The 232878-nt window shown below is 37.7% G+C and overlaps 22 protein-coding genes and 2 long non-coding RNA genes across 54 annotated transcripts; 9 read left to right on the top strand and 15 right to left on the bottom strand.

The window, feature by feature from the left end:
• Positions 1-1383: 1383 nt before the first annotated feature.
• On the bottom strand, positions 1384-3802 carry LOC6645103 (ras-interacting protein RIP3). The gene is made up of 3 exons (XM_023177156.2): positions 3444-3802; positions 3190-3378; positions 1384-2810 (listed from the first exon to the last, which is right to left on the bottom strand). The coding sequence occupies exons 1-3, from the start codon at positions 3747-3749 to the stop codon at positions 1461-1463; spliced, it is 1845 nt and encodes a 614-aa protein (XP_023032924.1). The 5' UTR covers positions 3750-3802; the 3' UTR covers positions 1384-1460.
• A 28-nt stretch (positions 3803-3830) lies between these two features.
• On the bottom strand, positions 3831-5140 carry LOC26529413 (snurportin-1). The gene has a single exon (XM_015177882.3). The coding sequence runs from the start codon at positions 5042-5044 to the stop codon at positions 3947-3949; it is 1098 nt and encodes a 365-aa protein (XP_015033368.1). The 5' UTR covers positions 5045-5140; the 3' UTR covers positions 3831-3946.
• Positions 5141-5215: 75 nt separating this feature from the next.
• Positions 5216-6984, top strand: LOC6645102 (probable proline--tRNA ligase, mitochondrial). Of its 2 annotated transcripts, XM_002067815.4 has the most exons (4): positions 5216-5491; positions 5549-5800; positions 5855-6116; positions 6173-6984. In XM_002067815.4, the coding sequence occupies exons 1-4, from the start codon at positions 5399-5401 to the stop codon at positions 6949-6951; spliced, it is 1386 nt and encodes a 461-aa protein (XP_002067851.1). In that variant the 5' UTR covers positions 5216-5398; the 3' UTR covers positions 6952-6984. The 2 variants fall into 2 exon arrangements, with proteins under 2 accessions (XP_002067851.1, XP_023032979.1); XM_023177211.2 differs by having other exon boundaries at positions 5549-6116.
• LOC6645101 lies at positions 6935-9620 on the bottom strand. The gene is made up of 6 exons (XM_002067814.4): positions 9515-9620; positions 8983-9172; positions 8352-8475; positions 8123-8284; positions 7916-8049; positions 6935-7835 (listed from the first exon to the last, which is right to left on the bottom strand). Exons 2-6 carry the CDS (start codon positions 9043-9045, stop codon positions 7038-7040), a joined length of 1281 nt encoding a protein of 426 aa, XP_002067850.1. The 5' UTR covers positions 9046-9172; positions 9515-9620; the 3' UTR covers positions 6935-7037.
• Positions 9621-11555: 1935 nt separating this feature from the next.
• On the bottom strand, positions 11556-12783 carry LOC6645100 (uncharacterized protein DDB_G0271670). Its single transcript, XM_002067813.4, has 2 exons — positions 12704-12783; positions 11556-12619 (listed from the first exon to the last, which is right to left on the bottom strand). Exons 1-2 carry the CDS (start codon positions 12731-12733, stop codon positions 11699-11701), a joined length of 951 nt encoding a protein of 316 aa, XP_002067849.3. The 5' UTR covers positions 12734-12783; the 3' UTR covers positions 11556-11698.
• A 2054-nt stretch (positions 12784-14837) lies between these two features.
• LOC6645099 lies at positions 14838-15898 on the top strand. The gene is made up of 2 exons (XM_002067812.4): positions 14838-15066; positions 15128-15898. The coding sequence occupies exons 1-2, from the start codon at positions 14912-14914 to the stop codon at positions 15615-15617; spliced, it is 645 nt and encodes a 214-aa protein (XP_002067848.1). The 5' UTR covers positions 14838-14911; the 3' UTR covers positions 15618-15898.
• Positions 15899-17702: 1804 nt separating this feature from the next.
• Positions 17703-22159, bottom strand: LOC6645147. The gene is made up of 6 exons (XM_002067811.4): positions 19370-22159; positions 19023-19295; positions 18665-18943; positions 18406-18585; positions 17964-18330; positions 17703-17844 (listed from the first exon to the last, which is right to left on the bottom strand). Exons 1-6 carry the CDS (start codon positions 22157-22159, stop codon positions 17840-17842), a joined length of 3894 nt encoding a protein of 1297 aa, XP_002067847.3. The 3' UTR covers positions 17703-17839.
• A 24-nt stretch (positions 22160-22183) lies between these two features.
• LOC6645146 (uncharacterized protein KIAA1143 homolog) lies at positions 22184-29464 on the bottom strand. The gene is made up of 4 exons (XM_002067810.4): positions 29243-29464; positions 28981-29137; positions 27297-27558; positions 22184-22277 (listed from the first exon to the last, which is right to left on the bottom strand). The coding sequence occupies exons 1-3, from the start codon at positions 29348-29350 to the stop codon at positions 27317-27319; spliced, it is 507 nt and encodes a 168-aa protein (XP_002067846.1). The 5' UTR covers positions 29351-29464; the 3' UTR covers positions 22184-22277; positions 27297-27316.
• A 1834-nt stretch (positions 29465-31298) lies between these two features.
• LOC6645145 (peroxidasin) lies at positions 31299-66059 on the top strand. The gene is made up of 9 exons (XM_002067809.4): positions 31299-31823; positions 53441-53656; positions 53763-53834; positions 53957-54198; positions 54749-55396; positions 56819-57025; positions 57091-57269; positions 57407-57588; positions 63202-66059. The coding sequence occupies exons 1-9, from the start codon at positions 31636-31638 to the stop codon at positions 65888-65890; spliced, it is 4623 nt and encodes a 1540-aa protein (XP_002067845.1). The 5' UTR covers positions 31299-31635; the 3' UTR covers positions 65891-66059.
• LOC6645144 (acyl-coenzyme A thioesterase 13) lies at positions 65996-66608 on the bottom strand. The gene is made up of 2 exons (XM_002067808.4): positions 66485-66608; positions 65996-66427 (listed from the first exon to the last, which is right to left on the bottom strand). Exons 1-2 carry the CDS (start codon positions 66572-66574, stop codon positions 66086-66088), a joined length of 432 nt encoding a protein of 143 aa, XP_002067844.1. The 5' UTR covers positions 66575-66608; the 3' UTR covers positions 65996-66085.
• Positions 66609-66881: 273 nt separating this feature from the next.
• Positions 66882-67774, bottom strand: LOC6645143 (acyl-coenzyme A thioesterase 13). Its single transcript, XM_002067807.4, has 2 exons — positions 67685-67774; positions 66882-67334 (listed from the first exon to the last, which is right to left on the bottom strand). Exons 1-2 carry the CDS (start codon positions 67772-67774, stop codon positions 66990-66992), a joined length of 435 nt encoding a protein of 144 aa, XP_002067843.1. The 3' UTR covers positions 66882-66989.
• A 43-nt stretch (positions 67775-67817) lies between these two features.
• Positions 67818-70256, top strand: LOC6645142. Its single transcript, XM_002067806.4, has 4 exons — positions 67818-67879; positions 68010-69032; positions 69125-70002; positions 70068-70256. Exons 1-4 carry the CDS (start codon positions 67825-67827, stop codon positions 70224-70226), a joined length of 2115 nt encoding a protein of 704 aa, XP_002067842.2. The 5' UTR covers positions 67818-67824; the 3' UTR covers positions 70227-70256.
• LOC6645141 (enkurin) lies at positions 70220-71497 on the bottom strand. The gene is made up of 2 exons (XM_002067805.3): positions 71209-71497; positions 70220-71149 (listed from the first exon to the last, which is right to left on the bottom strand). Exons 1-2 carry the CDS (start codon positions 71309-71311, stop codon positions 70308-70310), a joined length of 945 nt encoding a protein of 314 aa, XP_002067841.1. The 5' UTR covers positions 71312-71497; the 3' UTR covers positions 70220-70307.
• Positions 71498-71948: 451 nt separating this feature from the next.
• Positions 71949-78667, bottom strand: LOC6645041 (protein daughter of sevenless). Of its 2 annotated transcripts, none has more exons than XM_002067804.4 (7): positions 78531-78667; positions 75273-75633; positions 74415-75208; positions 74217-74334; positions 73877-74141; positions 73144-73813; positions 71949-73076 (listed from the first exon to the last, which is right to left on the bottom strand). In XM_002067804.4, exons 1-7 carry the CDS (start codon positions 78594-78596, stop codon positions 72513-72515), a joined length of 2838 nt encoding a protein of 945 aa, XP_002067840.1. In that variant the 5' UTR covers positions 78597-78667; the 3' UTR covers positions 71949-72512. The 2 variants fall into 2 exon arrangements, with proteins under 2 accessions (XP_002067840.1, XP_023032908.1); XM_023177140.2 differs by having other exon boundaries at positions 74217-74331.
• A 1345-nt stretch (positions 78668-80012) lies between these two features.
• LOC6645040 (60S ribosomal protein L8) lies at positions 80013-81293 on the top strand. The gene is made up of 3 exons (XM_002067803.4): positions 80013-80051; positions 80281-80420; positions 80487-81293. The coding sequence occupies exons 2-3, from the start codon at positions 80283-80285 to the stop codon at positions 81117-81119; spliced, it is 771 nt and encodes a 256-aa protein (XP_002067839.1). The 5' UTR covers positions 80013-80051; positions 80281-80282; the 3' UTR covers positions 81120-81293.
• Positions 81294-81864: 571 nt separating this feature from the next.
• Positions 81865-82991, bottom strand: LOC111518939. 2 transcript variants are annotated; one of them, XR_006954480.1, is made up of 3 exons: positions 82828-82991; positions 82657-82738; positions 81865-82599 (listed from the first exon to the last, which is right to left on the bottom strand). It is a non-coding gene; the product is annotated as an uncharacterized LOC111518939 (long non-coding RNA). The 2 variants fall into 2 exon arrangements; XR_002724158.2 differs by having other exon boundaries at positions 82657-82724; positions 82828-82985.
• An 830-nt stretch (positions 82992-83821) lies between these two features.
• On the top strand, positions 83822-84950 carry LOC111518940. Of its 2 annotated transcripts, none has more exons than XR_006954481.1 (3): positions 83822-83985; positions 84077-84158; positions 84216-84950. It is a non-coding gene; the product is annotated as an uncharacterized LOC111518940 (long non-coding RNA). The 2 variants fall into 2 exon arrangements; XR_002724159.2 differs by having other exon boundaries at positions 83828-83985; positions 84091-84158.
• Positions 84951-88135: 3185 nt separating this feature from the next.
• On the bottom strand, positions 88136-130715 carry LOC6645038 (serine/threonine-protein kinase mig-15). 11 transcript variants are annotated; one of them, XM_047011727.1, is made up of 20 exons: positions 130530-130715; positions 129641-129816; positions 122937-123002; positions 104479-104923; positions 104148-104390; positions 103547-104061; positions 103263-103469; positions 102243-102263; positions 100426-100754; positions 99970-100138; positions 97410-98080; positions 97028-97349; positions 94527-94724; positions 90660-91328; positions 90432-90587; positions 90183-90350; positions 89956-90105; positions 89752-89886; positions 89617-89691; positions 88136-88790 (listed from the first exon to the last, which is right to left on the bottom strand). In XM_047011727.1, exons 2-20 carry the CDS (start codon positions 129722-129724, stop codon positions 88617-88619), a joined length of 4797 nt encoding a protein of 1598 aa, XP_046867683.1. In that variant the 5' UTR covers positions 129725-129816; positions 130530-130715; the 3' UTR covers positions 88136-88616. The 11 variants fall into 11 exon arrangements, with proteins under 11 accessions (XP_046867683.1, XP_046867684.1, XP_046867686.1 ...); XM_047011728.1 differs by having other exon boundaries at positions 97028-97346; XM_047011730.1 differs by having other exon boundaries at positions 99970-100090.
• A 684-nt stretch (positions 130716-131399) lies between these two features.
• On the top strand, positions 131400-200244 carry LOC6645036. 10 transcript variants are annotated; one of them, XM_023177192.2, is made up of 15 exons: positions 131400-131778; positions 147068-147447; positions 156781-158453; positions 171172-172390; positions 185204-185224; positions 185349-186316; positions 186387-186739; positions 186811-187010; positions 187084-187261; positions 187682-187735; positions 187924-188524; positions 190883-191795; positions 191909-192045; positions 192664-192956; positions 193029-193398. In XM_023177192.2, exons 3-15 carry the CDS (start codon positions 156788-156790, stop codon positions 193293-193295), a joined length of 6870 nt encoding a protein of 2289 aa, XP_023032960.1. In that variant the 5' UTR covers positions 131400-131778; positions 147068-147447; positions 156781-156787; the 3' UTR covers positions 193296-193398. The 10 variants fall into 10 exon arrangements, with proteins under 10 accessions (XP_023032960.1, XP_023032963.1, XP_023032959.1 ...); XM_023177195.2 differs by having other exon boundaries at positions 190865-191795; positions 192706-192956; XM_023177191.2 differs by having other exon boundaries at positions 190865-191795.
• LOC6645037 (vegetative incompatibility protein HET-E-1) lies at positions 148194-153076 on the bottom strand. Of its 2 annotated transcripts, none has more exons than XM_002067800.4 (2): positions 152846-153076; positions 148194-149382 (listed from the first exon to the last, which is right to left on the bottom strand). In XM_002067800.4, the coding sequence occupies exons 1-2, from the start codon at positions 152847-152849 to the stop codon at positions 148373-148375; spliced, it is 1014 nt and encodes a 337-aa protein (XP_002067836.1). In that variant the 5' UTR covers positions 152850-153076; the 3' UTR covers positions 148194-148372. The 2 variants fall into 2 exon arrangements, with proteins under 2 accessions (XP_002067836.1, XP_023032966.1); XM_023177198.2 differs by having other exon boundaries at positions 148194-149397; positions 152846-153075.
• On the top strand, positions 169894-171036 carry LOC124460581. The gene has a single exon (XM_047011703.1). The coding sequence runs from the start codon at positions 169993-169995 to the stop codon at positions 170998-171000; it is 1008 nt and encodes a 335-aa protein (XP_046867659.1). The 5' UTR covers positions 169894-169992; the 3' UTR covers positions 171001-171036.
• A 1168-nt stretch (positions 200245-201412) lies between the features above and the next one.
• On the top strand, positions 201413-207422 carry LOC6645155 (purine nucleoside phosphorylase). Of its 5 annotated transcripts, none has more exons than XM_002067798.3 (3): positions 201413-201859; positions 205530-205613; positions 206365-207422. In XM_002067798.3, exons 1-3 carry the CDS (start codon positions 201726-201728, stop codon positions 207218-207220), a joined length of 1074 nt encoding a protein of 357 aa, XP_002067834.2. In that variant the 5' UTR covers positions 201413-201725; the 3' UTR covers positions 207221-207422. The 5 variants fall into 5 exon arrangements, with proteins under 5 accessions (XP_002067834.2, XP_023032956.1, XP_015033346.1 ...); XM_015177860.3 differs by lacking the exon at positions 201413-201859 and adding an exon at positions 203088-203344; XM_023177188.2 differs by lacking the exon at positions 205530-205613 and having other exon boundaries at positions 201415-201859.
• Positions 207423-208809: 1387 nt separating this feature from the next.
• LOC6645154 (supervillin) lies at positions 208810-230642 on the bottom strand. Of its 2 annotated transcripts, XM_002067797.4 has the most exons (9): positions 230590-230642; positions 228702-229053; positions 228471-228626; positions 212740-212881; positions 212136-212670; positions 211909-212066; positions 209815-211845; positions 209502-209758; positions 208810-209435 (listed from the first exon to the last, which is right to left on the bottom strand). In XM_002067797.4, the coding sequence occupies exons 3-9, from the start codon at positions 228621-228623 to the stop codon at positions 209196-209198; spliced, it is 3516 nt and encodes a 1171-aa protein (XP_002067833.2). In that variant the 5' UTR covers positions 228624-228626; positions 228702-229053; positions 230590-230642; the 3' UTR covers positions 208810-209195. The 2 variants fall into 2 exon arrangements, with proteins under 2 accessions (XP_002067833.2, XP_023032948.1); XM_023177180.2 differs by lacking the exons at positions 228471-228626; positions 228702-229053; positions 230590-230642 and adding an exon at positions 213260-213384.
• On the bottom strand, positions 217869-222805 carry LOC6645153. 2 transcript variants are annotated; one of them, XM_023177181.2, is made up of 2 exons: positions 222770-222805; positions 217869-219813 (listed from the first exon to the last, which is right to left on the bottom strand). In XM_023177181.2, the coding sequence occupies exon 2, from the start codon at positions 219621-219623 to the stop codon at positions 218568-218570; it is 1056 nt and encodes a 351-aa protein (XP_023032949.1). In that variant the 5' UTR covers positions 219624-219813; positions 222770-222805; the 3' UTR covers positions 217869-218567. The 2 variants fall into 2 exon arrangements, with proteins under 2 accessions (XP_023032949.1, XP_002067832.1); XM_002067796.4 differs by lacking the exon at positions 222770-222805 and adding an exon at positions 220006-220345.
• Positions 230643-232878: the final 2236 nt, after the last annotated feature.

Here is a 232878-nt window from a genome sequence, read left to right as displayed (position 1 = left end):
TGCATGTAGCAACAATTTCATTTTCGTATATCTAATAAAAAAAAACTGGCTTTATAAAGATCATCAAAATGAATTTTAACAACAGCTTGTGATATGTATTTTTTTTAACTATATATAACCATGATTAAAACCCCCAAGCCATCAAATAAACTGGTTTATATATGTAGGTACAATATAAGCGGCAACCTATAATATAATATATGTATATAATTTCCGGCTCAATCCAAGTTCTTGACCTCCAAAATTAGCCCAAAATCATGTAACACACATATGATTGATCGCTCCTATTAGGCCATCCACGTTTCATTCCCAATGGAGCTTTAAACCACAAATGTTTATGATTATATGTGGATATGTATGTACGCCCACGTATGTACATACATATATCTATGATAATTTATAGTGTATGTATTTATTATACTCTTCCCAGTGAATGTGTCATCCGCCCCCCCACATGGGGAAGGCGTTAACACTATAATGAATCTGAGATATGTATATGACCGATGACGAATGACAAATGACGGGGTATTGGCCAAGTCGACGCCCCGAGCATATAGAATATTTTTATTAAATTAATTACGTGGATTTGTTTTAGACAAAAGACGAAACACATGTGTAAATATTATTAAGCAAATGTCTGTGTGTCCAACAGGTGTGCATATAACTCTATCTTCGTCTCTCTCTATATATCTCCATCTCTGTTCAACGTAGACGCATTGCGTTTACTTACTTAATGGTCATTTTCTAAACAATTACTTTTAAATAGTATAATCAAATTACTGGAGGGTCTTAAATCATTGAAAATTTTGCACAGTTGGCAACAGAGAGAAATATCGAACGATCATCGATCATTGCGATTTGTCGTAATTGAAACCCCAAGCTGAAGCTAATCAATTCGTCATACTGTAAGTTTATGATATTGTGAAGATGTTCCTCCTCCTCCACCGCCTCCTGCCCCCAGACACAGACACATTTATAGGTAATATGACCATCAGCTGATCATCAAATGATTACACAGAAGGCACTCCATAACGAATCGGAGAACGTTAAATGTTTACCTAATATTCAGACATTCGCTGGAAAAAAAGAAATCGATTTGGATTCCAATGAAGTATATTCGAGAAGTTCTTTAGCAATTCTTTGGCAATTCAGTTGCTATCTAAATTTAATATATGTATGTATGTATGTGTATAGCGTTTGGTGATTGGGCCTTATCGCAAAACATGTCTTATCCAATTTAGCCAATTTGTTATCCAATTTAGCCAATTTGTTATCCAATTTTGCCAATTTGTTAATTATTAATGGGTTTATGGAGACTTTGATTTGGAGGCTAATGACACGATGATCCTTCAGACATACAAATTAATCACTTGATCGACTAAGTTTCAGTTAATAATTACAATGAAAGTAAGTTTTATTGCTAGAAATTGGACATTTAGAATACCTGGAAAGGTGTTTAATTAGTTTCTAAACTTGCCGCCTGAACTGGTTGTAGAAGCACTCGCCGATGATGATGATGCTGATGATGACGACGACGACGATGTTGAAGAGGATGGACCTGCCCCGGCATTGTTTAACAGAGCTGTCAGTGTAGCATGCGATGAACTCAATGTGGAACTGGACACCAGCTTGGCTTTGAGCGGGGAAACGGTAGAGTTGCTGCTGCTACCGACAACTTGTCCCTGAAGACAGGGTGTGGGTGAGGCAGCTGGCATAAGTTGATCCTTAATGGCAGCTTCCTCCGATTGCGTTGGTGTCGTCGTCGTCTGCTGCTGTTGCTGTTGAATTGCCACTCCCTGAAGCAAGGCATTCCTTAGGTGACTGTTATTAGACCCTGCAGTCGATTGCTGTTGTTGTTGTTGCTGCTGCTGTTGATTGTTGGCCATGATATACGAATTGGTGATCAAGCCACGACTCTTGATATTTAAATCAACAAAGAATAACTTCATTTTGTGTATCATCGCTTCGGTGACACTAAAAGTTAACATCATGCTCAGATCTATATTGGTCTTGTGGCGATAAAGTTCATGCGACTGCTGCAAACGACAAACTTCGTCGTAGATGAGAAACAGGAAACGAGAACTACGATTCTCAGACGATATAATGCCGCGCGATGCCAACCAATCCCGATCCTCTGCATCGGGCAGATAACGTATTAGTTCCGGATGTTTGCTGGCCAAACGCTCCTTGCCATCGGTGCCAAAACCAAAGGCTAAATTTGCCTGTACGTCCAATACAAATTTGGTAGTTGTCGAAATTTGGGCCGTATTCCAAAAGATCTGACGACGCACAGGTGTAGGCAGCGTCCCGCCCACAATGGGTGTAACTAAAGACCTATGAGTTGGCTGCTGCTGTGACTGTTGTTGCTGGAGAGGATGAGTTTGTCCCATTGATTGTTGCTGTGGGTTTTGATGTTGCTGCTGCTGATGATGTTGTTGTTGCTGCTGCTGTTGTTGGGACAGCAATTGACTTTGTGCGGGCATTGGCTTTCCAGTGGCGTAACCCAGATTATTGGCAAACATTTTGCTGCCATTGTTGAAATCATTTTGCTTGGCCGGTCTTTTAAGACTTAAACGTTGTTGCTGCTGCTGCTGTTGGTGCTGTTGTTGATGCTGTTGCTGCTGCTGCTGCTGTTGTTGCTGCTGCTCTGTGGTACCTGGAATCAGACGTTGTTGCCGTATAAAATTTGTATACTGTGCTTTGGCATTTTCCAGTAGAGCGCAAGATGACATTTTTCGTAGGGTTTCCTCATTCACAGTATGTTGACCCAAATTCTCCTTGATGTTTCCAAAAGCAGGTCTGAAGTAATTCTGCATATTAAATATAAAATAGAATAGATACAGAGTGTAAGCAATTAGTTTCCATCAATTTCATATTCGTCAAATTCCACTTCTCCATAACGCTCGACGCAAAAAAAAAGAACTTGATTTGCCCTTATGCTAATAAAATGATTCCGGGATACATATGTATATAAAATTTATAATAATTTATAGAATTTCAGTAGCTTTTTATGGAAGCCAAATTTAAGGAATTAGTAAGATATATTTTTATATATAATATAAAAAAAAATATTATATTTGTAATATGCAACAAAAAATATATAACTTTATAATCCACAACTCTCGTCGATATGTATTGATAACTAAATATGAAAAGATTGATTTTAATAAAAACTGCAGTCACTCTTACATTCATGTAGCGCTTTATAATCTGATTGACTTCCGCATCAAACGATTGCTGTACACTAATCCTGAGCAATTCCAGGGCCCTCATCGCAGACTCGGCACTGCCACCGCTTTCAATGTTATGTGCGCCACTCAAACGCTGTCGGATTCGCTGCAACATGGACTCGGCCATATCCGGAGTGGTTACATATTTCTATATCAAATACAAATTATTCACAAATTAGGAACGAAATCATAATGTCAAAGAAAATGACATACCACTGTGGTGGAGGGCTCTGTATCTGTTGAGTTGGATTCGCAGAGCAGAGATAACGAGAGTGAGGATGTATCATTGTTCGAGTCCGATTCGAGTGATTTGCGATGATCGATGGGTGAGGGACTGGCCATTCGTGTGTCCATTGAATGTGTGGTTTGATTCGAGCAATCTGAATCATCGGAAGAGGAATTTATTGACTGCTGCTGCAGGCCCGAAGGTGAACGTTGTTGATTATCATTGAGATTTGATGAGGTTTGACTGCCACCGCCAGTCTCACTAAGGATTTTCCAACTGCGTTGAATAACCATTTTGGATATTTTTGAATAGTTTTTTCGTTTAGTTTTTTTGATTGTTTGATTTTCGTTTCTTTGTCTCTTTTAGTGAAATAATTAAATTAATTTAACTTTTCTGGTTGGCAGAAATCTGGGCTCAAAACTTGAGGCTAATACACTGGCCCAGGGTCTAGAAGTTAATGCGCAAACGCAGAAAAGTCACCACCAAACAATCAGCAACTCACAGCAGCGGCATGAGGAGGAGGAGGAGGAGAAACTAAGGATGGTTCGCTGCAGTCCATATCCAGTTCGCCCAATTCCAAAAGCCGCTGATGATTCAAAAGATTCCTTAAGCTCGCATCTTCGTCACTTTCCTCTTCCACCGCATGCGCTGGTTCCTGGTCCATCTCTGTGGGTTTATTCGTCATTTCCCGCTTTTGTATTGGCTTTTTCCTCTGCTCTTTTAGTTTTCTATCAAATTCATCCATGTAATCCAAAGCCTGATCGGGTAAATAGTCCTCGGGAGCCACATAATTGCCATTTACTGGCAATCCCAAAAGATTGGGCAACATATAGGCAAACAACCAGCAGACTAAAGGTGTCGTTCCACATACATAACTTGCTTGCTTGTGATAGAAGAGGAAACCATCCAATTGTGGTTTGTTCTCCTCCCAAATGGGATACTTTTGCAGCACTTCCTCCACAGCAGATGCATCTTCAAAATCGTAGTGCTTTAGCAATACAAAGGCCTTTTCATGGCCATCCCTGCACTGACCAAGATCAACAGGATATTCATCGAAACGAGCTCGAAGCCAATAGAAACGAAAATTTGCCTCGCACTCCTGTAAATCTTGTTGACCAAAGGAAATAGCATCGAGCACGTAGAAAATGTCCATATCTTCTACATAAACACAGTCCAAAATAGTTGTACATTTGTGCTGCTGCCCATCACCGGGCAGCATTGTTTGGATTTGCATTATTTGCCGGCCGCCCTTATTGTAAACTTTGGTCTTACCGTTATTGGCAACTACCAAATAACGTTTGCCAATGGGACAGGGAACTAAAAGCCAATCGCCAAGCTCCTCGGGTCTGTGACGCAGCCATTCGGATAATTGCGGTCTGTACTGGAGTTCATCTCTTGTCCGTCCCCTGTAATTGGCCCGTTGCTTTTGCTTACTCTTTTTACAAGATTGTACTGGCATCACCCGGTTCTCATCTCGTTCCTGCTGCCGCCTTAGTTTATGCTCCTTCAGAAGCTCGCGTTGGCGCTTTCTCTGCTGTTCAGCAGAGTCCATGCTTCTTTTGTACAAATCCTTGAAGTTTGAAGACATTTTGTGTTATAATATTAATAATATTATATTATAATATATTTTTATTTTGTGGAAAAACAGATGTCTGTTTTCGGCGCTCGAATGTTATCGATTTTTATCGATTATTGTGAGGGTGGCAATAAAATTATATTAAAATGTGGGAGCTCAAATTCGATGTAAAACTAACAGTTAGCTATATAAAGATTCCCGTTATAAAGTCTCTATACTGTGTTTTTCGCCAACTGTGTTTCTCATTAACTGCAATTGATCAGCGGTTTTTGGAGAATTTTCAGACAGCTAGAGAAAAACTCTAATACTGGCCGTATTACGATCACAGCTGGTAGGCGCACAACAGCTGATTGCTACCGGCGTAAGATGAACAGAGCCTCGAAAATTTTTTGGCCTATGCTGGTCAAGCCAAAGGATGCGGTTATCAAGCAAACAGAGCAACTATCCCGTAGTCAAAAGGTAAGCCGAATGTTTTAGCGTACCGGCAGATAATATTTAACAACATTGCCATTCAAGCTTCTCACAGAATTGGGTCTGATCAAATCCGGCAGCAATGGCACTTATCAAATAATGCCTATAGCCCAACGATCCCTGGACAAATGCATTAATTTGGTGCAACAGAATATGGTTGAGGCTGGTGGTCAGAAAATAACCCTACCCGTACTAACATCGACGGCGTTGTGGAAAAAGAGCGGACGGTTAGAGGGAGACATATCCGAGTTCTATATGGTGCGGGATCGAAGTGGAAAGCAATTTCTTATGAGCCCAGTGAGTGTGTGGACCATTAGAGAATACTTTTTATTAAACGCCATTTCATTTCAGACCCACGAGGAAGCCGTGACAGCCATGCTGGCTACAGCAGCTCCAATTTCCTATCGTCAATTGCCTCTGCGTCTATATCAGATTGGGCCCAAATTCAGGGATGAGCTGAAGTCTCGCTTTGGCATGATGCGGGCCAAAGAGTTTCTCATGAAAGACATGTACACATTCGATCTCAGCCAGGAAACAGCCAAAGATACTTATGACATAATAACTAAGGCCTATGACAGATTCTTTCAGCAGCTTGAAGTTCCCTTTGTCAAGGGTGAGTTCGGTCTTAAAGTAGCTACTTGACCTAAGTTCTCATAACCTTTGTTGTAGTCAATGCTGAAACTGGTATCATGGGCGGCAGTTTGTCCCACGAATATCACTATATATCATCAGTGGGCGAGGACACTCTTGTAAAGTGTGAATCCTGCGGATTTGCTGGCAACGCTGAGGTTTTCCACCAGTCCAGTAACTGTCCCAATTGCCAGAAGGCAGATAATCTAAGTCAAGTCCATGGTGTGGAAGTGGCCCATACCTTTCTCTTGGGTGATAAGTATTCAAAACCATTGGGAGCCACGTTTCTAAATACTTCGGGTAAACCACAGAGCCTTATAATGGGCTGTTATGGTATAGGTCTAAGTCGTGTGTTAGCAGCTTCTCTGGAAGTTCTATCTACAGACCAGGAACTACGCTGGCCCAAATTGCTGGCACCCTACGATGTCTGTGTGATAGGACCCAAACAGGGAAGCAAAGAGCAAACCTTAGCAGAACGTGTGGAATATAATCTGTTAGAGCATCTGGGAGATATTTGTGGTTCCGATGAAGTGCTACACGATGATCGCAAAGACTTGACCATTGGGAAACGTTTACTGGATGGCAAGCGTCTGGGTCATCCCTTCATCATTGTAGCGGGAGCGAAATCTGTTTTACCCGAAGATCCTAGATTGGAGTTGCATTCAAGTGATGGTAACAAAATGGAATTGAATTTGAATGAAGCTCTCCAAATGGTCAATCAATATGTGAGCCAAAAGAAGCATTTAATTAACATCAGAATGAGTACCAAAGAGGAAGAGCAAACAAATCGACAACAAAAGGTTGGCCATACGCTTTAGCTTTACTATGAAATAAAGTTAACAATAACACAACATCTCCATCTCTATATTTCGTATAAGTATATGTATACAAACACCTGAACCGGCTAATGCTCAGCATAGTCTGGTTCGGGGATTTGTGGATAGATCTGTACTTGCAGCTGAGGTTTACGTGGTGGCGGCGGCGGTTTGGCTGTCATGCTAGTGTATGACCAAGGCATCTGATTGCGCAGCTCTTCGCTAACCCTAGGATTGGCTGGTGGTGCTGTTGGATAGATTTCGCTATAGCGATTATTCAAAGGCGAAGTGACCGCCAATTGCTGCACGGCGGGAGATGGGGCACGGGGCGTTGGTGGCTCTGATGGTGGATAGTTGAGACGATCCGGATGGGCTTCAGTGTGCCGATAAGTGTTGATATCTGCCTGCTGCTGTTGGGGTGGCGGCAATACCATTACTGGCGATTGCAAAGTGGTACGATCCTGACGCGGGAATTGCTCGGCTGGTATAATGATAGGCAACGGCTTAGGACGTATCTGTTCAGGATATTCCAGCAGTACGGGCTCAGGTACAACAACAGCTTGGACAACGGGTTGTGGCTGCGGTGTCAACGGCTGGGGCTGGGGCTGGGGTTGCGGCGTTGGCTGGCGAGTGGGTGCCTGACTAGAGGTAGGAGCGGTCTTATTAGCTGCAGATTTCTCTGCCGTTTGTTTGGCCAGAATAGTCGACAATGACAAACAGAAGGCGCTGCCAAAAACATTGAGCAACCAAATCAAGACCACTCGACAACTAAGGCAGATCATCAGAATAGCCGGCGTGGAGAAATAGACACCAAAGGGTTCCAGAAAAGTTCCCAATTCCGGTGTGCTAAGTGTAGCTCCTATGTATTCAAAGGCTTCTTGATAGGTCTAAAACAGAACAGGAAGAGAACGGGAGAGAGAGAGATTATTGGTGGCACATCAGGCATAAACAACAACAGTTGGCTTACCAATGTGTGACTTAGGTCCAGACCATGATATACAGTCGCCACCACATCCACGATGCTGCCAGCGATCACTGACAAGAACCAGGGCCAGTAGATAACTCCCGAAATGACTTTAGTTGTAGCATTGCACAATGTGGCTATAATAGATTAGACATTCCGATTCCAGTTAGTTGCATATACCATCTCTCCTTTTTTCGTTACTCAACTCACTTATTATTAGCAATGATGTGACCAGCCATAAACCACTGATCACAGCATAGGTTACGAAGAATATAAATTCACGATGCGTTATTTTATCCGATTTTTCCCAGTCCATGCTGAGGGTAGCAGATTGACCCTCAAGCGACACTATCGGATCACCACATGACTTATCTGTAAAATAAGTTGGATTTTAATAAGATTTCCTCCCCCTTTTCATACTATATGCTTCAGTACTCACCCGAAAAGTAAATCAAATCCATCGCAAACTTAAACGGCTCCTTGGCTATTTCCGTTGGTTCTGTTGAGCACTCATGCAGAGTAATGCCCCATATGGCCAGGCCTAAATAGACAGCACCTTGGGCCTGTGAATAGAAAATTGCCAATTGTTTACATGCCAATGCACACATCTAATAAAGTATGGCTCTCTATTTCAAAGGATTTAAACGCATTTTTCTTTAGCAGCTTTTCAAAAGTCAATTGAAAAACAAAATATAATTCCAACAGTTAGTCACATTTAAAATTAATTGAGAGCGGAAACGATTAGATTAGGAACGTTTTCACTTTATTTTTTTTTCATTTGGGTATTTTCGATAATTGAAAATAAATCCTAAGTCCATTACATTACTTTAATGATCTCTAAAAGATCGAGAATACAAATTCAAAAATTAGTTAGTAATAAAATGGTTTATACAATATACGATTGGGGGAAAAACCTAGACGCTATACTGTACTATATATATATGTATATATAGTTTCACATTCCACTTGGACGTAATCTCAACTATAAATTAATCAGATATATTTTCATGTTGTTGTTCTTGTTGTTGGTGGTGGTGGTGGTCAGAGATTAGAAATTTGTGGTTACTCACGAATATAACAACTGCCATGAATAGTATAAAGCATTTTGCAAATCCAACACTAACTCCAGCCATCTTGATGTGGCTTCTGTTCTGCTCCTGTTCCTGCTCCTGTTCCCGCTCCTCAGTTCCTTAGTTTGATGTGTTGTGCAACCGATCAGTTGGCCAGCCAATTAACGTCTATTCGATAAGGGTCTCTCGGCTATATGTGTACATATAAAGAAATCGGAACTTATTTTTGATTTCAATTTAACTGAAGCATGGGTTATGATCAATAATATATGTATATATATTCTTATACAGAGGGTATATCTTATCAATTTAATGAGTTCTTGAAGTTACTATTCAATTCCATTTCCATGTTGGGTTTTTTATTTCGATTCGTATTATTATTATTATTTTTATTGTGATCATTAGAAGAATGAATCATGGAAGCGTGTGTTGTGCACTTGAAGGGAGGCGAAAAAAAAGTTACTCCGTCACTTGATACGCAATGATGGCTATAAAAACAATCACAAAAACAACAACAATAGCGTTATCTCACCGTTTATAAAAAAAAAAAACCACCAAACTTTTGCCGATTTCAATTGTCTTTGAGAATATATATACAATGTATATACATGAAATGAATAATTGTGTGGCAAACGTTTTCACCGAATGCCTCCTTTGGACTGAGCAAGACCACGAGCAAATGGAGTCTCCCAAGCTGATTGAATGGCCATTGACTGCTCTTCTCTTGGCTGTAACGACGACTCTTTTTCGTTACCGATAAGATAAACCTAATGAAATTTTAAGCGAAACACTTGTTATCAAAGCACACATAATATACATATACAGATATATGTTATGCCTCACAGATTAAACAAAAAACACACACAGAAACACAAAAAAAAAAAAAAAACCACCCTTCTCTAGAATGAGGAAACCACAAAGACTATTTAACCAACTAGCCATTCATCTGATAGTCATGACTAGGCCAGGGGCAAATGGCAAATATTTTTGCCTTTTGTAATATCCAATTGAATTGAAGTCAAGCAAAACAGAGAGGAGCGAACGTACAACATTGTACACATTGTCTGTTTTTATCAATGAGCTAACAAATATTTATCTTTATTATGATTTTATATGGCACACTTGTGGATGATTATTGCATAGAAAAATAGGCTCGTCGTCAATCGTCTTGCCGACAACGAAATCAGCATTAAGTAAATATTTAATATTATTAATTTTATATGTAAAATTAGCAGAGATCCAAAAATAAAATCAACAATAATAAATCTTGAGAAATCATTTTCAATCACAAGTCTTAACTTATCTGAACAACAGCAACAAAAATACATATGTACGCGCACATTGCGTATACTTAATATATTAATACCATTCGTTTATTACCAGTAAATACTTTTAGTATGGATTATTTCTCCATATATATATTAAATATCGTAAATTTCAATTACAAAATACTTTAGTTATCATCTTGAAAACTCGTAATACTCATTCAAATTAAAAATTAAAGTAAGGTATAAAGCACTTCTATAACTTTTTTATTTGTTTTTCCTTTTCAAGAAGCATGTCGACTCGTTTGTTCTGTTTTTTTTTTTTTTCACTTTATCAATTTTTGATTGATATAACTTAATTATCATATACATATATGCATAGGTATAGAGTGACTCATTCGAGAGCACAAGACAATAATTGCCCAAGATAGATAGATAGCTATCGTCGTTTTCTAGTTTTTCTTTTATTGAAAATTAAGAAAGTTTACCTTGCAAAATGCCCATGGCTTAAGAACTAAAGTTGTACTTAAGTTGTCTAATTGATAAGCCTATAAAAAGAAATTACGATGTAAAAAAATCTAGAAATTTATAAGTCATAACAACGGGAAATTCCATATTGCTGACTGGAGGATCAAAGATTGGTTAACAGACTTGCTCATGGGCTTTGAAAATTGTCCTTAGGATACGAATGTCTTCATCTGATGGTGATGATTTTGAATATCTTTCTCTTGTACTGGATGGTTAAGAAAGTTTTCTGTGTACTGTGTACTTAAACATTTATCGTCGTAGTTCTCTATTCAACATTTTTGCAAAATCATTCGCAAAAAAAATGCGCTCAATTAACACCCACAATAAAAACTAAAATGTAAATCTGTTGATTATATTTAACTAACCCAATTGCAGGTGATGCTGCCGACTGGTTCACCTGGAGAATTGGAGATATACATATATGTTTTTTTTTTGGTTTATTTTCGTATTGTTTATTTGCAATTTGCACAATTAAATAAACATTTGCAATTGCAAAGATAGTGAAACGAACAATGGGGAAGGGAAATGTTTTGGTTTTGTTTTTGGTCTTAGCCTTTCCCTGAGAAGAAAAACAGGCTTCATGCCCGAGTGAATCGCTCCGTTCATTAAAATATATATGGGAATTCTCAGACTGTTAGCTCTAACAATTAGAGCCTCGAAAATTTTGTTTTTGGCAGATCTTGTGCCCCTCCCCCTTCAACTGAACCCCCACCCCACCCATCATCGGGAATTCTATTGAACGTTGTGTGAATTTGAAATTTAAATAAAAGTAAGCAAAAGTTTCAGATCTCAAAAAAAAAAGTAAACAAATCACATGACTTTAATTGAACTTGGCGTGTCATAAATATGCGAGCGAGTATATGTGTGTGTGTGTGAGAGAGAGATGGCTTATAGCTATAGGGAGGTGGATGTGGAGGCGTGGATTAGACCCGAGTGGTTAGAATGACAGGATCAGCCTCAACCTCAGCGACCTTCTCCTTTAATTTCTCCTCATCTTTTTTGAGTTTCTCCAAGGGTTGTTCAGTGGTGGTGGTGGTGCTGCTAGTGGTGGTAGTGGTGGTGCTGCTCGAACTAGAGGAAGAATCCGAGGAGCTGGAGCTAACCTCAGTTGTTGCTGTTGTTGTTGAGCTGGGAGAACTGCTGGTGCTGGTGCTGGAACTGGAATTAACCTCCTCTGTCTGGGTGGAACTGGTGCTCTGAGTATCAGCACTTGGCTCTAGGGGTGCGGTGGATGTGATGGAGGTTTTGGTTATACTAATCTTTGTCTGCTTGCCATCGGTGCTATCATCGCTGCTGACATCCTCTTTAATCGAGATAACCTTGGTGCGATGCACCTGGAAGGTGGGTATCAATGGCACTGATCCACCATTGTGTGGCTGAACGGACACATGATCAATGATCAAATGTGCTGGCACATCATCATTGCTTGGCACTTTACGGGTAGTCTGCAATAGTATCTTACGAGTTTGTGCATCCTCAGCGGAGCTGCTGGTGGACACTGGGGAAGAAGACGGACTATCTGTGGTAACGGTCGACTCATCCGATCTCTTCGTTATGGCATGCTCTGAATCCCCCTCATCTGCCTGGCCGGGTTTTATCTCAGATATCTCACTATCCGGAGCACTGGCACCATGCAAACTCAGAGCCGATTCGAAAAGACTGTTCTCCAAATCACCAATTAGACCATGGAATGAGATCTGCTTCAATTGACCATCCGCATTGGCCTGCACTTGACGCTTGACAACATCTTGTTGCCTCGCTTGCTGTTGCTGCTCCACTCCCGCAAAGAGATCGCCCAACTGAATCAGCTGCAGGGGCACTGCCAGACTAGTGGCCAAAATTAGCTACATATATACCAAACGGGGGAGGGGAAAGATCAAGATAGAGACTTATCCGGAAGTATACATATGTGTATAAAATCCACTCACCGTGAATACCAAAAGGCACTTCATGGCCATAGCAATAGATTCCTGTTCAATTGGGCTACACTAGAGTGCTTGTTGCTTCCTCAAAGCTTAACTTGATAATAAGTCAATTTCCAAGCTGCTGGCGAGTTTTTAAAGTTTTTTTTTTGTCAGAAAGTTTCAGCTAATTTGTAAGCTTTATTCAGTTAGCACTCTAAACATGGCCCACAATGTTTGCGGCTGGTGATGGGAACTTGTTTCTCACTCGCATCCATTGGCGGAGGCGATACTGATAGCGATGCCAATGCCGGTCCCGGTACCTAGTACCCAGTACCCTGTTCGCATGGACAAGTTCTCCTCTGGTTCTTATTAATCAATGGTAATAGATCTAACCTTCGGTCTCAACTCTATGTATCTCAAGGATTAAGCCCTGAAGAAGACATGACAAAGAATTAACATTAATTTAAGCGAATACCAGGAAAAAAAAATTGTGTTTATAAATAAAAATTCCCGTTGGACTATTGTCAGTGCAACGCACATTCTATACCCTAACAAATAAATCATAAAAATTTATTTCGAAATAAAATCTCAAAAAATTCTCATAGTTGAAACATTTGATAATGTTTCAATCAATTTTTAAACATCGTTATGTATTTTAAGCTATCGTGGATAATTGTGGATATATTATGTATATCATGCACTTTTTATATCGAGAAAAGTTACAAATTTATGTAAAGAAATTTAATGTTTTTCCATATTATATACAGTATAGAATATTTCTGATAGCGTTAATAAAATTTTGCGGCAATTTGCAATTTCCTGAGGAACAAACACTTTGACAAAATTATTATTATTTTTTTTTTTTTTTAAACAAAGAGTATAAGCTTTTAAATGTCTCATAATACAATTTTTTTCAAAATATTCAAATGCTTTCTCATCGATGGATTGAAAACAAAAGATGCGGCATAATGTTATTATCATAACACTTTGTTTATCATCAAAGAAAAAAAAAACAAAAAATATTCAATAATATTATAATAATCTCAAGCACGAGCAACATGATGATTGGATGCTAACCAAGGAGAGGGGAAACCTTAACTGAGTACCTTGCAATTACAAATGAAACTTGGCAAACATATGTACATATACCCAAATATGTTATACATGCATTTGAAAATTTTCCATTTGGTATCATGAAAAATGGCCAAAACGTGTCGGGAAATACCGTTGAAACCGCAAGAATGCTCCACATGAATGAAAGTCGTCGAGATTTGGAGAAGTTAGTCAGGATTTGTCTGGTTAAGCCTAAGCCCTTAGGCGGCTTAAAGCGGTTGACACTTGTGTGAAATGGGTTAGAAACATATTAATTGAAATATCAAAAAAAAAAAAATTAAATTTAAAAAAAATTTTAAAAAAACTTTACAACTTTGTTGTGGTTTTATAATGATATTAATCAGATTGGTACAGATGTGTTTTAGTAGTTGTGGGTGAATGATTTGATGATCGGGTTGAATTATAAGGCCAAAGATCATCGACAACAGCGTCATACAGGGCGTATGATCAATATTTTGATCATCTTGTGACATTGTGGCGCGTGTCTGGGATATAAATTAATATTTCATTTAGATTAGTAACCGAATGTGCGTCATTTTCGACATCCCAAAAAAAAAGGTGCAATGTTTATGGGGATTTTATTTTTAAATTGTTTAAAATTGGTAAACAAGCGGAGGTTTATAGATTACACCAAGTTGAGATTTGCGTAAAAAGACTGCATATTGACTCTGACTGTGACTCGGACATGCCTCGAAACGAGCACAATTAATTAGAGCCTGACGATCAAAAAACAATGACCAGACTGAGACTGTTGTGAGACTAAGACTCCTCCTCAAAACAGCTCTCCCCTCCACCCCCACCAACACACACACACACACTCTTGACGCCTCTTAAGCCCCTCACCGAACTACCCTTATGAAACGGAAGCATTCGATCTGCCTAGAAACTGAACGATCTTTGGGTCTCTCTGTGTAAATGTGGATGGAAGCAGCAGCAGCAGCAAACCTGTCGGGCAATTAACAGGTGTCGATAATTACGCGGAATAGCGCCTCGATTCGCCACCTATAAAAGCTCTCAGATCTGGCCTAATTAACTTTAAACGCGCAAGACTCTGGGCGAAGGAAACACATAAAAACTCGACTCCAAAGCAGCAGAGTATCAATTCCTAATTCCCCAAAAATGATGCAAATCCATCAGGTTGCATTTGGAGCCTTTGTGCTTGGCATGCTAATGGCTTTTGGCTGCACACTGCCGGTTTTGGATGTTAGTTCCGGCATTGATAATGCCACCATTGAGGAGCTGCGGGCCAGTGTTAATGATACCCCAAAGAATCTGTAAGCAAATCTCTCATCCATTTGGCTTCGACACCCACTCACTCTCAGTTTCTCTCTTTAGTTATGTGGTCAAGGCTGTGGTATACGAAATCGGCATCTTAACCGAGGTTGGCGACAATGACACCAGTTTCGAGAGCCAGGAGCGTGTTGATCTAACCTTCTATGATGCACACAGTAATAAGAGTCACATCGATTTGGGCAACATCCCATTGCCGATACAAACAAATGTCACCGGCCAGGTGCTTACCGGCATTGCTCCCGTCAATATTGGCGCATTCAGTAGTCCACAGGAGTTGCTGGAGACGCTGCCTCTAACTGGCAGCATAGTGAATATAACCCATAGTGATACAGCCTTCTATCAACTAACCAAATCGAATACCACACAAGCTGAGAAGCCTCAGGTGCTGGACAAGGATACACTGTCCCAGCTGACGCATGCATCCCAATTGTTCCCACCCACTGGTCATTTGGGACAAGGCGAGCCAGTCAATCCCATTTCGGCCAATGAGGTCCTAGCGGAGTCCAAGGCCACATCCGAAGAAGAGAATTAATTAGGTTAAACACATCAACGATGCAGTGCGTTGTGCTATACCCCCTACCCTCTACCTACCCCTGCCCTCATTAGTTATTACACACCCCCCACCCTGTTATTGTTAGCAAAGAGACTGGAGACGAGGATAAATCATCCATCCATCCATCGATTGCCATCGATTTAGGCATGGTCGTCACATATCACACGGTTGGAATTTCACCTGCGTATTTTTTTTTTTCGTTCGCTTTCGTATTTGTATTAATAGAGTAAAAATAAATTTCGCATTTAGTGCTAGGTAAATCTTTTTTCCTTCTCTTTGGTTTCTTTCTCACTGTGGATCATATGACTTTTACCTGCTAAAAGCATTTTTTGATGAAAAGGGGAACAGCCTCGTCTCTCTCACCACTCACCTGGCTGCTGTGGAAAAGCAACACGAACTAACTAAAAGTCCACTAATTGAATTCGAGTATTTCATCATTGATTGCGCAAATGATGCAATAAAAAACAAAAATAAAACAAATAGAATTCAAAATCTTTAAATGGAATTACAAATTCCAAAATTAGAAGCGTTAAGCAAGGTCATTTGCACTTCTTTTCTATGTTTGGATCATAGAAGGAAGAAGGAACTTCAATAAAATCACAAAAACAGGCCAAATTGAATCCAAATAAACAAGTTTGAAAATTTTACAACCTAAAATTTTTGCAGATTGATCTGTTCTATATCTATTTATATGCTGCCTTAAGGACGATGCTGTTTAGTATTTGATTGTTTTTGGCTATCCACAAAAACACTTACCATATAATTTACTTTTGCCCTCTTGAAAATGTAATAACCTTAGGTGTTAATTTGTAATCATAATCTTTGCCAACTTTTAGACGCAACATTCGAAATGTCAAATCCTTAATCCTAACTAGCGACGACTCATAGATACCCTGTATGTAAAACTCAACAGAATAGTTTGAAGTTAATAAATTCATTTTGTTCAGTTTTACATTAACTAGGTTGTTTTTTTTTTAATTTTCTTCATTTTCTGTTTGTTTATTTGTTGTGTGTGTGTGTGAGGGCGTGGTTTTTTTTTTTTTTTTTTTTGCTTGTATAACTGTATTACATGCAGAGCTTAACAGCTAAAAGATGATATATATCTATATATATATTCTTCAATATTTATTGATAATATAAATATAAATTTAAACTTGTACACAAAAATTTAAATGTTAACCCTCTCTTTCTGTCTGTCTGTCTCTCACTCTCTCTCTCTCCCTATCTCGCTCATTATCAATTGCTGTCTCGCTTCTTTGCCAAATCAGATCCGTTAGAGAGTTGACCCAGTTTGTATTTCTTCATCTCCCCAGCATACAATTAGTTCAAGCCTGGAGACAGATGTGAATTTTCTTGGATCGGACCTATTTTAGAAATGTATATATGTACATATACGGATTGGTATGGATACAGGGATTTCAGATTGGGAGCAGGGGCGGGAAGTTGCTTGCAACACACAATTGTTTTTTTTTTTTTTTTTTTAAATGATACTTGTATTTGTCGTATAAATAGTTTGTTTTTAGTTTTTAACTAGTTTACATAATCGCCCATGAAGACGATGCGCTCTGGCGGCCTCTTTTCATAATATAGTTAATATACTTTAGATCTCTAATTACACATACTCATATACATATATATATATATATATACATATATGTAAATACATAAATGGTTAGTTAAATATTAATATATATATATATATATATATATATATATGTGTGTATATGGTATGTGTTTCTTATATATATATATATATATATATATATATGCTATATGATTCAGATTAGTAGCAGCTACAACTTCAACGCGAAACTTATGTGCACACTTATGAATCAACTAAATCTGCGTAACTAACTTTATTTTTTAGGTATATATAGTATATATATATATATATATCTGTGTGGATTTAATGCCTTATGGTGTTATCCTTGTAGCTCTTCTCTTTTATTTCTGGTTTCCTCTTACGTTTTTTTTTTTTTTTGCTTTGTTTTGTGTTTGTCTGCTTGCATTTTGTTGTTTGTTTAATGTTTTACGATTATTGTTTATAATTATAATTAATTCTTATTAAAGTTAAAAGGGTTTAGATTTATATATTTATCGCATCATTTATACAATCCTTCAAACGTATTTGTTAATCTATATAGAACCATTAACTTAAAGCGCTGAGAGATTAGGTTTTTGGTTGATCCAATGCGCTATCCTTAATCTGGAACCAACAAAAAAGAAATGCCACGAATTACTATCATGTAGGAAAGGCTCAGCAAGGGGGCTCAGCTTTAGCTAAATAACAGTTTGGTCAGTTTTTTATTTTTAATTTCTAATTACCTATAACATGACTCTCCATATTTGTGATGCGTGGCTTCGATGCAGGCTGTGGTATGATAGTAATTTCATCATTGATTTTCAATGGCTTCAATAGCGAATCATTGGCCGCTCCCAGGGAATTACGTGAGAGTCCAGAGCCGGAGCCGCCGCCGCTCGATTGCGCGGAACTGCTGCTGCCGCTGCTATTCTTCTTGCTATCCATGGCCTTGCGTGCCACAGTACTATGCGCCGTATATACATGCGTTTCAAACTGTTTGTACATTCCAAAGGTGGCCGTGCATACGGTGCATTTGTAGGAGAGGTGTGCAGGCTTTAGGGTCATGTGATGGTCGCGCGATACGTGATTCAGTAATTTCCATTGGTACATCTAAACAAGAGAGAGAGAGAGAGAGGAACGGCATTAATAACATAGCTAAATATCAGCATCGGGCGGGATACTTACCCTTCCACAAACAGGACAGCGACCCGCATCCTTGCCTCTGTTGGCAGCCTCCTGCATTGAACTTGTGACCAAGCCATGTGAGCCCAACAAATGTCTCTCTAAACCTTGATCCGTAAAGAAACGAAACTGACACTTTTGGCAATTCAATGGCGGCCTATTATATATCATTTTCGGATGTATCTAAAGGAATATAAAGAAGGAACCAAAAAAGGTATAAGAGTCTTTGTTCGATATGGCAGCAATAGAAACTCTGCTTTACCTTCACTTTATGCATCCATTGCATGTGGTTGCGTAGCTGTTCCAAATCCTTGATATAACCATCGCATATCTCGCATATAACAAACTGAGCCTTGTTATTGCCGCTGGGACTTTGGCCGGGCTTCATGCCCGTTGCCCCGGCTGGCACTTTAGTGGATGAAGAAGCGGCAGTTGAACCACTACCCCCTGCTCCTCCAATACCACCAGCGGACGAACTTTGACGAGGTAATGGCGTTATTGAGATGCTTGGCTGTCCGGCCATGGGCTTCTTGGAGGCCTGCTAATGAATTGGGGAAAAAAAAATCACAATTAGAACGATGAATGTCGGTCTGGAGAGGATGGGCGGCAGAGATCCTTACCTGTACCAGCTGACCGGCAGCCAACTGATAGCTATTGGGCAGCGATAGTCCTCCTGCATTGGCAACAGCACCACGCACCGGCGCCGCCGGATTGCGTACTAAACTGTTCCCCGCTGGCAGAGATTTGGGCAACTGAGGAGCTCTTTGTCGTATCTTGGCCGCATTTTGAGCAGCCAAAGCGGCAGCCTGCATATTCCTGGCCTGTGCCTGGGCCTGCTGTTGTTGGATTGTGGCCAAAGCAGCTTTCTGAGCAGCTGCCTGGGCGGCCATAGCCTATAAGAAGGAAATTAATTCAAGTCAGAAACAATTTGGTGTGGATATTGGAGGTGGTTATCATTCTATCATACCTGATAGGCTGTGGCTGTTCCAACCAATCCATGCCGCGGCTTGATGCGTGGTATTTTGGCAGGCGCCTCCCAATCATTGGGCGGAGCCAGGTTCAATTCCGGCCGGAATTTCTTTGCACACACAGGCTGATGGCGGGCTAACTTGGCCTTGCCATTATCCTCGAATCCACAGTTCGGACACTGATGATACGGCAGAGGTTTAATCAGGCGCGCCTTGATATTATGCACTGCCTCCATATGATAAACTATCTCGTTGGCATTGCGGATCTCAAATGTGCAGAAATTGCACTTATAGAGTACACCATTCATATGCGGCGTCTCGTAGTGATTGGCCATGGACAGAGCCGATTCGGATTTGAAATTGCAGAATTCACAACGTTTCATGGTAAACTTGAAGGGAGCATTCTTCGTTTTAGATGCCTGCAGATTACCCGACAGCGCATTGATGGCCATTTCGAAATCTTTGGGATCTCGAGACAGAGATTTACGCATTTTACGTTTCTGAAGACGCAACAGATCGGATTGAACGAACTCCTGCACCTGACCCACTCCAATATCCATAAAAAACATTCCCAGCGGGCTCTCAAAATAGTTTTCTTGCCCAGGCTTATTTGTGGAATTGCCGGCATTTGCTCCTGATGCGGCCAGAGCAGCAGCCGGTTTAATGGCTCCCTTGAGGGCAGTCAGATCATCGTTGGCCTCTTTAATGAGAACCTTGGTGCGTACACCCGATTCCGAATCATCGTCATCTTCATCATCGTCATCATCATCCGATTGCTCGGACCAGGATTCATCGTCACCGCGCTTCTTTTTCTTTTTGCCAGCTGCTGCCTCCTGCTGCTGCTGATCCAATGGTTTGTCCTCTTTATTCTGTTCCGTCATCATATCGAACTCATCACCCTTGACCGCTTCGGCTAGATCTTCGGGCGACAGAGAATACTTAGCTTCGATGGCCTTGATGACTTCCCGTATGTTATCATGCGGCGGCTTCTCATAGATGTAGGGCACAATAAATGATGGCGCCTCAAGGACAAACATATCATCGGTAAGACCAGGCAGAAGATTGGCATTGTTAGTCATACTGGGCAATCCGCCAGTCAGCGTCAAAGTGGGAGTGTTTAGTTGAGACGCCGCAGCATTTAATCCTCCGGCACTATTGCCCATCGGCACTAGTTTCGGTGGATTGGCTACACCCAAATTGGTGGCTGCTCCAGTCACCGCATTGGTTATTGTAACAGGATAGATACCAGCACCGGCATTACCACCGCCAACAGACGCTGTCAGATCATGCGGCATCAGGGAGCGAGCATCCTTAATTGTCAACTGTCCCAATCCTGAGGGTGTGGAGCTGCGTTGCCGCTTGCTATTCGCCTGCAAGTCATCCAAATCAATGGCTTTACGTTTGCCTAATGCCAAGGGCTGATTGCTAGGAGGCGAATCATCTTCAATAACCACACAGTCATCATCGTCATCATCATCGTCGTCGTCATTGTTATTATGATGATGATTGGATGCTGCTGCTGTTAGCGGCAGGGATGGAGGCGGAGTTGGCTTGACTACTAATTGGCTGGTTGCTGGCGGATTTGATGCTGGTGCTGCCGACTCAGATTCCGAATCGGAGGGTATGAGTACAGCATCATCCGAGGATTCGGCTCCACACGATGAAGCCGGCGCGGAAATAGTCTGTTTACCACCACCACCAGCGCTGACAATGACGACATCACTTTTCTTCTTAGCAGTAATTGTTACCTCCTCATCACTATCCTCGTCCAAATTGACCACACTGTCCTTGGCTTCGGCTGGACTGGCCTGACCGTTCTCTTTCCTTGTCTCCTTGGGACTGGCAACAAAGCCATTAACTGTTTCCTTTGTTTGTTTGGTTAACTTTTCCGCTTCCTCCTTGTCAACATCCACAACGACGACAACCTTCTTTTTCTCGCTTTCGTCTACTGCAGCTGCTGGATCAGTATCAACCGTTGACCCAGTTGTCGCTGCTCCAAGTGGATCTTCTGCCTCACAACTGTTCTCAGCTGTGCTGCCTATTTTATCTAGCTCATCTTCTTCTTCAATTTCTTCTGTCTCAGCTTCAGCTTCCACATCCGCTGTTGCGCCATGATCATGATCACCATTGGTGGCGACTTCCTCATCGACTTCCATTCCTTCATCCTCTTCTTCCTCATCTTCCTGAGCTTTTAAATCTTTCGTACTACTGGTGGTAATCTGTGAGTCTTCATCCTCGCCTTCCGCCGGTTCCGCCTCTGGTTCTGGCTCTACCTCGGCATCTGCTGATTCCTTATCGGCATCGGCCACCTCTCTTGCTTCATCATTTTCGGCCTTATCGGAAACACTTTCATCAACGTCCATAGATTCGCTTGGTTGAGGAGCTTTTGGCAAGGCCTCGGCAACATCTTTTTTAAGCAAATCTGTAGAATCCTTGACACCATCTTTCTTTATGACGGCATCATCATCACCGTCCTTCTTTTCATCATCAATAACCTCCTCTGACGTCTCCTCCTTGGCTGTCTCGTCCTTCTCATCGTTTTCGTCCTGCTTCTTATTATTTCCATCTTTATCTCCATCTGCACCTTCTATGGAATCTGTTGTGGATTTTCTTCTTAACTTTTGTTGTTCATTTTCATCTGTCTCTGTTGTTGGTGGTGGGGTGGTGGTCTTGGGTGGTGCTGCTGCTGCTGGTGATGATGCTGATTTCTTTGAGTCTTCTGTTGAGCTGGCTAGCTTTGTTGTAGGCTCCGCCACGCCCTCTGGCAAGACCACATCGACTTCCGTCATTTGTTAGTGGAATGTTTCTTATTCTTAAGTTAAGAAATAGTTCTGTGCTGCGCTCCGTGTATTAATTCTTCTTCAACTGAAGATACTGGTAATGCGATGGCAATTCCAATCCCAGATCCTAGAATAAAAATTTTAAATGTTTAACAATAATTTTCAAAACCAATAAAATTAAAAATCTATTAAAATTATTGTTGCAGCTGCCAACCGGAAAAATTGGCACATAAAAGAAAACTAAAACTAAAAAACAAAGCACAAAACGGAATCAAAAATGGAGAAGCAGAGACAGAAGAGAAAAAAAAAGAAAGAGACAAGAGATATAGAGATAGAGTGAGAGAAAGAAAAAAAAACGCAAAAATGGCAAAAAATAAAATAAATAAAAATAAAATACAGAACTCAAGAAACAGAACGAAAATTCAAAAATCTAGGTGAATTAAAACTCAATTCAACTTAGGAAATTGATGGGCATAAATCAAGGGAGTAGGGAGGGAAACAAGGCAAGTAATAGTAGGCAGACACAGGAAGGAAGCCAGGAAGGAGCAAGTAAAAAGGATTGAGGAGGAGGAGGGGGCGGGTGCTGCTGGGAGCGATTGGAAGTGGGCGATGTAGGTACAAAAAGGAAGGAGGGATTGGATACAAAATGGCTGCCATATTGGATTAAAACTAAAATACAATTTAATACGTATGAAATACAAAATATATATAAATGGATGTGAGTATACATTTAGATGCAAGTAAAAATTGCAGAGTCGAGAAGTAGAGGTATGTAAATTACATAAAAACAAAATGTAGCTGATATATATACATACAATTGTATATACTTATATACTACATTCATATATATGTAACATATATATATATATATATATTTATTTGTACATACATACAAACGAACAGTTACCGAGCAATGTCATACATACACAGCAACAACAAGCTAAGACACACACACACAAACACAACAAATAAATACATATATACATATATATGTATATGGATATGTACAATCTATATATATACATCCGCACATACATACAAATATATATATATATATATATATATATATTTGTGTGGATACAAACGGACACGCAGACATTGGGATGATGAAAGGTGGGCCATACAGCGGTAATCGGTGGGGAGCAGGGAACGCTATAGCATGAATGGCGCGCGGGGTCCGGCAGGGGCAATAACGCCGACTACGACAACGACAACGACGACGTTTGGCTTTTGGGCTGACTGACTATGACTATGGCTATAGCTATAGCTCTCTAGCTATAGCGGCATGGTGGAGTACCAGAAACGCTGAGTACAGAAGGAGCGTGTTTTTTTTTTTTGCGCGTTCTTGTGTGTGTGAGAGTTAATTCGGTTGTGTGTTTGTGTGTGGGTTATGGGCAAAAGAACAATGATTCAAAACCGTTTAATACTTTTATTTATTTCGAAACTAATAACATATTTTGCCGCAACTTACACCAAAATTTACATTTTCCCACAAGTTGCAACAAAACAAATGCCACACACAGGTTGTTGTTATTGTTTGTTTGTTCGTTTGTTGTTTTCTCCGTCAATTCTTATGAATGGCAACACAAAACACAATTTTTTTTTGTTTTTCTCCGTTTAACACAAATTTTCCTTTTCATAGAACAAGACACAAGCAAAAAAAAAAAAAAGAATTGGAAAACGCTGAGACCGAAAACGCGGACACAAACGAACGACAAACAACAAGAAGAAAGACAAACTGGAAATGTGTGAAGCGGAAAAGCAAAAAAAAAAAAAGAAGAGGAAGAAACGTAGAGAGGGAGAGGAAAAAACAGAGTTGTTTTCAAGCAGCCGGGAGCAAACAGAGTTGTTCAAACGTCGTTTATCGTTTATCGATAATAACATGCATAGTAGGAAAATTCAAAATGCATATTGAAACAAAAGTAATAACATTTACCAACTATATATAACAATTAGTTCACTCTCTGTTGCTACTCGTTTTGATTGCTAAAAGACACCTTAAAATTCATTTCAAAACTATGTCTTTTTTATTCAGAGTATAAGTGGCTAACTCGGTAACACCTGAGTGAGTGAGTTAGATGTGTGAAAGACGGGGAGCGAGAATAAGAGAGTAAGCGACTAGAAAATTTTGCGCTCAAAAATAGCGAATATTATCGATGCATGTGTGTGTGTGTGTGTGTGCGCGTATGGCGTGTGGGTGCTGCACATACTTGCATACATATGTATATATATGTGTGCGTGTGCGTGTGCGATTGCCATGTGAATGGGATGGAATGGCATGGCAGTATGATGGGAGGAAAGAGAGAGAGAGAGAAAGAGAGAGCGAAAAAAGAAAAAAACAAATTTGACAATTGTACGCGCGCCACGAACGAAATGAACAAAACAAAAATGAAACGGCATTGCTTCGTTGTTGCTTTTGCCGGCGTATTGAAAGATGACGGTTTTTTCTGCTACTTCTTCTGCCTTCCCCAATAGATTTTTAAAAATTTAGGCGCGCAAAAATTTGAAGAACATAAGCAACCAAAGTATAAGCAAAGTATATTGTTTAAATTGGGGATAAATGTCGATACCGTTGATGGGTGATTAAATTTAGTTACAGATGAAGACTAAAACGCACACTAAAATTCAGACACACACACATACTAATGGCAAAAGCGTCTGTAAGTTTTTAAACTGTATACTCATCACGATACTTTTTGCTGATGCTTCTTCTTCTTCGTCTTTTTCCAACTTATTTCAGATTACGTTTGCCTCTCTGTCGCTCTCATGAGCTATATATACATATATGTATATATATACATACATACAGACAGCCATACAAACACGCATACATATATATGTATACATATAAGTAAATATGTAAGTGTGTTTCATGTCTGTTTGTTTGTGTGTGTGTGTGTATGCGAGTTTGTTTGTCTGTATATGTCTCTATATGTATGTGTGTGTGTGTGTGTGTATGTGTGTGTGTGTGTGTGTTTGTGTGAGTGTGCGATTTGGTCTATATGCAAGTACAAAATTTGAAAGTAACCCGCTTCTCACCCCCGTTGATCGGCAACTGGTAGGAAGTTTTTCGTTATACATATATACATATGTATGTATGTATGTATGTATGTACGTATAAATGTTTGTATGTCTGCACTTTATATATATGTATGTATGTAAATATGTAATAATGTATGTATGCCTGATATATGTATGTACATATGTATGTATGTATGTATGTATGTATATAGTCAGAGTCATCACCTACTCTGGGCTACGGCTTTAGTCTGGGTTCATTAAAGACCCAAAAAAACTATCGTTATATTATTGCCCGATAACAAAATCATTTTCATGTTATACATACACGTGACCTTTTGGCTCCTACTCATTTATATTCTGTATGAAGGATATTCTTCTTCTTCCCTTTTAGGGTTACAACAACAACCACAAGAAGAAGAAAACAATTTTCTCTGTGCAAATTGTGTCGAAGAAGAATTATCCACAAAAGGGGGAAGCATTGAGAAGGAGAAGGATAGGTGGTGGCAACCCTAAAGTTGGAGAATACTTTCATCTGACATAAGATTTTTTCGTTGTTGCATTTCTCATTCTTCTTTAAAGTGCTACTACTAAGCACAATTCTTGCCATATCGGCTCAATAAAATGTAGATATACTATGTATCTACATACATATAAAGTCATACGAAATTACACACATACATACATATACATAGGTATATATGTATATTTCGAAACCCAACCTTAAATATGTATGTATATATTATGTATAAAGCTACATACATATATAATGATGATTCATTAATCTGGATGAGTCAATCTATCAAATATATCACAAATTGTTCAACGATTCTTAAGTTTCAAGTACTGATTTAAGAATTAACTAATCTGATATGGCAATATCCATTACAAGTTTTTTCAATAAATTGATATTTCTTTTATTAAACAATCGCAGAAAACTGAGAACTATACTTAAATCTCATGAACATATTTTCGCTAATCTAGAGAAGACTAAAGTTTCCACAAAATGACATACATTGTATCGCACCCAAAACTCACAGAATTCCCAGATACTTTAATCGTTGTAAAATTTAAGATAAGAATATTATGGCGTATATAGAGCACATGGTATATAGATAATTGCCCTAGTCCGATAATCAATCATATGGTTTAGATTTCAGATCAGTTTGTATCAAAAGTCGATTAACTAACTTGCTGATATGTATGGATATCTTAGGCCTAAGCATGAATACTTAATCTATTCATCTTATTCATGTTGCTGTCTCACTCATTTTGACATTGTCATCAACATCCTGACTAAATTAAGGATTTTAGTCCTTTTGTTGCTTAATTACGTTTACACAGTTAAAATCGAAATACATGATTATATTGTGCCTATTGACGGCCAAATAGGATAAGCCTTGACAACTTTTATGTATCTGAGATGTTATAGCACGTGATATGAATATCTAAATGGAAAACTCAATGTGGATAACAATAATGCAAATTGTAAATCATTTTAAATTAGCTTAAGTGAAATAATGTATCAGCTTAGAAGCTGTGATATATGTATGTTTTATTATTATTATTAATAATTTGATATTAAATTTAAATAAAACTTTCTATAGGCTTGTGAATAAATAATCAGGTACAGCATAATATTGCTATTAGGTGAGTGATTCGATTGGATTGGATAAGTCTCAAGAAATATAACTAATCTCAATAGAACTGATTAAATCAAGTAAAGTCTAAGAACAATTATTGAGATCAAAATAAAATAGACTAGTACAGATAGGACTGTATCAACGAGATTAATAATCAAACGAGATTAATAAAATAAAACGTAAATTCCTAAAGATAAACTCTATTTAAGTGTTTAGGTATGTTCATATATGTATCTTTTGTGTTGTCAACGTGTTTAACTCAGAACGTTTTTTCTTCTTAACCTTGGAAAATGGTACACTGACTGCAACTAAACAACTAACCTACATCAATCTAAATAAGAATTTTTAGCAAAAGATACGAATTTAAAGAGAGCAATTATTAAAATCAATATTAATTGATGACACAATGGAAAAGTCTTAGAACTAAACTAACAATTTCTTGTGGAAGGGAATTAAGGTGAGGTCGGTGCATGCCTCATTCTTACCCCAAATTCCTTCTGCTGACTTAATCCGATTCAGCTTCGTTATCCTCTTCGTCCTCGTTGAAGGATAGTTTATTGGTTGCTGCTGCTGCTGGCTTTGAGGATTTTTTGCTGCGTTTTTTATTGGAGTCGGTTGTTGTGGATTTAGATGTGGATGCTGGAGTTGGTGATGATGACGATGACGATAGCTCTTGGTCCTTTGTGGGCTTATGACGTTGCTTGAAGACAATGGGTTGGTTTAAATCTGCTGGTTTTTCGGCTTCCTCTGGAACACAAACCGTGAAAAAGTATTGATCATTGAAAAGTGCATTCAATTAAAAATTTATACACACACGCACACTCGCACACCCACACACATAAACTCTCAGATGCCGGCTGTCCCCACTATCCGTTTTTTGCACTGTCCTCCCCCTATTAGAAAAAGATATTTTTCACCCATCCACCCGCTAACCACTGACCCCACCACTTTTTCCTTCCACTCTTCCCATTAACGTTCCTCCACGTCGCCACCGCCACCGCCGCCGCCGCCGCTGTCTTCGTCGAGCCACTTGGCCTGCTCTTTACTCGCTTATTTCGTTCATCATTGTCTCTTCTGCCTCTTTGCCTGCTTCTTTCTTCTTTACTTCTTTTATGCTTCTGCTTCGTTTATTCTTTTACACGTTTTCACCCGATTTTCTGCGCGCGGCAACAGCAGCAGCAGCACCAGCAGCCACAATGTAGATGTGGCGGTGGTGGCGGGGGTTACAGTGGCGGTGGCGGCGGCAGCGGCAGCTGTTGTTGGGTCGCCGTTATTTTGTTAACTTCTTTGCCGGCTGCTTTATCATGCTCTGCGCTTTGGCTCTGATTTTCATCACATGCTCTGGCTGTTCCCCCCAATGAAAATGTCAGTGTGTATGCCTTGGCCATTGTCTAAGTGTGTGTGTGTGTGTGTCGAAGTATGTGTGTGTGTTGGTGTGCGGGGGGTGCTCCGCTGGCCACCTTATTAAATTGCAAAAACCCTAATCTTGGCCAGAAGTGTCAGAAGAATCAAGGAATAGTAGGCAATGATAGAATGACAGCAGCAGTAGACGGAAAATTGTCATGACAACCCATTTTGGCCATTGACTTTAAATGAAAGGGCCTGAAGGCGGCTAAGGGAGCAGAGGGGGCGTGGTAGAACTTCAGCAACAGAGCACAATTTTCGAGGTTAGAATTGAAGTTAAAATCGAATTTTCACCCACAAGTCAAAACAAGTCAAAATGCACTTGCAACATTTTATTTTTTGTTCACCAATATTTCCACGCACCAAAAGTGAATTTTCCAAAAGTGGATGCAATTTTCCGTTCTTTTCCTTTTTTGATTTGTTTATTCAAATTTTTATTTCACAAAAAATTCAATTGTAAAAAAAAATGCAAAACACACACACGCGCATACATACATATAGCACATATATATATATACTACATATATATATGTATATATATATATAGTATGACAGACGCGTAGAAACGACAACCGACGCTCGATTCTGACTCAACTGAACTGAAAGCCAAACTGCCACAGACGATAACTACATCCTACCTACGCACACACACACATACACATCCAAATAAACACACACACATACACACACACCGACGCTTGGGCTCAAATATACATACATACATATATACAAGAGCGGCATATGTCTGTCTGTATTTGTACATACCTTTTGCTATGCGCTGCTGCTCGATTGCCACCTCCTCGGCGGTAAGATCCCCACTCTGCAGGACAACAATTTGCGGCTGCTCGTCCTCACGCTCCGGCCTTTCGTTTTCCTCTTCACCCAAATCGTCGTAGTCCGGATCCTGTTCGAGCTTCTGGCGCTGTAGTTTTACAAATATATATGTGTGTTTTAGTTTAGTTTATTTTGGGCGGCGGGGGTTGGTGGTACTGCGTGTATGTAGGTCTGAGCTGAAGCAGTCTCTTACTTTGGTGTCGACGGTCGGTCCTTCTTTATAGCCAATTTCCGCTTTGAGTTTAGCTAGAAAGCTGGGTTCCTGTGGCTTTACATAGGTTATATTGTTACGCTTGGACATAGCAATAAAAACATTTATTCAAGATCAATGCGTAACTTAAACAAACTGATTTAAAACTTAATTCGCTTCTATACATTTGTTGTTTTGTGGTTTTCTTTTTGCGATAATGTCTGGCAACGCCAAAGTCCCATAAAGCTGCCAGATTTCCAATAAGCCAATACTTTTCGATAATAAATCGATAACAACATGTCAATTTCAAATATTCTCACATTGTTCAGCACTGATCAAAGTTACAATTTCCAACACTAATGCAAAATATCGATAAATTTCTATATCGATACATACAAGTTGGCGCCACATATTCAAATTGAATATTTCTGGCGCCACAAATATGGCTTCCAGTTTACTTTTGCTTACAACGGCATTAGTTTCTCTTAAAACTTCACAGTAAGTCAGAAGCGGCTTGCCACTATAGGTACTCATTTCCCTTAACTCATAAAACTGTCCCCTAACTTGCAAATTTTCCACTTCACCTGCAACGAAATTGTGATCAAAACTGACAGCAAAACAATACACAACGGCATTCATCAACGTCATTGGATGTCGCATACAGCATACCAATCCCCACTATCTCTTTCCTTCCCTTTACACAACCAATATAATAAATCATCTGTAAATTGATTTCCAAACTTCGACAGCCAACCAAAAATATAACCAAGCGAGGGGGTTTGGTAAAGAGCAGAATCAACAAACAAAAAAAAAACAAAAAAACACAAAAAAAACCAACTTGGGCAAACGTTATGAGCTGCTGCATGACATCACTTGGGAGCATATGCTGGCTGCTGATGCAGCTGCAAAAAAAGAAAAAAGATAGACGAGCCCAACTCTGGCAATTGCATCCTGGCACGCGCCATGTGAATCGAAGTTTTGTGCAGTCCCTAAACTAATATCAAATTGATAGCTTTTAAATTTGATTTCGCGTCTTATCACCAAAGCGTACAACAAATGGCTGCAAATGGAGTCAGCACTTTTCCGCCCACCACTTGATCCCTGTGTCATGCATTAAATATGAGCAAAGCATTTTATGAGGCGGTTCAACGTGGCGTATACTTGCTCTCTTAGTTGCCTTACTTTTTTCACCTATTTTTTTGGATTACCTTTGTGAAATACATTGAGTGGCCAAGTCAAAAGTGTTTTAGCCTTGGTTAGGAGATTCTTTTTCTTTTATTTAGTTTTTGTGCTTCTCTGGTTTTTGTTGTTGCTGTTGTTGTTCTTGTTTTTTGTTGAGCTACACAAATCGAGAACTCTTGAGTTTTTCTGGTTATCACAAACTGCATCCGGCGGCGTCACCATTGCCGTCGCTGTCGCCGTCGCCGTCGTCGACACTGTCGTTGTAGTCAGCGTCGTCGTCGTCTTCATCGTACATATGTAGTTCGAGCTCGTTGCTCGGCGGCACCAACGCACAGTGGTCGGTTTTTTTAAAACTACGAGTTTATCTGCAACTTTTTAACCTAAAAAATACATTAACATTACATGCATAAACTCCTAAAACACATAATATGCCTTTACAAAATTAACTTAAAGTGCTTTAAAATAAATTAAAATAAATGTATTAATTAAAAATTAAAATTAATTAAAAAACAATATGCACAAAAAAATATCAAAAGTCAAAAATGACAAATCGGGAAGAATAGTTTTTTCAACATAAATCTTAAACCAAAAGCGATGAGCGCACGGCCTGCATTTTTTTATAGTCTACTAATCGTAGTCCGATACCAAATTAACTGAACTTAAAGATATTTGTCGCTAGCCTCCTTTAACATTCTTAAGAACTTTAAAAAGCTGAAAAAAGTATGCAATAAAATTCTATACTCAATTCATAGATGGAAAAATGTAAACACTTTCGAAATTTGAATAACACGAGCAACATATCGAGATACGACCACTGTGCGGCGTATGCATGCAACTCGGCTCCTGGCATATTCGCCATTCAGATGCTCGTCAGCATTTGGCGCGTGCAGTGGTGGTCTCGGTTGGAAAAGAGTTTTTAAAAGAAGATTCTCAAAACAATCAGGCGTCATTTCATATCAAAAATTCGTTGAAAATGTTAAGCGTTATGTGAGTCGCACTTGCGCAGTGACGCGAGAAGAACACAAACAAAACTTTGAAGAAACATACTAGAATTCTCCTCATTGTATGTATATCGTGTTTTTTTTTAGTTTTTTTATTCTTGTGACCAAGTGATAAGCTCTTATCCAAAATAATAAAAATAAAAAATTAAGCAAAGCCGCGTAACCTAGTTTCCGTCTTGATAAAGAGACCTTCAATCAACAAACTGCCCGGCCATGGCACGATATTTTTCCCAAGCTCCTGCGGCTAGAGTGGTGTTGGTCCTCTATGCTCTATGCCTCATCAATTGGAGTGATGCAACTCCATATTGCCCCGCTGGATGCAATTGCTTTCAACGAACGGCTCGCTGCATTAAAGCCCGTCTAACCGAAATACCCCAAGTTCCGAGGGATACACAAGTCCTGTGAGTATCATTCTACTGTTTAAAAGCGCTAACCTAATTCGTTTTTATCTTAAAATCTCATAAAAGTGAAGAAAATTTAAATATTTGCGTTCTGTTAAAAGTAGTATACCACTAAAATGAGTTTTCTATATAAAAGTTTCCCATATGTATTTCTCAAAGTTATATTCCTGGTTGGCAGACTTTTTTTCAGAAAGACTTTTTCGAATTGTGTTGTTTTTTTAAATTAAAAATAAATTAAAGTTAAACAAAGTAAAACCGCAAACGGCCTCCAAATTTTAAATTAAGAACAAATTGAAGTTAAAAAAGTTTTACGGCCTTCAAAGTTAGCCCAAGAAAAAAGACATGTTGCTGGCGGCAAAGATGACTTAATGCAGGATCTTCTGAAATTAAAGTTAAGATTTAATTCTGGTTCTGACTCAGAAATTATAGTTCAGAAATTCAAGTTTTTTTTTACAAGTCCCAAAATTGTGAATGTGATCATGACTAGAATGGTCCAAAGCATAATTTGGTTCTTGCTTTCTGTGAAAATCATTTCATTGCAAATAGAGTTTTCGTGCTTTTTTTTTTGTCATTAGAAAATAAAGGACAAGTTTGCGTTTTCTAGCGAGTCCTTGTTAAGTAGGAGCCACCATTTTGAATTCGCCATTTTGAATTTGCGATTAGTAGTAAAAAGTAGGCAAAATACTTCCGAACGGGGGATCATTTATTTTCTCTCAGTGATGCATAAATCACACTTCTAACACAGACACACAGACAGAAAAAAGTTGACTTTACCCAAAATCCATAAATTAGTTTTTAATGCTTCGCAACGAAAGTTGCCAGTTGGCGTTAATTTGAAGCCTGCCATTCCTATCTGCCATCTATGCAACCTCCTGCCTGCACCTCACCCCACAAAACAAACTGCATGGCAGCTTCTCTGCTCTTAGCCAACCCCTGGGCATCCCCGGTATCCTTCAACCTCTATCTCCAATCTGCGTGTTGACTCAATTAAATGGATGTCGCCGCCGCCTAACCGAGACACAGAGACACTGCCATAGGCAGTGGCGGTGACGGAGGCGGAGGCGGAGGCGGAGGCGCAGGCAGAGAAGAGAGAATACGGTTCTCTCTTTTGGGGATTTGTATATTTATCGCGAAATATTTGCATGCATGTGGAATATTTTACTGACATTGCATTTATTTTGTCCTCCCCGCTCCTGTAACCCACCAAAGAACTTCACCTCTCCCTGTCAACCGAAAAATGTCAGCAGTTTTCGCATGAATTTTTCGGCGGAGATTTTTGCGCCGGAATGGTTGACGAGGAATTGAAGCAACACAGAAGGAGTCTGATGATGACTTGCCAAATGTTTGTGGAACATATGCATATTTATATAGGCCGTGGGATGTGCAACGACTGCAACGATTCTGGTTAAAAACGCTAAGAAAAAACAAAAAAAAACACATACATTCCTCTGGCATTTTTGTGCAGCATTCAATTTGAATCAAAAGTTCTTTTCAGCCCCAAAAGAAGTTGTATCAAGCTACTGCAGTAAATGTGGGCTCTAACCCAATGATTTATCATGATCATCATGATTTATTAATCAAATTCGCAGATGCTTTCACTCGAAATATTTAGGTCAGATACAAATTACGCCACCTCGACTAAAGCGGATTTAGGAAAACTCTAAATGGCCCAAAACAAAACATTTAATATAATTATTAATCTGACAAGCTATTATTAAACTATGTACATCTCTGCATAAAATAGGAAATCTAAAAGTGATAGACGAACCTCATATACGAGCTCAACCTTATGAAGGTTTTTCTATTTCAATGTTTCTTTACCATGCGAATACAAATCATTACACAAAATAATTACTAGTATTATATAATATCTCAGCTGAAAAAACATTTAATAAGGCTAAATATATGAAATGAAATAAGTAATTACATTCAGAATGCAAAAATGTGTCCAAATAGTTTTCAATGAAAAAAAATGTGGTAATCCATTTGATGTTAAGCAGATTCATCATAGTTATCATTAGCATAAAAGTAAAGCATTATTTCTTATTCTGTATTATTCTGTTATTCAATTTATTCCATATCATTTATATACACATATCTTAACAATTGTTTCTCTTAGAGTTCTTATAGAATTCGATTTACCTGTTTTTCTTTATTTTCAAGTAAAAGGAAACTGTTAATTAACCTAATTGCATTGTAAATGCATTGGCGATCTGGCAACGCCAGATAAATTGCTCACTTGATGTGCCGCAAGTTGCATCATGCAATGTAATTAATTTCTATTCATTAGCAATGAAAGGTAGTTAAAATCCAAGCCAAATGCGACTTGCTTTTAACCCAGTACTTAAATTAATCTTCATTTTTGTGTAAGGTGAAAATGGCTGCATAATTTATCATGCCTCCCAAAACAACTATCTAACTATATATGTAAGCACATACATATGTGTGTGTGTGTGTGTGTGTGTGTGTGTGTACAACACAACAGCAACACAAAAATTGCATTCTCCACTTTTTCCATTCTTATTCTCATTCTCATTCTCTCACTCTGATTCCCCACTCTCATTTTGATGATGCTGATTCCATTTTATTTCGTAGCCGAACCGTTGCACACTTTTTAATTAATTTGTTGTCAGACAAAAGTTTTTCATATTTTCCTACATTTAAACACATGTTTATATGCAACACATATTTATCTCACTGTGTGTGTGTGTGTGTCTATGCGTTTGTGCAAAATTTTTGTTATTTATTTAAATTTGAACATTTAACACAAAAATTCCCCACACATTTCTTATTCTCATATGCTGGCCATACATACATATGTTCCGAGTCTAAAATGAATTTTTCTGAAGAGGAGGAGCTCTCCAGGAGAAGGAGGACGACCAGTAATAGTAGACGGTAGACCAGTAGACGGTGGGATAAAAACAAAACATTTTTATGGAACTCGAACACATGCCTTGATCTTCCTTCTTGCTGCCCCTCAGCCCCCTGCTATCTCTCATGTTCACTCGGTTTAATTTTATTAATGTGCACGAATTTGTTTACATTTTTTTCTTTTTTTTTTTTTTAGTTTTTTTCCCCAAAGTAGTGTGGAACGGGTGATAGGTTTTGGGGAAAAATGTGTGAACAATATTTATATTGTATTTCCCCGGAGCGGCATTTGAAAAAATAAAAAAGAAAAACAGAAAAGTCAAGTAAATGGTTTGCTTTACATGTCCAATTTATCAAAAATAAATTAAAATGACTGCAAAATTGCATTTCAAAACAAGAAACGGCAAACAATCATTCAAAATATTCCGCATATCCATGTAAAATAAGTTCATAATTAGTTGCATTGTGGTGATCTGTCAATGTCAATTTGGATAACCATTTTGGTAATGTGGCAACGCCATGGAAATCTAGCCTGCAAGGGTAACCACAATTTTTCAAATCAATTGAGCATTTTCATGGTTTTTTTTTTGTGCCCCATAAGCATGAATATTGCTGGCAATGATACGTACTCGTATTTTAAGGAACTCCCGCAGTTTATTCCAAAGTCATGTGATCCACTTTCTTTCTCGCAAAAAAATTCCAACAGAAAAAGTTTTATCTTTCCATTTTATGGCTCCTCCGCTTAGCCAAAGCCACACATTTTTTTGTTCCTTTAGAACTTGTCCATCCATCACATAGAAAGTCGTCTTCTTACGCAAAATTCAGCATGCGAGGGATAGCTTGTAAAAATTATTTACTACGAGGCCAGGGTCGGTTACCGAAACTTTGCACAGATGTTCAGATAAAATAGGTTTTGCCTTTTTTTGATAGAAAGATGGATGAAATCGATAAATATGTACATAGATCTGCTAATAGAGAATCCTAGTATAAAATGGTCTGAGTAAGCGGCTTTGGAAGTTCAGTTTGTTCATGTTGAACCTATGAAATACATATATTCCTATATAGTTTTCCGCTCTTGATCAATTGGCTTGATCAAACTAGTTGGTATGACTATAGCGTAAACAGCAATTAAGTGATTGTTTCAAAATAGAAAATGTTAACTGCATATAAGATTTAATAATGTGATTAATATGACTAAAAACTGATAATAATTGTTATAAGGTCTACTTGTTGTCCAAAGTACTGACCTTTTTTAGGCCTAACTAACAGAGATGCCTATTCCAGCCCTGTGGGGGAAAACCTTTTTGATCCTGTGTTTAAACTTGCAACCAAATGGAAGGCCAAACCGAGTAACATACGGCGCACGGTCAAAGCAGTAACAGCATCATTCATCTTGCCACGCCTCTACTCCACCCACACATCCACAAACACACACACACATGTCGGCGTTTTTGCACTTTTTCTACATTCTTTTTTTCCCATCTGGTCTCGTTCGTTTTTGCTAAATAAATGCACTTGATTTCATTTCATGATGATGCATTTTTAGATAGCCTCCTCCATCTTTAGTTTTCTTTATGTGCCTAGGCATATAGGATGTAGTTGCTTTGTCATTATACAAAAATGGGAGTGATAGGGGGGTGGTGGGGGGTATTTGATTTACCATATCTCTCGCTTCCAGCGCCCTCACACTCGCACCATCGTCATATCTTGCCGGAGAGAACTCGTAAAATGCAGCTGGAGCTCATGTGAGCTAAATATGGATATGCCTGCACAATCTAATAACATAAGCATTACATATATGGAGCATATATATATATATAGAAAATCTCATAATGTCTGTCTTGGTTTAGCCTTTTCCCCCTTTGTCTGTCTCTCTTCTCTACTGGTTCTCGAAATTCATGCTGCTGCTGCTTGTCATAACAAAAGTCGCACGTTGCCCGGTCGGCATATTAAAAAGTTTGATTAGTGACCAGTTCACTGCACTTGCCACGCCTCTTGGCCCCCCGCTCTATCACACCACACCGCTCTCGCTCTCACTCTCTATGTATATATACATGCATTGAAACAATATGGTACAATATATTTTTCCTATGCTTTTGTGCACAAAAAACTATTTGCAAAAACTATTTGCTAGCAAAAATTGTTTCAGTTTTGACTCCTACACACAGATCCCCAAATCCCCTCCCGCATACCCCCCTCCAGCCCCTCGTAAACCCAGTCAACCTATATCCAATCCTCTGTATGGCCCCGTTTCCCCCTTTGCCATGCTTTCCACCATCTGAATATCTCATCTCGTTTCAGTGCATTTATGCGTGAGAAAATGCCTTGTATTTTATAGCTCTAGCATATAGTAGTGGTAGTTGTAGTAGTAGTGGTTCCTCCACTCATCCTTCAACCTCTCTTGCACCACTTCACTTCACTTTCCTGCCCCTTCAACACGCTTCCTTGCAGCTCCAGCCGTTTTCCTGTTGTTACTCTTTCCTGTGTTGTTATTAAATATGCATAAATTTCCTTTTTTGCCATAGCTGCCGATGTTATAGTTGTTGCTACAGTTTTACATTTACATTTGCTGTTTATCTGTCGGTGGAAAATATTTGAAATTGTTAGGGTAAAATGCATTTCCCAGGCAGCATCAGCTCCCCGAACGACAACTCATTTGAATTGACACAATCCAGGGGATCTATGGTTGAGCTCTTGATAAACTGTCAGCTGACAACCTTTTAAGATATAATTACAGGGTACAAAGTACAACTTCAAGAAAGTGCTAGGAAACTATATTTGTCTCAAAATATGTACATATGTATGTACACATATGGTTTAGTTAAGCAGCAACGCTGGCAATCCCATAACAAGTTCTTACCCAACACTTTTAAGCAAATAATAAAGAATTGAGCAATTTATCAACACTATCAAGTTAAAAATTACCCAGTTTTGAGGTCTCAGAGAAATAATATTGCTCATTATCCAATTTAATGTATGTAAAATTGATTTTTAATATTTTTAAAACCTTATATTGATCTAGAAAAAGAACAACAAGAGTTGAAAGCCTTTGACCACAAAGTTTTTGTACAAAACTGTCGAAAACTAGTTGGGCAAAAGTTCTTAAAAGCATTTTTTAATCTCCCCAGAGGTGAACCTAAAATAAAACTTAAACATCGGCAACAATTCGATTGGTTTAATGCAATCGATATTGTTGGCGATTTATGTTTAATAGTAGAAAATATATTTGAAAATTTGATGGAGAAATTCGTTACGGAAACGAATGGCCATTAAAAGAGATGACCTCCCCCCCCTTCCGATTGAACTTCTGGCAACCTCTGTCTGCTGGCTACGTCCCTGCCACTGATTCTGCCTCTCACTCTGCCCCTGTTTTTGCCATGACTTTTTAAATGTACATGTGAAATGTGATATTGTTGTTATTGTTGTTATTTATAGTATTTGGTTTGGGAATTTGTATAGATTGAACCGTTGGCCCAAAAGCCTTCCAACAATTGCACTTCGTCTGCTGCATTTGCGTCTAGGTCTGGGTCTGGGTCTGATTCTAGTACTGGGTCTGAGTTTGACTTTTCAATTGTTCAAACATTTGCATAAAAAAAAAAAAAAACAAATTGTATGTATAATAAATATGCACACAATTTATAGGTGTGTGAGTATGTGGGTGTAGGTGTATGTTCAATTGTGTGCGTATTGGCAACAAAATTTTCAACAATAAATAAATACATGGAAATGCAGATGGAAATGCCACTCAATTTGTAATATGATTTGTAATTATGCAAATGAAGCGGTCGACCAGAATGCCGGAAAACTATTACCACAGACGCTTAATGTGACTTCTTCAAATTAAAGTTATTAAAGTTGACACTAAAATGTGTATATGTAAATGGCAAAAAGTAGTAGGAAGAACCACATTTTCGCCTTTCAAGCGATATAAATTTTTAATTTACTGTCAGTGTCAGATAAAAGACGAGATAGATAGAGTGGCAGAGGCGGAGAGAGAGAGAGAGAGAGATAGAACTGAAGCCTGTAGCTGTCTGCCAGGCTTCACTTTGACATAGAAAAATCTTCTATTGATTTCGTCTCTTTTGCTCTCTCTCTCTCTCTCTCTTTGGAAATCTCTTCGATTCTTTTACCATCTTCCATTTCTACTTCTTTTTGGTTTCGCCACGTTGAGCAATTTGCATTTAAAGTTTTCCACTTTTTTTTTTTGCTTTTTCTTTTTTAGTTGTTTGTGTGTGTGTGAGTGAGTGTATGTGTGTTTGTGCTTCTGCTTAGTCTATCTTTTACTTTAATGCAACAAAGTGGCACTTGGTTCATTGCCTGCCTTCGGCCACGCCCCGCCACCTCTCCAGACGCTTTGTCATTTCGCATGCTCGTTAGTGCCAAGGCGAAAGAATGCAAAATACGAGAGAAGATAGCAGAATCAACCGACAACAACAACACCACCAACAACACCACCAACAACAACAACAACACATGCCACAAATTTATAAGCAAAGTTGCAACAGTCGTGGTTGTGACTGGAGTTTGGGAGAATGCTCTCAGATAGCAACCAGAACATGTCAAAGTGGAGCAATCGGCAGTACCAACTGCCAGATGGTCAAGCGACCAAGCCCCCATAAGTATGCTATAGCCATAGCAACTCAGAGCGAAGAGGAAAAAAAATAAAGAAAAAAATGCAAGGGAAACTGGCAAAAAGGTAAGGAAGAATGTTAAAGAAGTGATACAGCAACATGCTGAAAAGATGCATGTGGCTAGGTGGCACAGGTAAAGTCAACAACATCAGCAGCAGGCAAAAACAGAAAGGATGAATGAAACGAAAACTGTAAAGGAAATGCCCGCTGCAGCTTCTGATGATGATGATGCTGGTGGTGCTCGTCCAAGCAGCAAACTAAGTAACCCATGCCAAGTGGCCAGACCACTTACATACAATTCCGAGTACGGGAGGCGAAAGCAAAAAAAAAATACCGGACACGGAGAAAAAGGACGAAACGAGTAGAAAGAGAAAACTCCAATTGAAGCTCGGTAGAAGTAGATATTCCAACAGACAGTTGCATAATAATGTTAATGTACAGATGGCGATCAGCTATTCAAGTGGTCTTCAGCTTCTGCTCCTCTAGCAAGTAAACAAAGTCGTTAACATGGCGTATGCGTAATGTGCATAGCCGTTATATCAAATTTAAATCTCTGAAAGACTGCATAACAAATTTGTCTAAGCTTTTGTTCCATTTAGCGACTAAACTGAACAAATTTGCTTCAGAATTAGTTGAAGATGCAACAAAACATTTTTGAGATATTTCACTCAAAGCTAATGCCAAAGGATTTACGTGTGGTGTGAATCCATTTTTGCTACGAATTGATGTGAAATTTAATCTGCAACCTGTCTCAAAAGATTTTAAATATAACAGAAAACGAATGAAACGTATCATTTGTGGCAATCTAATTCCATTCGCTTTTATAACCCACTCTCATATGTTAGCCGCCCATCGCCAAAAAATAAAAGAGAATAGAATAAATATATGTATCTTCACATTTAACCAAATGAAATTGCTCAAACAATGGAAAAATTGTGCACACACGCTCATATATTGAACTACAAATAATATACGCCCCTCTTTTATACGCATATTAAACACTTTCCAACTGAATTGAGCAGCTCCTGGTGCCAGCTCCATTCCACTTTTACTCATCGCCTCCTCCTCCTCCTCCGACTCCATTGGTATTATTTTCGACTCTTCAAATAAAAATCCTAGAGCCAACGCCATGCTCGACATATAAATCTGCTGTATAATTGAATTTCACACGTTACAAAAAAACATAAAATAAAATAAAGTAAAAAAAAAAGTAACGATGAAAGTTTAAATAAAATTTATTTCAACAAAAATACACACACACACATACACACACACACACACTGACATATCGAGGGAGGTGGGAACATGAGCTGCCTGAAAATGTGAGAATTATAACCGACCAAAAACACGAAAAAGAGATGGAAAAAAAGTAACGAAAGAGCGGAGTAGTAAGCGAAGGAGTTAAGTTGCCTGGGCATGCTGAAAGCAGCTTAGCAGTTGAAGGACTCACACTCGGAACCATCTACGGATAGGTAGGTAGGTAGGAGCACAAACACAGTGAGGCAATTTTTGCCTCGATAGGGCGATCAAGTTGTGGGAAAGGCACTTGTGAGATATTTACACCTGTAGAAATGTCGATGAGGCACAACTACGAGTCGGTGTTGCAGCTGGTGAGACTAGACGGGCGAGATGAAAGAGGCCCGACACATTAGCAACCAAGAAAACGGACGAAATTTGACGCTCAGCTCAGGCTGCGATAAGAGCAGTTTTAGTTGCTTTATGTGAGTGCTGAAGTGGAGGGAGGAGTGGAGGCAGGAACACAAAAATTTCGTTGGTTTCGTTGGGTCTGTTTCCCCTCTAACTCTGTCATCCTCCTACACGCTTCTTTCTCTCTTCTTGGTAGTTTCTTTTCTAGTGTGCTGTCAGACGAGGCAAGTTTAGATTCTTCTTTTGTGTGGGTGTGTGTGTGTGTGTGTGTGTGTGTGTATGTATTCTCTTCCCATTGCTAGGAAGTGAATTTTTGCTAGCCCATGCACGTGGCTTAACTTTTGCTGGAGCCATGGCTTTAGGCCAAGTCTTGCGTGTCATGCAGTCAGCCAGCTCTAGCTGCTTGCCCCATCCGCTTCCCTCTCTCTCTCTTTTCGTTTCGGCTTTCTTTCTTTTTGCTATAATTTTTTCCAGCATTGCATTTAACGCACAGAAAAAGAGTAGAACAAGAAAGAGTATGTTGGTGTCGGAGGGTGGGAGGAGCAGCAACACAGGAAGGAAATGCCATGTCGACGCTAAAACTGGGTTAGCTTACATAACGACAACATTAACGACAACGTTTTCCTTCCGGCATATCGCTGCGCTTCCTTCATCTCTGCCCCCCACACACTCGCCTCCGCCATTTTGTCCACACCTTCTGTATGGAGCATGAAGGAGAGCTTCACGCTTCGTCGCTTATTGGACATAATTACTGAATATAACAATTTTGTGGCCACTGTGCCAGAAGAAGGGAACCTCGAGCTTTAGTTCCATGGTCACTTGTGCGTAACTGCAGCGACAGATAAGTGCAACAATGCCAGGGAAAAGGCAAAAAGGGGAGATGCAAGCAACCAACCAACAAGCCAACCAGGACGACAACGTATCAATTCCGTGTGAGCGGACAACTTATACTTTACTTACTTCTTGTTCTTGTAACTTCCTGCTGATGCTGCTGCTGTTGCTGTTGCTCTTGGTCAGTGAAGAAAGTTTATCCTTATCCCAAAGTCTTCTTCACGTGTCATCACTGACCGCTGACCTCCGACCTCCGACCACTGCAATGTCGGCAATTTTTCGTTGCCTACTTTTTTGGGTCTCGACTAAAGACTTTAAATCACTTTTAGCCAACTTAATAGAATTTATCAAGTGAATGCCTCTATGGGTTAGTTACTTTTTTGTTGCCTACTTTTTTGGGCGTTGCCTGCATTCGAACTGAACTATTGCACTCGACATTTGATACGCTTTTAAATCGTTAGTCAATAATTATTTCAAATTCACAAATGCCTATGGTAACACCTAGCCTCTTTGATGTATCCTAATTGTGCTCAGATCATGTTACACATTCTAAATACACAGTGAGAATAGAATAAATAACAGTTTGATGATTAGATTATACATACAACAAAAGTTCGCTAAATCAGTAGTTGGATAGACCAGTACTTAGATTTAGCAGTAGTTGGATGTAAAGAAGACTTTCCTAGAATTCAGTTTTCGAAAATTACAAAGAGAACAAGCAATACTTTCAGATAATTAACACGATATTTTCAAAGCTCCTTGGTTGGGGGCGGTTTTTTGTTCCTCATTTCACATGCCTAGAACCGCCTTTTTCATAGCAGGGAGAATGTTATTGGCTTGAACAGGCAAAGTTCACCAGTAAATTAGCTCGACTGGGCATTAGGCTAAGGATTTGCAAGTAGAAATGTTTGTTTTGTATGCAAAACATTTAAGCCCGGATCACGAAATTTTCATTATCAAGCTGAAGCTTTTGTTTTTTGAAAATATGCTCAAATTTTCTGTGTTCGTTCTCTACTTGTATATTTCTCCTATCTTGATTGCCTTGTCAAAAGAGGGAAGCGAGTAAAAAAGATGAAACGAAAACTAGGTTAAAAATTTTCCTTAAATGTTTCTTGTTTTTCTTAGCCAAAAAATATTTCTCTTGTTGTGTGCTCGTTCGTACCATAGGGGCAAATGGCAAACAAAACAAAGCGAAGCGTTTTATGCATGCACACAACAAGCCAATTACGCAAAGTGCTCTAAGTATCCCAAACAGCAGCAGGAATAGCAGTAACAACAACAACAACAACAACAACTGGACACAATTACATTAACAGTTTAGCACACACAAACACACACACACACACATACATATACATACTCATAGAAAAAGTGAGTGAATGAAAGGAGTGAGTGAGTGAGTGAGTGAGTGAGAGAGAAAGAGACTAAAACAAGGGCAAACAAACAGAAATGAAACGAAATTAAATCAAAGCTACAAAGCTTGAAAATAAGCCCAGAAAAGCAGTTAGAAAGCAGTAAATAAAACTCAGGCCAAAAGGATATGCAGCAGCAGTAGCAGCAGGAACATTGCATCCTCGACAGTTGTCAAAATGACAAAGTGACTCTGTCTCTTTTTCTTGTGCTCTCACTCTGTCTCTCTTGTCTTTTCTAACTCCCATTCTGACTGACAGACTTTTACGCACACACAAACGATAAAGAAAACGAAGAAAAAGCAACTAAGTAGAAAGTTGAAGATGCGTAAGATATGTTTTTTGCATTACCCTTTACAAGAGTATTGCACTCAACGCTCCAAGGGGAAATCCTCGACGTTCTTATAACCACTCGTTGTCCAATTCAATAAAGCTAATTCCTGATAACAACCTGAGATGGACAGGCATCTACCTTGACACAAAGACTTGTATGCAGTTTCCCAAAGATCTTAAGAAAAAAGTTGCCAAACATTCTTTTTGACTAGTTTTGACATCTCGTAGCATCTCTTTGACTTCTTAAAACATTTCCCCATAGAAATAGTTTATATATTATGAAAGGTTTTCCATTGATTGGCAGCGAAGAGTTACAAGCTTTGCTATTTCGTTGTTTGTTTTATTTAATTGTAATTCACAACTAGTTTTACCTTTCAAGCAGTGGCATTTATCAAATAGTTAAGTACATAACTTGTAATTCAGCCAAATTAGCAAATCTAATCAAGACATAGAAAGTATGTATTAAATTCCTCTTTGGTCTTTTCTATGAAAAAAATCCTAGAGTCTAGTATATGTATCTTCATTTTAATCAGCATAGAGTATTGGCAGTTCGTGTCGTCAATTTGAATTTTTGGTAACTTTGTTTTATAAAATTCTACAACACAAAAATAAACGACATGTGCTAGGAGATGGAAGAGATGAAGCCGAGCAGCAGAGGGGAAAAAGTGAAGGAGAAGGCAAAGGATTACATTACCAAGTGTCTGATTGTAGCATTTCACACACTCTCACATAAACACACACACACACACACGGAGGGAGAGAGACAATTGTCAAGCAGTTGGAAATCACCTGGGCAACCCAAGAGAAATGTCATAGCAGGCAGCTTTTATTTGTCGTTGTTGTTGCTTTGCCTGTTTGTAAGCCATGTTATTACAATAATGTGCAAGGCAAACGTGTGTGTGTGTGTATGAGAGTGTCAGTGTGTGTGTCTCTGTGTCTGTGACAGGCCAAAGTTAAATCATGTTTTTATTGTCACATTTGCCATAAAGGCAGTCCAGGGAGCAGAAAGAGAGAAAGAGAGAGAGAGAGAGAGAGAGATGGTGTCATAAGATGCTAGCTAAGCTCAAGGGAGACATAAGAAAGGGGTACGGAAGTGGGTGTGTGTGTGTGAGAGACTAGGGGTAGAGGGATGTGTATAAGCCAGACAAATCATAATCAAAGACAACAAACAGGGGCTAAGGCCTCCTCGTCCCCCATTCCAATTTTACCTTAACAACCTTCTACCTCCTATATAGAGAAACGAGAAAGAGAAGGAAAAAGAAGAAGAAGGCTGAAGGCTGATCACATTGATAACAACACAGCAGCCTTCAGTATTCCTTTGCTCAATCTGCTTTACCCCATCCACTCTGTTACACCCCCCGCCTTCATCGTCCACCATTCCTTTACGCCAGAGCAAATAAAAAGCTCACGTTTATAATGTTCTTTTTATGTTGCATACTTTATGGCGTCAGGGTGTAAAAGTGAGCGCATGTTATGTGGGTTTTGCGGTGTCTGTGTGTCTGTGTCGGGCAAAGAACACAAGCAGAAGGAAATGCTAAAGAAAAAAAAACCAACAACTACTGTTAACTATAATGAAAATGCAGTGAAGTAGAAAATATACTGTCCTAATGATAAAACTAACTTGCATTGAAAGCAAACAAGCAAATTCAAAGCGTGGCAGAAAACCAATTTCAATGTATGTACATACAAATATGCATTGAGGAGGAATCCTCCTTGTTTTGAGTATTGTTTGATGAAAATTTCATAAATTTTGCATATTAGATACGAGTATTTTTAATAAATGCTATACGATTAACAACAACAATGAAGGAAACCCCCCCACAGAGTACAAAAACACAAAAGCCGGACTTTTCGCATCAGGAGAGTTTGTGGAAATTGTTGAAATTCATTGAACTATTGTTCAGTGCTTGCAATTTAATGCAATTTTAAAGCCAGTGTTGTACAATGAGAGCATGCGTTATACAATACTGTTGTTATTGGATAAAGGGAATTTAAATGCAAATTGAATCAATAAATTCAATTGAACGGAAGAGAGACGGGATGCAAACCGAAACTATTTCCAGTTAAATACGAATTAAATTCCTTACGGAAATAACTTTGTCAAACTAGCATACATATCTCTCTCTCTCTCTATCTAGCTCTTTCACTCACTTCCGCCTCCTCTTTTAACCCTTTCTATCTCTCTCTCTGTCTCTTTCTCTATAGCAAAGCCCTTAGTTGTAGCTAAACAATCAACTCAATTCTCAAAAGGGTTTACCGCAAACATTTAGTGCCAAAAGCTTGACTCAACCAACCAAAATGCATACATATTGGTATGTATGTACCTTCTGCACGATCTGCCCCCCAAAGTTGGTCGCTTCGTCAGGCAAAACCCCTCACTAATTTACTTGCTGCGGTTTTTGGCTCCACTAATTGTGACAACTAATTGAAATCAAATTAGTAAAAGCCACTAAACAGTTTAACGCTCGCTGAACATTCAACGGCAACGTGAACGCCGACGCCTTTGCCAACAACCACGCCCACATTATACATATATCTACTAGTATATAGTACTAACCATAAACCCAATACACAATGCCAATTGTTTTCATTCAATTTGCTTTAAAATTATACGTACGTACATACATATGGCTCTTGGCTTTAGTTTTTGGTCAAACCATAAATTTTCGTCAGTATGCATCAAAGCCAAAAGGGAATGGGGGAAAATGGAGAGACATCTCTGTGTGTGAGTGTGATCAGGCATGCGTGAATAGACAAACATGGCTCTTCTATGGCTTTCTGTGTGTGTGTGTATGCCGAGGAGTATGCTTTTGTCAATAATATGCATTAATTAAGTGCAGACATGGATACCATCCAATGATGGTGATAATGACAACAACGATGATGACGACGGGGGGGCAAAGGTTATTATGACTACACTCAGAGAAAGCAGACGCAGGTTTGATCGCCAGGCAATTGAGATCAAACTAAAACTCTCAACTTTAACGCTTAACTCTCAACTGCATATTCATTTTTCACCTTAAACTCTGACTTAAACCTTTAACTTAAACTGTCGGAATTTTATAGTTAGTTTCAACTAAAGACAACATTTTGCCCTAACAATTTCTTAAAACTAAATAAAACAGAAATTGGTTTGTGTTTGAAGCGAATCTGTTTTTGTTATCAGTTCACCTGGAAAGGTTTTGTTTCCATAAGTTATAATTCCCAACTAGTTTTATCATAAAAGTTGTCCATTGTCAGATCTGTAGTCGTTAGCAAAGTCTGATAATTCCACAAAGTGTAGAGTGTTTTTGTATATTCATAAATTTCTCATGAGACGGTTTTATATTAAGTTTTAAGTTCAAAAATTTCAATCATGTCTTATCAAGTGTCCACAAATCATATATAGTATATGTGCTAAATATAGCACAGACTGTTTAGTAAATGATATTCGAAATTTAAATCTAAACTTAGAATGGCAACAAAAGCCCGGAAATCCTGTATGGTTAGTTTTTTGTTTGTTTTTGTGGGTGATAATAATAATTTAGATATTGCTCAGTTTTGTTTTGGGTCTTTCACTTTCTGTGTTTTTTTTTTTTTTTTTTTTGTATTCTAGTGTATGCTAAACATAATTTAATGGAAAATTGAGCAGAAAACAGTTTGCAAAATGCAAATCAAATATCACTTTGAACAGTAGAGTAAGAGATGAAGAGAAGGAGAGAAAACAGAACAGATTCAATTTCCTTCACGGCTGTATTTTTCTTTTTGCTGCATGCCGCAAATACACACACACACACACACACATATACCTACAGCAGGTGTGCGTAGCTCAGGTGAAAGAGTCTGTTAGCTCTCTGGCACTGCATGCTGATTGAATGGATGGCATGGATATTTCTGTCCTAATGCTTTGCGGCTCTAGGTCTGTTTGTGTATAGGAAGCGAATGCTGTCCTTTATCTAGCTTTCATCTGTATGTGTGTGTCCTTTTTTTTTTCCCCCTTTTTTTTTCTTTGGTTGATGCTCGACAAATAGTTGCGCAACTGACATGACGCCAAACTATGTGCTACAGCCTGCAACTGGCACACGAACAAAGAGAAAGAAGCATCTGTAGTTTGGTTAGGCTGTAGTAGAGGCTTCGGACTTCCACTCCAGAATGTGTGTGTGTGTTCCATTGGAGTGGACGAGAGGACCAGAGGACCAAAGAACCAGTAGCCGTAGCCAAGAGCAGCGCCATCGTTTGTCACACGTCAAGCGAAGGGGCCAAGCGGTTAAACCATCGTCTGGTCGTCGCAGGAATCAGAGACAAGAATAGTATGAGTCACGTGTGTGTGTGTGTGCACCATATGTGGGCACTGTGGTCCAACTATGAGTGTGCGACGTACGAGCAGTCGGTTAATTAGATATGCAAAAAAGATTCTCACAATTAGAATAGAATTTTCAAGTAGATGATATCTTGTGCCAAAGACTTGGCAAATAGTGCCACACAGAATTTATCCATTTCGCCCCAGTCAGCCTTACTCTCTCACACTTTGTTTGTTGTCAGTGGGTTTTGCTTTGTCGGCAAAAGAACAAGATAAACGCACTTGATGGGACTTTGTTCTAGTTGAAACTTAAGCTTAACTTCAAATAACCCCATGAAAAAACAAACAGCCACTTACCAATTATTTAAGGTATATATCGTTTGGTATCAAATTCCGATCTAATCTGGACTAAATTCAACTTTTTTCACTGATGTCTATCAAATATGTTTTTAATTTCTGAAATTTTTAGTTCAAATGTGACAAATTTCTCAATCTTGATTTTCTGTTGTCAGTTTTCTCCGAAATAAGTTCTAAGTTGATTAGTTTCTTTATGAAACGGATTCAAAAACATATCAGATTATTTTCTTTGATTGAAACTATTGAAACTGAAGTAAAAAGAAGGAACCATAATTGTGAAAGTTTCGAGGATACTTGTCTAAGGACTAATACGGTCCAAGTAAATTTTTGTTCTCCTTTTTGTATTCTCTTTAATAGAAAGGAAAGTAATTATAATTTTGCCCAGACATTTAGTTGTATTTATCATTTTGTCTGTGTTAACCAACGCAATAACTCAAGAGTCAGAAATATTTTTACATATTTTACATATTAATGGGTGGGATGCTTTCTCTCTCTCTCTCTCTCTCTCTCTGTGTGTGTTTGGGGAAAAAATGCTTTAATTTCACGTTGCATTCGATTCCATGTCTTCATGTATCTGTTATTGGTATGTATTTATTTTGATTATCATTCAGTTTCATTCGTTAGTGTGCGTATGTGTGTGTGTTGAATAAATTCTTGCTTCAAAAATTTGCAGAATGCTTTTATAATTTTTTTTTTCTGTTGATTTCTCTGCTTTTGCTTCAGATTCAGCTTCAACTTCAGCTTCTGCATTGCTGCTATCAAAATATTTGTGTATAATTATTTGAATGTGAATTTCATTTCATAATTTCATTCGAACTCATATCTCTCCTCTACCCCCCCCAAACCATAAGCCAGCCAGAGATGATGTCAAACCAGATGACCCACTGTACCACTCTCTCTTGTGGCTCCACTTGGTTGAGCTGTTGACTCCTTTACGGTTGACGGTTGTCGTGGGTTCGGTTGCAGTCGAGATGGGGCTAATGGAGTTTGCAAGAAGTGGAGAAAAATGTGGATCAAGCAGCAGCAGCAGCATTCACACAAAGGATTCTCTGCATCTCTTGACGGGCTTTTTTTCGGGTAGTAGGGTAGAGAGTTGGGTAGAGAGGTGGGACAAGGAAATAGGAGCAAGCAACTTGTAAATTGTTGCCGCCTGTAAGCCTCACCACCATATCCGTCTCCAAGCAACTCAACCATCTCACTCACTCATTCGCTCGCTCGCTCTCTCTCTCTCGTCACTCGTCTCGCCTGTCGTCTGTCGCCTACCGCAACTCTGTCCATGCGGTTGCCAAGTGAAGGAAAATGCTTCGCCAATAGGGTAGCAAAAAGGAAACAGATGAAGGGGTGGCAAGAGGAGACCACATGGTTGCCCTAAAGGCTTCAGTCTTTCAGCTACTACTGCTGCTGCTGCTGCTGCAGCGGTAGCTTTGTTTATGATGCCACATTTGGGCGTATGCATGTCCTGCCACAGCTACCGTATCCCTCTGTTTTCTCTCCTCCTCCCACCCTTCTGGCACTGTGGCTATGGCTCTGGTTGTTGTTGTTGTTGATTGTGGGGATAGTGGCCCCTCAAGCTGTACGTGTGAGTGGTTTTAGTGTTGTTCTGGATTTTTAAGTTGTTTTCGTTGTCCTGGGCTTGTTTGTGTTGCCTTTTTGCAACACCCTCCACCCTCCAACCTCCAACCAGCACCCTTCCGTGGCACTCTTCCCCTCGCTTGCACAGGTAAGGCAGCTGACACCAATTAAGCTTGAATGTTGCTGCTGTTGCTCCTGTTTGTTCGTTCGTTCGTTCGTTGGTTAGTTAGTTATGTAGTCAGTTTTGTCTGTGCGTTGCATGTTTACAGTTGCCACAAAACATAATTTTTGTTTAGACAAAGCTTCTTCCTCTTCTACTACTACTAACTACTACTACTACTACTCCTGCTGCTGCTGCTGCTTCTGTTTGTGCCTATCCTATTTCTAAAACATAAAAAAAAACCCATTAAGAAATCACCGCTTCGACATAAATGTACCCTGCACCAAGTGGCAAAAGCTAATTCAAATTCATTTAACCAAATTCATATGGTAAATTTTCTTCGCTTACTATTACCTATCGATCAATTCTGATCTGTGACAGCACTTGGTAAGATTTAGAACGATTTCGAATATATACATACATAGATATGAACATGAATAAGTTATGATGATTTCTTCTGTTAACCCATAGTATGCAGGGTATACATAACCCAAAAACTGGGCCATAATTATCACGAATCGTTCATGTTGCTGCTGCTGCTGTGCCACATACAAAGCATCGTTTTCAACAGAGTTCGGAGGCAAGGATTTGCAGGATATAATTTTTCACTTTTTTTTTTTTGGTAAAGAGTAAACTTTTTAGAAGCCAAGCAAATGGTTGTTGTTCTTGTTGTTGCTGCTGTTGGTGGTAGCTGTTTTTAAACTGCCACGAGTTGATTAGAAAGTTTTTTTCAGTTGCCGTAGCCACATCAGCATCCTCCTACTCCCCCCCTTTTGTCCCGCCTCGTTGCTGTTGTTGTTGGTGGCAGCTTAGGAGGTCGCTTGCTCGCTCGCAATATTCCAAGTGAATGGGGGAACCTCAATCCGTGGTTTCTGGCTGAGTTTAGCTTATCGCTTGGTTGCTTTGTCGCTAAGCATAAACTAAACACACACACACACACACACAAACATACACACATCCATATAGCCAGCCCATGTATGTTTATAAAACTTTTCCTAATTAATTTTTAATGTGTGCAAAATGTTTTGTAAATAAGCATGTAAAATGTTTGTTAATGCTTTTTTCATTTTTGTTTTTCCATCCATATAACAACACCGGAAAAGGGTAAAAGGTCCAGAATGACAAGGGAAGGAAACAAGCAAGTTTTAAGAGCATTCAGATTAACTAAATATTTTTGTTCAATTTTTTGTTTATTAAATAATGTCACAGGGTCTATTTATTGTCCCTTTATTGCAAAAGCTTCTTGTGCTGAATTAAATATACATATACATTTTTCATAAAATATTGCAGTTTATAGTTTATAATAGTTTTTTTTTTTTAATTGACAACTTAGAGGGAAACTTTTAGCATTATTTCCTAGTCACGATTTTCCAAGTGTTCGCTAAACTCAAAAGATCAGAGAAACTTTCATTTATGATGGTAGAAATACTTTCTATTAAGTTATTAAATAAACTTTTCTAAATCAATGTAAGCAGTCGCATTAATAAATAAGTAGCTTAATGAATTTTTTTATTTTTATTTTTTTTCTATATTTTGCTGGTTTTAAATGTGATAATTATCTTAAAGCCTTTTTTTTTAAATCAGTCGAATTTATAAGCTTATAGTTAAAGCATGCTCGAATAATTTTTGGCTTTTTTCATGTCTTTATAACTTCAAAAAGTAAGTTTTCAAAGTCGTGCAATTTTGATAAATCCGTATACGGACAAAAAGCTTTTATCAAAAGTTACTAAGCCAAAAATCAGATTTTTTTGCCGAAAAATATTTTCTAAGTCCGTTTAGTTAAAAAATATATAAAAATTCACTTACCCATTCTGAAACGGAAAGACGTGAAGCTTGTATCAAGAAACATTTAATCGAAATTTATTGAAATGCGAAAGCAAAAAGTTCGATTCCGATCTGAAATTAGAAAAATATGTTAATAAACTTTAAACTAAATCTATATGGTAAGCTGTGTGTGATTTTCAAAGATTTGTCAGGACTTTCGCAAATATCCTGGTAGAGGCGAAACTTTATTTTTGAAAAGTTGAGGTTAAATTTTAGCCAAATCTTAAAAAGTTACACAATTGTTGTTGCCCAAAAATGTTGCAAACTTTTAAACAACAATTTCATGCAACAAATAAAAAAACGTAAACATATTTTTCATAGTTTATAATTATTATAGTTATTATTAAACATTTAAAAAAGGTTGACTCGACGTAAAATGGCATCGAAATCCGAGTTTTATTTATAGGTTTAGATTAACTGTTTGATAGCGTAATATTTCATCTACCTAACCCAAAAAAAAATTATCAAAATTGGATCAACTATTTATGCATGATGTAACCTGCTAAGTAATGAAAATAAAACATACCTGTTCAAAAAAAAAAACCTAAGATGAACCGAAAAATATGACCAATATTAAGCTCCAAATTTGGAGTTCTGCAGATCACGAATGATTAAAATTGTTAAAAGTATATGCATATAACATACATAAATATTTCAGTATGTCAAACCTCTTTGTTGTTATATAAATCAAAAAGGGTCGCAAAAACAAACATTTTCTTATACTAAAACATTATTATTTTAATCTATTATTATAATAGGTATCTATAATAGGTATATATAGGGACTCTTTTTGAAGATTCCAAGAAATAGATATTGCGTCTAGCAAATTATTTATTACTAATGTTTTTAACAAGAGCCATAACTGGACATTTACAATCGGTTTAAAAGGTAACAAAAAATGATTAGAAGAAAGTCTTTTATAAGAATACTTTTGGTTGCACATATTTTGTGTGTGGGGTTGTAAAATTCCCAGATCGTTTCCTGATTTCACAAAAACTGGAGGTGATTAGCAAAAACCGAGTTCATATCTGAATGTGATTGAAAGTGATTCTGAAATAAGCGTACTCCCGTAAGTTAGGGCCCCTTCCTATTTCTAAAGATAAACTACGTATCAGTTTAATTAAATTGACCTCACTTTCAATTCAGTTTATTAATGAGTCTCTCTCTTTAAAATTTCAACATCAAGCAAACTATTTTGCATATATTACGACTCCTTTTCGCTTTGTCGCTTTAGCCGGTTTTTTCTTTTGGAAAGCAATCACAAATCCTTTTCACAAACTTTGCCTTGGAAGAGGACCACGCCCACACTTCTGTGGCAACACATTCACGATTTGGACAGAAAAAAACTGTTGGACTAATTGCATATGACAATTGCCCCTACCAATACCAATTCGAATTCATATCCAAATTCAAACCCAATCCAACTGAAAGGCACATGCATTCACCCGCATAAGAGAGGAGAAAGTAAAAAGAGAGTGAGTTGGCAGCTTGAAGCAAAAATTGATTTACCCTGCCAACAGACAGAGGCGACCCCGTGCTCATCGTCATCGTCATCCTCATCCCAATCCCCATTGACATCCTCGTCCCATACACTTTGCCTGTCATGCTAGGTCGTCATGTTTGTTCACTTCTTCTCCTCACTATGGGATAGAGAGCTCTGTACGACGAAACTCATCTCCTCTCGTCTCTTTTCTACATTTTTGCAGAGATTTGCGTTTCAATCATTTTGAGAAGCTGCCGGCGAATGCATTTAGTGGTCTGGGACAGTTGACAACTTTGTTCCTCAATGAGAATGAGGTGGCGCATTTAGAGGATGGAGCCTTTGATGGTCTAACAGCATTGAGGTTCCTCTATTTGAACAATAATCGCCTAAGCCGCTTACCGGAGAACATCTTTCAACATTTGTCGCGACTAGAGACACTGTAAGTAACGACCGAAAGGACAGCAAAAAAAAAAAAAAAAAAACAATCGCCTAGGAAATTCTAATTATATATACATATAAATTGATTTCATTTTCTTTCTCTCAAGCTACTTGGAAAATAATGACCTATGGCAATTGCCCAACGGTGTCTTTAGTAATCTACCGCGTCTCAATCGACTGTAAGTATTCCAATCGATATATACACACATATATATATATATAAATATATATTGAATATCTAATAAATTTTGACGAAACCTCTTTCACTCACTCAATCACCCTGTACTCATTTCCTATGTAGTTTCCTCTACAACAACAAGCTGAATCAATTGCCAGTAGATGGATTCAACAAATTGCATAGCTTGAAGCGTCTGAGATTGGATGGCAATGCCATTGATTGCAATTGCGCCGTCTTTTCACTCTGGCGTCGCTGGAATTTGGATGTCCAGCGTCAGTTTGTGACCATAACATTGAGCTGTGCCGAGCCCAAAGCCTTGGAGCATCAAAGCTTTACCAGTCTCAGTGAGCAACATTTTGAATGCGGTAAGCTGACTAGAAGGGCTTTTAAGCGATGCCCTGTTGACAGAGGCCTCAAATTGCAAAATGAGTTTTCGCATGGACAAACTTTGGCATCGAATTTAGTCTAGGACTCACACTTTAGGTGAAACATATTCCCTCTCTTTGGCGTCAATATTTCCATAATGTTCACTCACTTTAGCTGATCCGGCCCTGTATGCTAAACTTCCATTTAACTTGCAAAAACAAACAAAAAGGGTAATTAGAAAACTTGTGCAACTTTTTAAGAGTCTATTGTATACCCAATGTGACACTTTTTAAAAATCGATTTCTTTCTTTGTGTTATCTAATGGTGCGTACATTCAAGAATAACCGGAATATGCAATATCATTTCCGTATCCTTAATACTCTCTATATAAAAAGCAACAGCTCGATATGAGATAATTTCTTCAATCGTCCGATGGACTTAAAAGTTAAGCTCTTACCGCAAGATATATACCTTATCTAGATAGTCGATTAACACCCTGCCAGAAGGTTAATCAACATGGAATGTAATTGTTATCGTTGTTGCTTTCAGCTAAACCACAACTGTTGGTATCCCCGCGAGATGTTGAGGCAATTAGCGGTGAATTGGTCCAACTTGATTGCGAAGTTAGCGGCCTGCCGAGACCTCAAATCACTTGGATGCACAACACCAATGAGATCAGCGAGACTGAATCCAAGACACAAATCCTCCTAAGCGGCACACTGGTGATACACGATGTGAATGCCAATGACATGGGCATCTATCAGTGCCTAGGTCGCAATGAGATGGGCGAAATAAAGTCACAGCCAGTGCGTCTGGTGGTGGTGGCAGAGGCGAAAGCGGCTGGGAACGGCAATGCCAATGTGAACTCTGACAACAAGCTACGCAATAGCAATCAGGTGTGGGCGGATACGGAATCGCCACCACAATTCACCCATCAGCCGCATGACCAAATTGTGGCTCTTCATGGTGGTGTCGAGCATGTGCTGCTCGATTGCTCAGCCTCGGGCTGGCCACAGCCGGACATACAATGGTTCATCAATGGTCGCCAGCTAACCCAGTCCACAAGCACACAGCAATTGCAGGCGAATGGCAGTCTGATTCTGGTCCAACCCACACAAATGACAGCGGCCACGTATCGCTGCGAGGCGCGGAATCGTCTGGGCAGTATTCAGGCTACAGCACGAATCGAGGTGAAGGGTGAGTAAAGAGAACAACATGGACATGGACACAGACATGGACACAGGACACGGACACAGACACGGACTCGTACTCGAACTCGGACAGGGACACGGATTGCATTTCACTCACTGACACAACTGTCGCGTTTTACTCAATTTGCAGTCGATTTAATTTTTGTTTTGCCCTCGGCCCTCGTTGGGCAAAAGGATTGCTGTCGGGTGTTGGGTTTCTCTTGCTCTCGCTCTCTCTTTCTCCAATCTTCTATCTGCCGTTTTTATTGCACTTGTTGATGGGTGTTGGTGGACTTTGGCATGAAGTTTGTTTACCAAATCACAGTAGAAAAAACATGTACATATGTATTGATTGATCGAAATTACTCAATTTCAAATATTAAACAATGGGTATTCATTCCTCAAATTTATCAAACAGAGAGAAAGCAATTAATAAGGAATAAGTTTTCATGACATCCATATAGCAATCTAACGATCTTTCTTAAGTTCAGTTGAATGGGATCATTATCTTCTTTAACAGTCTCAGTTACTAAGGGGTAAAGAGTATACTCCATTTCCTTAAAGTGCATTCCAGTTTTAGCTTTCATTTTGGTGGCAAAAAAAAAAAAAAAAAGAAATAACACTTTGCTCTTGGTACTATTATTATATTTTTTCTCATTCGTTATGTTGAACATTTCAAGCGTTTGTACGTGACTGTACTTCATGGCTATTAAAAGAGGGCTAGACAGAAATAAAGTGAGAAATGGGAGAAATGGATGGAATGGGTTGGGGCAAAAAGCGAAAGAGTTGGAGAAGAAGATTTTAAAGAGATACAAAAGTGCCTCAATAACAATGGGTCATTATAAATTGCGGTTTGATTTCGCACATTTTGCAAAATTAAAAGCGGAAAAATTATAAACTATTATGCAAAAATAAAGGAGTGGATAAAGGAGACGGTGGGTAAGGGTGTGACTCCACATTTCCGCCTACCTTAACTAACCCCAACCCAACTGGCACGGCTACTTTTTGGCCCCAATGCAAGCAGTCAGGCGTGGAGAGTAGCCTGGTCAGCATAATTAAGCCAACAAATATACAAGCAAACAACATACCAACAAACAAACAAACACACACAAACACACACACACACAGAGAGAGAGAGAGAGAGAGAGGGAGAGCAAGCACACAGTAAAATGGCGGCCAAAAAGTATGCAATGAAATTTATATTTTGCATATTATGCATACGACCCGTGGGACGCCAAACGACGAAAAGACGAGAAACGCAGTAGAAATTTATACCGCAGGCGTTTTGTGGCTTGTTTGCGTTTGCATTTGTGTTTGTTGTTTGCTGTTTGCCGTCTCTTGTTGTTGTTGTTGTTGCTCTTGTTGCTTTTTAGAGCAATCAAAATTTGCTTAAATCGTTTTCGTACGCTCTGTTAAACCCTTTTTGCAGATTTACCCGAAATTCTAATGGCACCACAAAATCAAACAATCAAACTGGGCAAAGCTTTTGTACTGGAATGTGATGCCGATGGCAATCCATTGCCTACTATCGAATGGCAGTTCAATGGCCAGCCATTGCTCGAAAGCACCAAGGATATTTTATTGGAGAACGAGAACACCGAACTGGTTGTTAGCATTGCCAAGGAGCATCATGCTGGTAAGTATAGAGGAATTGGCCGACATATATATATATATGTATATGTATGTATATACATTTTGCAGGCATTTACCGCTGTGTGGCCCGCAATGAGAACGGTGAGACAAGTGCCCAGGCCGCAATTAAAGTGGAAGCTTCGCAATCCCCACCTCGTCTGGCCATCGAGCCAACCAATTTGGTGGCCATAACGGGCACAACCATTGAGTTGCCCTGTCGTGCCGAGCACCCCGAAGACGGTTTGCAGGTGAAAAAAAAAAATAATAATACTCCATTTCGCTCGATTTTGTTTGCTTTGGCCACTTGTTGAGGGGCCTTTCCCTTCCACCCAGTCACTCTGGTTCATTCGTTTTCGTTCTCTTTGTCGTTTCTTTTGCTTCGCAGATTACTTGGCGACGGGATGGACGTCTGATTGATCCGCATGTCCAAGCGATAGAGAAGTATCAAATAAGTGGTGCCGGCAGTTTGTTTGTCAAGAATGTGACCATTCTCGATGGCGGACGGTATGAATGCCAGCTAAAAAATCAATTTGGTCGTGTCTCGGCTTCCGCTTTGGTCACCATAAGGTAAGTTTATACACCACCCTCTCGCCCATCTCATCATCTTTTATGTAGATGCCAAAAGGGAAATGCAAAAGAGTGAAAAATCAAAAGTAAATAGTTCACAAAAACTTTAATTGTGCAAACGGTTAAGCAAAAAGGCAGCAAAACAGAAGCAGCGCCCATAAAACTCCATTAAAAGGGAGAAGGAACAACTTTTACTCAAAGGAAGAGTAAAGACCAACAACAACAACAGCAACAAAATAGAAAAAACGAAAAGAGAGAGGTAGAGAGAGAGAGAGGGAGGGGTTAAAGAAAAACCATAACAGAAACCGTAAGAAAAAGGCCTGTGGAAAGGCTGTAGATGTAGATGAAACACTTAAAATGCATTTAAGTGTGCGGTAAACTTGTTTAATTAATTGAAAACAGAAAAAAAAACGCAACTAAAATGGGGGAACACCCGCATTCACAGTGATTCAAGATACTCAATTAAACGTATCAGAACGAAATCAATCATAATTTAATCACAATAAAACGCTAATAAGTAAATTAATTCACAATATATTGGTAGTTTTTACTCGTAGAAGAAATCAACAGAAGTTAGTTATTTAGTTTAGTTTATGCAAATTACACATACGCCCCATGGGCGTAGCACCTTCTCTAGCATTATAAAATCTATTAAGATAAAACTTTTGGTTTCCTTCGGATTTTGATCCACTGTGCGGACATCAGTTAAACTGCATATAAAATATGCACTCAAAAAGCAAACTCAAAAAACGAACCAACAACCAACAAAAAGAACACCAAAAAAAGCGGCAAACGAAAGCACAAAAGTTGGCAGAACCAAAAACGTGCTAAGCCAGAACAAGGAACGTGACAGAGACAGGGCAGTGAAGAGGTAAGCGGGGACAAAAGGGTGAACAGGGAAGGACCCATCAGCCCTCAGTAAGACAACCGCACAAGTTAGCCAAATTGCCCAAATTGAAATTGAGTTGACAAGTTGTGTTCTAGCCTAGGAATTGGGTGTGTTAACGTACCCCCAACCCATTTTACCGCTCCCGCTTCGTGTTCCCGTTCTCATTCCCATCACTAACTTCATCTTTCGCTTGCCCTTCTCTCTCTCTCTTTTTACCACCCTCCCTCCCCGTCTCTCTTTTCTCGTTAAAGTTTTCAAAACTGGTGTTCTTGTTATTGTTGTTATGGAAGGGAGAGAGACAAACAGACAGACAGAGAGCGGAATTTATAGAGCAAATGTCGTTGAGGATATTCACGTAAATTTTATGCCACAGGCCGTAAATCAATTTGATTCTCTCTCTGTGTCTCTGCATAGATTGGAATAGGGAGCTGCGGGAGGTGGTGATTGGATTTTTTGACAAAGACAAAGGAATAAACCAATGCAGGACCACAAAAGCAGCCACAAGACGATGCTTTTTGTGTTTTTCTGCTTACGCAGAACATTTTTAAATGCATAATATAGCAGCAGATGAGCAAAAGAGATGCACCCAAATGTCCTCCCCACTTATGTGTGTGTGTGTGGGTATGTATGGGTTTCTGATTGGAAGTAGGAGTCGCCGGCTGAGACGGCGGCTTACAGTTGTTAGTTGCGCCAGCAGCATTAGAGAGCAAAGCAAAAACTTTACTCATTACGCTGCCAACCTCAGTCGCCAGACCGCAGCAAAGAAAAGGCAAAAATTGAAAAACAAAAAAAAAAATAGAAAAGAACCCAAACCTTAAAAGTGAAAAACTATGTTGAAGACGGAAACCAAAAACAAAAAACAAAAAGGAAGCAACGATGAGAACAAGAAGAGTCTCCAAACAAAAAGAGTGAACGAAAACCGCGCTGAAAGCCCCAAGCCAAACTGCAAGACAATTATGGGCGAGCGGGGAGAGAAGGGTATCAACAAAAGGCTAGAGCGTTTAGGAGTGGCGGAGAGACCAGCAACAGTCAGCAGCCACCAGCTCAGAGCCACCAGCCGGCAGCAGTCACCACACAGAAATCCGCCTAAGTTGTGGTTAATGCCTGGCGTAAAACAAAAGCTTATCCTGTTACTGGCAGCAAGCAGGAGGCTCCTGGTTCCTGGTCCTTCGTTGCTCTCCTGTTGTTTTTGTTGCTTGATAGTGGTGTTGGTGGTGGTGGCTTCAGGTTTGGTTTTGGCCCAGTACTGCTAGCCACGGAAATACGTTACCATATGCCACACAGCATGTGGCATAGAAACACCAACACACACCAACACACACACACGCCCAGGAAGAACCCACGAACAAGCAAAAAGAAATGCAAAGAAAAAACAAAAACCAGAAATAAAACTACATAGTGTTGCTTCCCCAAAGTTCCTTTCTCTTTTCTACTTCTCTTTTTGTTTAAAAGTTTTTTTTTTTTAAGGACATGACTATTTGAAAGAATACTCTTACTAAATCAACTAAAACTTTCTTTAAATAGGTTTATCAAAAAAATACCGAAATCATGAAATTTAATAAGTAAAATATTATTAAATCGATCGATTAACTATATCAGCTTACAGGCTCTATAATTTTTACACAATTTTGAACATTTACTATTTTGACTGATTTTATAACTTATTCACATTAAATTTTTTTTTAATTTCCTGCTCATAATAATCCACAATTAGTTAGAATTGATCTCAAAATATTACAGATTACTCAAAAAATATATTTAAAAGCGGCAATTTTCATGAATTTATAAGAAAATTTGCAATTACTTTTCCATTCCAATGACTCAAAGGCAAACGATTTGAAATCGAATAATCGAAAATGGTCTTAAATCCGATTCCAAGAAAAACTTTTGGAATCCGAAATTAGAACAGATCTGAATATTTAGTCTTTGGACTTAAAATATTACAGAGCTAAGATAAGTCTGTAACTAAACTAAATTTAGTTATAGAATAAATGAAATCAAGGGAAATCAACAGAGTTCTATCACTAACCATAGAATACATAGATGCGTCAAACTCAAGTTTTTTTGATTACAAATGCTAGCCTGAGTCTGGAACCCCAGAGAACTTCGGCAAAAGCCGAACAGCGTAGAACCCCAGAGAGCGGTCGCAGCGAGAGCGAAAAACGTTCGCTCGCAGCACTGTCGCTACGCATCGAAAATAATTCAGTCTGCCACAGATCGCAGAACGATGAACACATGTCTGTGTCGCTGTGTTCTCGTTCTGCATATGTATGCGTAGGCTGAGTTAAGCAAGCGAAGATGTGACCGTAGCTTTTTCAGTCGCTGGCTCGCAGACTTTTTGAGTTTTCGACGAGCTAGCGAAAATGAGATGCGACGATGCCAATTTTCTTTTTACATACATATTTTATTAATACATTTTTATTTACTTTTTTTTTAAATATATTTACTCTTTTAATTTATAATAATTATTAATTTATTTACTTTTTTTAATTATATTTTCTTTATATGTATACTTAATAATACATATATTAATGAAATTTAAATTTTATATGCTATAAACAATTTTAATAATAAGAACATGGCAACAATAAACAAGCAATTGAGGAGTGTGATCGGTTTTGTTTTGGTTTTAGTCGTGCCCCCTCTTCTTAGTTTTGGCGCGCTTTCTCTATTTGTTTTGATCAGTTTTTCTTATTATGAGGGATCGGAATTTTTTATCATTAACAAACATTTTAAAACTAAAACCCGTCCGTCATGGGTAATTTTTTAAAATATAGATTTGCTCAGGATTTATTTATTAGTTTTTTTTTAGGTGGGGAACATGGAGAAGATTTAATGTGAATTTAATCATCTCAAGTCGACTCGAAGGTCATTCGTAAATGACCCCATTGCTATTGCAATGGCCTCCTCGTGGTGTTCCCTGGATACCGACTGTACATACTGTACATTGCAATCGGTAACGAATTCGAGCGGCGACCTTTATTATGCAGGTTTTCAGTATAAATAGTTATAAGATAAGCAATAAAGAAGAATGAAAAAAAGCGCGGTCAAGAATAGTGCAGGAAGCAGGAAGAGAAAAAAAAAGAGGGGGCACGACTAAAACCAAAACAAAACCGATCACACTCCTCAATTGCTTGTTTATTGTTGCCATGTTCTTATTATTAAAATTGTTTATAGCATATAAAATTTAAATTTCATTAATATATGTATTATTAAGTATACATATAAAGAAAATATAATTAAAAAAAGTAAATAAATTAATAATTATTATAAATTAAAAGAGTAAATATATTTAAAAAAAAAGTAAATAAAAATGTATTAATAAAATATGTATGTAAAAAGAAAATTGGCATCGTCGCATCTCATTTTCGCTAGCTCGTCGAAAACTCAAAAAGTCTGCGAGCCAGCGACTGAAAAAGCTACGGTCACATCTTCGCTTGCTTAACTCAGCCTACGCATACATATGCAGAACGAGAACACAGCGACACAGACATGTGTTCATCGTTCTGCGATCTGTGGCAGACTGAATTATTTTCGATGCGTAGCGACAGTGCTGCGAGCGAACGTTTTTCGCTCTCGCTGCGACCGCTCTCTGGGGTTCTACGCTGTTCGGCTTTTGCCGAAGTTCTCTGGGGTTCCAGACTCAGGCTAGCATTTGTAATCAAAAAAACTTGAGTTTGACGCATCTATGTATTCTATGGTTAGTGGTTCTATTAAACATTTATAGCCAATTCTCCAGAATCTTCACTTCAGGTGGTTGGATCAGTAAATTTTTTTTTGTAAGTTCATGATTTTCTAGTAACTTTTAATACAATGCAACATGCATAGTTTTGGACAAACTCCTGGAGAAATAACAAATGCCCTACACAAATGGCCACCGCTTACAGTTTAGTTTCGCACGATGACGTGGCATAAAAAGAGTAACCGCAGGCAAATGGGTTGGAATGGGAATGGAAGTGAGGTAGGGGGAGGCTGCCTACATCCCATAGTGGTAAGTAGTCTACTACTACTACCACTAGCTCAGCGGGGTCTATGGAGTTGGCTGTGGCTGTGGTGCAACAGGGTGTGTATTATGGTCGTTAAGTTATTACCTCTACCTCACCCGGCCCCTTGACTCGGTAGCAGGACCAGCTCTAGCCTCTAACACAATGGCAAAGTTTACACAGGCGAAAGTTTTCCAAAAGGGAAATTCCTTTAACGACAACAACGACAAGGACGAGGACGAGAAGTGGGAACTGAGGGGAGAACTGGCAGAACTGGGAGAAACTGGGCGACCGCGAATAGCGAAACAGAAGAATGTAAGGCATGAATTGTTGTTAATGCTGTGAGCGCGGCTCGGATTTTGCCTTTGCCACATAATTTTCGCATGCTGCTGCTGTTGCATCGCCACCAAGTCAGAATGGAGGACAGAGGCAAACGACTGCCCTTAGGATAGCAAGCAGTAGAAAAAGCTGAATTTTCAAAAACTGTGCAACAGACAAAAACAAAAAAAAAAATTAAAAAACTACTGCCCTTTTATTATTACACATTGCCGACGGTTTTTAATGACTGTTAGGAGAAGGTGGCATCTCTCACAGCCATTTGCTGACGTGTTGGCATTATGGTAATTAATAAAAATGTGCAAAACTTTATAATGAAAGGAAAGGGAAGGGAAGGGAAGGGAACTTACCCGAGTAGATTACACAAGTTTTTTAAATAGATTCCTCTATGTTCTCTTTTTGCAGAAACAATGTGGACTTGGCTCCGGGAGATCGTTACGTACGCATTGCATTCGCCGAGGCAGCCAAAGAGATCGATGTCGCTATCAATAATACACTGGACATGTTGTTCTCGAATCGTTCGGCGAAATCGCCACCGAATTATGGTGAATTGTTGCGTGTGTTCCGTTTCCCGACTGGCGAGGCCAGGCAATTGGCTCGGGCGGCAGAGATCTATGAACGAACTTTGGTCAACATTCGGAAGCATGTGCAACGCGGCGATAATCTGACCATGGATAGCGAGCAATATGAGTTTAGGGATTTATTATCACGCGAGCATTTGCATTTAGTGGCCGAACTGTCCGGTTGTATGGAGCACCGCGAGATGCCCAATTGCACCGATATGTGCTATCATTCGAAATACCGCAGTGTGGATGGAACCTGCAACAATTTGCAGCATCCCACATGGGGGGCATCCTTGACGGCCTTCCGTCGCTTGGCTCCGCCCATTTATGAGAATGGTTTCAGCATGCCGGTGGGTTGGACCAAGGGAATGCTCTATGCTGGCTATACGAAGCCAAGTGCTCGCCTTGTCTCGACGACATTGGTGGCCACGAAAGAGATAACTCCGGACGCTAGGATAACCCATATGGTTATGCAGTGGGGACAGTTTCTGGATCACGATCTTGATCATGCTATACCCTCGGTTAGTTCGGAAAGCTGGGATGGCATTGATTGTAAGAAATCATGCGAAATGGCTCCGCCATGCTATCCGATCGAGGTGCCGCCAAATGATCCTCGAGTGGTCAATCGCCGTTGCATTGATGTGGTTCGTTCTAGTGCCATTTGTGGCTCGGGCATGACATCCTTGTTCTTTGATAGTGTCCAGCATCGTGAGCAGATAAATCAATTGACCTCCTATATAGATGCCTCGCAGGTTTATGGTTACAGCAATCCATTTGCCCAGGAGTTACGTAATCTCAGCACAGATGACGGGCTCCTGCGTGAGGGTGTTCATTTCCCCAAGCAAAAGGCCATGCTGCCATTTGCTGCCCCCCAAGATGGCATGGATTGTCGTCGCAATTTGGATGAGAATAAAATGAATTGCTTTGTGTCTGGAGATATTAGGGTAAACGAGCAAGTCGGTCTGCTAGCCATGCATACCATTTGGATGCGTGAACACAATCGCTTGGCAACCAAACTAAAAGAGATTAACCCACATTGGGATGGCGATACTTTGTATCAGGAGGCCCGTAAGATAGTTGGCGCCCAAATGCAGCACATCACATTCAAGCAATGGCTACCCCTTATCATCGGCGAGAGTGGCATGGCCAAATTGGGTGAATATAAGGGTTATAATCCCCAAGTGGAACCCAGCATAGCCAATGAGTTTGCCACAGCCGCTTTGCGTTTTGGTCATACCATAATTAATCCCATTTTGCATCGCTTAAACGAAACATTCCAGCCCATTGCCCAGGGTCATCTACTGTTGCACAAGGCATTTTTCGCTCCTTGGCGATTGGCCTATGAGGGGGGTGTTGATCCCTTGATGAGAGGTATGCTGGCTGTGCCTGCCAAACTCAAAACTCCTAGCCAAAATCTCAATACCGAGTTGACTGAGAAGCTATTCCAAACGGCTCACGCTGTTGCCTTGGATCTGGCTGCCATTAATATACAACGTGGCCGCGATCATGGTATTCCTGGTTACAATGTCTATAGGAAATTCTGTAATCTTCCTGTGGCCAAGGACTTTGAGGATCTTGCCAGTGAGATAAGCAGTCCTGAGATTAGGCAGAAAATGAAAGATCTGTATGGTCATCCAGATAATATTGATGTCTGGCTGGGCGGTATTTTGGAAGATCAGGTTGAGGGGGGCAAGGTGGGACCTCTATTCCAGTGTCTATTGATAGAACAATTCCGACGTCTGCGAGATGGCGATCGATTCTATTACGAGAACCCCAGTGTCTTCTTGCCCGAGCAACTAGTCCAGATTAAGCAATCAAATTTCGGCCGTGTCCTTTGCGATGTGGGAGACAATTTCGATCAGGTGACTGAGAATGTATTTATCTTGGCAAAACATCAGGGTGGCTATAAGAAATGTGAGGACGTGGCCGGTGTTAATCTATATCTCTGGCAAGATTGTGGCAATTGCAACAGTTTGCCGCCCATTTTCGATACCTACGTACCCCAAACGTATGTCAAGAGGCGTCAAAAGAGAGAGATCTCTGAGAAGCATGACGTTTCTAACACTGCCGAAAGCTATGACAGTTCCCTGGAAGCCTTGTACGATGTGAATGAAGAACGTGTCAGTGGCCTGGAGGAGCTTATTGGCAGCTTCCAAAAGGAATTGAAGAAGTTGCACAAAAAACTACGAAAAGTGGAGGAGGCTTGCAATGCCGGCGATGGGGACCAACCACAACTGCAACAACCTGTGCCCCAGATAGTCCAGCTGGCACCAGCCCCAGCGCCAGTTTCGATAAAACCCAAACGCAGTCACTGCATCGATGATAATGGCACTACGCGTCTGAATAATGAGGTCTGGTCGCCGGATGTGTGCACAAAATGCAATTGTTTCCATGGCCAGGTGAACTGTTTGAGGGAAAAATGCGGTGAGGTTAGCTGCCCCGTGGGCATTGAACCCTTGACGCCGCCCGAGGCCTGTTGCCCACATTGTCCTCCCGCTGTTGCTGCTGCTCCATCCCCGCCACAGAAGTAAAATCATCCCAAAAATATGCATATCGACTTAACAATTAATCCGTAGTAGCCACATTAAATCTAATCGCACATAAAAAAGAAAATAAACAAAACAAAACGAAACAAATTAACTAACAACAACAATGTACTGCTACACAATGTAATAAAATAAAGCACATTCAAATCTCTTAGAGGGATGCTCTCAATCTTTTGTGATCTACTCAAAGTTCACATACTTTGTATGACTGCCTTTGGCTATCACCGAGTTATCCTTCTTATGCTTTAGTATGCAATCAATAAAGGCTAAAGTTCTTCCAGCTCTAATCGTATTGGCCTCAATCACAACATCGTCTCCCTCGCGGGCACCTTTCAGGTAACTGACACTAATGTCAACCGAGACACCGGGATGACAGGGCTTGGACATTAAAGCGTAAGTAGTAATCATATCCACCAGAGTGGCAGTGTATCCGCCATGGAGTCCGCCGCCTCTGTTTAGGTGCTCCGGCCCAACTTTGAATTCCGCAGTGCAGATGCCATCGCCTCCGCCTGTGATTTGTACCTGGAATCAAATACTTTTGATTATTAAATTATTAATGGATAAGCCATGTGGTCTTACCTTCTCCAGATGCCTCTCGAATCCGGTGGCTTTGGTTATAATCTCGGTTATGTGCTTGGCAAACTCCAAGCCTTTCTTGCGCGTGCCCATGCCGTTAGATTACGAAACGAAAAACAAAAAAATCAAAAGCTACTTTAATCAACAGCAATGGAATCGACGTTTGTTTACCCTATACAACACTGTTATCGCTTATTATGCTACTAAATAAAAGAATTTTTAAGCTCGGACGATCGGACTACTTAATTCATTTAAATGAAAATCTTCAAACAAAAAGGGTATGGAGCTTATGTACATATTCCCAAAATTTGTGTCGCATAGCTAGTGGAAATATCAACTGTATCTCAAAAGCCAACGATTACAGGGTAGCAAGCAATGTAAATAATAACAGCTGATTAGGCAGTTATCGATAACAGAGCGGGTTTTTAACGGCTTTTTGAATCTAGAACAAATTTATTTTGTATAAACAAAGTAGACTCTTAGCTTGTAATATCAAATGAATAATTTTCTAAGACTCCAAGTCCACAAATTTGGTCTGTCCACCAGTGGCAATCACTTTGCCATCCGATTTGCGTCTTAATACACATTCAATGTAGGCCATTTTTCTGCCTGCTCTCACTGTGTTTGCATCGACCTCGACCACATCGCCAGGCTTAGCTCCTGTTAAGTAGCTAACATTTAAGCTGGATGTCACCCCGGGATGCGAGCCCTTAGACATTAGAGCATAGGTAGTAACATTATCCAATATGGTGGCAGTCAAGCCACCGTGCAAGGAGCCCATGCGATTAAGATGTTCTTCTGCCACAGTAAATTCACCGACACAACGTCCATCCCCACCGCTGGTGATTTTTATCTGCAATTTTAAATTTAAGATGAGCGGTGATTCAACAATAATCGATATATTATTATAGTGTTGAGTACCGCTAAGCGGTAGATTTCAACTTATGCTACTTTTGGCGTTGCCAGAGTGTTTGATTTATTTAAAAATATTTAGTTTTATTTCAATTACACAAAAACCAGATAAAAAATCCACTAGCATCATCCGCTGAGTTGTTTCCTTTCGTTTGATACTGAATTCATATCCCTAAAGGCTGTTTTGAGCCAGAATAGCTTATGTAAATAATAGCCACTTCTAATCAGCTGTTCTATGAGCATCATCGGTTTTGTTTTTGGCATGTGCGTCGTTTTAATTCATTCTCTTACCATTTGTGTTACTCGATCGAAACTTTTGCCTTTAGTGAGGTAATCGGCCACTTGTTTAACGAAATCCAGCCCTTTTTTCGTTGACGCCATTTTGCGTTGATTTCCGTAATTATTTGATGGATTGAACTTTGCTACCCGCAATGCCAAGAGCTACTGACACCGACATCGGGGAGGACCATCTTATAGACGAGAATGGTAATGGGGTAGGGAAACTTTAAAGGGGCGGGAGGGATCCCACTCACACACACAAACGTATTCTCGTTTTTGTTTTGCTTGCGTTCTTCCCTGATTTACACTAGTGAAACAAATTTTGAATTGCTTGCAGGTGGCGCCTTAAGATTTCGCACTTTTTACCGAGGAAGTGTAAAACAAAATTCGGTCCATGAATTTCTATCGTCTACCACGGATGGTGACAATATTGCCCTCCTGGGATCGACAACGTCCCTCGTTACCCTGGAGATGACGAGCAAGGCGAATTGCCGGCTTCCCTTTCCCTATGTTGTCGCGAGTTTGGATTTACCCAGCAATGGACGCAGACCCTTAGATGAGTTGGCCAAACAGGCAAATCTCCCATTTATTTACGAACAGTGCCATGTCCTGGAAGCTCAGCAGTTTACCTTGGAGCCCGTCTATGTGGCAATCTTCTCGACAGAATTACCAAAACCTAAACTGATAGCAGCCAAATGGTCACCACAGATATTGCCCAATAAACAAATGCTTTTGGCCTCTCTCAATAGCCATGGAGTATTCCTGTTGCTCACTAAACCGTCAGAATGTACTCGCTGGAAGGAACTAAATGGTCTTGATGTGGCAGTCCACCTAAGAGACGTTCTGCAGAAACCCTATAAGGTGAATCCTTCAGAGATAAACAATTTTCAAGATTATCAACATTTTATAGATCGCAGTTGGATCACCATAATGGCCTGGGGTCCAACCAAATTGCGTTTATTCAGTCACACTCTTATATTGGGTACTGCAAGTGGGCACATTTGGGTGCTTAGTCTGTCTCCAGATGGTGGGCGTCTTTTGGATCACTGGCAGATGCAGACGGATTTGAATCGCATTTGCTTTCTGCAAGTATTCCAGGATCTGCTATTAGTTGGTGATGTCAATGGTCTGGTTAATCTATATAATTTCGCCTCCGCCTCGCTGGAATTGACATTGGTTAAGAATCTTTGGCTGAAATCAGATCGCATGGGTATACAGCAAGCTGAGATAACCCATTGCAGAAATAGAAATTGCACCTACATAACATTTTGTAAGGGAGCACATCTGCTCACCTGGTGTGAACAGAGCGATGGCAATTGGCTAGAGACACGTTTCTATGTGGGCGGCATGAAGATAACAGGTGATAAAAATTTATAAACTTTATTTAAATTTTGATTAAACTGTATACATCTCTCTCTCTCTCTCTCTCTCTCTCTCTCTCTGTCTGTTCAGCTCTTGCGGGAATAACCAGCAACAGCTACATCTTAGCCACGGCTCAGAGTAAAATCTATAAAATTCAAGTGGTTCACAAGTCCAACAATCATTTGTCTCTTACCATGAAACCTCTGCAGATAAAAAGCTGTGAAAATTATCAAATACTCGGGCTATTCAATAGTCGACATAAGAATCTGTATACGGCAGTCCTTTCACCGAAAAAGGAGTACTTGCAAACCACTTCGAAATTGCGAAATAAATTGCATCTACATGTGGGCAGCATACATCAGCGTGATCCCCTGATTCAGCTCGCTGCCAATCTAAAACTCCATGAGCCCATCAATTCCTCAGCCGATCTGCTGGCTGAGGTTCGCCTCACTTTGTTCTTCAAGAAGAGTATGCAAAAATATTTAAATTTTAGTTCGCTCGAGTATTTGCAATTCCATCAAAGGGCCACAGAGGCACAGCTGCAGCATTTACAATTGGTCTATCATATCCTAACACCCATTTATGAAATGCAAACAAAAATATTTCAATATTCCTGCCGTAATGAGAACACAAAATGCCGATTGGATTTGCTACTTGCCATGTTGACCACAACTCATATGCGTTTGAGACTACAGTATTTGGCCAGTTTAAGTGCGAAGGATCTAACCCCATTCCAAATACTAGCCAGCCAAAAAATGTTTAAAGAATTTGCACGTTTGAAGCGGAAATTGCAAATCAATCTGAATGCCGAGGAACATCCAGATGATATCATAACGCGACACTTTCTTGATCAAATGGATATACATTTTGAAGATCTGCGAGAACAGCTCAATGTTAAAGCGGAAAAGGATGAGCAACATATTCAGCTGGGGCAGTCTTTACTCCTTTGTAGCATATCCTATGTTGAGGTAAGAAGTTTATCAAGTTAATTATTTAATAGTCTTAGTAAAGCAATTATTTTTTTCCCCCTCAGATGCCCCTTAGTCTGGATCGTTGCTATTGCACTTTGTGTTCACGCCCAATCTTGATGAACAAGCAGAATCTTGAACAACTTTATGAAAACGGACCAAAAATCTTAATCTTTTGTCCATTCTGTCATGGCAGCTATAAATACGATTTAGTAAATTCATGATAAACATTAAATTTTATTCGCAAACTAAAATATTAAGCTGTTGCACTTCCAAATGAAGAAGGGAGGGAGGGGGTCGTGCATTTAAAACTGTGAAACATATATTATGGGACTGGTCTCAATTAGCAATATATCCTGCTCAACTTGACGCAAATCGGACTCCAGTTTACCCTTACGCTGACGCTTGGCTACACTATCAATCAGCAGTGGCATAGACTGATATTGCTTGGTATTTTCACTCAGATGTTGACGCAATCCCTCGAGTATTTCATTGCGCTCCGCATGTTCCATAATCCGCATGCCAGGCATTTCAGGTGGTCCACCAAACAAGGCAGCTGCTGAACCAGCTGCCCCAGAGGCACGCCCCTGTTGACCTCTTTTGTGGCCACCGCATAGCTCCTGAATTCGGGCCTCCTCCTTGTCACATATGGCACGCATTTGGGTTAACATTTTCTTTGTTTTGCTTATGTAAATGGGCACTTTACCGAAATCTTTGCGACATATGAACTGCGGCAGTAATCCCGAATTGACTAGATTGTGTCTCGTACCCGTCGGAGTGTCCACATAACGTGGCGGTGGTGGACAAGCCACTGTACGTTGAGCGCACTGTATATTACGGCGTATGAAATTTGGTGGCACTTTGCATTTACCATCGTCTTTGGCCGGACGCGGCAACGAGGGCACGCCTGGCCCCTTGGGACACATATGAGTGTTCTCGCGCCGCCATTTCACACCCTGATTCTTACGCAAAAACGCACAAGGCGGATCCAAGGGGATGTGGGCACAGCCCATTGTCCGATGAAAGGCCTTCTTGGCATCAGTTAGCAGACGTACTCCGTCATTTTGCATTACAACCGATTGCTTCTTATACTCCGCATTCAAACGATCCCTCAAATTCTGAGCGAAACGTGTGGCCTTCTTGGAAGCTGCCAGAAAATTGGACATTATTTACCAAAAGTGAAGTCCATCAATGATCAATACTCACCGTTCCCAAATTTGCCACCCTGTTTAGTTGCAGTTTGAGCCGCATATTCCCTTTCTACATCGAAAATACTTTCATCGTGATGGGTTATGTATACCAAAGACATGGTCGCTGTCTGTCACACCGAATGGCAAATGGAATAAACTCGAAAAAGCGCTACTACCCAACTGAATGGTTTTGTAAGGATTAGTTTTAGTGTTGTTTCCCAGTTTGTTGTTATTTATTATAGATATGTATATTGTTTTCCCGTAGTCAAGTGACCCCAAGCAGACTCTGTTTATAACAAAAAACGAAACTGGTTGCTATAGCTAAACAAAAATCAAACTTTTCTACATAGAAAACTCTCGGATATAAACATAATTTCGTTGTATATATGTTACGTAGTTAGTTATAAATGTTTTTTTTTTTTATTATTAAATTAAAAGCACAAATATTCAAGACACAGCTTGGTTTGCTTGCACACGAGAGAAGACTGACAATTACAATTACAGAGATAAAAATTCACATTTAATTATAATAAAAATAATAATAATAAGAAATTAAACATTTGTTTTGAATTCGTTATCATATAAAATTCGCGTTTATGTATAATAATGTCGCACATGCGTGTGTATATATGTATGTATATGTAAGTGTATAGGTTTTACGTGTAAAATGCATTTATATAAAATAAGTTGTTTTCGCAATTGGCATTATAAAAATTAGCACTAAAATTCGCTTGTCTTGTATACATTCAGTTTTGATTTTGATATTAAGGCCCTAACACTTAAGAACAAAAAAAAAAATACAAATATGATATTCATATAAATATATCCCTTTGTATATATGTATATGTACGTATGTATAAAATAAATTAGCATTAGCTTGTGGAAGTGTTGGAAGCACAACAGATTTGATATTTGTTTGTATGTATGTAAATGTATATTGTATTTTTGTAGAGAAGCACAAGGTGCATAATAACTTATCACTGCTATATGATATATGTATGTATATACGATATAAGATAATCTCAAAATCGCATTCAATATTTGATCGGAAAGTTATTTCGAGAAACAATTGTTCTAGAGTGACGAGGAATAATAATAATAATAATAGTATAATAAAGCCTGTTTAAAGGACTTGAAAATCTTCTTTTCTTTTGATCGATTTGAATTTTTGAATGTTAGATAAATGGAGATATCTCCCACATTTATATATAGGCACTACTAAAACCACGTGGACTGAAAATTATTGCACGTTGTCATTCTTCTGACTTGGAGCTGCCTGCCTTTGCATCCCCTGCTGCTCCTTTCTCCCTATGCTCTATTCTATTTAGTTTCGCTACTCTCCTTGTTGCGTTCCTCGCGTATACGCTTAAAGGCCTCAGTTTTAACAAAATCAACCAAATTATAGACCACCGTGCTGCGCACGGGAGCCTGAGCTGTAGCCGCTATGGCAACAGCTGCGGCAGCACTTGTGCCAGCACCCTGGGTATAGAGATTACCAACACTCATACTCTGACGATTGAGCAGAGGTGGCTTATTGGTCACATCCAGATCAAAGTATTGTAATTTGTGCTCTGTGTGGGCTGCGGCGGGAGCGGCTGCTGCGGGAGGTAGTTGGGATTTTTGTGCTGCGGCAGCGGCAGCTACTGCTAAATAAGATGTTGACATCATGGCCGCCGCAGCCGAAGCAGTGCGCTGATGCTGCACGGAATGACTACCGGGACTATTGGGATGTGGTCGATGCTGTTGCCGGGGCAGGGTGCGCGTCTCATGGAAATAAGCTGCAGCTGCCGGCGAATGGACATCCGTTTCATGGGGCAACACCATGGATAGGGGTGCTCCTGTCGAACGACGTGTTGCCGGTGACATGGTAGCCGATGATCCAAGCTAAAAAAAAAACCAAATAACAAATTTAGTGAGAGAGAAAAAGAGAGAGCGAGAGAGAATGTATCACCTTGTATGCATTTGGTTTGCATTTACGATCCACACTAGGTGGTCCAACAGCTCCTACACCACCAACTGCTGCTGCTGCTGTCTGTTGCTGTTGCAGTTGAGCTACATAAAATTTGGTAGTTAGATGCTCCATGGCTCCCACTGGCGGCTTGGCTGGAAACTCTTCGGGTGGTTTATCTTCGACAGTAGCCAAGCCACCAGGGGCTCCAGCTGTTGCTGCTACCTTGGGCTTTAGTTTACGATTCACAGGCGGACAATCCTTTTGCTCTATGAAATCATAACGAAAGACATTGCCCTCCATTTTGGTGGGCGCTGCATTTGTATAACAATGGGGGCGTGGCAACGTACGAGCACTTGCACTAACAGCTGATGGGGATGGAGTGGGACCTCCAGTGAGTGCAGCTGCTGCCGCTGCTCCTGCCGTTGATGATGATGAGATGGCAGCCACATCTGCCATAAGATTGGGAGTGGAAGCTGCTATTGGATTGGTATTATGAGGACTGGTCATGGGTCGCTCGCCAAGCAATTGATTAACATTGTAATACGGCAATTGATGCGAACGTGGAATGTCATAGCTCTCTTCGATCAACGAGGAATTGGCATGACGACGTGCCACAATGGCCGGTGAAGTGTTCTCTGTATCCGATAATTGTGGCAAATCACGTGGAATTCTAAATAGATAATAGATTTGCAATATGAACTAATCGGAAATTTATATAAGTGATGTTCCTTACTTTTCATTATCCTTAAAATCCAATATGAGATTATTTTTATTCTTCAATACTTTGGCCAACTTTTCTAATGTGTGATGTTGATCTGCTGCCTGCTTGAGAGGAGGTGGTGTTAGCACTGAAGCTGTAGATGTCACCGCATCGGCATTTGGAGTCGTTGCTCCACCGCCGCCACTGCCATCTTCAGGCATTTTCGAGAAACGCTGTGAGTAGGTTAAAACGAATGATTCATTCTCTATTGAACTATCCGAAGGCCGGGTACTGCGATCTACATACAAAGAAAAACCAAAAAATATCATATCCCCTCCAATCTCTTATATTGAAAATTTGCTTAGCTACTTACCCACATTTTCCCTTAATGGCAAGGGATGAGCCCATTCATCATCATCGGTAAACACACTTTCGGAATCCGAATCGGAACGTTGCTTTTGTCCAGAAATGGCATTAGCTGCCAGTTGCTGCTAAAATTCAAATATATATACATATGCATTTAAGCAGTCAAGTCCATGAATATTCAGGTAGGTAAATATTTGTTGCTTACCAAGCTCAAATTGGTTATTTTGGGTGAATAGGATTGATCGTTGGTCAAATTGAGACCAATATTATTATGACTTCTGGGTGTATCATAGAATTTGGGATCTAAATTATTTAGCGGCGTTGTTGGATTATGTGGTATATCCACGCGATGTCCACTTTCAGTCAAGAATTTGGGACTACCCGAAAAACATTCACTAATTGGTATATACGGTCCGGAGGCGGTGCTTAAAGCTGGTGAGGGAGCCTGCTGTTGGGCTCCACCCAATGACTGGGCTTGCGCCTCGGCCAAAGTCTGTTGGGTTAGAACCAAATGTTCGGGTAATTTGCGTACCACACCATTCGAGCTTATGGCCAGCCGTGCGGCCTGTTGCTGTTCCGCTGCTTGGGCTTGAGCCTGCGCTTGGATTAGGGCACTGTGATTCAAATACAGAGCCGTGGCTGGTGATGGTGGCGGCTGTTGTTGGGCAGCCGATAGCAAATGCTGCTGCTCGAAATTCCCATCACAGAGTAAAGTCAAACGATTGTTGTAGTCCGTGCTATTGGTATTCACATAGACCGAGTCGGAATTGTTATTTGTGGCGGCAGCAATTGCCGGAGTCTGATGCGGCATGGGCTGTTGCTCTATTACCGCCTGTGGACGACGCAGAAGTGTCGATGATGCACCACCACCACCCTGTGACTGTTGTCCTGTCGTTGTGGTGGTAGTTCCCGCCGATGAATGCAATGAAGTGGTTGTTGTATTTTGTGTAGAATTACTTAGCCCACCACTCGAGCTAGTATGTTGCGTGCGATTGTCATCTAAAATGGTGTGGAATGAATATATTAAAAGGTAGCCTTGACATCTTTCTTCTATGCAACTTACCTCCTGAACCCACTCCTCCTACTCCACCTGCTCCTATTCCACCAGCAGCACTTAACGGCAGCTCGTTGGACTGTTTGGTATCATGCAAGTGACACACTTGGCATATACAATTGACCCAATCCCGCATATCTTCTTCGGTTTCCGCTGCCAAATAATAGGTACGTTTCGGTGTCTTGATATCAAACATATATTGAAATTTCTGCTTGCGATTCTCAAGACGTAGGCCGCAATCGACTTGCTCACATTGATCCAAATCGATGACACCCTTCAGTTTACGGCAATTGTGATCGGTATAGTATTCAAGGCAAAACTGTTCGGGTATCTCGCCCTGCTTCAGTGTAAACCAACGTCGACGCCAGCGCTGTAAAACGAAAACAGAAACAGAACAGAACAGAAACAGAACGAAACAGAGTTAGTAAACAGAAATTTACATGCGAGGGTTATGCCTAAAGTTTGTGTAAGCAAAGTTTACTTCACGGAGGAGTGGCCATGACTCAATCCGCTCAATCCGGGGACAGTTGTTGGGTTTTTTATTTTTTTTTGATCTGGGATCGTCAAGTTGTTTATTTTGTTTAGGTATATGCAATCTTTATGATGGGTCAGAGACAGAGCGAGAGAGATTCCTTGCATGTATCACAATGACAAGCCTTGAATAGGAAGAATTGATTGAACTTGATCGCATACCAATAATTTTTTCCCTAATCTTAAGTTTTATATTATTAAAATGACTATTTAAAAGGTAACCCTCGTTGGATTGATGTGTAGAGTGAGTGGGGGGTGGAGTGGGTGGATGGGTGGTGCAGGTCGCTACACTTACAGTGGCTGACGATTTGCTTGGTACTACATCAGCGGCTATCAGCGTATGAGTAAGCGAGGCATTGGATAGCTTTTCCGCGGAATTGTAAGTTTTTTGCATTGACATTTTCTTGGGTAATCATCACATACACACACACACACACACACACAGAGAGAGAGAGAGAGACACACACACACACACCCAGTTGTTGATTGCTTAACAGATGAGTGAGAGTGGGCGCCTGTTTGGGTGGTTAATGCGTGGTTGGACGGACTTTAATCCTCTTCATAAAATATACACACAAAATAATAATAATAATATGCATTATTTTTGTTTCTTGCCCTTGTTGTTTGACGTGTAAGTAGAATATCATCTGCTTAATTGAATTATAAACAATAAACAAAAACCATCCACACACACACACACACACACACACACACACACACACACACACACACACACACACACACACACACACACACACACAAACACAAACACAAACATCTTGCCATAAATTGGCACCCCCCTAGGAGCAGAAAATACGCAGCTAATATTCTTAAGATATATGCCAGATATATATATTCATACATATGTATATCATACTCAGCACAGTAAAGTCTAACTAAGAGATACTATACTTCACTTTATCTTGGTCAATTTTAAACTATCAATAGCTTTGTTTTTTACCATCAAAGAATGGGTTAATCCTGCTTGGATCTACCCTTTACCTGCAAATGAACAATTTGACGCACCTGCCACTTTAATTTGCTTTAACGTTTCTACAGGTGCATAAATTAGCTAATTTTATTGCGATTTTAATTAATGAATTTAATATATGCTCTTGTCAATTCCAAATTTAGAGTAGTGTGGGCGCGGGGGCTAATACAATTGTTGGCCCTCATGTTTTCCGGACTGTTTTTTATATTAATAGAATTCATAATTTTCGCTTTTTGTGGAAATCCTCCGCCTTGCTTTCCATTACCTAAATGCGGCCCTGGCTAAAGTATTTAAAGAAGGCTTACTTAAAAACAGTTGATTTATTTATGTAAAACCAAGTTCGAGGCAAAACTATTAAAACTGATTAAGAATATGCATATATACATACATATATACAAATGTATACTGTATCTTTTTGCCTACTATGGAACCGTTTTTTTTGGATAATAGAAGATAGTTAATCTATTAAGCGCCAGGTGCCGCCACGTTGCTGACACTTGTGGCAAGTTGAAGTGCGAATACAAAAGCGAGGATATTGAAAATACATATTCTTATGGATTAGCCCATATACATATATGTACATATATGTATACAAGAGACAAATGCGTCATTGTTTTTGTGTGTGGCTCCCGTTGTTTTTGTGAGCGAGTGATATGATGTTAATATGGATGATGATGATGATGATGATGACGATGATAATCATGATGATGATGAGTGGCTTATCGGCAGTGCATTTACATTCATATGTATATGTGTATATTGCATAGCTATGCAAGTATGTGTGTATGTATGTATGTATGCATACGTGCCGCTTTGGGCCTTTCTTTCAACATGAAATACACAACAAAATTTGATTAAACGCAACAGTTGCTGCTGGTAATTTAATACTTGATCAACCGGGGAGACCAGCGTGAAGAGAGGAGTGAAGAAGGGCAAGGGGGCCGGGCCACTAGGGAGACTAGCAAAGTAAACATTTAACGTGAAAATTAATTAAGCGTAAATTCAGACCCCACAAACAGCAACAACGAAGAACAACAACAACAGTAGCAGAGACCAAAACATGTTCCCACGCCAAACACACACAGTCACACATACACATATGTACATGCAAATACTTTTCATTCAACTTTTTTTTCTTTCTTATTATTAATAATTTTGCTCGCATTTTTGTGGTTTGGGTTTGGGTTTGCATTTCAATCAATTTTCACTGAGCGCGTACGCCAGTCTGTCAATCATTCAATCAGCTAGTCAGTTAGTCATACCAGTCGAGTCTCTCCGCCTATTAATGAATTAAAAATGATTATCTCTGGGCAAACAACAACAACACCAACAAACAAACAAACACACACACACATATATACATGGAGAATCCGCTTTAAGCGCTGCAAGCAAGTGCGAGAGAGAAAGAACTAAATATACGAGTAATTGTAGAAAAAAAAATGCCAATAACATTATTGTTTTTGGTGCGTTTCTTCGTATGACTCAACTCAGTGTGCAGAAATAAAGAACTCTAACAGTAAACAACAGTTAGAAATTCCAATTTCTCTTTCCTTATTCTTGCAATTTGCATTTTTTGGGAATGTTTATAACAGTGTGTTGATGTTTATTGATAGCGGGGGCGGGGGGATCATGGTGCGCGGATGGAGGCGGGGTATAGGGGATCGTTATAGGAAATTGCTTCACTTGACTAAGATAGAGGGGGAATGGCGTTGAAGTTTTTCTCGGATAAAATATTCAACACTTACAGCGCGCCAAATCCGTTTGGTGGGCGGTGATTTGATAAGCCAGCCCTCGTAAAATGTGCGATCCATTTTATTTAAATTTTTCTCTGATTAATTTTTTCGAGTTTTCGTCTCAAGAACTAGCGGTGGGGAAAACATTAGAGCTGGAAAAAACATCGATGGTACTATCGATGCATCGATGGTTTTGTATTTTTATAAAACATCGATGTTTGGCCAGCACTATCGATGTTTTCTTTCTTTTTCAATTCTTCGACGGAAAAGCATATAAATAAGAGTTTTCTGTTTTGTATTTTGCAATTTAATTTGGAAAGTAGATTTTACTTCTTTACAGTTAATATTATCTTATTTACAAAAGTTTTAAAAAAATGGCCAACAAATTTCTATGTGTGCCTGCATCGTCCTGCGAGTCGGAACAACTATCTAGCACGGCAGACCAAATAATATCGGATAGACGTTGCTCTTTGAAATCTTGTGTCGTAAAGAAACTTTTGTTTTTAAACAAAAATCTCAAAAATGATCCCTTACCCTTGTTTTTTTTTTTTTTTTTTGAATGGTAATAATTTAAAACAAAAGTAAATCTTTAAAAGAACGTATTTCTTTTAATTTTAGTTAGTTATAAAAAAAGTTACCAAATGAATGAATTGTTATTTACTAAATTTTAGCTTATAATTAAAATATAACCCCAAATCTTAATAAGTCACTTCGTTTTTATTTAGTATCGCTTTAACTATTGTTGCTATATCTTTCTATTCCATTGAGATCCGCGAAATAAATGAATGATTTTAAAAATACCGCGCAAACATCGAAACATCGATGTTTCATCGATGTTTGACGTTGAAAACATCGAAAACATCGATGGTCCCAAACATCGATGTTTTTCCAGCTCTAGAAAACATCGATGTCACTATCGATGTATTAATGTTTTTGCATTTTTATCAATCATCGACATTTTGTTGTGACTATCGATGTTGTTTATAAAACCAGTATTTGAGCAATAATTGAAACTAGTTTTGAGTTAACATTTTTTCTGTTAGGGGCCTTCTTGCAATTTGACGTTGTGTTAGTGGCCTTTAATGTTTTAAGCTACAAAATTAATTATGTATGTTTAAAACGCTGAAATGAAACTTTGGCTAATCCTTTTCGGAGGAATTTGTGGCTTCTTGTAGCCAATTTAAATAGCTATTAGATATACTGACTATACAATTTGTTTTATTCAATAAGATTCACTTCACAGTTAATACAGTTATTATTGATATTGTTTTTTAACCCCATATAAATTTTTCTAAAAAAATATTCTTCTGAATTTCAAATGTTTATTAGTTGTTAGAGTTAAGTTCAATGTAATTTTCAAAATTGCTTTTATTTGTTTTCCAAAAAAAACCAGTATGTTAACAGCTTATAGCCGTGCGCTCAACAGCACTTTATGTGCTTAACTTAAGTGAAGTTGGCTGCACTGGCTGTCACTTTTGACAGTTGGCATATATCTTACTCTTTCTCTTTCTTTTCTTTTTTACCCGAGATTCGGTAGGTTGTGGTGCTTAAAATTGTTAATCTGGAAAATTTAAAAACAAATCTCCTACATCCAATAAAAATAATAAACAAAATGTTGAAATCACTTAAACTATTTGTTAGTGCCATGAATATTTCATTGATTAAAACTATTTAAGAATAGAAAAAATCTTTCCAAAAAAAATGTAGAAGTGTAAATATTGAACTCTGATAGTGATTGTTTGATTTCCTTTTTCATTCACAGCAATGGGTCGCGTTATTCGTGCACAACGTAAGGGCGCCGGTTCCGTGTTCAAGGCGCACGTCAAGAAGCGCAAGGGAGCCGCCAAGCTCCGTTCGCTGGACTTTGCTGAACGTTCTGGCTACATTCGCGGTGTTGTCAAGGTAAGTTTTGTGATCAAGTCCCAAATGTTGCGCATTAATACTAATGACTTAATTGTTTTGGTTTAGGACATCGTCCACGATCCCGGTCGTGGTGCCCCCTTGGCTGTGGTTCACTTCCGTGATCCCTACCGCTACAAGATCCGCAAGGAGCTGTTCATTGCCCCCGAGGGCATGCACACTGGCCAATTCGTTTACTGCGGACGCAAGGCTACCCTCCAGATTGGCAATGTGATGCCATTGAGCCAGATGCCCGAAGGTACCATTATCTGCAATCTGGAAGAGAAAACCGGTGATCGCGGCCGTTTGGCTCGCACATCTGGCAACTACGCCACCGTGATTGCCCACAATCCCGATACCAAGAAGACCCGTGTCAAGCTGCCTTCCGGCGCCAAGAAAGTTGTGCCCTCGGCCAATCGCGCCATGGTCGGCATCGTTGCCGGCGGTGGTCGTATCGACAAGCCCATCCTCAAGGCCGGTCGTGCCTACCACAAGTACAAGGTGAAGCGTAACAGCTGGCCTAAGGTGCGTGGTGTTGCCATGAACCCTGTGGAGCATCCTCACGGTGGTGGTAACCATCAACATATTGGTAAGGCATCGACAGTTAAGCGTGGCACATCCGCTGGTCGCAAGGTCGGTCTCATTGCTGCCCGTCGTACTGGTCGTATTCGTGGTGGCAAGGGAGACGCCAAGGACAAATAAGCTATACGATGACTGAGTAGAGGAGGAGATTGACATGGAGCTGGTTCCGTCACTGTATTGCGCTGTTTATTGATTTCAAATGCGAAAAATGTACAAGCAACACAATGTCGTAAGCATTTTAATGGATTTTATGGCGGAATAAAAGTTATGTGTAAAAAACTAAAACAAAAAGTATCCCCTCAAATGTCTTTGCAATGTGTACGAATGAGATTTTGTGTCGGTCGGGGCGATCAGTCAAACACATGGTTTTAGCGCCCATTTTGTTACCCTTCATCATTTGTGCCAACATTTTTTTTCTCTAACTTTTCTCACCTTTAACAAGAATCAGGTTAACTAGCAAACGTTTTCCTTCTTCAAATCTTGTTAGTTGAGAACAACGATAAGGGTCAACGGCAGATTCGACATTATGAGGGTTGGACCCGTGTGAACAATTTCTAAAATCTTTATTTTGAAAAAGTTGCAGCGACTAAAAACAGATTCAAACGCGTTTTCCTCAAAACTTCTTTTACCAACTGATCAACATGATGTCTCGAAAACGACTAATGGCTATGAGCTAAACTAGGATATTTTAGAAAGGATGCGACCTTTGGTTCTACTTCAAAAAACAACTACAAAAGGTAGGCGTCGACTCAAACCAAAATTTGAAACTGTTCATTTCGAAATCGGATTTGGAGATGTCTCTGGGAAATTTCAAAAATTCATTTATTTTCTGTAGTAGTAGTCACAAGTAAACAATGTATCCAAATTCATTTCACTTTAGAACAATTTATTTCCTCGTTATACAATTTCAAAATTTTTAGGAGCAGGAAAGAGATCCGTGCGATCCACACAATTTGGTCAGTAGTTCCCGGATCTTTAGCAATGGACACCTCACAGGTGGCCGCCTTTGAAGTGTCCACTCTCAAGAACCGTATTTCACGAAATATTCCAGCATGCATTAGAGCCTCAATCTGATGCATGTGGGTTCCTGCAGCAAGTGGCTTACCAGACTAAGACTATTTGGATGCGAACCAAATCGGATAGGGCAGCTTAAGGATGAATCCGTTGTATACTCGTCTGTGTCTGAAAATAAATCTTGATGCCATCGTTACGGTTCACAAAGTAACCCACTGGATTGGCCTCGATCACGGCTTGTGCCTTGTCCTCCTTAGTGTGATCCGATAGATAAAAGATGGCCCAGCAGGTATCCGAAAGCACTTCAACATCAAAATCCAACAAAAGTTGCTTTAGCACCGGCAGCAACCGATTTGCCTCGTAGGTGGAGGATTCTTGAAGCGACACAGACCTAAAATCAGTTTAACCAACTGACGAAGCAGTGGAAGCCGGGTTCTTGAGTTTGTCACAGCCAAAAATACAATCGAGTCGTGATGGTGGTAAAGGTAATCTCGTGCAATACTCGTTAAGGCCCAGGAAGCCGTAGCAAGGCAGTCATCTTGGAAGCTACTCAGTGAATTCGTCACCCTTTTCAAAGTATAAACAACTAAAATTTAATGGTAAGTGTTTCTGAAGACTTAACATTAAACAAAAATTAATTTACATTTTATTAGGACGAAAACTTGTGGTATTCGACGTGTCTCTTCCCGAATGGCAAGATGATTCAATTATCTGAAATATATGTACTTATACACAGTTATTATAAGAAGGACTTTGTTGCCAAGTGGCAACAAAAGACAACTTATGTATATAAAAAAAACCAATTAAAACAAACCATTAATGTTTCCTAGTTTAATTTATCACTCTTAGAACTTCAAAAGAAAAAGTGTAACTAATACTTTTTAAATTTATAATTTAATTTATTTCCGAAATTCGTGTTAATAGTTTAGTAATTGTTTGTAGCTCGAAACCCGAAAAGAAACTAAGTGAGTACTACAGTGAATGTGATACTTATACAAGTTTGAGTTTGACAAGTTTATATATTTTCCATGGAGTGCTTAGATATTTTCTCCCTTTTTTGTTAGCCAGATTCTAGATACAGTAAAATCCAGACGGAATTCGATGACTTGGTTGGGATGTCTCTGTTTTCAGCAACGAACCTGATTAAAGTGACAAAAGCTCTACAAAATCAGCTTTCGATTTCAAAGGAAGAACAGGATGTAGATGTCCTAATTGACAATGGTGTGGCCTTTTGCAGAAATTCTGAATAGATTTGTCTGTATAAATTTAAAGTACGAGATCTCAAGCCACTTTACACTGCTTATATGTTAAAATTACAGATTATTTAAGTTAAGAAAATCGACATCTAAAAAATTATATTCCATGAATATGTAGCGACTTTTTATGAAGAAACCATGATATTAAATAAAACATTTTATTTTGATTAAAAAGTTTATTCATTTTGAAACCTTTTACAAACATGCTAACCATAAAATATTTTGGCCCCTTTCGACTGAAGCGGCTTCTACGCACTGTTGCTTTTTAGCCATTTTTCTTCTCTTTCACACTCATGCCTTCCAAGGAAAGGTGACAGTTTTACAACTACAAAATCACTGATACAAAATCATTTCTTAGAGCTTTTGTCACTATAGTCCGGTTCGTTGCTGAAAACGGAGACGTACCAAATAGTCTCGAATTTCAGACGGATGCTATAAAGGGATTTTACTGTATCTAGAATCTGGCTAACAAAAAAAGTGAGAAAAAATCTAAGCACTCCATGGAAATTAGCTAAACTTGTCAAACTCAAACTTGTATAAGTATCACATTCACTGTAGTACTCACTTAGTTTCTTTTCGGGTTTCGAGCTACAAACAATTACTAAACTATTAACACGAATTTCGGAAATAAATTAAATTATAAATTTAAAAAGTATTAGTTACACTTTTTCTTTTGAAGTTCTAAGAGTGATAAATTAAACTAGGAAACATTAATGGTTTGTTTTAATTTGTTTTTTTTTTATATACATAAGTTGTCTTTTGTTGCCACTTGGCAACAAAGTCCTTCTTATAATAACTGTGTATAAGTACATATATTTCAGATAATTGAATCATCTTGCCATTCGGGAAGAGACACGTCGAATACCACAAGTTTTCGTCCTAATAAAATGTAAATTAATTTTTGTTTAATGTTAAGTCTTCAGAAACACTTACCCTTAAATTTTAGTTGTTTATACTTTGAAAAGGGTGACGAATTCACTGAGTAGCTTCCAAGATGACTGCCTTGCTACGGCTTCCTGGGCCTTAACGAGTATTGCACGAGATTACCTTTACCACCATCACGACTCGATTGTATTTTTGGCTGTGACAAACTCAAGAACCCGGCTTCCACTGCTTCGTCAGTTGGTTAAACTGATTTTAGGTCTGTGTCGCTTCAAGAATCCTCCACCTACGAGGCAAATCGGTTGCTGCCGGTGCTAAAGCAACTTTTGTTGGATTTTGATGTTGAAGTGCTTTCGGATACCTGCTGGGCCATCTTTTATCTATCGGATCACACTATGGAGGACAAGGCACAAGCCGTGATCGAGGCCAATCCAGTGGGTTACTTTGTGAACCGTAACGATGGCATCAAGATTTATTTTCAGACACAGACGAGTATACAACGGGTTCATCCTTAAGCTGCCCTATCCGATTTGGTTCGCATCCAAATAGTCTTAGTCTGGTAAGCCACTTGCTGCAGGAACCCACATGCATCAGATTGAGGCTCTAATGCATGCTGGAATATTCCGTGAAACACGGTTCTTGAGGGTGGACACTTCAAAGGCGGCCACCTACGAAGTGTCTATTGCTAAAGATCCGGGAACTACTGACCAAATTGTGTGGATCGCACGGATCTCTTCCCTGCTCCTAAAAATTTTGAAATTGTATAACGAGGAAATAAATTGTTCTAAAGTGAAATGAATTTGGATACATTGTTTACTTGTGACTACTACTACAGAAAATAAATGAATTTTTGAAATTTCCCAGAGACATCTCCAAATCAGATTTCGAAATGAACAGTTTTCCATTTTGGTTTAAGTAGACGCCTACCTTTTTTAAGTTGTTTTTGACATTATTTTTGTAAAGTTGGAACTTTGAATTTTTTATCATAAAAAAAAGGACCCCTCTGGTCAAAAAAGGGGAAAAAGCATTTTAATCTAACCATCGCTTTTAGCTACACTAAGATACTTTGAAAATATTAAAAAATATAAATTTTACTCAACTTTGAACCACATTTTTGGAAAAATCTATTTTTGTTTTCGGTAAAATGGCAACAGTGCTTCCTCCGGAAGTCGTTAAAACGGTCTGCTGCAGTTGAGACTTCATGTTTATATAGAAAAACAAATCTCTTGGTAATGGTAATCCAATAATATCCTATTTTCTGCTCTGCCATACATAAGGGTGTTCCAAAATAAATAAAAGTGATATTTTCTTTGTAATGCGTACTAAAATAATTTAAAACACGTCTTTGGGTGTCTTAAACTTCGACAAAGTTATACTTAAATATCAAATAAGCTATGGCGAAGTTTATATGTATGACCTTGCAGTCTTTAGCACTAATATTTTTAAATGTTTTAAACTCTTTTTGTGTTTCAAAGCCTTCAAGCTCTCACTCTATCTCTCTTAATTTCGCTATACCCGCCTTTCCCCATCTCCTTTGCAAGTCCATTGTATGTTTATATACAGGGATCACGCATACACATGTGGTTTGTGCCGATGATAATAACTTGTGTTCTATTTATCAGATCTTATTAAAATTTTGGGATAAGGTGTTCTACATGCAAAACTATCTCTTTAGTAAATATGGTGAAAATACTTCCACTTCTTCACCGATTATTCGTATAGCACTTAATGATATAGTGGTCCGATCCGAATAATTTTCATACCTCATCTCACCCATGACATCAAAAGCCTAAAAACCAAAGAAAAAAAAAAGGCGCATACGCACCGACGAACCGACGGACATGGTTATTGACTCAGCTTGCTGATCAAGAATATATATACTTTATGGGCCTCCTCTGCGTTACCCTATGCAAGGGTATAAAAAGAAAATGGATTAACTTATTCCTATTTCTATATCCCCATAGAATTCCTGTGGAATTATTCACCACTTTCATAAAGGGAAAGATGTTTCTGATTAATTAATGTTTCTTAAGCGATACAGTCCTTTAATCTTAGCTTTCTGTGGGTCGATTGAGGCTCTAAAGTCAGTCGATGTTAATCAATAAGGACAACAATCTGGCACAAGAAGATTTAAACTTGACTTTGACTTTGAGTTTACGCTGGGTAAGAGACGAAATTAAGAACGGAATATTTGCATTGTCCGAAAAGTATGCAATAAAAAACAAGCAACAAGTCCTTAACAAACATGCTGGCAGGACTATTGCGATAACCATGGGGCATAAATCGCTCAAAGATAATGATAAAGAAAAAGAAAAAAGTTAAAATTTTTATTTTTGAATTTTTTTGTATTTTTCATTTTTAAATTTTGAGATTATATATATAATAATTAGATTTACATTCATTTCTTGTATCATTTTACTTGTTTTATTTTAGAAATAAAGTAAGCATTTATTACTAATTCCATTTTGTTTGTTGTTTTGTTTTGTTTTGTTGTATGGTTTTTGTTTGAAATTTTTGCATTTGTAGTGCAGAGGGTTTTTCTTTTACTCTTCTCTCATTTTCATCAATAATTTGTTTTTGTTTTTGTATTTTTTTTTTATTTAAAGAACACTATTAAATTTATGGGGGGATTACATAGGTGATTTTTTTTTTTTTGTTATTTTCTTTTTTATTTTTTTATAACACAAAATTAAACAAACAATATTTTAAAGATTTTCTTTTTTTTTCAATAAAATTTTCAGTTTTCCTCTTCGTTTTTTCTTTTGTTTTGCATAGGGGACGAATTTAGATAAAGAGAAAACAACACAAGAGGAAGATATTACAGATATACAGATATATAGACGCTTAAGCCGATTGTGAACAGATCATATTTTTTGTATATATATATATATATACTTTTCGTATATGTGGGGATAAATATTGGCAGGGTTTTTGTTGTTAAAAAGAAAACACAAAGAAAATGCCTACATAAGAATTTGGACAACAAGCAAAAAAAAAACATTGTTTGTTAATTTACTTAATTTGTTTAAATTTCTACTTTTCGTAAATTTGTTTTCGTTTTGTTTGTTTTTTTTTTTTGTTTTTTGTTTTTCTGTGGTTCTGTATAAAAGTTCAGTAAAAAAATGCAGCTTAACTAGGTTTTCCCTCCAATGATTTCTCTCCAATTTCATTTTAAGCTTGTGATTTTTTTTCTTTTCAATTTGTTTTTTATTATTATTATTATTATTTGTGTTGCTTTTTCTTCTATGGTTGTTGGTTTTCTTTTTTTTCTGTTTATTTTACATAATATTATTTAATTGTTGTTGGTTTTTGTTTTTTAATATTTTTTTATCACTTAGTTTTTACAATGGCGTTTCTTTTTTTTTTTTTTTTTTTCTTTTTTGTTTTTCATTAAAAATGAGCAGCTTTAGTTGATAAGAGACATTGATTTTTTGTGTCTGTTTCTCACATTTTCTTTCCACTTTCTACTTTCTTTCTATAATTTTCATTTGAAAATGCGCACAAATAAATTCTATCAAGACGATCAATAAAAAAAAAGACACACACTAATTATATATATATATATGTATATATATATAGAGAGAGAGAGAGAGAGAGAATGATATATATAATCCGTTTGCTGCTGCTGCTTCAATTTCTTAACTTAAGTTTAACTTGGAAGCAAAGAAAAAAAAACAAAAAAAAAATTTAATTTTAATTAAATTGAAAATGAAATTTTTTCTTGTGTTGGATTTTTGTTTGTTTTTTGTTTTTTCTTTCGTTTTTATGTAACTTTCATTATACATATACATCATCATACATCATATATATCGAAAGTATATATATATATATATCAATTTTATTCTTCTCTTTTGCTGTGTGAGTGTGGATGCGGAAAGGTGTATGTGTGTGTGTGTATATATAGAGGGAGGCGGGCACAAAAAACCTCGGCGAGTGAGCTTCAAAAAATTTTCATCTCGTTATCGTTTCTCTAAATTGTTAAATATAATTGGTTTTCTTTTTCGATATATATATTTATATATATATCTATCTAAGTGCTTAGCTAAATTGCGGCACTGTTTTTTGTTTTATTTTGCTTTCTATTAGTGATTGAATTTTCATTTTTTTTGTTTTCTTTTTTGTTTTTAGCACATTTACTAATTGAAACGTTGTCGTCGATTGATTTTCTTTTCGAAATTGTTTCCCATCATAAGCACAGTGTTCTCAAGATCGTTGGTGTGGAGGGGTGCATGTGTGTGTGTATATGTGTGTGTGATTTTTGTATAGGATATCATCATCATCATTATCATTAACTTTTTACTTAAACATTACATTATGCACTTTCAATTTCTTGTTAATTTAAGAAATTTTGCATGATTTTTCTTCCATTTGTTGTTTTGTTTCTCTATCGATGTGTGTGTATATATGTGTGTGTGTGTGTGTGTGAGTGTCGAAGGAGGCTGGAGAAGCAGTGGGCAAATCATTTTTACCAATTGGCCATGCCCGGCTTGTTGAGCGTCATAAAGTAGATTTGACACGATGAAGCACCTTTGGCACTGCTGAAGAATACTTTGTCATTGCGCTCGCAAAGGAATTTCAAGCGTTGCGCCTTCTTGTGCATAAACACACCATCCAAATGGCCGCTCTCAACGGAACGTATCTAGAGGAGAATAGAAATACAATTAGTAAATTAATCATAGTTTTAGTTAATAGCACCCAAACCCCAAACCTAAAAAACCTCCCTTTATCTCTTTAACTTCAAGTCGTTGTTCTATTAAATTTGATTTGCATGAACCTTTTAGGGTCCTTTGCTCTGACTACAACCTTCGAAATCCTGTAATCTGCTCAGAGTTGTCTATTCCATTACTTAAAACATATACATAGTCTGTCAAAAAAACGCTTTACACACGGGAAAGAAGTCAATATGTTTGTTTTAATACTAAGTATTGAGCTAAATTATGTACAAAACATCTAAAATTAAAAAAAAAAAAAAATCTTTGAATAACTTGGAAAAGCGGTTTAATTTTCCACGTTAATCAAGAATCCTTTACGGTCACTTTCATCCTATAATTTAAGTCTATCTCCGTTTTCGGAGCAGGATTCAAAGCGATCCCAATGTCTTTCCTTGATACGAAAAATATATCCACTAATTCTGGAACAAATTTGCCCCACTTAAGATTATTTAAATTCAAATGGTCTACAACAAAACTCAATATTGAAATTTGATTTTTTCACAGGGTGTAAAATGTTTCTTAACTGACTGACTTCTTATTTAGCTCTTAGTTGGCTGATGTTTATACATATATGTATTAAGATGACTTTGGGATCTGTCCTCTTGCGGTCAACGTCTGCCTACCACGTGTTGTCTAGCATGCTCAATTGCCATCTCACTCACTTTCAAAATGTAATTGGCTATATGTCTTACTCTTTCTAATTGAGAACTACATTTCCATACATATCATTGTGTCCATTAATAAATCTCTTACCTCTATTGCTTTATTGCCCCAGCCCATGATTTGTCCAGTGCCAATGTAGGCCACCGAAGTTGGCATTTCGCCCCACTGTAAGATTAGAATATTGTTAGAAGAATTTCTTTTTGGAATTTTTGTGAAATTACAAACCTGTAGCACAATATTCTTAGAAACACGACCCACAGTGTTCACATAGACGCCTTCGTTGTCGTAGCACAAAAGTAATTGCATGCCATTTGAATTTGGAAGCGCCACAATACAATGCGGAATGATTGCACCCTGAGTCTGTATAGAATATACCAATTTATTGGATTACAATTAATCTGCTTAAGAGTATTTGTTGTCGCAACTTACATGCTTAGGAAGATATATATCGTATACTTCAGCTGAATCTAAATCAACCGCATGGAAACCCTCGGCGGAACCATAGATAACTTTCAGTCTCGATTGATCTTCAATTGTGAGATCGACCAAAAGTGGGCGATGTTCCAATTCACCAAAATTCTACACAAGACAAACAAAGATAATGACAATTAATTCGCGGTTGGGGTTAGGGAGGGGGAGTGATGGTTAGTCCTCACCTTAAATGCCATAAATTTGTGATATGGTTTGGGAGCCCATGCATAAATTTCAATAGAGTCTTTTAATGCAATCACTAGGAACTTAATCCTCTCATATTTGACAATCTTAAAATGTACAGCACCTTGTAGATCACCCACATTGATCCAACCATTGCGTCTTTCCACTTGCTGCAGAACAAAACAGCAAAAAAAAAACATTTTAATTATTCAAAAAAGAGATTCATATGTATTCATTTATATTCAACTTACATCGGATAGACCATCGGTGCGTAGAATTTTGGATTTCAACCAGGATAAGTAATAGACGCGCACACGATTCTTTTTACCAGATATGGTAACCAATATATTTTGTCCCTCTAGAACTTCCATTTGTTGGAAACGTCGTCGAGAGATTAGCTGATAAACCTGGACACAACAAAAATTTGGTTTGAGTTTAAAGGATGGGGATTAGAAGAGACTCATTCAACAACAACTTACTTTGCCTTGACCGGATCGATCGAGAAGCATAAGACCATTCTCTGTGCCAATTAACAAATTGACTCCCCATAGGGCGGCGCATAGGATTTCCGAATTGAAGCGTTTCTTATACTTACGTATTTCGGGTGTATCATTGGAAACCTCATGCGATGTGGGTGTTACATTGACATTGACATGGGATTCGCGACGCGTTGGTCCCGAACCGCCGGCACCGAAACCGAAAGTTAAGAAACTTCGCTGTTTCTGTTGCAATGCATAGGCATGTGGTGGTAATGGTGCATTGTTGTTGTTGTTGTGGTTGGAGTTGGTTGATGATAACAATGATGATGATGATGTTGGCGTTGTCGTCAATTGTAGAATGTTCGCAGAAGAGGAAGAAGCAGATTTATGCAATAAATTAGTAATACTGCTGGATGAACGCGTTTTACTAATCGAATTCTTTGGTGAATTCTGTCGCGAATTCGATGTGGATGTGGATGAGGCCGAGGCCAGCGATATGGTCGATTGTGGTGAATTATTGGTATTAATAATCACACCGGCCAGAACACTGCCGCCGCCCAAACCATGATGATGGTTTGATCCGCCGCCAATGGAACTGCAACTGGAGCTAGTGGCTATAAACGATTTCGATGGCGTGGAATGCACGGATGAGCTAATGGCCGCCTGATACTGTAGGTTGGTTGGTTGTAGTTGTTGTTGTTGTCGGTGTATTGGGTGTTTGTGTGTGTGTGTGTGTGTGTGCGTGTTTGTGTATTTTATATTTGTTTAATATTTTATGTTATATTTGTTTTTTATTTATTGATTGATTCATTTATATATATATATGTTTATTTTTATTTTGTATTCACAAAGAGAGCGAGCGAGAGAGAAAGTGTGAGAGAGAGACAGAGAGATGGAGAGTGGTAGAAAGAAAGAAAAAGAGATAGAGAAAGAAAAGAAAAATAGAAAAGTGCAAAAAGAAACGAAAAAAATAAAAAAAAGTTTCAATTAGTTTTTAAGATCAAAATCAATATTAACAAAAAAAAAAAAATTGTATTATTATTTGCTTCATATCTATTTACATGCTTTGAGATGAGGGGGAGGGTCGCTTGGGGGACTCGATCCAGTCGGATCAATAAATATTTATATGTACAGTAAAATAGTGCTTAAACTTAAAAAACAATGGACAATAAATTTAATATTCAAACAAAACAAAATAGAAACAAGTTAAATGTTAAAAATACAAATACAAATGTGTTAAGTCTTTCCCCAGGAGGCCAAATGGTTCCAAAAACCAAAACAAAAAAATTGTAATATAGATAAAACGCAAAAAACCAAAAAAATTTATATATTTACACTCTCTACTATTCTCATTTGACAACTTCTGGAAATAATATTTGAGGCAAAAGGCAACAATTTTATCACAGGATATTTCCATAAATATCTTTATTGATAGGAATTGCCTCCTATGTTAGATCCATAGATCCCCCCTATACAGTCATGGACAAGAGTTTTGGCAACTACCTTAAGAAATTGAATTAAATGTGTTTGTAGTTCAATTGTTTATATTTTTCAAATTTTCTTTGATATTTGTTGACTGCATTTGCAGTTACAGGAACTTTAGTTAAAGTTAAAACGGAAATATATCAATTTCAAATGGACAAAAGTATTCGAAATAAGAAATTTACTTGAAAATATTTCGAGAATTTGCCTTTACTTACTTTAACTTTAATTTGCCAATACTTTTGTCGAGTTTTCTTTTCTATTAGAATTCATAATTGATGACCTTAAGGGTGGGGCAGAAAGGCGGCAAAAGCAATGATTGCAACTTGGCAATCCGTTTAAAATTTCTCTATTCATATAATAAGCTTTTGATTTTACTTTGGCATTTTAGAGTCTCGTCCAGCCGTCCATGAGTTCTCACCATTTCAATAGCCTAAAAAATTACTCTATCTATTGTAAATATTTAGAGTCAATATTTCAGCAATAGAGCGAAGAGAAAAAGTACTAGTCTAGTTCCCCCCGAATTTCCAACAATCCAAAAGGTAGATAATTGACCTTAGTGAAAGGAGTGAGGTCAGTTTTACCAAATCTAAAAGTTAAAGTCGAGATTTAACCCACTTCCAAGAGAGAATTTCGAACAATAATGAATGAATATGTATAAAAAAGGTGTGTGTGTGTGTGTTTGGGTGTGCTTATATATGTATAAATGTGTTGAAATGAACAACTAATGTGTTAGTTACAGTGACTTGTCTCCTGTTTTTTTTTTTTTTGCTTTTCTTTTGTTTGTGGAAAGGAATACAAAGAGAAAGATAATACATATATGTACAGAATAAGGACGACAAACTGAAGAATAAGTGGAAATATAGTACACACACAGACAGTAGAAAAAAAAAATACAAATAATAATAATGAGAAATTTTTATACACAGAAATTGCAGCAGTTGTTTTTTGGGAAGTTTATATGATATATATAATAGAGAAAATGATTTTTGTTTTGGTTTTTGGTGTGTGTGTGTTCGTGTATGTTTTTTTTTTTACATTGAAAATGTTTTTGAGATCTTTGCATTTTTTTGGTTGATTGGTGGTTTGGTTGTTCTTGTTGTTGTAGTTGTTGTTGATTTATACTTACTATGGTAAAAGTCTTGATATTGTTTTCGATTTCTTTTGATTCGTTTGAATTAAATTATTTCATTTTATTATTGTTTAAATTATTGCAGACATACATCATAAATATATATATCATATACATATATATATGCATGTGTAGTGCAACTTATATATCGTAGTGGCCATCAGCTCAAACGTTGCGGAAAGACAAAGCACAATTATAAGAAGAATAAGATTTGTTTTTTTTTTTTTTTTCTTTTTTTCTATGTTAAACAATTTGTTGTTGTTTTTTTTTTTTCAAATTTACTAATTATTAATTCAATTTTATCATGCAGGAGGGGGGCACATGCAATTATTCTGCTTGTTTCATTAATTTTTTATTTAATTTTTGTAATTGTCCTTCAATTTGTTTTTCTTCATCATGTATGAACTTTTATTCCACGTCTCAAAGAAATTGTTTATAGTTTCGATTTGATGATTAGTCACAAAATGATATCCATATATGTATATGGATAAAGGGTTAGCGATTTGATTAAAACACAAAGTAAAAAGAAAAACCCATTTAACGGACTAAATTCGACTTGGCCGTAATTTTTTCTTCTCTCAAGACAATAAAATTTGGTTTTAGTCTTAGAAACGTTTTAAATTTGAGATTACTTTATTAAATAAGGCCTATGCCTGCTATATTATATAGTTCTCAATTAGAGTTAAGAAATCTGATATAAAATACATTTGAATGATGTCATTTCAAACAAAGTTGGAAAAAACAAAATCAATTTGAAAAGAAAGTTATAGCTCTAAATAGATTACTGCTGATCAAATCGATAATTTGAATAATGGACATCCCAATTTGTTTATCCAAAATGATATTTGGTAACCGTTTTTTACATTTTTTCAACAATGCAATTCCCATTAAGATAATAAATGAATGAGTTAAAATTGGGTGAATGTTTTGAAATTGCATAATGCAGACAAACGACAACAAAAAAAAAAACGTATATAGTTTAAGTTAAACACTACAAGAAAAGAGACACAAAAGGGCGAGAGACAGAGAAGAGAATAACACAATAATCAAACATGGAATAGCAGGATGTGGAATGGATTGGGAGTCAGAGTATCGAAACTCAGTTGAAATTGGATTAAAAACAAAACGAGGAAAACGTGAAAAAGAACAAGTAAACGAACAAACATTGGACAAATGGTCAAAGTGGACAAAATGGACAAATGGTAAATTATTGGTTTAAGTTATTGGAAAAGCCATTGAGAAATATTACTCACCTCCTCACTGGATGATTTATCATGACGCGGTGGCGTTGCTGGCGATGCCTGACTGAGTAGATCGGGCAGGACGCTGCTGGTACGTGTACCAGGTGTACCAAGGCCACTGGCATCTGCACCGACCCCGCCGCCGCTGCCTCCGACGCCACTGACTCCTCCAACGCCGGTGCCGCTGCCACCACCGCCTCCACCACGGTTCTGTTGAATGAAGGAAAAATGGGCAAACGAAATTGTTTAGAAGTGATAAGTATAGATTGATTATCATTCACGAAATGAAAAAGGCGGATAAGAGTTGAACAAAAACAACAAACAATTCGATATGAAATTATGGGTTATCCAAATAAAAACAGAAAAAAAAATGAAAAAAACAATAATCATAAATGTAACAGATAAACAGAAGAAACATAAATAAAATGAGTGTACAAAAAATATTGAATTGGTTTTTTTTTTTCATGAATGCCAATGAGACACCTGATAGGGACTAAACTAAAAAGTAAAACTCCTAAACTATAATGGATTTTCATATGTTTTCTACAAGGAGAAATCTAATTATATAGCCAAGGAATAAAATCAGGAAGAGGAATAGGGATGGATACTGAGAGAGAGAAAGAGAGCTGGGAGGAGAGATATGTGTGTATGTATGTGTATGTGCTTATATTCTAAAGAAAAAACGGACACAAATTTATTTAAAAGCTAACAAAAGGCACTTAAAAATTAAACAAAAATATAATTTTCATACGCCCCGTTGGCCCTTGATACTCAGTCGCTCAGTTGTTCAGCCGCGCAGCAGCGGGCAAACGTTGCTCAGTTTTTATTTCTTTTAAATATTTTCATGAAAATATTTGCGCTAACCAAACCAACAACAACAACAATAAATTTAAAAATATAAGCTTTAAAAACAAATTTTTGAGCAAGAGCACAAGTGAGAAAGGGTAAATAGAATCAGAGACAGAGACAGAGATAGATAGAGAAAAATAGAGAAAAGTAGTAGTAGAAGCTAAAGCAGCATACATAAGAATAAATGTATTTGATCTATTTCATCTATCTCTAGATAAGGTTTCCCTAATCTATTTCAAAAATAAAACCGTTAAAAATAAAACTGTTAGGCATTCTGTCGGTTGTTGGCTTGTCTAATGTTAAGTTAGAGCGCTTTAAGCTGAGCCTTAGAGTTAACAGCTAGCTAAATTATGTATTTGAAATGAGATGAAACCGTTAGCTCACAGTTAATATCAACAGAATATTTATATTATATACGAGTAGATAACAGATGCTGTTAACATAATTGATTTGATAATATCCTATATGGCTATAACCCTATTGAATATTGAAATCAGAAATAAATACACAACAAGAGTTTCTAACTAAAAAATCATAAAGTTTTAAAAGTACTCATTTTCATTTAAAATATATCGGTTAATGCAGCACCATTCAAAAACCCATTACACATATTATTAATCTCAGAAGTTAGTTCTAAACTAGGAAATTGGAAGAAAGAGAATTTTTTTTTTTTCAAAACTAAACTTGTTCTATTTAACAAATGTAAATCAATTTGCTCATGTGAGAAAAACAATTTCTTATACTTAAGCAATAGTATTTACAGTAGTTGAATTGTAAATGGGTTTAGATTATAGATAGCATCTCATTAGCATTCAAATGGTATTTGTTTTTTTTTTTTTTTGTTATGACTTATTTCTTACAATACATATTATTTATATACCAACATGGCCAAAATGAGTTTCAAAGGTGCCTTAGATAATACCAAATTAGATAGCAAATGTCTTGTATTAGAAGGCATGATGTGTTTATGTACATACATATATTGGGGGGTTAGGATAGATAGATCAAAAATCAATCGATCTATCGATCTGATGGCATATAGTATATACATATAATGAGAGACTTATATTCTAAAAATCATGAGAATGTTTATATTTTATATACATAGTATATTATAATACTGATTATTATATGAAGGCGTGGGTTCTCTGAATACAAAGAAAAATAATGATAAACGAAATAACAAAAGAAAAAAAAATAAAAAACATGCTTCAAGCCACAACAAATTAATGATTTTATATATACATATATATATATATTCTTTTCTTTTCTAATTTTCTGTTCGATTCTGTTTTTTTTTTTATTTTCGCGCATATGACTCCAGCTGTTCTGCTGTTTGCATTGCTGTTATTTACGAGCTGTTAGTTGTTTATGTTATTAACAGTATGTCAGGCTACAGCGGTGTGTGGGTGGATATGCGTGTGTGGGGTGGGGTGTGTAAGTGCATTGGTGTGGTGAGTATGGTAAGAGCAAAAGCCAAAATGGTAAATTTGTTTTTGTGTATGTTTTTTTTTTTTGGTTTGGTTTTTTGTACTTTTTTTTCTTTTTCTGAGGGCGTCAAGACAAAACACAATAAATATGTAGCGAGTTTTCATTTAACAGGGTTTTTGTTTTTTTGTTTTTGCCTTTCTGCTGTTCTGTACGTGCGAGCTGAGAACGTTTACCTGCTGCTGTTGCTGCGGCGTCGGCGGCTGAGGCCATTGCTGCTGTTGCTGCTTCTGTTGCTGTTGTTGGGCACGAGCTGCTGCATTATGCAGGACAATGACAGATTCAGTCTTTTCGCGACGCGGACGCCAAAAATCTATTGGCCAACTGGATTTGGTGGGCGTGGCTGTTGCACCCGAACCGGATGCTTTCGCCTTGGTAGCTGCTGCTGCTGCTGATCCAACATCCTTTTTAGCTGTCGCTGCTGCTGCTGCTGTTGCTGTTGCCGTTGCTGCCGAACTGTCTGCTCCTGCTGGCGATGGCCTTTTGGTGCTGCTACTACTATTATTTATATTATTGTTATTATTATTATGGTTGTTGTTGTTGTAAGGTATTTCGTACATGGCACCGGTTCTTTGGCCCTGAACCAATGGCGGCTGCTGTGGCACTTTGGACGATCGATTGGCAAAAATGGACGATGAACTAGCTCCACTACTACCACTTAGGACAGCTGAATGCCTCTTGGTAAGTGGGAAAAAATCAGAATTCTCACGACGAAATCCGCGCACAAAATTTGTTGGCAATTTGGACGCAGAATCTGTTGGTTCCTGATTCCGTTTTTGTGGTAAGACCCCTGTAAGCCATCCTCCTACTTCTCCTCCTCCTGCTGCTGCAGCTGCTCCTCCTGATTTGGCAGCTGATTCTTTGACAAGATTAAAGGCACTTCCATCTTGATTGGACTTCAATGGATGATATCCTTTGGGCACTGGCCTAGTAATGGCCTCAGCCACACTGGCCCTTTGCAATTTGGTTTCCACCTTCAAGGTGCTTTGCTGTGAGCTGCGATTCAAACTCGCCGTGGTAGTTGGACTACTGCCACTGCTGCCGCCACTGCAGCTGCTCGAATTATTCTGATGACTGGCATTTGAATTCTTATTGAGGAATCTATTGATATCCCAATCGCGTAACAATTTGGCTTCACAGGCGGCTCGTAGCTTTTCTCCACTAAGTTCGAAATTGGCATGTGATGTCGAGGCTGATTTTTGCAAGCGATTTATACCCTGATCTAGTATCTGTTGTCGCAGTTGGAATAGAGGTTGGGTAGGGTCAGAGGTGTTGGTTGGTGGTGGTAGGTGGTAAAGGGGGAGTTCGGGGCAGTTTTACAGTTTGGTAAGTAGGCAACGCGCAAGAAAAGAATTTGGTATTTTTTTGTTTTGATTTTTTTGTGTTAATTATTTTGTCTTTTTTTTTTTTTGTCTGTTGCATTACTTTAGCTAGGCAAATTAATATTCCCCACCATAGAAAAAAAATAGTAGATTGCTGCAACAGCATGGAAACATTTCTTATGAATTTTCCTCTTGCATTCCTTTTTGTATATATGTATGTATGTATGTATGTACATCATCTTGGTGGCAATGTCTGTGTGTATGTATGTATATATTTATATTTATACTTGGGTGTGTTTGTGTATTTACTCTCTATATGTATGTATATGTGCATATGGTGCATAATACACTTTCATATCATATCATATTTGCATGTATGGGAGGGTATACAGTTTGAGTATTTGCAACGTGCATTACGACTTATCAATCATTGGACTTGTTGTCCTTGAGAAAAACTAATTGCAGTTCTCAGTTTTATACATTAAAATCATTTCTAAGCTTCAACTAACGGAGCCATTTTAGGAGAAAAACGAAAATTTATCTTGCATCTCGACATTTCTAGTTTTAAGGGGTTATACACAAAGTTGAAGCTCAAAGATCGCGAGAGAAAAAGGACATACTTTGAAAAACTGTTGAATGCAAAATTTTGACACAAAACTTTAAACGCGGTTAACTACTTTTGAAAAGTACTCGTTATATCCCAAAACCTTTTCACTTTTTTTTGCTTTTCGTAATATTTGTATTTCAGTCATTATTTATTTAGAAAGTTAACATTTTCCTAAAAGATTTATTTTTTAAATTTTAAATCATTTTTGATTTCAGTTGTTTCAAATTGCTTCAAATGAACTTTGCATTTAACCCCTCAAATGTTAAAAATTGTGATTCTAAACTAAAACACGTATTAAAAGTTCTCGGAATGACGATTTTTTAACGATTGCATACCCTAACCTGAAACCCTAGCAATGCAGGTTTAAAAACTGACGTTAACATTTTTGTTGTAATACAGCATTTTATGCATTAAACTAGAAAACGGCTCGACGACTATACGAACAAATTTACGATTGATATTCCATATATTCAAATACTTGAAAAGTGTTGTATTTCATTTAATTTAACACGTACACATGCTTTCGTTTCACACATTGCTTGAAAAATATTCTTTCGAATGGAAAAATCAAACTAAAAACGTAGATATACACAACAACAAACACTACTAAATATTTCTCATAAAAAAAAAAAAATTCGAAAGAAAAATTCACAGAGAATGCTTTCACACGCTGTTTTAAACAATCAAACAACTTACTAAAAAAAAAAGTAATCAAACTATATAGTATTTAGTATTAAACTAAACTTAAATCGAAAAATCAAACTCAATCAACTCAAAAAATAGTGTTTCTAAAGAAAAAAGAGAACCACAACCAGTTGATATATTTATCTGTATATTGTATTTATAGGTTTTTTAATGTCTAATATTAATATAGTGTTTTTTTTGTTTTTTTTTTTTTTTTTTTATATTTTATTTTAAACCTTTAACCCTATATGTCAAACTAGATTACACTTTGTACACTTTTGGGACTAGAAGAATCTGTTTTTGGATTATGTCTTCCTCACTGAGATCTGATTCTGTGCTAAGAAGAACTGATCATAGATCATAGATAAAAAAAAAATCGTATATCTTTGGCAAAAAGAACAAAAAAAAAAGAGTAAACTAAAAACTAAACTAACGTTTATATCAAAATTTTGCAATTCTATAATATAATGAACGACTAGACGTAAATTGATGATTGATTACTTACGCGTTTTAAGATTAGGGTGCGATCTCCAGCCTGATCATCATCATCGGGCGTTGGGGGCAAGGGACGATTTGGTGGGCCGCCACTGCCATGGCCTGACGGTGTCGTAGTTGCTGTGGTCGAGCTATCCTCGGAGACAGGTCCCAAACCGGGTCTATATGAAAATTCGGGTCTGAACACAACAAAAAAAAAAAAAAAACGAAAAACCGAAAAAAACGCAAAAAAGAGCAACACAAAGGGCGGCAGTTTGAAAGAATGGGAATGGATATGGATATGGTGGGTATATGTGGTTGATATGTAGAGGTGGATGGGTGGTTGGTTGGTTTTGTGGTGTAATAAGGTGAGAAAGAAATTGAGTTGAGTTAGTTAGATGAATCGTCGCAAATCTACGTGCTGGCTGCCAGGCCCTTTTCTTCTTCTGCTCACTTCTGGTTCTGGTTCTGAATGCGATGTACTTACAGTGGTTTGGGTGGATCACTGGCCAGCAAAGTGCCATCGTTTCTTGCCCGATCATTCGGCTCATCTGGCTCACTATCCGAATCACTGCTATCCAATGGATCCAGGGGATTGACAGGTTGACCCAAATGATTATTCGATTGTGGCAAGGCAGCTGCCGGCTTCGATGACGATGAGGATGCTCCTCCGACTCCGCCTGATTGACGATTATTGCGTGGCGGTGCCTCCGGTTGAGCCTGCTGTTGTCCTGCGGTGGCCGTTTGTGGCTGCGGCTGTTGAGAGGAGACCACGCCCAATTCATTTAATTGTGCTGCTAACACATCCAAATGATCCTACATTTTTTTTTCATTTTTGTTTTTTTTTTTTTTTGGTCATTTCATTTCGTTTTTTATAATACATTTTGTTTTGATTTGTTGATTTTTCGTTTCAAGAGAAAGGAAGTCAAATGCACACATTTTCGGAGGAGGATTTTCGTGTGTGTGTGTGTGTGTGTGTGTGTATATGTGTTGTGTTTGTGTGTGTGTGTAGATTGCACATGATACCACAGTAGTTTGTTGTTTTTGTTGTTGTTCATTTTGGGGTTTGTTTTTTGTTTTCATTTTTATTTTATGTCGGGGTAGAGGAGGGAACGAAAAGTAAGAGACAAATTAGATTGATTTTTCAATTTCCTTTTCACACTATATTCTTAGATAAAGAACATAACAAGCCAAGCAAAACAGCTTAACAATTAATGAAATGAAAGCTCTGTTAGTTATACATTTTGTTTTTGGTGGTCTATCAACCGTTTAATGCAACCGTTATCTACCCGAACTAACAATCAGATAAATCGAAACCGATATATAAATGTTTTGTGAACGATTATATCGTTTAATAACATTTGCTAAAAATCAAACGTTTTGGTTATATAATACAGCATCAAATAGTTATTGTTTCGGTTAAATCACAAACGAACCGATTACCTAACTGTAGCGAAATGTCGATAGAATGTATAAAATTAATATATTTGGTATCATTATAATGTTCAATCGCGTTCCAATCAATTCATTTCTTAGCAATGTCGTATTAAACTACGTATTCGCCGAAGAACCGTTTCCGTTTCGATTACCTAATTGTAGGTGAAATATCGATAGAAAATAAAAAATTATATATTTGGTATCATAATAACATTCCATTGCGTTTAAAAAGATTCGAATCGAAACAATGTCGTATCAAAAAAGTCTGCTTGCCGAAGAACCGTTTCCCTAACTGATGTCGTTCGGTTGCATTTGCTGGTTATTTTTATCTACTTATTCACATTTGGTTAGTTTTTCACGATCTTGCATTCAGAACGTGGTGGAAGAAAAACAACGAGAAGAGATTAGAAAGGCATCGATCATACAAAAGAATTGCTGTCTAAGGGGAAAGAGGAGGACGTGGAAAAAGAAGTCGAAAAGGATTAGAAGTTAGTTTAAGTGGTTTTTGTTACCAAGTTGTGTGTGTGTGTGTGTGTGTAAGTGTGTGTGTGGCACGTGCATTATATTATTGTTATTGTAGTTGTTGTACCTCCATCAAATTGTAAATACATTAAATTATTTTCAAATTTTGACTAAATGCATTTTATATCCAAAAACGTATTTCAAAACAAATGGACGAGGGGGGTACACAATCATATATACATATATACGTACATTTATGTATACCATGCATACATATATGTACATAAATACATACATATATATATTAATATATATACATTCATATGAGATTCAAGCAAAAACAAAAAAAAACCAAACATATGTAGGTTCGTTTATAAAAAGGAAAAAAAAACATAAAGGACATACCTCAGGTCTCCTTGGTGGTAACTGTTGTATGATTGATTGATTGATTGATTGTTCGAGTTCGTGTGTGTGTGTGTGTTATTGTGTGTAGGTATGTGTGAAATAAATCATACATATGGGGAAATTTTTTGGAGTTGACGCAACGCACATGAGTTAAATCATAATTCGGTTATACATATATGCATGAAATTAAACAAAAAGATAATACATATATAAAATTAGGTATTCGGTTATGAGATAAACTAAAGCGAATAAATTGGGTCTACAATAATACACATACATATATGGAGAGAGTGGGGTCAATGGGTCTACGGGTCTACACACAAAAAAGTACAAAAATACAAAAGAAAACTACATCGAAAAATAGTTTTTGGTACCCTTTCCCAGATAGTCAGGTATTTTTCTGATTAATTTACCAACTGATTAGACTTTAATCACAATCGTTAGTATGTCAATTTTTTATATATATAAAAAAAAAAAAAAACAAAGATTAAATTCTCTCTGGAGTCCTCCTAATATGTATATTAATTATTCCATGAATATTCTCATTACTATAATCAACCTACAGAAACGTGCCGTAGAGATGAGCTCGTGTTAAGCTTGCAGCAGATTATTTTTAAACTACTCTTCTAGTCTATTCTCGTTTTCGAAACATTTTTAAAATTCACATTTAAACCGTTTTCCATGGTATTGACAAATTTACCAGGTATCAAGAATGAAAGAAGATTTCCATTTCGATTAATTCATTTGAAATCGAAAACGAGAACAGACTTGATTAGCTTGGCTTATCAATTGTATAAATTATCAGGCATTCACCCACAAATGGTGTAATTTTCTTTCGTTTCTGTTAAAACTCCTCAAATTTAAAGTCCGAATTGATAGATTGATAGTCATAAATACATATAACACGAGCTCATCACTAAGCAAAATGCTTATCTCATTTTTGTTTTTAAAGAATTTCCCCCCCACACTCGGAAGGCAATTTCTTAATCTCTCACTCTTTCTCTCTGAAACGATACGCACCGATGGCCTAGAATTATTTTGCTGCGAATTGCGCTGCTGCTGCTGTGGCGTTTGACCTGCGGCTGGTTCGCCGCTACCGCCACCTCCGTTGCCGCACTTGGGCGTCGGTGGCAATGGCCGATTGGCATGCGGTGGATCTGGCACCACAATTAAACGCTGTGGCAATTGTGGGCGTGCTGGTGGGCCAGGCTCTTCGATCTGCTGACGCTAAAAGAAAAAATGAAGCGGATTTTGTCTTTTTTTTGTTTTGTTTTTAAATTAATAAATTTTTCCCTTTCACATACCGATGTCGGTTTTTGTTGACGATTCGCCTGCGGTTGTTGCACCTGGGCCTGGGCCTGTTGTTGCTGGGCAGCGGCGGCGGCAGCTGCCTGGGCTTGGGCCTGTTGAGCGGCATGAGCCGCTGCAGCGGCCGCAGCCTGTTGCTGCTGTTGAAGTTGCGCCTGGGCAGCAGCATGAACAGCGGCCGCTTGGGCCTGGGCTTGGACCATCAATTGATGGTGCTGTTGCTGTTCGGCAGCCAAACGACCTTCCTGGATCTGCTGGAAGTTACGTCTCAGGGTATCACCACCTGGTGCCTGGATAATGGAGCTTGGCTCGCCGGCCAATTGTGGATCGTCGTCATCGTTATCGGAACCAGAATAGCGATAATCCTCACGTTCCTTCTCCTGCTTGCGTTTCTTGCAGCGATCGATGTGATCCTTAAGCTGTATGCGCACCTGACGATCTGTTGGCTGATCCTTAATGAAGGCATGTTTCAATAGATTCTCGGTATAAGGCCGCTGATGATAGTCCTTGACTGCAAATACAAGTTTTGTGTGTGTGTGTGTGTGTGTGTAAGGTTAATCTCATCACATCTCTCTTAGTCAGTTTTCTGTGACTCACCTAGCACCGTGTCAATAAAACCATGAAATTTCTTGGACCATTTTTTCGATTTGAGACGCGGCGGTGAATTGCGTGGAATCAAGAATAAAGCTCGCATGGGATGCAGATCGCAAAGCGGTGGCTGTGACTCAGCCATTTCCAAGGCCGTAATTCCCAGAGACCAAAGATCCGAACGATTGTCATATGTGGCATCGGGATTCTCATCGCAGGCAATGACCTCAGGAGCCATCCAATAGGGAGTACCTGTGCGAAACAGGTTCAAAAAGCAAAAACCAAATGTGACTCATGCTTATGTGACTCTTACTCTTTCTCTCTCTCTGAGTTTACTTACCAATAAATGTATTCCGCCTGCCTATCGTACGATCCAATTGCGCTGAGACACCAAAATCCACTAGTTTCACCTCGGCATTATCTGTTAGCAAGACATTCTGTCCTTTGATATCGCGATGTATGACCTTATTTGAATGCAAATAGCTTAAGCCACGCAAAATTTCACGACAAATGTATGCGATCCATTCTTCTTTGAGGCTTTGTCCTTTTGTTGATTTAACCAAATCGGTTACGGAACCAGCACCACAATATTCCATAACAAGCCAAAGTTGATCATCCTTGCCCGGTGGTGATTTCTTAATAAAGGCTCCATAATATGTGGCAATATTGCGATGATTTGAGTATTTCTTAAGCACATTGATTTCCAACTTAATTTCCTCCTCCTCATCTTCGGTGACATCCATCACCTTTATGGCAGCCAATTGGCCAGTCTTTGTATGGCGGCCCTACAGGAAAAAAAAAGAAAAGAGACAGAAGACCGCATTTATTATTAGCATGTTTTGGTGTAAAGTGCAATGGAGTGGAGGCCATTTCACAATGGGGGTAAAATGGAAAAGAAAGAAAAGAAAAAAAAGTTTGTTTATCAATTTACATTGCGCCGACATTGAAGCTGTTTAATGCACTTCAACGGCAATCGACACGCTCGCTTTTATGCACTTGACAACGACAACGACAACGACGACGATGCAACGTTTGGCCATGGCAGCGGAGGCGTTGGCTACAACTATGATGACTACGACTAGCATCACTCTATCTGTCTGTTTCTCTCTCTCACTCTCTCTGTGTGGATTGGCGTCAACAAACTGTGCGACGCATAAAAAGTGATTAAGTAAACAAAAGCTGCCACCAACCACACATCATCAACAACATCATCGACGTCGTCAATGAAATCAAACAATAGAACAGGAAGGAGGAGACGACTATGACTACGACAACGACGACGATGTGGATGAGGATGGTGAAGAGTGGAATTCATGACTGATATATAAAGATACTCAGCAAGAAGTAGCTAAACTGAGGTTTTGCCTGCCAGAAGGCTGAGGCTGAGGGGGTCATCTTTTTAAAAGGTGATAAGCGGCAAGGTAAACATATCACACCCAATGCACATTGAAAAGAAATGTGATGGAAAAAACAGAATGAAAAACCGCCGACCATATAACACATACACATGCACACACACACATGCATACATACCTATACATGTATATGGTCATAGATTTTTAAACAATTGAGCAAACATTTACCCAACAAATTTAAGCAAAATATTTAAATAATAAGTTTCAAGTCCATATCAAATTTCAATTGAATACAAATTTGCAAAAAGGATACAAATTGAAATTCCATTTAAACTTAAATGAATTTAAATTGAAAATGGAAATTCAAATAGAGTTCATAATAAGAATTGCAAAATAAGTTGTAATAAAATTGTTAACGAATGTCTTAAACTGATATTTAGTTTGTCGTAAAACATATTAAACTAGCACAAGTTGGTAGTTAGTAACTAGTTTAAATTATATTGAAAAATAAATTGTGAGAAAATTGTTAAGTGGTTTGAGGAAAACCTGTAATGATGAATATCATTAAATTAAAAAATCGTTTAGAACTATAAAAACTAACTTTAGCTTGTAGAGAGGCCGAGGAGAAACCAAACCAAAGAAGAGGGGGTGGGAGAAGAGAATTGCATTTCAATTAGTTTGCCACTTTAAAAATTGAAACTTGCAAATTGTTTCTTTAGCTTATTTTTAAAACAAGAGCAGCAGCAACAGCAACAGGAAGATTGAGTTGTCCTGACCGGTTTTTGCTCTGCCCCGTAAAAAGGAAGGAAAAAAAAGTGAAGTAAATTTTTAAGCCGCTTTAAAGTCATTTTACATTTAATACAGTTTTAATTGAGTGAGCAAGAAGAAGGCCCAGAGTAGTAGACCCGGCCTCCTCCTCCTCTTTCTCCTCCTCTTAACTATAAATCAAAAGGCTAACTGGAGATGATAACAATTTGTTTGGAAAGTAACGACGACGACGACGACGCGACTAGAGAGCAACCAGGCAAAGATGCTAACGATGATGATGATGCGGCAGTTGATAGTTGATGATGTTATGAGTAGTTGCCCGTTGGCTTTTTATTGATTAGTTGGCAAGAGATTTCTATCAAAATGTTATTAAGCATGCTGCCCACCAGGAAGGCCAGGCAGGTCGGGGCGGGGCAGGAAGGCGAGGAACGAGAGCTGAACTAAACTGAGCTGGTTAGGTGGAAAGGAAAGAGTTATTTTCCAACTAACGGGCTTATGCAAATTAATGACATGCACTACTAATGGAGCCTGACTTTGAACACTCTGTGTTCTAAGTATCTTATGATTGGCCACGGCAGGTGTTTCTTTCCCTACTCCCCCTACTTCCCCTCCGTTGTCGTTGTCGTCATTTTCGATTGCCATTTTAGTATAGAATCAAAGACAAGGAGAAGAGTCATAACGATTGCCGCAATTAATACAAAGTGGGGAGGGGAGAGATGAAATATTTGTGATTCATTGCATTTCACAAAGAATAAGAAGAGGTAGTCAAGTCAATACACTCCTCCAACTTCACTTCTCCCACCATCTCGTCACCATGTATCTCTCCTCTGTCTCGGATCCGTCTCCATCGTTCTGTTTAAAGCTTTTTAAGTCAAAAAGCAAATAGAGCTAAACCAAAACCAAAGAAGAAACAAATAAACAAAGGGAGGGGAATGGGGAGCTAGCCACTGTTGTCACTGCACAGTGGAACAAAAACACAACTAGAGGAATTTTAAATGGCGCATTTATTGGAGAGGGATCAAAATTTGGAAACCTTCCTGAAAAAGCATCCCTTTGAGCTTTGTTTAAAGTTCGTGCCTATTAAAAGGACCTAAACAAATACACAGCCGTAATCCAATGTGCAACAGTGGAGCTAGACACAAGCCTTTGCCCATATAAAGCACTCTAAAGAGAAAGAAATAAGATTGTTGAATTTGTAAAATAATCAAAAACAACAAAAGTTGAGAAAATCTTTTAAAGGTAACAATGGAGTGCCGGAGTCTTTGGAGCCATACAAAGCCAAGTGTCGGATGAGACGGAGAGCCAACCAGTTGGTGGCAATCGCAGCTGTCCAATTGGTTTTAGCCTACCTTTGCATAAGGTTGCGTTTCGGTGCTTGCTTGTCGTTTTCAATTTCACAAGTACACAAATATCTTTTGTGAGTGAGTGAGTGAGTGTGTATCTGACAGATACAATGCCTCGAAAGCAAAAACAAACACAATAAAAACAATCTTTTTTTTCTTCCATTAAACAGAAAAAAGAGCAAACAAAAAAAAAAGACAAAAAGAAGAAGCAAACTGCATAATCAAGCAAATTTTTGCGCTTTTTCTTACCCCGAAGAGTTTGTAATGAAAACTTTTGAGAATGTAAATTCGAGAAGAAGTAGAAGAGGAAACAACCAACTGTTTCTCTCTTTCACACATTCTTTGTTAAGGTAAAAAAAAACGCAAACTCGGAACTGACTTACAGTCTTTTTTGTCGATTACATAAGTACAGAGGCGGAAAAAAAATGTGCAGATCAACTTTTTCGACATGTTTTCAATTTGGTGACCCCGACGAGTTGGCACGCAAATCACTTAAAAGCGAGACAGGGACAGCGCAAAAATCGAGGTGTTCGGGGGAAGAACAGCTGGCCAGCGATAAGCCCCACCAAACAAAAGTGAATGAATATGATGATGATGATGATGATGATGATGATGACTGGACTGGGCCGGGCCCCAGACCAGGCCGAAACCATGTGTTTGTGTTTGCACATAAGGAAATGTTTTTTGTAGGTAAAGAGATATCAAAGTAAAATACACAGAAAACAAATCCAGATGGAAATAGATGGAAGTGTATGTATGATCATGGAAATAAGTGAGAGGAATATGAGAGAAAGAAGACACCAAAACACCAATAAATCAGAAAAACTGGGCCACAATGAATTGGCTAAGAATCCACAAACCCTGAGATTGTTTATGGTTATACATAAGAACTAACTTCGGCAATCAGTTTTCTACGTTTAAAGTTGGTTGTTGCTTTAAAACCTAAACTACTGCCCTACTAACTAGCTGGGGAATTTGAGTTCTACCTTTTTTTTTCATTGCCTTTACCACAGCTGCTGCTGCCAACGCAGACCAACACCTTGCCAATCTTGGTTAAGTAACCCAATGCTACTTCAAACCCAACCACATCACATGTTACTCACTCTCACCTTACTTTACTCATGCCACACCACCCCACAAACATCGTATCATTTCATGCCCCTTTCCCCTTGGCATTCCACCGTCCTTCTTGGTCATATTTAATTGTAAGCCAGTAATAAACTCAGCCTACAAAAAGTCAATTTCCAAAAACTCCCACACGTGTGTGTTCATAGAAAAAGAGCAAAAGATAGATACGGAGAGAGAGAGAAGACGAAAAAAAGGAGGAAAACCACAAAGCAACAACGGCGAATCAATTACAACACACACACACACACACACAATGATGTATGTAAAGATATAGGTGCATATGTATATATGTTTGTGGGTATATAAAAAGCAGCATGGGCGTCTCGTAGTCAATAACTAAAGGACTGATCAAGAACTATAACTTTTAGTCATAGAATCTAAATCTCTGCCGTATCTTCAAAAGAAGATATAGTAGGACACGTTTTTGGGCTAGACCAATTGCCCTTTGAGTGATTAACCCTTTCAGAATCAGCCAACATTTTCTGCAGGGCAAAGTAGGATACCTAGGACCTTAAAATACCACTTGGTTAATACTTATGGCCAAATTCTTTAAAATATGCATAATATTTAAAAGTTTCCCATTCGGTTTCGATGCAAAACTGCTTAAAAAAACGACAAGTTAGTGATTACGATAAAAGTATTGTATGTAAATACAAGGATCTAAGCGAATTTCTTCCTCGAGTGGAGATTACCGTTTTGCTGCTGCACCCATGCACCCACCATAACCACAACCACAACCACGCCCCAAATGCGATGCGTCAAGTCTCAGGCAGGTAGGTAGATAGGTAGACAACGTCTCCCCCTTTGTACCCCACCAAAATTCCATCTATAACTTCAACTGGTTGCCTCAACCTACTAGCCCCAGAGTAAGTCAAGTCTCTTGGCAAATTGTGGCAACAGCCGCCACAGCTGCGTTTGGCCAACTTACGCAACCTTTTATATACATACAATATTTCTGTTTTGTTTTTTTGCACATTTTTTTTTATTTTATAGCCATGAGGGTTTTTGGGTGGAGGGAGGGGGGGGCAAAGTTTTAACGCTCATCAATTATCTATTGTTGTTAGATGTTGCTGTTGCTGTTGTTGTTGCTGTTGCTGTTAATTAACCCAGTAATCAACAGCAGATGAAGTATCTGTAAGATACATCCTCGCACATGAGTGCGAGCTGAGTTCACTTTTGCTTGAGTTCATAGGTTAGTTTAAGCCAAATAGACTAGTTGCATGTTGCCTTGTTGCCCACACCATACCCCCCTCTCTCCTCTCTCACTATCTGTCTCTCTCTACTACTTCTCCTTTATCTTTCCTTCTCTGTCAGCCACTTAACAGGCATTTTAGCACTTGGCTGCATTTCATTTAATTTTATTTCATTTTTGTGTTTTCTGTCTTTTTGTTGTTTTTCGTGTCTGAGAGAGTTCAAAGTGTTTTCGGTAAAAGCTTTACAACATTTTCTTTTATTGGCAGGTGGGTAGAGGCAGAGGCAGGGGCTACCTGAAGCTGGTTAACCTAGTTAGCAAAAACTTCTGTTTGATGTTTGAGTTGAGTTACTTTTCCATTTTTTTTTTTTTGTTTTCAACTCTAAAAAACATTCTAAACGAACTCAATTTGAATGAATTGAATTGAAAAATTTAATGAAAATAAATTCTTTAACGTTGATTGTAAACTTTTTGTTGCTGTTTGTTTGTTTATGCCATTGATTATTTTATTTTTTTCTTTGGGTTATTCCCCAATTCCGTTTTCTGTTTAACTGATTTGACTCATCTATCCACATGCAAATTGTTAACAACTTTTCGGCGCCCATTTCTAACATGGGCAATATTATTTGACCTACTTTTACTCCCTTCTCTCTTTCTCTATCACTCTCTCTCTCTCTCTCTCTCTCTCTCTCTATGTTTGTCTATCTATTGCTCGCAAATTTACCGCCCACAAACGCAATCAGAGTCGGTCGGAACCCTATTAAACCGAGTTGTTTTCTGATTTTTTTTGGTTACAAGGTTGAACTTGCCCCAATACATAAAGTATTTCAATATTCATCAGACTCGTATGCAGAGTCCAGAGTCGATTACTCACTTATACAGCAGGTGGTGTTGGTCTTTAGTTGATTTCATTATACCAGAGGCATATTTAGTTTATCCGTGTGTGTGTGTGTGTGTGTGTGTGTGTGTGTGTGTGTGTGCATATGGAGAGCAGCAGCCGTTTTTTCCAATTTTTTTTTTCAGCTTTTTGAACAATTAATTTATGAGTGAAAGTTTTGCTTAGTCTTTAGTTTATTTTTTGTTTTTGCATGCATAATTTGCTCTGCTGCTGCATTGGAAAACAAAGAAAGGTCTTTGTGTCTGAAGACTTATCTAACTTTAATATATATGTATGTACATATATGCATATGTGTAGCTGAGGCCCTGCTGGTCCCTTATCTCTTCGGCCTTTGAATAATGAACGAATGAAGAAGAAAAAAAAGCACAAAACACTTTTCTATGCAATTGTTGACAATCAAAAGCAAAAGGGAAACTTGAATTTTCAGATACCACATGCGGGGTAAAAATTTCCATCTATTTTGGCTCTTTCTTTGAATTTCAAGTCCTTTGTATTAACTTCTTCAATATACCCGTTTAATATTCCATTGCAGGGTATAGAGCAGGGCGGGGCACCAACCCGTTGACCCGCAGCCCAATGATTGCCTTCCGATTGGGGAATTGAAGTAGTTTTTTTTAGTGCTTTTCAGTGAGCCAAGCCATCACTTAATTTATTTAATTTCCAATTACACTAAGGGGACCAAACCAAGCAACCAAGCGACGACTGGCTGGCTGACTTGCTCTCTCAATTAATTAAAATATCCCTATAATAAAAAAAAAAAAAAAAAACAAGAATACACAACCGCAAGACCCATAACATGCACATTATGCCATCGTGGTGTACCCAGTTGTCGTATGTACCCCCATCGGTCGGACGGACAGAAACCGGAAATTGTTGACACGCCGCCGCTTAAGAAACCAGTGACGTCATTATTATCAACAACATTATCATCATCATCATCATCATTATCAACATACACAATCCCAATTTCCCCCAGCTATAAAAAAAAATAATATTCATTCATTTATAATATATATAAAAAGAACAAAAAATATCTTTTGACACAATTTTTAGCTTATTTGCTGCTTATCTTCAAAATTAAATAAAAAAAAATGCCAAGTAAAAGCAAATTTATTTCGTTGTCAACATTTGAAAATAACTTTAGATGAGTCAATGTTTTGTTTGAAAAAAAAAAAAATAATAATAAATGGGCGTCGTTTTAAAAGGTATTTGAGTGAATTTCTCACTGATAAGAAGCCCCCATCCTCCTCGTTCCATCGTTTCGCAATGCAAATTGTTTTTGTCCATTAAGAAATCGAATACAATGTGATTTAGATAGAGCAATTTGTGGTAATTATAGATTAAGTACAATAATTCCAATCATGATTGGTTACTCAATTGCATTGATAGGAGACGACTCACATATGTTTGTATATTTCTCTGTGTGAAGTCAGAACACAATTTATCCAAGCGAAACTCTATATGCCTGTTCGAAAAGTTTCTCAATTTTAAACTCTTAAAAATGTAACAATAACAAATGAAACAAACCCAGAGGGACATAATTTATGTGTCCTTGCATCCTTACTATCCTTACTACTTACTACAGTCGAAAATACATTTCAATCGAAAAATTAAAGTTTCCCAAAAACTTTTAACAGATTAATCCTGGATACAACTCTAAGGTAAACTATATAATATCATAATCATTCCAATTTGAAGAAAAATTTGGCAATATCATAGATTGTTACATATGTGGACATGCTAATAAACACCTTAGAAACGAACAAGCAATGCTTTTTTGTGATCTGTTCTCGGTTTTGATTTCGATCCAAATTATTCGTTTTCAAATACAGTCTCAATAATTCGAAATGGCAAGGGAAGAGAATTTTTTACGAATTACAGAGGTTTTAGATTTACCGGGTTTTCCATTCTAACGAAGTTTTTTCAAGAGGCCAGCAGTTTCTTGCGAAATATTAAGGTTTTCTATTTAGCGGGGTACGAATTATCAAGACTCGACTGTAGCTTGCTTTTGAGTCAGTGAAAATAAAAAGTAACTGCAAATTTTCTCAATAAAACATTTACGTTAAAACTTTCCATTATTTTTCAATATATTTAGAGCAATGCCTTTTCAATCCTTTTATTTATTTACAAGAATTCTTCTTGGCAAGCAATCATGCAATTAAGTGGAAAAAAACGCTTAACTCGAAATGAAATTGACCTGTTTTCTCTTTCGAAACATTAATGTATATTGTGTAAAGAATAAATTCATTTGCCAGAACTAAAATCACATTAGTGCAAAAACCATTTACAAATGAAATCTGAGTTAATTTTGTTAGGGTTCGTATTCAAAACCCAAATAATTAAGAAGATCTGTAATCTGACATAGTAGGCGGATCAAAAATGTTTCAAACTTAGGTTCAAAAATGAATATGGGCTAGAAAATACTTTCAGAGGGTGTCCGATTAGAAAATTAAGATTTTACACTAAGGAAATTCAGAAATTGTCCGACAACCTTGAAGATTCACTTGCTTAGCATAAAGACAAGCGAAAAAAGTAAAACAATAATAAAAACTATGAAATTTCGGGGGGTGTTCAGACCCCCAGACTCCCCTGATGCATAGGTCCAAAATGAACAAGTCCTTTGACTAACAAATTGTAAATGCTTAGTAAAATGGTTATCTTGCCAGCCAGCAACCTCTATCAAGTTGAAGGAAGGTTTTTATTTGCCAACGTTAATGATTCATCTGTTTGTTTGGCTAAAACTTATCTGGCTCGTTGAAACCTGTTCTTGTAATTATATGCAATTAAATAATTGTGTAAAATAGTATTAGCAATCCGCAAGCACACTTGTCTTTGGCCTGCCCTTTGTATGGAGAGTTGTAATATATCCATATATCTGGCTCACTGGTTTAACTATAGTCAAAGCACTTTAAGCTCTATGTCTGTTTTTGGTGTTAATTAGCAACTTTATCGGACTCTAATTGAATACTAATAAAAGTGTAACGGTTATATTGGGTTGGCTTATTTGTATAAGTAGAACAAAATCTAAAATTTAAATGTACATTTTGTTAATCCAAGTGTTAATCTATATAATTAGTTGTTAGCAGACAAGATTATCTATTGTCTTAGTCATACTACAACTATGATTAGTTAAAACTTAATTATATACAGTACATTGTTGTTTGCCTTGGATAATATAGTTAACAAACCAGATAGAGAGAGAAAGAGAACCTTTCATTGATAATATCACTCACTCCTCCTGATAAGATACAGTCATTCAAGGAAGGAAGAGCTTTTAATATGAAGGGCAACCTGGGTCTTCCTCTTCATTGACTAGAATAACGGAGATTTGATTAATGGAAAATTTTCTACCACATACGTTTTTTATTTGTGATGTTTTCTTTTTAGTTTATCGCAAATAAATAAATGCATAATAATAAATGCTCTTTATATAAGGAAAGAAAGAAAAGACACAAAGATGGTATGGGGGGGAATGAACAAGAAATTAACAAATGATTTCATTCATTTGCAAATTTGAGACTGAAACTGTCTGAACTTTGCTCTAGCTTTTCGTTCCTCCTCCTCCCTCACCCATAAACTCCTCTTTCCTTTCTTCTTCTTTAGTGAGGGGAGTGCGGGAAAGGGCAGGGGGGTCATCTTTGTTTTGTTGTTGTTGTTGCTGTGTTGCGGTTTCTCTGCTAATGTGACCGCAAAAATTTCACACGCCGCCGCCGCCGTCTCATATTTGAAAGTGATAAATTTTCAACTTCCACAAGCATTTTTTCTTTTTTTTTTATTTCATTAATTTATGCACACAATTTAAAAATAAAAAAGAAGAAGGTAAAAAAAAAAGACAACAGCAACCCACATACACACACACTGTCATATGAAAACTGCATAACTTAGCAGCTTTGGCAAGGTCGTTCCTTTAACACACCATAGCTCACCACGCACACCTTCCCAAAGCTCACCTCACTTCACCTTATCCCCCACCCCATTGGATGTTGTCTTGATCGCCCTCGCTCATTGACTTTCTCAATGTGGATTAAGCTTAAGTTGGCAAAAATAACATGCCAAACAAAACGCGAAAACTAAAATCTCATTTATTTATTGTTGGCCTACTGCTGCTGCTGCTGTTGCCTTGTCAATGAAAAAAGTGTCAGGGCTAGAGGAGATTCAATTAAGCAAACAAAACACAGACAAGAAAGAAGAAAAAAATCAGCAAAAACCAAAGTTATTGAACCTCTAAAAATATAATACAGGCAGGCAAGGCACATAAAGTGATAGCTCTTTGGAGAGCGTGAGAAGAGGTGGATATGGACGATGGATGGGGTGTTGGTTTAATCAAAGTGCAATTGTCTGATTTTCATCTTTGATAATATGAAAAAGCCAACGTTAAACATATGTGATTGGGCTGTGTAATGTGTGTGTGTGTTGATGTCATTTCCTTTTATTCCCTGGCAAGTTTAGCTCTGACCAATTTGATTTGATTTAAATAGCCGCCACGCCTTTTGGCAGGGTATCAAATAAAAAAAAAACCAGAGGGCCGGGGCTAACTTCGACCGCGTCAAAGTTTGTATACCCTTGCAAGTTTTCTGTTACTCTTTCCTTACCCATGACCCTCAAAGTTGAAAACCGTTTTATCTAAAAAGTCTAATGTTTGCGAAGGAACAGCCTAAAATCTAGATCTCAATCTCTCTCAATCTTTTTGCAAGGGTATAAGAAATTCGCTCATCAGTACATACGTGTGTATGTGTGTGAAAGAGAAAGGCTGCCATTGACACTGAATTAACAGTGGACTGTTATCTTTTGTCTATTTGGGGGCGCTCTCTTCTGCTGCTCACGAGGGTCACTCTAAAACATTTAACACAACAGAATTAACCTCTTTGATTAATATTTGTTGACAACTATTGAACTAACTATCATCATGGGAACGTTACTTACTATTTTCAAGTACATTAACTGCTGGATTTTTGTAAATTATTGAACACAAATAATTGAGAGGGCCTTTTGGGTCTTCACTTTTGAAAACTTTAATGGTTAGCCCTCGTAAAAGCTTTGTCTTTCTCTATCTCTCCCGAAAACATTCTCTCAGTCTCTACTATAAAAGTATGTGTCAATGACTCTTTGTTACACACAAAAACAAAGTATAACAAATAAAATTTGCGTAATAATTTGTTTTTAGCGCATGTTTTTAAAGGTCTTTTTACGAGTCATTATTTTAGTTAGTTTAGTTTGACATTGAGAGCAGAGCAGCAGCAGAGAAATACCTTTTTGTGGTATTTAAGTGCTCATGTACTTGGGGCTAGCTGGCTGCCTGCCAATGTCCGCCGCCACGCCCCCTTCTGCCCGCACGACTGCCTGCCTTTGGCTCTAATTTGTTGGTTGTGTTTCCTGCTTGATTTGTTCATTTGCTTTTAATGTATTTTGCATGTTCATTTCAACTTTATGTTTGCTGCGTGTGCGTCGCGGTCGCTGCTCGGTCGATGCTCAGTCGCTGCTCAGTTCAGTTCTGCCCTTGTGGTTGCGCCTGCGCTGCACTGCAGTAGCAGCAATGTGAATATCATAAATTAAAATTTACTTTTTTAATTTAGGGTTTTTTTTTCTGTGGGGGTTGTTCATTTTAAAGTGAGTGCCATAGAAAATCTCATAACTATCTCAGATATCAGTGACTATATTCATTAGATTTTGCTTAAATAAAAAGCTATCTTAACCCTCTAACAAGGGGAACTTCAGGTATGCGAATCACCGATTTGGATGAATTTTGGATATGTTGTAGAATACCCCGTCATTTGAAGCTGTGTGAAATATTTCGGCGCACTATTCTATATTTTCCTAATAAATCGGCTTTAAAGTTATAGCTTTGGTGACTTATAAGTAAAACGCCGAGTGGTCTACAAGCAGCTCGACGGTGTAAGGGGTAGAGGTCCTGCCTAAAATCGACGGAACTCTGGTTCAACCCCCGCCCGAAACTAGTTAGTTTTGGGTTTTCATTTTTTTTTTTTTGCTTTTTCAATAATTATTTTTGTCTAATAGCGAAATAGTTCTTTTGATGATTTGTAATTGGAAACTTTTTTATGTATGTTGAAATTATTGTAGATGCAAATTATTATTATTAACTATTATTAACTTGTACGCTTAAGGTAATACCAGCTATACGCACGCCATTATGTACTGTATTTTTTAGGTAAGTTTAAAATATGATAAAGAGAATGCAAAACTCCTTAACGCTTATAGAAGAAAATCGAGAAATTTCATCAAAAGAAGACTGCACTAAAGTAATATCCCGTCAAAGACGGGGCAATTCCACTTGTCATCTCTGATATTGAAGGGAATGCTCAAGTATGCATGGTCGCTTCAGATTAGAAAGTGGTTTTCCAAAATTTTTATTTCGTTTGTTTCCTTAAAATTGGTTTAATGTTGGTATGTTTTTGCACAAAAGCATTATTTAAACATGTTCATAGTCTTGAGAAAATATACATACGGGTATCATGTTTTAATGATTTATATCACAACAAAAAATGTGAAGGCAGTAGTTAATTAGTCTATTTTGCGTCTATATTATATATATGTTTTTGTAAAGGCATAAAAAATGAATCCAATCAAAAATCATCAAAAGACCTATTTCGCTATTAGACAAAAATAATTATTGAAAAAGCAAAAAAAAAAAAAATGAAAACCCAAAACTAACTAGTTTCGGGCGGGGGTTGAACCAGAGTTCCGTCGATTTTAGGCAGGACCTCTACCCCTTACACCATCGAGCTGCTTGTAGACCACTCGGCGTTTTACTTATAAGTCACCAAAGCTATAACTTTAAAGCCGATTTATTAGGAAAATAAATCAAATGACGGGGAATTCTACAACATATCCAAAATTCATCCAAATCGGTGATTCGCATACCTGAAGTTCCCCTTGTAAGACTTAAGAGTGCCTAAAGGCACATATCCATAATTTATAAAATCATTAATACTGATCATTAATTGGCAAATTTGTATTGCCTATCTTATTAAAATGGCTAAAACCCAGTTTTGATTAACTTCAAAAATGCTCTAACCTAGATGAAAAATTAAAAACCAGAGGGCCGGGGCTAACTTCGACCGCGTCAAAGTTTGTATACCCTTGCAACTTTTTTGGTATCTCTTTCCTTACTTATAGCCATCAAAGTGGAAAAACGTTTTATCTAAAAAGGCTAATGTTTGCAAAAGAACGGTTTACAATCTTAGCATAGGAAATAACGAAGATATTGATCAAAGTCACTGTTTTCCACCGATCGTTCCTATGGGAGATATATGATATAGTCACCCGAGTTTGATCAAATTTGGCATAGTCCTTTGTATGTGTAATAAACTCACTAATATCAATTTTCACAATAGCTCAGAAAATAACGAAGTTATTAAGAAAAGTCACTGTTCGTGACTTTGCGGTTTGTATGGGAGCTATATGATATAGTGGTCCGATCCGGCTGAGTCCGAGATATACAACCCCTGCAGTATATACAACCCTACATGCAAAATTTCAACTCTGTAGCTCTAACGGTCTAGGAGGAGTTTGCGTTGATCCAGACGGACGGACAGACGGACGAACGGACGGAATATATATACTTTATATGGTCGGAGATGTTTCCTTCTATGCGTTGCACACTTCTGACCAAAATTAATATACCCTTTTTGCAAGGGTATAATAATTGAAAAGAAATTTAAATTTACGGCCCCTCAAAATATATTAAAATCTTTTCATTATTTTGCGATCATTTATTTTACAAATTTTAGATCTATCGATATCACTAAAAACTAAACAATAACTGTTCACATCTCTCAATAGCCAAGACAAGGATTTGAGGGGCCTTTGCTAGATAATTTGTTTAACTAACTATGTAGTTAAGTTTCTTTCGGGCGTTGGCTTTTAGCCCCACGTGTTACGAATTGATACGGCCTAAATTTATTTTAGAGGATATCTGAAAGTCGTTGTTTTAGCACACATACATACATACATATGTATGTATTTTGATATGTACAAGGAATTATTAAGAGTATTTTATTGCGTGAGCTAACTATCCATCATCATCATCATCATCTTTATGTTGTTATTGTTGTATGTTGCTTATAAATATGCATGTTGTCTGTTAGTTTGACTGTCTGCACTTGTCTATCTCTTTTTTTATGATGACTCGTCGTCGTCTGTTTGTCTGTCTGTCTCGTCTTTTGCCTTCCACTACTTCTACTTCTTCTTCATCATCATTACTGCCTTTTTGGTTTTTGTTGTTGTTGTTGTTGTTTTTGCGTAATTGGGTCAAAGTTCGCTTAGCTATGTTAATTATATGACAACTGCTGTGGGCTGTCGTTACTTTGTTGGCTTTGCTTATTCTTAGGCGATTCAATTTGAATTGCGTGGGCGGCGCACAACATTTATGACAAGCCTTAAAAACCAGAGACAAAAATAAACTTTTTTCAATTTTTTTGTTTTTTGCGGAAATGACATTTAATGGCTTCGAATGGTATAAATCTGTTTATAAATGGCATCAATTAATAGGTACACACACAAACACACACAACTGCAATAAACAATACCCACTTTTGGAGAATAAAATTGTATTTCTATTTATACAATTGTAAATCGAGAAAATGCCAAGTGAAATTGAAAAGACAAACTTAAATTTTCAAACTAACCTCTACGTATATGTAGGTATCGAAATTCAGTTTTTAAAGATGGAACTTCAGCGATTTTTGTGGAAACCATTTTCTAAGAATTTCCCAACAGGTTAATGCAATTGTATGTACATATGTATACATGTCTCTTTGCTCAATTGAAGTATTCACAAGATTTCTATATACGAAGAGTATCGAATAAACAAAATAAGTATTTCTACAATATTTTTCATAGAATATATTCACATTTATTGTGAAATTCAATATTGTTGTTGGTTGGTTTGGGGCAATCTCTTATTGTGGGCAATGGAGCAGTTCTTTCACCTTGTTGTTTCTCTAAGCCTAATATGGTTATTGGGGTTTCATAATGGATTAATATATCTTTATTGCTCTCTCACTCTCTCCGTGTCTCTCTCTCTCTCCGTCTCTCTCTCTCTGTATTATGCCATTAAATATATCACTCTGTCAATCTGACAGCAGCTTTCAAATTTATACTTATATTTAATTGAAATTCAGCATAGAAATGCGGTCAATCCGCCCAATTTCAAAGCAATTGGTGGCAATAGTGACGCGCGATTGTGGTGTGGTGGTGTCGGTGGTGTGTGTGTGTGTGTGTGGTGTTGTGTGGCACGTGGTAATCTCTTGTTATACCCTTACAAAAGGGGTATATTCATTTTTCTTAAAATCCTCCTAGACCACCTTACAGTTTGAGTTTGTAGGCCGTTCTTTTGCCAAAAAATTCAACTTTTCGGAACGAAACGCTAGGTAAGAAAACTAGCAAAGGGTATTTAGACTTCGGTCAAAGTTTTTTCTATATATTGTGGCAACTTGTTTTGTGGTTGACTTTGCTGCTGACAGTTTCTGTATTTGTGTGTGTGTGGAAATTAGCATGAGTAATGCCCAATGTGTATCTCCGAGAAAGAGCCATGTGACTAGAACGCACTTCAAAACTAACGGAGCCATTACCGACCATGGTAGCTTGTCGTCATTCACCACTTGTTTCGTTAATTTCGTTCAGTGGGACATTTTATCTCTTTTGTTTTTTTTTTTCATTTTTTCTTTTGGTATGCCTCATTTCTTTGGCATTTTTATTATGAAGTAGTGAACAACCCAACAACAACCGGTTACTGTCTGAGTGAGTGAGTGACTGACTAGCTAGCTAGCTAGCAGCTTATCAAACGTCACAGCATTTTGACCATATTTGCTAAATAATTTCTCGTTTTCTGGCTTTGGCTTATTCATAAATCGATTTCGATTTAAAAGAAAAAAAAAAAAAAATAACTTATTAAGTGGCGAGGGCGGGGGCGGGTAGGTTTTAACGGTCGTCTGTCATACGATTTGTGTTTATTTTTCTGCGAATCGTTAAGCCTTTTTGCTGTGATTTATCACATATCCACGATCGACCGACTGTCTGCTGGTCTGGAGTTCTTTCTGTGTTCATCCAATTTTTCTTGTTAATTTATATACATACGCATACATATACATATATGAACATATAAGCTAGTTTCATTTAGTTTAGCGCAGCACATCCGTTTGATTGATAAAAAAAAAAAAACATTTAAAAATATCATATATTGCGCTTTAGAAAAATTTCCCCATTTTATCAGCATTTTATTCTAAACTCTTCTGTTTGTCTCTGTCTGAGTCACGATATATACACACTATATAATTTTAAACTCGTCAAATGTATTTCCAGGGAACACACAGACAAACAAGTGTGGTTATTAACGGGTTTTTTGTTATTGTTTTTTTTTTTGCATGTGTGCACTGATTAAGTGCGGATGGCGGAAGGCGGAACGGCCAGTTGAAAAAAAAAACTTCTGAACAAAGGCTAAAAACTCACATACACACACACACACACATACATAAATATGTTCATATGTTGCTAATTTACAACAAATTCTGTAGATGATGTCGTGGAAATGTTATCATTTGGTCTTCTCAACGGTTACTAAAACCGAAATGTAAAGAAATGACTTAACAACAATCATAAAAGAGGTTAAATAATGCAATGAATGAAATAAATTCATATAAGGAATGCGGTAAAGTTATTTCCTCTCTTGCCTAGCTTGAAGAGGGGCATGCATATATAATGATGACGCCGACAACGACGACGACGACGACCCGACCCCCACATAGTAGAAGTAGATGTAGAAGAGAACGCATCCAAACAGAAGAGGAACAGAACACAACTTGCCGTTGGCCTAACTACAAAAAGAATAAGAAGAAGGAGAAGCACATGCCAGCCCAGTCGCCTGCCACACGTCTTCATCATCATCATCATCATCATCATCATCAACATCAACATCGTAATCTTCAACAGCTCCATAGCTCTCCCCTCCCCCTACCCGCACCTACCCGCTCGGTCTATCATCTATGCTAACGGTAAACTTACAACACACAGCAAAGTGTCTATTTTTGTACTAGGCAAAGAAAGAAGAAGAAGACGCTACAGTTCGCCTGCTGCATTTTTTGTTTTATTCGCCTCGTCGCCTGTCCGCCGCCCTTCTAACCACCACCCCCTTGCCTTCCCTCATCTACTCAACACTACGTTCATTCCTTGATTTTTCTTGATTCTTTGAAACTTATAATTTTTGAAAATACAAAGTCTAGGCATTGTTTTTTGTTTTTCTTCTTTTTGTGGTTTGATTATTATGATGATGATTGTTGTTGTAACACACACTTAAGTGTGTGCGTGTGTGAGAGAGAGAAAGATAGAGAAAAGAAATGTGTTAATGTGTGAGAAGTAGTCATAGTTTTTGAGAGATACCTACAACATAGCGGCGAATCTGTTTTAAACTAATTAAACTAGTCCAACAACAACTACAACAACACCAAACAACTAAAAACTAAAGAAAGATGACGCAGCAGCAGAAGCAGCAGCTTGTTTTCTCGAGATACATTTAAGTGTTGTATATATATGTACATATATACTTATATATATATATATGCAAAAAAAAAAGTCGACGCATTCAAGCATAAAACTCTAATGATTGCTAATTATAAAGAGTGCGAGAGAGAGCGAGAGGGATAAATGACTCCAAGAGTCTTTCGGTCTCTCGTTGGAAGTTTATTGCTCTGGAACCAAAAATGAATAATTTCCATTTCCAATTTTGTGCAAGTTTTTACCATAGAAAGAAAGTTCAACAAACTTGATACCCTACCAATACCAGACCAATCAACGATACCCTGAAAAAAGTTTTCCAAGGTATATCATCATTCCCCAGTAATTCGAAAAGCCGTAAACAATACATAGGCATATATGGATACAGATTTCTAGTATTTTATATTTTATAACGTAAAAAGGATAAGACTTTGCCTTAACTCGATGGAGAACATATGAACTCTTTGTAATTCTTTTGTAATTTACATGAATGTTCGTTGTCTAAAACTCTCAACTCAAATGACTTAACTTAGACTTAAGAGGTCTAGAAACTAGATCCGTGAATTCAGTTTTTACGTTTCTTATATGTAAGATTATATTACTTACCTTATAGACTTGACCATAAGTGCCATTGCCCACAACTTCGATTAGCTCAAAGATTCCAGCTGGATCCTGTAAAAAAGAAGAGAAGAAAGTAAAAACAAATTAGACAACGCCCATCAGGATGATCAAAAACGAAAACAAAACAAACCAACAAAAAAAAAAGGTTCCTTAAGATGTCGAGGCACTGTGCCGCCACTTAACTTGGCTCTCCTTGTTTGTTTGTTTGTTTACGTAAACAACAAATTATGAATAATACAAATAAGGCAGGCAGAATGTTAAAAATAAAGCAACAAAATAAAATCCCCATCGTTCCAGTCGTCGTCGTCTCCATCTCCACCCAAAATTCCATCTCCACCTTCAGCCTGCCTGGCACTAATCTTCAAACCGAAATTCCAATATACAACACAACGACGAACGATGATTCTCTCACATCGAATGCCCAAAGCCATACAAATTGCATGCGAGTTGTGAGAAAGGAGAGTTCATTGACACGCAACTCACGACGACCAACCAAAGTGACGTGACACGAGAGGGCCCAAAGGAAAAACTATACACCAAAAGAGGAGGGAGGGAAAATGGAGGGCAGAGTAGTAGTAGTAGTAGTTAAAAACAATGCTTTCTATTTTTATTGGAGTAAAAGGAGAAGCTGGAATGGGTAGGTAGGTAACGAGAGCGAGAGAGAAATGCCAATTAAAATAACAAGAACAAGAATATTTTCAACAGGTAACTGACTGACTTTTTTGACAGTTCACAATGACGTAGCAGGGGGAAGGCGCAGGTGAAGAGAGGGAACGCGACGAGTTGTAGAAGTCGAATTTAAATGCGCCTATTTCTCCGATGACTATGGAGAGATGGATGGATGGATGAGTGGAAGGGTTAAGCCAAGAGCAGTTAGTGCTCTAAATTCACTCTACATGACAAGGTAAACATACACACATAACACATTGCCGCCACCAAAGGGAATGAGGTGAGTGATTGAAGACATACAAGTGGAGTTTTGTTTTGGGGATTTAGGGGATAAAACTAAGAATTTGTGGTTGCAATCTAAAACTGATAAGATTTCTAACGATTAGGCGGAAACGAAAAAACTGTCGAAATTGAAAGGGAAAGAAGAGATAGATAGATGTTGTAGCTTATAGAAGGGAACTTTGTAGGTTGGAGAAAAGGTCTTTTTAAAAGAAAACTATTTTATCATTAACAGTTTGTCTCCTGTTAAATTGTTTATCGCAAAGCTCAGTGCTATGATGATACATAGGAAGGTTATCGATGACGATAACGCCCTCTCTCTCTATCTTACCATCCAACATAGCAGCAAAGGGAATCCCGATGAAACCTCATAGATTAGATGGCATAAAGCAATTGATTAGGTCGAGAGGTTGTAGAGTATTTCATTTCATTCAGAGGGTTATATGTATGTTTTAGTCTTCCGTAAAGTAAATGGAACCTTTAGTTACCAGGATTCCTTTAACCTCCATAGATACACACAAAAGGGCGTTTTTTCACACTTGGCCAAAATTGGGAATTAGAAAGCAAAAGACAAATCAACAACAAAATGAAAACCCCCGCCCCTATTGAAAAAAAATGCAGTGCAGGGCATATAAAGTAAGGAAGCCGCTTTAAGTAGATTTATGGCTGCCTAACACCCTCTTCCTCATCTTCTCCCTAACCACCCAACCCCCCCACCACCATTATTACAGTCACCGCCATCAAAGTGTGTCAAACACATGCAAAGGGAATACACACACACACACATCCACAGTTGGGCCACGACTTTGAGATACCCTGCAACAAAATTGAATTCCCTTTTAAACTAAGCTCATAAAATTCTTTACAGAAACCTCACATAATTTAACATCTATTTACATATATGTATGTACATATGTATGTAGGTATATACATACATATGTTTGAATCTATATACCTTCAGTAAAATTACAGGGCATGTGAAGACGGGAGAGAGTGAATAAGTGAGTGGGAGCAACGAGCATTTGCAGGTCTTTTTTCTGTTTTTTTGGGAGTGCAACGGCAATTACTGCTATTTATGGGTGATTACTTCAACGGTTGTAAAAACGAAATCAATTAAAAATGCACAACAACAACAAGAACCCAAACAGCAGCCAACCACTTCGGCTGACTGCCTCCTCCTCCTTCACCTCTGGGCTCACCACTTCGCATGACTCATTAGTGTTGACATGTTAAGCAAAATAGAAAAGTAAACGGCATGAAATGTCACTACTAACTGGCAAAGCGAGAGACACAAAGAGAAAGAGAGACAGAGAGAGATATAGTTAGGGTAGTGCACACTAGCGGCATATATGTATATATATACTCCTCAACCCGTTACTAGAAAAGTTCTGGTCAGCAAAAGATAGCTTTAGTTTTTAACTTTTGGTTACAGTTATCACACACACACACACACACATATAGACACAGGCTCTTCTATGCTATGCTACAGCTGCTGCCACATGTGCCCCAACGCCACACTAGCCCTCTCTCTCTCTCTCTCCACTGTCATTTCTTACCCCCGCGACCATTTGCCTTTGTTTGTCTATGTTGTTGTTGTTGTTATTGTTTGTATTTGTCCAAACGGGTACAACTAAAACTCAAACTAAACAACTCGTTGGAGGCCGCAGCGGCGCAAGAGCTTGACGGACGGACCAACTCTAAGGCGGCAACTCTATACATACAGTAAATACTCCCTAATAACATCTAACAAGGGCGCAAAATGGAAACTTATCTTCATTCTAACGTTTTTTTTTCGCTCCAAAAAGAGAGATATCCCAAACACACGATTTTTTGGGTCTGCTCAAAACTAAACATTTTTCTACCATAACAAGTAATTTTAATGTTTAAATTTAAAGAAATATGTATATTAGCTTAGTTAGTTTAGTTATTCCTTAATATTTCCTTGTATAGTAAATAGATAAAGCCTAGCGGAATTTTTCCATTGCGAATAGTAAAAAATTGTCATATATTCCCATGGAAATGTTTGTAAATTGGACGGGACCTATGACCAAGGTTCAAAAAAAAGGTGTATAACGAAGAGTTTAAAGATAGAGCGTGATGTACCTAATTTTCAAGTGACACACCGGATTCAAAAAGAGAATAAAACACAAACACTGCCCTTATGTCATACTTTCTATACTTGGATTGGATTGGATTGAAAAAAAACTGGAGGATTCTACCCACAAACTGCTCTCATTTTGTAAATCCAGAACTGTAAGTTGTACAAGATTGTCATTTTTTGAGTAGTGTATAAGCGAATTTTCACTGTAGGTAGAAGAGGCTGTTGTCTCTGTTGCCTGCCTGTGCTTTGTCGTCTGTCTCATGGTTTAGTTGCTTCATTATTATTACAGTTTGCTAGCAAAACTGGATTTTTCTCTTGTTTTTGTTTAGTTTTACTATGTATTATTATTATTGTTGTTGTTGTTGTTGCTTGGCTTGCTGGTTGTTTCGTTGGTTGTTTGGTTACTTGGTCGGTCTAAAAGCGCAAAAATTTACTGCAAGGCATAAGCAAACTCTCTTTCTCTCTCTCTCTGTCTGTCTCTCTCTCTGAGAAGCCAAAGGCTTGGCCCAGTTTGTAAGCAAATCCATAAAAAATAAAGCCAGCAAAAGAAGAAGAAAAAGGTGAAGGAGATGGAGGAGCAGCAGATTGGTTAAACAGGACTGACTGCATACATAAGTATATACAAATATATATATATATATATATATATAGACATATGTATGTATGTATATATTGAAACGCCCATTTAGCTGTAGTTTTTTTTTGCATACCTAGGTGGAGTGGAGTGTGTCGAGTGGATTGAAGTGAAGTGGAACTCTTGTCTGTCTAGAGGGGGGAGGAGGGGCGATTTGATTGGCTAATTTGTGTTTGAGTGTGTGTGGTGTGTGGGTTTCTTCGGTGTGACCAATTCAAATTAGTGGAATGCCATATATCAGATTATATTATACAAATTTAACACGACTATCATCATAATCAACAGCATCATCCATAAAATATACGACCTTGCACGATTTCATAAGTTCCTACACACCTTTCAAATTGATTATGGGTTCTTTTTAACACCTATTCGATTAACAGTTAAATGATACTCCCCTCTCCCACTTCCGAATGAGTATTCCTTAGAACTCTGTTTTATACTATCTTCAAGATTTAGTGTATTTGCCTACTTAATGTTTTTGTTTTTGTTTGGTATAAATAACCTAATTAGCCTCTAGCCTAGCCCTCTCTTTCTCTCTCTTTAGCACAGATGTCTCTTTTGGGCCATAAAAACGTTTTGGGATATTTTGAGAATATTACGAAAATGCAATTTCAATTCATTTAGGGAATTTCCTGACCGACAACTCTCTGACCAAAAGGCAAAATAAAACAACAATTTTTAGAATGCTCGGTATGCATATGATTGGATAAGTGTGTATTTTCCCGGACCGGAGACTGTGTGTGTGTGTGTGTTGATTTAACCCACAAAAATGAAAAACTCCAAACATATGTGCATTTTTTATTTTCCCAACTGCCCCCAGAAGACAGTTTGAGGGACAAAGACAGAAACAGACACAGAGGCCGAGACGGTGCAAGCGGCTAGGGGAATGGGGTAAAGGAGACGGACGACAAAGCAAATGTGGGCGAACGCGTTTTTATCGCAACCAAACCGAAATGCAATAAATGTTGATTAAAATAAATACACAAAGCAAGACATACAGACAGACAGACAGAGAGAGAGAGAGAGAATGGAGGCAGTGGCCTTTATCTCTAACTATCTCTCTCACTAACTATCTCTCTAAGAAACTGCATTAAAAGTTCAATAAAACAAAAAAGAAAAAGTTCCGGTGTAACGACTTTACAGATACTCTTTACAATTGTTGAGTACATGGAATGTCCTCTCAATGATTAAATGGAAAATATGTAATTATACATAGTGCAAGATAAGCCGTATTCTCTATAAGAATCGACACACAAATACATACATACATACATATGTAGATCGCATTTCAGTCGAATCCATATCTTAGCCAACAAATATCTTTGAAAAAAAAGTATCAGTGTGCTTATCATATAGAAAGAGGAAGAGAAATGGAGAGGATGAGTTGGTGAAGGGGCGGGGATGGGCGAGAGCTGGGAGGTGGAAATGAGGTCGCTCGCCGTCGCCCAAGTTGAAGCGTTAAGGACTCTGACCTTTTATATATGTATGTATATGTATGTATGTATGGAAGTGTTGTTGATTTTCTTTTTTTTTCTTTTCTTTTCATCTTTTCTATATTTGGTTTATTCGCATTGTTTAATGACCTTTAAAAGTCGACACGCTCAGACAGGTCAAACGCCTACTCGCTGGCATGCCCTGCCATTTTGCTTCATCTCATCCTCATCATCATCCCGACAAGACGGCACAGTGGACCAGAACTTCTGTGTCATTTAAATGTTACAGTAAAAAAAAAAAAAAAAAAAAAAAACCGAATAAATCGTTTAACCAATAGAAAAAGGAACCTTTCAAACAAATGTTTTTTCTTGGAACAAAAAACATGATTGAAATTCGCAAATATAAAAACAGGGACTTCTGACCCACTGTGTTCATTGGGGCCTGTATACACACACATATACATATATACATACATACATGGATGGATGCATGGGCATGTTTCTGCTGCTGCTGTTGCCTTTTAATAAAGTAAACTAAACAATTTTCATTCTTGTCTCGTTTTTGTCTCGTCTTTTTCTTGGTCGACAACGTCGTCGCTTGACGAGACTATGAGAGGCGACAACCCAAGAGCAGCAGCAGCACCACCACCACCCCACACACACACACACACACACACACACACACACACACATGCGTGGTGTGCGCAAAAGCAGGCAGGCGCCCAATGTGGGGCTATGCGTGGTGAATTTTACTTGTATTTTTGTGTTTTTGCGGTGAATGTTTTTTGGGTGAAAGAGAAAGGCGGCAACGGCAGCAGGCAAACAAAACGCATGCGGCATGGGATGCGTATGAGATGGAAGAATTCATTGAGAAAACACAAAAAAAAAAGAAGAAAGAAAAAACCAAAAGCTTGGCCAAAGCCAAAATGACACCGGCCGGTAAGTGGTGGGTGTGCGAGATGGAAAGAGAGAGAAAGAGAGTAAGTGAATGAAAGGGAGAGATAAAATGCGAGCGAGCGCATGAGTGGGTGAGGTTGGCAGACGATGACAATGTTCACCGTTATATGTTATGTTGTGTTATGTTAACAGAGTTGTCATGGAAAACAAAATAAAACAAAAACATAAAAGGCAACAACAAAAATGGCAACAAAAATGCATTTTGGCAATCTTGACATAAACCGTTAAACGAAACAGCTGAGAATATTTTCCTACTCTCTCTCTCTCACACACTTGCAGGGAGTGAAATCGCTTTCCTTCCTTTTTCTTTATTATAACATTTAATAACATTTACTATAATTATTAAGAAGCGGCACATAGACCACACCTAAAAGGAAATGGGTGAGGCAAAAAGATAGGAGGGGGGAGGGGAAAGGGGAAGGGAGCTAGCTTGATTGATGGTGAGGAAGGGGGTAACAAACGTTAATGAGCTTACTAAACACACTGAAAATTGATATAAAAAAAAAAAAAAAAAAAAAAAATAGAGAGAGAGAGAGAGAGTTTATGTTGGTGGGAAAGGGAAGGTGATATTGTTTAGTCGGGCTTACAATGGATATGGTTAAACGAAACTTACTTTTAGAGCTGTCAAATCGATATCATCCAATGAACAATTCACAGATGTAGCCAGTTGTTGTTGCTGCTGCTGTTGATGCGCCATTTTGATTTGCTATTTTTTGTTGTTTTATTCTACCGCTGCTGCTGCTGCTGGTGTTGTCGGTTTGTTGGCGGCGACTGCTGCTGCTGCTGCTACTTCACACAACAACAAATTATTAAAAAACAACAAACAAAAAATATAACAAAAAAAAATTAAATACTCGTACGTACACACACACACACGCACACACATGGATCCTCATCTAAAGTGAGTGAGAGTTTACAAGCAAATTCTGAAAGTTTTATTTTTCTAATATCTCTCTATTCGAATTTTTCGTTTTTCTTTTTTGTCAGCATTGCAATTAACAAAACAAATTGTTGCTATTAAACATTTCTCTTTTGAAACGGAAAAAAGAACTCCCTCTCTCACTCTCTCTCTATCAAGCTCACACACTCTGTGATTTGCTTTGTGCCCATGTGTGTGTGTGTGTGTGAGTGAATGAGATTTTTGTTTCGTTGCGAGAGTGCGTGCGTGTGTGTGTGTGTGTGTGTTAGAGCGGGGCGCGGCAGGGCTCTTAGTTTTTTGTAGATTTTTAGCTTTGCTTATAAACAATTCACACTCGAAAATCGGTCGAAATTTAATTTTCCTGCATGGATTTTAAATCTTTTGGATTTTGTTTAAACACTTGATTCCATTTTCTTATATACACACATCTACGTTTATCTCTCTCCTTTTCTATCTCCTTTCTCTGTCACACTCTCTCGGTATGTTTGTGTAGGTAGACAGAGAAGCAGAAGAAAAAAAATCTGCCACTCGCTTCTTTTCTTCTTTTTCTTTTTAATTTTTATTTCTTTATTTTTTTACATACTTTAGGCGCGCACAGCTTCGGGTTTCATTTATTGCATTGCACAATTTAAGCACCAGACTTGATTGTTTTCTTTTCTTATCTTTTGTTGTAGTTTATGCAAATCGGCAAAAAAAAAATCAGACAAAAAAAACCAATTCCGTTCGACGAAGCGCGCACACGTCCCTCCAACTCGAAAACAAAAACAACAATAACAGCAAAATGAGTGTTACCAGGTCTTGAAAGCGTGAAAATTTTATGACAGTGTGACCAGCTGTTGAAACCCTGAAAAAACGCCTCAAGATGCGAAAAAAATACACGTAACCCAGTAAACATGCAATTGAAACTAATCCACAAACTTTCCGATTTTAACGAACACAAAAAAGTCTCATGAGTAGAACATTTAAATTTACTCTGAACAATGAAAACTATTTGCAAACATGGATTTGACTCCGTTGTGTCAAACTTAATATGTTTTTAAATAAATTATTCACTAGTTTTTTAGCATTTTTTAACATTATCAAAACTGCTAGATTTTGTGATCTCATTTTTTAGCTTTATTTCTTTTTTATACACCCGGCAACATAATCGAACGATTCACTAAATTTAATCAGAAAATATTAAGCTGGCTTTCAATTCAAGTTTCCCGCCTCTTAAGTTATCGATTTCTTCAAATCGGGTCGGAGTCGCACTCAATTAGTTCGAAATTGCTCTCAACGACTCAAAGTTGCACTCAACGGTTCGATGTTGCACTTAACGGTTCGATGCTGCAAAGTTTGAACAAACGTTGAGCGGTTATGGATTTTTTAAAAATGTGTGGAGCTGGTAACACTTTTTCCGTTTCACCATTTTCATACATTCTCGAGCTGGTAACACTTTTCCTTTGCTGTTATTGTTGTTTTTGTTTTCGAGTTGGAGGGACGTGTGCGCGCTTCGTCGAACGGAATTGGTTTTTTTTGTCTGATTTTTTTTTTTGCCGATTTGCATAAACTAAACTAATTTGTGCAATGCAATAAACAAAAAGCAAAGCAGTGCGCGCTCAAATTGGAGGGGAAAACCCGAAGGAAACGAAAAGTGAAGCGAGTGGCAGATATTTTGTTCATTATCGCTGCTTTGAACGGTGGATCCGCGCGCCCGTTTCGTAAACGGAAAAGAAAAGAAATTCCCTTTTTTTTTAGTTTTGTGATAAAGTACACACTGAATTTGGTAATTGCTTCGCAATAAATGGAAAACAAGCAATTTTGATTCTGTGCATTCAGCAGCCGTTAATAAGGTAAAACTATTAACAAATTGCCAATGATCTAACAGTAAAAAAATTGGTAAAAAAAAAAAAAAAAAAACAAACACAATCTGAGCCGGAAAATGAAAATTTTAAAACAAAACGCCGACGAAGCTCTTTTTATCTAAATACATATACATATACGCTTATATTTGTGTATATCCATCTGTGTGTTAGTGTGTGTGTGTGCGGGTGTAGAAAGATATCCTGGACGCCACTCCTTTTGCGCAAAGAAGTTTATAAAAAAAAAAACAGACAAAAAAAAAGAAAAGGAAAAAAAACAAGGTAGTATAGTGAAGCTGCGCCGGAGTTGCAAGTACACACACAAAAACATAACTAGAAACAGGAGCGAGACAGAGAAGCACATACATACATATATATATATACATACATATACATAGATGCAAAAATTGAATACTGTTTCGCAGAGGGGTGATGGGGTGGAGAACAGATTTTCTTCATCTGTATGTACATACATGTACACATAGAAATACGCAATAACAGTAAAATTTAATCAATTTTATTCCTTTTGATTGTTGTTGTTGTAAAGTAGCGGCATTTTTGTGTTGTTGGCGTTGTGTTGTTGTGCTTCTTCCTTATTAGAACGAGAGGGATTGAAAGAGAGTGTGTATGCGTGTAGGGGAAGGGGGTCAGCAGGGCGGGGTGTGTTGTTGTTTGTCGGTTTTCTCCCTCTAACTGCGCAGAAGCCGCCGCCGTACATTTTCCTTTATGCATTTCGCATATTTCTATCAACATTTTTGTAGCCGTTGCTGCTGTTGTTGTTTTTTTATGGGTTGCAGAGCGAAATCACGAAAAAATTGGCCAACAGCTGGACCAGCCGCAGCCTCAGACAGCAGTAGAGCAGTCGTAGCAGCACCTGGCCATAAACCTGCATTAACAGTTAATTCGTGCAAAAGGTTCCTTTTTGTTGTTGGTTTTTTTTTTTTTTTGTGTTAATAACTGGTTTCATTTTGCTGTCCTTGTCTTTGCTTGTGTCCCTCTGTATGTGTATGTATTTGTGTGTGTAGGTGCAGAGAAGAACCGTTGATCGGCGCGTCTGCAGCAGCAACTCTCTCAATGAGAGATAGCCAAAGCGGAAAAGAGAGTAAGATAGCAAAACAATAAAAGGCAAATGACTTTGGTTGTTGTTGTTGTTTGTTCGTTCCTGGATGTTTCTTTTTGTCGAATTTAAATAAGACCAATCAGACTTATTGGATTTTTTGCTAATGCTTGAATAATAAGAAAATTATATCGATTCCGTAAATCTAATCTTCAACATTCTTCATAGAACTCATTACAACACTAATGCCGCCCTGGGAGAACTAGAACTATTAGTCACTTAAATTCTAATTAGATTTAACAGAAATTATAAATGAACTCTTATATTGCTTGGCCAAATGTACAAACTCAAGCTTAGCGATCAATTCGTCAATGAATAGTCCAATAATTTATATGAGCACGGGATTTACGGTTTTACTAACCCTCCTGTCGTGCTATTACCGTTAGTCGTAGTCTTGGCAAATATCTCGACATCTGCGGCCATTAACTTAAAGATAACCCAGGTCCAAGAAACTTTTGGTAAGTAGTAAGTTTCTCATGTCTTTTGTCTCCCTCTTCCTTTCGCTCTCTTATTCTTATTTGTTGTGCGTATGCAAATAATGCAACTGCAATGCATTTCCTTGGTTTTCCGGTTTTCCTTGCATTTTCCACATCCACTTTGCGGACTTTGTTGTTGTATACAATTTCACCCTCTTTTGTTTTGCTTTTGCTTTTTTGTTGTCGTATATGCTTTTTCGTATACATCGCGTGCTGCCCATTTTTTTGTTTCTCCTTTTCGTTTATTTTTAGTTTGCGGAATTCTCGTTTACCAAGCATATTTAATTTCAAGCTGTTTCAATCTTCTTTTTTGCATTTCTTTCTTTTCTTTTCTTTTCCAACTCCTCCCCCTCATCTTTGCCATCTTATTCTTCGTTCTTCGTGCTGTTCTGTTTTGTTCTTTGTTCTTGTCGAAACAGTTGCGCTTGAAGTCATTTCACTCTCTCAGAAAGCGACCACAACAAGATGAAGAAGGAGTAAGAGGAGGAGAACGAGGAGGGAGTAATGAAACAACGAAAGGGAAACATATTAATACCCTCTAAAAAGTCCAATCATCGAAAAGAATTTTAGATAGTGACTAGCATAGAACATGATCTTTGATCTTCGAACACAGCTTTTTAAGAAATTGAACAAATTTTATATCAAAAGTCTTTCAGCTGTTACATCTACAGTCGAGACTTGATAATTCGTATTGAAAACCTCAATATTTCGTAAGAAACTGCTGGTCACTTGAAAAAACTTCGTTGGAATGGAAAACCCGGTAAATCGGAAACCTCTGTAATTCGTAAAAAATGTGCTTTCTTGCCATTTCGAATTATCGAGACTCGACTGTAATTAAAATGATCTAAAATTACGCTATATTAAACTGACAAATATTAATTTATACGACAATCGCGACAAAGAGTTATTTATAAAAGTCACGGCTTAATTCAAGATATACAACCCGAAAAGGAGTTTGCTTTGATCGGATCGCAAGGGTATATAAAGTGTTTAAAGCTGCTTTAGCAGATCTCAATGAAAATCTATTAAATTAATTATGTGAAATGTTAAAACCAAACAGATTTTATTATAGTAATGTGTAATAGTTTTGGATAAACATTGTTTATTTTGCTTAACATCTTCACTTGTTCTTTTGATTGATCAGATTTAAAAGTTCTGTTTAGTGAACAACTCTTTTTTTGTTCACTTACGTAGAAGCTTTATTTGTTATAAAGTTGTTCTGATTGTTGAAATGTCGAGAGATTCACATACATTAACTGATCTCTGTGAAAAAATTACTTGAGAATTATTTGGAAAACCATAAAAAATCGCTAGGTATACATACAGTCTATATAAAAACTTGTATTTTTTGAAAATTTTGTATTTAATGTTTATTAATTTGTGACTTTAAATTTGTGGTTGACTTTCTTGCCTACGCTTAATTACTGTATTAATTATACATAATTAATGAAACCTAATCACTGCAATTTATTGGTTAAATGTTAATTTTTTAATATGCAAATGATTATTTAAAAGTTATGTTGATTTGTTGGTTTTATTTATAAATTTTTTTTTCTGAATCGTGGAAAATGTTTCTTAGGCAATCAACCAAAACCAAAACAACAACAGAAACAAAAAAATAAATATTTTGCAGAAAAACCCACGCGAGTTAAGAGCAACCCAAAATCTAGTTTCTTTAACTCCCCCTACCCCTCCACCTTCCACTCTTATATCCCCTGCAAACCCCTTTTAGAGGTAATAGTTGACTTTTGGCGCACGACGCGAATTGTGTTTCGATTTCGTTTCGTTTCATTTGATTTTCGAATGGGTAAGCCGAATGTCGCATTTACTCTTGGTTTTCGATATATGTATGTATGTATGTATGTATATATATATCGTTAAGACTATATATGGTATGTAGCTTTGGCTGCTGATCAAAATCATGATGATCATGTGGTGGGACTAGGGGGGAGGGAGGACTTCATCACTTTTGGTTTGATTTGATTGCCTTAAGGAAAAGTAATCATTTGGTTAAGGCTAACAAACAGACACTCACTCACGCACACACACACACACTCACTCACGCACACACACACACACACACACACACACACACACACGCTTCGAATGGGTGACGGACCATTTGTGGACCATTTTGTCTTTTTATACCCTTGCAAAAACGGTATAAACGGTATTTTTAAAGCATTTCCGACTATGCGTATATATTCTTGACGAGTTTCGTCCGTTCGTCTGGATCAACGCAAACTTCTCTTGGAACGTTTAAGCTACAGAGTTGAAAATGACTATGCCAACTTTGATCAAAATCGGTTAACTATATCATATAGCTGTCATATAGACATAAAATGGCGGTCGTTCTTTAGGCCGAAGATCATTCTTAAGCGAAATCATTTCATATTGAAGGCTAATCGGTTATGGTGGAGGAACAAAAAAACTTGCAAGGGTATACAAACTTCGGCGCAGGCAAAGTTAGTCCCGGCCCTTGGGACGTGGGTTCAGTGAACTTCAAATTACATTTTACAATGTCAAAGTAAAAAAAAAATAAAACTCTATTAGCTAACTTAAGCAAAAAGTTTCAAAGAATAAGTCAAAATTTATTAAGATTTAAATAGTTTAACTAATATCAATCTAATTTATGGTTCATTGAACTGAACTTTTGGCCCAGGCACAAATGCTTAGCAGCTGCAGTGGCATAATCGACCCCCCTTTCCCCACTTGCCACCACTATTTAAGCCACTTGGGGGCACTTCGTGTGTGTGTCTCCACTTGTGTGTCCAATGTGAAATGTGAACGCCGTGCAGAAACAACTTGAAACATGCAGCAAAAGCTTTCAGTTTCGTGGTTGCCACATGGTAACATGTTAGGTGGTTTGCTGGTTGCTGGTGGGTTGGGCAAGCAAATCGAGCGAATGTCCAAACCCCGTACTCCCCCCTCCCACACCAGCCATAACATTAACATACATTTGTCTAACGAGTGCTGCTTTTTAACCCTTCTGCCGCTCCTCCTCCCCCTTTCCATTGTCTCTTGTCTGATGTGATGCTAGAAATTGTGTAAGAATTAAATGGGAGAATTTTCATAGAATGGAATCGCATGTCTTGCCACGCCTCTTGAAAATTATTGCATAAGATTTAGCCTAAGCCACTTTACCAGCTAATTAAAAATGTTTCCGCGTTGTATGTTTCATTTGATACCCTTCAAAAACCAAAAAAAAAAGAAGGCTATATAAAAACATGCCCAGCCCCAAACAAAAAATTAGGCTGGGCTTTCCCCATCCTCCTAAGAGGGAGAGGCCAGGCCCACACACACACACACAGGTTGACCCCATTTTCCAGGTCCTGACCACAAATTAGGTCTAATTTGTAAATTGACTACATTAACAAGGAAAAGAAGAAGAGGAAGCTACAAAAAAATGTGTCTACCTGTCAATATTTTTAGGTTAGACTTGGCTCATTTATTAGCTTTATTTCAAAATGCTCTCTCTGCTCGATGCACTCATGTGTGTGGTCTCTCCCCACGTGTGCGGGCGGGCGGGGGATTTAAGGCTATTTAAAAAAGGGGAGAACTTTCAAGGGCTAAGGCCAATAGTAGTCTCTACCTCTTAAAATGTTGCAGATGAAAAATAGTCTTTATTTTAAAGTTAATTCAAGTCTGAAGATAGAACAAACATTCGTGAATATTATGTTCCTAAAGTTGATTTATTATTCATACAGTTGGCTTTATCCCATTATGAGACCCACAGAGTTTTCTCAGCCTAGAATATATTTTGAGGTCCTGGGTTCAGTGAGACCTCCTGCCTTTTCTAATCTAGTCTGCCGAAACATTGCATAAATACGAGTCAAAACTCCAGTTATTCTGTGTACTCATATTCAATGTGTATTCATTTCAATAAAATTTTGGGACGAAAACATATGAATGAATGATTTTTCATATCATTCAAAAGCAAGGAGTACACTAAATATTCAAAGTTTTTTCTGGAGTACTAAAGACTGTTTTAAATACAAGAAGTTCGCTACAGATTGAATAGGCAACGTACAACTTTTAATATATAGACCCAACCCATATTCAAACCCTTTCCAATCCTAATGGCTATCAGATTTGCAGAGACCAGAGAAATTAAAATCAAACATTCCTAACCTTCATATAGGTATCTAATCTGAACAAGAAATACTTTGATGAATTTCTTTGGTACTAGGATTTTTGGGAATATGAATAAGACTTAAAAAGCGAAAGACAATTGTGAGTTTCATTTTCCAATTTGCTTTTGCATTACATTTACCGGAGTTTTGTTCATTCTCTTCTCACTCTTTCTCTTTCTTTTTGTTTCCTCCTTTTTAAGGGAACTTTCTAAGGGTTGCATTTTGCGTTATTCTTTGCGAATTGCAGTGCAGCTTCAGTGCAAAAAAAAAAAAAAAGTAGAGAAAAAGTACAGTAAGACCAAAGCCGAAAACCATAACCAAAGACCAAGACCAAGACTAAGTGTGAACTGTGTGTAAGTATGTGTGTGTGTGTTCTTAAGGTTGAGTCAACTTTGCATTGCCTCCTTTCTTCCGCGTCTTCGTCTTATTTTGCTGTTGTAGTTGTCACGCCTTTTGCCTTTTGTCCTGCCTGCCTGCCTGCCTGGGTGCAGCACTCAGAGTCGTCTCTTCTCCGTCTGAAGCTCAGACTCGAAACTTCACGCTTCTTGCTTTGGGTTTAGCTTCTGCTTTGGCACTTTATCTCTTGACAATGACAGTCGGTGATGTTGACGGGACGACCAAACGAACGAACCAACAGGAACGCGTGTGCCATAAATCAATAATTTTTGCCTCTAGGTTCGTTCCTCGTCGTTGTTGTTGTTGGTGTTCTCTTTGACACACGACACTTTTCTGAATGGGATGTGACAGGAATGTGCCAACTGACTGACTGAAAGAAAGGAAACCATGGTTTGGCATTAAATAGGAAATATTTTTCAATAAAAAAAAAGATGGCACTATATATGACCGACGTTTAGCTTGTTGGATTAGCTATTCGTCTATGTATCTATATGTGGTTTCTTTGAAGAAAGGATTATCATAAGAAAATAACTATTGATATCACCACAAATGGAATTCCGATTTCAAAAGAAACGTTCGAGAAGAAAAGCAAACACAAAACGAAAGAGAAGAAACACACGAGGCTAATCACACACAAATTGACAATAGATTCCAATTGTTGTTACCAATATGAGTATTATCCAATGTCCAAGGTCGCAATACTCCCAAAAATACATACACAGAATAAATATTAGGGGGTTTAGTTCAGGGACGTTTGCAGAGGTGGTAAGGGGCTGTAAGGGAGGATGGTAAGGTTAATTCATTGTGCAACTTTTGATCAATGATGCATTTAGATGTAATTTATCGTTACAAAGTTATAAGTTAACCTAATTCAGTGAAGATCGATTCAAATCAGAAATTGGAACAATATTTTCGAAAACCTTATACAAGGTGGCGCAAAAGAAGTCATCCGGGCCAAAAGAAGTCATCCGATGTTGTTTGGCTCTCATTTTTTCCAAATAAAAAAAACTTATGTTTATTTGGCCAATAAATTTCTCAATGTTTAAATAAACATAATTTAAAAACAGAATCAAAGTTTTTTATAAAAAAAAAAATCAGAGCCAAACAACATCGGGTGACTTCTTTTGGCCCGGATGACTCCTTTTGCGCCACCTTGTATTTGTTGGCGAGCAAGAAAAATCATTTTTGTCCTCATTTAACATGCATCTGATTAAATATTTGATATTAACGTTTCAAAATACTAACAAGTGTATATTAACCTCGCCATAGCCGATGTGACGAAATTGTTTCATAAATTTTTCACTATGTATTGATAATTGTTATTATTATTAACTTTCACTTGTTCGCCACTTCTCAATACGCTGTTTATTTAATAAAACAAATTCTATTTAATTCAGTGGAATAACAAAATTTATTGCACATTTTTGATATATATGTAGGTATATATATTTTTTTATTTATGGAAGTCAACAAATTTTGGCATACAAAAAAAGAAAAATCAATTAAAAACAAAATGAATACAAAGAAAACAAACAAAACAAACAAATGTGTTGAATGGTTGGTCATTAAAAAAAAATAATAATAAAAAAGAAACAAAATCAACTTAAATAAATCAAATTTATTCACAAAGAAGCGATTAAACGATGACGAATAGAAGATAATGATGATGATGATAGAGATTGGGAATGATGATAATGATGAGCAAGAATGTGGCTCATAGTTCACATACAAAACGAAAATCCAGCCAGTTTGTCGCTGATGATAAGACAGACTGAGACGAAATTGAAACGCACACTTGAGAGATTGTTAATAGCTAATCATTGAGGTAATTAGTGATGCATTTCGCAAAGCGAAAATTGATTTTTAATGCCTGTGCTAGAGCAGTTGATGCGGCTGATAAGAGAGACAGAGAGAGAGAGAGAGGGAGAGGGAGACTAGCGAAATCTCACAGACAGCGTGACTATCATGTGAATTGCATAAGACAAAAAAATGCTGCAATTGCTTTCGGCTGACAGTGCGGGGGAGCTGGTGGGAGGCGAGAGGAGGAAAGCTGAAGGCTGTCAAGGCTATGTCTATAGAACAATGCAAGCAACAATAACAACAACTAGTCGATATCTCCAGGCAGGCCAAAAAAGCATCGTCCATTTAGATACCTCATGTTTATTTTTTTTTTTGGATAGAATCGAATACTTGCGGTAATATTTTTAAGTCATTGCACTTGACTTGTGTCAAGATTTGCCTAGGGTTAATTACATGATGCTAAATCAAATGCTACTGATTACAGGGTATTACAAAACCTTCAACTGCATTTGCATGTCTCAAATGTTTAACTGCTGCACTTGACTTGCCTTTCAAGAAAGAGGCAGAGATACAGAGAGAGAGAGAGAGAGAAGTGGCAGTGGCGTTGGTGTTGGCCCTGGCATGGAGTGATGTGGTTGGTTGGAGTGAGTCGACAATGAGGAAAAAGGGGCAAAGTTGGCAATTGGCAACAGTTTGCACTCTAAGCGGATTTCGTTTGGGGTTTCAGTTGTTTGCTTTTGTCGAAACAAGAAAGAGAAAGGAAAAATAGTAGAAAAAGAGAGAGGGAGAGAGTGAGATGCAAGCGCAATGCAAATATAAGAAATGTAAACGAATTTTCGCCAAGCCTTTTCTCGCTTCGGTAAAAAACCATAAAAGTTCAAATATCAAGCTATAAAGTTTGAAGGATATAGATTTCTGAAGGTAAAACGTCTAAATGTTTTCTGCAAATGGAGATAAAGAGTATGAATGAATGAATGAGTGATGTTTGATGACGAGAGAATCTCTGCTGTCCTTTGCTTAAGCTTATTCAGTATTTTTGCATTTCTAAATCGGATAAATTTACCCCAGTTGAAAACGATTTGAAAGTTTTATTATTCAACTAGACTCAATTTTTCATTTTTATTATTTTCAAAAGAAAGAAAAAAAAAAGCTTTTCAAAAGAAGTTACTCCTTCACAATAGACCGGACCGGAAGGGGCAAAGTAAGTTTTTAGAGAAAAGTTTTTCCACGGTTTCGCCTTGAAGTCTCTGTTCGCAAGTTAACTTTACATTACTGACAAATGCCTTAAAGTGCATGGTTTGTTTTTAATAATATTCTATGCTTAAATTCAAATGAGAGATGCTTAAATCAAGTCTTATCTGTACAAATTCTTTACTAGTACTAGTTTTTGGTTTCGTGTCATTACAACTTCCGCATCTTACAAGATGTAAGTACAAATCGAAATATCTATTATTGTGGAATCTCTCTGACTTTTCTACATGACGAATTACATATATATTGAAAATGTTCGTGTGTTCACAATTTGTCACATATAACAAGTTGTGTTTTGTTGCCCTCCTCTGCGATGCTCTTGATTATTGTTATTATTATTATTATTATTGTTGTTGTTGTTATGGGCCAAAAGCGTTAAATTCCAATGGCCACGCTTTAACGGGCTTTTTTTTGTTGACATTGTCACGCTCTCGCCATGATCTTGCTTTTTTTTTCTTCTCTCTTTCTTTATTTCCCTTTCTTTTAAGTTGGTTTTTTCGCTTTCATTTGGTCGCGCTTGCTGGGGGGGCGGGGTACTAGTAGGGCAAAGGCGACCAAATGTCTGACTCGCATTTGTCGTCATTTGTCAAACGTGAGAGCTCGCTGAAGTGGGCGGAGGAGGAAAGGCAGAGAAAGGGAGTCGCCAGCGAGACTGTGGTGAGGGTGGAGAGAGGAGAGTCGACCTTTTTTTTTGTTTTTGCTTGCCAACTTTGCATACCCTGCAATATGTGAAAGGTCAAAGAACATATCAACATTGAGGAGAACTAAAGGTTCAGTTACGTTTACTTAGTTAAGGCAATATATAATTGATTAGAAAAGGTTAAGTACGCTTAGATTAGGTTAAGTGAAGTTTATGTAAGGTCTATAAATAAAAGTACGCGGTAAAAACAAGTCGGTGGCCTTGCAGAGAGCATTGCAAAAGTTTTAATTATAAGTGTAAACAAAATGCCCTGAAAAAACACTTGTTTAAATCTTCAAACTTGTTTCAATCCAATATTTTGACACATAATTAAGCTCTAGTGCTCCATCTATTAGGTTTAAGGGTTGATTTCAATCCTGTCACTCTGACTTGTTTGTTGGTCCGATCCAACCTGCTGGACTGTTGGCCATCCATGATGTTCAGTTCCTGTTGCTGTTTCTAGTGAAATCCGTCTAAGGCCAATCGCCTTTTCTTGTGTGTCATTATGGTCAGCTTAGACTGGACAACTCCTTTCTGTTAGTTGGTGTCTCTGTTGCTCATACTGGTTAATTAAAGATTCTTAAATTGCAGTTGGCCGCCTGCTGCCCCTGAGAAAATGCTTCTTTAGTCTCTCTCTCTCTCTACTGAGCCTACTCAGTCATGCAAGAAGTTAGACCCCACGGGGCTAGAAGGAAACCCTATTAGTGTCAAGTTCATTGCCATACAATATATCAATAGACAGACAGACAAACAAATAGTCAGCAGGGCCAGCTGGGGCAGTTTTTCTTAGCTTTTCTCCTTTCTTTTTTTGTTTCTCCAAAGCAATCATTTATTATGCAAAATTGATATTGAACAAATATTGGCCGAAAACATTTCATTAACTCTCTCTCTGTGCAGCAGCTGTGTGTAAACTTGTTTACATTGATTTTCATTGATTGCAATTCGACAAAACGAGATAGAGAGTGAGACACAGGAAGGTGCTGAAACTCTCGCTCTCTTTCGATATATCATGATTGATTACTTAAGGCAAAAAGTGGATTTAGTTAATTATACCATACACCCATAGGGTGAAATGGTATATTAAAGTCGCCAAAATGTATGTAACAGGCAGAAGGAAGCATCTCCGACCCCACAAAGTATATATATTCTTGATCAGGATCAACAACCGAGTCGATCTAGCCATGTCCGTCTGTCCGTCCGTCTGTCCGTCTGTCCGTCTGTCCGTCTGTCCGTCCGTCCGTCTGTCCGTCTGTCCGTCTGTCCGTATGAACACCTAGATCTCGGAGACTGTAAGAGCTAGAGCCACCAAATTTGGTATGTAGACTCGTGTAGTATGTAGAGTGATCAAGTTTATTTCAAATTTTTGCCACGCCCCTTTCCGCCCCCACAATTTAAAAAAAGCGTTTATCTCCAAAACTATTCCAGCTAGAGACACCATATTTGGTATGTATATTCGCCTAGTAAATGCACACATTTTGTATGTGTAAAAATTTTGCCACGCCCTTTTCCGCCCCCGTAATTTGAAAAACTTGATTATCTCCCGTATTTTTTTACCTTATGCAATCAAATTTGGCACACTTAAATTTAATACTAATATCTAGCAAAATACCAAATTTGATTAAAATCGGACAAAAAACAGTCGAGTTATGCATATAAACGTTTTTCCATAAGGCCAGAGTTGGCCGTTGGCTGGTGGGGGCGCTAGGGTGCTCGTATGATTGAGTGAGCGAGATACTAAGATATGCTTGTAAAAAGCATGTGAAAATGCATTTGTTTAATAAAGTTGAAATATTTGCTTTACTGGTGTATGGTATACCTAAGTCGGCGAGACGACTTACTTACTTCATTTTTGATTAAGACGGGAAATTGTTTATTGAAATAAATATATTAAGTACATTTTGGTCTTATCTATTGATAAGGCGCGTGATTTTTTCAATGAATCAACAATGTCAATATATATGTATGTATAAAACAAATACAATTTGAATAGTAGAAATATCTTATCACCGATATGGGCCACACATAAATCAAATTTTTTCTTTTACATTTTATGTAAAAGTGCAAACTGTCTGTGAATATGCAATAGAAAACCTTGACGTAAAGCAATTATGGCTAAAAGTCCTAAATGGAAAAGTCCGATCAAAAATGAAAAGTTGCTTAAGAAGATTTTGAAATCGATGGAAATTGAATTTCTGTTCAAAAATGTATTATTTCTTCTTCTTTTGTTACAGTTACAGTTGAATTGAATTATATTAATAATTACTTCCCATGGCAAATTTCAATTTCAATTCCCATTCCCAATTGCATTATCATTCATTTGTGTGTGTGTGTTTTTTTTCCACTTCTTTTGTTAACCTAAAAACGTCCAAGAGAGTATTATTTACCTGCAATTAAAAATATATGTATAAAGATAAATGCACCACCAACCTGCACCACCTGCCTCCCTCTCAGCTCGCCTCGTTCGTTGCACCACTTAGTCCAACACTTACATGGTACAACGCGCTTTGGTAATTTATGATCATAATTTTACTCTCTCTCTCTCTCTCTCTCTCTCTCTCTCTATATGGTGTTTACAGTGCAATAAATGTCTAATTGCAGTTAGCCAAGTTCGGTTAATGTTACGTGAATGGGATTAAAAATGGCTTAGATTAGTATATACAAATAATACCTACATATATGTACATATGTATATGTATACACGAAGAGCTAGAGTAAATGCCAAGAAAAAGGTGCAATATATATATTCTATAGATGTCTAAAAAGCATTCCACCCCACAAATGTGCATGTGTATATGTATGTGGGTGTATGCATGTTGATCAGCCATAAAAGATATGTGTGAAAAATTTACAATGCATTTACAGAAAATATAATTCGCATCAAATTTAGATGCCAAAAACAAAGACAATTGTAAATTCTAAATTTAATGCTAAAAAAAAAGCAGAAGAGAACGAACCTCGCTAACTTTTTTCTATACTCTAGGTAAACAATTGGTGGATAAGAAAAATAAAAATAAAAGTCATTGCACCTGATATTTTCTATATAATATTCCAAACTCGTTTTCTGTGTCTCTCACAATCCCTTTTTTGCCCTTTTTCTCACAAGTTAGTTAGTGTTTTCCTTTGTCCATTTCCCAGGTGAGAGTGCCGGCAGTGATCTATTCTCTATTGACCGATAAATCGAACAAAACAATGTATATATATCTTACTGGAAATAAATAAATTTGTTTGTCTTTTGACTAGTGTTGATCTGATTAGCTTTAAATGGCAGTTTCTAATTGATTTTAGCTCTAGATGAACAAAAAACTAACTTCCTGTTGACATTTAGAGAGACAAGTCTGAGTCGCTCTGAGTTTCTCTTACTGGAAAGTGGTAATAACTTGTCATTAGAATCTGTCAAAGAAAAAGAAGGCGCATTCTATTACAATCAATCAAGATTTCTTTCTATCGCAGTTGCGCCAAAAGCTCTCAATAATCATTAGTTAATCAAGGTTATTGGGATTGAAATTGCCGGCCTGGCTGACTTAAACTTGATTTGCCATAAGCGCGTTGTCGTTGTCGTCGATCGTGTAACGGTTTGTTCGATATTGTGGATTGCGGCTAAAGATGATTATCAATTTGATGGTGATGATTATGATTATGAGATGGTTTATAAATCATAACGCGTTTCAATATAATTATAAGATGATTGTCTCTCATAATGAGGAGAGCGGCAGTCGGTCGACCTTAGAGTAATCAGGTTTACTTTTTTACCCACAAATCTTTGGCAGAAAAAGAAAACGTACACACCTAGAAACGTGTAACTTGAAGCTTTTATGTAAACTGAATCTTGTAAATTAAATTGAAGGTTCTTTATGTCATGTTGAAGTTTTATTACAGCTAAAAGACAGACTATATCAGGTCAGGTGTTTGCTGTGTGGTTCTTCCTTTTTCTTCATGCTTAGCTTGACTTTTTATGGCATCATAAGTTGGATTGATATGACTACGAAGACGACGACGACCAGCGAACAAGCAGGGCCGCAAAGTAAACAACATTTTTCTTATAACCTTTTTTGGTTAGGCAAAAGATGAGCAGTTTTGCCAATGTAATCGCTGAAATTGGTTGGACTTCATATGGGGATGCGGGTTTTAGGCCATATAAAGACAGTTTTTGAGGTACAACACTGCTTCCTACCTACCTCCAGTCAAATAGAGTAATAAAACAAGTGGCAAAAGAGTGGAATTCGGAATGATTGTGGGTGGAATGATTGACTGAATGTTGAAGAAGAGCACAAAAAATACACAAAATAATAAAGTATACCTTTTTTCTTTTAATTGTAGCGTTTAACTACAACCGACAATCTTAAGAAGTGTTAACTAGTTCTATATACTGAAGGCGTAACAGGGTTAGGTTGTAAATAATTGAGGTTAGGTATCGCTAAATTGTTTTTAATTGCATTTTTATGTGACGTAAAGAGACAGCAATTAATTAGGACTGAAAATATATATTTGCATATTTGCGTAAATTTTGAGAATGATTAGAAGGCATACTAAATCAACCAATTTATAATCTTTACGATTATTATTCATTGAGAATTAGCGACCTATACCAATATACAACCACTTGACTTTCTTTTGTAGTGCTTTTTGCTTTCTCGCTCAATTAAACATCTTAGATTCTTTAAGACCTATCCCAAGTGAAAATACTCCCACCATATTACTGACTGCAAAGCTCAGACCAAGCTAAGACCCCATACAATCGGCCAAAGGCATACCCAAGTGAAATTGTTGGTACAACAAATAATAATAAATTAGACAATTACCAGGCGTTGAATGATTTCTCAGTCACGGTTTCGGTTTCAGTTGGCATTATTTATGAGCTTCATATGAACAAAAAAGAATTGGTAAAAAGAGTAAGAGAGGGAAAAGGGGGACGACGATGACGCTACGTTTAGGTTTTTTGTTTTTTAAGGTAGTGTGACAGGTGACCACTGACTACTACTGACTACCAAGGGGGCGGTGGAAGAGTTGGCTAACCGAAAACAGTTGTTAATGATGCTGATGGATTCCAGTAGTCGTTGGCGGCCAAAAAAAAACATGGCTGGTATATCAATTGGTTGCACTTTCTCCGCCTGTGCCACCAATCTGTATGTTTTGCTGTCGGTCTGCTGGTCGCACTCGATTAAGCTCACCCAGCTCCGTCTAGATGTTGGTGGTTGCTGTCAGTGTTGCTGTTGTTGTTGTCGTCTTCAACAAATAAAACTAATTGCTTCCGTTTGCAACACATTTTACCTATTCCACCAATTTCCAACTAATTTTGTATGCCTTAGAGGCCCACAAAATGTAGCAATTCTCTGCGTTACGGTTCAATGAACTAAACCTTCCTTCTTCCCTTCTCCCAAAGGCAAAATTTTTAACATTTGTTTTGCTTTTTTGTATTTTTGTTTTGCAGAAATTTGCATTTTCATCTTGCGCAAAAGCACATAGCGAAGGAAAAAAAGACAACGAAAAAACACGAAAGAAAAATGCTGATACAGCTGAGCCCAACATTGGTTCGCTGTTGACTGATTGACGACGACGACGACGATTGCAGCACCAGTCGAAAACAAAATACAGCAGGGCAACAACAACAACAACCAGAAGAAAAAACCCTGGGTCAAAATTTTCTATCAGCTTTCCATCGACTGCACAGTAATGACAACAAGCAACACGATTGCAGCGGCCTGTTCTTAGGCGTGATTGGGAAACTTCACTCACAACTGCACCAAAACTCTCCGGTGAGAAGAAACATCAACTGAGACTCGCTCAAAATTCAACGTTAAATAGAAAACGGTAAGACTTCATATAATACATATATTATCATGTGATATAGTAATTAATTTGTATTTAATAACGAATTCATGATTAAATGAACAAACTGAAAGGGGAAATTTCCGTCCACAAAATAATAAATAGAAACCTTCAAAAGGCCTCAGTGGTGGATTTACTTTAACCGTTGTGACAAGTTTTGAAAATCGAATAGATCATAAATCCAATCCTTAACTTATGTAAAATATACTGTTAAAAGAGATCAGCCTGATGTCTCAAAAACGTTTGGAAATATTTCGGATATGTTCAGCTCGTGAATGGCTATGATTTGAACTAGCATATTTCAGAAGGTAGGCCAATTTTAGGATTGGTCGTCACATGGTGCGTACAGGTTATTGACTAAATGACGAGCTGGTGGAATGAAATCAATGCCCTCAGTTTTTCCTTGCTACTTTTTCGACTTTAGAAATGTATATTTTTACTTTAAAATTAGTTTCCGTACATGGATGAATAGAAATAGCTGACCAACTTTAGGGTAAACTTAGCACAAGCTAAAAGGCGAAGTTTCCAAAGTAGCTTAAGAAATTTTCTATTCACAAAAAACTTTCGTTAAGAATTTTAAAGTAAAGTGCAACACGCACACGCACACGCACATAGACGCAGTGAAATTGGGGGGTCAGGGGGACCGTTGATAAACCAGGACAAAAGCCTCACCTACAACCATTGAAAAGTGTTATCCCCCTCCCCCTTTGACAAACAAAAACGAGGGATGCCAAACCTTCAATTTATTTTTAAAGCTTAGTTTTGCAATCCTGCGAGGGCCTTGCTACAAATTTTGGTTTCGGGGTGTCTGGGTGTGGGTGTGTATGATGTTTGTTAATGTAAAAGTATAAACAACAAAAATACATAACGAGGGAGAGAGAACAGAAAAAAAAAACATTGATGATGACTAACAATAATGAACATCTTGATCTTTGCCCGACGAGACATAGGCAACTAGAGTATTCGATTTAGCAAAGGCCACATCCCAAAGACGGGATTTCTCGCTGTTTATAAAGGTTATGGAGCATTTGTTGTATCTAGCATCCCAAACTCTGACAACACCATCGGATGAGCCACTCGCAAATCGCCGTCCATCTGGTGACATATCAAGCGACACAACTCTGGAACGATGCCCCATTAAAGCCGTATGCTCCGTTTCAGAGTCAAGTATATTGACAATTTTCACTGAGTGATCATCACAGGCAGCCAGAAAAATTGACTGTTCTTGTATAAAAACAATACTGCGTAAGGCTTTCTTGAAATGGATATGTTTCAGCACGAAACTCGTAGCGCTATCGTATAGAGTAAAGCATCCTTCGAAATCACCACTGGCCACATATTTATCATTTGTACTAGAGCACACACATATTATCTTTTGCATACGTTGTGAATTGTACTCTTGCAACAGATGACCATTATCGATAATAAATTTATAAACACGTCCATTTCCATTGCCAGCATAAACGAATTCGCCCTTCGGATCGAATGCAACTGACCAAAAATTTCGAATATTCATTCCAATGCTCTCAAATCGTACACCTTGTTTTACATCCACTATAGATACTAGGCCATCCACTGAGACGGTCGCAATTGTTTTACCATCCGGTGTAATTGCCATATTATGGATACCCAAACTTGGCACTGGGTGTTCATATAGAAGTGGGAATGCTGCATTAAAGTCCTCGTCAATCACAATTTCAGAGACTCTGATGTCTGATCGGCCGCCGCCAGTTGCAATGAATTGCCTTGGCATCTGTTGCTGCTGATCCTTCTGCTCCAGAGATTGGCGTTTCTCTTCATTTTCCTCCTCCACGCCTTTCGGTTGATCAATCACCAGTTTCTCATCCACTTTTCCATCGTCGAGATTATCAATTAGTCCACAAACACAGGCCCAAGTATTGTCTCGAATATGACTGTCTAGAAATGAAAATTCTTTTTAAACATATTATTAATTAGTCTCGATCGAATAAAACTTTATAAGCCTCCCTCTCTGTCTCTCTCTCTCCCCCCATATCTCTCTCCCAATCCCCAAAGGTATATTATTGCTGTATACAAGAATATGTAAATTGGGGAAACATTTAGGACAGTGAATAGAGGACAGGTTGTTGCTGCTGCTGCTTCTGCTTGCTCTCCCTTTTTTCTCTGAACTTCTCTAGTCAATGCTAGAGTCAGCTAAAAATAGTTCTCTCCCCACTCTCCAACCCTGTTCCAACAATGCCACATCAGTGTGGCAGCATCAGGAGGCAGCTGCTGCTGCTGTTCCTGCTAGTGGGGTTCATTCCAAGCCACTGACTCATGTCTGCATTTAGCATATAAATTGATATATGAAATGACATCTATGTATGTACATATGTGTATATGTAAGTTACTATCCACAATGCACATCATTTGTCAGGCTTATTATAAAGGCCAAAATCAGAGATCAATTTTCAAAAATAATATTCATTTTATGAGATCAACCATTGCTACCATATGCTAAATAAAAATCTTTCGGCGTTGATATTGTGCCTATTTTTTCTCTCATATCAAGTCAGTTTCTCAAAATGTTTGTTTTAATGATTCTTTGGCGCTTATCCTTTGAAGACTTTTTTCTTCTTTTTTGTGCGATTATTTATGAACTTGCCACAAGATGTATTACTTGAATTTGCAAGCTGGTCAAGTTTACACAGAACTAGCTACTAACTCTACCCACTGACTTCGCCCAGTTCTAGACTAGAGTCTAGGTCCAGTCTCCCCACTTTAGTTCCAACCCACACTCTATCAATGCAACAGCACAGCAGAGCAGCAGCAACAGCGGTGGCAACACGCGTGCAGACTTGCCAACTTGTTTTCCCACCGTTTAATTGGCATAATTTGTCTAACAAGAACAACGAACGAACCAAGAAATAACAACCGACAGACAGACAACTTGTTTTGTATTCAACATGGGGGCCTACGCGGAAAAAGAGGTGCCTCTACCTATGTATATAGACTATATAGATATAGATATTTAGTTGATGGCAGAGTTGTATTGTTAGCACGACTCTCGGAGACGTCGACAATGGGGAGCTTGTCGCACACACATTGCACATTTAGAATTGAAAATTAAATCAATTGTATAAATCAAATAAGAATAAAAAGGCGGATATATGTATATATTTATATCTAAATGTATATACGGATATTTTTCAGGTAAAGGAAAAAATTAAATATTAAGTATCAAGTTCTATAATTGAACCCCTGAGCCTGGTACAAAGTTGTCTTTGCTTTTTATAATCTTTTTTGTTTTGTTGCTTAAGAGTTTCACTCATGGCTTATCTTTTTTATAACCATCTGGTAGATGTTAGCTCTGCTTGTTGTTGTTCTTTTTTTTATATCATAATTATATCATATAGAGAAATCATTTTTGCTGGCGCCAGAAGAAGGTTTGTTCTTGTTTTTTCTTTTTTTTTTTTTTTTCATGGGAATTTGATGTGAGAGCTATAAACTATTAAGAGACCTCCCCAGTGGAGGCTTAAACTGAACACGTAGCTCTTCTTCTACCTCTATTCGCACTAACTGCCCCATCGTCGTCATCATTATCGTCATCTTTTGTGTTAGCTACAACCTAGTCTATAGTCTATAGACCAACATTTGCCCATTGCCATTTTACAATGGGGCCATCGTTACCATTGTTGACATTGTTTTCTTGTTCACGGCTCAAGAGACTGAAAACTGAATGTTGACGCAATTATAACACATGAGGCCTCTGTCGTACAGAGAGGCACCACACCTGCCTGCGTTACATTACCTATAGAGCAGCTACCTAACATCATAATCATTATCATCATCATAATCATCATCATCATCATCATTATCATCATCATTAAGCATTTACCTCATCTCATCATCTTTCCGTCATTTTATCTATTGCCTCTTTGTCGCCTTCTGCATCTCTTTTCTGACTGCACGTGTCGCGGCTAACGAGGGCAATTTAACATTTTGCCACTTTACAATTAACATTTATGCAAAAATTAGACAATGCCTGGGCTTAAATTTCTTTCCATCTATTTATCTTCTTCTCTAGTTGGTTTTTGTCATTTACCAAGAGCAAATAATAACCGCTTATTAGTGCAAATCACAGTTACTTAAGACGCCCATCAAAGTAAGGTGTAGATAGTAAATGGGATGATCTAATATCCTTTGCATAAATATTTGTTTATATAATTATTATTTAAATGCAGTAGATTGATTGATAGTCGATGATGCTTATGTATGCATATTATAGTTAGTGACATTCAGGAAATATCCTTTACTTTGATTTCTAAGAACCTTTTAATGAGCCACGGTAATTGAATTCCCATTTGGGGGCCAAGGACAAGTATTTGAAAGTCAATGCCATTTACTTGTCTTGAATAAATGGAAGCCGCTTGTCCTTCTGTCCTTCAACTGGACTGAAAAGGACTACTCACACAAAGCGTTGCTGGTCATTTTATGCAGTATTAATTTATAATAAGAGTCCCCCACCCCATTAGGTAAGGTCTGTCTGTCTGCCAGACGTGTCATTAAATCAATATCAACTCGGTAGCCAAATAAATCTGCCAACTAGTTAAATATTTACACAGACGCAATATGCCACACACACACACACATTATTTGCAACATCGTCTGGGGAGACGAAATGGATAGAGCGCGAAGGGAATACGTGATATTTTAAGTGATGCATTTACAGCACGTTTATCTGTTGGAAGCAACGACCCAAGAAAGATATCTACCCATCATCTATCTATTTAGCCAAGAGACCAGATCATCAGCTAAATATATATCTTGCGCTGTTTTTATCATACATACGTATATCTCTCTTTCTACACTTCTCTCTTCTCCTACCTTAGTAACTACTATTCATGGTCACATGCATCACAATTGGGCTATATGCATTTTCAAAACAAAATTTTCGATTAGATTAGATAAGCTTAACGCGCTCTCTGTAGCCCCCGTTAATATTTTCTGTGTCTCGTGCTTGAAACTCTGCATCTGTCTGATGGACTGTAAATCAGACGTTGACTTCTGTGTCTTGCTGATTATTTACAAGACGCGTGCTCTTTTGACTCATCCCTACCCCCATCTTCTGTCCCTCAGCCCTCTCTATCAAACCACTTACTATTGATGATGTTAATGTAGAAGGTCTCTTACCGATGTGGTAAGACCTTTGTCTAGATTTTGTCTTCTGACAGTCGTCTATATAGTTAGTTCTATATACATACATATGTACATATACATATGTAGGTATGTACACTTGGTATTTATTTTTGAAACTTCACTATCTGTGCATTTGTTTGTGTTGTTTGTGTTGTTGACTTTGTGATAATTTTTCCAAAACGTTCTGTGTGATACACTATATAGAATAGAAGGAACTACTTACCCATTGTGGAAAATAAACTGCTGCGTATATTCCTCCTCCGCTTAGTTAACGACGTTCTTTGGGGTGGCTGGATTTTTACAAAAGCTGAGAAACTATTTTTAGTTTTTTGTCCCCTCCCCCATCCCAGGCAAAGGGTGTGAAAATATAATTTAGGTTATTTATTTTTCAGACTAAACCAAATACGACTGTTCGGGTCGAATAGATGACGAAAAATGATTTTGTTGCCTACGACTAGCATACCTAACATGAAAAATGACAAGGACAGCTAAGGCAAGGGTATTTTGATGATGAAATGAAAGGGAAACTTCATTTGAGTTTAGATTTTAAAATTTATGAAAAGGACTGATCGACTTTAAATATAATCGATTATCGATTAAGAGACTCAATTGACAACAAGAAACTTACATATATAAATTTGATAATAATTGTGCAAAACAATTAAGCTATGCGATATAGATGATTTCGGAATGTATATATGAATGTATATGTTATATACAGTTGCGAGCAAAAAAAATAGTAGCGCAAAACACTTGCCGATATTTATTACTATAACTTGCAAGATAATATTTCGATCTGTGTAAAAACTTTAAGTACCGTTATCAGCAATGTCTAAGACTTGTCCATTACGTTTTAACTTCACTTGGAGACTTAACTTTTTTGCTACTTCATTTTTAAGCTTAATTGCCAAATTTAGAGCGAGCAAAATAATAGTAGTGAAGGATCTTTCTTTGCAGGAAACTTAAACTATTGCTAGAAGATTGTTTTTTTTTGCTCTATTTGATGTGTTAAATGTTCGCGGTAGAAGATTCATCAAAGTATTCCAATTTGCGGACTTAAATGGGCCGCGGTACTCATATGCCTTTTGAGAAGAGGATTCAGATCAGAAACCTTATGGATGAGGGCAAAACTTACATAAAAGTCTGCGAAATTTGTAAGTGCTCCCCAACAGCAGTTCAAAATACATTAAAATTTAAAAAAATATCAGAAAGACGTGGCCGAAAGCTTAAAATCTCGCCCGAATTAGAAAAAAATATAGTACGAGACTCAAGGCTTCGCTCGTTTGCATCTGCTGTGGAGATCCAGGAAGAGCCTAAAGTGCCGGCCAGTGTTTAGACAGTGCGGTGAGAGTTACCTCAAAATAACTTGAACGCTCGCAGCCCTCGGAAAAATCCGCTTCTCCCTCAGAAGACCATAAACGAATGGATTGAATGCTCAAAATTTCACATAAAATGGCCTGTGGAGAAATGGCGCAACATACTGTGGTCAGATGAGTCCAAAATTTTGATGTTTGGACAGAGGGGATCTAGGCTGTATATTCGTCGACAGAAAAACACGGAGTACCGTCCAAAGTACACCACCAAGACTATTAAAGATGCCAGATGAAGTGTGTTGGTGTCAGGTTGTTTTTCCTAATACGGTGTATGTTTCTATATGCTGTTTCTATATGCTGCATAGAAAGCATAATGTGTACGTTAAAATTATGGAGGAAGTAAAGGTACCACATGACGAAGAGAAAATATCACTTTGTTGGGTCTTTCAACAAGACAATAACCACAAGGAAAGTGGCAAAAGCTGGTATCGATAATGCTAGAGCAGATTTAATGAAGTGGCCCGCACAGTCGCCTGATCTGAGCCTGATTGAAAATTTGTAGTGCGACGTTAAGAAGGGATTAGCGGCTGCAAAGTCAACCACTAACAGAGGTCCTTAGACTGCTATAGAGCTTCATGTACGCTTAACAACAGAAAAGATATAATGCCGCGTCGCTGCGCAGACGTACTGGGGAACAATGGACATGCCACTAATTATTAATAGGTTGATATTAACTTGGTCTTTATTTTAAACTATTTCCCTGAAATAAAACCCTATACTATGATATTATGTGCTCTTTAAAATATGTGCTACTATTATTTTGCTCGCCCCAATTTGGAACTATTGACACCAAATCTTGATTATTTTCGAAATATCAAAATGGAGTGTTTTTTTTTTGTTTATAATATAATTAATAACAGACCGAATAATAAATTTGCATACCAAGAAGTCTCAGTCTTGCCCCGATAATATAACTTTCTATGATATTTATAAAATGGGTGAAGCCACTACTATTTTTTTGCTCGCAGCTGTACATACATAATACTGCCTTGTAATTGAATAGGGATACGATTTTTTATAAATGTTACTTTTTGGTGCCCTTTCATATTGTTTTCGTAGTTGGACAGATATTGTAGACAATTTAGCGGATTCCTTTGGTAACTGCATTTATGATATTATTTTAAAGAATGGTGGTCCCAAAACAGTATTTAAATAAATACTAATAATAAAAGCACACAAAAATTAAGTTATATAAACTCCTTACTTACATATACCAACTTAAAGTTGTGGTCTTTGTTGAAGAATCCTTTTTCTCTCTCAATAAAACATTTTCATTTTATTGTCATTTCACTTAATAACAGACTGATTACTAAAAAAAAGTTTAGTTTGTTTCTTTTTGGTAAAAAACTCCATCTCACAAATAAAATCTTGTCCCTATACAAACGCATGGCAGCGTATGTATTTAGCTGATATTTTTATCAAATTAAATACATCCCACTTTTGTGAGTGTATAAAAACTGTTATATGGCTCTACCTGATGTCTGAGTGAATGTGAGGGTGTGTGTGTGTGTGTGGTTAGTGTTCTATTGAATATGAACCTGGCCAAATTTATAAATCAATATGCTCAAGTGTCGATAACAATTTAGCAACCATTACCATTACCATCATAGAGCTCGTACGTACGTACGTATCAGTAAACAAATACTGAAATAGGTTCCAATGTCGTACTCAAATGGCATTTTGTTTTTCTTCTTTGCTCTCTGGCGTTCTCTTGCCTTCTCTTCCTATATATTTTGTACTCTCAATATCGAAGAAAGCCGCCTCACACAATGCTATACCCACCTGACACTGTTGTTGTTGCTTCTTCAGCTACCTCTCACCAAAAAACAACACATTAATATCACTATCGCAGACTTTCACATATAACCAAAGCGGCGACGACTACCAAAAAGGGCTACGACAAACTATCAATGAATCCATAATTGTGTTTGATGTGCAAAATGAAACAAAAGAAAAAATAATAAAAAGAATCATTTAAAAAAATCATAAAATTTTTTATAAAACCGCGAATTGGAGAAAATTGTGTGTTGTACGAAAGTTTAAGAGAAGAATGGCTAAGGTAAAATCCCTTCTTTCTATTCCCCATTCCATTGCTATCTAAAGCAACAATTTGTTTTTTTTTTTTTTTATCATTTTGGGTGCGGTTAGTTTACAGTTTAGTCATACATGTATTTTTGTTGATATCATACTAATACAGTTGTGTTCAGAAAAATACCAATAATGTGTATTTTAATGAATTTGTTAAGAGAATGTAAACGTAAATGTAAACGCCATAGATAAGTCTAATTTTTAGTCTATTATAGTTGTATAGAGTATAGATATTTTTAACTTTTCTGTATAAATCACAATCACTTCAGAAAACTCTTGATTCATAATTAGATTAGATTTATAACAAAACTTTATAAGACGTTTTGATTGTAGCTGTATGAAGTAGACGATCGAATTACTTAAACTCGTTTATTGATACTAAAGAAAATTAATTTAAACCAATTATACCTTTTTATTCCTTAAGGAATTATACCATAGATCTAATCGTCAAACTTTGTAGGAATATATTCAAAAGTAGCCAATATTTTGTATTACAAAGATATATGTTTGATCGAATGTTTCCACGGGGGCTAAATCATACATCATAAGAAAAACTTATGAATAAAACAAACCGTTTACTGTTAATAAAAGTCAATATATTTATCACAAGATAGCCAAAGACAGAGTTATGGAATTTGAATAATTAGTTGTACTGAACATTATTTTCATATCGTTTTCTTTTTTTTTATTCTTGCAGTTTCATTATGGAGAAACCCATGCAACATGCCCCAGCGCCAGTGGGTAAGGTCAGTCAAATAGCCAACATATTTCAACGTAAACCCATTGAAATACAACCGGTTGAACAATTGAGTGCTGTGGCTGCGGCACATGCTGCTGCTGCCGCTGCCGCCGCCGCTGCTGCCGCACAGGGTGCCCCAACGCCAGTTAGAACTGAATCCCATTCGGCACGTTTCAATAATGCTCGAGCTCTGTTCGAGAAACTGGGTGTGGAATCCAATTCGAATGTAAGCTCAAGACTATTGCGTAGTGGATCACGTGAGGACAATCTGTGCGATAGTTCGGACCGTTCGTCATCTCGGTCATCGGATCGTTCACAATCGCCGCCAAAGCGTCGGACACCATTTCCGTCGGGTGCCTCGCTCATTCAGAATAACAATAATAGTGGAGTCATAGGCCAGAATGGTGGTGCTGGTGGTGCTGGCGGTGCTGGTGGTGGAGTGGGGGAGCAGCAGGCACGATTGTCCAATAGCAAATTTATTGTTGAGCCACCATCGACAGGTCAAACGGTTGTTGCCAGCAAGTTTAGCCAACACAATTTGATGCGGTTAAAATCAGGCGAAGAGGTACCATCTCAGCCGGGACAAGTACCCGGAGTTGGTTCAGTTAGTGCTCTATTTGCCACATCTGCGGTGGATAAGCCCGAGAAGCCAGAACGCAAATTTAATTCACGGGAGCTAATTGAGAAGCAAAAGAAGTGGACTTCACATTTTACCAAAACCAAAAGCACTCGTACACCAAGCGATCTAAATCGTTGTGACATCATACGCACCGTCCCGGGCACAGGACTCATAATGGATAATAGCGAGAAAGTGGTAATCGTGGCAGCTAAGCCCGCAATGGTTGAGCCACCCAGTCCACCCACACGCACCGCACAAGCCGCAACCCCACAATCGCAATCGCAAACCCAAACACAGGTCGGTGGTGGGGTTGGTCCGACACCGCCAGAGATAAAGCCACGTAGTGGTAAAATTGGAAGTCCTGTCAAATCTCCACCATTGCCGCCAATACCAGCGGCCAAGCCAAAGAACGTTAGTCCTATCAAATTTAATCCAGAGCGTTTACGTAGCTCACCAACTAAAACTAACACGGATGCCCAGCCGCCTCCTCCGCCAGCCAAATCAGCTGCTGTTACAGCGGCCATGCAACGATCCCTACTGCAAGAGGAACTTCTCCGAAATAGTAATAATAGTAACAATTGCGCGGATCAAATTCAAGCACCCATACCACCTGAGAAGCCACGCAAAAAGTCCATTGATCTCATTGAGGATACAGCGGCAGCGGCTGGTACACCGATTGCTAGCACAAATTGTTCCACACCATCATCATGTGCATCACCGACCAGCTCAATGAGCACCCACAGCAGTGCCTACAAACGTGGCTCCCTGGATGCGAATGCTCCACTTGGCCAGGGACAGAATTATAATTCTGTTGGCAATGGTCTAAGTGGAAGTACCAATTCAGCTGCCTCTGGGTCACCTGTGGCTAGTGCCTCATCGGGACCGTCATCGCCCGTCCATACAGAGGATGAGAAACAGGAGAATGAGTCAACCGAGAAATCCGAAATCGAACATTATTCGTATAACAATTACAACAATAGTGTGCCAAGGCGACGACGTAGCGAAAATGAAGGTGAGTTCACAAATTCCATTTCATAAATATTATAGGAAAAACCATTGTAAGTACCTACACATAAATACATACATAGGTCAATTTAGAACTTTTTGAAGTGAACTTTGAACGCCTGAGTTCAAACACCTTGTCTTGGTCTCGCTCTCTCCCTCCCATTTTCTCCTTCTCTGTCTCTGCCTATCTTGATGGCAGGCCAGGTCGAGTTTTGCTTCCCTTTTGGATCCCACATTCATTTACTATACAAGTTTTCTAAGCTTTGCACAAATCGTGACTCCGACGCTTCACTTACCTCCTGCCCACCTCCTCCTGTCCGGCTTCTTCAGTTGCTGCAGCTTTGTTGGCTGGCTCTCTCTCTAGTTGGCTCTGAGGCAAATTCCAATATGGGTCAAACAGCAGGCATATCAAATGCAGCCCCCCAACAAAACAGAACAGAACAGAACCTCGTCGAACGTCGACAACAACAACATTCCGTTGTGCCCATGTGCCTGAGCCTTTGCCCATCATCACCATCATCATCATCATCATCATCGTCGTCCACTTCGTCGTCGAGTGCAATGCCTACAATCTGTCGTCGACCATCTTTAACTCTCCACTCTCCCCCCCTCAAGTCTTTTCTTTCTAGTCTGCTGCGTTTTGCGGATTTTGTTGGGATTCCCGCTCCCGCTTCAGGCTTCTCGTTGAGAACTCCTCTATTCCTGTATCCCCAATCCCCTGCACAAATACCCATAGACAATACATACATATAAAATTGTATTAATGCCAGATTAAGAATTCAATGATGCGGGGCTTTTCTTGGAGCTCTCTTCGTTTCTGACGCCGCTGCTACTGCTGCTGCTGCTGATTACAAAATTGGAATTTGCACGCTGCGCTTCCGCCTGCTACCACTCATTGCCTAGGAGCTGGCAGTTCACAACGTGGTCGGTTGCTGTTGCTGGCTTATCTGGAAAACAGAATCAAAATGAAGATGCAATGATGAAGGAAGAGGCCTAGAACTTTGTTTTTAATTCATAAACAGATGTATGGATTTTTATACACTTGAAAAAAAAAGGAACACACTGATTTAAAAGTACTTCTATAAAAAACTCAATGCAAGGATTATGTGTGTTTGAGAATTACCAATTGGAGAGAAAGTTTCGTATAATGATTGTCTTATTAATAGGGCGGGGCACATCATCGATTCATCGAACACCATATGAGGTGATTGGACATCCATCATTGCGAATTATTCACTTTTATTGCCTCTTCTTTTTATGAGTATACGGGTAGATATATGTATGTATATATATGTATGTATGTATTTATATATTAGCATTATGAGTTAAGCCTAGTTGAAACATCCGATGACTAAAAACAAACAACTACAGACTCTCAATTATCTCTGGAATCGTTAAAATCTGAACGACCCAGACTCTGAAACGAATCACTGTTTTTCAATTAAAGCTAAATTTAGTGCATTCATTCTCTGCTGTATATTGTCGTTTATGTTAGAGGCGCCAACATTTTGCTTTAAAGGTTGAATAGAATAAAAAAAAAAAGAAACGGGGAAAATAATATTTGATAGAATGCTGACACAGCGCCCATCATATGTTTAGCGCCAGTTTGGTAGTTGGTTCCATCCTTCCTTACTTCCTTCCTTCCACTCACTCAGTCGTATATATGTACTATATAGTATCTGTATTCTATCAGAGTTGGGACATATGACAAGAACACATGAATGAAAGAGCGAGGCAGAGCGCAGAGTGTGAGAGAACGAGAGGGGAGAAAATGCTATATAAATGAAGCCTGGCACATTTTGAATGACTGGGCCCCTGTCACATACGAGACTAAGAGAGAAAGAGAGAGAGAGAGAGAGTTTATAAATAAAACGGAAAATACTACTTGAACACTATATGGATCAAAATGAGGGAACCTAAAGAGAAGATAGGGGGAGGCATGCATACATATGTATGTACATATATCTGTTTGACTATAAATTATGCCTGCCAAACTGCGACGTTTTTGCTCCACTTAAACAATAAGAGGCACACACACACACACACACAGTGAAGAAGGCTCCACAACAAATAAGCTATGTATGCAAATAGTTTTTGTTTTTTTTTTTTGTTCGTTAATCCCAAACGGAAAGCATTATTTATCATAATTAAAACTTCGTTCAAATATTGACAATTTGTTTTGAGTATAAATAGATAGAGACATATTACGACTTCTATTTTTATTTCATTGTGGTAAAACAAAAATTAACAAAGAAAAACGGTAAATAAGTCAAATTCCTACACCTACTAACCATAAAGAACGCCTACAGACGGCTTGGGGACTCGGCATAACCACATTCCTGATACACTGAGCAGTGCCGGATTAGCTATATAGCAGAATTAGCAAAATCTACGGGCTTTTAGGGCGCTCTAAAAAGATTGTTTATAACCGAAATTATTAATTCATTTATTTACTGACAAAAATTGAATTTGTACTTTGAGAATTTGTAAATTTGCTTAATTTTAAATATTTTCCGAAAATGGTATATCTTTTTACTGTTTTTAACTATTTAAATCCTAATCCTATGATTGTCACCCCAATTATCAAGGTTTCTTTCGAAGTGATGCCAGAGAACAACAAAGTATTTAAAAGAAAGGTTAATTAAGATCTAATTTAGTCAACTTTTACGGTAATATCTTTAATTTGCATTAAAATCCCAAAATCTGATTCTCATATGGAAATTGGCAATGCTAGTTTTTAACCGATATTCATTTATCTAACATTCACTTTGGAAAATGATCTTTTAATTGCATTAAAAGCCAAAAAACTTGTACTTTTTCTATCGGTTTATTCCCTGCGCTGCCTGAATCCGGCACTTACACCGAGACATACATTTGACTAGCAACCAAAAGATAGTATAAAGAAAACTCTCTCTCTTTATGTGATATCCAAATAAAGTTTTGAGTCAGCTTCTATTCTCTAACTAGAATTGTTTCCCAACATAAAGCCAATCTTAAAAATTAAAAGATTGGACTAAAAGCTAAAATGGTCAAAATAAAATGCAAAACCTTCTTAAATTGTCCAAGAACAAAAAATTTAACAAATTGAGAGTTATTTGAAAAATTTTAAAATATGTCCCCAATTAGTAAATGCTATAACAAATTAGTTTGAGCTCCAACAAAAAAAGCTTTAGTTCAAAGCGAATATTTTAAAACCTATATTCCAATTTCCAATCCTCTGCCTGGTTTGGAGCTTTGCTAAAAAGCTTCACTAATATTTTTAGCGACCAAAAGCTAAATATCTCTGAGGCTGCACAGCAAAGCTTTAACATTGTCGCCCTCTAGAAAAATGCAGCTTCAGAATGCTTTAAGAATTTGGCGCCACTTCACAACTTTGAGTGGGCCGCAAAAAATAACAAAATTCAGAAATTTTCAAATATTTCAAAAGTTTAATTTTAAAATACAAGAGACAAATTAGAAACCCAGTTCTAAGTTGACGTTAATTTAAAAAAAAAAAAAATGTCTAAAGCAAAGTACCTCATGTTTTTGTCGTCATAGTCTGTGGCAACTCGTTTCGTTCTTCTTTCGTCGTTTGCGCATTTTTTAAATTCCTTTTCCAATTATGTGAAAAAAAAACTTACGATTTTCCCCGCCTTTGACCAACACCACCACAGTGGATGAGTTCATTGCTCTTAGTTTTCATAGATGATAGATGAATGCGTGGGTTTTTGACAGACACTTGCCAACGTTGGAAGCTGACGTTGACGCTGACGTCGACGACGTCGTAGCCAGCCCCAACATTTTTGCCGCCGCACCGGAGAGTCTCCCATGGTCGCATTCTCTTTATTGATGTTGCTTGGTAGTGTTGTTGTTGTTGTTGGTTTGATGGTGAGACATTTCAGCATAGTTTTCTCAATTGCCAACTGCCCACCCAAGCAGCAGCCATCAACTTAAATGTCTAATTTTATTTTCTATTTCCAACAAAAAAACTTATGACGTCCATTGCATAAACGAGATGGTAGAAGAAAAAGAAAAATGTTGCTATAATGACATGATATCTTGGTGTTGTAAGAGTCTCTTTAGGAATATTAAGGTAAAAATTGGTATATGTAAAGCGATGAAGAAAATTAATTTATAATAGCCATGGACATGGGCTTTTTCCATGGAACCACCGTTTTGTGCCATTAAAATCTTATATATTTGTTTATTTTAAGAAAAAAAACAATGAAATCTAAAAGAAAACCTATCACACAGTGAACCCCAAAAAATTGTTCACATATTGCTTTAAGAAGTGGGAGACGATGAGCAATCATAATGTGATCCTTTTTTTTTTTTTTTTTTTTTTTCAATCTCATAATAGCACCACGCGCCACTCTTGTCTACATTACAGTGGACCTTCGGTAAACGAACTCCCCGGATAACGAACATTTTGCATAACGAACCCATTTTTTTTTCTCGAAAAAAGTTTTGCTTAACCAACAATATTTCGGATAATGACCAACGAAAAAAAGTGGAAATCTTAATTGCATGGGGAAGTCCCGAATGTACATTATAGAGCTGTTCAGTGTGACCAAAGTTTTTCCTTTTTTCCCATTTTAGACGTCTTCTTTTAAAAATGTGCGTTTCATATTACTTCAAATTAAAGCTGAGTTAAAAACATTAATATTGCTAAAATTTTCATTTGTTTATATTTTTTTATGAATTTTATGTTATTTTCTGTCAATATTAATTCAAATGAAAACATGTAATAAGTATATTTATAATTCATTTTACATTAATTTTAATTTTACATTGATTTATAAGTATGGGGAAAAGTGGTTTAGCTTAATGAACGAATTGTGTTTGTTAACCGAGGGTGTACTGTATAGGTATTTTATTAATTAATTTCTCAAAAGAAAAAAAATATTCCCAGAAGGACGTTACTACTTTCATGTTTCAAAAGTCACCCACTCATAGGCATAATTCCCAGGACTTTATCAGATCCTTAACTAAGAGGTTACATCGTTTGGGTAAAGTAATGTTATAGTTTTTCGTTGAGACCATGCTATAAGATCACTAAGACCTTTTTGATTTGGATATTATCAGTATAAATCCTTCAATAATTGCCTTAAACAAAAGGAGGAAGGTCAAAAATAAAAATCTAATAAATGACAGTTTAAGGTTTCGTTTTGTTTTTAGTTTATCATGCTGCCCTCTTTGACTGATTATTATCAGCAACTTAGTTGTCGAATTTCTGGCCTTTCCCAACATCATTTTGCAATCTGGCAGCTTGACAAAATGGAGGATTATGAAACACCCTGTGCTATGTGGCTGGTGCGGAACTTGGCGCTGCCTTTTGGCTGCCATGTGTCTGCTCTGTGTGATGGGGTTTGGCCCCGTCGTCGGCTAACCGGGCAATATGCCAAAACCAACACTAGAGAGAAAGAGAGAGATCTCTCTCTCTCTTTAGATCTTTCTCTCACCAAGAGAGTATGTATCTATTCTTCTCTGAGAGATGCTGCCTCTGCGAAAAAATTTAAAAAACAAAACACAAAAAGTCAAAAAAAAAAAAAAAACAATAATAGCGTAAAATTTCAGTGTGTTCAGTTGATGTCGCGTTTCCATTGATAAGCAACATTTGCTGCGCTAGAAGAAATACACATTCAAACCAAACGCGTGCAAATAATCAAAGAAACAAAAGAAAAAAAAATCGAAAACAAAAAAAATTAATAAAAATAATTCAAAATCACATTATATATTTTAAAATCACACCAAAAAGCGCGACTCTGTGTGTAGAGTAAAACAAATAGAAATAATAATAAAAAAAACCAAATGCTGAGAAATCAAAACAAAATTTTTGACGTAGCCCATTGACCGATAGAACATAATGATGATGATGATGATGATTCTTCAGATTTGTTGCCAGGAGAGGCATGAGTTTGAGTCGTGATTGGAGTGGGCTTGTTTATGCTTCCATTCTTAGGGGCACGTGAGGTGGTCAATTAATTCCTTGGCCTCTGATAAGCCCGACACTTTCAGATGATGATGTCGTTGCTTTGAAAAATTTCATTAGACTTTTACAGATTTTTTTTTTTATTTTTTCTTTTTGTGGGTTGTGAAGAGGGAGGCCCGGTTCAGTCAACTAAAAACTGTGTGTGGCGAGTGTGTGTGGTGTGAGTTGGTGAAGCGACGAGTAAGCTAAGACTGACAATTTTATGTTTATTTCCTCATTGCATAATTGCCAATACAAATGCTGTACGATTGACCCTAATTTATAATGAGACTGCCTTCTACTCCCCCTCCTCCTCTTGCTCCGTCAATTAATTAACAAAAAAAAAAAAAAAACTGCAGAAAGACTGAGAGTGAGACTGAGAGTTAGAGTTTGTTGCTGAGAAATTCTTTTGAAAAAAAAAACAACCCATTCATATGTGTCGTGTGTGCAACGAGAACAAGTAGAAACAATGTGCAGACAATGCCAAAATGCTTACACATTTTTAAGCAGAATAAAATAGTTTACAAAAAAGTTCAACACTTTTGTTTTATGACAACGGCAGAACGAATATTAGTTGCGCTTTTTGAGAGTGAAGTTTAACTCAACAAATTGGGAAAGCAAATTCAACTAATCTAGGCTTGTAGGCTGATTAGCATCCCGTCTTTTCCGTCATTGCTTAATGGCTCTTTTCTTTTCCTCTCCTTTCTTTTTATTCTGCTAAATACATACGGAAAGTGTATTTAGAATAAGTGCCAAAGTAAATTTTCTCGCACATTTTTGTTGTACACTTTTCGTTGGCCTGTCTGTTTGTCTGTCTGTCTGCCTGCCTGCCTGCCTGCCTGCCTGCCGGTTGGTTAGTTGCTACTGTTGCCGAGTTTATTTTCAAATTTGAAATGGTATGCAACAAGCAGCAGCAAGTAGCAACAACAACTACAACATTCAAATTGCAAATTGTCATGTGTTTGCAGTTTTTCCTTTTCCTTTTTGGAATTTTTGCGATGTTGAGAAATTTTTTGCTTCCAGACTTTTGTCATTTCTTTACCGAGTGTTCAACAAATAAATTAATTAAACCATTTTCGTTTTTTTTTTTTGTACTCTTTTTGGGCTTGTTCTTCTTTTGAGGTTTCAGTTGATGTTTCCTTTTTGTGGTTTTGGAAATCCTTTTTAGGAATATTTTCTTATCGTTTGTCCTATTCATTTTGGCTTGAAGCAGCAGAAGAAGGAGCAGCAGCTTATCTGCGGTATTTTCTCATGTTGCTGTCCAGTCAGGTGGGGTTAGGCAGGTCAGTGGCAAGTCAGGGAGATTGGGGGGGTCATCAAAGGGAGGAGATGGTTCTTAAAACTTTCCTTTGTTTTGATTTTGTCGTTATGTTCTTTTCATTATTATGCACTGTCATGACTTATTTATGTATATATATACATACATATAAAAGTGCAGGTCTCCTCTGCTTTCTTGATTTATCTTCATTTTGTTCTTGCATTTTTTTTTTTGACAGACAACTTCCGTTTTGTGTGTGTGTGTGTGCGTGCGTCTTGACTCATCTCTAATTTGCTCTTGCTTTGTTGTGGGTTTTCTTTTAGCAATTAGTTTTGCATTTTTAGTTAAACCAAAGTGGAAAGCATCAACTCTTTTTTCCCTGTTCCATTTGTTTTTTGTGTTTCTTGTGGAAATTGATTTAATGATTTTAATTTTCTATAGATTTCCAATTTGTTTCCACTCATTAATTGTCTTTTGTTTGTTCTCGTTCAATTTATTTTTAGTCGCGTTTTTCATTAATTTTCGCAGCTCATTATACAATACATACAAACAAAAAAGCAACAACACAAAACAAGAAATGTTGAATTTAAATTGAACTTTTTTTCATCTTCTTCTGTGTTGTCGATTTTTCATCGATTTTAATTGGCTCTCTCTCTCCCTCTCCCTCTCTCACACACACACTCTTTCACTCTGTTTGACCTTCGCAGTTTTTCACATGAAAATGTTCATGCATTAAGTTTATTTACTTGGTAAGCCGAAAAAAGAAAACTGAAATTACTTATACGACGCATTGGCCTTCGACCAGCCAGAGAATGGAAGAGAAAGAGAGACGGAGAGAGCGAGACGAAGAGAATAGAGAGTGAAAAGCGAAACGGATGCATTATGTATACGCAACGTCGGTCAACTGAATGAGATAGGGAATGAAAGGGAAGGAGTAACTTAAGGCAATCTGGAGGCATGGTCTATGTCAAATTTATATAATTTTTTTTTTTTTTGTTATTTTTCGTTTGTTTCTTAAAAGTGAATCAACATTAACAATGTGTAAAATGAATCCCAAGAAATTTTTATAAAAGTGCAAACAAACAAAGAAAGAAAAAAAAGCAGAAACACATAACGAAAGAGTAGAGTAAAAGAAAACCATGTGTCTCAGTCTACGAAAACTTTGTAAAGCCTGTCGAGGTCAGTAACTAGTGATCCATGATCTATTTAAATAAATATGTACATTGTACATGCTTAACAGTAAAATTGGAGAAACTTTAAACAAATTAGTATTAATAGTACACTTTTATGGGAAAATTCTACAAGTGCAAAACACAACATTTAACTAATGTGAAGGAAAATTTAAAAATTTGAAATGTCACTGAATTTTTGATTATATTTGGTTGTCGATTGATGTCTTTGTTATCAGCTAAAGAACCAGTTTATTTCGGTATCATCTGAACAAAAGTTGATTATGCGAAAATAAATTTAAGAAGGCAATTCGAGTGTTCACCCTGTGTGGACATTAAGAATTCATAGTTTGGCCTAATGAATAAGGCACGCACATGTCTAATTGCCTCTAAGCATATATCATAAAAATGGTCTGCAAAACAATAGGGAAAGCCCTTTTTGGAGAACAAGTTAGTTAGTTTTGGATTTCCATAATATGTGGTGGTGGCTGTGGCTAGCTTTGTATATATTCCCGATGACAATTGGCTTAGTACCGTTGTCCTTTATGCAGTTTGCCTGTGAGACTGCGCTGAGAGAAAATGTACCAATCATTTATATCTATCGCTGCAAAAGCTGTCCATCCCAGCAACAAGAACAGGATCGTCAGGATCTTTACAAGTGCGTTATGAGTAATGCCACAACAATAGTCCGTTCCATAGAGCTATATGAGCTAGAACCGTTGCGTGAAACAAGAACTATGAATATTTTCCTAATCTATGGTGGTGGTATACCACTTGTGCGTCGTATATTGGATATGCTGAATCGCGAGCAACAGGAAAAGCATGCACATAAGTATCTATTTATATGGCCTATGGCTAATCTGACAGATATGCATTATCTATTCACTGGATGTTGGAGCAAACATGTCATTAACGCTTTGGCCCTAACACAGGGCCCCAAGTTGTATGATTATCAACCGTTTAGCGAAACGGGAATGCTGCAAGTGCGACTTTTAAATGAATCGAGCATTCTATTCGATGATAAATTAAAAAATCTATATGGCCATCAATTGCGTTACTCCATGTTTAGTGATCCATTGCGTTCACGTCCCTTGGGACCGAATGTTACCGTGAATGGTTTTGAGGCCATTGACGGATCGGCAGCTCGCCTCATTGCGATGCAAATGAATGCCACGGCATTATATATAATACCCACAGATAATGATACATATGGCCAATGTTTGCCAAATGGTACGATTACCGGAGTCGTAAGAGACCTAAGATCTGGCTATACCCACTTTGGTCCAAATCGACGATATGTCTTAGATTGCATTTGGCCGCATGTCGAGAAATTGTATCCATATACCCGTAGAGTTATCTATCTGGTGGTGCCAGCTGCAGATCTACGCCCGGAATATTTGATATTCATTCGCGCATTTCGTAATTCCGTATGGAGTTTACTCTTTGGAAATTTTCTACTCGTCTTTACGCTATTTCACATATTCCAGCGACTATTACAACGGATTCGACCACAGGATATTCATGAGTTTCGTTGGTTTGAGATCTTTGAGATGTTTGCCAAAACTCATTTGGGTGAACCAGTGGCCAGATTCACTCAGATAAGTTCATTACGCGCATTTCTCATAAGTTGGATACTATTCAGTTATGTTCTCACAAGTTTCTATTTCGCCAAATTGGAAAGCAGCTTTGTCCAGCCCACATATGAGGAGCAAGTGGACGTTATCGAGGATTTGCCTAAACTTCATGTCAAAGTGCATGCCATAACCAATATGTTTAGAGCCGTTGAAACTGTCTTAACCAAACATCAATATAGTATCATAAGTGCTTGGAGACAAGAGCATTCATTATATTGGACATCGTTTTACTATGAACTAAATGTCATAGATAAAGAACGTCGACCCGCTTTCATTATGCGTGATGAAATAGCCAAAGATTTTGTCGTTATCACGTATAATCACGAGGCTGATCGTCCTAGATATCATATTGTCAAGGAATATCTTCGAACTATGCCATGCACTTATATCGTTCCCAAAGGTTCTGCGTTCTTGTACAAATTTCAATGGTTTATCGTCACTTTCTATGAGCATGGACTATTCGAATATTGGCGTCGCATGGATGTTATAGCACGTCGTCGCCGATCCTTGCAGGATGATGATCAGTATTCCTATCACGGATCGGATGATAGCATAGAGGAACCTTCTGCCGAAGATGATTTCGCTGGCGATGATACTGAAAACTGGCATCAAAAGCAAGTGGTTCTTAGTCTAGAGATATTACAAGGTGCCTTCTATATGTGGCTTGTGGGCATTTTATTAAGTACGCTGGGATTTGTCATCGAAAATGGTTATTTCTATTATCGGCAGAGCAAAAAACTGTGTGAAGAGTGATAACCATAACATTTTCCATATAAAATCGTTTGTAATCTTAAAATGTACTCAAAAATAAAAATTTTTTGATGCGACAAGGCACGCCCAAAGTTCGTTCTCTGATATTTTATATTAACTTATACATAAATATGTTTGTTTGAGCACATATATTGCCTTAGGTTGTTGTGTTTTCAAATGCATAACTACTGCCCACTTTCATGTCAGTTGTCATAGGACAATGATTTGTCTGTGTTCCCCCTCAACGACGTTCCCCTCTGGCGACTTGGTTTGGTTTGGTTTGGCTGCGTGGGCAAGTTACCTAGTCAGCGATCTGTGTCTAAATTTAGGCCATGCTGTTGACAGCTCTTTACCAAAACCACCACCCATCCTCCTCCTCCCGCCCACCACAAATAACAACATTTCTTACACTCCCCTTCTCTCTAACAGTTTTCCCTTTGCCAAAATAAAAATTTTGCTGAGTATAATCCCATGATATCTGTATAAAAATAGAAAGATATTTTGCAAACCATTTAAAATCATTTACTATGGCGAATAACGATATAAATTCATATATACAACTTATAATATATGTATATGTGTTAAATGGATCGACTCTTGTTGGCTAATTAATTAAACAATTCATTAAAAATGTCAAAACAATATAAATAAAAAAGAAAGAAAAAACAACGAAAAAAAAAAAGAAAAATCAAATTACTGCTTCGAACTAGTTATCAATTTTTTATATATATATTTTTTTTTTGGAACTTTAAATTAAAAACACGAATACCTTTCTGCACAACATCATGAAGGGTGGTGGTAATAAACGATATGACCGCAAATCCAGAGATGAAGATTTCGATAAAAATCGTTCTGCACGTTCTGCATCCCGTAGCAGCATGAAAACGGATAGAAATGAAAGAAAGGGCCTGAGTCCATCTGACTATGATAATGCCATGGCCATATTGTCGAGTGATTTTGGGCTTATGCTTGAACTATCACCTCAACTGGAGGAAGTATTTGCCACGGACTCGCCTGAATATAAACAGTCGTGGCTGTGGCTCAATAAACTTTCCACCATGGAGTGCAACACATTGTACGACCGACGCATGCGAAACGTCTATATGAGTCATCTAAGCGTTTGCCTCAATCAAAGGCGACTCTATGGCATCTTTTTGGAATTTCCACCAGAAGATGAATTGATTTGGGTGGATTTTACCGATCATACAATGAATCAACCGCCGTCGACATCGGCGGCATCATGTTGTCCGGAGGCAGGAATGGTCAATAGAGAGATGCCAACATTTTCTGGTCATGACTGCAATATGTCGCGCTATTTGGGCGGCGCTTTAAAAGATCGTCAGCTCGATGATCCAAGTGATCAGGAGCTTCAATGTTTAGATGGTCTTTCGAAGCTAAATTCATGCCGCGCTTACTCAAACGGCTCGACGCCCAATCCTTCGGTGCAACGTTCGAAATCCTCACCACCCAAACTAGCGCCATCGTTTCATAGTTCTAGGAAACGCGTGGCAGATGCTTTCATGGGTAGCATGGATCGTCCGAGAGATGCCGAAGAAGTACGCAAAGATATGACCTACCTGTTGGAACGCATCAAGGCCGAGTTATGCGGTGAAGAGACACGTGAAGAAGATGAATATCTCGAACATGAACTGCAACGTTATAAAGAATTCTATATTCGACACAAGCATGATGATCCTGATTTCGAATTGAATATGGGTGGTGATTCATTGAAACAGCGTTTGCATTTGTTACTTAATATGCAAAACGATTTAATTCAGATATTGTCCGAGTGATAAACGAAAATTTAAGAAAATTTAAATTATCGTTTAGTTTTTAGATATCAATTAAATAATAATTTCCAAATTATATAAAATTGTGTTTTTTGTTTACATTGTGTTTAATTAAATTTACTCTATTTTATGATTAGTTTAACTAATTAATATATTTTAATTGTATATTTTTAGGTCGCAAATCTGTGGATGATACCACTAGTAATAACAACAATCAGCAGCAGCAACAGCAACAACAACAACCACATTCCAACATCAACTCACCACAACGAGTGGCAAATAAACGCAGCAGCATCACCGTCAATATGCCAGCCGCTGGTCTTGGTCAGCGCCCGCCTAGCATTATATCGACAGCTAGTCAAGATGATTGTTTCAATCCATCGGAATCCATGCCCGAGCTAAAAGCCAAACTTCAATCAGGAGGAGGCGGATGTGGAGGCGAAGGCGGAGGCGGCGAAGAGCAACCTCACAGCCTTAACTATGTCGATGTGGGCTATCGCCTCAATCCCGATGGCAGTGAATCACGTGAAGTCTATGGCTCGGAGGCTGAACTCTATGATACGGCCAAGGTGAGCGATATGCAACGCAAATTTCATGGTGCAAATGGATTTGCCCAGGAATCAAGTACGGTGTATGCCATCATTAAACCAGAAGTACAAGATGTTCTGCCCCCAACGGCTCCAGCTCGTGGCGTTGGCGGTGGCGTAGGCATAGGTGGCCACAATATTCAATCTCCGTCATCTGGCAGTGTGGAGAATTCACCCTTACATCGAAGCTCATATAATTCACCACCAGTGGGCGTTGTCTCACCCATTCGAAGAAGGAATAGCAATCAAAGTGAACAGAATAATGGTGGGGGCAGTGCCAAATCGACACCGCCCATGTCGCCAGCTCGTTCGGCTCTGATCAAGGGAATTGCTCCAATTGCCTCTATTGATGCCCACGAGGAGGACGAGGAGGAGGAGCAGCGTGAGACGAATGAATTCGCGCAGGAAGACGAAGAAGATGAACATTTAGCGGTTGAGTATTTTGAGGCATTGGACAACGATGATAATGCTGATGAAGATGTGGCACCCGTTTTGCCCGAACGTCGTCCACCTGCCCAGGGTGGTGTTGGTGGCTTGGATTGCCTGCAAGATTTGGAATATGTCGATACCAGCGCTGGTGAAGATGATGACGATATACTCAATCGTCTGAAATGCAGTAATGATGTCTTGAACGTTGAACTAATTGATGATGTTGTCGATGAGGTGATCAAAGTGCATGTCAATCATACAGTGATGACTGCCACAGTCGCTGCATCTGCTCCTGCACCCACTTCCGCTCAATCTGAACCCGAGAGTCTACCCGATGATATGACAGCTGCCGAGGCAGAGCGATTGTTGAGCTCAAGGTAAGTTTTGCATGTAATTGAATTCAAGTTTTATTAAATTCGATTTAAGCATGTTTAGTTTTGTTGTAGTTCATTAGTGTTGACTAAAAGTTTAAAGTATGTACTTTAAGAATTTCAATTAATATTAGTCAGTCTAAGCTGTCTTTTATGTCTTCACTTTGAGAAACGTTGCGAAATTTCACCTAAACCCCTTTCCTCTTTCTCTACGATGCGGCATGTTAAAAAGGAAGTCTTATAAATACTATAACTTTTTAGTTGATTTAAATTCTTATAGTTGATTTGTTTAATAATTTTAACTTCCTTATGCACTAAGCATGTAAGCCTAATGACCTCTATGTGGGTCAAATTGGTTGAAATTGTTGTTGTTGTTGCTGCTGCTGCCTTGATCTTAGCATTTTATCGTACCATCCGTTCCCTTTCCTTGCATCACTTTTCTCATTCATTTCACTCACATGGTAAAACAAATATTTACCTTTTTAGTCCCTTCTACCTTGCATACATTCACACACTCACACAAAGTCGACAGTTGCTATTCATCATCATCATCATCCACATCCACATACACATCCACATCCACATACACATACACATACACAACATCGTCATCATCTTGGGGGCCACCTACGTAGTGGCTATCATCAACTTTGTTGTAATTGTAAGCTAATCTGTCGCCTGTCAACTTGCTGATGACGCACTGCATCCGGAAAAAAAGTTGAAAGCGCAGAACAAAGAAAAACAGATGAAAAAAACAAAAAAAAAAAAATGCTTGGGGGTTTCACACACACACATACACACACACAGATACAATGTAGTAGTCGGTTTATTTCGCCTTTAAGCCCAAGCACTTTAAGTTGCCAAAACTTTGAACTGCTTTGAACTTTTACAGATTGAACTAACATAGTAGTAGGTGCCAGATTTAGCTTGTTACATTACACTCGCTCGTACCTTACTGGGGCACGGTTCAATTTGTTTAACGATGTTGTCCGACTCTGCAAGTCTGAGGGTAAAGCCAGAAAATGCATTTTGTGTCCCCTTCCCCTCACACCCCATAGTCCTTCATTGCCGTATTGTACATCCTTTTGTAGGTGCGTTGGCTGTTACTATCTTTACATGTCCATCTATCTGAACGGACAATTGCACTTTTTTGCAGGGACTTGGCTTGCTTGGTTAGTTTGTCGGTTGGTTGGTCGGTTGACCCCAAACTAAGTAGATTTTTAGACAGTCATTCTTCACATTTGCCATACGCCTGCATTGACTTGCCATTGATTTATTGGATGTGTAAAAGGCTAAAAAGAAGGATTGCTTTTTGCCACAATATAAAAAGAGGGCTCTACATGGAAATCCTTTTGAAACTAAACTCGTTACACACATGTTAAATTTAGTGCCAATTTTAATAGAAACGGTTAAGCAAAACTCTAATTGTTGGACAATTATAAGGAACTGATATACATTTGTATACCATGTGCTATCAAAAAAAGATCAGGAAAGTTAATAAATTAAGTCAACAAACGCTGTTCTGAGTCTTGCATAGAAGTCGCCAGAATTCATCTACTAGACAGAAAACATTTTTGCGACCCCATAAAGTGTAGGTACATAGACATGTACATATATGGAGACTTACACCTCTGCTCGTTTTAATAGACTCAAGCGACCGGTGCTATATTCCCTTCGAGTGTATGTGGGTCGTGTGTGTTGTGGCAGCTCTTTAAAAAGTATTAAACTGCAATTTTCCATGCTTTGTTGACTTTTTGATAGTTTTATGGGGTCGTGCAATTTGGACTTTGCTTTATTTCGATTATTTTTATAGCCAAATTCGAAGGGTATGTACAATTTGAGTATCAGTTTGCCAAACCCTTTGGGAAAAAGGCCATTCACTTGATGGCCATCCATATAGCAGCTCTATGTCTCTCTCTCTCTCTCTGTAGCGAAATTGCCGATATTTTTCCCATATCAATTTCATCTGAAATCAAAAGTTTTACTGTTTTTATTGACTTCGGATACATTCGTAGTTATTTGAGTGAGGGTATAGAAACTTTGCTTATTCCAGAAATAGACTGGCCCTTCGATATTGTGTTTTTTTCTTTTCTGTTGGGCGCCAATTTATCATGACTATTACAGGGAATAATTTTTTGGGTTTGCGGCGAGCCCCTTCACTTACGTTTTCAACGCTCTTGGCACGCAAATAACCAATTTCAGTTTTGCCATCATAGTTTCTTTTCGTTTGCCTCTGAACTCTCTCTCTCTCTCTCTCCTGGCTTCCAATATATGTATATATGTTGTTGCATACGTCAATTAGGCAACCATTTTTCGACCGAAATTTATTATGCCCTCACTACGTGCTCACCTCCCACCCTCTGTCTATCACTTCATAGTAAGAAAAGACTCAAATGCACGATTTTCACTCAAAAAATACTCAACAAACGAACGAACAAATGAGTGAGAGAGCGAGCAGGCTAACCGAATGAGTGAGAATTATCAGAATCCTTCTCTGTTGCTCTGTTGAGTGGTTTTTGTGTTTGTGCAGTCAGTTTTCGTCCTGCCCCAATGTTTTGCTGCATGCAACGCAACTCTGGAATCACATGCTCGCCGTTCGTTCAACGTGTCGCACGGCTAACAATAAAAAAAAAAACAACAAAAAACCTAAACTAAATAATCATAAACAAAAAAAAAAAGAAGAAAATAAAGAAAAAAGGCGAACAGAAAATAATTATTAAACGTTAAACAGAAAATGGGAGAACGTCGTTTTTAATTAACATTTTTGTTTTTGTTGCTGAACTTTTTCCGCTGCTTCTGCTTCTTCGGTGTCAAAGCGGAAATAAGTTTTAATTAAATGAAAAAGTTTAAGTGAAATATTTAAGTGCCATATAAGGTTTTCCTATTTTCTTTCTCTCTTTTTTGACGCACGTGTGTGCGTTTCTCACTGTGTGTTTGTGTGTGTGTGTGCAAAAGCATTTTTGCGGTAAAAGGTAACAAAAAAATCTTATTATATATTTTTCATTGAAACGTTGCGTTATGCTGATGACATTTCAGTTCTCATTTTCTTTTTGCCATTTTCCTCTTTCCTTTTGCCAATTCCTGTGTTGACGCTGATAATGATAATGACGATGATGATGATGATGATGATGACGATGATGAGAATGAGAATGTCTGACTTTTTATTATGTTGTTCTCTTCAGGTTGATTTTGGTTTCATATCCTGTGTGTTGTTGGCAGTCATTATCATTGGCTTGTTGGCTTTTAATTAGACCAACTGCCATGCCCCAAACATGTGCGCCCAATCCTTCCCGCCTCTCCAGTTTCTCCTACTGCTGCTGCTGCTGCTCGTCGTTGTCGTCACCTCGTTAGTGGCCAGTAGTATCGTTTCTGTGGTAATTAAATGAGCTTACATCAATGTTAATGGGATTGGTTATGCGGTGCCTGCAACAAGGGCCAGAGGAGATGGACAAGGACGACGAGTTGCTGGATCAGATTGAATGTTGCCTGTTTGAAGAGTTTTGTGGCTTTGTGTAATAGTATCTCTCTATCTCTCTCTCTCTCTCTCTCTCTCTCTCTCTCTCTCTCTCTCTCTCTCTCTTACACACATTCTCTTTTACTCTCTCTCTTTCTCTCTGTGTGTGTACTCTAATAATGATTAGATTAATCACATTGATGGGTTAGTTAGTAGTATCTGTCGAGTTCCACGAGATGGCCTGTCATTTTGGTTTTGAACTTTTCGTAATTAATTTTGTAATTGCCGCGAATTGATTCAACTGTATTCCAATTTAAAAATTCTATGTCATTCAACATCCAGGAGACAGGATTCATTACTCCATTCTTTGTCTTGCTATCCATTGAGTTGCCTTTTAAAGCTTATTTAAACTTAACGAGTAAGAAGTAAAGGCGGGACAAGTAGTCGTGATTTGAAAGTGGCTTGTGTATTTAGTTGAGTTAACTAAGCGATTTGTACTTTTTCTTTACTCTATACTTTTAAAGCATGCATTTCTTTTTGTTTTCGTTGCTTAAAATGCTAAAAAGGATTTGGAGAAGCAAAGAGAAACGAACCTCAATGCGGCTTCAGAAAATTCAAATTAATTTGATTATAAACAAATGGTAAATAAAAGTTGTTCGAATATTGAAAACTTTCTGTCACACTTAATGAAATTATTTGACGGAGCAATGGATAGAAAGTGCATCCTCGTCTCTCTCTCTCTCTCTCTCTCTGTCTCTTGGTTTCGTTTTACTAGCTTTGAGACATATTTTTGAAACCTTTGTAATTTTTCTACTCCTATGCAATATATTAATAATCATAGTCAAAACTATCTCTCCTATCGTTTGATTTGGTTATATTGCATTGCATATCGATTTTGAAATCTTTAACGCACATTAAACTTAACCCTCCTTTAATAAGCAACTGAAAAATTTTGATGCAAAAGTATTTTGATAGTTGAATGGCAGGAATAGGATATATGTATATTTAACTATATTGTTGCTCTCTAAACTTTTCCATATGGGTGAAAATTAATAAATTTTGCATCATCCCGACCAATATAGCCACTGGCACATGGACAAAAGTGCAAGTTATTCAATTTTGTGTTTGGTTTTTTTTTTTTTTTTGCTTACTCTCGGAAACTACATAATTGTAAAACTTCACTTCACTTATTTAGCCCAAAGCCAACTCGTTATTTTTCAGTTTCCCCTTTTACTCTATCTGTCTCCCTGGGTCTCCTGCAGTTCTTTGCCTAGAAAATTTAAATTCATTTGAAGCTTTCAGCTAAGGGAAGAGAGAAAAAAAAAAAAAGAAAAAAAATATCACACATACGCAGTGGTGACTTGCTTAATGCCAAACAACTAGCAACCAAACTAGTGGTTAGTGTGTGGTGCTGGTATTCGAGTAAGGAGTGAGGAGGGGTAACAGTAACTAAGCGGGTCTTCTTCGGTTCCTCGACTGTCTCTCTGGCCTGCAATTTACATAAATTGCAATAGGAGGAGCAGCAGCTGGAGTAGGAGCAAAAGTAGTGGCCATGTGTTGATGATGTCCTTGTCGTCCCAGAAAATCGCCTGGCCACAAAATTCTGTGTGTTTGCTAAGCAGTACGAAAGGAAGGGCAGGACGGTGTAGGCGATGAGCAAAGCGAGGAGACGCAGCTGCAAGTCCAACTAACTCTCATTTATCTTTCAGGCAACAGAAGAGTGATACAGAGAGAGAAAGTGTGAAAGAGAGACAAACTCTTCTTTTACTTTTTTTTTTGGCGTTTTTGCTTTCTTTTCTCTTTTTTTGGCAGCCTGCCCAACAGCTGAGCTTGAATTTGTCCTTGACACGTGACTGTTTTGTCGTGCCTCCTTTGCCTCTGCTTTTGAATACCCTGTAAACATAAGGTTCAAAGGGTATACTTAAATCTGAAAAATTCCGAAATTTGCCGCCTACAACATAAATAATAAATTAACATCATCCTATTATGATCCTAAAGGTATAAAGAGAGAGTGAAAAAAGTAAAGGGTATCACAAAATTGCATCGCAAAGTCTACAACAAATTTGTGCCTCGCCTTTTCACATTTGCCTGGCAATTTGCTGGTCAATTGTAGACAAATGCAAAAGGAACTAGTTTCTACTTAGCCCCTTTAGGCATGAAGCGCGTCTTTTGCTGCCATTTGCAGCTTTATTTTAATAATTTTCTGGCGGTTTTGAACTTTATCTTCCTATTTTGCTGCATTTTTTCGCCCACTCTCCCTTTCTCAAGTTTTGCTTTTGACTGTTTCTAAAAGAGGTTTTACTATAGAAAGACCAAGAGACTGAGGGGATATTTTTTGTTTCATTTTCTCAGGCACTTTTTTTTATTGTTGAGAGGAGAGTTTTTTCTTTTTTCGTAACTTCTTTGCCGGGGCGTTGTAATCTTATTTGTGTGCTTGGCTTATCGCACGCTCTGGCCTTAGCTCAATTGCAACAAAAATAATGCAGGGAAACGGTGGAATATATGAGCGAGGCGGACGGTAAAAAATGTTGCTGGTGTGTGTGTGCATTGCATTGCAAAAGTTTTAAAGAATAAAAAAAAGGAAAAACCCACCAGCACCAACTTGGAAATGGAGCATCCAAATGGCGATGGCCCATTTGCTTGGTATTTATTTCAATAGCTCTTGAGATATATTACGACTAGGTAATATTCTCTTTTCGATGTAGGCAAGAACATGTCGTTTGTTTGATGTTTGATTTTTGAGAAATCCATTAAAAAAGGTTTCATATAATGTAATGAATGCATTTGCCAACATTTGAACTCAACTACTTATGTTTTGTACTAGTTATTTTCTAAACAAAAAAAAGATCAATGTGGATGGTCATCAATTTGTTCGGCTTTGATGTTTTCAGGTATTTTCCAGTTCACTTAAAGAGAAAAGTGTTTGATATACCTGTATACATATATATTTTCCTTTTTGCCATTTATAGCATTGTCCATCTTACTAATGCATTGTGGAATAAAAGAGCTCTGGGTTCTATGGTTGCCCTTGGTCCCACTTTCTCACCTACTCGCGCACTTCACTCGGTGTACATTGGAAGTTTATCGTAATATTTACACCTTTGGCACCACTTTTGTTGTGTGTTGTGTGCTTCTGTTTTGTTTGCCCAAAGTTTTGCGCGTAAATTTTAGTTTTCAAGTGAAAATACTTGAATTTATTTGATGGGATGAGGCGAGGAAGGAAGAGGACGAGGAGGAGAAGGAAGAGGAAGGGATTAAGTGACACATGGGGATATAAATCCTAATTGAAGGATTCAAGATAATTACAGAGAGGGAGAAATCGAGAGATAGTTAGAAAAGCAGTGAGAGCGAAGAGAAAAGTTAGAGAGATAGAGAATTTATATTCCGATTTGAGCTCCAGCTGTGATGCTTCACACGTTGATTGCCTGACTGCCTGCCAAAATGAAAGGCTTCTGTTGCACTCTGCTCGCTCACTCTCTCTTTCTCTCTCTCCCCTCCCTCGCTGCCTACCCCTCTCGTTCTCTTGGCTATGTGAAAGTGTTTCAGTTCTCCACTTTGGTTTTATGTGCCAAAGCACTTTGAAAGTTTTTGTGCATTTTAGTTGCAAGTTATGTGCAGTTTCGTTTTTCGTTTTTTTGCCTCTGTGCTTTTTGTTTCTCCCCCTTTTTTCAATTTTATTTTAAGCCCATCGCCCCTCCCCCGCACCCAAACGAATTATTTTTAAAACTGTTTTGCATTTGGTTTTGGGGGATAAAATATTTTTAGCATACTTTTCTGGGCAAAAAGCAAAAGAAATAAAAAGTCGTCGTCAGGTAACTTTTCCCTCAAAAACAGCAAAAAGACCCAAGAAGAGCTTTGTTTTTCATTGCTCATTGCTCGTTTTCATGGATTGCAACTTTTCAAGCATTTAATTACCACAATTTCATCTCTCTCCATCCTACCATCTCTCCTGTTATTGTTCGTAATCTTTCTCTGTCTCGCTTTGGCCTGCTCTTTGTGGCTTTTGAGAGTATGTGGCATTTGCTGTTTCTGTCATCTCTATCAATGAGTTTTCAATTGGCATGTTCATCACTTTGCGTGCTTCATGCTGCTATTGCTGTCTCTGACTGCTCTTTATGTTTTTCTGTTGACATTGTTGTTGCTATTTTGCTTTTTGTTATATGCGGGACGCACTCACTCACACACACACACGTACACAAACAGCATTCAGCAAAGACAGCCAACACGTACATGCGTATGTATGTACAGAAATATAATTGTTGCCAAGTTGTCATTTTCAACATTGTCAACTGCCAAACATGGTCGCAGCAGCCATGAAACTCTGACTCCCTCAAGGGGGGAGCCACAAAAAACACTAAACGCTAAGTGATTATAATGTGTCCACAAAGGAATCGGGATAAGTTGAGCCAGTCATTTCCCTGATCCTTGATTGATATGCTTGTAAAGTGAATGCTGTTTCGCGAATATAATGGAAACCAATTTAGTTGAAGCATTTAAATCGGTGAACCATTCTGAACAAGATCAAGGACTACTCCTACTAGACATATATATGATGCAATTCTTTAGCTACGTCCATGGTTCATATCCATTATGCTCTTATTGTCTCTGTGTTGCTTTTGCTGGTCTCTCTGCCTGTCTTTCTCTTCCACTTCACCCTTTTGTGATTTTCTTGTTGCATACTTTTCTGCACAGGCAGTCAATATAAATGTTATCGTTGTTGTTCGTGTTGCTATTGTTGTTGACATACAACAGTGTGTTATATACCCTTGCCAATGATGAAGGGCATATGCATTTCGTGAAACAATGAATGATCACTTGACAAGAAAAGAGTATAAATGAGTCGACACATTTTTGTCACAGTCATTTCGATTTATTCTCAACGCTTTTCGTTTTATTTTGTTTTTGGTGTAGCGTGTACGTGTTTGCCATGATAAAATTGTATTTTCAATTTGCCAATTTTCCATTGTTGTGTTAGTTGACAATCTTTTAAGCGCTTTTCAGCATATTAGACAAATATATTTAAGCGGGCGAAGAGTTCGTTCGTCCTCCCCATCCCTCTTAATTTAATGCCGTTGTCATTTACCTTGACTTTTTTGCGGCGATTAGATGGCTCTCTCTCTCTCTCTCTCTTGTCTATTCAATTCTAATTCATTTCGAGTAGCTATTAATAAACAAAAATGCTGCTTGTAAATTGTAAAACTCACAACTGACTAAACATAAATTGTGTTAAATTTATCACACACAAACACAAACACACAGTGAACACAACAATGGACAGAAGGCAGGGCAAGGCTAAAGCTACAAACCAGACACATGACGTCATTGTGGGCCAGGGCCATATCTGAAAGCACTCAAACTCAAAAATTGAGAGCGAATGAGCTTAAAGCTAGAGTAAGCGAGCTAAAGTGAGTGGCTTTTCTGCCACTGATTTTGCTCATTCCGTTGCTTTACGTCGCTCTCTTTCTATCGCTCTGTTAATGTCTATCTCTTTCGTTTGTGCGTGTTTTTGTGGGTTAAGGCTTTTGCTTTACATTGTGGTTTTTGTCTTCTTTTGCGTTTATTGTTTAAATTAATTTAAAATGTATAACCCAAAAAATAAAATGGGAAACAACAAGAAGCAGCTGAGTGACCTTGTTCTAACTACATCAAAATGCCACCCGACCATATGTTCAGCCCTAATAAGTAGGCTATACAAAAAGTGTTGAAGCTTAGTTTGCGTGTGTGTGTGGGTTTTGTGTGAGTATTTGCTTCTATTTGCTAACAAATACCAACGTTTCACCCTTTAATTTCTCTCCTCTTTTGGCATAATTGCATTTGTCTTTCACATTTCCTTAACTTTTTCACTCTTGTTGTTGTTGTTGTTCCCTTTTTTAACCGCCAACGACGTTGCTGCCGCCGCCCGGCACTTTTCCATCTTATGCGTTTATTTAAATATCGTTAAAGTTGATGCCCATTGTCGTTGTTGTTGTTGTTGTTGTTCTTTGTTGCTGCTGCGGCTTTGCGCTTATTTTTCATAATTATTTTTTCCGCTGCGAAACTTTGTCATTGTCGTTGTTGTCGTCGTTTGCCTCGCACGTCATATGCTGCGTATGCGTAATATTTCGTTTCGTTTTATGCATGCAATACCCTCTATATGTATATTTGTGTATGTGTTTATGTATATGCGTTGTGGCTTTAGACCCAGCGTGAGGGCACGGGCGTAGATGTCTGTGTGTGTGTGTGTGTGTGGGGGGGGTGGTGGTCTGACAGTTGTCATTGCATAAAATCCACAGGGAGTCTACTTTTTAATCTGCGAAAATTCCAAATCATTAATTTCAAATCAGTTATGGTCAGTCTATTACCAAAGATTATAATACTACAGTTGTTTACAGATTACCAAGTTTATATATGAATAAACTAAACAATTAAGCTATTTACAGATCATTCAAAGGTGAAAACGCTAAATTTTAGAATAGGCAAGGATAATGAATTTCTATATCTAACAATAAGCTGTCTCATTACACAGTCTAATTTGATTTTTGTCCTCGTCCAACACCCATGATCTAGATGGATTTCTGGTTAATACTGTTAGTTGGTATTTTTATTTTTTTTGTGTGCCACATTCCATAGCAACTAAAATTGGAGCGGAACGTGTTGTTATTTTGATTTTAATTATAAAACTATAGCGTTATGCTAATTTCTCTTTTTTTTTTTATTGTTTAGCCCCAGCTGCCGGGCAACAACGGGAGAAGAAAATAAAAATGTTGTGGCAAATTGAAAGGTGGCTTATCCATCCAACCCTCCGCCATCCACCATACCACCACTTCATCCCATTGCAACGCCAACTAAATATTCACTCTAAACCGCTTAGCTCAACCTTTCCACCGATCTGTCCCACTCAACTCCCGTGACTCTCAGCTAACTAAATCGGTTATTTCAGTTGTTATTGGCTTAGAGGAGAGCAACAAGAAGCAGATAGCGGGCAGAGGGGAAACAGAAGGAGGCAGGCAAATCATGAAGTTTGAATTGGATGTTTGCAAAATCTCGCATGGCTAATTGTTTAATTGCATTTTATTGGCGGCTAAGCGGATTTGAGTTTTTCACATTGGCACCCGGAGGGGTGGAGTATTTATTTATTATTTTTTTAATGCATTGAACAAAAACGTATAGCATATATTAAGGGGAAAATTTAATATAAAATCAAATTAAAGTGGTTTTAGACTGCTGACACCATAAGAATCTAGTAAAGAGTTGACTAACTTTTACTATCGTATTTGTTATTATTGGATAAATAATAATAATAAAATTGAATACTTGCTGAAATGCAATGCTTTTTCCAATGGTCTGGTATTGAATGGATAGATGGAAAATAACTTTTGACAGCTTTTTGATTATGGACTTGTCATATTCGCAAAACGAACGAATGAGCCAAAAAATAAAAAAAAAAAACGGCCAAAAAGTGAACAACAATGACAGGCTAATTATAGTTGAAATTGCAATTACATAAATGTAGTTGGGTCTAAAAAACCTCATTTAAATGCATGACAACACACACCACACTCATACACACACAAACACACACGCATATGCACACACCTGAGTGAGAGAGGAAAATAGGTGGGCAATAGCGCTGGAGGATGGCACTTTTGTTCAGCTTAGTTGTCTAACTGTCTAGTTGGGAGAGGTGCTTCTACCACTCCTCGTCCCTCCTCATTCTCCCTTCATTATCAACAACATAATCAACCACTTACTACAACAACTAAACTGACTTTTCATTGTGCATATGCATGTGTCTGTGTGCTGGTGTGTCTCTATTTCTGTATGTGTGAGTTAATGATTAGCAACGTTGCCGTTGTCGTCTGTAATTAACAAAAACACACACACATACACACCAACAGAAAGAGATTTCCACCTTTTCTTTTACCTGTCTACTGCCTGCCTTCTCCCTACCTTGGCTTGCTTACACGTGACGTCACGCACAAGTGAGAGTGACAAACACTTAAACGTTAAATGCACCCAGGCTGAGGCATCCCTCTCCCTCTCTCTCTCTCTCTCTCTCTCTCGCTCTCTCTCTCTCTCTCGCTCTCTCTCTCTCTCTCTCTATCCCTCTCACTCTCTCGTAATACAGTTCAGGTGTCATTGCGTGTGCAACACGGCGTATGCGACATAACTTTACTTGCATTCGCTCTTATTCTCTATCCCCGCACTCTCTCTCGGTCTCTTTCGTATACTCCATGCTCTCGCTCTTTGTCTCATCTAGCTATCTCGCTCTGCGACGTGCTCGTGTAAGCGTGCATGTTTAATTTGGCATTGCATACTTTGCGGCGTTGCATTGCAATTTTTATATACTTGAAGCTGAGATTTTATTACATACTCTACTACTCCCATGTGAAGTTAGTTTATACATGTGAGTGTGTGTGCGTGTGGGTGTAGGGTATGCCATTAAAATGGGCAAAAGTACTACTAAGCACACATATTACCATAGATTTAAGTGAATTTCATAAAAATAAAAATAGAGTTAACAATGTTATCACAATTTACTCTGCAAAGTAAAGTAAAAGAAGCCAAGGAAAACCATAGTCCTTAGAATGCCATTTGTTTCTAATAAAAAAAGTAAATTAGTAAATTAATTGTCAATTAAACATCTGTTCTATTTATTGAAAACTTTTTATATTCTTATTGTAGGAAAAAAAATTTAAGTGGTTCCATTGGGTTACCTTTAGGTCTTTTGCACTCTGCATTTGCTAAATGACCTTCAAAATGGTTAAATCTCCCTTTTTTTTTTTTACTTTTTAGTAACTTTTACTTAATAAGAAGAACTATATATAACACATATAAGTATAAGAAGTGATTTTTCTAATGACTATTAGTTTGGTTGGAAAGTTTTTAATAAACTGCAAAAGATGGCTTTGAACCTTGGCCCCCGTCATAAATTGCCAGTGTAAATTAAAAGTGCATTACATTTTAATTGCACTCACACACACACACACACGCACTCACACTTCGTTGTTTGCCCTTTCCCCAATCCCCTCGACTTTACCGCGTTGCTCTTCAGTTCACTCAGCTTAATTATAGTTATTATATGCAATTTAATTTTATTTACACGAGCGTTTTAAATGTAAGTTTATTAATTTTTAAGCATGTAGCATATATAATATATTGTCTTATTTGTATTTATTGTACTTACATTTAAATATGATTTGCATGTGCCATTTTATTTAAATATTTCATTTCTTTTTCTCTTTTTGTTTTTTTTTATTCTCATTCTCTCTATTTGTTGTTTCCATTGAATTTTATTTTATATATTTATGGTAATTTGCCTGCTTATTGTATGTGTGTGTCCTGTCTTGTGTCCTGTGTATTATCCTGTTGCGCTGATATTGCAGCATTTTGGAAAGCAAAATCAGGTTTGCATTCAATAAACATATAAACATATAGATATATATATATATGTGTATATTTGATTTTACACCAAGTTTGTTGTCGCTAACACAATTTCATTCTATCGCCAATTTGTTGGCATTTTTACAGACAACAGTCGCTGCTATCGGACGAACAGGCTAAAGAAGTTGAGCAAATACTCAATGCAGCTGCCCCCAGTGTGGGTGTGGCAGTAGCTGCAGTTGTTGCCACAGCAACATCACCGACCAGCATTAAGAATCTCATTGAGGAATTGCCAGGAGGGCAAACGCAATCAATTGCCAACGGGGAACAGAAGCAACAGCAGCAGCAACAGCAACAGGATATACAAATTGCAGCTGTTCCTGCTATCATTGAGGAGACGACACAGGAAAACGAGGAGGACGACATCAACGAAGAATCGGAGTTGAACCTGCAAGAGAAGCAACAGCAGCAACATCATCAATTGGCGGAGAATATTGATGACGAGGAGGACTCTGATGACGTTGAGGCTTTGGATATTGTTGGCATTGGTCGAGCTGCTTCATCATCGGCATTAAATGCCACCTATGTGAGGGCACAAGATAGCACCGAAACAGAGCCAACCACAACGACACCATCGACCACACGCCATGACGATGATGAGCCAGAGTGGCTGAGAGATGTCCTTGAGGCACCCAAACGTAGTCTAGAGAATCTATTAATCTCTTCTTCATCTTCGGTTCGTGGTCAGGAACAGCAACAACAACAGCAGCAGCAGCAGCAACAACAACAACATTCCGATCTTAATAGTACTTACAACGTGGGCGGTGAATCGTTACACGAATCAATCGTATCGGTTGAATCCACCCAATCGGATGCCACACTCAATCAGACCACAACCATAGATGATAGCATCATCTCAAGCAAACACAATTCCACTTACTCTCTGGCAGATGCCGAACAGGCAACCAACTCCACAGTCCTAAGCACTGGCCTAACTGAACTCGATGATAGTCAATATTATATACCCGAATATCCACCCGTTCGTAGCAAGGAAGTGCTTGTCGAGGCTGGTGTTCACTATTTCGAAGATGGTAACTTTTGGATGGAAGTGCCAGGTAAATAAATGAGATTTCGATACAATTGATTGAACAAACGTTTCAAATTTGATCTTTTTTCCGTTTGTAGGTCTCTTAGACTTTGACGACGACGACTGCTCCTATCCGCCCATAACAGTGCGCAAGAATCCCAAAGTACGCTTCAGTTCGGGACCCATTCACGTGTATTCGACATTTTCGGTTAATGATTACGATCGTCGCAATGAAGATGTTGATCCTGTGGCCGCTTCAGCGGAATATGAGCTGGAGAAACGTGTGGAGAAAATGCACGTCTTTCCAGTTGAATTGATGAAAGGTCCTGAAGGTTTGGGTCTAAGTATAATTGGAATGGGCGTTGGCGCCGATGCTGGCTTAGAGAAATTGGGCATATTTGTTAAGACAATTACCGATAACGGAGCTGCGGCTCGAGACGGTCGCATACAGGTAAGAGATATATTAAGTCATTCAGGCCCAAGCACATTAAGCTATACATATATGTTGTTTCCCATTTGTAGGTCAACGATCAAATTATTGAGGTTGACGGAAAAAGTCTGGTTGGTGTCACTCAAGCCTATGCTGCTTCAGTTTTACGCAACACATCTGGTCTAGTCAAATTCCAAATAGGACGCGAACGTGATCCTGAAAACTCGGAGGTGGCTCAATTGATACGTTTGAGTTTGCAGGCCGATCGTGAAAAGGAAGAGCGCCTAAAGAGGTACTAAGAATCAGAATAATTTGATTTTGATTGATCAAAATTAATCTGTACTGTGTGCTTTCTCTCCCTCTAGGCAACAAGAGGAGTATTTGCGTCGTACTCTCGACTATTCGGAGGATTCTACACAACCCGTGTCAGCCAATTCGAGTGTGTGCGAGGGACCATCGAGTCCCGTACAGGTTGAACATCCAATGGAGGTCGAGGCCACTCATTCACAGGAGGTAGAGTCCTTAAAGCGACTACTACAGGAGGTAAGTTGGGCTACCCCCAAAATATCATAGAACAATGAACGTAATGGAGGCTGTTTAATCGACCTAATTAAATATTATATATGTATATACTTATTCATATATATAACCGTATATGTATGTATGTGTGTGTGTTCTCTTTTTTTCTCTACTTTTTTGCTGAATTTCATCATGGATTTCATTTCATGGATATTGAAATGCAGCATAAAGCGGTAATTGGATAATGGAAAATGTTTATTTCAAATCAAAATCGATCAAAACAAATTGTAGAGCACAGTATCAAACACATTTTAAAAACCAACAATCATATCTCTATAATTATATATTTAATTTTAATTTTTGTATTTAAATTTATTGTTGTCGTTTGTTTTTTTTATCTTTTTCATTTGATTTCCGCCCCAAAAAAAAAAAAAAACTATCCAGAGCGAAATGGCTTGCCTGGTGAAAGAAGAAATTATTTTAAGTCTAAAACGAAAGGTTTGTTATTATTTTTATTTCTATTATTTTTGTATCTTCTTTGTCATCATTTTTTGTATACCTAATCCCCCGCCATCATTATCATTATATCAGTATCGTTTCATTAGTAATCCGAGCACCATATTAAATTTCAATATAAACCATTCAACTTGACTAATATTTCAAATCTTTTCACTATTCTACTCTAGCTGGTCAAGCTTGAAACTACGGGCAATGAGAATGAATTGCTTAGCGAACGACTGCGTCAAAGTGAACGAGAATTGGGCAACATCAAGAAGGAGGCAGCCAACTTGCAGAATATGTTGCAGCAATCGCAAGCCCAGTACATGGCATTGGATAAGAAATATAACAAGGCCAAGCGACTGGTACGCGAATATCAGCAGCGTGAACTGGATATGTGCCATCGTGAGGAGTTCTATCAGCAGCTATTGCAGGAGAAGGATACCGAATATAATGCGCTGGTCAAAAAGTTAAAAGATCGTGTTATCAATCTGGAGCATGAGCTGCAGGAAACTCAACGTAAGGCTGGTTTTCCCGTTGGTCTGCCCTATGATAGTGCCACCTTAAAATTGACACCACAAATGATGCGCAAAGCTCCACCAAAGCCATTGTTTCACAAATTGGAAACGGAATTATCCGATACGGAAATCTCGGATCTATCACCCGATGGCGATGGCGTCAAAACGGCTACTGTGGAGCGTAAGGTGCCCGTAAAAGATGAATTAGATGCGGCTGTGCCGCAGCATGAGCTCTTGGATAATTCTGTGAATAAAACCAAAATCGAATTGGGTGAGTTTGAAAATATATATATTATTTAGTCGTCATATCCAGTTCAACATTCGTACAATTCCCAATAAAATGAGAAAAACAATAAACAGAAAAAGGCAACCGAAAAGTCAAAGACATTTTCTGTTGCCATAAAATTGGATTTTTCTTTATGCTGCCTTTTTTTTTTTTGCTATAGCATACTTTTCGGTTGCTTTTTTCTGCTAGAGAACATTTTCACTCCCTTTTTTTCACCATTAAGTTATTTTTTTTTTCGCTTATTGTTTTACTCTCAGTCTCTATCTACATACAGTCAGCAAAAAAAGTTTAAGTAAACTGCTTAAATTAATTTTATTTCTATTAGTACCCGTTCCATAATGGGAAAATTATTAAATTATGATTATTTTACATTAGGACATTTATTTATTAACGAATGGAGTGAAAAAGAACCGAGTTCCTTTTTTTATTTTCTTTCTACGCACCAAAAACCAAACCAAATGACGAAAAGCACGCCAAAAAAGTTTAAGTATGTTTCGTCTGTCCCGTTTACCGTTGGGTGTTTCTCGGAAATTGCAACGGTAAACTGCTTTTTTCCTTTACTTTACTTCAAATTCTTGAGTTATTATGCAATGGAATTTCATTTGTGTCAGTTTTGTGTGCGTAAATGGGTCATAATGGGTCGTGGCAAGCAAATACCTTTAGAAACGCGACAAATGATAATAAAACTGTACTTAGAGGGTAAAGGTGTATCCGAAATTGGCAGAGTGATTGGCCGACCACCCACTAGTGTTCAATCAATTCTAAAATCTTATGGGCAAACAGCTAGCCTTGAGGTTCAGCCCAGATCAGGCCGACCTTCAAAATTAAGTGCCAGAGATAAGCGACAAATTCTGAGTACTATAAAGAGTGATCCAAAAAAGTCGGCACCAAAAATACAGGAGGACCTATTTCTCACCTCTGGAGTTAGCGTTCATCCGCAAACTGTGCGAAATGTGCTCCACAAGGAAGGGTACAACGCACGAACTCCTCGTAGGAAGCCGTTAATTTCTGAGGTCAATAAGAAAAAACGACTAGAATTCGCTGAAAAGTATGTAAATGAGCCGGATTCTTTTTGGGACTCTGTTATTTGGAGTGATGAGTCCAAATTTAACATTTTTGGGTCGGATGGAGCTCAAAAAGTGTGGCGAAAGCCAAATACTGCTTTACAGCTGAAAAATTTGACTCCAACTGTGAAGCATGGCGGCGGAAATGTCATGGTTTGGGGATGTGTCGCCACGAGTGGTGCTGGAAAATTAGTATTTATAGATACTAAAATGGACAAACATCATTATCTAGGAATTTTGAAGGCCAATCTCAAGGAGAGCGCGACTCAGCTCCATTTAAGTGAGGGTGCATATTATTTTCAGCAAGATAATGACCCCAAACATACGTCGTATCTTGTAAAGGAATGGTTGCTTTACAATACCAAGCAATTGCACACTCCCCCACAATCACCAGACCTCAATCCTATTGAGCATATCTGGAATTTGTTGGATAAGAGGATACGAAAGCACCAAATATCCTCCAAAGCTACCCTTTCGTCGGTTTTGCGTTCCGAGTGGGAGAAAATTGTCGAAAATGACACCAAACCGTTAGTACGGAGTATGCATCGACGTCTGCTAGCAGTAATTGCTGCAAAAGGAGGCCCAACTAAGTATTAAGATATATTAAGCTACGTTTTTTTAAGTTTACTTAAACTTTTTTGGTTCGATTTTTTTGTTTATTTTTATGAATTTGCTTTTTTTTTTTTGTTCTGTATGTTAAAATGGATTAACCTCAAGACTTTTATGTTGCCAAATATTGAATAAATTATATCTTAGCACATTCATTTTCATTTCATTTCAATTACTTTTGTTTTAGCCCTATTTCATCAAAATTTGTCAAAAAATCTTCTTTTACTTAAACTTTTTTTGCTGACTGTACATACATAAGTCTCTTTAGTTTTAATTCCTTGTGCTTTGTTCATTGTCCATGCTAAATGTCATTTTACATCTCTTTCTCGTTCTCGTTCTCTTTCTCTCTCTTTCTCACTTTGCTCTTTCGTTTCGCTCTGATTCATTTTGTGCGTCTGTTTTTTTTTTGTTTTGTTTTTGTTGTTGTATGTTGTCGTTCATGTTTGTATTTCTTGTTTTTCTTCCTTATGTTTTTGTTTTGATTCACGCTCGTTCGTTCGTTCGTTCGTTTGGTTGGTTGGTTAATTGGTATTATTGCTGTGACTGCCACGCCTACACGCTGCGCCCTCATTTTGCCTAATCGTACCGCATCCACCAAACTGTAACTGCACCAAATTCTTCGATATCGATAAACCATAAATATAAACCAAAGCCTCCCGTGGTGGTTTAGCCCATCGGCAATTGCCCTCAAATGGCAACGGGACCAACAACAGCAATACAAATGGCCTCATCAGCGATCAGCAGCAGCAACTATCGAATGGGAATCTCATGAAACGCAGCAGAAGCAACAGCCGCAGCTCCGACTGCACTCTCGATGACACCGATGACGATGAGGATGATGAGGATGCTCAAGGCTCATCCGTTGCCATAGCTGTCACCTCGGGTGAGATATCATCATCCATTGCAGCAGCAGCAGCAGCAGCGACATCGGGATCTATTGCTGCTGTTTCCGGTTTAAGCCATGAGGCAGCAGCCATCAGTCTATCGAATGGCAATTCTCATCTATTGGCCAATGTTAATAATTTGCTGCAAAGCCATCCCCCAGCCATGGCCAGCCAAGTGGTCATCTCATCAAATGGCCATCTGGGCACTACTACACCAATTCTACTCAATTCCACCTCTTCGGCTTCGTCCAGCTCTTCGAATCAGTCCACAGCACGTGAGGCTCAAATCAATCAACTTTATGCCCAGGTTCACAAGGATCCCAGCAAACAGCAGCAGCAGCAACAACAACAGCAACATCAACAGCAACACCAACAACAGCAGCAGCAGCAACAGCACACTGTCTCTAGCATGTTTAAGAATTCTCTGGGCTCACCAGCGGATAATGGCGGACTCAATGATTTCCATCGTGGCAGCATGACCACCTTTGGTCCAGCGGCTTCCCACAATAGCAGCAATCGTGATCTCAATAGTTCATATGATTCCATATTGGGATCAAATGATAAGTTATCGGAAAATGATCAAGCCGAGAACTGGATGTATCCCAGTCGAAGGCGTGTGGCATCGAATGGTAGCAAATTACCGGGAGTTGGCTCAACATTCACCGATCAGCTGAATCAGGCATTAACTGAACGCGAGAGGTGGGTTTGGACATTCATCATTCATCATATATGTATATATACATATTTATCTATTTGATCTCACTCTCTTTCTCTCTCTCGCTCTGTGTGTGTGTGTGTGTGTTAATTTACAGGCGCCTGGGTGATGGGTCATCTCGTCATTCTAGCGATGATTATACGGAGATCAATAAGAGTCAAAGTGCTGCTGCCATCAATTGTAAGACATTGATCAATGAGATACGCCAGGCGGTAAACGAAGCGCAGCCTAAAGGTGATAAATATACAAATTTCAGAATTATTATTTTCCTCTTCCCCCCCTAACTCCTTCTCTAATTAGATGAAGCTCCCTATTTAGATCGATTCCCCTAGCTCTCCTCACCTACCTCAATCAATCATTATGCCATTTCATACAATACCGATACCGATTTTCTGTACATACGTTTATCTGTTAATATATTGCTAACCAAATAACTTCAATAATATATATATATTTATATATATATGTGTGTGTATACAATATATGAAATATGTATATGTTTCAGTTCCATTTGACATTTGAGCATAACTACATAACCATATATATATCTATCTATCTCTGTATCTCTTTTCATATATCTATCTCTCTTTCTCTGTATTAAATGTGTAATTAAGCCTTGATTCATCTGCAGCCCAGTTTTAACGTTATGAAAAATCATTAATTTAGAAAATAAATATATATACAACAAATTGTACTAACCTCAGTTCTTCTATCTATTCTTTCTCTCTCTCTGTCTCTCTGTCGCGCGCGCTTGCTTTATCTTTATCTAAACGCGTTCTATCTGTTGTCTCCATTTTTGAACTAATGAACCAAAAACAAAAAAAAAACACAAACACACACACGAAAAAATAGTTAAACAAGTTGTACCCCAATCCCTTTCACCGCCCGGCACAGTGCCCTGGCAGCAGCAACATCTACAGCAGCAGCAACAGCAACAACAACAGCAGCAACAACAGTCACAATCGGCCCATGCCACTGGTCCACCATCACCCACCAGCATGTCATCGGGTTGCTCCTCTCCGGGCTATTCGCCCAGTCGTACATTGGATCTCTCCGGCTCGAGTTCAAGCTTTTCAGATCGCAAAGCAGCCGCAGCTGGTTACAATTACAAGGGAGGCCCGGTCCATGAATGGACCAAAGAGCAGGTGAGTCTTGAATGGATAAAAATTCTGCTTAAGATTAGAAACTGAGACTTCCTATTCTGGTTTAATCGAAAGGTCGGCCATTGGCTAATGGGCATTGAGCTGGAGCGTTATATACCTGTCTTTAAGGAGCATAATGTTGAGGGTGGAGCTCTGTTAACATTGGACTCGAAGGATTTCAAAACGCTGGGCGTCGGCGGTGATGATAAGCATCGACTGAAGAAGCGTCTAAAGGATTTGAAGGCCAGCATTGAGAAGGAGCGCAAGGATATGGAGAGAGAGCGACGGGAACGTGAGAAGGCCATACGCAAGGCCGAAAAGAAGGCGGCCAAAAAGAAGTAGAATTAGTAGATGAATTTTAGTTATCTAAGCAGTAGCCAAAAACCAAAATTAATACGCAGTATATTGTAGTAACACACCCAACCCATACACACACACACACACACATACATACATACATACGGTTATAAGAAACCCTATTTATATATAAATATATATAAACAAATATATATACCCCCTTTTTTTTGGAAATACATACACACACACACACACACACACACACACGAAACACACACACACGAAACACACATATAAGCATATATTAAATATACATATATATAAATACGTACTATACATTTTAATCTAAAATTAATCCTAAGAATTAAGCATAAAAAGCAGCAAGCAGAAAAGGCAAACAAAAAATAAACAACAGAAAAGAAGTTGGCTATTAAAAAAAAAAAAGGAAAAACAGAAACAAAGAAATGGCAAATGCATTAAAGCAACAACAACAACAAAAATAAAAACCGTGCAACAACCAACAAACAAACAACCAACCAACCCAAATTAACCAAATTAACAAAAACAACCAAGAAGTTAAGCAAAAGAAACTTAAATGAAACTATTAACAACAAATACACAAAAAAAAAAAAAAAAAACTGGCGTTGGACTGACTGATTTTTATGATTAATTTTAAAACAAAACAAAAAAGAAAGAAAAACAAAAACAAAAAACACACACACAACAAAGAAACTAACAAGAGAGACAAGCAAAACAAATGAAGGGACTTTCCTTTTATTTTTTCAAAATAGAAATCTAATCTAAACTTTTTTTTTTTTTGGTTGTTCATTCGGAATGAATTTTGAAATGAAACCAAAACAAAACTCTTAAGGAAAACTCAATGAACAGACTTGAAATAATAATGGTATAGCAGCTGCTTCAGTATATATATATATATAACTAATATGAGATACCAACATAAGTTAAAGCCCCAAGTAGAGCAAGTAAAATATCTCGTTTTAGTTGTATGTCCCGTCTTCGTCTCTATTTTGTCCTTTTTTTTTTTTTGTTCGTCTTCTATGTATGTATTCTTTGTGCGTCTAACTTTTGGTTAATCTGTGTAATTTTAATGACTAGCCTATATTATATATATATAAATATATTATTCGATTCTAGATATACTTACTTACCTATATGATATGATACATACATGTATGTAATGTGTATTAGTAATTTGTCAAGACATCCCCATCTATATATATAAATATAAATATATATATATATATTGTGTGTGTATGTGTATAATCATCTAAAATATGTATAATCCCCCTTCACACAAAACGAAAAAAACAAAACCCACAACAAACAATTTAATGCTAAAGTATTGTATTTGTATTTGTATGCTACAACAACAACAAGAAGAAAATAATATTATTATTAACATTAACAATGACATTTAAGTACTTAAGTAGAAAACAAACCTAATCATTTCTGCATTGCTCTGAATCAAGTGGAAAAGGGAGTGAAAAGGGAAAAGCTGACAGAAATATAATTCAAAACAATAACTGCTTAAACACAACTAAAAGAAAGTTGAAACAAAGTCTAAAATTAGTTCATTTAAATTGTTTTTGTGATTCATTCAAATGGCTAACTCTAATGTTCTGTCTAGTCTGTCCACTTCACTTGTTCAGAGCAGCTTCTTTCGAACCCCCCAACAAATCCTCAGCCAAGTTAACACAAAAACATGTCCAGAAAACATTCAATGCTGAAGAAAAGAAAAAGAGGAAATTGATTTCACTATAATTAACACAAGATGAACGTTTTCTGTTCATTATATTCGTTGCTTACTGTGCGAATTGAACAACAACAGAAAATGAATGAATGATGACTGTGGTGTGACTGTACCTTTATTTATATATCTATTCATTCATGTGTAATCTTTAGTTTAATTGTTTATAATTTTCACATTGTGTATTTTGTATTTTGCAATCATTTGATTTACTTTGTATCATATATATATGTATATAAGCTATCATTTTATTTATGTTTTATCTTAGGCAATTATTACTTCTTTTTTTTTCTATTTATCTGATAAATATATAAAAAATACATATGTTGCAATAAATTTTTACATTATACATTGACAACAATTGCCACAAAATGCCATAAACAACTTATAATTTATGAAGTAACAAAAACAAAAATTTAGTAACTAGATTTCACAATTTTTAATTAAAATACAAAACAAAAAACATAAGATAACAAGAGAAAAAGGAAGAAAGAAAAAAAAAAAAAACCAAAAGAATTAGCATATATAATGATTAATAATACTTAACCAACATATTTATAAATACGAAATACTCTTTCTCTCTGTCTATCTCTCTCTCTCTTTCTGTGAATTTTTCTAACAAACTAGCTCTCTCTCTCTTTATCTCTCTCTGTCTCTGTCTCACTCTGTCTATCTCTCTGTAACTGTCTCAAAAATATTCTTTCTGTCTACTCTAGTTTGACTTTTAAGACAACCCGGTCGTGGCCAAGAAGTGGACACACTAACCATGTGACCACAAATCGAGCCCAATGTCCGGCAGCGCATATTCACCGCATGTGCATTAGTCACTCGTCTCGTTGCAAGTCCTTAATATAGCTTTTGAAAAGCTCGCCTCTAAATAGTGCCACAAAAAAAGAAAAAAAAAAACAAAAAAAAAAACCAAAAAGAAAAAAAACCAAAAAAACAAAAAAAAAGTACTACACAGATTTAAAAAAGAAAACCAAACCGTTAAAACACACACAAAACAAAACAAAAAAACAGAAATGACGACAGCCAAAAACATAAACAGCAAAAGTAAATGAAATTAAATGGATAGTCTAACTAGTTAGTTAGGGAGTTACCTGTGGTCCAAGGAGTAACCATCCTCGTGCCCGTGTGTGCTTATTTCGTTCTTCAATCAATTCACAAACTTTTGTAATGAGAATTCTCAATTCATGAGATATTGATTGAGGTTTCCTTCAGTTAATAGATGATCTCTTAACGACCCACAGCGAAAGCCTTTTAACTTGGCCACTTCCCTCCAATCAACTTGGCGAAGCCCTCTCATCGCTCCAGTGCAAGTGCCACGTGCCAAATGAGGGGTAAAGGGAGGAGGAGGATGAGTGTGAGATCGTTTTGATACCGAAAAAAAACCTGAATATCATGAAACGGAAGCGCCACGCGTAACTCCCCAAAAAAAAAATTAAAAAGCAAAAACAACAACTAGCGGCATCACCAACACCAGCAACAACAACAACAACAACAACAGCTCCATTAAACAACAACAAAACCAGAACAACAACAACAACGACAGCAAGAACAAGAAATCGGATTGAATATAATACTTACATAATATATTGTTATTTTTGACAAATGTTTTTCATTTCATATATTATATGATTTTTATTTTTGGGTAATTGTTTGTAAACGATTTTTACATCATATTTAAAACAAAACAAAAATTACAAAAAAAAAAAAAAAAAAAAACAACCACAACAACAACAAAAACCAAATCGACGATCAAGAAGAATGCTTATAATTAAAAACAAATCAAAACAACAACAAAAGAAAACCAGTTGAGAAAACAAACTAAAAGAAGAAGCACATTGGAAAATTTAAGCTTTTCGATTAGAAGCAATTAAAAAAAAGATAAAAAAACATAATCAATTTAAAAACACATACACACATTCGTGCCTTTTTCATTGCGAAAAACCGTCCCACAAAAAAAAAAACGAAGAAAAACCAAAATGAAAACCAAAATGTCCCTGTGAGAAAACAGAATAGGATTTTCCGTCGAGAATGTGTTGAATTTGTCTTGGGGTAAGGGAAAAAGGCAGAAGATCAGCTTTTTATACCCTTCCCACCCAACAACCCCCCAACCCGTCTCCTTCCCCGCATCCCAGGTTCTGCCCACAACATTTATAAAAAAAAAAAACAACCCTAACAAGTTTTTTTTTTTTTTTTTACTTTATCATAAATATCAAGAATTAAATACCAGAAAGAAAAATTTTATAACCCGCAATTGCCTTAAAAAAATATTAAACAAAAAAAAAACCAAAAACTATAAATATATAAAGTAAATAAATAAATTATATTACCCATTAGACATTTATTCATTTAGTTTTCCAATTTTATGGCTTGTCATTTGAATTTCGTTAACAAAATATTTTATTAGTGTCTCTGCGAAAAAAACCGAAAAAAAACTTTTTTTCACTCTTAACAAAAGTTGAATGGATTTTGTGGCAAAAACGTCAAATGTCATTTATTTAATTATATACATTTTTAGTTTTATTTACAATTTACTTAACTATTTTTCACTTGGTATATCATTCATTTAAAACGTTTCTCTGAATGGATTCCCTTTCAATTTCACGTGGCTGAAGTTTTCCTGGATTTGTTCTTAGTTCATTCAAATTTAATGAAATCAATCGATATCAATGCAAGTAAATAAAATGCTATATAGATATTAGTAAACACAATTCAATGTTCACCCTCTATCTATCTATCTCTCTCTCAATCAATCATTCAATCAATCACACACAAATCATCATCATTAAACACACAAAAATACTACACATAAAAAGTCAATGCAAAACAATTTGAAAACAATTCTTACAAATAAAATCATTGAAAATAATAAGCCAATACACCCAAAACAAAAAAAACTAAACTAATGAATTATATTCCAAAATAAACGTAAAATTTAAATGCAAAACAAAAAAATATATATACCTAGTAGTTTTTTTTCTTGAATTTCTTTCTTCTCTTTGCAGATTACTTAAAGTTTTAAATCAGAATCATTTTTTTTTGGTCTGAAATTTAGTAGGACTAAAATAGAATCTCTTTAAAACTATATATGTATGTTCATTTGAAATATTTTGGATATTTTCTTCACACAGTGGTGATTACGAATTTAAACCTTTATTTTTGACTTTAGTTCTGATTTTCTCGGCTCCCAAGCAACTCAATGAAGAAATTTTTTCAGTAACTTGGTTATTTATTCAGATTATGAACCGTAAATGTTGTCATCGCAACTCATTTACACAAACAAATCTAACTTTTCGTCTGGCCAAATATTTAAGACGTTTTTGTTAAATTATATATTAGAATTACACGTACTATAAACTCTTTGAAGAAGTTGTAGATTCTACAAGATAAAATAAACTGATATTTCATTTGGCTCCAACATTCGATTTGGAGCCAATTGAAATTTTGTGATTTGTATGTTTTAAATTAATTTTTTTGTTATTTGGGCGAGAACGTTTTACGACACTAATTTATACTAAAGTTCTTTAGTCCTTGAACTACAAAAGAAATTGAATTAAATTCTCCGTTGAATTGCACTTTTTTTTTATTAGAAACTTAAGAAAACCTTAAATAGTTTTTATATTTTATACTTTTTTAAAGATTTTGGCTCAAAAGGTAGTTTAATACATTTTAGCAACAATCGAGTCAAAAATTGATTTTTCATTTCGATTTTTATTGATCCACACATTCAGTAAGAAAGAATTTCTTACCTAAAATTTGGCTTAAATTACGAAATATAAAGGAGAATGGGCAAAAGATGTTAATAACAGGCTTTACAGTATAATTTAGAGTAAACATTTACATAATAACTTTTTGGCAAGAGTTTAAAGAAATTACTTTTTTACTCCATAATATACAAACACTTTGTGTAGATTTTTTTTGTAACTAAGACTTCACAAAGACAATCCGTTAATACAACATCAAACTATTGATTTGAAATAATTTATTTATTTATAATGTGTTTGGCCAGTATTTGTAAATTAAAGTCAATCTTCTAATAGCTATAGCAACTAGGCCATAAGCTTAGAAATAATAGAAGTAATAATTTTCAACAATTTTAAAATTAAAGTTAAGTTAAGTTAAATTTTAAATATATTTTACAGAATTTTTCGACTTTATGCCACTTAATATACAAAATCTAGCCCAATATGCAGCGGTCGATATTAGAGATTTAAGCCGAGTATTAATAGGTATTTAAGGGGGATTTTTCAATTTATATTTTTTTCATGTGGTTCATTCCAATTCTCATTATCAGTATTTTCATTCGGATTTGTATCTGTAGCACGTTGCGCGACAATCGCAGAGGGACGGACGGATGGATGGATGGACGGACGGACAACGCATTGTTTACGCACACACACACACACACACTTTTGTGTCGGCAATCATAATGAGTTTGTTGTACTAATACAACGCAGGCGCAACTTGACCTCTTCTCTTGCGTTTCGTTTGTTTTGCTTCTTTTGCTTTTCTTTTTTTTTTCTGAGGTTTTTGTTTTTGGAGATGTCATTTAAGAGATATAATGAGCAACTCTCGAAACTTCTTTTACTCTACATCTAATGTAAACTGAATGGAAATTTTCGTTTGTGTTTTGAGCCTCTTTGGCTCGCTTATCATGTGTGGGAATTTTCCACTTTTTCCCTCAAGACGAGGTCAGTTTTCAATTGAACCAAGTGTGTAGAAAAATGCAGTATGTAATGTATTTAGTAAATTTCTAGTTAATTTTACTATTAGTTAGCTATATTTATATAAATTTTGTTTTTGTCAATGTCTAGACATGATTTTTCAATCAAATGTTTGTAAAGTTAAGAAAAAAGGAAAGCAACGCCATATGTATATAGAAGTTCGATCTGGTTCAGTGTTTTGCACGTCATGCTGATTAGGGTTATGTATAGCAATATTTTTCTATATTTTCAGACATTTAATCAAAATGTAGTGACCCTTTGGGGGCGGAGTAGGTGTTTATTAAGGTATAAATTGCCATATCATTTCGTGTAATGGTTGCAGTATCTGTTCCAATTAATATTTCTATATACATACATAATATGCACATACTTTCTTTTCAAGTAAAGTAATAAACTTGTTTACCCGACAGCTCAACAATGCGGTTCAATGCAAATTTTTACCCCACACGAACTGGAACTGGAAGAGCGAACGTCAGATTAGTGATAACGCCGATGGCTTCTTATCAATGCAATTCATTGGAAATGCATTTCAATGGAAATTGAAAGACATGCGTCAGAGATTGATTTGTTTTTCAATTGAAAATATTTATTGTTCCCGTTTTACTCCTTTAGCTAAACGTAAAATATATAGAACATATTTTTATCCATTCAGAATAGAGAATCAATCCCTTTAGGGAATTTTTTTGGTTTAGTTGCTAGGTGATTCAATATTTCAAACTGATTGCATACTACGACCAGTGAGTGAGTGCATTGCATTATCTCTAGTCTAATCTCATTCGGAAACTGATTGAATTCCGAATCAAAAGTATATCTTCTTGCCAAAAGGCTCCCTAGAAACTGTAAAATTTTCCGCCTAGTTTAATCTGTGAGCACAAATGCGAGTGATAAGAGCTCAGTTAAAGGTTAAATGAATAAGCAAAAATCTATAAAAATAATAAAATTATTATAAACAAAATGTTGAACTCAGCTTGTGGCATATTTTTTTTGTTTGTTTAAAAATAACTCGCCAAATCAGAAACTGATGAGACAAATGTTTGACTTAAAAATTTGTAAAAATCACATTTCTCTCAGTGTTTCTGATTGCTTTATCATACGTACATATATATAGTAATAATAATGGACAAGCCTTTTTCTGTGCATTTGGTTAGCCATAAACATATACACTATATACATATGTATTATTATGGTACTTGTAATCTTGCCTAACAATTCGATAAGGCAAAGAAATTTGCCGGTCATAAGAACAGCTGTTTTTTTCTTTCAAAAACCCCCGCCCCCAGCAAGGTTTATAGAGTGGGTAATAAGTCTTGTTTACTGTTTGGTCTAGAAATGAATACGATTTATTCAATTAACTGAGTTAGGAGCAACGATTCCGGCTACAGAATATATATATATATATATATATATATATATTTTTTATATATAACAATTTCAAATTGAATTGTGAACAATAGGCAAAAAGTCAGCCGAGGCAGCAGCAGCAGCAGCAGCAACAAGAATCGTCGGCAGAGACAGCGGCTACATAACCAACGTTGCGCCGGCAGCGACTGAGGCTGAGACCGAGACTGAGACTGAGGGCCGTGCCGTGCGGGCTGCTGCTCGTGCTTCGTTTATAAGCCGTCAAGCGGTCATACGACGCTGTTCACTTATCATCCGGACATTGAAGAGGCAACACAAGGAGCTAAACACAAAAAAGAAAAAAAAAAACATCCATCTCTATTCGAAACGTAAACATATCGAGTCAGGAAAAATCTAACAAGATTACAAAAGACATTATTCAGGCAACATTCCAGTTTTTAAATTGAATTTATCGTCAACCCCGTGAAAGTTAATCAGCGCAAACAACCGCACACACAATTTACATAACCAGAAGAGGCATCGACATCGACATCGGCAACGGCATCGGCATCGGCATCATTGGCACAAAGATCGGCGACTCTTATATAATTATACACAGTCTATACTCCTTAGCAAATCATGACGGGTTACAATTCCAATGGCGATGTGGCCACCAGCAATGCCAATGGCCATCAGAACGGACACAACGGGAGCAGCAACAACAATGGCAACAGGCAACTGACAGCCGATTATACAGCCCAAGAGAATCACACGTAAGTTTTGTTCTTGTTCATTGACTTCCATCTGACTCACGCCAATAACTCGTTAACTGCAATCGATTGATTTGTAATAACACCTTAACTTAAAATTGAACCCCTTTAACATTCCATTAAGGCTCTTAACTTGAGGATCTTGAAGTAGTTTTTCAATCGAACAAAAGAAAGAAGACATTATACCGCTTCAAATCAAATTTTAATCAATCAAGTGTTAAAATTCTCAAAAGGCATTTGTTTAAAAACTTGATACCTTGAAAATCTATCATAACTATCTATACAATTGAACTTTTCTTTCGGCGTATAGTTTCAGTATAAGTTTTTTTTTTATTAATACCAAAATGTTTACTTTTTTTGGTAAAGTTTAGTAGTTAATATTGTAGATTAATTAATGAAAGTTTAAAAAAAAGAAAGGACTATGGACTATTCAAATTTGTCTTCTTAAAGTTCATAAAGAAGTTAAGGAGAAACAATTTTAAAGCTCTATAAATTTAGGAAAACAATTTTAAAGTTCCCAATAGTTCTGCATAGTCCTTGGTCCTCAGTTTATATCCAAAAGTTAATATGAAGACGATCGATAGTAGTAGTAGATAGTAGATCAAGTTTAAATTGAAATTAAAGATAAATAAGATCAATTTCAAATGATATCAATTAGAATAGTTAAGAGTTGTTCAATACAAATTGATTTTAGTTAAAAAACAATGTAAATGTGTGTGTGTGTGAATGTGTGTGTGTGCTTGGCCTGACTTTCAAGTGCTACTCTTTTCTGGGTCACTGGCCTATTCTGTCATTCAAAGGGAGGAGTAGAACCTCCAGCACCTGCAACCTCACAACTTTTTCAATGCTCCACCACCAAACACCACCGTCTTCACCTGCTCCACCTGCTCCGCCTGCTCCATCACCCAGCCTCCTTGCACTTGGTTGTTTTGACCTGCTTTTTCTTGCGTTTTGTTTTGGTCTCTTTTTCTATACCAATCGATGGGGCCTTGCGGCTCCTTCTTTTGCTGCGCTCCTCTAATTTTGCTTTACCCTATGCCTTACCCTCCGCTTACCCTCTGCTTACTTGTGATTATTTTTTACAGTGTATTGTAGTAGCTATTGCTTTTTACTTCAACTTGGAGAATGCTTTCAATGCTATTTCTCACATAAATTCTCACAATAAATACACATACAAAACCTTTCGGCTTGGTATCCAAAAAAAAAAAAATAATACAAATTTATATTCCAAATTCAAAAATATTCCAAAAAAATACGTTTGATTTGATTTGCTTTCGTTTACTTCTGATATCGCTGCTTCTGGCCAATTTGTATATATAGAATATATAACCATCACAACAACAACAACAACAACAACAAGAAAATGTGCTCTCGCGATTGTTGCTCAGGTCCAGGCGGTTCAGCCAAATCGGGTAATACCTGCACGGATCGTAAAAATGCCAAAGCTGTCAGTGTCGAGAAGATAATACCAACTCCCCAAAGTTTGCTGTAAGTCACACTCAACCCCAAAAACGACCCCGCCCCACTTTTCAACCCCATATATGTACCTACCTACCTATGGATTTCCCTTATTAGAAAGTTTTTCTGTTTGACATCCAGTTAGCCTTGCTTTTGTTTTCGTTTAGAGAGAACATTCGAAATTTTGGTTTAGTATTATTAGCAAAATTATTTTTGAAAACAAATTAATTTGTCAATCATCATGTGTTCAATCGATTGCTGTTCGAATCCTCGCGGTAAAGCGGGCGAAAAATTGGATCCTTCCAATGCAAGCAATAGACCCATAATACCCACTCCAAACGGCGAACTGTAAGTGATTATTAATATTTTGCCCTTGATCTTCACCGCTGATAGAGAGAAAGAGACGCGAGATTTGTGTGTCTTGTTTTTTTTTTTTTTTTTGTTATTTTGGACAAATATGTGGCCCATCCAGATCTCGCAATGGAAGCTTATCAATAAAATTTGCGTAGCTCATTAAAAAACGAAGAAACAAAATGAAGCAAATCTTCAATTTGCATATATTTAGAATAGGAATGTCTGGCTCAATCCGGTTCGTTTGCTCTTTTCCCTTGGGGTTGATTTGGTTTGTTCACTTTGGCCTAGTTAAAGATCTTTCTGATCATTTTCCCTTGGCCTAGGGCTTGTCTATTAGCGATTGATTTTGTTCTTTTTTTTTTGTGTTTATCTAATCTTCTAACGATATTTAACAATTGGCAATTAACTGATAAGCTTGAAGTGGGTGTGTGTGTGTGTGTGTGTGTGTGTGTGTGTGACGTAAGAGACCACTTCAAACGTGGCGCTGGTCTCCCGTTCCTGTTTCAGTTGGAAACTTGTTTTGTTTCTGTTTTGAAAAACTTGCCAAAAAAAAAACCAAAATCAACTTGCTAAAATCTATTGAAGAACTCGGATAGGTCGCGTGTTCTAAAACGAAAAACGGGTAGCCAATCGAATTTATTAGCCAAATTGTTTCAATTAGTTAAATTTATGCTCAAATGGATTGAGGCGCATAGAGAAGACAACGAGAAGGAAGAGGAGGAGGAGAGTTGTCTTCTGTATATATATTTTACATTTACTTTTATGACGCACTTAATGTCTTGTTTTCGTTTTGTTTTTTGTAATATTGATTACTTATCAGTTGACAACTTGACAAAAACAACTGATGATGATGATGATGATGAAACCGCACGAGAAGATTTCACTGCTCCCCAGCAGCACGTGTGTAAAGTGATGTTACATCTCTCTACTACATTAATACATACTAAAATACTCTGCTTAATTACAGTCAGCAGATAGATAGATAGATAATGTGTGTGTGTGTGTGTCTGTTTGTTTGCTTTGTGGTATTTAAAGGGGCTGTGGGGCCAATCCCCTGCCACCAGTTCAGTTCAAGTTTATGTAATTTAACCTCGAACCAGTTTTGAAACCAATAATTACACAAGCCAACATAGCCAACTGAATTTCTTATGAATTTGCTGCACTTAATCCTTGCGTGAGTGAGTGTCCTTTGCGTGTTGACCTTGGCTTTTATCCTATATAAGCACGTTTATTGCTTTTTAATCCAATAGATCATTGCGAAACTTAATCGATTGCTTAATTATACAAACAGAAAAACCTCTGCCATATATGAAATTTATTATTCCCTTACTGCAGAGTAAATTTACAAGCTGTTAGGGTCTTGGTAATTTCAATTAAAAACCACCTAGAAGGATACTGAAAAAAGAGGGCAATAATATCAAAAGGATAATTCGTAGAAGAAATTGTATTACCTAGAACCTTTAGCTGGCCAGGTAGTGTAACCTTTTTAAAAGGACCTTAAAACTTATATTGCATTTTTCACCTTATTTTATATATTTTACTCAGACCTTCTTTTTGTTGGCCTGTGTCAAAACGGCAGGAGGGAGACAAAAAGACCCACATAGTGTATTTAATTGTAGCTTTAATTCTTGATAAATGTGCAATTTAGACAAACATCTAACAATAACATTGGTTTCTGTCATCGAGCAGCAAAAACAAACGAAAAAAGAATTTTTCCGTTTCGCCGATAAGATGACGATGGTTTCTCACCTGTTTGTGGTCTTCTAGTATCATAAAACCATTATAAAAAAAAAACTCTGTGTTGTTTATTTCTTTATTTACTTTTTGTGGGTGAATTGAATTTGTACTTTCTTTTTTGCAGCAATAACATTAATAGCCAAGAGAAAATCCAATGCTATCTTTCAACCGAAGAACTTAGAGCATTACGCGTAATGAATGAAGACACGTTTGTAGTTCCAAATTTTCAAATTTTTGTTGTTCCTCAGTGTAATTTTAGTTTATAGTGTATATTTCATTAAGTGTGAATCATCATAATTGATTGATAAATTGTTTATAAATTTTACCAAAAGAAGTAAGAGGAGTAGGAGAAGAACGAGAACAAGGAGTAGTAGGTTCTACTCTCTCTCGACTTCTTTATCATCTTGTCGTCAAAAATGTTTATACATATATGTAATTTCTGTATATTATTCATTGTGTGCGTGTGTTTCATCAATACTGATTGATATAAATTCTTTATAAATTTCACCAAAATAAGTAAGAGGAGTATCAGAAGGGTGAGAACGAGAGAGTAGTACCAACTACTCCTAGTTCTCATCTTCTTTATCATCTTGTCGTCAAATACATGTATCTTATTGTATGTGAATCATGAAAACTGATTGATATATTGTGCATAAATATTTGAGATAAAAATTAGCATTTGTTATTGTTTTTTCTCTGTCTTCTGCAAGAGTGAAAGTCAGAGCAAGAGAAGGACGAGAAGTGGTAGTAGTAGTAGGTACTACTCTCTCTCTTTCTGTCTCTATTTCTCTCTCTCGACTTTTTTATCATCTTGTCTACAATATGGTCTTCATATGTACTCCATACGTTCTTTCAACTGGAATGATGAATTTCAGCGGAAAGATTTTGTAACAATTTTCGTTCTTGTGTCTATTTTTATTTCATCTGTGACTAATCCTATTTTTCTCCCATTTATTTAGGTATCCCTATGAGGTTATTCAGGAAATTGCCGATTTCATTGTGAAGGGCTCGAACATGCGTCCCAAGATTGGTATCATTTGCGGATCGGGTCTCGGTTCGTTGGCAGATATCATTCAGGATGCGAAAGTCTTTGAGTATGAGAAAATTCCGAATTTCCCGGTATCAACTGTGGAGGGACACGCCGGTAAATTGGTTGTGGGCAATCTGGAGGGAGCCGTTGTCATGGCCATGCAGGGACGTTTCCATTTCTATGAGGGTTATCCACTGGCCAAATGCTCCATGCCCGTGCGTGTGATGAAATTGTGCGGTGTCGAATATCTATTTGCGACCAATGCCGCTGGTGGCATCAATCCCAAGTACTCGGTGGGCGACATTATGCTAATGCACGATCACGTAAATATGCTTGGATTTGCTGGCAATTCCCCGCTGCAGGGACCCAACGATCCTCGCTTTGGTCCACGTTTCCCCGCACTGGTCAACTCGTACAACAAGGAACTGATTAACAAGGCACTCGAAATTGGCAAGCAGATGGGCATCGAGGCTAATATGCATGTGGGCGTGTATTCTTGCCTAGGTGGACCCACCTATGAGACTATTGCCGAGCTGAAGGCTCTTCGCATGATGGGCGTCGATGCCGTTGGCATGTCCACGGTGCATGAGGTCATCACTGCCCGCCATTGCGACATGAAGGTATTCGCCTTCAGTTTGATCACCAACAAATGTGCCACCGAATACAGCGATAAGAAGGATGACGAGGCTAATCACGACGAAGTCATGGCCGTGGCTAAGAATCGGCAAAAGGCATGCTGCGAGCTAGTTGCACGTCTCATTCGTCAAATTCAAGCATCGTCATAGGCAATCATTTGTCGGGATTCCAGACAAGATTACCACCTACCACGAAGCAGCAAGGATTGAACTCTAAATTTAACTCTAGTTGAAAGTTTAGTCACTTATTTCGTATTTAAGTCATGGCCGGATCACTTCCCAAAATTTACAGTATAAGCAATAATTTTAGATTTTAATTAAATTATAATAAAAATAGGAATAACCCAAACAATTTTTTTTCCAAAGAATTCTTCACAATTCTAATTTGAGTGCAAGCATAAATTTTCATTACGTGACGACGTTGTTCCTGAATACTTAGTTTGGAGAACTGTTGAGAATATTGCACAAAAATATTCTTAATCCTACACTTCGTCTTTCACTGTTTCTCTTACTCCTCTTTTCCCCATCTGCTCCTGAGATATTGCTATACTTTTTTAAAAATAATTTTTGTATTGTCTGCCTAGATGGTATGCTACAAAAAATTTTTATTTCCATTTTTCGGCAGTGGGCAGTGGGCAACGAAAAAAATGTATTTATATTTAGCAGCAAAAGTATACAATTATTTTTATTTTTTAGATGCCATGAGAATTATGAGAATGAAAATCGCTCAACCATTGTTTCCATTACCCACTATTCGTATTTATATATGAAATACCAGGCAATCAGAAATCAATAGTAGGTCGAATATCAATATTTTTAATTGAAATCTCATTGCTTTCGCAAAAACGACTTTTTCTGATATACCAAGCGAACAGAAATCAGCAGTAGGCAGCAACAATCCAGTATGCAAAATATTATGGAATACCAGGCGAACAGGAATTGGCAGTAGGTTGATTAAGGCATTTATTCGAATTTATTTGTCATGTGAAATACCAGGCAATCAGAAATCAATAGTAGGTTGAATAATAATATTTTGAATTGAAATCTCATTGCATTGCCGAGAATGAGATTTACTGATATACCAGGCCAACAGAAATCAGGAGTAGGTAGCAACAATCCAGTATACAAAATATGAAGAGATACCAGGCGAACAGAAAACAGGTGTTGGTTGATTTTCTAGAAATTCGCAATCAGCTGTAGGTCGTTTTAGGCTAAATTGCACAGCTAATTATGAAATACCAGGCGAACAGCAATCAACAGCAGGTTGATTTTTTACTTGTGTAAGTGAAATGCAAAAATGTATTGCATACTTATATGGGCCCACTCATTAAAGTGAAAATGAAAATGTGGAATTTTGTAAAACTGATTTAATAAAAATTAAATACGCAAAAATTTGTTTTTAACATAATAATAATAATAAAAAAAAAAACAGAAATACAAATACACGCAAGGATTACTTGTAAAAATAATAAAATTAACACTAAATTGATATCCAAAATGTGAATATATATTTTAACGAGAGGTCGTTAAATTTAAATTTTGTTTACCATTTTTTGTTTTTGGTGTTTGCACAAATTGAACAAATGCAAAATTTCGTTAATTCGTTAAAAATTAATTACATAATGTGTGTAAATTAAAAGTTAAAAAACAAAATCAACTTAGTATTATTTACAGGTAAAATAATAATGATAATGATAATGATAATAATAATAATAATTAACCAACAAACTCTGAACAGATTTTTCGTATGAAGCGAGTTTGGATTAGATTTATTATTGCTTAGTTCTTTGCATTGATGCTTATATAAATCGATATATAAATTGTATGTGTGTATATGCGTGTGTTAATATATATAGAGAGAGTTCATAAGGATATGCGCACGTGAGTGTGTGTATGTGATAGTCCTAGTACATATATAGTAGAATACATTGTATGTTTTTTTATAAGTGCCCGCTGCAAAAGCAATCGTTGCATATCAAAAAAAAAAAAATATATATATACATATATGTATACATATTGTATATGTGCTTCTAAAATTTAGATTTTTGTTGTATTGTTTTCAATTCTTTGTTTTTGTGATTGTGTGTGTGTGTGTGTGTTCAAGTCTATAAGTTGCATTTTTCTCCTAAAAGAGTCCTCGTTCCTTCTTTAGCTTGGTCTGCTTCCAAATCGGCAGCTGCTCGAATTCCGCCCGACTGCAGCCCAAGGCCACTTGAAAGTCTTCGGCATTCAAGTAGACCTCCAGTCGTGTCGGCTCCACACCCTCGGGCAAGGGGCGGGCCTTAAGGACATCCAGGGGATACTCGGTTTGTGTCATTTGTGCCAACATTGTGCTTATCATGATGGGTGTGTCCGTGCGTCCATCCTGTGAAGAAGAAAAAACGTCGATTATTTATTGCAAAAGACGGAGACGGACAATGTTTTGGCTTACCTCTAAATTGATTTCTCTGACATCTGTGCGCTCTGTCCAGTCGGGGAAGAGGGCACGGAAAGCCAATGGCTCGAGGCCAGCCCACACAACTTGACCCTTGATGCCATGGAAGGCTTCCTTCTCGTTCTCGCCGTGCTTGGCACGCCAATAGTCAACGGCTGTCTCTAGGGCAGCTCGTCTCTCTGAGATCCAACGATTGACACCAGCTCGATTATCGCTTGTAGACGGACTGCTACGATCCTTTTCCTCTGTATTAACTGAAATTAAATACAAATTAATATATGGATATGGATTTCTTTCGTAGTTTTCTTACGCTTAATATCTTCCTGGGGCCACCAGCCCATCCAAAGCCACAGCTCCGTGCCATCATCTATCAGAAATATGGTCGGCTGTCGGGCATTGTATAGTTGGGCCTGGGCAAATGGATATGGACTATGCAGATCCTGGCAACGCAATCCATCGACCAACTCCTGTGCCTTAAACACACCCTGAGTGCTGCTAAACTGGAAGATTCTCAGTTGATAGTCGAAGCTTTTCGTTGATTGCAATAGACTGTGATAGTCCAGTCGTTGCTGTTCCAAGCCCAAGGCCAGTTTACAATCCTCATTCTCGGAACCCTCCTCCATTTCGGTAAGGGTAGCATTCTCGCAGGCAAAGAGATCCTTTGACATTTGCTTGATCAAATCCTGCCCCGCCTCCAGGGTAATGGTTCGTGTGTGCGATGAACTCTTGGAGCCATGCCAGACCAGAACCACACCCTGTTGTCCATGGATTAGCAACATGGAGCTGCGTGAACGCAACTGGCAGGCCTGGCAGTCGACTTCTTTAAGCAGGGTCTCATCCTTGACATTGCCCTGCACCTGATACAATCGCCATTGACTACGCCGCTCCAGACACTTGTCCTTGCGTCCGCGATGTTGCCACAGTTGCTTGAAGAGACGCACAAATGCAGTGCTCTCATCGCCCTGGGCCACACGCAATTGGGCGCCCTTCTCCTTGTCCAATTCAACTGTTAGGAGAGCAGCGGCACCCTTCTCATTAGCACTTGAATCCTGACCCTGCCAGGTGAAGTAGACACAACGATCGCGACCCACAGTGCTGCGATTGGACACTTTGCCGCTTAGTTCACGCACTGTCACCGATATTTGATAGATCCATCTGACTATATAGCTTTCCGTTGAATAGAAATGACCATAATCCTCCCTTGAGTTGGCCGCATCAAAGTTGAACTCATGAATTTGCCATTTATCAGTGGACTTGGTTATAATATCGCAATGACGCATGGTATCCGTGTCATAATAGAAGTTGCCACGCCCCAAATTGGCCTGCTCCAGCACCAGATTGGGCTCTTGATAGGGTTCACCCTTGAACAGGGCAGCCCCATTAAGGGCACGCACTATATTCACACCATTTGCCAGATAATCCTTCTCCAGATCTTCCCTCTCCAATTCGGGCCAATCACTGAATTTCTCCTTAAAGAGAATCGTTTCCATATTCTGGGTGATTTTACCTAAAACACACCAATCGGGCCGCTGGGGGCATCTCTTGGCATATGCCACACTCTCCCGCTTGCCCACAATAGAAGCATAATTGAGGGGATTCAAATAGCATTGGGCATAATCAGCCGAATCCTGGGCCACAAAGTGCTCCTGGGCCAAACGCATGGCCGCACGTTTATCATCCGATGGCGCGTTCTTACCATTCCACACATACAGCTCACTTCCGAAATCGAATACCAGCACCTTACGCGTATCTAGCATATCCACTTTGGGTATACATCCCCAGTATTTCTCCATGGGCACAAGCGCATCATCTTGGAACTCGTAAATCTTATTTGTTTCAATCAAACTGCTCTCAAAGACGTCATCCTCGTCGGCATGCCCCGAATCGGCTATTTCCGGCGGAGTTGCTTCATCCGTCGATGGGATGCCCAACAATTTCCAGAACTGACGCCACTGTCGCTCATTCAGATACTTGCCATCGGTAAGTATAACCTCCTGACTGGCTGTGCAACCCAGATCCTTATTCTCCACAATGGCAGCACAGATCTTCTTGCTGCGCGAAATCTCAATGACATTGGCAAAGGAGCCAACATAACGGAACAGTTGCGTTTCGGCCACCAAGATGAAGCAGTCCCCACGATTCATTGACAGATGCGTTGGGCTAACCAGTCGCGTCTGCACATGAGTACGTCCCTTGACATGGAGCAGCATTACCGGCTTATGGGGTAGCCACATCTGTTGCAAGGGCAACGAAGACGAACGCAAAGCAACCGATTTGAAATCCTCTACAGAGGCTAAGCCGGCTATGGCCTCAGCTGCCAAGTTACTACGTCCATGTCCGACTAAAACGAGAGAGAGAGAGAGATTACTACAAGGGCCTTACAAGAGAAATCTATCTGACTCACATGACTCCAGTTTAAGACGTCTCAGTTCCCGTTCGGCTATCCCGGATTTCTGTTCGGTATACTCCGAACTAATGTCACTCCGGGCAGCCAAACTCTTGAGTGGATTACGTGCAGCTCGCCGACCCTTTGGCCCCTGTATATTGCGTTTAGTCACGAGCCTAAAAAAAATGTTTATTTTTAAATTTTGAATTTATTTTTACATTGTTTGATTGTTAACTGAAACATACCTCTCAGTGGGCTTGATATCATCCAGATCCAACAACTGCTCCTTCTGCTCTTCCACGTGCTTTGGTTTTTTTATCTGCGAGACAAAGAAGTTCTCAAAAGTCTCCTCATCATCGAGACGTGGCACTAGAATTCTGGAGCCCACATTGGTGGGAGCAGCTGCACTCTTGCTGTTGGCCAACTCTTTGCTCTGTTTGGCGTTCTGTGGCCAAGCTCCGCCACCATCCGAATCTGTAGTGGATCCGCTGCTACTATTGCTATTGGAGCGACTCAGGGCCTGGCTCGAATCCTTCTCCTTCTCCTCTTCGGGATTAACACTCAGACTGCGTTGGGCTGCTGTCGGTTTGGTTGTTGTGGTGACCATCATGGAGGGACTTTTGGCCAGACCCAATTGCGGTTGATTGGCACTGCGCACCTCAAGCAGTGGACACTTTTTGGCTGCATCATTGGGTGAACGTTGAAATTGCAATTCCACGGGAGATTGTGATTTCGTCTGAAGTCGTCCAGCGACTGTAAACTTCTTGGCATCGGTTTGTTCTACAACTCAAAAACACACAATTCAAAAACCAAAACAAAAGACATTTTCTGCATAAATCAATCTCTTACCTATGCGTTGTTTCCACTTCTCTGAATTGGATTGCAATTTACCCAAACGATCTGAGACTTTGCCACCCTCAAGGCTGGTTGGTATTAGGGGCGATGGTGGTAATGGCTTGTCCGACAGCGAATGGGCCAAAGATAGCGATTCCTGTTGATTGGGCAAAATAAATTAAAGACTCGTTAATGATGTGTGTATTTTGCTCTCGTTTTGTGTACGCCCACACACTGCTCTATGACCAAAGTTTTGGCATTTAAAAAGAAATTAAACAAGATATACATATAACCAAATATAGAGAACATCTTTTTCGATCTCGACCTTATCGAGTTGACAAACGATGATTGCCTAACCAAAACAAAACTGGGTTGTTCCCAGTCCATTGCTATGACGCATCACCTGTATTTGCGTTCGAATTGCCACCTGTTATTTTTAATGTTGTTGCTTATCGAAAACCATTTGTAGAATCTGTTTTCCGATTTGCGCCTTAATGAATGTTTTGTATTTCCTAAGTTTTTGCATTTTGTTTACCAGTTTCACTTTTTTCATATTGTTTGTTTGCTTTGGTTGTTAGCTTAGTTGTTCGGTTCGGCAGGGAGAGGTGAAGGGCGACACACCTCGAATATACAATATAAACTCGGCTCAAGTATGACCCATTAATGGGTATGGAGATCCGAAATCTATCTCTAAACTGCGGGGCTTGCTGCCCGCACAAAGTAAACTAAGCAACTGGCAAATTATTGTGCGCACCTCTCGATGAACAACAATTTCAATTGAAGTTAAATGCATTAAGAGAAGAATTCCAAACATACAGAGAGATATAGTCAGAGAGAGAGAGAGAGAGAAAAAAGTAAATAATAGGCAGCAAAAGATAAGATAAGACTACTTAGAGAGACAACTTCTCTCTGGAGAGATCTCTCAGTCCTACAAAGCTATTGTTGTTGTTATTGCCATTTGTTTAAACTTTGAAAAGCATTAATGAAGTGTCAATATTAACTTATCATATATTTCTATTTCAAACCAAACACAAAATAAAACAACAACAAAAAATTAATTGTTATGTCTTATCGTGTTCAACAGACAAGTGTAAATAAAACTACAAGGAAACAACAAAAAAATGCCAATAGAAATTGATAATTTATATCTATCTTTTCTTGATTAAAAGATAGCTAGAACATAAATTCAATTTGATTATTACGTGGAATAGATAGTTGTAGCTAGATAACATAAAGATGGCTCAAACTTTACTTGATTGTCCAAATTTCTATACTTTCTTTGCCCATTTCTTGTCCTAAATCTTAAAGGTCTTAATACCTTCATACCAAAACAATTTGCCTTCTGTTTTCTAGTTTCGACCCATTTAGGCGTCCTTCAATTCTCAAGCTTTACTTGTGCCAAAACTTATTGGAACAAATGTTTGGCGATTTAATGGAAAGAGTAACGCATTTTGCCAGTAACAAGCCCTTAAATTTTGTCATAGATGTGTAAGTACATATGTATATGTCGAGTTTTTATAGCGAAATTTTATTTATAATCTAAAAGGGATTCTCGAACGAGATGCCAGTTGAATCACTTTACAAACAAGCATTCTATACCGAGTACCTAAATGATTGAAAATTTTTTGAAATGTTTTCGAAAAGTATTTACAGAACATTATGAAAATAATTTTGGATGGCGAAATAAAGAGCCAATGTTCGTTTTGAAAAATCAAATACTAATTGACTATCTTTTGTGGAATATACATATTCATAGGCCGAGCTAAGACTGCCAAATAGGGAATTTTAGCATTCTTTTTAACAAATCTATAACTCTTGATTTGCCTTGTAGCTTAAAAAGTCACTATCAACAATGTTTGCTTTAAAGATTTTTTTTGTTTACAGTACATTTCTAAATATCTTGAAATATTTTAAGAATCGGATTCCTGGGCTTTACTTACATTTATTTTCATATTCTCTGTTAGATCTTATTTAGGTACTGAAATGTTTCTTCTAAAACTAAAAACATCCAACTCTATGTGTTATTTCGCCGACGTTGCCCTACATACCGTCCATGATTATTTTGATGATTAAGTGAGTTGACTTTAATCGGAATTTTATTTATTTTAACCGCGCCCCATTGTTGGATTAACTTCCTCATTGATTATTTGCAGTTAGCCTTAAGCAAATGACATTATCAACTCTCAGACTCTTTTAGACTGACTGGCTGACTGTCTTGTTGTTGTTTACAGTGTTTGTTGTTGTGGATAGTGAAGAGATTTCTCAGTTGGCTTCTGTTGTCAATCATATTTGTTGTATGGCTCTCTTATATCAACAAATAACACTTAATCAACAAAAGCAACAATGGACATAACCTTGGCGCACTCCTCTCAACTTTTGCCCATCCCCTCCCCCCTCCGCCATCACCCTTTACCCTATTAGCCAATGAAATTCTCTTGAAATTTAACGTATGTGTCATGCGTTTTTATCATAATGAAGGCTCTCACTCTTGCTTCCTCTTCCTCACTTAGCTCCACACACACACACACACACACACACACAAACACACACCACCTGAACGGCAGCAGCAACACACAACTATAACCATACGAAATGATGAATCATTCAATACATATACAAACAAACGAAAAAATAAAATATTTGATAAAATACCTTAAACAAAAAAAAAACAAAACATAAATCCCAACGTTTCGATTACCAAATATTGGGTATAAGATTCAATACCTATTCGAAAACAACAAAAATGCGGTAACAAAAAAAGGTAAATGTTGTTGTTGTTGCTGTGTGATCAGAGCTTGTTCCAAGGAGGGGCATGACGCCAGAGAATATATCAACAAATGAATGCCAATTTATTATAATAGTTTCACGTTATGGTGTTGTGTTTGCTGATTGTTGATTATTACCTTTGCCGTTGGATTTTTCTACACACTCTCACCCATCTCACTCTCTCTCTCTCTCTAGTGGAGCAAAACACTTGTTCTCATGTAACTGTTTACATATCTTAAATGTAAAAGCGTTTTCAAATTACTTGAGGCTTACACTAATTAGAATTCCATCGAATGCTGTATTCCAACTATCGCGTTGCTGCCCAACCTACACCCACATCACGTATACGCAAATATTTTGTGGACCTAAACGAATCATTTGACATTAAAAGTAACGTTGAACGATCATACATAAATCTATAAGCGGTTAATCGGAGAAATGGTTAGGTTTTTTATATTATTAATAACTTAATTTCTACTCCATCCCTATTTGAAATATGGCAACTTATTTTGAGTGAGATTTTATTTATGCAATTTGAAATTAATTTTTGCCAAGTAGCTTATAATTAGCCATCCTTTTGTCCATCAATGCTAATGGGATTATAAATAAATGTTTAAAAACTGTTTCATTCGGTAATTATTTGATTCTACTTTTAGGGTTTAGCTTTTCTTTGACTTTATCTGGGTCAATTTATTGGCACTTTTCAATATTTTGGTAAATTTCCTAAGCTGTGCTTTCCGTTCTCCCATTAATCTACTTGTAATTCCCAACTGGTTTTAGCATTTAAGTAAAAACTGATGGTCATAAATAAAAAAATTTTTTGAAAAAATTTACAAAAATTGACTAAGCTAAAGCTATTTTAATTCGATATTTGTCATTAAAATTTTCCAAAATCTTAATTTTCCAAGTGAACCTTTCAAGAGAATTCAATTGTTTTATAATTATAACCTTTAACGCAATAATGATGCTGTTATTCGATTTAAACTCACTTAGAACTAGAAATATCGATCTCTTAGTTCTTGTAATTCAAAGTATTTCGAGATTTTGGTGCTTGTTTTTTTCTAAATGTTTTTTTAAAATAAATATAAATAACTTTTTTTTTTTGCATGTTCATAGAGCACAGTTCAATTAGATGCCCTTCACTATGTAAGTGTTTGGTTTCTACATATGTTTCATTTTGGGACAAATTGAGCTACTTTTTATTCCATTTTAAAATAAATATATACATATATATTGCATATGCCAAATAGGAAGGGGTTTTTGGTGGCTAATGATATACTAAAAATTTCCATACGATTTTAGCTGGACTTTTGTTTTTTTTTTTTTGTTTTGCCAATTCAGCACAAAACTATTAGTTTTTGTTTTTGGCCTAGTCAAGTTCAAGTGTATGTATAATAGTGCAAATTGTGTGGGCATTTGGCCAATAGCGTAAAATCTACAATAAATAAGCACATAGCAAAAAAAAAAAGGGGAATGTAAATCAGTGAATGGAAGTTTTCCATTTAGTTGGTAATTCTTTGTTGATGAATTAATCCATTGAAATTTCTCATATCAAATGGAGAAGAGAAGAGACGAGAGGCATATGTACGTATATATTTAATTGATAAGTAGCAGCAGCAACAGTCACAGAAAGTTCATTCACATTGCAAACAGAGCTAGGTTCATTGAAGATACAAATACAAGTAGATATATGTCTTTATATATGGGCTTATAGTTGCTCAAAAGGTTTTTTACACAAAGCGAACAAAGTCCATAGAGCAAGTAGATTAAAATAAGTTAATATACTCTTTGGACTTTCTTTAAATGGTTTGCGTAACAAATGTCTAAATTATTTCTAAATCACATCAAATTTCTTTCCCTTTCTTCTTTTGTTTTGACCACAAATCAATCAAAGAATTAGATTCACTTTACACACAGAAGAATTGCTTGTGGCAAAATTTCTGAGTAAAATCCATTATTAATGAACAAATCTCATAAGAGTTGGATTCGCGCATCAATTTATTTGACAAATTGTTTTGGCTTTTGCGCAAAGACACGCTTCGATGAGGATGATGATGAAGAAGATTGCCCTATACAAAATATATATAGGGTGCTTGAACAAGAGTTAAAATAGTCATGGAGACTTTTGTAAATATTTTAAATTATTCATGTTTTTGCACCTCTATTGCCTCCAGTTGAAACACCCTCTATCTGTTAGTTTAGTTTTAAACGCCTTGAAAACCCATGAACATTACGCAGACCGAGAAAAAAGAAACCCCAAAACAAAAATCGAAAACAAGCAAATGGCAAAAGCTATTTTCTAAAATTTTTGCCTCAATTTTCGACTCAGCTGTTTAAACATTTATTAGAACACAAATTTTGTAGATAATAAATGACTATTTATTAATGAATACGTCTCGTTGTAAACGCTTTTATTTGTATTGTGTTTCTATTTATAGATAAGCATATATATATATATAGGCATATAAGGAATATAGGATTATAGGGATAAATAATACTAAATACAAATTCTTGATAAATTACAATTTACAATTCTTAAAACATTGAGACATCATTTTCTATCCTTTCACAGTTTTTTTTAAAAACAATTTGACAAGTAAAAAAAAAAATATTAAAAGAAAATAGAACAGGAAAATAAGTACAATTTAGGATTGAATTTTTCACGAATTTTCTCAGTGTTTTTCGTTTCGATTTAAATTTGTTTAAGCTTTCATCAATTAAACAAACAAAATGCATACTAGGGCAAAGAATTGGTAAGCAACAACGGCGTTGACTAAATTCTACACATTTAATGTTTATGAATATAATTATTTTGTATGTAATGTAATGTATGTATGTATGTATATAATGTTTATGAGAGTATATATCGCATGTATGTATGTATGTAGAAAGAAATTGTGACCATACGAATATTTGTGAGTCATTCGAAAACAAAAGCAACCAGTGTAATGGGGAAGGGGGTGACCCATTCATCTGATGATGGCACACTCACACAAACGCTGATCGACAAAGACAAAAAAAAAAAAAAACAGAAAAAAAAACAATCATCTAGTTATCTCTAAAAATTCCTGGCCAATTCATCTCGCATCATTCACATTCACATAGGTCGGCTCATCCAAGTGGTGACACGTGCTTGATGAACTCGAGGAGGCCAGCTCCTCGTTTAGCAAATCCGTAATGGAATAGGCCGACAAGGGACGAGAGAAACGACGCTCGGAGAGTATGTCATCGATGCAGGTGACTGGCGATAGACTATCCGATTCCTCGGCACTGCGTGCAATGGCCTGAAAGATATTCTCCATGCTGAGATCGAGGCAAAAGTCAGTCGGCTGACGCAACATCACTGGCGATGCCGGCGGCTCTGGTGAGCTGGAGGACAAGGGCGAGGCTGTTGAGGGTGTGGCTGAAGTGCCACGTCGAGAACCATGCCTCAATACTGGCACAGCCATTGGCTCCCAATCGCTGTGCGTCGCCATGATCGATGAGGGCGATGTCTTGACACTCTCTGCGACTGGATGCGGTTGCGTCTGCGGCTGATGGTGATGATGTTGCAGTTCGAGTTCCTCCTCCAGCTGGAGCATGGCCTGCTCAATGTGACGCAGATGTGAGGCAATGCTGGATTTGCGTGAGGCACATGGTGTGGATTCATTCGATTCCTCGCTGGCCCCAAACATACGTATCTCGGGCAGAGTTAGGGGAGAGACCCGAGTTGTCGGCTTGCCGCTGCTGCTGGTGTTCCCTGTCTCAAACATGCGTGCAATTTTCGTCACATTGCTCCGTTTCACGGGCACAGGCAATGGCGGCAACTCCTCTCTTGGATGCGCCAGTGAGGACTGAGGCTGCTGTTGTTGACGCTTCGGATAGACCCTTGTCACCGGTTTACGCGTCTTTTGTTTAACCTGCTTGGTGGCAGCTGATGACTCCTGGGCCAGGACATGACAGCATAGCTCTGGCCCATAGCAACGATGAAATTTATTGCGATTCGCCTCGTAATCTGCATTGGCAAAATGCTTCATACGCACTAGAGATTTGGGCAAAAGTGTGAGGAAGACATAGGTGATCAGTAAGTAGGGCAACCAGGCGGCCCACTCCCAGGCCATGTTCACATAGACCATATAATCCGACGACAACATGGCGAATCCTCCTTAGCGGCGCCTCTCAGTAAATTCTTGTTCTCTTATCAGAAAATGAATTTGTGTTTTTTATTGACTTTATCCGGGGCAAAAATCGGAATCGTTATCGTTTGGTTAACTTTTTTTTTCTTCTCTGCAAATGTTCTTTAATTTTTTGTTTTCTCGTTGGTAACATCACATTGCACACATTCTAAACAGGATACAAAATTAGATTATTTATATATATATATTGATTATACGATTTTCTGATTGTTTGAAAATTTTGAAAAATATTGCAAAATATTTATCAAAGGATATATTTCATTTCGTTTCATATATTTTGCATTATCTTTCTACCCTCTCACACACACACACACACCCACACGCACAGAGGGACACACACCTTTATTTTTGTGCCGTCCGCATTGGTTTGCACTTTGCTTTGGAATGATGATGATTTCTTTATAATTTATAGATTTTTCATTTGGTCCTCGAGTATTATTTTTATCTTTTTGATTTGGGTTTCAGGTATCATCCGTTTTACATTCTCTCTCTCTCTCTCTTGTTTTACCGGCTATAATTTTATATTTCGTAAATTTTATAGCTTTATATTATTTCGTTGTTTTGTTTCAGTTGTTGTTGTTGGTGTTGGTGTTTTTGACGCATTTTATATTCCGTGGCGTCGTTCGTTCGTTTCGCGGTCGTTCTCTCTGGCTTCTCGTCTTAAACTTAACTGCCGTTGTTGGATCTCCTCCACCTAACGACGCAAAGTCGACGCCGACGCCGACGATGGAGACGAAATAGTGGCGAGGTCGCTCACTATTCAAAGCTGCGCGCGTCGTTTTATTCTCTCACTCTCTGTATCTTGCTGAATAGGGGGGCAGTACTCTTTTGCTCTCTCACTCTCTCGATCTGTGCTTTATGGGGAGCTTCTTCTTTGGACGTTTGCCGGCTATTGCTCTGCTGCACTTGCGCAGTATTCTTGTTCTTGGGTCAAGTTGTTGTTGTTGTTGTTGTTGTTGTTGTTGCTGTTGGTCGTCGTTGCCGTTCGTTGCAATGCGGGCAAAAAAAAAAGAGCAGGGGAAGATTCCTCTCTAACTAATGATGAAAGAACTTCTTTCAGTGGCCATTACTTGAACTGTATTCTTCGATTTTAATTTCTATATATCACAAATTACAGTGAGGCCCACTTGGTAAAAAGAAAAACTTCAATGCCCTGAGATAATGGCAGCCGAGTTAATATAAAATATCAACCAAGGATAACTACTCATCAGAAGTTACATTAATTTCACTTGCCTTAAAAAGTGAGCAATGGTCTCATTATCTATAGATAAAATAAATTAATATCTCGTTATTAGATATAAGTATTCAATGATATAGATATGGGCTTGGTCGGCTATCCGAAGTTAATTGATAGATAAGGACTAATTTTGCAATACATTTCCAAACAGAGTCGAAAAGTAAAAAAGGCTAGTCAAATACTTTGATTTTCGATTTAAAACGATGTACTAATAAACCCTAAAACAGGGCCACATTAAAATACATATCTAAAAGAATTTGACAGAAACCGAAATTAAAGAGATACCCTTGGTCGATTTTTTCTTTTACTTTAATTATTCTTTAGAATATTGTCCCAAAAGGGTTATTAAAAATTCGAAATACTTTCGGAGATATGAATGATATGCCCGTAATTCTGAATTGATTTTAAAACAACAAAATGCAATCAACGCAGAATAGGCATAATTCTGGTCCCAATCTCAATCCTAACTTTAGGATTTTCTAAAATTTTTTTTTTTTAGCCTTAAACAAGAAAAAAAAGAAGACCGAAAACTTTTCGAACAGCCATTGTAGCAAAAAATAGTTTGTTATTTTTTTTTTAACTTTAATTTGTTCTTAATTAAAAAATAGAAATATAATTCCAATAACTCTTTCCGTTTTCAAATGATAAATTTTTTTTAAAAAGGGTCCAAAAAACACGCTCCCAAACAAGAATACCCCTTAAGTTAAACCACCTTTACAAGCTATGACTAACTTAGACTATTACTATTAATGCTAATGGGCTATGGTTAAAAGTCTAGCCCATCAGCAATGATAACGAGTCTTGGTTAGCCATAAATTGTAAGCTAAGCCATCTCTAAAAGAAATAAAGCTACTCTGCCACGATCTAATTTTATCCATTTTGTCACCTCTTAATAAAATTTTTACTCAGTGCAAACTTTAACAAATTCTTTATTATTAGTTACCCTTATTTAACAAATTAATCCAGCCTCCTAAATTTTGTCTCTCTCTCTCTCTCTCTCTCTCTCTCGTAGTATATCTTTAAATATTTGCATGTTTCTTATAACAGAAATTCACATCAGACTTTGTTGTCTTTTTCATATTTGCCAAGTTTATCAGACTTTCTTGTTTTACTTATTGTTGTTCTTATTGCTCCACTCACTGACTGCGACATAGGCAAACAAAAACTCACATACACTATCTCACTCTCTTGTATGTCGAAAATGTAGAGCAACAACAACAACAACAACAACAACAACAACAACAACAACAACAATAACAATAATAATAACATTATTAACAAATGCCTCTTTGTGATTTATATATGTATGTGACATTTGCCTTTCGTTAATTTGTTAATTTTATTTGATTTTCTGAGCTGTCGCAGCGCAAAAATTTGTGTCATCTTTTCCATCTAATATGTATATATATATAGTTTTAGGTTGGCGATATCGCGTACCTCTATATATTATGTATATACATTGAGTATGCAGTCAAAACAGATGGCATTTTATTTTTAAATAATATGAATGAGTGTGTGTCTTGGTTTTGGTAGTGGTTCTCAATTCGTACGATTTGTAATGACCGAATGTTTTTTTATTTACTCATCATCATCATCATCTTGAGAAGGTGCAAATGCATTAGACCGTGTGCGTGTTTGTGTGTGTGTGCGGGCAAGAGTCGAATGTCCAGCCTTGAGACACTTTTTTAGTTAAATTTATATATTCCTTGAAAATTTCATTTTTCACATTGTGTGCAAAATGACAGAAAATCGTATAATGTATATTTATAGTTTATTATGTTAATATGCTTCCTGCTAAATGCATTTGACAGTTTATGCAACAATTTTTTGTTTGCTGTTTTCATTTCAGGAAATCACTTCACATTACTTTTTATGCAATACGAGCGAAAGATTCAGACTGAGACTGACTTGCACAGAGACGTAGACAGAGACACGAGCCTCCTTCTCTCTCTCTATTTTTAGTTTCAGTTTGCCGCTTATCAATTTTAATGTCAATTGAAACCGGCAGCAAATAATAATAATACTGCATAGTAATAACAATAACAACAACAGCAGCGAATCACATGGAAAAAGAAACCAAAAAAACAAAAAACAAAAATAAAATAAACAAAAAACCAAATCGAACGAAAGGCGTAAAAAATTGCCAACTAGTCGCAGTGAAGTCGCGACTTGAACTGCAAGCAAATATCATAAATTTCAATTGGAAGAGGGAAACCTCAGTGGGAATACGAGTCACAGCAGATTGGGAGAGAAAAAAAAGAGAATGTGAGAGGCTCCAAGCCGGCTTTTCAGAGAGGAGACATCGCACAACGAGTGAGAGACAGGGAGAGAGAGAGAGAAAGACAATGATAATAATAATCATCATGACAATGATGATGATGATGGTAAGACAGAGTCCCTCCTCTCATTAGGCGTATAAAACAAGATCAACGTAGGGAGAGAGAAAGGCGAATAACCAGAAAGGAAGAGGCCATCCTCTACCCTTTAAACTAATAAGGGTATATGCGAAGTCATCTCCAAAGAGGATCCATTTAGATCCAATAAATTTGCTTCAGAATAAGTATCAACTTGTATGCTTTAGCTCCAAGAAATAAATAGAAATCCTACGTTTTGAACTAAAGCAAAAGCAAAGATCTAAAGATCTTGTTACAGAGTATTACTTTCGTCGTTGCTCCAATTAAAGTCAAAAGGAATTGAATTTTTGGGAATGCAAATTTTAGAAAATATTTTGGGGCAAGGCTCATTATCATTTCAAGAAGATGATTCAGATCGTCATCATCATCATCAATTTCAATGGCTAACAGATTCTTCACGCAAGTGATGCAATTGTCTAAAAATTCAATAAGTTTGAGAGAAAGAAAAGAAAACAAAATAAAACACATTTCCTTCAACATAGACAGATAGTTCACCTTATCTATCACAGGGACGAGGCGGATGAAAAGAGGGGTACAGGGATTGTGTGTTAAAAGCAAAGAAAATAATGAATCACAACACAGAAGCAATAAAAATAATCAGCAATAAGTAGAAGCAACAGCAGCCGCTGTTGGCATTTTTTGCAGCTTGTAGATACAAGCGGCCAGATACAGACACAGATACAGATACATGAATAGTTGTTGTTTCTGTTATTTTTGTCGTTAAGGAAGACAAAGACTGTCAGACAGAATGAGCCAAGTAAAGATATGGGTACCCCCAGCGGGGCAGTTAGAAGTTGAGCTCAAGCTATATAGCTTTATATAGCTTTTGTGTGCTACTGTGTTGTCATTGCTAGATCTTGACTTGACAGGGCATGGACTAATGAACAAGTCGTCTCTCTCTACCAACAACAACAACAACAACAGCAACTGTAATAATAATGAAGTACGATCCCACTAAAAAAAAAAAACTAAATAGAGAGAAAGAGAACCAAACTGAGCCGTGGAGAGGAGGCGAAGTATATCAAATTTACAAAACAATTTACAACAGCACGAGCACGAGCAATGGAAAAACAAAAAAAAAACAAAAAAAAAAACAACAACAAACTAACTAAGAAGAAGATGAGCACGTTCAAGATCAAGTCAGAGATCAAATGCAGGCAGGCAACAGCAACAATAACAAAAACAACAACAACAACAGCAGCAACTTCTACTTAGAAGCAGAACAGAACAGCCCAATAGCCCAGCAGACCAGCACAGACCAAACACAGCCTCAGTACCCAGTGTCAGTCTCAGCCCTAGACTAAGTTGTTGCTTATGCTTCAGGCAAGTTAAGAAAAATTATGGCAAAATGGAAGAAGTTCCGCGACCAAGGCGAAACCAAGCAGAAGGAAGAAGAAGATGCTGTTGCAAGAGCAGGCAAGACAACGACGACTTTGCCTGGTCTCCTCTCTGTATCTATATTTAACCATAACAACCACAACAACAGCAACAACAACAACAATAACTTGAGCCAGAAAGAACTACCATGACCGGCTGCATCATCTGTTCCAGCCCTTCTCAACTCTTCTCCTCCAAAATTATCGAGTCCTTCCTCCTTGTCTCCTCCTCTATGATTCTCTCTCTCTCTCTCTCTCTCTCTTATAGTAATACATTATTATGTGCATTTTCATTTGCCTCAACGATCGTGGCTTGATAAATTATACTAAATTATAACTATGAAAAAAATAAAGGAAACTCTTTTCTCTTGTCAAAAGTGATTAAACAAACATTCCCTCTTATGTATAAAGAGAAAGAAAAAAAACGGTCATAGAACTTACAATTTTATGTATAAATTTACTCGTAATTATTAATAAAACGTTCCATAATTGTGCATCAAGTGTCATCTTGGCGGCAAAATGAGGGTACAAAGCCAAATGCATTAACAGTGGTTCAAGTTGCAGTCATTTAGTGATGAAAAACAAAAACTAATGTTTGAAAGATTTTATCTCACTCAGAAGAGAATATGTAGTTTAAAATTTAAATGGAATTTGTTTTACTTGGGCAACACACACGCCGGGGTCACCACTTGAATGACTCACGGTTTTTGTTTTTTTTTTTTTTTCTTTTTTCAAGGTTTTCTTTCAAAATTTAAAACAATTGTCTTTAATTTTGTGAATATTTGACCAATATATCTATTTATGTAGAGCTTTGTAGCCACTTTCTATTGATCTTAATACCACTGTGTGTTAGAGCTTAGGCGTTGAATACTTGAACACTTGTGGCCTCCCAAATAATAAAAACGAAAGAAACTCCAAGAAGCGTGTAATTCGCTGCCAACAATAACAAAAGCGACAACACTTCAAAACTCATTTGCCATGCCAGGCCAAACCGGGGCCAGTCAGTGAGTTGGTTTTGGTGTGTGGGTCAGAAGATCGCTTTGACATGATTTCTTCACAAAATTTCTCCCACCACCACCACACCACCACAGTCACCCAACAATCCATCCATCCATCCATCAGGCAACGATCAGTGCCACCAACACAGCTATAAGATGCTGTGTGTCTTGTGTTGTGTTGTTGGCATACATAGAGAAAAGTGTAAGGAGGCGGAGTCCATGTAATTAAATGTGATTACTCGTACAATTTAGCCAAGGGAAAAGACCTTGCTTGCCGCTCTCTGTCTACCCGCATAATTATGTAGCGCAGAAATAATCGTTTATTTAGCCTGGCATGAAAGGAGAAAGGGGTGGTAGAAATAAGTTCACTAAACTCAATTGCCACAAGTGCTCAACAATTTTTGGTTTGGTGTCAAATTCGTCTAATTGGCCAAGTCCACTAACGGAAATCAATGGCATTTTCGCACAAAAAGTGAAAATGTTGACATGCCCAAAAAAAAAAAATTGTTTAAAGCGAAAATAAAAATCAAAAATATATGTTCATGGTCACAAATCTGCCTAAGCACTTGCACTTTTTTTTTTCATCTACTGTATTTGTGTTGCCTACTTTGCGGCACAAGTTTAAATACATTTTAAATGGCTCCCAGAAATATGCAATGGTTTGCAAATGATTTTCATAACAAATCGCTTTTAGGCAGAGAGGGCAAAATATAACTTAACGTACAACAAAAATTACAAATTTTACATCTTAAATTAATTATTGACGTCTTCAATTGAACTAATATAAAACCAAAAATTTCACATCCAATTTGGAAAAAATTTTGAACTCAAAAAGAAAATAGAATATATCTAGGAGTTATTTAGACATTAGATTAGTGAACTGAGTTAAGTATCTGTTAAATATTTCAAAGTTAATCTAGATGATTTTAAAGGCTTTGACATCTTTCGTGTCTTAAGAACTACTTTTCAATCCCACACTTTAGATCTTGGATCTATGAGGTAAAAATACTCCCAAAAGTATGCGATTAATTAGTCCAATGACTTGATTTAAAAAAAAAAATTTTAATTTTTGGAGTATTCTGTGGATCTGCAAAACAAAAATTGCTTATAGACAATTCTTAATTTATAAAAGATACAAAAAGTTATAAATTTATTGCAAATAATTATTTATAATTAATGCTTTTTCAATCTATTGCCTACATTAAGGGGGAAAGTGACATTTTTTAGTTCTAGATACGTTCTATCACTAACCATAGAACACATAGATGGGACAAACTCATGATTTTTTGATTGCAAACGCTAGCCTAGTCATGGAACCCCAGAGAACTTCGGGAAAACCCGAACGCTCGTACTCTCAATGAGAGCGTAAAGTGGGGAGAGGGCCAAGCAGCTACGAAAAAAATTCAGTCTAGCACAGACTACCGAACGACGAAGGCAGGCCTATGTCGCTTGTGATTTCGTTCTGTCTATGTATGTGTACACTCGTCGGTACATGCTCAGGCTTCGTAGTGTGTGTGTGACGTGAAGTTGTACAACATCGCATTTCAATAGCTCGCTCGACCAAAATTTTTAATTTTCGACAAAACAGCGACAATGCGAATAGGATATGCCCCTGTGGAAAGAATATCAAGAAATATTGGCATCATCTTCGTATGTATCTCGGTGGCTGTGCCGATAGAGTGTTCGCTTGGCGATCGGAATATCCCTGGTTCGATTCCCCCACTTCGAAACCCGACGAATAAGGTTTTTTTTTCTTCTATTATTTTAATAAATAAATAAAAAATAAATAAATAATAAATGAATAAAAAAGAAAAATAAACAAAAAATAAAGAGACAAAAAATCCACAAAAAAACAAAATTATAAAATAAAATAAAACCTTATTTAAGCCGACGATTTTGAGTTGGGAATCGAACCAGGGACATTCCTATTTCCAAGCGAACACTCTATCGGCACAGCCACCGAGATACATACGAAGATGATGCCAATATTTCTTGATATTCTTTCCACAGGGGCATATCCTATTCGCATTGTCGCTGTTTTGTCGAAAATTAAAAATTTTGGTCGAGCGAGCTATTGAAATGCGATGTTGTACAACTTCACGTCACACACACACTACGAAGCCTGAGCATGTACCGACGAGTGTACACATACATAGACAGAACGAAATCACAAGCGACATAGGCCTGCCTTCGTCGTTCTGTAGTCTGTGCTAGACTGAAATTTTTTCGTAGCTGCTTGGCCCTCTCCCCACTTTACGCTCTCATTGAGAGTACGAGCGTTCGGGTTTTCCCGAAGTTCTCTGGGGTTCCATGACTAGGCTAGCGTTTGCAATCAAAAAATCATGAGTTTGTCCCATCTATGTGTTCTATGGTTAGTGGTTCTATGCTTTAGATAATTTAGTTTAGTTTAGATTCCAATTATGACGATTTTCAATAATATCAATTATGTGTTTTCCCAATTGCCTCCATTTTTGATTTGAAATATTTTTTCATCTTGATATTCGATATCTCTTCTCTTATGTCATTGCAAGGTGGCTAGCCTTGCAGCCAGTATATACAGGTAGGCAATTTTAACGCTTTGAAAAACAACATTGCAAATAACAAAACGTTTAACAATAAGGAAATTATTTTCACGCAATCGAGTACCCGAGATCCGTTGCGGTTGCTAAACAACATCATCATCATCCACATGAATGGCACGCATGATATGATGCTTTAAAACTTAGCCCAGTCTTTGACTGGGGATAAAAATATATAAATTTACTTGACTCTCTACTTACATTTACAAAGTTTTCGCGACGTATATCATCGACTTCATCGCGCTTTGATATGCGTTTCTTCCAATCATCCTCGCCGCTCTTTTGAAGAGCCGCCAAACGATCCGCAATGGAGCCAGTCTTGGCTATGGATATTGTGCGCTGATCGGGGCCCATGACCTAAGGGGAACAACGCACAATGGGTTGAGTCACAACAATTGACAGTGGGTCAAGAACATGATGGGTTTTATTCACCTGAGTCGATGAGCGACGCACGCCTTGAAGAAAATCGGGCAAAGCGGTTGCCTTATTGGAAGTATCTGCCGCTGATCCGCTGGCACCTGATTCAGATTCTTTATCGAGCTCTTCTTGCTTATCAGTTGTGTGTTGACTTGATGTTGTTGTTGATTCCTCCTTTGGGTTCACTTCATTGTCTTTATCCACATGACGTAACTTGACAAAGCTGCCGCTGCCGGTGCTGCTGGTGCCAAGTGGGGGCAATTGTGGGCCAATGCCAATGGATATACCACCAGATGGGATTGGTGGTGGGGGAGCTGCTGCTGATATGCCCGAGTGACTTTTACTTTTTGCAATGTTCAGTAGATTGCTGTAACAGATGAAAATAAAGAAAAACAAAACAAAAATAACAATCGGATAAGACCAGTTAAAGTGTGTGTGCATAAAGTGTGGCAATTAAAGTGCAGAAAAGTCAGAAGATAGCTCACACAGATTGAGACCAGATACACAAATGCAATGCAGTGCCAAAACGTGCGTTTTTCCCTCAATGGACTTCCTCCTTACTTCAACTTCTCCTATGCCTTTTCTGGTGTCCCATTAATAGAAAATTCGTGACATGGCATTTTCTGAGCCACTAATGAGGGAGAGGAGAGAAAGAGACCGGACCGGACCGGAGACTAAAGTTGAACTGCCTTATTGAGTTTTCCCTCTTCTAGAATGAATGCACATGGCCAACATACATACATACAGACACACACACAGACGGACAGACAGGAAGCCCCATTGACGATCGGATCGACGTTTGCTGCCTTTTTTGTTGGGATTTTTCCACACCAAAACAAAAAAAAAACTTTCTCCTTTAATAGATATGAGGGGCTGGCAAAAATTTCTCATGTACCAACAGAAGACGAAAAAAAAGGGAATGCTTTTTTTTTCTTTCCTTAAAACTTAAAATCTTTTAACTCATGACCAGAATAATAATGGTCAAGTTTTTAATAATGGCCAAAATGCTGTTATCTCAGGCGATTGCGCGTTAATGAAGAAACCTTTTCGTTTAAGCGAGGATCTAATTAATAAGTGAAAGACGTCTTCATCATTTAGAAAAACTGGACACAGCGAAGGCTTAAGTAATTGGCTATATATTTTAATCCCCAAAGGATGGCTAACCCTATCTCGCATAAACATAGAAGCAAATCTTAAGTAGCTGTTAAATTATAAGTAGGAAAGTTTGCCAACATTTTTGATTAACACATTCTTAAAAAATGAACTTTATCGGTTGTTGCTACATGAGTAGTCTAAATGATATTATTTATAAGTATATTAATTGGATTTTTCTGTTATTGTTAAAAGAATTAATATGTGTGCAGTTAATTTTAAGCGTCTTTTGAAATTGGTAGACAGAGACAAAGAATACGGTTAGTGCAATTCTTTTCCAAGAGTTTTTCCATTGATAATTCTTTTGAAAGATGTCATCCAATGAGCATGGTCTTTGTCTTGTCTCATCATCAACTGTTGCCTTTGTCTTGACCGTTATATGGTATATATTTGAAAGATTTTTCACACAAAGCCTTTTCGTTCGTAGCCGACAACATTAGTCATCCGAAAAGAGAGACAAGTTTCATTTGTTACATGATTCTGGATTCTGTATGGTTCTTATCTCTCTGTCTCTCTCTCTCTCTTTCCCTCTCTCACAAAATGGAATTTCCAAACATGAGTCAAAGAAGAAAAAAAAATACATAAAAACACAAAAAAAAACCAAACTAAAAATGAAATGGGCAAGGCATTTTTTTTTCAACATTAAAAAACCGCTAAGCGGGGAGGAACTTGTTTGCATTTGGAAACAAACACATTCGCACACACACACACAAACACACTCACACACACATATATATATACGCTTACTTACGCGAAAACAGTTTCACAAGCACTTGTACTTAGATACACAGTTTGAGGGACACAAAGGAGTTTTTGCACTTGCACAGAGACAGACTAAGACTAAACCCGGCGAATGACCAAAGTCGAATGAGAAAGAGCCTGTGTGATAAGGCCAGACCAGGCAGACAGTGAGTCTAAGCCATGCAGGCAAGCGGCCGGAGAGGAGAGAGACAGAGAGAGTGGGAGGGAAATCGGATCATTTAGCCGAATTCAAACGAAGCTATGAATTCACACCTGCACAGAAGCAGGTAAACATACATAAAGTGCTGACAGCTAAATTGCATATTAATTTGTATGGAAATCTTGACAAGCACTCAAGTGGATAAACTCGACTTAGTTGAAGGCCAAACTACCTGGCAACACACCTTCTCAACCTCAATCTGCTGCTCATCCTTGTCCTCATCCTTCCATCTCTACACTCTTCACTCTCCAATGTTTTCAATTAGTTCGATGTAATATTGGAAATGAATAACAAAAAAAAACAAAAGTTTTATATTTGAAAAAAGTTCAAAGTTCAGCTAAGCAAATCAAAGTAATGGATAAATTGCAGACACATCAAATAGATGGATTTGATATTGAGAAGGGGTGGGGGGAAGGTAGATAGGTCAAAGTGCAGACACGCGATTGATATTAGTTTGTCTTAGCCTGGCTTTTACCTTTGTTTGATAGTTTCTCTAATGCATTAATTGCCCTTTTGGTAACAGTTTAGTCAAGCAATTAGTTTGAGTGCTGCCAGTCGGGGTTTGACTTGACTGACTTGGCTTGGCTTGGGTGTGGCCAGGCCAACTGACCAGACCGGCCATCTATGGACCCATCACACAAACACACACACACACACCCACAAGTGTGTAATTTAAACTGAGCAGAATTGAAAATTGTGAAAAAATGATGTGAGATTGGCAAAAGCTTTTCCCCTTTAATTTTGTTTGTGTTTGATTTCCATGTAATAGAAATTGATATGCGCATAATAAGCCAGCCAGTCCAACCAGCCATCTATCCAACCATCCATCCAGCCATTAGACGACTTAACGATCCTCTCCCTCTGTACTCTTTACAAGGCATTTTGTAATTGAATTACTCGACTCGTACTTGATGCCATAATTAAAGCTAAAACCCGATCACGCGATCTCCTCCAAGTGAGGCAAGAGAAAGAGATTCGTTTGGGTTAATGATATAACAAAATGAATGGTTTTATAAACTATTTGGCGCGGCATAAATAGCAAAAATTTGAAATGTGTCTATAACACGGAATATATCTTAATAATTGCAAAAAAAAATATACAAAAAAGAAAAGAAATTCATAAAGTTATGTGCACCTCAAGGTGTTGAAAAGTTATGCAAAATATTTGAAAAACAAAGTAAATTATTTTTTTTATATGTATAAGACCAAAATAAACTTCAATTAGAATCGTGTCTTTGCCATTGATTTAAATCTTAGCCCTGAGTTTATTTATTTTATTTGAGAAGGTTAAAACTTAAATAAATAAAATAAAATAACTCACAAATCAAATATATATATGTGATTGTGTGTGTGTGCGTATGTACTTATCTTTCTCTGTGTGTGTGTGTGTGTAATAACAATCTGAAACCGCGAAATTGTTAAATATGATCACCTGGCCGTCTCGGTTTTTGTTTTTTTTTTTTTTATTTTGGTGGTTAAAATTATGATGATGATGATATAAATCATCAAGTAACAAAAAGTGAATGAGTGAGTATACTCAAACTTATGCAACATTTTGCAACAATTGCCACTCAAATGACACTTGCGAATGAAGCTCAAGCTCAAGTTAAAAATTGAAGTGACAATATTACACAAAGAAAAAGTTTTTGCCTTCTTTATTTTTTCTTCTTTCTTTCAGTTGAAGCGCAAAATAAAGATCTCAAACAATGCAGACAGAGCAGATGAACATAGAGAGATATAGAGGAAGATGGAGAGAGATAGAGTTGTTTGGTGGAAGAAGGGCAAAATTATATACATACATACATACATATGTAAGTATACAAAACAGACCAGACTCGACCCAATCCGACCACGTTTAAGCATTTGTCTTCTTCATAGAGTTGAGTTTCCCACGCCGCAGCAATCACCCAACATAATGATGCAAAATTACAACGTCAACGCCAAACTCAGTCATTTCATTTCATTTTGAGATCCCAAAGCCCCCTTAGCAATTTTTAACTTTGCCTTAAACTGACCTTCCGCTTTTTGTTTTTAGTTTTAACTTTTGCTCATTTTAACCTTTTTCTTTGTAGTTGATTT

Source organism: Drosophila willistoni (genome assembly GCF_018902025.1).
Source record: "Drosophila willistoni isolate 14030-0811.24 chromosome XR unlocalized genomic scaffold, UCI_dwil_1.1 Seg105, whole genome shotgun sequence".
Taxonomy (NCBI): domain Eukaryota; kingdom Metazoa; phylum Arthropoda; class Insecta; order Diptera; family Drosophilidae; genus Drosophila; species Drosophila willistoni.
This window is presented reverse-complemented; position numbering and strand designations above follow the sequence as displayed.

Excerpts from the sequence above, each read along its gene's own strand:
- LOC6645141 (XM_002067805.3), bottom strand. The coding sequence starts at position 71,311 with ATGTCTTTGGTATACATAACCCATCACGATGAAAGTATTTTCGATGTA. Across the intron at positions 71,150-71,208 it reads GGGTGGCAAATTTGGGAACG|CTTCCAAGAAGGCCACACGT; the intron begins GTGAGTATTGAT and ends ATTTTCTGGCAG.
- LOC6645038 (XM_047011727.1), bottom strand. The coding sequence starts at position 129,724 with ATGGCGCATCAACAGCAGCAGCAACAACAACTGGCTACATCTGTGAAT. Across the intron at positions 104,391-104,478 it reads CAGGCGGAATACATTTATTG|GTACTCCCTATTGGATGGCT; the intron begins GTAAGTAAACTC and ends TGTTTCGCACAG. Across the intron at positions 98,081-99,969 it reads GCACCCTAATCTTAAAACGC|ATACTAGATCAGGGTATAAA; the intron begins GTAAGTAATCAA and ends CTGCGACAACAG.
- LOC6645101 (XM_002067814.4), bottom strand. The coding sequence starts at position 9,045 with ATGGCTGGAGTTAGTGTTGGATTTGCAAAATGCTTTATACTATTCATG. Across the intron at positions 8,050-8,122 it reads CACATCATTGCTAATAATAA|CCACATTGTGCAATGCTACA; the intron begins GTGAGTTGAGTA and ends AATCTATTATAG. Across the intron at positions 7,836-7,915 it reads TGGACCTAAGTCACACATTG|ACCTATCAAGAAGCCTTTGA; the intron begins GTAAGCCAACTG and ends GTTCTGTTTTAG.
- LOC6645041 (XM_002067804.4), bottom strand. The coding sequence starts at position 78,596 with ATGGATCGCACATTTTACGAGGGCTGGCTTATCAAATCACCGCCCACC. Across the intron at positions 75,634-78,530 it reads CCAAACGGATTTGGCGCGCT|CGCTGGCGTCGACGTTGGTT; the intron begins GTAAGTGTTGAA and ends TTCGTTTTACAG. Across the intron at positions 74,142-74,216 it reads GCCATTAAGGGAAAATGTGG|ATCGCAGTACCCGGCCTTCG; the intron begins GTAAGTAGCTAA and ends CTTTGTATGTAG.
- LOC6645154 (XM_002067797.4), bottom strand. The coding sequence starts at position 228,623 with ATGGGCCCCGATCAGCGCACAATATCCATAGCCAAGACTGGCTCCATT. Across the intron at positions 212,067-212,135 it reads GATATCAAGCCCACTGAGAG|GCTCGTGACTAAACGCAATA; the intron begins GTATGTTTCAGT and ends CATTTTTTTTAG. Across the intron at positions 211,846-211,908 it reads ACGTCTTAAACTGGAGTCAT|TCGGACATGGACGTAGTAAC; the intron begins GTGAGTCAGATA and ends CTCTCGTTTTAG.
- LOC6645103 (XM_023177156.2), bottom strand. The coding sequence starts at position 3,749 with ATGGTTATTCAACGCAGTTGGAAAATCCTTAGTGAGACTGGCGGTGGC. Across the intron at positions 3,379-3,443 it reads CAGAGCCCTCCACCACAGTG|AAATATGTAACCACTCCGGA; the intron begins GTATGTCATTTT and ends TATTTGATATAG. Across the intron at positions 2,811-3,189 it reads TTATAAAGCGCTACATGAAT|AATTACTTCAGACCTGCTTT; the intron begins GTAAGAGTGACT and ends TTTAATATGCAG.
- LOC6645143 (XM_002067807.4), bottom strand. The coding sequence starts at position 67,774 with ATGGCGTCAACGAAAAAAGGGCTGGATTTCGTTAAACAAGTGGCCGAT. Across the intron at positions 67,335-67,684 it reads TCGATCGAGTAACACAAATG|ATAAAAATCACCAGCGGTGG; the intron begins GTAAGAGAATGA and ends TTAAAATTGCAG.
- LOC6645102 (XM_023177211.2), top strand. The coding sequence starts at position 5,399 with ATGAACAGAGCCTCGAAAATTTTTTGGCCTATGCTGGTCAAGCCAAAG. Across the intron at positions 5,492-5,548 it reads AACTATCCCGTAGTCAAAAG|CTTCTCACAGAATTGGGTCT; the intron begins GTAAGCCGAATG and ends TTGCCATTCAAG. Across the intron at positions 6,117-6,172 it reads TGAAGTTCCCTTTGTCAAGG|TCAATGCTGAAACTGGTATC; the intron begins GTGAGTTCGGTC and ends CCTTTGTTGTAG.
- LOC6645145 (XM_002067809.4), top strand. The coding sequence starts at position 31,636 with ATGGCACGATATTTTTCCCAAGCTCCTGCGGCTAGAGTGGTGTTGGTC. Across the intron at positions 57,026-57,090 it reads TGCCAAGGAGCATCATGCTG|GCATTTACCGCTGTGTGGCC; the intron begins GTAAGTATAGAG and ends TACATTTTGCAG. Across the intron at positions 57,270-57,406 it reads ACCCCGAAGACGGTTTGCAG|ATTACTTGGCGACGGGATGG; the intron begins GTGAAAAAAAAA and ends TTTGCTTCGCAG.
- LOC26529413 (XM_015177882.3), bottom strand. The coding sequence starts at position 5,044 with ATGTCTTCAAACTTCAAGGATTTGTACAAAAGAAGCATGGACTCTGCT.
- LOC6645100 (XM_002067813.4), bottom strand. The coding sequence starts at position 12,733 with ATGGCCATGAAGTGCCTTTTGGTATTCACG. Across the intron at positions 12,620-12,703 it reads AGTGCCTTTTGGTATTCACG|CTAATTTTGGCCACTAGTCT; the intron begins GTGAGTGGATTT and ends GTATATATGTAG.
- LOC124460581 (XM_047011703.1), top strand. The coding sequence starts at position 169,993 with ATGAAGGGTGGTGGTAATAAACGATATGACCGCAAATCCAGAGATGAA.
- LOC6645142 (XM_002067806.4), top strand. The coding sequence starts at position 67,825 with ATGCCAAGAGCTACTGACACCGACATCGGGGAGGACCATCTTATAGAC. Across the intron at positions 67,880-68,009 it reads CCATCTTATAGACGAGAATG|GTGGCGCCTTAAGATTTCGC; the intron begins GTAATGGGGTAG and ends AATTGCTTGCAG. Across the intron at positions 70,003-70,067 it reads GTAGCATATCCTATGTTGAG|ATGCCCCTTAGTCTGGATCG; the intron begins GTAAGAAGTTTA and ends TTTCCCCCTCAG.
- LOC6645144 (XM_002067808.4), bottom strand. The coding sequence starts at position 66,574 with ATGGGCACGCGCAAGAAAGGCTTGGAGTTTGCCAAGCACATAACCGAG. Across the intron at positions 66,428-66,484 it reads TCGAGAGGCATCTGGAGAAG|GTACAAATCACAGGCGGAGG; the intron begins GTAAGACCACAT and ends ATTTGATTCCAG.
- LOC6645155 (XM_002067798.3), top strand. The coding sequence starts at position 201,726 with ATGACGGGTTACAATTCCAATGGCGATGTGGCCACCAGCAATGCCAAT. Across the intron at positions 201,860-205,529 it reads ACAGCCCAAGAGAATCACAC|CAATAACATTAATAGCCAAG; the intron begins GTAAGTTTTGTT and ends TCTTTTTTGCAG. Across the intron at positions 205,614-206,364 it reads CGCGTAATGAATGAAGACAC|GTATCCCTATGAGGTTATTC; the intron begins GTTTGTAGTTCC and ends CCATTTATTTAG.
- LOC6645099 (XM_002067812.4), top strand. The coding sequence starts at position 14,912 with ATGATGCAAATCCATCAGGTTGCATTTGGAGCCTTTGTGCTTGGCATG. Across the intron at positions 15,067-15,127 it reads AATGATACCCCAAAGAATCT|TTATGTGGTCAAGGCTGTGG; the intron begins GTAAGCAAATCT and ends TTCTCTCTTTAG.
- LOC6645153 (XM_023177181.2), bottom strand. The coding sequence starts at position 219,623 with ATGTTGTCGTCGGATTATATGGTCTATGTGAACATGGCCTGGGAGTGG.
- LOC6645040 (XM_002067803.4), top strand. The coding sequence starts at position 80,283 with ATGGGTCGCGTTATTCGTGCACAACGTAAGGGCGCCGGTTCCGTGTTC. Across the intron at positions 80,421-80,486 it reads ACATTCGCGGTGTTGTCAAG|GACATCGTCCACGATCCCGG; the intron begins GTAAGTTTTGTG and ends GTTTTGGTTTAG.
- LOC6645147 (XM_002067811.4), bottom strand. The coding sequence starts at position 22,159 with ATGACGGAAGTCGATGTGGTCTTGCCAGAGGGCGTGGCGGAGCCTACA. Across the intron at positions 19,296-19,369 it reads GAACAGCCACAGCCTATCAG|GCTATGGCCGCCCAGGCAGC; the intron begins GTATGATAGAAT and ends TCCTTCTTATAG. Across the intron at positions 18,944-19,022 it reads CTGCCGGTCAGCTGGTACAG|CAGGCCTCCAAGAAGCCCAT; the intron begins GTAAGGATCTCT and ends CCAATTCATTAG.
- LOC6645036 (XM_023177191.2), top strand. The coding sequence starts at position 156,788 with ATGGAGAAACCCATGCAACATGCCCCAGCGCCAGTGGGTAAGGTCAGT. Across the intron at positions 186,317-186,386 it reads CTTTTGGATGGAAGTGCCAG|GTCTCTTAGACTTTGACGAC; the intron begins GTAAATAAATGA and ends TTCCGTTTGTAG. Across the intron at positions 187,262-187,681 it reads TAAAGCGACTACTACAGGAG|AGCGAAATGGCTTGCCTGGT; the intron begins GTAAGTTGGGCT and ends AAAACTATCCAG.
- LOC6645146 (XM_002067810.4), bottom strand. The coding sequence starts at position 29,350 with ATGTCCAAGCGTAACAATATAACCTATGTAAAGCCACAGGAACCCAGC. Across the intron at positions 29,138-29,242 it reads GACCGACCGTCGACACCAAA|CGCCAGAAGCTCGAACAGGA; the intron begins GTAAGAGACTGC and ends GTAAAACTACAG. Across the intron at positions 27,559-28,980 it reads GCAGCAGCGCATAGCAAAAG|AGGAAGCCGAAAAACCAGCA; the intron begins GTATGTACAAAT and ends TTTGTGTTCCAG.